This window comes from Amblyomma mixtum, chromosome 6 (assembly GCF_055824585.1).
Source record: "Amblyomma mixtum isolate Tamu chromosome 6, ASM5582458v1, whole genome shotgun sequence".
In the NCBI taxonomy this organism is placed as follows: domain Eukaryota; kingdom Metazoa; phylum Arthropoda; class Arachnida; order Ixodida; family Ixodidae; genus Amblyomma; species Amblyomma mixtum.
Genome location: NC_143017.1, coordinates 126,305,746 through 126,591,647, shown reverse-complemented (window position 1 = coordinate 126,591,647; position 285,902 = coordinate 126,305,746). Strand labels below are relative to the sequence as shown.

The 285,902-nt window shown below is 48.5% G+C and overlaps 6 protein-coding genes and 1 long non-coding RNA gene across 28 annotated transcripts in view; 5 read left to right on the top strand and 2 right to left on the bottom strand.

Annotated features, from left to right (window-relative positions):
• Window positions 1–84,541, top strand: part of LOC149340314 (uncharacterized) — a 628,908-nt gene extending 544,367 nt beyond the window's left edge. For 8 of the 12 annotated variants that reach the window (XM_089549073.1, XM_089549065.1, XM_089549064.1 and 5 more), the window contains 7 exons: window positions 64,123–64,238; window positions 73,756–74,007; window positions 74,305–74,388; window positions 74,517–74,693; window positions 75,098–75,370; window positions 75,867–75,990; window positions 76,192–84,541. In XM_089549073.1, coding sequence (XP_089405199.1) covers window positions 64,131–64,238; window positions 73,756–74,007; window positions 74,305–74,388; window positions 74,517–74,693; window positions 75,098–75,370; window positions 75,867–75,990; window positions 76,192–76,826 — 1,653 coding nt within the window. In that variant the 5' untranslated portion in view covers window positions 64,123–64,130 and the 3' untranslated portion in view covers window positions 76,827–84,541. Of the gene's footprint in view, window positions 1–26,432; window positions 27,740–37,461; window positions 38,514–63,345; window positions 63,613–64,122; window positions 64,239–73,755; window positions 74,008–74,304; window positions 74,389–74,516; window positions 74,694–75,097; window positions 75,371–75,866; window positions 75,991–76,191 lie in introns of those variants that run through there. The other 4 variants (XM_089549071.1, XM_089549072.1, XM_089549074.1 and 1 more) reach the window with 4 other exon arrangements.
• A 23,198-nt stretch (window positions 84,542–107,739) lies between these two features.
• Window positions 107,740–215,022, top strand: LOC149340313 (rho guanine nucleotide exchange factor 11-like). Of its 8 annotated transcripts, none has more exons than XM_089549054.1 (35): window positions 107,755–107,898; window positions 114,330–114,430; window positions 120,329–120,427; window positions 124,454–124,533; window positions 127,005–127,109; window positions 128,031–128,317; window positions 131,139–131,219; window positions 132,973–133,305; window positions 134,846–135,010; window positions 135,405–135,476; window positions 137,877–137,936; window positions 140,949–141,053; window positions 143,441–143,557; window positions 150,618–150,716; window positions 152,863–152,908; window positions 153,342–153,476; window positions 154,981–155,095; window positions 158,181–158,355; window positions 158,774–158,900; window positions 165,334–165,549; window positions 168,117–168,192; window positions 171,823–171,880; window positions 194,163–194,221; window positions 195,243–195,317; window positions 196,536–196,950; window positions 198,179–198,304; window positions 199,609–199,875; window positions 201,304–201,782; window positions 203,038–203,333; window positions 203,928–204,037; window positions 205,438–205,501; window positions 208,737–208,817; window positions 210,272–210,354; window positions 213,027–213,132; window positions 214,685–215,022. In XM_089549054.1, exons 2-35 carry the CDS (start codon window positions 114,393–114,395, stop codon window positions 214,843–214,845), a joined length of 4,911 nt encoding a protein of 1,636 aa, XP_089405180.1. In that variant the 5' UTR covers window positions 107,755–107,898; window positions 114,330–114,392; the 3' UTR covers window positions 214,846–215,022. The 8 variants fall into 8 exon arrangements, with proteins under 8 accessions (XP_089405184.1, XP_089405182.1, XP_089405180.1 ...); XM_089549055.1 differs by having other exon boundaries at window positions 196,533–196,950; window positions 203,041–203,333; XM_089549052.1 differs by having other exon boundaries at window positions 196,533–196,950.
• A 4,869-nt stretch (window positions 215,023–219,891) lies between these two features.
• Window positions 219,892–231,004, bottom strand: LOC149340312 (uncharacterized). Of its 2 annotated transcripts, none has more exons than XM_089549062.1 (4): window positions 230,472–231,004; window positions 226,660–226,838; window positions 223,471–223,542; window positions 219,892–220,390 (listed from the first exon to the last, which is right to left on the bottom strand). In XM_089549062.1, the coding sequence occupies exons 2-4, from the start codon at window positions 226,818–226,820 to the stop codon at window positions 220,165–220,167; spliced, it is 459 nt and encodes a 152-aa protein (XP_089405188.1). In that variant the 5' UTR covers window positions 226,821–226,838; window positions 230,472–231,004; the 3' UTR covers window positions 219,892–220,164. The 2 variants fall into 2 exon arrangements, with proteins under 2 accessions (XP_089405188.1, XP_089405187.1); XM_089549061.1 differs by having other exon boundaries at window positions 230,483–231,004.
• A 309-nt stretch (window positions 231,005–231,313) lies between these two features.
• Window positions 231,314–232,585, top strand: Rad9 (cell cycle checkpoint control protein Rad9). Its single transcript, XM_089550807.1, has one exon. The coding sequence runs from the start codon at window positions 231,476–231,478 to the stop codon at window positions 232,457–232,459; it is 984 nt and encodes a 327-aa protein (XP_089406933.1). The 5' UTR covers window positions 231,314–231,475; the 3' UTR covers window positions 232,460–232,585.
• Window positions 232,586–236,764: 4,179 nt separating this feature from the next.
• On the bottom strand, window positions 236,765–240,358 carry LOC149340310 (uncharacterized). Its single transcript, XM_089549050.1, has 3 exons — window positions 239,582–240,358; window positions 238,672–239,221; window positions 236,765–237,101 (listed from the first exon to the last, which is right to left on the bottom strand). The coding sequence occupies exons 1-3, from the start codon at window positions 239,828–239,830 to the stop codon at window positions 236,986–236,988; spliced, it is 915 nt and encodes a 304-aa protein (XP_089405176.1). The 5' UTR covers window positions 239,831–240,358; the 3' UTR covers window positions 236,765–236,985.
• An 18,666-nt stretch (window positions 240,359–259,024) lies between these two features.
• On the top strand, window positions 259,025–266,831 carry LOC149340309 (uncharacterized). Of its 3 annotated transcripts, none has more exons than XM_089550801.1 (4): window positions 259,025–259,229; window positions 261,680–261,799; window positions 264,441–264,549; window positions 266,064–266,831. In XM_089550801.1, the coding sequence occupies exons 2-4, from the start codon at window positions 261,694–261,696 to the stop codon at window positions 266,167–266,169; spliced, it is 321 nt and encodes a 106-aa protein (XP_089406927.1). In that variant the 5' UTR covers window positions 259,025–259,229; window positions 261,680–261,693; the 3' UTR covers window positions 266,170–266,831. The 3 variants fall into 3 exon arrangements, with proteins under 3 accessions (XP_089406927.1, XP_089406926.1, XP_089406925.1); XM_089550800.1 differs by having other exon boundaries at window positions 261,655–261,799; XM_089550799.1 differs by having other exon boundaries at window positions 261,605–261,799.
• A 1,429-nt stretch (window positions 266,832–268,260) lies between these two features.
• On the top strand, window positions 268,261–276,844 carry LOC149340308 (uncharacterized). The gene is made up of 3 exons (XR_016283854.1): window positions 268,261–268,649; window positions 272,453–272,553; window positions 276,406–276,844. It is a non-coding gene; the product is annotated as an uncharacterized LOC149340308 (long non-coding RNA).
• The last annotated feature ends 9,058 nt before the right edge of the window (window positions 276,845–285,902 follow it).

The window sequence follows — 285,902 nt, the reverse complement described above, 5'->3', positions numbered from 1 at the left end:
GTCGAAGGCTTTCTTAATGTCCAGAAAGATAATTGCTGCGAGTCTGTTATTGTGTAAAGCATCATTAATTGCCTGGGTAAGAGTGATGACTGCTGAGCTGGTGGAGTACTGTGGGCGAAATCCGTGCTGCACTGGGCATATAATGTTATATTTCTCAAGAAACTGATGAATACGTTTGTAAAGAATTTTTTCGAATATGGTATTAATAACACTAAGTACAGAGATAGGTCTGTAACTAGAAGGGTCAGAGGAGTCGCCGTCCTTGAATACAGGAGTAACACGTGCTATCTTTAGGGATGATGGGTATGTGCTGTTGAGTATTGAATGGTTGAATAAATGGCATAATATGGGTCCTAGAACATCAATATTTTCTTTAATTAGCTTCACAGGAATGCCATCGTAGCCTGCCGCCTTGTTTGTTGCTAAATCCATAACGACACACATCACTTCATTTAATTCAACTTCGTGCAGAACGAAAGAATTTAAAACTGGCCGCGGAAGATCACTGCTAGTACTTATATCAGGAAGTTTCGATGCTAGATCAGGGCCAACCTTGGTGAAAAATGTATTAAATTCTTCAACTGTCTGCTCAGTCACATTGGAGGGAAGTATGGAACGTTTTTTAAAGTTATGTGTCACCTCATTTACAATTTGCCACATTTCCTTTGAATTCCCAGTGGCGGCTTTAATTCGGCGTGCAAAATATTCCTTTTTGCGGGCTCTCATTAACGACACTGATTTATTACGTTCGCATTTGAACTGGTACAAGTAATACTGGTTAGTTCTATGATGTAGCCATTTGTGATACCAATAGTCCTTCTTCTTTAACACGTTCAAAATTTCTTCTGTCATCCACGGACAAATTGGCTTGTAACGCCTCGTGGCTGTTGTACTTCGGCTACTGTTTTTTATTAGATCCACAAGGGTGGTAATCAGGTTAGAGAACTCTATATTAACATCTTCATGATAGATTAGGTCAGTATTGAGGAATAACAACTTTTTGCGGAATGATTCATAATCTAGCTTTGCGTCAGTTCGCGATTTATTCTCTTTTATTGCAGGAGGTGTGTCTACGTTAACGAAAATCGGCAAGTGATCCGAAATTGGGGTTTGATATACGCCTGCTTGTGCGCCTGTGTCAATATTTGTCAGTGCATGATCGATAGATGTTGCCGAAAAAGTGGTTATGCGCGTCGGAGAATTAATCAAATTGCGAAAGTTGTATGACTGAAGTAGATATGTATAATCCATGGTGTTCGTAGAAAGTGTGTCAATATTAACATCTCCAACGATTATAACTTCATTTTTGTAGTTCTTGGCTAAAGATGACAAGATAATTTCCAATTTGTCAAAAAACATGGAAAGACTTGAGCTCGGGGGTCGGTAAACTACGCCCACTACTAGTCCCCATTCAAGTTTCAGAAATAGTGCTTCAAGTTCAGGCGAACAAGATGAAAGTGATGATAAGATAGTGTAATGCAGGCTATCAGCAACAAACATCGCCACACCGCCACCACGAAACTGCGAGTTCCGTGGCTGTGATAATGTCGTGTAACCAGGAATTGTTATGTTTTCGTTCTTTTTCAGCCACGTTTCCGTGGTCGCTATGATTTCAAAAGACTCCCCCTGTTCAACGATAAACGAAAGTAGGGGGCTCAGGTTTTTGTTGAGACTGCGAACATTACTATGAAGTATAGATATGTTTGTTCTGGAAGCCATTATGAGCTCAAGTCAGCTGGGGTATGGTGTCCACAGCTGGCGAAGGACAGGGTTAATTGGAGAGATATGGGTGAGGCCTTTGTCCTGCAGTGGGCGTAGTCATGATGATGATGATGACTCGCTTCTTTTGTGTCGTCTGCCGTCTCGCTTACTGTCTGCCTCGTCGAATCTAGTGATCCTAAAACGCATAGACGAGTGCTTTTTGTTAAGGCTGCCACAGCCGCACGCTGATTCGGTTAAAGCGCAAGAACGCTGACTGCCTTCAAGCACGTGTGCCAGAAAGCCTATCACGCAAAGTGTGTCATGTATTCAAGCCGAGCGGTCGCGTGATCAAGGCGGACCGGCTCCTCTAGCATCAGAAGCCCAGAAGCCGCAGTACGCCTATTCTAATATTGTTGCTCTCAGTAGGCTAGCCAGTGGCTCCATCATTCGGCAAAAACGGGTAAAGGAGGGTAGAAGAGAAAGGGATACCGCACGGACTCGCTAAGAGAGCGGCGGCACTCGAGCGGCTATTTTCGAAGAGGTCACTGAGGCCAGCACCTCTCCCGTCTAGGTCGAAAATGGAGCGCCTCGCAGAAGAACCCGGGGTTTCCCCCCCAGCGCGGTTCTCTGGGGGGCGGCGGCCTTGCCTGAGCCAATCGGGTCGGCAGGTTATGGCCAGTGTCAAGATCGCCGGCGGCGCTGACGGCCCAAAATGAAGTGATGGATGGCACCCAGCGTTGCGCGGACCTCCGATGCGAAGAGGAAAACGGAGTAGAAGGGGGGGGGGGGGGGGGGGGGGGGGGAGAGAGAGGCCCATCACGCAGTGGCTTCCCCGCACCGCCGGGAGTCAATGCAACAGCAGCAGCAGACAGGAGGACGGGGGAGAGGGTGCGCATGCGGTTTTTCTGCTCCTCGCGTGGAATTCCCAGGGCGGCGGCTGACCGCGAGCAGCGGTTCTTCTGTTTGTCGTCTCGGAATGCGTTGATCCATCATGCGATCAGCGCGCGGCCGCGTATTGCCGCGATCAGTGCATGGCAGATTACGAGATGGATCTCTCTTCTCCCCGCCGTCTTCTCGGTTGCGCTGCTGCTGGCGTACTTGGAACTTCCAGCGACGTTTTCTTTTTGTTTACTTGTTCCTAGAGCCCTCACGTGCGGAAAACGACGAGATGCAGTATATGCCGTGCCATTCCCGCGTACAGAATCTCTGTGTGTTAGGTCTGCAAAGAATACCCTGGCGGCCATCTTTGTGCTTGGGCGGCAGTCAGTTGAACGGGGTAGTAGTGTGATGGCGAGATCACGAAGTCTCCATGCAGATACTTGATTTGTTTTCTACCACCTTCATATTTCCAGATTTAATAATTTCATGTCAGGCAGTATTTGGAAACATGTAAACTTGTCGTTATTATTCGGGCACTGCCTTAAGCATAGCGTCGAGTGTTGGTATTCAGTGTTTTTAGCAACGTCTACTTTATTTTTCTTTTTATCCACCTGCCTGCTCGCCGCTCTGTTCGACTGGGCGCTGGTTTTCACAGCGTGCAGCTTTACCGACAAGCGTGAGGTCGTGACGCCAGCAAGGAATTGTGCCGTGCTGTGGCTAAGGGTTACACCCCGAGGAGAATTCTATATACCTGCTTGCCGGCTTGTATAGACCGCTGTCGTCAAGCTGTATCTGTGGACTGTATTCCACTCGTCGCATATGTCGACACCGTGGCCTCGTGCATCTCGCTTTTGCAGTGTCCACCTTCGCTTCCGCTGAGGTGAAAGCGGATTAAGGCCGCGAATAGAGAGAGAGAAAGAGAGAGAGAGAGAAAGAACCAGCACGGGAAGAAAAAAATAATGGAAGAAAAACTGTTGACTGAAAAATTGGTCCGAAGGGTGCGCTCCGCGGAAACGCGACTCCTGGGCGGCAACGGCGGCAGCAGCAGCAGCAGCCACGTAGTATATCCTTCCCTGGCGTCCGTTGTTGCCCTTCCGTGCGCGGGGTTGTTTGGAGCGCGCGCGTGAAAGGGATTTTGAATACGGGTTCTTCGGTGGCGCGGTGCGAGGATTCCCCCCGTTGGCGATGCGGTGCGGGTTGCGTTCGTAATCATATATCTGGATCTGGATCCGGTTTCAATGTGCCGACGCATCAGCACCCTCCCGCCGATCGCCGGAATAATAAGCGAATGAAAGGGGGCCCCGCCGCGCTTTTTCTTGCGCATGCGACTCGCCGCCTCTCGCGCCCTGGCTGGCGCTCACGCGTGCGATACACCCCGCGTGAACGATGCACGCGCGACCTCTATTCTCAGCGTTCGTTCTTCCTATCTCTCCGGCCGAAGCCGGCAATTTTCTTTTCCGCGCCATGTTGGCTTTCCACCGGGCCGCGGCGTGGTCGCCGTCAGGAATGACTGAAGCGGGGATTAGATGGCGTCGCAGATACCGCCCGGGCGCTCCTCGATGGGCTCGAGGACGCTATACGAGCTTGGCTTGCCCACGCGCACACCGAAGCTCGGGCGCTCATATTTTCCGTTCACGTGCACTGCGTGTCGGTTCTCGAAGAAGCCTCTCGAGGAATGAGCAGTGCTCGAGGTGTTGGGAGTAATTGGGGCAGCAGTTGTATCCTGGAAATAGCTTACTTACTGTACGGAGAAATACAATGCACTAAAGATATTAGTGGCTCACATGGATGGCGGGCTGGCGCAAATCAGGAGAAGATATTAGAGGTCGTCTGGAGAGGCGTTTGTCCTGCTGTGGATGATAACGATTAAGAGAGCTGCTACCTACAGGGCGCCTTCTTTATCTACTCAGCTTGCCTGGAGTTCTATGTCTTGTTGCCAGGGGCTATGGGATCATTGCTTGCCTTTTTTTTTACTTCCCTGTTTTCCCTTCAATTTATTTTTATTTTGAGCTTTTGGCTCGTTTACATTTATTGAATTCACTTTGAGCCCGGCAAAGCGTTGCAGGTCCCGGCTTCCTCTCTCTTTCTTTTGTGTGTGTTTTTTTGATCTCTTTCTTAGACAACAAATAAAAGGCGAAAGAGGGGGTGGAGGCGAGAAGGTTAACCAGGTGAAGTTACCAGTCTGCTATACTCTGAACTTTGGGTAAATGAAGAGCAGCGTGAAGTTGAAAGGAAGATAATATCGGGTTCAGATGATAATGTCGAACTATACCTTCGCATCCCAAGTGGCGAGTTTTCACCCTGTGGTATGGACTTTCCTCTTCCCTTTGTGATCGTCGTCGATGGGGGCGACGGCATCCGTATTTCAAGAGAGAAATAACCGCTCTTCACTGTTGTCCGGCGACGTCTGTGAATCGCGCGAGACATCGCGCAGCAGCGCTTCCAGCATTTGCATATCTGAGCATGTTCTTTGCTGCGAGGTTTTTCGCTTTAAGAAAAAAAAAACGATAATAACTGCGCCATAGCAAAGGAACAACGTAGTAAACGCACATCAGGGTGCTATACTAGCATTTCACCAGCTTTTTCTTTCCTTTTTAACATTTCTTTACTTTAGTTTTCACGGAACGAAGTACATGCCCGATGGCGGCATGAATGACCGAGCCGACAAGGGTCTCATGTGGCCGCCTGAGCTTTTTTCCCGCCTCGAGTTGACATGTGCTTGTATGTTGTTCTGACGCGTTTTGCGTTACGTTGTTATTGAGTTTCAGTTCTTCGCTTGAATACTCTTCCTGGACGCTGTGCGCGTTACCAGCACTCGGGCAGCAAACAGGCGTTTCGTGTTCCGCTATATCGGGCAGCTTAGCATTCCTCAAGCTGCGCGATGTCGAACTCGCAAAGCGTCAGAATGAAAGAAATGGTTCCAGCCAACGGCGTTAACAAAATCCAGGTCAGGATCGGCGCTCGAACTGAAAAGCGCCGCTTTCTTTTTTCTTTTCTTTTTTTTTTTGCTTGCCTGTTATTTTTGCCAATCGCGCATTCAAGAGAACGAGAAATGGAAAGAGGGAGGGTCGAGTTCTGGGTGCGCGCCCTGCAGCGCAGACGCCCGTCCTTTTTAAGTAACCCGCTCAACTTCGACATGCCAGAGGGAGCGACAGGGGTAGGGGGTGTACGTTCATACATACGCACTCAGACGTGCTCGCTCACGCAAGCGATACAGTATCGGGTGCGCTGTATACAGTGCATTGAATTTGTCTCAGCGCAGGGCCTTGCTTTTCCTGCCCCTCCCCCCTCCCCCCCCCCCTCCTCCTCCTCCGCGCAGGCTGCAGCCCCTTGGCCACTACCGCCTCAGCGGGAGAGGTGGCGACGGGGACCGCATGATTTATCGCGCTTCATCATTTCGCCCGAAAATGCGCGTAAAAATGCCGGTCGGCTTCGTTTTGAATCGCGTTCTTTGCCCTTTCGTTCATTTTTGCGCGACTCTCTCTCTCCACTCTTTCTCAGCCTCGCGCTTTATTTCACCCCGCGCCTTGTTTTCTTTTAGTTTTTTTTTTTTTAAGCATTACTATTTTGTTCCCATGGACTTGTATGTCGTCGAGCGTTGTAGGGTTGTCGCCCCCCCCCCCCCCCCCTTTTCCCCCTTTTCCCCCTTAGCCCCGTGCTCGCATTCTGGGTCGCCCGCGTATTTCTGGCGCCGGGCTTTTTTTTTTCTTTTTTTTATCCTTTGAAGTGGTGCTCGTGTGTAAAAGAGAGCTCCGGAGAGTTGACTCGCGCGCGAGGTGGGGGCGGCTGAGGCGAGTGTTTTTCAGGCTTACACGCGCGCACGCTAACGCACGCACATGTATACACACCCCGTTCGTCGCTGGGAAAAAAGAAAAGCGCAGATGAAGACAACAAAGCGGCTGGCTAGAGCAAACGTTCTTTTTCCGTTCCCCGCACCCCAAGACAGGCAGTCAATAGTGTGTATTTGAACGGGGTGTACCCGAGCGAGAGTACGGCACTCGCTTTGCTCCCCTTTTTTTTTATTTATTCATTCTTGGCGGTTCTTTCTGCAAGCGCTGCTGCGTCGGCTGGCAGGAACGGACCGGACTCGGGAGTGATGGAGCTCTTTTTGGCGCATGTAATCTTTATGGATGCCGGTATCCCGTTGCTGACAATGCTACGCCGGCGACCCTTTTTCTGCCTCCCTCAAGTGGATCGGGTTGAGTGGGTTGCGGAAGCGGGGACGCAAGGGGAAGCCGCACCGCGCGAGGAGCCCTCGGCGGACCGCACGCGGAACTCGGAGGAGCCCGCCGCGTGCACTTCTACGATCGGAATGCATGTGTGCGCGGAAGCATGCAGTATGCTGCACTCGCGTTTATACAGATGTTCTCTGCCCTGCTCAGTGTCGTTTGTAGTTTGTGGCGCGCGGTGGCGGCGGCGGTTGCCGCGGGGCCCGCAGGAACTCTTTTTCGCTTTTTTTTCTTCAGGATGGGTCCATGTTTCTCGATCTTTCGCCGCCCGCTCTCTCTCTCTGGACGTCGTTCGGTATGCGGCCCCGCGTGTCAAGCATTGACAAATGCGTCGTAATTGTGACGTATCGTTTCGTTCCCCGGGGCAGGATTTGCGGCCTTTCGAAGAATTCGTATTCCGCTGCCCCCCCCCCCCCCCCCCTCTTCCCCTTGTACTTTTTCATGTCAGGAGCACTTGCCTCGCTGGAAATCAGCTGCTTTTCCGTCCCCCCCCCCCCCCCCCCTCTCCTCCCTTAGCCTTCTTCTTAACGACAGAGGCTTTATTTCCTTACGCCCGCGTGCTTGATGCTTGACTGATTTGATCGAACCGCTTCACACTGTTCCGGCGTTTGGAAGCGAAGGTCTTTGTAGACTGCGTAATACACTACGGCCTTTTCTCAGCATGCTCTGGTCTCTCGTAGCTCGTCGCGTTTCGGGCGCTGCTGGCGACGTGCTCACGTTCATGGGCGTCCGGACGGGGGGGCAAGGGGGGGCGGCTGCACCCCCCTGGAAAATCACTCACTCGAACCGTGAGTGATGGCCGCACGTCAGGGGCGGCGGTGCGCTCAGCCAAAAGAGTAAAAAGCGGCCCTGCTTCCACGCTTTGGGTCACATCTGCAAAGTGCCGCGTCCGGGGACGCGTCGTTGCAGACATACAGCGGCACCGGCGAGCATGTGTTTCGAGCCGTCTTGAGATGTGTGCCTGTTTCTTTGATCTCTAGAGAGATAGCGACACGGAGGCAGACAGTGCACACCCCGGCCACCGATGAATTCTTCAGGAGGGAGGGACAAATCAGCCGTGTCCATCCCCGCTTTGTCGGACTGCTCAGGGGCAAGCGGGCGATGAGTTGGCGCCGCCGCCGCTCGCTGTCTCCTCCGATCCACGGGAGAGCGCAGTTCGGTACAAGCGCCGCTTTCAGAATTTTCGGCAAAGGGGATTAGCTGCTTTTGTTCACGGCGACGCAGTCTCCAGAGGCGCCCCCACACCAGCGTTCCTTGCGTCTTCTCCGGAAACCAGCGCCTTTGGTCAAGGCAGCCCGATGGCGCCTGCCTGGCTCGCCTGTCACCTCTGGCTGGGCCTCAAATCCCAACAGCGCCCATGTACTGTGCGATGTCAGTGCATGGTAAAGAGACCGTCCGTCCCTCATAGCCTGAGTCGTTTTGGGGCTCTGAACCTCATAAAAACACACAAAACAAATTTTCCGACCGGAGTGGCGAGTGTCCCTTCCCCTCGGAAGTCGCGCGGCGTTCCTTGCGTGTGCGCGCCTCTTTGTTTGTGCTTCGGTGTTTTTAGTGGCCGGTTGTCAACGAAGCTGAGAACAACCAAGACAGCGGACGAGAAAACGACGAGCGGCGAGTAGTGTGTGTGCAAATACTCGACTGTGCGGTTGCGCGAGCAAGATGGAGCGAGGTGTATGAAGCTGCGAGCGTGCATTTATCTTGTAAATAAGTTTTCGCTGCATACATAGTCATTTTTTGTTTTCAACGTACGCATTCAACCGTTTTTCCAATCAATGTGTATATATTTTTAACACTACCAACCCCGAGGAACTCCATAGCCAGCTTTGTCTCGCGCGGTCCCGAATGATGGATATTCGACGCTTCTTCAAGCGTCAGCGGTTGTCTGACGAAGCATTATCCAAATGCGCCCCTGCAGATTCTGGTGTGACATGTGACAACGGTGTAGCATTTGAACAGAGTGATGCAAGCTTTTATCACCGGACAGTAGCTGATGTCGTCGACTCCATGGAAGGGACTCTGTCAACAGTGAGTTCAGGTGATGCAGCAGGCCGAGATGATTCCATTTCTCCTTTCTTGGGATTCAAGTCCGGATTTGACCAGAGCGATGCTACCTTTCATCACCGGACAGTAGCCGGCGTCGTCGTCTCCATGGAAGGAACTCCACCAGCGAGCTCCGGTCACGCAGTAAGCCGAAACGATTCCCTTTCTCCTTGCTTGGGATCGAAGTCCGGAGACAACATCAAGAAAACAAATAACTTGCCTCAAGAATATGACTTAGGAGAGTTTCTAGGCAAAGCTAAACTCACTGGCATACCGGACTTTTTGAAGTTACGTCTTCTTACTAAGCCATGGTCGCCAAATGTCACATATGATTTTAAGAAGGATGTAACACCTGGAAAGAGGCCTTTTCGACATCAGTGGCTGGGAGATTACGCCCCCTGGCTTGCGTACTCAGCGACAGCGAAAGGCGCCTTTTGTCGTTTTTGCGTCATTTTTCCTCCGCGTGTTCACCGGGGTACTCAAGGTAGTTTTATCGTGCGCGCTTTCAGTAACTACAGAAAAATGCACGAGGCGTGCAGGGATCACGTAAAATCCCAATGGCACCAGGAGGCAATGACGGCCTCACAGAACTTTATGGATGTGATGAAAGGCAAGCAGCTACCCGTTGTACAGCAGCTGAACAGAGCACTGCACGCGCAAGTTGAAAGGAACCGTGAGAAACTATTTCCAATAGTTTCCACCATTGTCTTTTGCGCGACGCATGACTTGCCGATTCGCGGCAAGCAGTCCGATAGTGGAGTCTTCAATGATCTGCTTGACTTTCGTGTAGAAGCTGGAGATACTCTACTTCAGGAGCACTTCGCTTCTTCTGCTGGCAATGCCAAGTACACTTCTGTCCGCGTCCAGAACGAGATCATCACAATCTGTGGCGACATCCTGAGAGAGCAGATAGTTACCGAAACTAACAAAGCGTTTGCTTTTTCCGTTCTTGCTGACGAAACTGCAGATATTTCAGGAAAAGAGCAGATGTCTATAGGCGTTCGCTTTATTGACAAGGCGGAAGTCGAAGTGTGCGTTCGAGAGCAGTTTTTGGGATTTGTAGAGCTGGAGCAATTAAACTCCGCTTGCATCGCCGCGGCAATCTTGAAGCTTTTGACGAATGTCGGACTGATTCTTTCGAACCTCGTTGGACAGGGGTACGATGGATGCTCTACAATGGCTGGAAAAGAAGCTGGAGTGAACAAAATTATACAAAAACAGTTCCCGAAGGCACTATTTTTCCACTGTGCAAGTCACAAACTAAATCTCGTCATCAACGATTTGAACGACGTCTCTGAAATTCGAAACACAATTGGGATAATCAAACAAACCATAAACTTCTTCCGCGAGAGCGTGCTCCGGAGAAAATTGGTGCCCAACATTCCGATGCTGTGTGAGACAAGATGGTCTGCAAAGTACAAGTCTATTAGGATCTTCTCTCAGCATTACGTGGCCATAGTCGAAGCACTCGAGCAGCTCGCGTCCACGGAATCATGCTCGAACGCTGCAACTAGACAACGAGCTCACATCCTCTACTGCGCAACAACAAGCTCATCTTTCATCGTCTGCTTGCATATTGTAGCGAAGTACAGCGCTCGGCTCGAACCAGCTACGAACATTCTGCAAGGTGTATCCATGGACTTCCATTCTGTGCATGGCCACATCACTGAGCTACAACGTATTTTTCGCGGCCACCGGACAAACGCTGTAGAGGAGTTCTCTAACATCATGAATGCAGCAAGGGAGGCAGCCAATCACTTAAATGTGGTGATATCTGTACCAAGACAAGTCTCTCGTCAGGCCCACCGAGACAACTACGGGATTCAGTCGCCAGAGGAATACTACCGTGTGGCAATATATGTGCCGTACTTGGACTCCCTCACTGCTTCTTTAGCTCGGCGCTTTTCTGAAAGCAATGAGAGGAGCTTCAAACTTCTCCAGCTGCATCCATCAAAAATGAAGCACTTGAGCCGTGTTGAGTTCGCTGTTCTCGCCGAAGAACTCCAGTGCTTTTACGGCATCGACAACTTCAAGGAAGAGGCCATCTCTTGGTACGAGATGTGGTGCAACAAAACTGGGGACCCATCAGAAATAACTTACTGCGAGCTTCTACATCAGGCCAAGACATTCTTCCCTGGTGTTGCAAAAGCCATTGAGGTGGCTCTGGCTTTGCCAGTTACTACCTGTACGGTCGAACGCTCCTTCAGTACAATGAGGAGAGTGAAAACGTGGCTACGCTCAACGATGACAAACGACAGACTGGACGGCCTTTGTATGATGAGTGTGCACCGAGAGCGTGTAATGAAGCACAGAAATGAATTTATCACCAGTGTCATCACGCAATTCGCCCAGAAAAATCCGAGGCGTCTACAGTTTCTGTTCAAGGAAGACTGACTGAGTGACTGTCGTTGCGTGTTTGTGAACATATTGTGCTGTGTGCTGGTCATCAATCCGGGTGTGTCGAGAACCCGTATGCAGCAAGACTGAGCACTCTTCTCCACGAAGTGATAGTATCTTTTTGCATTTTTATTAATTTTAATTGTTTCTTCGTTGATAAACTCCAATGTATCTCTCCTAGCCTCGCTTTAATTTGCTGTTTGTAATTTTTCTTTCATGTGTGTATTTTACTTATTTATTTTATTTGTATATAAATAAATAAATTTACTCCGCAAATAGTGCCTTTTTGCTACGAACATACCCCCCCCCCCCCTCCGGCGCCAACAACCAATGGGGCCCCCCCCTGCAAAAAATTCTGCGGACGCCCTTGCTCACGTTGGCTGCCCGTTCGCTTCTGTGCTTGTTGGGGTGATGACATGCGGGGGATTCTTCTCCTCACGTTCTGCGCCCCTGTAAGCACGAAAACTTAGTTGCCGTTATGTGCGGCCAGTGCACACTTTTTCGTGGTCGGTCTACTCTATCTTCATCGCTGAGCGAACGGACGCACAAACACACGCCCGCACTCACATTTGCGAAAGCAGTCTCCCGCCGTGAGATGGCGGTATTCCTCGATATCCAGTGCTTGTTACTTCGCATCCCGCGGCCGAACTTTTGTTCGTGTCGAGTCGCCCCTTATACTCCGGCGAGGCTGCAGCGGCGAAAGCAGCATGCGCTTCTCCCTTCGTTCCCTGCTCCCTTTACTTTCCTGTAAGCCCCTCCGGGAGATCTCTGAGGACCTTGTCCCCGGCGCTTCCATTATGACGAGGCCGCTTCGTCGATGGCGGCGTAAGCACCGGTGGCTATGCTAGCCGCCCTATAGCCGGGCGCGACGCTCCGCGAATGTCACATAACGCGCCCGGCTCTCCCGAGCTTAGGCCGGGCGCGTATCTCGGGTTCTTCGCGGCGTCGCTGAAAGGATAGTTTCTGTGATTAACCTGAAAAGACCCTCCCGCGAGCGGCCCCTCACCCCCTTCACGCGCTCTAATCTCTGTCGATGAGGTGCGTTGCTCTCCGAGTTGCCTCCGTGAGCTTCCACGCTGTGTGTGCACTGCACAGTGGGAGCCAGAGTGACGCCGTTCTTTTTTCTTTGTGGGGCGGACGCTGCAGCGAATCGCTTTCTCCTTTCCCGTGCGTATTTCGGCGCCGAGGCTGAGACTCGCGCAGGTTTCGCACGTAGGTGGCGTTATCTTCGGCGAGCGCGCTGCCCGAACTTTCTGTCCCTCCGTCCTATGCCTCGGAGAAGGCTTTTCGCCGGCGGTGCTAGCTGCTTGGTCACCCGTCTCTTCTTCTTTCCTGCTTTTCCCTCTACTGTCTTTCTATTCTTTCTTTTTCGCCGTTTGCGACGATCGGACCCTCGGAGGCTTAATAGGAGCGTGGCTTTGCTGCTGCGTCCGTTGGTTTTATCCGATGCCGCCCGTGTCGTGCTCGTCCAAAGAAATGATCTCTCTCTTCTTTCGCAGGGCGCGTGGGGTTATCAAGCTAACGGGATGCGTTAGTTCCGTTCGTTCGCTTTCGGTGTCGACTTTTCGCCGCTGGCTATGTGCGTGTTGCTCGTATAACCCGTTATGGGCTGGTTATGCTGCGTCCAATTTCCAGTGGTCGCTGGCTTCTGGAGACGTTTGTCGGTAACGCGTTGGGAGGGGGTTTTGTTGTGCCTACCGAGAGTGTTGTGACCTCCGCTGGGAGCGGGGAGGATGGGACCTTATCCATATTCTTTGTGTAATATTTGGTATAGTTTGTTCATGACCCGCAGTCGTGTGCAGCCCATTCTGTTTTCTTCTTTCTTTCTTTTTTTTCTTTTTTTACTACTAGTGCATGAGTTCCAGATGCGACACGACAGAGCTCGCTCGCCGCGAGTACAGTGCAGATGCAGACACTTTTATGCAGTCATCATTTGGTGACCGATTCGCGTAGTATCTGTTTGCCAAGGTTTTTAGTGCAACTTGTCCCGGCTTTCATGTAATCGCTTAGCTCCATTTGAATACCAGCTTTCATTTTCTGCGTTGCTTTCTTGTGTGTAGGGCCGAATGTTGGGTCATACCTGTTCCTTTTTTGAGTTCGTCCATCATATTTCCATCCTTTGCGCTTGCAGGAAGATGTCGTGTACATTTTTTTTTTTTTTTAGTGAGCAGTAGGATGCGCATTTAAAAAAAGATTTCAGTAGTGGCAGAGCAGTGATATCATCGCCACCATCATAAGACTGCAAGGTACAGGTGCCTCTCCCATACCTCTCCAATTAACCCGGTCCTGTGCCAGCTGCAGCCGCCTTATCCCGCAGTCGTCCTGCTCTCATCCGCCTACCTCTCTGCCGCCCCCTGCTACGCTTGTCTTCACTTGGAATCCGTTCCGTTACCTTACGAAACCATCGGTTACTCTCCTTTCTCATTGCAAGCCCTGTCCATGCGCATTTCTTGATTTCAGCTTCGTTAACTCGCGTTTGTTCCCTCACCCGCTTTGTTCTCTTCCTCTCTCTGAACGTCACGCTAATCATTTTCCTTTCCGTAGCTCGCTGCGCTGTGCTCGATTTATTTTCAAGCCTTCTTATTAGCCGCGTGCCTATTTAGATACATCTTAGCCGATTCTGCAGTGGCATGTCGGAACTCACCATTGAGTGACCGGATGGCGCATTCCAACAGCAGTTTTCCCATTTCTTCTTTTTTTTTTCTCCAACACACAAACTCTCTTTGTGCGTGCTGAACGAGCGGCACGCGGCCAGCGGGATCTTTAAACTGGCGGCGCCATGCTCGCAGTAGCCACCACCGTTTGATGCCGAGGAAGACAGCAGCCTTCTGGATTCCATCGGGGCGCCTTCGAGGCAGCAGTTGGTCCGCTCTTGTGCGTGTGAGGTCGAGACCAGCTGGCCAGCTGCATAGCGGAGAGGCGGCATGCTGTGGTCTGCGGCCGCGAATGCTTCGTCGTCTTCCATCATGGGCGCAGATTGAGACGGATCACCCGCCACCCGGGCCATGGGTGCACGGGCTAGATCGCGCGGTGGGAAGGGCCATGCTACGGCGATCTCCCCTTCGCGTCGCCCCTCCCCTCTCCTTGTCCCGTACTTCGGTTCTCTTCTCTCTCTTTTTTTGTTTGCTTCGTTGTTATACATCTAAAATCAGCACAGGATCGGAGGTTAAGATATGTAGAGGCCCTTTTACTGTTATCAGAGTATTGGTGGCAACGAGAGAGAAGAAAGAGAAAGCGTCCTTTATTACGCGAGCTTCTTTTCCAAGATAGCGTGTTTGAGATTGGTTCAAATTGATTCAGATATCCTTCGCACTTCAGAGATATACTTATCTGGAGTTCACTGTCTGGAAGTTTGGGGTCACTCCCAGTTCTGCTTTCGTTCTGAGCGAGCGTCAACGGATTCGTGTTAAGTACAGGGTTTGTGGATACTTTCACGACTACTACATTATTGCATCTGGAGGGCTCCCCTGTTTAGTATATTCAAAATTATTTCACATGTCTAAAAAATTAATTTTTTCCTCGTTACTCAAAATTGTCTTCATTTCCTTTTTATTTAATTATTTTGTCTATAATTTTACTACTTTACATTTACGCTTCATACCTCTCTTTTACTTGCAATCGCCTATATGATTTTCCTTGGCATTTACCACTGTACCCTGGCTAGTCCCCCCGAGTGGGTTTGTGTGAGGGTCCTTCACCAACAATACGCCAACCGTAAGGACCACTGTGGGTTTCGCGACACTCTCCGTTCTGTGGACATTGTAGCTAGGAGTCAGAGGGGGGGGGGGGAGGGGGGGCAGCGGTTTCAGTAGTAATAACTTTTGTTGTCATAACGACGCAGCATAAATAGGTACAAAACTTTTGTAATGACCATCGCTTGAGTGTAGAGTGAAAAGCGCGCGCGTTTTAAGTTCACATGTATCCTCCTGCAGCCGTTTTGCTATTACTTCGTTAATGTCTGACCAGCGACTCTCGACGTAAAACTTGCATTGAAAATCGCGAAGTCCTTCTAACTAGTGTACTTCCATTGTGTACTCTGTTTAATACAAGGCCTTACTTGCGTATGCGTTTTCTAAACGAAGTCGACTATCGAGGTTGTCGCTTCCTTGCTGGGCCCTCCCTGACGCGTCGCGATAGCCGGTGGCCGCAGGCGGTCCTTGTTCGCAGGCTGAATACAACTCCTCCGTCCCAACGGCGTAGCTGTTTTGTAACGAGTTATTTCCGAATTTGAAGAGAAGCCATTAGGCGAGATATGAAAGGGCCCTTTCCACGGCGGCGCACGGTAAGTCGGGGTCTGAATAAACGATCTTCGAGTCGACCGCGCGTGGCAGCCGACCCGTACGCGCCTGGCTTCACGCTCTCCCCTCGGCGCGCCGTGCTCCATTTCCAATTTTTGCCGGCGCGATCTTCTTTCCGCCGCTAATGACAGAGGAGCACGAATGTTGGTCCTCCGCGCTGTTGTGTCTTCCGGGGCATTTACAAGTTTAATTGCGAGCACCCCGCTTTTTTTTTTCTCCATTACCTGTTTTGAATCCCCAGCGACTGTATTCTATTCGCGTGCGTGCGGAGGACGCGGCCTTGTAGATGGAGGTTGCGACTGTGCAACCGCTGCTGCGCTGGGGGCGGCTCCCGCATTTTATCGGACGTAGCCGGGACCTCTTTAGTCGACGCAGTCGAGCTCGTAGAGGGTGACCGAGAATCTGGAGAGTGCAAAGAGCACGCCTTCCTCGATAAATTTTGGGCGGCCTAGGAATGGCGCTGTACTTGTTTCGACTTGTTACAGCAAGGTTGAGTACCTTCGTGCATGCTTACAGGAAGGTTTGCGGAGACCATTTTTCAGATGGATGGAACGGACGTACTGCAAATTCTTCCATCGGATATATCATGTGCCTTATGCCTTGGAGGCTTGGTGTTGTTCCCATAGCCTTAATCCGTAATTCCTTCCATAATTCATTCCGATCTGCCGCCCTTGCCGTCCAGTGGAAGTATCTCCATGTGTAACTGCGAAACTATAGGTCCTATGAGGCGCTTGCAAATCATATGACTTATATGGCCAAAGCCGCATGACATAAGGGGACGAGTAGTCTGATTACTAGTCACGCAGAATTGCTTTTCCTTCTCGCCTCCCCTCCCTCCCCCTTTCTGTCTCTCGCTCTCTCTATTTCTCTTTCTCTCTCACACACACAATTTTATTGTCGAAAGATACCGCTTGTTTGCGGAGAACTCCAGTCGCCCACTCAGCCAGGTGCCCCGCGAACGCACAGCTGCGGCTTACAGCTCGGCAAAAACGGTGCCGCCTCGGCGTTTACTTAATATTCGGTCCGTAATGACTGGCGCGCTCGCAACCCGGGGTAGCTTTGTAGGCTGCACACAGCGATGCGCATCAAAAGGAGTCAGCTATGAATTCCTCATCTCATGATGCAACTGGATACGCCGCCGCGGCGCCCGTTCTGGCTGATTTTGATTAGGCAGATTAGAAGCGGGTCGTTTTCCCGGCGAATGGCTTTATGCTTATTCCCAGCAGTTGGCTTTAATGCCTCACTGCGTTGTTTTCCATCTCATCGCGGCGGTGCCCGCTAGCGCGAGCCGTGGGAACGTGCCCAGGCGTGTGCGACGTCCCTCTCTCTTTCGACGCTGCCTTCCGTCTACGCCAAGCGGCTGCCATTACGAGACTCCGTGGTGCTCGCTTTTATGCTCCGGGCTGTGCATTGTTACTGGTTTGGAGATTAGTTTGGAAAGACATAGCTAGATGTCCCATTTCCCTGTGCCGTTTAACCGATGGTGTTGTTCGGTTACGGCTCCTGGCTGGGAAGATAGATTCTATTGTCCGTTAATATGGCTGATGATGTTTTTTTTAAGGCATCGATCGCCCGCACGTGCATGTTTTCATTTTTTTTTTCATCTACACGGCTTGCATATGCCCTCATAAAGTCGGGCGGCATTGTTCGGCCTGCTGCTGTGAATTTTAACGTTATACTCTTCCTTCCTCCACCTTGTCCCTCTTGTTATCGGTTTCTGCATTCATCTTGCTTTTCGTTTCTTTGTGTGTGTGTGTGTGTGTGTGTGTGTGTGTGTGTGTGTGTGTGTGTGTGTGTGTGTGTGTGTGTGTGTGTGTGTGTGTGTGTGTGTGTGTGTGTGTGTGTGTGTGTGTGTGTGTGTGTGTGTGTGTGTGTGTGTGTGTGTGTGTGTGTGTGTGTGTGTGTGTGTGTGTGTGTGTGTGTGTGTGTGTGTGTGTGTGTGTGTGTGTGTGTGTGTGTGTGTGTGTGTGTGTGTGTGTGTGTGTGTGTGTGTGTGTGTGTGTGTGTGTGTGTGTGTGTGTGTGTGTGTGTGTGTGTGTGTGTGTGTGTGTGTGTGTGTGTGTGTGTGTGTGTGTGTGTGTGTGTGTGTGTGTGTGTGTGTGTGTGTGTGTGTGTGTGTGTGTGTGTGTGTGTGTGTGTGTGTGTGTGTGTGTGTGTGTGTGTGTGTGTGTGTGTGTCCGCAGGGCTAAAAAATTGTCTATGTGCGTGCTGTTCGATACAGGATAGACGAAGTTGGGCACTTGGGCATGCACACTGCCCAAGTGCTATGCGATGCATCCTTTCTTTTGTGGCTTCTGTAAAAAAAAAACCTGTCATGTATCTGGCTATGATGAGTTGAAGTGAAGTTTGTTACTGCGATTAAGATCTTGAAATTTTGTTCGTTGAAGCAGCTTTCCATAAACATTAGTGGAATTCTGCATTTAAACTGGGAAATATACTGCCATGATGGAGGTTAGGAAACGCATTCGTTACATTACTCCTCCTCCAGCCACAAAGTACGGTGCGGCCAGCCGTTGTGCTTATGTTCCGGATATTTTTCACAAACAGGGCTGCCGCGGTGGCTCAGGGGTTATAGTGCTTGGCTGCTGACCCGAAAGACGCAGGTTCGATCCCGGGTGCGGCGGTCACATTTCGATGGAGAGGAAATGTTAAAGGCCCGCGTACTCTGCGATGTTAGTGCGCGTTGAAGAACCCTATGTGGTCGAAACTCTCCGGCGCATATCACGTATTATTATACGGCGTCTATCATAGCCTGAGTGACTTCGGGACGTTAAGCCCCATAAACCACCACTATTTTTAACAAATTGCTGGTTGAGATCTTTTTTGTAACTTCTAAAAGGCATTCGGTATAAATTATTGAAGAATGAGTGACAGGCGAGTAATGACTTGTTCATAAGCTCATGGATGGCTATGTATGTCAATCACCATGTATATCATTAGGCATGATCATTCAAAGCATTTAAACGTTTATATTGGCCTGTTTCTCTTGTATTGCACTTCACGGCTACAGTTAAATACGATTGTTATTAACATATTATTATTGTAGTGGCACTAGTAGTAGTAGCAGCAGCAGCAGCGGTAGTGGTAGTAGTATATGCATTAGTAGTAGTAGCAGCAGTTGTGGCAGTAGTAGTAGAAGTAGTAGTAGTAGTAGTAGTAGTAGCAGTAGTAGTAGTAGTGGCAGTAGTAGTAGTAGTAGTAGTAGTAGTAGTAGTAGTAGTAGTAGTAGTAGTAGTAGTAGCAGCAGCAGCAGCAGCAGCAACAACAACAACAACAACAACAACAGCAAACGTTTATTGCTACCAATAATGCGATGTGATCTTCGTCACTTCGTACCTCTAGCGCAACGGTTGAGGAAGCATTCATGCCCAGTTTGGACACACTGTAGTCTTACATACAGTGCGGTAGCTGCCTTCGTATCCATTGTGGGTGAGCTCAAGATGAAACAAAACAAAAATGCTTTGTTTGCACGAGGAGCGCAGCTCCATAGAAGTTCGTTGGAACGGTGACCATTCTCTTGCCTAACCTCTGGCGCCTGCTTGCAGTAACTGGCCGCTAGCCATTTTGCAGGCATCGTTCATGGATTCCAAGTTGAGCATCGTGCTGCAATATATGCACGTGGTAGATGTGGTGAGCGTTCCTTAGGGGCATAGATATGAGCTTGCGGATTTCCGGAGGGGCGTTTTTGGGTTGCTGTTTGCTTTTTTTGTTGTTTCGCTTTGTTCTTCGGCGTTGATAAGCAAACTCACTGTGACTTCGCTGTCGTGTGTTCTGCGCCTTCTGCGACCGATGACGAAACACGTTCGTATTCGCGAGCTGCATGGGTGGAGTCTTTCGGTCCGCTCAAGCGTATGTATCAGGGGCTTTCCGTTGTAGAATAGATAAGTCTCGCAGTTTCCACATCGAGTCACGTGGACGTAGGCTGCACGAGTGAGCCTGCTATCGCGCAACCAAAAACTTGGGGCGCTCTTGCATCTGGGAGACTGATACAGTTGGGAGGAAAGGCGTGGAGAATTTTTTTTTTTCCCTTGTGTTCTAACAGAGGATTCGCGCTCAGTTAGCGAATAGATGCGCTCGGGCCGTATTGCAATGGCTGATCACGCTCCTTCTCTCAAAGGCAAGTAACTCTCTCAGATCGTTCGAGTTCTGATCATATCGTTAGTCCTCCCAGAACGCCTACTGTTAGTATAGTGAGCGACGGGCAGGTTCTAGCGAAATATTTTTTTTTCTTTAGGGAGGTCGTAAGCAGCTGCATCATTGCCTTGCGTCAGCCTAAATGGCTAAAACAGTTTTTCCCTTTTTCGCCTTAATTTGATACCGGAATCAAGCGCTTTGACGCTGTGCTTTTATCCCGTACATGCACGTGCGGGTTAGTGAGCTTAAAGCTGTGCACCAAAGATCAATCCGTGACATTCGTACGCATCATCTGCTCCATCAAAAGAGAGCACGTTACTTCGCCGCTGTCGCACAAGAAGCCACATGGCATTTTTATGTATGTTAATAGTTCATGCGCCGGATACATCTTGATAGGAAACAGCAAGGCGTTACGCCAAGAAATTGCACTGCTGTTTTAATCGTGCCTCACAAGTGCAAACGTGTTCTAGTCCGGTCACGACGGCTGATCATAATTCGCCACCATCAAAAAATGCGCGAGTCCTCAGTTTATGCCGACATGCCGGTACGGTAATGCTGAGAGGTCGTGGAAATGCCCATCCTTTCTCTATTTCTTTATTTTTTTTTTTGTTTCGTGTTCAGTGGGTCGGTGCTGAAAGTGTTTGAGTGTGTACGCAGCAGGCGCAGCATTTCGAAAAAAAAAAAACGTTGGATAGTGCTCAGAGAGAAAAAAGAGAAAGTATCGTAATTGATGTGCCGCTTAGGTCGTGGATGTGGCTGGACTGGCCGTTGCAAGGTGAACTTGCGCGAGAATCAGAGCGGGAAAGAGCATGACCCAGGGCGGAAATAACTCGGAAGATGTTCACCTGCAGACTTTGGCATGCACGATTCAGGTCGACATTATGCAAGCGCGACAGAGCAGGGCATCAAGCGGGCATTAGCGAAAGACTCGGATGCGGACCTTGGGCAAGCGGCGAAGGAAGAGTGAGTAAACCGGATGCTGTTTCCTTTGGCGATGCGTTATCAAGACTGCATGAATAAGAAAGAAAGAGAGAGAGTAGAAAAACGTCGAAAGGATTGCGATTATGCGTGCATTAAGTGCTGCACTTCATGCACGTTTACCACATTTGAGTAAAATCGCGCCACCGTGTAATCTTCCACGTGAGTCTTAGGAAGCCGGAATCGGAATCTAATGTCGAGAGATGTCAAGCAGATGAGGTCTATAAAGGGTCTTTATTCGAGCCCGTTTCCCACATTTCACTGCAGTGATTACATCGGCATATGTTCAGGAGCCACGCGGTGTTTCGTCGAAGTTCAGCCCGTTATCGAGGGCTTGCTGCTCTTACGCGATGATAACTGTCTGCTAAGAAGCAAACAGCGATAGCGAAACCTGTACGATATTGCGCATGCAGCGGTTAACCGGTAGCATTTTATTAGGCAGAAAGCGGACAAGGGGCGAAACCGTAAACGACTCCATTACATGTGAGGAGGTGGGGGGACTTATTCATGCCGTGGGGGAGGAACTCTTCGCCACTGTACTATGTTACGGGTCGTGCTATTCGACTCGTTACGCTTAACATACCGCCTCTTAGGCATTTTATCCAACGCTATTTCACAGTTCGATGTAGTAATTGCATCATTCTTCGTCGGCTCATTACCAGTAAATTCTTAACCAGGTCGTAACAAACTCTACGGGTTAAGCTTGGCTGGAGAACGAAGTTCCTAAAGGGCGCTGATGAAAACTCTGTCCAATTATTATTTCAGTAAAAATCAATTATCTCGCTCTTTCTGGTTATGCTGGTGTTTTTCCGGTAAATAAATACGCATTTATCTCCGTAAAATGTGGATTTAAAAAAAAAAATCTTCCCCTCAGCCGATTCAAACTAGCGACGTCGTTACCGAAAAGGGCCTCCGTTTTGAACTGAATGGCGGTGTCGTGTCGCCGCTGGGATCCGAGTCATAAATCGGTGTCGTCGCTCTCCTTTTACTTGCGAAATCGGCCGGTGGTAGTCACGACACCTGTATTTTGTGTGTTTCGTCTTATAACCGCTTCGTTATTGGTGAGAACGGTCTCATTGGGCTTCGAACGCGGTACCATATTGATACAGGCAAACTTGCATTTGTACGGCAACTTGCATAGAAATGGTGTAGCAAAAGGGAGGCAGTTTGTGCGTAGGGATTCGCAGACTCAAAGCTGTGGCACGAGAGGCGCCTTGTAGCGGTGAGTTGCGTCACTTCGAGGCTGGATGGCGCCACCTGTTCTTCGCTCGCCGCGTTCTTCGTATCATTTTTATGAATCATCGTGGAGCTGCGTGCCAGCTTCCCGGCGTACTCGGGGAATGCCGTTGTGACTTCTGCTGCGCGCCAACCTCGCCGCCTGGTCGGCGCGCCGTGTGCGTGGTTCAGCCGTAAATGCGCCATTCATTTTACGTGCGCGACTGTTCTCGTGAGCGTCCTTCTACTTTTTTTAGTTCACCCCCCCGTGTCCTCCGTGACAAATCGCCCACCAATTCGTTCGAGCAGTCTCGATGTCCCGTTCACCGAGATATTCTTTGCTCGTGAGGAGGCCTGTAAGCTGTAACTAACCTCCGACACTACTTACTTATTAAGCTTACTAATTCACGCACTGTTGACGTGACCGAAGCATCAGTTCGAATAAGCCGGTTGTTCGAATTAAGCGGGTTCGAATTGGCCAGGCTCCGCTCGTTTCATTCCCAGGCTAAGCTGGCGAGCACTGAATGCACTTGTCGCTTTTACTATGCGGGTGTCTTCACGACAGGAAATATTATCCACTGAAGCGATACCAAAATAATTTCTTTTTCCCCAGAAATTCCAAGATCTCGGTTGTGGTCTTTCAATTTCAAGCTGATTACACTGAATCAATGGTTTCTTCCTCTAAGTGCTCTCCGAGAGAAGTTTGCGGGACTTGTTTTTCTGCGTCTGCCCCCGCCCGAGCTGAAGAATAAAAACTCTGGTCGGAAAAAAAGATGCGCCGCTTTTTGCACGTATAACATAGGCTGTTGTTCGCAGCGTGCAGCAGTTTTTTCTTCATAAAAGTGCTCCCGGGCTGGACTGTGCTGTACAAGCCCCGCCTTCTCCAATTCATCGATGTCCAGCTTCGCACCTTTTAGAAGACTACAATACGGTGTTAACTGCGGCCGAACTCGTAGTTAAGTGCTTTTTTTTTTTTTTTTTGCGAGCGCAACCCTTCGACATGAAGGTCGTTGGAAGGCTTCGCTGCAGCCCACACATGCGGCATTAGTTTAAGGCCTTGGAACGGTTTTCTGAGTAAACGCTCTTTTTGTAAAGGTCACGTGTATAACTTCATCGCCAAGCTCCTGCTCAGCAATAGCCAGAAATTCTTGCTTCTTTCAGGACACCGGACTATAATAGTTACTTTGAATTCTATCCTTACCCGCGTCTCGGCGACTGATCAGGCAAAACAACTTTACTTCTGTGATGAATATTAGGCTCACTTCCTTCCTTTCTTTTTTTTTTTTTTTGCTTCTACATGCAAAGCAGCAGCTTGCTTCGTTTCGTAGAATGGTCCAAGCTTGTGTTTCAGAGCCCGGCTGCGTTGCGCTGTACGCAGTTTCGATGGCGGCCTTAGTACGTGCGTCTCATGGATGCAGGTGCTGCGTGGACCCGTTCTGCGAAGCGAATCTCCCTCCAGTTAATCACCCTGCCCTGTATTCTGTTTTATGTTCTTCTCTCCACTTCTCTTCGCTCATTACGTTCCCACGACGCATCGGGCCGACGGTGAGCACTGGCGGAGCTGGCAAGTCTCTCTTTTCGGCATGAAATTGCAAAATAGAACATCTGCGCTCCCCCCACTGCTTCTCGCGGCGCGCACAGCTGTGCGCTCTGTGGTTGCTATCCGCGGGGCGCATATATGCATGGCTGTGTGGCGAAGGCGAGCATGCATATGCGCTCTGCGGTACGCAACACGGTCGTCGTGTATGTTTCGTAGAATTGAATCGTAATCTCTCGCGGCCACCCGTTTTGTTGGCGGCGTATACTATCCCGGTCGTGTACAGGCGGTCAGAAACGACGGGGCTCTAATGGAAGCTGCGAGAAGGGCGAATAGGTATTTTGGTCTTTTGATGCAGAGAAACGCATTTTTGAATAAAGAGCGCTTACATCGTTATAGCTGATTGTAGGGTTAATTGGAGAGACATGGGAGAGGATTTTGACATGCAGGGGGCGTAGCCAGGCTGCTGCTGCTGATGATGATGACGTCATTATTAGCTCTTGCGGCATGCATGGTTGCCTATGTTGGAAGATAGTTGCTCTGAAGTAATGCAGACAGTTGAGCTAACTAGTTGGTACTGCATCTTAGGAAAAAGGACTGAACGTGTACATTTCTGCGTTTTGTGATTCAGCGCTGTCAGCGCTTTTACTGTCTCTTATTTCTTCGTCCTTCGTCTCTTTGCGCTGCTTATTTTTTCTTTTTTACGATAGTTACCCTCGTGGAGCTTGGAAGGTGAAGTGGTAGACAAAGAAGACGGCCTTGATTGAATACGTGGGTTTCTATGGTAGCTCCCATAAGCAGATGATGGGCGGAGTAAAGGCGCGGTATAATCCGTCACGTTGGGGGTTTTCGGGCACAACGGACGGAGCTAGAATGCAACTTTATCCAGGTTCTGACTTAAATGACGGCAAAGGTGAAGTATCAGTCGCTAGCGATCGTGCGGCATTCCTAATCGGTGAGAACGGACTTCTGCAGGACTTGCATCCTGCGTTTCGGGGGCGTATCTGCAAATTTATAATTATTTTTTGTCTTTTTTCTTTTTTTTTCTTAGATCAGTACTATCGGTTCCGCGCGAAATGGCGTCACCGATGTCTCTGGCGTACCTTTGTGCTTTTTTTTGCGCCTTGGCCGTTTTAGAGGTCTGCAGACTCCGCGAGAGAGAGAGAGCGCCGGCACACCCGCCCCCCGCTTTTATTTCTTTTATCTCACCCTAGGAAAAGGCAGTATAATCGCGCAAGGTTTGTGACACCGCGTTCGCGAGGGACGAGGATGTGGCCCCGTTTTATCTTTTGAACAATGCACGGCGGTCGCAGTCACGACCGCTGTCAACAGACCCACCCCCGACGGCCTTGCGACCTTAACGCATGTCCAAAACGGCCGAATTGCGTGTTCTGCAGCTCCCAAAGCCGCTGCTACCAGGGACGCAGAAAATGACGATGAAATCGTATGTGTAACTGCACACGCTTACATCCAGACCATTTTAACCAAATGTTATCGCTGGATATCGCGTGTTCAGCCCGAAACACGCCCGGAAAGTGTTCTAGACAAGCGTTTCGCCCTCTACACTACTTACTTGCGGCTGCTATCTTTGGTGCCCAGCATGTGGAGTATCGTAGCGACTGTTATTCACTCTTCCGGCATACCCCTTCGAATGTTTACTCTCAGCCATTCGGCGAACTCGTCAAAAATTCTCTTTGAGGAAGCTTGGCGTAAGCGCGTCGAAATCAGCTTTCCAGTTCCGAAGCAATGCCCCACCTCGGCGATCGCCTGCCCTCGCTCATATTTGCGAGCGCCATCCCTGGAAAGACGCGCGCTTTCTCGCCTCTTTTGGAGCGGGTGGCGAAGCTCCCACTTTGCATGTAACACTTGATCCGTGCCCCGCAATAGCGGACTAATGGTGGTGTCGATACAACGAGGCGTTTTTTTTTGGCCGGCTACATGTCGGGAGGAGATACGCTCCGGGCGTGCTGAAAGGCACGGCCAGCGAATTACGGCGCCCTTACGCGCTATAACGCGCTACAGCGCGCACATTCATCACGGGGCAGGAAAAAATAACAGCGATGCGAACGCATCTTGCGCGCGAGACGGGCGGGCGCTCTTGACTCTTGCACTTCGGGGCGCGTGAGACCCTTTCAGGCATGCGCTCCCGGTCGCTTCCCTTTCGAGCAGCCAGAGAACGAGGAAGCGAAAAAGAGAAAAGGAAAGAAGAGCAGGAGAGAAAGAAAGAAGTGGCGGCAAGGCGGGGCGGCGCCTGTCGCCGGCCTGTATGCGGTAATAAAGGAAGCGGCGGATGCGCATTGACGCCGCTGTCAGCGCCGCGTCTATTTGTTTACGTCGTGCCGTATTCACGTCCACGCCGGCACAAGCACTTGTTCCCTTTTTTTCTGTTTTTCTTTCGGGGATGCTTTCGAGGGCGAGCGGAGGGGCAGTGGAAGAGCTTTGGCGAGCGTAGGCGCGATCGCTACCCGCACTTCCCCTTGGGGAAGGGTGAGAGAGGAGCTCTGTGCGCGGTACATGCAAGGTGACCGATGAAAAATGATGGCTCGCGCGTGCATCGTTGTCGGGCCGAGCGGACACTCGCGCTCCTCGGCAGCGACGTCGGGGCTCGATCGGGACGTCCGCGCGCCTCGCGCCCGCCTCCCCCTTTCCCATACCCCGGCGCGTCCCGTGGGTCCTTAATTCTTTCCCGGTTCCGACACGTGCGGAACTGCGTGACTACGATCGCCTCCGCTGCACGGTCCGCATCATCTCCGAGAGGTGGGACCCTGTACTGGATGCGCAGGCGGTTTGGGAAAACGAGGAGCTCGTTTATGTAACGAGGGTATTCTTGCGTGTGTGTGTGTGGTGTTTGTGTGCATGTGTGTGTGTGTGTGTGGTGTTTGTTTGTGTGTGTGTGTGCGTGCGTGCGTGCGTGTGTGTGTGTGTGTGTGTGTGTGTGTGTGTGTGTGTGTGTGTGTGTGTGTGTGTGTGTGTGTGTGTGTGTGTGTGTGTGTGTGTGTGTGTGTGTGTGTGTGTGTGTGTGTGATTAGGAAATTTTAAAAAAGTCAGTTTATGTGGATAGAACATCGTATTCACGCATGAACGCCTTACGACGACGGGGCTGCCTATGCGGGCATTCGCAGTTGGGTTCAAATAGCGACTCCCCCCCCTAGGTTCTCTCATGAGTTGGCATCCGGCGGCGATAGTAAAGAATGTGAAAACAGCACGCGAATGTGGAACAGCTGCGCAGATGAATTATTTTTTCATTGGGGACGCACGCTTCTCAGCCTTACAGCCGCACACTCGAACTATATGGTATGTGCGTCGTTGACTGAGCATCAGCAGGATCACAGTTAAACGTTCACTACATCTGGCTGGCGCCGTAATACGTCTCCGCTTTATGATCTGCAGAGTTTACACAAATTTTTCGACGCGTAAAGAGCGAGTGTATCCACGTTTACGTGATCTATTACTAAACTCGTTTATTCAAGTAAAGTTTACGAATAAGCTCGTATTTATTTCAGTAAACTCGGCTTATTATATAGAATATACTCGCAAATGACATCAAAATGCGGATCGCGGGCGAGAATTCCCTGTCGGTAGTGCGGTTTCTTGCCGTGCGGTTTAATTAGGCGCCGGAGTACTTCTCGACGATGCTTTAGGTTACAAGTTCGCTCTCAACGGCGGGGAAACGGATACGCTAAGGTTCGGTGACCGCAGAAATGAAGCGCTCGCTCCCTGTTCCAAATTTGCGCTCGACTGACGGCCTGCAATGTTCAAAACAGGATGGATGCACACGCGGCGCATCAAGTTAGACATCGCATTCACGTCCCCGCTGCAGTTGTTTCTCCTCTCCACTTATTCATATCCCCGTTTTCATTTCGCGCGAAGCGTTGCTTAATAATTTTTTTCCATCCGAGCGCTGTTTTTTTTTTTTTACTGCGTTGATTTTATTTTTCTTTCTTCCGTAATAATGAGAGCCGGGATTTACGAGCGACTCGCACAACGAGTCTCAACCAGGCGCGATACGCCGAGCGCACCTGCATCCTCCGGTGGAACAGAACGGCAACGCGCGCAGCGCGAGAGAACACACTGGCTCTCTCCGGTTTCTGTGTCCCCTGCATCGTTGTGTCGAACCGACGCAACGTTTAGGGTGAGCCTGGTCGCCTCGCAGTGGGGAAACAGTTGCCGTGTGGTTTACTGCCCGACTCTTTCCTTTTGCACTGACTCTTCCGCCACTCGTCGCGCTACGTTGTGATCGCAATCCCACGTGTCGGCGGCGTCGGACCCGTGGTGAGCGCGGGCGACGGAAACTTGCGAGACCGATGACATGCACCGCAAGGCGGAAGGAGGTAAGCCTGCGGAGGCGCTCTCGCCTTCCTTCTCATCGAAACACGTTTTTTTCTTCTCTTCTTGCTTGCTTCCGTTCGACAGCATCACTGCTATCACCGTGTCACATCGCGTCACCGGTCATAAATCTCTCCGAGCTAATGCTGCCCCGCTTTGTCGGGTCTCGGCGGTAGGTGATGAGAGGGGGAAGGTGGTCCCGCTGATACGCCCGCGTCGGCAACGACAGCACCGCGCCTCGGCGGCGGGTCTCTGCGGCTCAAAAACCCCGAAGAGTGCGCGGTACTGTTGTGGCTGATCAGCGCGCGTTTTCGGAACTCTGCGGCACCGACAGTCCGAATCGTTACCCCTCACCTCGCCTCGCCTCCTCATTTTCACTCGGCTCCCGGGTTCACCCCGAACACTGTAGTCGCAACGCTGGCAACGGCCGCACGGAAGCTTATAAACGCTTTGCACGGCGGCAAAGCGTGCAGCGCAGAATGCACGGCGCGCTGGAGTGGGTGATAAGGGCGAGGCAGTGCGCGCGGAAAGGGTGCTGCGGGTGTGAGGAGCGCGTCCACTCTTGGCGATAAGGCCGACACTCTACTGGGACGGAAGGACGGCCACTTTTTCCGAGTATCCATGTGAGGACGGGCTGTTACCACGTCATTAAGCTCGCCCGATTTTGTCGCCACTGTCACAACGTGCTCCCGGCCCCTGGCATTGGCTGCATTTCCCTCTTTTAATGCCGGCTGTCTAAGCCTGTTGCGGAGTTGGTCGACGTTAAGATTTCTGTGGGCTTGCTTGCAGTCGAGCGTTGCTGCTTACCTGGGCTGCTCATCGTAGTTTTATCTGTGAGACTTGTGGGATGCCAACTACATGAAGCGCGTAAAGATAGTTGTTCGGGCTCTTCTCGACCATGACCGCGAAATATTCTTTGTTACTATAGGAGCGTCACTTAAGAAACCAACTACTGGTTCTTCGTATTTGGCCCCAAACCTAACTGACCATAAAACTGAGTCCATAAGCAGCTAATCTAAGTGGGACTTGATTGCATTCCACTCGCCGTGGAGGTCGCAGGATCGAATCCTGGTCGTACCGTCCGTATTTCACTGGAGGCAAAGCGCAAACACGCCCGCTTGCTGTGCGATATCAGTACACGTTAAATTACCGCAGTTGATCGAAATTGATTCCGAGCCCTCCAGTGCGACGTCTCTCGTAGCCCACTTGAGTGACTATACCCACATGCAGCTCGGGACGTCAAATGTTTCGTGCCATTAATTGCTTTCCCGCGAACTCCAGCCGTATGTCTGCCGGCGTCAAGTGTGCGCCGGGTCGCGTCGCTAGCGACAGTGAACAACGTTAGGGGCAGAAGCGCCAAAGCGCACGTTACAGAGACACGTCGTGATCGACTCGATTGGCACGCTCGCACCGGGGCGCGCGCGCACACACACACAACCACCCGCGGCAGCTGCGTCGGCGTGTAGCTGGAGAGCGCGGAATGGATGGGCCGTGACCCTGAATGCCTCGCTGTGGGGTGCGTTGCTGGCCCTGCGCCTACGTCACCTATACCTGCTTGGAGGACAGAATCGGTTATTACCTCCGCTAATGGCCAATGAGCTGGGTTAATGGCTGGGGTACTAGTTTGGGGTTATTAGCGACACGCAAATGCGAGGCGGAGCGTCGCCTCGACGATAATGGCATTCGCTTACGCGAACGTCGCTCTGAGCTGATTTACCCTCGCTACCTGCGCTAGCAGCGGAGCGTCAAATTGGGGGCGTGTGCGTTAGCGGTTTTCTCACCTGACGTGCTTTTCGGTCTCGCCTTCTTTGACATTCACGCGTGCAATGTGCGCTAGGACAATGCGGCCAGAGACGCGCCAGTCCTGATTTCTCTCTAATCTGCTGGAAGTTTAGCTGTATCGGAGCAAGGGAAACGGGAGATTTGTCACACACGGCCTGCACCCGAACCCCTGACCGGCGTGTTTCTCCTTTACTGTGTAGACTTGAGCACGCTGCTTTGCCTTCTTCCGTAGCTGTGTGACCGTGCTATGGTGACTGTTAAAGGGATACTGAGGCAGTTTTCGAATCAGCTAATTTTTTAGGGTTTTGAAGTAGTGTCATTGCTGATCACGTCTGTGAAATTATTTTTTCGATTTTGGCTAAAACAGTGGCGCAATCACCAATTAAAAACGCGATGTTCAAATCTCCCGCGCCCCGCGCGAGCGTAGGAGAGGAGAACAGCGGAGAGGGAAACCTCGTCCATGTCGGCCAACGTGACGTCACGTTGAGGAGCCGCGGATACTTCGGCGCACCCGAGCGAGCTTTCAGCGCGCGTTGTTTCTCGTGCTGCGTGCGTTGTGACGTACAAAGCGCGTCAGCCGACCTTGAGAATCAGATTCAACACGAGGTACTGCTCTGCGTTCGTGTCCATGAACAAATACGGGCGAGACTGTGTCGTCTTCCACTGTTTTTAGCAAGATCAAAAGCTCGCAGAGCAAGCGCTTGCTGCTGTGACGAAGAATTCAAGCTGACCAAAGCAAGCCTACTCTGCTCGAAGCACTTTCGTAAGAGCGGCTACATGCAGAGCTTGTCCCTAATGTGAGCTCTGGAGATTTCTGTCGAAAAGGCGCGGCTGAACCATGACACAGTTTCTGCGATTTTCTCGCGCATGAGAGGCGTGAAACATGCTCACTTAGCCCCTGCAAAAACCTTATAGAGGCTCAAGCATGTGTCGCTCTTCTCAGCTTAGGTGCGGCCAGACCACCTGAGACGTGCTCAGCAAGGCTCGGTTAGTGATTTTATACTCGGTTTGATGTGTCCAAGCAAGCAAGCAAGCAAGCAAGCAAGCAAGCAAGCAAGCAAGCAGAGCAAAGCACAATAAAGCAAAGCAAGCAAGCATCGAAGCTCTTCATATGCGGCATCTCGTTTAATCGTAGCTAAGCAATTAAAATGAAAGCGTTCGACGTTGATTTCGGATGCAAATTTATGAGAGAAATGAATCCCAACCGAGTTTTTGCAAAAAAACACCGCAACCTTACTCGGTTTCTTCATCAAGCGGTTATGGTGCTCGGCTGCTGACCCGAAAGACGCGGGTTCGATTCCGGCCACGGCGGCTGGAATTTCTTTGGAGGAGAAATTCTAGAGGCCCGTGTACTGTGCGATGTCAGTGCACGTTAAAGAACCCCAGGTGGTCGAAATTTCCGGAGCCCTTCACTACGGCGTCTCTCATAGCCTCAGTCGCTTTGGGACGTTAAACCCCATAAACCAAACCAAACCATCAAGTTGTGGCAGCGGGCGAGTTGCAGCTAGCTTGGCTTTTAAACACACATATAGTTGGCAACTACTTCACTGAACCTAAACTGCAAATCTAGGAAGGGCGAACGTTTCCGAGACAGCGATTAATATTTTCTGGCTTCTGCTGAACGCGCCACGAGTGAAGCAGCAGCCTTGTGCGCGTATTTGGCTTGGTTTCCAGTGCACAATGATTGCGTCACTATCTTGTGGTCACATGCCATGCAGTGCTTGGCCACTGCGCTTCGCTAATTTTGACACCAACTTTGTGCTCCTTCATGGTTTCCTTGAAATACTTTCTTGCCCCAACCTGCAACGCCGTGTACTGCGAACAGGATTTTTTGTACACAGTGCTTTGGGCCTTTTCTTTAGGATGACGCTCTTCCGGGCGAGCCAGGAGGCGTCCGGTGGTGGTAATTGACTTGATTATTGTTCGCACCCCTTCCTTTCCGAGAATACGAGCCGATCGGTTGTGCTGGCACCTTTTACGCATGGTCTGCATCGCGTCTTTGACGCGGGCGTATGCTTGTGCTAGGCGTAGAATTTTTTGCTTGTGTCTTTTTTGGTTTCAGGCGATATGTGGAATGAGCAAACTGTAGTATCCTTTTCTTCGGAGGTCAGTAAAAAAAAAATAGTCGCCGTATTCGCTTTTACAACGACACGGAATCTGCACTCAACGCAGCGCCGGATCCGCATCGGCAGCTTCTCCAGTCCTCAAAGTGACGTCACGACCTCTCTTGACCAATCACGGGCGGCGGCGCGCCGCGCGGCGTGCCCCGCGGCACAGGCCGCATATTTCGGCTAAAAAAGGCAATTCGCGCTTGTTTTTGCCTTATTTGGATGCGATATTCCAGTATACAGAATGAAAAACTATAGGATGCCGCTGCCAGCCCGATTTTCAGAAAAAGTGCTTCAGTCTCCCTTTAATGGTTTTTACGGCCTTGTCTGGAGTCTGCTTCATCCTTCAGGAATCCTGTGAACCCATTGCAGCGGGCAGTCGCGACAGTCGACAGGTGGCGTGAGCTGCCAGCTGTAGGACAAATTCATTGGGAAGGCAACGAGGCGGGGATAAAAGCAAATTACGCGGAAGCCGCTGAATCGCGCTGAGGACGCACTCCTCCTCCCTGAGCCGAGTTTCTGGCTTTTTCGTTAGCCGCGCACAGGCGACTGTCGTCCGAGACGCGCGTTAAATCACTTTAGCTCTTTCCGAGAAATCGGGTTCACCGTCACGTGTAGCGCGCGAACGATGCTCGCGAGGAGACCCTCCACGCGGCTGCCGTACCCGTTCTTTTGTTTCCCGGGTCGCAATTGGCTCTCGCGGCACTCGCGCTCATAGCGCGCGGCGACTGCCGTAATAAGGGATGCCAGGAGCTCGCGGCGAAGTTTGCGTGTCTCATGTGATATCAGTTCCTGCGCCTGCGCGCAGTCTCTGGAACTGCTCTCTGGCACACATGGCGACGCATGCATTCATGAGAGCAGGCGCTCGCTGTGTCTGCGTGCGCTGCGCCGGATTGCGGAGCATACCTGGCTCCTCGCACATTTATAATTTAATTTCAGCCGCCGGCGAGTATAAATCTCCATGTTGGATTAATATCTCCGGCGAAAAACTCTGGCCGCTTTACCTTCGCCGCTCTCGGGTTCGTATAAATTGCGGCCATATTTCTTCCGTCAAAAAGCGTACGCAGTATGACGTATGTTTTGCGTCGGGTAGGGATAAAATATTTGCCGAAATGTACCAACGCTCGGGGCAGATGCGGGAAGGACGAGGGGGAGAGAGTGAGGCGGAAGAGGAGGAGGAGGAGAAACCGGCGTCGAAGAAGCAGGCGAGTATGCTCGCGGGGCGAACTTCTGTCACCCTGAGCGATTGCATCCGCGGAGACGGGGCGGTATATTCGAATTGCGGGCGTCGTCGCCGGAGCCGCTTTTTCTCAGGGGTCGGAGATAACGACAGATATGTATGTGTGCATACGGTACGCGCTGTGTGTATATGCGCGCCTCTGCCTGCACTCATCTGAATGGTGCCCGCGGCGGCTTTCTTTTCCTGCTTCCTCATTTTTTTTTATTTTTCTTCCTAGAAGATATCACGGATCACGATAGGCGGGATCACGTCTCTCTGACGTCGGCTCTGTTCGATTAGTCCTTTGGCTGATGTAAACGGCCGCTTATCTGCGCAAGTCGGGTGCAAGAGCAATCGCATACTGTATGAGAGCAGTCAGCTTCGCATGTATAAAGGTGTATGACCTGCTTATCCTATGGGTGGCATGTAAAAGAAAGAAAAAAACGGAACAAGTGAAGACGCTGCTGCTACTACATTCGTATCGCCCTCTTTCTCCCTGCCATGGACGAGCATTTTACTAATGCGAAAGCAATACATTGTTCATCGGCAACGAAACCTGGCTGCAGTGGTTAACCATCAGCAGTGGTCCGAAAACCCGCCCTTTGAGTTCACCATGGTCTCGCATGACGTCAGCCGTAGACCGTAATTCAGTGACGTCTACAGCAAGGAAATAAACTTTCTGCCCAGGCTGCGAGGAATTTAACCAAGGACTTCAGGTTGCGACGCGAGCACGCTGTCCACTGGCCATAAAACCACGTTACTTGGCGAATGAAGTGGAACCTAGTGTACGCGCTTCCTTTCTTCTAATGAGTAGGGGTGTCATTAGAACGGAAGGACTCGTTTATGAACCCCGTAATAGAGTTCACAATGACACAGCGCTTTCTCATTCAGTGCGCATAAGTAGCCGTAAGTGCCCTCCGTTATTTTCCTTCGACAAGCGCTCCGCTGCAGTGAACAGGGCAGGGGCTCGACTCATTTCGTGCTGTTTATGCAGTAATTAACATTGTACCAACAGTAACCAACCTGCCCAAATTTCAGTGTTCGGCCATTTCTGCGAAATTTGTTTGTTTGTTTGTTTGTTTGTTTGTTTGTTTGTTTGTTTGTTTGTTTGTTTGTAATAGGAGTGATTTGGTGACCCTGACAAGGGGAGCGTCGCAGTACAGGGTCACGTTCGGCTAAACTGTGTACCGAAGGGACAGGAGAATAAAATATACAGAAGCAGTGAGAAGGGGTACAAAGCAAGACGCTGGATGAAAATACAGGATGGGACCTTTCATTTAAATCATCAGTTTTTCGAAAGTGCTCAGTGATGAAGAATAGCAATTGGCGTCAAGTGTATGGGTGGTAGGGGGAGCGCTTGCCCATCTTGGGGTAAAAAATAAAAGAAAGAAATGTAGTACCACGTTGTTCCCGGGCATTGAGTCTCGCAGAAATGCACGTCGAAACGGCTGTGGCACACGTATAAATGGCCCTGGTTCGCTAATTAATGAAATGATTATCATTCGAATTCGCTTTATTCAAGAATTTGTGAGTGGCGTTGTGATCCACCTCGTCGAGTGTATTAAACCGTTCGCGACGCGGAGAACTTCGAGGTCGTCGAGTTTATATGATCGGACGCGCGGCACACGGAGAGCTCGGCAGGGACGTTGAGAAACACGGCGCATTATTAAAAGCGCGCGCGACGCCTCCAATTTCCTTCCCGCAGCGCGCCGTGACGAAAGCGAGCAAATTTGACCGACCAACCGCTCCGCTCTCCTTTTTCTTTCCTCGGCGTGTCATCGAGCAGGAGTCCCGTCCATTGCATGGCGATACGGCCGTTCCGGCGGCCGACGGCGCCCGGCCATTTCATATGGACGTTCCCGCGCCCCGACAGTGCGATGCGAGTCTCTCGTGCGCCCCGTTTTTATTCCCGCGTCATTCGTACGAAGGGGGCGAGGAGGGGGGAGCGCCTTCTCTGCTTTTCCTCGGGGCTGTTTTTCTGCTCATAGGAAAACCGGAGGGATTGGAGGAAGGGCGTTGGGATTTTGAGGCAGGCAGGCGAAGCGGAGACTGAGGAGGGAGCTTGAGGAAAAATAAGAGGCTCGCAAAGGTTGCGGTCCGTACGAATGCAGCGACGAGTGGAAGGAAGCGAAGCTTGAGAGGGAAGGGAGAGGGGGGGACAAGTTTTGACGGCCGGACATTCCGGACGGTTGGACCCATCTCAGTCTGCTGCGGCCTTATATGCAGAGGCCGCAGTCTCTTCTTCCCTGGACGGACGAGGCCTGCATCGCGGAGGAGCGCGGCCCGTTATACAGCTGCATTGGCATCCCTCCATGCATGTCTGCCGGGCGATTCGCGCTTAGAGGAGGAGGGAGAGCGCGGGCGATGCCTCGCACGCGGTCGCTTCGTCGTCGTCCGCCTCTCGCCTCACCCGCGCCGTTTTCGAGTCTGGCGCGACTTTATTGAAGTTTGCTGCGTTTTGTTCCGCGCTGCTTATATTCCGCTCCCGAACACCCTCCTCCGCATGCATCCCCATTCCCCCCCCTTTTTTTTTTCATTCCTTATGCGTGTTATGCTTGCATTTTCTCCCCCTCCCTATACCCGACTTCTTTTCGGTCGTGTCCAACGGGCCGTTTTTCCTGAGGCCTCCTCTCCTGGCGTCCACTTGACGATTTTCTTCATGCGGCGGCTGCGATGATCGAGCCAGAAAAGCGTCTCTTTTTCTTCCCGCGCGACGTCCGGCCCGCGCTCCTTGCGGACTTCCCGACGGTTTCCGCCTAAGCCTCCGTTCAACCCCCCCCCCCTCCTGTCCGTGCTCCATTTCGTATTCCTTTGCTTTTTTGCATCTCTCGCTTATTACGGTCTCTTCTTATTGCTCTTTCAAACGGCGCACAGGCGCCGTGCTGTGGTTTTATGATGGAGCGTGGCCGGTGGCGATCTCGAAAAGGGCACGCTGCTGCCGTAGGAGGGGGGCTTTGAGGAAAGTTGCGCGACCGCTCGCGCCCACACATGTTTGGTCATCGTGTGTCTTTCCTTTCTTCGCATTTCCCTTTTTTATCCTTCCTTTTTTCACCTCCAGTATTCTCCCGTGGACGCTCCTCCGTCTACCTCCTCAGGATTTTTTTTTTTTTTGCCCCAACGCTGCCCATCTCAGAATGTCGTCCGGCGTGGCCATCAAAGCGCGCATTCTATATACCTCCGCGAAGCGAGTGCGGTACACGAAAGCACCGTGACAGGCGCTGAAAAAAAGAAAAAAGAGGAACGGAACGAAACGGAACGAAACGCGAGCAAAATAAGGGCGCGAAGCACGCGTATAAACACCCGCGGCCGCGTTTCAGGGTAGCTGGTATGAGCGAGTCAATGGCGGCGGCGTCGTGCGGGGAAAAGAGCGTCGGCGGCCTTTGCTTGTCCGGCCCGATTTCTGGCTGCAAGGTGCGGGAAATAAGGCAGCAGCGCCTTTCTTCCCGCCCGGCCCGCGTGCGGGTCTGGATCGCCGCGCGCCGTCGTTCGCCTCGTATATTGGGTGGAGCGCGCGTTCGGCGATGCCAGATTTGCTCTGCCGCTTTTCACTGGTGGTCCCGTCGTTCGGCGCCGTGTTCAGCATCTCGTTTTCTCGGTTGGAAAAAAACAAAAAAGAAAGGAAGAGAAAGACGAAGCGAGTCTGCTGAAGGGACGGCGAAAACGTAGAGAGAGAAATCTCCGTCACACTTCGCCAGATTCCGCAAGTCGGTTGTGGTATATGTACGATAGATATGTCTGGTGCCGCCAGTGCACATATACGGGCCCGTACAGCAGAACCGAACGCGCGCGATGTGTGCGTGTATTCGCTTATTACCTGTCGAGGCCCGCTAGGTGTAGAATTCGGACTCCGGTGTATACGTATACCCTCTACTAGGCGTGCGCTAGTGGCTCTGGGAAATCGCCCCCCGCATGATCGCGGCCGCCGTCTACTTACGTGCGTGTGTGTGTAGAAGAGGCCCGTTTGTAATTCCGGTGCGTCGAACTTCGCCGCTGCTCAATTGGATCTGTCACGTGTGCGCACACCCGCGCGCGCTTCGGACTCCTTCTGGGTTTCCTCTCCGCTGCCCGCGCGAATTTCGGAATGGGCGTCGAGCGCGTATCTTCGACGTTTCGCTCTCTCTCTCTCTTTCTCGCTTCGCCCCGGAGCGAACTGCTCGTGACTCTCCCCCTCTTTCTTTTCTTTTTTACGTTTCCCGGAACATGTCGCAACCGCGCGCCCCACTTATATGCCTATTGCGATAAGCCTACAGCGCCGTCTCCTCGCTGCGAGGTTCGTCTCGGAACAGATGCGAACTACTACGCCGCGTCTCTCGTTCACAGTGGGGGGCCGCGTTCCTTCGTCGTTGCGGTTGTGCAGTGACTGCTGCGATTCTTATCGACTAACGAGCGGCCTCACGCCTTTTCTCTAGCTGTCTCCGTTAAAAGCGAAGCCGGCTGCATTCATGTAAGTTCGTGTGCGATTCACGCGTGCCCATTTAATATTTATGGGTTTGATATCGCACTGCGTGTATTAATTGAGCGGTGTCGATGCGCAGAGGAAATCACGCGATCCAATCCAGGAACCGTTAACTCGGTGGGCTGTTATCTCTGGAACGCAGATACGGATGCCCCGGATGCCGATTTGAAACGCAAAGAACAAAGAGCGCCGCTCTCGTCATACACCGTACTGACGTGAGCGAGCTCCAGACTGGGCTTATCGGGAGAAAGTAAAGAAACTCCTTTGCTTGGAAACCATTAGGCTCGTCTCGGCTGCTGAAAGACTGGGGGAGCGGCCGCGTGTGCACACATCACCTTTTCAGTTAGTCTAAGGTTCTCCGGCTACTTGGTCACGTGTGTCGTGATTAAAATTGGACATCGGAGAGCCGTATTATTTCCTTTCGTGAGTCACCCTTGTAGGCGACAATTATTCGCCCCCTCCTAAGCCGCTCCCTGCCCGTGCGCATTCCGTATTGCCTACGCTTTAAGACGCTAGGAGAGAAAAAAATGGCTGTCAGTTTTGTTGTTCCCTTGCCAATCCGCATGGTCCCGCTAGGCCCTGCCTGCCGGCTGCCTTATCAAGCAAATCGAGCCCGCGCAGCGCTTATCTCGCCGGGCTGCTCGCGTGATAGTTTTTTTCCTATAGCCGTCCTTCCTTCGCCGCTGCTCGCCGGCTCTCTTCGCGCGGGAATACATTAGCCTGCGCGAGCTCGTTCTTCGCGCCAGCCACTCACGTCTCTCGTGGTCGCCCTCGGCGCGCTCATTTGCGTGCCGCTTTGCATATCAGCGCGTTCGGATAAGCCTTCCGGGCCGCCACTGGTTGACGCTAACCACACCGAGTCGGCGCGCGCACAACAACCGTGCCTGGTATCGCGTGCGCCGCGTATCGCCTGTTGTCCCTTTGGCATATATTTGCCTTATGCAAGACGAGAGGGGAGGGCTTATCTCCTCCGGGCTGGAATTGCCGTCGCCGCCGCTCCTCTGCGCGCGTCGTGTTTCATTGCCCTATCGGGAGCAGCCGCCGGCCGCCGTCGGCGCTCTGATAGGGAAATACAAATACAAAGTTGCGCACCCTCGGGGCAGAGTGGCGATAAGGCGGAAAACTCGCCCGCGGCGGCGGCGGCAGCAGCAGCAGCACGCGTCGCCGACGACATGCACGCGCCTCCCGGAGTACCATGTGCCGGCGCAGCAACGGTACGTACTACGGACCGACGGCCGCTTTTCTCGGCGCTTCCAGTCTCCGGCATGCGTGACACCGCGGCGCCGACATGGCTGCCGCGTTGGCCTTCCGACGGAAGGAGGGACGGCGGGGAGGCGGACGCGACGTCGCGACCGGCTCCGAGCTGCGTATACTAACGCGCACACCCGGTACGCGGCGAGCCGAGATAACTGTTGCACGTTCGCCGCTCGTACGATGGCGTGGCGGCAGCTTTTGGGAGGCTCTGGTCTGGTTCGGGTCTGCATGCGCACGTCTTTCTTGCAAACGCTGGCGGTTTGGGCGCCACGTGGGAAAAGCGTAAGCTCGAGTTGAGTCCGCCGACTCTGCTTCGTTCACTGCTTCGCTGTACGAGCAACCGCAGACTGAACCGGTGCCCTTCCTGTCGCGCGCATGCGCAAACAGGGCTCACTCGTGGCGCGTCCTTGTCAGGGGCCTATTCGCGTGGACTTTTCCCATAACCCCTGTATATCAACCGAAGTGCGCCTTCGCTTAACCGAACGTGTGAGTTCAGTTTGTGAAGTTTTGCGTGCCCAGAATTTCCTGAGACTGCTGGTGAGGGACCTGACTAGTCCGCCACTTCGTTAAAATGAATTCATCACTGAAGCATTCACTGCTGCATTTATTTCGGCAGGTGTTAGGGATGGCTGTTGTGAACCGCCTAACCTGTAGATCTAAACTAGTTCTCAGTCTTTGAGGTATGCTCCTTTGAAATTTTGTAAGCGGTGCTTTTATTTAGTTATACTTGCGGAAAAGAAACTCTTTTGATCTGACCGAATATCGGCAATTGCGTGGGTACATGTTCTTTCAACAATAGCGTTCTTTTTTTTTTTTTGTTCTCTGAATCGCATTCGAAGTGAAGTTCTGCAGCATGCTCCGCGGCGGTCGCATGTAAAGCAATCAGTAATTATAACTTCGCTATCGCCGTTGACGTAAACCTAACCCGTGCAATCGAATATCAACCTGCCTTCCACTTGTGCGGGTGTTGAACTTGCAGATCTTGAATGGCCACCGACTCCTCGTTGTCACTTTGCGAGTGACCGCATCGAAATTATTTTTTTATGCACGTATATAGCATTAATATGGCCCAACATGAGACCTTGTTGTAATGCTTGAGCAGAGTCAGGCATAGCTGCGATAGCGATGCTCATATTAGCCACGGGACATGTTTCGTACATGCCTTTCGCATCAAAAGCCCTATTCATTTTGCTCAACGCATGATGATTGCGTTTTCTGACGTGTGTCATACACAGAATATGATAGACTGCCTCTGCGTCTACAGTTTCATGCATTCACGGCAATGGCGTACAATTGTGGCAAGACCGACTTGTGGCACTGTGTTGGGTTGGCGCGGCGCCACCGGAGCAACGAATGGTGGTACCAGGGTGTGCTTACAACGCGGACTGTGCATTGGCTATTTATTGCGCCCCCCTATCTTAACGGAACACAAGGCTTTCCGCGCCCGCTGCATACCTGCGGCGCACATTCGGCGCGCAGATATGTAAAGCAGCTAAAAAACACTTTTGTGTCTTTTGCCTGCCTGCCACAGTGTTTTCCTTATTAGCGGACTGGCCTCGGCCGAATTCCGATAAGGGAAACACTTGAAGACACCTTTGTGAGAAAGCAGAGGCAGTCAGTTTCATTTTGTTTTTCGCATTTCGCAAACCCAGTGCTGGTTGCTGTAGTTTAGTGTGTAGATAAATTATGATTCAACGGCGATTATATAGCGTTTGGTTGGCCTTGTGTTCATCTCCAGTGCGCCGTCGCCCGCTGGATTATTGGTATTAGAATTACTTGTCATCATGCACCTCATAATTATGCTTCATCATTCGTATCTTTGAATGGATTAGATTAACGCTCCTGCGAATACAGTTGTAGCGGTCGAATAGAGGGCTGGCGTCGTCTAGATTAACCACCTGTGGCACTGCCCTTGTAATTGTGAAGTCCTCAGTTATGCCACCCCGCCTTCTCTTTGGTTATGCATGCCCGCATGCTCTTTGGTTGGTGTTCCGCTTCTCACTCGTTCGTGGGCTTTCATTCGACCTCCGTCGTGGGCTCGTGGTCAGGCGCGCAGAACACAACGTCAACTGTAGCAGAGCTAAGCGAAGAGCAATGAGGCCACAGGGTTTCTTTCTTGTTTTTTGCTTTTCTCTCGGCTGTGCCTCCCTCACGTCACGCAGATCTCTCGTTGTTGTGAAGCATCTCCTCGCTCAGTACTGGCAGCTGTCTGTTGATGTATCTCGTTTAACGGGAACAAAACTTGCATGCCATTCGAGAATTCGGTTTGTGTTTAGCGTTGGGCGCACATTTTTTTGATCGTGCGGGTCTGTCAGTCAAGCACGTTCATCGTTGATTGCATCAAGGGTAACATTTTGCGACGTTTGCGTGCATTTTTGCTGTCGGGGCCGGCGAATCGCGCGCCCCTTATCTTTTCGGGCGTGCAAGCCGCGGCTTAGAAACAGCGTGCGCGTGACCCCGGCACGGCGATTTCGCCTGCTACAACTCGCTCGCTCGGCAGTCAGTATCAAGTTTGCGCGCTCGAAAAAGAAGAAACAAAGAGGGAATAAGTTGCCGAGTGCTTGCGTGCGCTGTACTCTTGGGCGCCCGCGAAATCAACGCCTGTGTATCGCTCGCGCGCGAAACGAGGACCTGCTGCTGCGCTGACGTTGCCGCTATTTTTCCTTTCCCGCTTATCGTGAAGGCCCCCCCCCCCCCCCCCCCCCTTGCGTACGCGGGGAGGAACGAGTCTTCGCGAGTATGTGAATGAAGAAAAATAAATGGGGAGAGTCGACGACACGAGAAGCAGCCGTTCGCGGATGTCTGGCAGAGTAGGTGTGCACGATAACAACGCAAAAACCACCGCCGCGCGACTGATCTCGATGAGGAGAGCGACCGGCAAACCCCGCTGAAGTGACAGCTGTCCGTGAACTTCGGGGGTCAGTCCTGCGCGTTGCATATCTGGTCTTGGTTATAGTGCGACGTGCTAGTGCGCGTTGTGCGAGCCTTGGTAACACCTTTAAAAGGACATTCCGGTCTAATCCTAGTTGGCCTGTCTGGTAGATATGGATTTTGGGTGGAACAGCACAGCCAGATGGACAGACGGAAGAAGGAAACAGCACAGCCGAGCGCTGACTCGCAACTAATGTTTTTCTTTTTTCAGCAAACAGCGTATTTGTAGAACAATCAGCAAGGCCCAGCAACTCTCGCGCACACGCTCAGAGTACGTTCTAAACAACCGCATCATCAGTCCATGGCACAGCGTTAACGACAAAAACAAAAAAAAAAAACAGCACGTCATGTATGATCACGGAAAACAACTTCTTTACTTACTAACAGCAAGCGTGGCCGACTAACGCACTCTTATTTTTCGAATAAAATAGGTCTCCATTGACTGTTAGCAAGTAAAGAGGTTGATTTCTTTAACCACACATGATGTGTTCTTGTTTTTTCGCCGTTTCCTGGGTTTTCTTTGTTATAAGGGTTGTGCCATGGATTGATGTGGTTGTTTATACTGTACTGTGAGCACGTGCGCGAGAGTTGTTGGCTGTTTTTTATTGTTGCTTTAGATATGTGGTTTTCTGGGCAAGAAATGCAGCTGGCAGTCAGCGCTCGCCTGTGTTGTTTTCTTCGTCTGTTTTTCGTCTGACTGCGCTGTTCTGCCCAATATGCATCTCATCTCGCCCAAATTTTCATCCTACTACAGTGTATGTATGTAAAAATCACTGCATTCTAACGGCAAACACTCTACTTTCTCAAATACAGATCTTTTATATGCCAGGAAAAGGCAAAAAGTAAATGCAGGTTGTACCCATCACCGTCCGATTTCGCGAATAAATTGTGATACGTCGGCCCACAATCTTTACGGGCGTAGATTCCTGAGGCTGTATAGCTACACCGCCATGCACTTCTGACGGTGATCACGGAGTCCGTTTCGGTGTTGGCGTCACATGTTTGTATGAAGTGGCGGGAAAATTTTTGAATACAAATTTCGCTGCAATAAATTAGTCTTTTACTGCCGGACAAATATCAGCATACTCAGAAATAACCACGGAATCTATTTTAGCTAAGAACACAAATTGGATGGCGTTCTCTGTGTGCCATAGATGCCTATAATATAGTCATGCATAAGAGATAGCACATGCATTAAACGAAGGTATTCGCGTATGACCGCAAAATAATTTATAAATTATTTTTTTTCTCTCATGCTGTTTCGGTTTCATCAACCGAACGTTGCCTGTGGCGTCTAGGTCATGTGAGGCATGCCTCACGTGACACAAGTGCGATAGCTGTGCACGTTAAAGAACCCCAGGTGGTCGAAATTTCCGTAGCCCTTCACTACGGCGTCCCTCATAGCCTGCGTCGCTTTGTGTCGTTAAACCTCCATAAACCAATAAACCAATGACGTGACACAAACACTTCCACGTCGCAGCCAGCGTTCGGTTGTTAAAACCGAAACAGCGTCAAGAAGAAATTTAATTATAGATTATTTAGTGGTTGTAGAGGAATACCACGGGCTATTCGTGTATTCTAGGGTGGTATTCTGCCGGTGTCGCCTTTTGCGACATGTCGCATATGGGCGGGGCCTAAAAAAGTGCTTACAGATGCTCGAAGAAACGGAAAAAGCCGCCGGCACTTTCGTCTGCGGAGCATTCATTCACTCCGAGAAGCGACAATTTACCACTGCTGATCCACTAGCAGCAGTAGTTTCGTATCTTTTATAGCAAGAATATTTGCCATCACATGACGTCTAATGTTCAAAAAAACATTTGCAAATTCAATATAAACTCGCTTTACTTCATTTAAGTCTATAAAACACCGCGAAAAAGCACCAAATCTATTTTTCTTTCGTTCCGGACGGTTGTGCTAGGCTTCGGCTGCGTTTCGGGCAGTTGCAGACGGTAGCAGTGTAGCTGGAGGTCCCATTAGGCTTGCGCGCTCCAGAATCGAGAACGTATCTAAAAAGCTAGGCTGAATTGCAGCTTAAACTTTATCGTCGAAGCAAGGTAAGTCATAGCGAAAAGTAACAACACCAGTAGTTGCCGGTAAACATGCCGACCGGAATCGCAAGGACTGCTGAATTGGCTGAAGCGGGCGGCTGTCGCTTGAAAGGACGTCGCCATGTTTTCACGCCAAGGACGCAAAAGCCGCAACTGCCGATTGCGTTCGTACGCTAACGGTAGCCCGTCGCCCGTGCGAATCGCTTCAGCGCATTCCGTTGTTCGACTAAGCGTAGTAAATTGGGGCGACGTCACGATGACGTAGCAGGAAGGCGGGTCCGTGTCGTCACGCCGCCGTCACCGCGGCTCGAGCCAATCAGCGAAGAGCGAATGCGACATGTCGCAAAACGCGACACCGGGAGAATACCGCCCCTAGTGTATAGCGCATAATTTCAAAGAATAAGACAAGCAAGCAAAAATTTGGTGTATATGCTCCTTTAAGGGGACAGGGTAAGCCCCATCTTTCCCATGTATTTTGGGGCATATTGTGGTACACTTTCCTCAGCAACTAATAAAGATAGCAGCAAGATATTTATGTCATTTTGTTCAGAATTTCATCTTCTAACCACTGTACCAAAATTATTTTAGTATACGAGAAATTAAATTATTGGTGATTTTTTTACTTTCTACATCCTAATTTTGACCAAATTTTGTATATATTTTTATTTTAAAACAAACAATATTATTTGCACGCTGATAATTTTGGTACAGTAAATTGCCACATATATGTATTGTATACACAGAAAAAATCAGCTTGATATCTATTGTCATTTAGAAAATAATGGTGCCGACGTAACAAAAAATCTTGTTTTGAGAAAACTGAGTTTAAAGTAAACAAAACCTTCAATCCTAAGATTTCGACTTAGCCAACTCATTTTGACCAATTTATTCATTAGGCACCAGCTGCATAGTTATCATCTAGGTCAGCTTGGTGCTTCTTTTCCTGCCGTTTAGCTTCTCGTGCCTGTTTTGTCACTTGCTGCGTAGCTCGAACAGCAAAGTAAACTCGACGCCGATCGACTTGCTTCAGCCAGCGGACAGTGTTGCTGCCCGGACTTAGTCCACATGCCTCAAGAACTTTAGTTCTTGCGATGGCGCCATCATTGAAGGTCAGAACAGCATCTAATGTAGCAATCTTCATTGTCTGTAGGCCCGCAAAGACATTTTTTTGAGCACACTCCCATACGACGTTGTTGAAGGACTCGTTTGGGTTCTGGATGGTTGCCAGAGAGCTTGAATGGTAGCCAGAGAGATTGGATGGTTGCCAGAGAGCTTTGTCTTGCAGCTAAATTCCGTAACATTTCGAGTTATTTTAGTTTTTAGTAAAAACGGAAAAAAACGCATCGCTGGTAAAGGGGTGTGTCGCTGACCGCTTTGCTTTCAGATAGCTTTTTCAGGTTGATATAAATTGCCCAGAATGAAGTGTAATACATCAAACGATGCAGAAAAGAATGTAATTTCATATTTAGCAAAAAACTAAAAATTGATATTTTTCAGATTTTTTGCTTACCCTGTCTCCTTAAATGATCGAAGGGGTCCTGGCGTTGATACAAGGCTGAAGCAATCTCCAGCTGCGCACGGCAGCCGAACACGGACAAGCAGTCGTGTCAGGCATTCGCTCATACGTCTGTCGGTTCGGTTTCCTCGTCTCCAGGAGTACAGAGGCCTGCTTTGATTTGCTAGCCCTCTTCGGCCCGCTCCATGACTCAGAGTTGAACCTCCGGGTCCGAGCTGGGCAGCGCGGCCTCCCACTGCGTTTGGGTAAAGCGCTGCAGACTCTCCGATGGCTTGTCTTGATTGTATGAGTATAGGATGTGCGATGTGTCTGCCTTTTGGTGCCCGCAGAGAGAAACAGACAGGGCTGAACTGCTCTGGAAGCCATTTGGAGTACATGTAAGGATTAAAGAGTAGTCACAAAACTCGAACAAAAAGTGGAAGAGCACAGCCAGAAGCTCGACAACCTAACAAACAGCTGACATTTCACACAGAATCGAACAACACATACAGGGTGCAAATCAGAAGTTCGGAGTAATCGGCACCATTTTACGGGAAATTTTAGGCCGGCTTCCCCCGTCAGCGGATGTGAAGATAGGCTGCGCCGCCATTCACTTTGGAACTGTGATCACGAAATCCTTTGAGTTTGAATCGATTGGAGGGAAAAGAAATATTCCATTTCTGAACACAATTTGTCAGCAATAAACTCGTCTTTTGCGGCCGGACCGACATGATCATAGCGACAAAGAGCCGTATAATCGGTTTTTACTAAGAAAGAACATTGGATGGCCCCCTCACTGTTCACGTAATTCTCCTCGAGCCCGTTCCCTATAGGCACCGCTGCGCCTCTCACCTTCTTACCAGCAACTTCTACCCCCTCCCATCCATTCCTTATAATGTTACGTGCCTTGCCCATAGCTTTAGGGAAACGTCTTTTAAGTCCCCTGCCGACGATGCGTCCCGCCAAGAGTCCCTCGTCCGCCAGCTATTCCTCAACGAGAGCTCGTTGAGCGCGTGATATGCGTACGCGCACGAACCGCAAGCAGATTGCGGTCCTTTCTACGGCTGGCCCTGAGTTACGCCCCGATAAGCGTGGCGTGCTTGCGCGACGCTGTTTTTCCCGACGGCGACGTGATATGCTTATGTAGGGAAAAGGAGCTCGCGCTTTCTCTGGGTCTCTGGGCAGCCTTGAGCGCGATAACAGGGCCTCGCTCGCGCTACGGCCCTGTTTTGCCTCCTTATCGGCTCACTTGCATCACTCGAGAGGTGCGACGGGCGTGCATGCTGCCCACGAGCCCGTCGCACGGCGCCACGGCGGACACGTGCTCGCGATACGCACAGCGCGCGGGAGGAGCCACGTCCTGTTAGGCCTAGGTCTTCGCGAATCCCTGCTGGTGAACGGAGGCGACTTGAGCAAGCCCACGTGCTATGCCGGAAGAGGCAGGCCAGCCCGCGACCCTCTGCCATGCTATGGGCGAGCAGCAAGCCGTGCGACTCGGCGGTGAGCCCCGGAGCCCGAGGTTCGAAACTGGCGCATCAGGTCCACTGCGTAGCACTCCTGTGTTCCTTGCGACAAGTAGGGCGTATCTCATTGTCTCGATATTTCCCGTTAACGCACCTGCTACCTCCCACGATGGTCGCTAGAGTCGTGGTACCTCCGTGTGTGTAATAATTGGCTGGTGCTTTAAAGCGGGGACGAAAAACGACGAAACATTGACCTGTTTGTAAATGTGTTTGGTTTCTCCGAACGTGCACTTTCGGCGTGATAGTGGTGAATTGATTTCTCTTTATTTTCGCGGATGTGACAGCGGAAGTTTTGCTTCGTACGTGACGTATGTGCTCTGCTGTCGTTGCTCTGAACCACTGCTCCCTTTCACGATGACTCAGCAGCAGCAGTAGCGCGCTGCCGTGGAAGCCCCCAAATTGGCACCTTTGGCGTCGGCTGGGCGCTTGCGCATCCTCCCGGCTCTGTGTCTATGCGGCGAACCTCCGGCGCTGCCGTGCGACGCCAACTGGCGAGCAGACGCGTGGATGCATCTCGGTGCTCCCCGCTCGCCCGATCCTTGCATCCTCCCGCGGCGCTTTTCATCAGTTTGGGCTTGTTGACTCATCTCCCGCGGCCCCGCTTCTGGGCGGACCGCGCGGGGGTGCGCATTCGCGCCCGGCGTGCACTTATTCTGCTCCGCTATGCATTGTTTTCGCAAACGTGTCCTTTCCTCGCGGAAAACAAAAACACTTTGTCTCCCCGGCTCGCCGGCAGCCAGAAAGTGCGCACGCCGACGTTCTCCGAAAACGTTTCGGTCTCCGCTCTGCTCAGCGCTTGTGTTCGCGGAACCTGGCGGGAAGGGGAAGTGAAAGAATGATAAACGTAGGGCACGGATAGGCAAAACACATTCATGGACGGACCTGGGCTGGGGGTGGATGCGGAGGGGAAGATGGGGGGGCGCAGGGCGAGCTGAAGGGAAAACAAACGAGCAAGCAAGCAGAGAAACGCCATGAAAAGGTGGCGCTGTCACAAAGCGACCCTTTCGCCTCACTTTGCCGAACATTTGTTGTGCGTCTGGCTGACCCATCTCGTCGTAGCGTTGGCAGCAGAGTCGAGAGGTTGGGGGTTACTTCTTGCGTGCCGCTTTTTGTTTCCGGGACTCGGAGGGGGGCGCACCACCACCGTGCTCGTCCTCTGTTTCTCAAATTCGCGCTGCGCTTTACCAGCGAGACTGATGGCCCCGGCACCGCGAGGAGCGAGAGGAACCGGACAGAACGCCGGCGCGAGCTGCTGCTGCTGCTCCGCTCGGCGACGGCGCCGCCGAAGGCGCACTCGTAAAAAAACAATTTCTGTCGACGCGTTGGCACTTTCGTTCGATTGATCTGCCATTGACACGGCGGCGCCCCCCTCTCCCCGCGTGGCGTCTTCTTTTCTTCCCAAGCTCTTCCTCCCGGCTGCGTGCGTGAGGCGGCCGCTCCTGGCTGGCCGGGGCGCGAGCGGGGACAGCGGCGCCTTCGCTATGCATGCATCCCCATATATATACGGGCGGAATTTTGAGGAGGGTCGTAAGTCTTGTGGACGTAACAGAATTCAATTTCCAACGCGCCTCTGCCGACGATCGAGCTTTGTTCTTTTGTCGCGCTGCCTGCTGCCTTTGCCCGCTTTTTGTTGTTGTCCGCACTTTGGCTCGGACGCCGGCGACACCGAGTCGCCCGCTCCTTACACCCCCCCTCTCTGCTGCCGGCTATTTTCTGTCTTTTTTTTTTCTTTCCTCTAAAGCTAGCTGGCCTTCCGCTTTCGTTTTTGTCCTCCGTGTTTGCGATCCATCCTCCTCCTGCTTTCTTTTCTTTTGCTTAAAGCGGGCATTTTTTTGACGCCTCCTCTTCTCTTTGGCTGGGGTCGTGGTTTTTTCTCGCTGTTTGTGTCCACGCGTCGTTCGCGATCGCCTCCCCCTCCCCGACGTTTCGCTGCGGGCAGGAACGTTGATCTCCCGGTCGTTGGTGCCGGTCGGCGGAGGAGAGGAAAACGGCCCCCCTTTCTCCGCGCGACAAGCGCGGTGAGCGAGCAGCCAAGTGCCTCGCTCTGCCTGTTCACGGTGAATGCATTCATTCGCACGTTGTCAGCTTGTTTCGCCTGTCCTCTTTGTCTCGGTAATGTCTTTCTCTGCTACCTCCCCCTTCCTTCTCACTACACCTTGCTTTCTGTTCAATCGTGATTCAACGCTCGTGTGTGGGCGTCTTCCTGGCTGCAGCGCGTTCTTTTTTTTTTTCTTCTCTGCTGCGTTTTCGCTTTGCGACATTCTAGATAAGGGCAAAGGTCAGGTTCCTCGTGTTTGTCCGTCACAAATCTTCAGCGCCCAATAAGACATCGAAGAGCTGTGCCTTTTGTCTTTCCGTTGTAAGAGCGTTTAGAATAGGGAGTAGGCTTATGCGAGGTCAAGGTCAGAAGAGAAAACCGGGTGCAGATGCGGTTTGGGTTTTGCTTTTCAGCTGTACTCGCGGTCAACTTTACTGTGGCACTGCAGTAGAGCCCAGACAGGAAAGAGAAGGAGACGGGCCTTTGTCCCTGTGCCGTGGGAAGTGGGTTGTTAATTGATCGGAATAGGAGTGCGGTGGGCGGGGGAGAGAGAGAGAGAACGGAAGAATTGCGGGTTCGCTTGGGCTGAGGTGGTCGCGTATACAGGAACAACATTCTAAGGTAGCCCATTCCCATGGCACAGGGACAAGGCCAGTAGTCATCTCTTTCCTGCCTAGCCTCAGCCGCAGTGCCACAGAAAGTTGACCGTGACAGAGTGACGCCACGATCGATGTCTTTTCTTCGCACGTTGCTCGCCGTTGAGACAACGCCAGGAGTAGGAAATTTCTATATACGTCATTGCCCAGCAAATGCAGAGGCCAGCGCCAATTCCTCCCATAGCGGCCGCAGGGAAGCTAACTAGAGCGTCGTATCGTTGTCATGGCAATAGTATCCAGCGAAAAAAAAAAAAAAACTTCTTTCCCGGTCAGGATTCGAACCACCGCCGTCGAAAAAAAGGGCAGCCTCGTGTCCCGGTCGCTCTAACAAAGCGGTCACGGACACAGCCTTATCGCGCTATGTGCGTGGGCAGGAACCATTCAATTTTAAGTATCAGTTCACCATCGCCAAGTGCTGTGAAGTAGTTGAAACAGAAACTTATCGGAGTTTCCTACCCCTGACAACGCTGTGCTGAACGCATCGCCAAGTGCTTGGAGTCGGTAGGCGGCTCTTCACTGCGCGTTGAAAATCGGCCGCGCATTGGTTTGCAGGGAGTCAGGCAATGTGTACTCATCCTGCTCTTTCACAACCGATAGCAGTTTCCGAGAAAACACTCGTGCATAAGCCAGGCCAGTTATTCCTTGTCAACTTACGGTGCTGTTGTCAACATAACTTCCTCTTTCTGCGAGCGATTGTCTTTGTGCGTCGAAGGCGCCCTATCCCCAACGGGCAGCGCTACGCTAGCGTCTTAGCACTGCGTCGTGATCCCCCGTGCCTGCTAGGCCAATTCATTCTACAAGCGGGCTTGACGGCTCCGGTGCACGCGAGCTATTTTCGTGCCGGGTCGCGGCGAAGCGATTACTCGGAAGGCGTTCCTTACGTGGCGCTCCGCAGTAACTCGGTCTTGAAATAGAAAATTATGGAAGCTCATAGGCGAATGCCGTTAACGATCACATTCGGTGCGGCCCCTCAGCACTCTCCCTCCTCTAATGGGGTGCGCGTTTGGCCCTCATTAGCCATGAAATATTGTCGAGCGTACTTTATTATCCAGCTCCCTGCAGACAGCGCAATCCATTGGCGATCGCCTGGAGGCTATACCCTGCATCTGCAGAGCCTGCCTGAAGCTGCGAAACTGTACCTCTGGAAGCGTACGCGATGCTTGTCGATTACTGAAATACTATCAGGACTGTCGTTCGCTGTACACAGGGCCTTGTGTGTTCTGTGGAGAAGATAACGGCTTCGTGCATGCTACTGGACTCATCATCTGTAGGAGAACCGGACAACCGCAGCTATTACTACTTATATTAGCTTGGAAGGAGTGACGTACTGTCTGATGAGTACTCCGACAACGATTCAGGGGGCGTGCCTCGTACTTAATGACGCGAGACTTTCCGCTGATGTTCTACGCAGTGGTACCTGTCGCGTTTGCGTTTTCAAGGGTCCGCTTTCCCGATATTTTTTTGAGCCCGTATAAACCGAGCTGGAATTTTGATTCTTCGTTGTCCGCGTTAACGCTAGAATCGGTTTCTCTGATTTACTCACGTCATTATTAGTTACTCTAGCTCCGACGTGCTGCAGTACTCTTCATGCCTGCAACCGTGTTCATGAAGGCTATGGGTTTCTAAGTGGACACAGGCCACCACCCACCGCGGGTTCGAGCTTCGCGCGAGCCAAGGGCCCCGATCAGCCGTCACCACACACACACTGGGACACCGATGCGGTGCACTCAACCTCCGCTGGGAGGAGAGCGATTCGCCGCAAAGAAATAGGCCTCCAAGTTCACAAAGGAGACGTTTATTCACGTCGTCCTTCAGCAGTACACACACACTCAATCGTCACCCCGTCCCGGGGGCGCGCGAGGAGCAAGGCTCCGCTGCGCGCACGAAGCGACTCGAGCGATGCGCGCCGCTAGCACGCCGCTGCAGGAGAATGTCCCCGCGGCAGTGCTGTGATCTCTCTCTCGTGTCGGCCGTTGGGCCGGTTGCGAGAGAGAGTGGGCAAACAACGCAATGTACTCCTGTCGGAGGTCGCTGGACCCCGCTGGACAGGCTCGAGCCGCTGCAGGTCAGAGGACACGTGCGGGCGAGCTCGAGTATGCACTGGTCCGAACGGCAAAGGCCGGCACGGACAAAACAGTTGCGTACGCACCTTACGCTGTCTCGGAGGGATCTCTCTCTGGGCCCCGCTCGGACGGTCGCGCGGTGCGCGGCCGCCCCAAAGCGGGTCCCGTATTCCCGCCAAAAGGCGCCAATGGTAAAGGCCCTTGGGGAGCCGGGGCGGAGCTGTGGCTAAATGACAGTGATTAGTCACCCAGCCGCCTCTCCACCGCCTGAGGCGGGAGCAAGGGAAAGAGCAGAAACAACGCGGGAGGCCGGCAGAGCCGCGCAAAGGCGACGGCGGAAAGCCAGGATTCCTACAAGGCAATGCAGGCAGCGTACACCGACGTCCGTGCTTTACATCAGAGCAGGTGATCTATATCCAGGGGGTCGTTTTCTGCTGTTGCCATTTTCTTTTTCCGCGCGTAAAATCCCGTTTCTCTTTCGTTATGGATAAGCGAGTAAATGTAGCGGAAAAGAGCTCTCGTAATGGCTCCCCCGCAATCTGTAAACAAATGACTTGCTTATCTGTGGGGAAGACTGCGTCGGCTCTACGTCCCGCAGTAAAGGAATACAAGAAAGGAAAGGAAGCGTAATGCGGCAAGCCGAGCGCGTGCGCGATCGTTGCCGGATTCCGGAATGCAGCGGCAGAACGGGTTCAGCGGTCGGCCAGTCGTGGCTAAATTGGTTAGGGAGCGTGCTTTCCTCGAACGAAACGGGTTGGCCCCACATGGGATCGGATGGATGATGCGGAGGAGGAGGAAGTTAGGAAGAATGGAAAGGCAGGCTCCTCGGATTTCCGCCGCTTCCTTTGCGAACCGCGCATGAAACTGGTGTGCTGTGTATGCTTTATGAGCCTACTTGGTGCTCGTGTGTCGTGTTTTGTCCGAACTTTATTCCCCAGCCAGGGATCTGGGGAATACGAAGCGTATTTGCAAGGGTGGAAGAGCGGGCTAGTCGGTAGTTCATCTTGGGGAAAGCGCAGCACACTCCTAAGACGAGGACGAAGAAAGACAAGACGATACTGCGCTGTATCGTCTTGTCTTTCTTCGTCCTTGTCTTAGGAGTGCGCTGTGTTTTCCCCAAGACAAAGCGTATTTAACGGGATGTTGTTTTGTGGCCTTGACACTCCTATCTCGGCTCTAAATATGTGCAAATAAACCTGGTGTACAGTTTCCCCCGTAACGGAGTTCGACACCGCCCTTCGCAGCCGGGGCCTGCGGGGCTGAACGGTCAGTCAACTCAAGGGCCCCGCCGTCTCCAACAGCGGCCACGGGTTCTCTGCTCGTGTCTGAGCGCTGCCGCCGCCGTCCACAGCGACGTGTGCCGGATAGGAAAGTTGCAGGTTTCACCAGCGCTTTGGCGCCTCCGTCGTTCTCCAGTGATCTCGCTGCATGGCTGTCGCTGCAGTGCCACAAAGGCGCTGGCCAGTGGCGTTGACCCATGTTTCTTCTTTTCCTTCGGCCGCCAGCGCGCCGCTTTGCGCCACATAGAACACTGAAGGGAATTACTCTGGCTCGCCTTTTGCGTACTGACGCTTAGGCACTTAGTAGATGACGGTTGGGGCACTTGGCCTGGCTTGGTCTCGGCGTTTGCGTTGACAGTTCTTCCTTGGTGGGGCTTTTCACCCACTTCCGCTTGGCTTCTTTCAGTCTGTCGGGCGGACAACACTCGCGCCTGTTAGCGTTGGCACGCGCGTGCCCATTTATCGTTTTTTTTTTTTTTCAACCCGCTCGAGTCTAAGAAATCAAATTTCCCGCTGCTCCCCTTCCGGGTCGTATATCGGACCGCAGAAAAGTAAAAATAAAGGTCACCCGCGCGAAAGAGAAGCCTGCATTTGCCTGTATTAAGTACCGCATTCGGGACCCTTCGAGCACGTGGAGGGCTACGACAAAAAAAAAAAGAATAAATGAAAGCTGAGGCGCTGTAGGGCGCGGGTGAGTTACTCTGCGGGAGAAAAAGAGCGATCAGACGAGAGCTCTTGGCGCAACCGCAGCAGCCGAGCCCGTTAAACGCAGCAAAGCCTCCGTATTCACGCCTGCATCTGGAGCATGAACGGTGCGCGCTTCAAAAGGGCCCGATCCGGGTGCCCAGCCTCGTTGTGGCTGCTGTGTGATGCGTCGGCATGCAGCGCCGTTGGCGGCCCGCGGTACTACGTAGTATGCGCGCCGGCGTCGTCGGAAGCCCTTCTGCCGCCGCTCTTGTGTGCGTCGTAATCGGATTACGGCCCGCGACGTCTGGTCGTCGCATAATGGCCGCGAGTCGCGGCGCGTGGGGTGACGCGTATAAAAGCGCCGTCGCGGACCGCTGCCGAGGCGGCGGTCGCAAACTGATGGCGGTGCTCCGCTGTTCGCTGTGGCTCTGCCGCCGTGTCAGTAATCGCGGGTCCTTTGCGTGCATACTCCCGTCGTCCTACCTAACGGACTCTCCGCCTCTTGCATCCGGGCCATGGGCGGCGATTAAGCGTTGTCGGCGTTAACGGATGGAGGGCGGCGTTTAGTGTCGCTGCCTGGCTCGTTATCGTATACCGCGCGTCGTCTTGCGTGCGCGAGTGGAGTGGAAGTTACTGGCGCGCGTGAGAATAGCGCTTCTGGATGCCTCCTCCTCGCGCTCATAGCTGCGCCACTCCGCTGAAGGAAATTGTGGACTTAGTACAGGTCTGTCCGTCCGCCTACAGATATATTCAATGTGTTCCTGGTCGGTATTGTTGTGTGAGGTCTTCCCATATTCGTCATGTACCTATGACCTAGAAATTTGTATTTTGCTGTTTTTCAGAAATCTAACGGTCGATGCATTTTAATGCCGTACTATTAGGAGGGTCATGATGGCGAAAACTGTCCGTCGGAGTCTGTGTGAAGCCTCCAGCTGCCTACTATGGCAGGCGTTGTTTAGGGGAATTTCCCTCTTACCACTTACCACCTTCCAACCGCTCTTCTTTTCTCTGTCCATCTCTACCCCATATCCCCCTCTCCACTAACAGGCGAGAGCAGGTAAACGCCGAATGAAAAGTGACAATGAAGGAAGTAACTGCAGGCCTATACGTGCAGAATGGCAGCCGTCCAGCGAGCTATCTATGCAAAAATGAGGCTTGTTGGTGGTATCCCTTCTGGCATTGCTCGGGAAGGGCAGCCTGGGCCATACGAGCCCCGTCGGTGACCACCTGCCGGTGCAGTGGCGCATCACTTAACCGCTGCGTCGGTAGTGGTATGACGACTCGTCGTTATCTGTCAGTGTGACACATTTCGAACATTTCGAATCGAATCAGAATTGGAATGGATTGGCGTGCGAAAGAATACTGCCGCATTTCCTCTGCATCAAGTCAGATGATCGCCCCTGTTTTGTTTTTTGTTTTTTTGCTGCAGTGTGCGGCCTACGAGCTGCGCCGTAAGGGAAAGCCTTCGGATTCATATCAGCCACCACAGGTTCTCTAACGCGCTCCGCAGTGTAAACGTGCGGGTGTTTTTGAATTTCACCGCCATCAAAATGAGTCCGCGACGTTACGTCGTTGCCAGAGAATCCTTAGTCGCATGTAATGTCCACGAGCGTACAAACCAAGGCAACGAACCAAAGTTGCACAGTGACGAGAGCACGACAGCAGCCTCGCTCCGACGTAGCCAACGTAGTACGTGACAACGACGGACGGACATCCGTTCCCAGCAATGGTTGAGCAAACGCGTTTTCCGCGCTGTTTTTTTTTTTTTTTTGGTGTCGGTTAGTCATCAGAAACTTCTGCACACCGACTGTGGCCCCAATATGTTCTGATAATGTTAGCTTATAAATACAGTGTGTCTGGTATGTATTTCCTGAATAACGTCGCTTGCTTGCCTGCGCTCGAGGGTGAGGTCTTCACAAATACTGCCTAGTTCCCTCGCAAGCCTGTTCAGCCTCTCTAAGCTTCTCCTGCGATGGGTAGAGGCTTGTGCGAAAAGGCGCCACGGTTCAGGCAAACGAGCGCGCGAGAAATTTTCGAGCCAGCTTTAGGGGGGCATTTAAAACGCATCGCGGCCATCCTATGCTACACGTTCTTGGCGGACGTGAAGACTGCAAGAGCGGGAATGGGGAGAGGGGGAGGGGGGGAGCGCCTTACGTCATGCTGCGCGCACTTCGCTGCCGTATTTATGGCCGCGCGGTGCGGTTTAGCAAGCGTTTCGTTGGAGCGCGTCCGCACAGACGCACACACGCACTGACGCGAGCGCATGTATAGGCGCGAATCGGCCGTCTGAACGAGCGCCGGTGGCTGGCTCGAATCTCGCGCCGTGCATCCGGTCCGGCTCTTCTCACTCTCTTTTTCTCTTTCGCCCATTCACTGCTCCTCTCTTGAGGGGCGCACGCTGGAGGTGATTGGAAAGCCCGGCTTCCCTGAGGTTTACCTGCCTATTCCCGATCTTTCGATAGTTTCCGTTCGTCCGCCCTTTCTATGCTTTCTTTATTATTATTTTTTATGTGTGTGTGTGAGAATGGCGACGCAGGCCCCCGCCTGCAGGTATATCTGCGCTTGCTGCGCCGTAACGCTGCATATACGCGACGCATATCTATATCGTAGAGCTCGCGGAGGCAGCGGTGTGAAGGGGGGAGGGGTTACGAGAGCGAATGAGGTGCAGGGAGGGGGAGGGTGTCCGCCGAAGCGAGATATCGGCCTTTAAAAATTCATCCCGGCACTCCTGAGGGGCGGACGCCGTCTCACGAGCGAAGCGCGTAATAGCGCCGTAAAGGACGCAGCAACATGCCATAAAGCTGCCTCCGCAGCTGTATAACGGAGCGCGCGTCTATAGATTCTGCGCGCGCCGGCGCTGCGCCAATCCGCGTATACGTATACACGAGGTTGGCTGAGGAGGGGGGCTTGAGGAAACAATTTGCGTTCGGCCGGCGTGTGCCGTGGGCAGCGTGTGTGTAACACCCGCGCGCGTATCGGCACCGATCCTGGAGAATGCGGTAAGAAATGAAGGATAAAAAAAAAAGGAGGACCGCTTCTTTTGCGGCAAGAAAATGTTCGCAGGAGAAAGTGAACCCAAGCAGCTCCACTTCCGCCGTACGTCCTTATTCTTTCGGCGCGGGGTAAAGCTGAAAGGAAATGGGCAGAAAGGAAGGAGCGAGCTAAAAGTGAAACAGGCATTGAGGGAAGGTATGTAAGGGGGGAGTGAAGGAAAGGGGAGTGCGGCGATGGTGAATGGAAAGTGGAAAGGGGGGAGCGAAAGAAAGGCCTTCCCGACGTTCATTGCGTCATTTACTTGTGAGCGCACGCAGTGTGCCCTGCGTCTCCGGGCGGCCGTTTTCGGGGCGCTCTGTTGCCAACCAGAATAGAGCGAGCGTCAGCCGCGTGCTCCTTTGCGTGGCCCGCTCAGCTGGAGCCTTCAGAACGCGCCATATTGCGCGAGAGTGCGGAGGAGAGACTGCGTGAGAGCGTGTAGGGGTACACGAGCTGTAGCTTTATAGTAGTAGTCACCGCTGCCACTCTCGCCATATCATGGGGCACTTTCTTTCTTGTGTTTTTCACATTTTTTTGTGCCGTTGTAGTCGCTCTCTCCTCAGCTGCCGCCGACTTCTTAATCGTGAGGTGTGTGTGTGTGTGTGGGGGGGGTTGCACCGTGGACTCTGATTCCGGTGCTTGAGGCTTGAATTCGCAGCAAACACTTTCGAATGGATGAAGATACAGGAGACGGGTGGTGAAAAAAACAAAAAAAAACTTGCAAGACGGTAACCACCTTGTGTAACGCGAATTTCGGCGACAGCAGACTGAACAACTATGCCCAAGTGGGTTCTGCCTGAATTTTCTTGTGAAGTCTTTCGTTGCCCCTTTGGCATTTACTTACCTCTGACGCCTGCTTAGCTTCACTTCGGCGGCACGCACTGCTGGCTATTTGCGCCTAATGGCGTGTTCCAATCGGCGATCCGGAGCAAGTTTTCTTGCCCCGCGAAACCGAAGAGCGTGTCTCAAAGGGCGATTTGGATTTAGACCCGGAGTTTTGATTGGACCACGACGGTATGACCCCCAGACCCCCTTGCTCCTCCGGGAATTTTGAGAGCTGCTCCTTTTCGCCAATTGGAATACGGCTTAAGTCGTTGCGTCACGGTTGCCGCGGCACGCACTGCTGGCTATTCGCGTCTATGCCGTTATGCCTTCATGTCTCGGCACGTACAGGCGCGGACAAAAGTAAACGGAGCACGCAACTGTCTCTCGAGAATATTTTTCACGCGTCACCTAATTGAAATTTCCAGCAGTGGTGCGCGCATGCTGGTAGCGGAGGTTGGTGGGCTTTCTTGTAGACAAACAGCGATTCTTCATTACCAATGAAGAAAGCGCGTGACTGCACTTCGAACGCAATAGCGTGCTTCGTTTACTTATGGCCGCGCCTGCGCGTTTAGTTCTTGTCTTCGCACTCTCTCCCGGCCTCTGCTTCAGGACGAGCTGGGTCTTCGCGGGCTCTTCGCTTCCGTTCGCGATCTCGTATTCGCCGCAAAGCTTGTGCGTGCACAGGGCCCGCTATCTCGATGGCGTCTAAGTCGTCAGCCAACCGGTTCATGAGTCAAGCGCTTTATCTTTGCCTTGTAACGTTATCACATTTAAAGGCACGCTTGCCAGTAGCAAAATGAAATACGAACGGGGTCACACTCGCATGCAACTTGCCTTCTCAGCATGCGCGCTTCTCTGCGGACGCACAGCGGACGCAGTGATTTCAGGAAAAGGGGCAATTAACAGCTGTGGCTGCAAAAGACGCGAGGATAGCTTGAGCGGTGATTAAGCGACAGAAGGAACCGAAAGTGAAGCGGATGTTTGCGCGAAAGGAACAGGGCCACGTCCGCTCACTGGTCCCTGCCATGACGAATTCTTGCTGGGCGAGAAGGGAGAGCGCCCCTCTCCGTCTATATTGTATTTTTTTTCCTCTCTTGCCCGTTCTTTATGGTTGCCAAATTGCATTGTCGAGTTGTTTTCGTTGTTCATTAGGTGTACTATGTATGTACTTCGGTGTGAGAAAAAAAAAATGTTCCAGACTTCAACGATAGCTGTAGTCTATTCTCTTTTCGCGAGCGTCGTAATTTTTGTCTTCTTTTTTTTTTTTTGGCGGCAGCTGTTCTCAAGCTTGTCTTTTCACTTATAACACACCGATCCACCCCCCTCAAAGCAGTCTTATTCTCTCTGGTGGTATTACCGAATTGAAGGACACCACTGAGATAATTTTTTAACAGTCGGGATCCCGGATGGTTTGCGGAAAAGGTACCGCTAGCTTCCTGGAAACGGCTGTATTGTGTGTTTGATCTGACGCTTTGCGACTTTCAAATTCCAGATTATAAAAATGCGCTGATTCTACTCAAGTTTCTAGTTATTTTCAGCTTATTTCGTCAAAAAAAAAAAGCGACTGTCAGCAACGCCTTGTTTCGTCATCGCGGAACCTGTTAGTCATTTGAAGAGCCCACCCCTGCTGGAGTTGCATATCACGTACGAGGGCGAGTTCGTCGATCGTACGTGTTGAGTTCTGGGCCCATCGTTTTCGGGGTTTATTTTCTCCCAGGAATAGGCGAGGGGGGGGGGGGGGGGGGGGGTAAAAATCTGGTGATTTTATAAAGTTGAAATTCGGGTAAAAATTGAGTTATTTAGCAAGAAGCTCCTTATTTCGGTCTGTTCGGGTAGTGCTACTTTTGCAGCAAAATTGCGGCAAATCTGTTCGGGGTGCCAGAATCGAGCAAAATCGAGTTTTACCCCAAAACGAAGGGCACTATGCATATATAATCACTGAAGAGAACTACAAAAACGTAAGATAAAAAAAAATAGCCGCCGCGGTGGCTCAGCGGTTATGGTGCTCGGCTGTTGACCCGAAAGTCGCGGGTTCGATCCCGGCCGCGGCAGCTAGAATTTTTTTGGAGGAGAAATTCTAGAGGCCCGTGTACTGTGCGATGTCAGTGCACGTTAAAGAACCCCAGGTGGTCGAAATTTCCGGAGCCCTCCACTACGGCGTCTCTCATAGCCTTAGTCGCTTTGGGACGTTAAACCCCATAAACCAAACCGTAAGGTAAAATAATCACATAAGGCTCAGTTGGGTTTAAGGAGGAATAAGTACGCACTCAATAATATCCAGACAAGGGCCCCAAATTCAGAAGAACATCACTCCCGGTAGATTAATTACTAACTTGCCGCAAAGTAGCTACAGAATGGAAATATGGGAAGTCTTAACAGTGCAAGAAAACTGGATCAGTATAATGTGATGCCTCTAAGTTCTGCTGACTCGGTACATTACCATGGCGAAAAATAAGCATGCCTATGATAATAGAGAAATCGTTGCTTTTGCCATTGAAAAGCAGTTGTTGGAGATTTCGCTAATAGGGAGAAGACATGTATACAAACGCATGACAAGACTACGGTGAATACTGTGAACTAATTCTATACTGCTTCTACTCGGAATAATTCTATTTCGCCCTGCCGTTTCCAGAAAGGCTCCCTGGTCGCTTTTATTGTATCGAGCAGTGAGCGCGTATGCCCGTAAACTATCGTCTTCCGCTCATTCAGTATTTTTATAACCGCCCCAGGGTCAACACGGGCATATTTTTGTCCCGGACGACTCTACACGGCCCTGACCGCGAGCGCTTCCGTTGTGCCTATTTTGTGCATTTTACCGCCGCGATGGTACAGAGTAAAGGGGCGTTTGTTTCGTTGTCAAATGCTTGACGGTGCGTGTGGTACGAAATATATATGGTAAAAAGTTGACGCAGCTGTCCTTTACCTGGCGGTTTTTTTTTCGGTTTTAGCAGTCAACCGGGGTTGCCATAGCCGAACCCGAGTGCATTCATTCCGCTCATGTAGCTAATATCGTCGCCATAAACTTTACATCGGGACGTTGTGTTTTCCTTTACGGTTTCCGTCAGAGCGGAAACTGTCCGATTAATTTGTTTTTTTTTTTTTTTTCATTTCGGTGCGGATTATTACCCGGCCGCGTTGGCAGCGCAGTCAAATAGCGCATACATAGGGATAGGCTTTAGCGTTCGTCGAACCTCTGTGCATCCTGTTTTTCGGCGAATATTCATGTACATGAATGGCAAAGAGGGAGAGAGAAAGAAATAAAATGAGATATGACTGTGTCATTTCGCGTTCTCCAGTGTAGCTGCGCTGGGAGCCCTGTAGAGTGGCAGTGGTTGCCGTTTCCTGCCCGCCAGTTCCAGATGCGTTGATGAGCCAGTGGGCATGTTAAAGCGCTCTCTGTGTTTGTTACGTCGTATAAATGTTGGGTCGCTGGCCCACCGTGCCGCTCTGGTCGGAAACAATGAAAGCCGTTCAATTGCCCTCCTCGGCGTGGCATTTATTTGCGGCTGAATCTGCTATGCCGTAGTTTAATGGCTCTTTCGGTGGATAAAGTAAACAAGTCGATGACTACGAAAGGAAACGGTGTGTTCAAGCTCACAAAAAAATATCGCTTTGTCCCTGTCCCTCTGCGTCGATCACCTCCAAGGCGGTGTTGACGCAGCTATAGTTGTACGTCATTTGCTTATGTCTGAAGCCTCATTGTTCAGAATTGGGAAGATGTCTATCCTATTCTGACCGCGGGATAATTGGGTCGCCAAACTCGGGGCTGGTCTGTAAATTTTCGACGTGCCTTGCTTTAGCCACTCCTGCGAGCACATTCGGCCATGATTTTATGATGTGGAACGGGGGATATTCAAAATTCCGCAATGTGTCCTTTCCCGCGTAACAATGTTGCCCAAGACAAGACGGCTGACCATGCATTTCTAGCTGAAACAAAGCAAGAAGGACTAGTTTTTTTGCTTGATTCTTCCAAACTACGTTCCTTAAATTATATCCACACCCTTAGAGCCTGTCCTGTTCCCCTCGCAGTTGTTTTTGTTTTGTTTTTTTAATAGAGAAGTCGGCTATCTTGTCTTTGGCAGCGTAGTTGGGTGGGAAAGCGCACTTTAGGAATTTTGAATATCCCCAACTGAATATATTAAGGAGCGTCCTCCTGTGTGCTTGAGGTGCTCCGGCAAAAGTCCTATTGGCAAGAAAGCACGGCAGGTGATGACGTCGCGGAGGGGGAGCGGCGTTATGAAAATCAGCCTGCGGACAGATGAGTCATTAGAGAGTTTAGCATTGGGGAGAAGTATACTCGAGAACAGGGCGCCTGCTGCGCATAGCGACACGTTAGCTGTAAATGCGCGAAGTTAACCGCTATGCTTCAGCTTGCCTCGTATTGAACGTGAGGGACTTTCAAGCAACATGCGCCAGCTTCCTGGAGGATGTCAGCGTATATGCAGTGGAAACTAGGCACAATAGTGAGCAATCATTTTTTTGCAAAAGTTGCATCACATATTACTGCGCGCTGTGTTTTCAGTGCAGAGAGCTGGCCGGTAAAATAGCTGGGTCAGAACGTTCTGGCGAAGAGGACACCACAGTGTGTGTGATGCCCTCCTCGTGAGCGCTGCTACATTTGTCGCCGCGATTGGTCCTTTTTGCGGTCTTTGACATTGCCAAATTTCATGCTCTGATCGACGTCTCGAAGCACTCATTAGTAGGCCATGCACCTATCCTGCTCGAGTATGAATGTGCTGGGCCATTGGCCGACGCGCGAGCCTTGGCCCGTTGTGATAGCCGACAGGGCAGCTGCAGCTTGCTAACCGCGAAGCGCGTAAGGGGAGTTTTCTGACTCAGGGGCGAGACTTTCCAAGCTGCCGTCTTGTGTATGTGGATATCACGACTGGTTGGCCCGTTTTGCGTCGGCTGTCGTGGGTGCGCTGTCGTGTCGCCGGTTATCGCGGCTGGCCGGAGCAGAGCTCGAACCCGCGAGCCAATCGCACTCCGTCCGTACGCAAGAGGAAGTTTTTCAATCACGGCCGGGGTGACATAACGGTTGTGTGTCAATCGTATTCCAATTTTATCGCTTTCGCCCCTCACCGCAGGCTTAAGCGGTGCTACACCCGCGCAGTGACCGCGATCTGTCAGTCGGCACGACGGGCGATAAGAAATTAGAAGATGCGAACGGAGAATGATTGTTATCTAATAGCGGCTTTGCTTCCCCTTCACTTCTGTACTCACGGCAAGCCGTGTTTCTTTGCTTCTAAGGACCTCTGTATCCTCTCTTTCTTATTATCTCTCTCTCACACACACATACACGCGCGCGCGCGCACGCACGCACGCCTGCACGCACTCACTCACAGGCATGCATACTCAAGGTTAGCTTTTTCCCAGCGGAATTGTGAAGGAGGCGCCGGTTAATGAAGCAAAGTTAATTGTATTTACACCTTCGCAGCGGTCGCGAGCGTCTCTCGAGACGCTTCTCACTTGCAGGCTCTCTGTGGCGCCTGCCGCAGCATCGAATCGTCCCGCTTGCCGCTGATCATGCGCCCGACGGCTGTTCGCGGAACGGCGCGCATGAGTTGGTGCCGCGCACATGTGCAGGGCGCGCACCCGGTGTCCCCCGTGTTGCGAATGCGAGCGCAGCAGTACGCGTTCCTCAGCGCCGGGCCAGCCCGGGCGTGCGCATTGCGCGGTCGGCGTGCGGGGCGCGCCACTTGCGTGCCGAAAGAGAAGGAACGAAAGATGCAAAACCAAAGCGCTGAATATGTAAAAGCGAAAAAGCCTCGCATGCGTCGGGTGAAGTTGGCACGAGCTCTAATTTTAATGAGGATCTCCCCGAACGCCCTCCTCCTCTCCCGTGACGCTCATCTTCCGGGTCTGCCCGCAGTCCGCTGCGCTCTTCCCTCGCCCTCTCCCGTTCTTTTACGCATGTGCGGCTCGGTATGTAGATGCGTCGCGTGGGACCCCCCCCCCCCCCCCCCCCCTCTCTCTCTCTCCTCCCTTGCCTCTGTAGTCCCCTTTCTCGTTTTCTTTGTGTTTGGTTTTCTCTCGCGGGCGTTATTTTTGTTTGCGGAGTTCTCTGCGTGTTTCTGTTGCCTCATAGTTCTTATCGCAGCCGCCACGGGGCTTGAACGCTGCGGCAGCTGCATCAGCACGCGGCGTTTTTCCAGAGCCACTCCCCGTCAAAGTGCCGCAAGCGTGCGCGAGTCTTGCGCGCCGCGCGGATCTGTGGAACCGCCGGAACGCTGCTCCGGGCTCATTGTGGCTGCCGACTGACTCGCTTTTGCTCCTATACTTTTGCCCTCTCGCTCGTATTTTCCCCCCTCTTTTTTTTCTTGGAGGGACGTGTGGAAGGAAATCACGTAAGCCCGCCGCTTCCTTGTGGCCGTCGTCTCGTGGGCCCCCCTTGCCAGTGGGTGCGCATGCGTTTGCCAACATCGTCAACAGCATAAACACTGCTGCCGATGATGACGCAGTTAACGCTACATACCTCAGGTGAAGTGTGGATTTCTGCCTTGTAGTGAAGCACGCTTGCAGCATGGGGCCACGATTTCTCAGCGATTTCTCAGCTTTAGTAGCGCTTGTCCTTGTCTTCCTTCTCTGTTCTCGTTCCTAGTCGCAGCGCTGGTGAAATTTTAAAGATGTACCAACTAGCTCAAACCACCATTTTGCTCCAGTTGATTTCTCAGCGGGTACCGTGTCGACCCGTATACAAGATACCGAAACACTCGCGTGGCACATTGTTGTGGGATGCGTTACGTGGTGCGAAAGTTGGCCCGTGAACTTGGCGTAGGCTCGTTCAAACGCACTGCCTGTTCCCAGATATTGTCGCGTGCTTCTTCCGTCGCAGGTGTGCACATACCACTAATAAAGGAAATCAAACAAATTTCTGGTGCTCGTTCGTGCTCTTGTCGAAGGGCTGAGTTTTGTGTCTGTCGTTCGCACTTCTGCAGAGGTTGACTTTGCCTAATGTCTCGCCCTCGTTCTGTTCCTGTCTTTTTCCAGATCCAGGGATGAACGGTGACCTCTCGAACGACACACAAGACAGTGCAACTAGTCAAGACACGGGCGACCTGGGTCAGGATGAAGACAGTATGGACTCCGAGAAAGCCCTCAATCTCGTGAGTGGTCTTTTTTTTTTTTTTTGCAACTCTTTATATCGATAGAGGCCGAACTCGGTGAGAAATACTACGTTCTGGTAAAAGAAAATTTCCTGGCTGTGAAACCGATCCATGACCAAGCTTTTCTGTGTCAGATCTGAGAAAAATATGTATTGCTGTGCTGTAATCTTGATATTAATGTACCATACCTTGATTTCTTTTTCCTTCCGATTTCCTAGCTATGCAGTCAGCGGCAGTTGAAGTTTAGCGCATAGTTCCTGTGGTACAAGGCTAAACAGAACACTGTGTAGCTTATTTAGGTGTCTGTTGCCGCTTCCTCGGTCGTGCTGCTCGGCGCAGCATTATTCTCGAGCCGATCAAAATAAAGTGTATTTTTAGGAAGAATTAGTAGTCTGCCGGGAGGATGCTCAACATATAGCGCCTCTTCAACGTCGTTATAAGGGAGTTGAAGGGGCCCCGCTATTACTTCGTTATAGCCGTACCTTCGCTATAACCCGCTTCGTTATAACGAGATTCATGCTGTACGTCATCGTGCGAGGTTAACTTTCTCCGAAAACAATGGTGAACCGCTCGATATGATGCCACCGTGACGGACGAAAACGACAAAAAAAAAAAAAGAAACCCAGGCACTAAAATCTTGGCACGGTTGCGCAAGGAAACCGTCTGGGACAAAGGACTTATCGAGCCCGTTGCGTGGCGATGTATTATAATCTGCGAGAGTACCGTAACCGCATTCAGGGACCCTACGTTACTTCCGTGCTTATCGTCTGACCCCTCCCGCTGAAAGCGATAAAGAGGCCACAATGGCTGCAGGGAGAATGTGCCTCCTCGCGGTGTACCTGCACGTACGGGGGACCCTGGCGTCGAAATGTGGCCCGATAAGGGAAGGCCGAGCCAGAAAACACGTCCAAGGATGAGCGAGTCGAGCTGACCGTGAGGAGACGGCGTGAAGGAATATCGTTTCCGCTGTATACGGCTGCGCGCAGTGCAGTGCTGAGCATTCTCTTATTGCCGAACACAGTTTGTTGCTGGGAATGTGAAAGCATCACTGCACCTGGATACATTGATACCCACCCACGCACACCATCCGGTTGCATCACAATTTTGATACGAAAATTGGTTTTTGAGGACAGGAAAGGGCGCAGTAAGCTGTCTCACATCTCGGTGGACACTTCAACCGCGCCTTAAAGGAAAAGGTCGACTCTGAGAAGACACACAATTGAAGCTGCATATGTCGTCGGTTCGAATCCCTGTCGCAAGCTAGCCTCCGACTGGACTAGCGCATGTAAACTATATGCAACGCGAAATCGTATGACACCACCCCGAACGCTGTACGGCAAACTGTGGCGCCACATTGAAGTTTGCCAGCGGGGAATAGGTTAATAGACGAACGACATATATACGATTGTCTAAAATGGCACTGCTCGGCTTGCTGTGTGACTCATACGGCCGCTTGATGACGTCAGCCTATTTTTCTTGCTAAAACAAGTGAGCATACCGCACAGGGATTGCTTAAAGTTTATCAACAGTAAACTCAGAAATAAGTGGCAGGCCGCATGGCAAGATCACGTAAACAACAAATTAAATTCTGTGAAACCAATTTTAGGGGAATGGCAATCATGTAGGCATCAAGAACGTTTTACCGAAGTTATTTTATGTCGGCTCCGCATTGGACACACCCACCTCACGCACAACTTTCTGCTAGCCAAACAAAACAAACCTCTCTGTGAAATGTGTGGTGCTGAACTCACAGTGAACCACATTTTAATTTCATGCATAAAAATAGAAGAACTAAGAAAGAAATATTTCACAACATTTTACAGGGAAAGCATCCCATTACACCCCATGCTACTCTTAGGTGATCGAGCACTGGTTGACATTTCATGTATTTTTAGGTTTCTCAAGGAAGCCAACGTTTTAAACAAACTCTAAGTATTTTTAGAAAGCTTCACCATTAGCAAAAACTCTAACCTTGTGTTTGGCGCAGCATAGCCTCAGTTGCTTTTGCGCCATAAAAATCAATATAACTAACTAACTAACTAACTAACTAACTAACTAACTAACTAACTAACTAACTATTTTTCTTGCAACCACTGGGATTTTCTGTTCCATCTGCGAGTACACACACTAAACACGCCGCCGGCTTTTCTCGTAATGAGTCTAGTAGTGCTTTCGCATTAAGGCAGAGGCTTGTCGGCCTGCAGGTGCGGGACTCTTGGCGCTTCGGATGTCCGTGCAGGGCATTGAACTGCACCCGATATTTCTCCGTTTCGTGTCGATTTGGAGAAATGTGGAGAAGCTAATTATTCAGCAGAAAAAAGTCATATATAATAGGCGTCGGCAGGCGATCGTGCTAAGTGGTTCTTGGAGGGTAATGCGTGGTTGATTCTGCATTGAATCACACGTTAGTCTATAAGCAAAACAAGGGCCTCGAAAGAATGGAAAAAGCTACTGACAAAGGCGAGCGATATGATCGTCTTTGGGAGACTTGCGCACGGCAAAATCTCCTTGTCTCTTGCTCGTCATCGTTTGTTCCACCTTGTGGAGTACTTTCATGCCTTCTGAGCTGCTGTCTCGGATCTCGGCTTGGTTTCTTTTTTTTTTTTTAATGGGAGTCGTGGGGTCTGGTTTAGAGGTTAGTAATAACAGCAGCCGTATAGTGCTGATGATTCTTGAGGGTGGTAATCTCAGTGCCGAAGCACCTTTTGCATCTGGACGCGATCAATAATGTGTCGCCTGGGCGGCCGCGACTGTAGCAATATAGCACGCGGTCGCACGTTTGCTTGTCAGAGGAGCTCCCTTGAATATCTCTGTGTGTCTTATTTAAAGAAACGTAGACGTGAAGTTTTTGCTCGCCATTGCTCTTTCCTTGGTGTGTCCCTACGGGCGCAGTAATTATGAAAATCGACCCAGTAATCTTGAGCGTCGAGTAACTAGTAGCAGATGGTACAGAAAATCCCAGCCGCCGCGGTGGCTCAGTGGTTATGGTGCTCGGCTGCTGACCCAAAAGACGCGGGTTCGATCCCGGCCGCGGCGGCTAGAATTTCTTTGGAGGAGAAATTCTAGAGGCCTGTGTACTGTGCGATGTCAGTGCACGTTAAAGAACCCCAGGTGGTCGAAATTTCCGGAGCCCTCCACTACGGCGTCTCTCATAGCCTGAGTCGCTTTGGGACGTTAAACCCCATAAACCAAACCAAACAGAAAATCCCAGCGATGACAAGAGAAACAGGGTGACGTCATCAAGCGACCGTGTGACGTCACAGCAAGCCGCGAACCGCCACTTCTGAAAATCGTTTAAATGTCGTTCGTCTATACATATACTCGCCACTGGCCGACCTCCATGTGGCTCAACTCATGTGTTGACATTTGTACCAAAATCGTGACGTAGCCGTTCGTCGTACAGCGTTCCGTGCGGTGTCATACGATTTGTCGCTGCATCTAGCTTACATGTGCTAGTCAAGCTGGAGTCTAGCTTGCGTTAGGGCTTCGAACCGACGACATATGCATGCACCTTCATTTGTATGCCTTCCCAGATGTTCGTATCAAAATTGTGATGAAACCGTTCGTTGTACATCGTTCCGGGTGGTGTCATACACACAAACTCGCAGAAAACAGCTTCAATGCATGTACAAACATTACGCGTAAACAATGCTCACAGGTACAGTAATGATTTCGCATTCCCACAGGTCAGCAGTCTTTCGTATCACTTCCATTCTTTTTTTTATTATTATTAAGGCGGAAGCCTTTAATGCCTCATCGTTGTAAGCAGCAGTTGTCGACAGAAATGTCACGCTTTTCAATTGGTCGAAACGGTCGTGACGTCGCAGTGCGCGAATTTCAAACGGGTCCAATTGTACTTTGTCTAGTAACCATGCAACCAATAAAAGGGAATATACAGTGATGCTCCAAGTGAGTGGAAATGAGTTTAGTTAATTGCTTAATCACCTAATTATCCTAATTAACCTTTCTAATCAGGCCAGGTAAATAAAACCGAATAGGAAATTGGTCGAGTTCAGGAATCGAACCCCGGTCTCCGGAGTGCGAGACGAGCATGCTAACCACTCCGCCATGCCAGCTCAACGGTTTGGAATGAACAAAGGTGCGTCTAGTGAATACGGTGTCTTCATTCACTCCCATCTTCCTCCCTTCCCGTTACGGCGAGGTTCAGGTGTCTACTGAGGAATACGAGACAGATACATTTCCTTTCCTCAAAAACCAATTTACCGACGAGCAAGGCGCAGAACCGAACGGGCGATGGCGTTCTGCGGACTCCCTGGCAGCGTTGCAAGACGCTGTCGCGTTTCACTCTTAGAGGCGAAGCTTAACATCTTATCCACACATCAGCAACACAAGCAGCAACACCGCGCTTATGGCTTTCGCCTCACCGCACTTTAGGTCAACAAAGTGCCCCCGTTAATTTTTATTCTGCTCTGACAATATGCGTCACTTTTTTTAGTTCCGTGTGGATGGAAATTTCGCAGCCGCTCGCCGGCCACTATTTAAAGATCGTATTACGTTCCGCTCAATGCGTGCGGTTTGAAACCCTATCCAGAGTCATCCTTATGGGTTGAGGAAACAAATCATATCCATTGTTAAAAATTTTTGTGCCTGTGCCCCAAAAATGCACTGCTTGCTTTCTTTGCGCCTTGTTAATAGTAAATCGTCGGTGCCCTCATATGACAGGCTAGGAATAGAGAAAACAACTTGGAATAATGATACCTGCGTATATGAATTCATATCTGAGCGACTTGTAGCTAAGGGTAGCGGGATTTTCCATTCCGCTTCTTGTCACAATTGTCGCTGGCCGGATTCAAACTCATTAGCCGCTCTTGTTGAGGGTTGCTTGCGTTCCCTTCTATGATGCATCTGTGCATTTGTTTTTGGCACGAACGGTCAAACAATGTGGGCCTGTTTTCCTCTGACTCGCCCCGCGCTATAGCCTCGCAATATATATATATATATATATATATATCATCTGACCGCATAAGGCTGTACTTTCACCTGTTTTCGACGTATTATTTTCTTTCTCTCTCACTTTTAATGCCGGGCCGCTCATGAGGAACGCGCTGCCTTTTGCAGCGTTTTGAAATACCGCCCCCCCCCCCCCCCCCCCCCTTACTTTCTCGTCCGTAAACATTCCGCGCGATAATTGCATGTCAGGGCAGTCGAGATTGAAATGTTTGAATCCAGGCCACATCATCGTCCCCCCCGAAATGAACTCGGAGCGACGGGACGCGAACTCAATTTCGAATGCGTCCTGCCACGCAAATCCAGCGTCGCCGCTCTGGCCGGCCGCGGGGGAAAGCAATTACCGCGGCTCATCACTCGCATGTGGCATCTGCTTTGGCATTTGCGCCGCGCACGCCGCGGCCGGCGCCGATATCCGCCGGTGCGCCTTTATGCGCCTCTCGGAGGGGGTCCGTCCGTGCGCCGCCCGCTGTAGCTCTTTAGCGCTTGCGGCCACTGTAGCAGTCGGCCCTGTTTTGAGGGGAAACGGTTGTTAACCCGTACGCACGCTCGCTCTCTCTCTCTCGGCAACGGCGGCGAGATTTGTCGCGCGCGCGACTAGCGCGCCCCCTTTTCGAGCGCCGCCATGCTGCAGCGAAAGGTAACCTGTCGTTTCACTTTCCCGATTTATGTTGAGTGTCCTGCGCGGGGTTTCGTGTTTCGGTGAATAAGGTTGTTTGCGCATGAGCACACGCGCACACACACACACACGCATATTGGCACGCACACACACGCGCGCGCACGCGTTAAGTAAACTGATCACGCAATGGATGAAGTGGTATAAAGTATTGATAACGATGGTAACTAGCACAGCGAGTACGCTTCAGCCCTTGACTGACTGCCCTGAAGAAGGGAGCTGTATTTGATAGTATGGACGTTAAGGGAGACACTGTATCAAATTCTTTGTGACGTAGCTCTCATACTTGACACAGTGGCAGTGCTTTTTTGGTCTTTAACTAAAGTTATCTGGTCCTCAGAAGTTGTGGCTAGAGGAGGAGGAGGAGCAGGAAGGAGAAACAAACTTTTATGTGCCATAAGACAAAGAGGGCAGGGCTAGAGTCAGCCACAACTCGGAAAACGGCGGCAGATATATATATAGGAGCTTGCTCATTTTGCGACGCCTATAGGATTTGGTTTGGTTTGGTTTATTGGGGTTTAACGTGCCAAAGCAACTCAGGCTATGAGGGACGCTGTAGTGAAGGTCTCCGGAAATTTCGACCACCTGGGGTTCTTTAGCGTGCACTGACATCACACAGTACACGGGTCTCTAGAATTTCACCTCCATCGAAATTCCCGCGTCTTTTGGGTCAGCAGCCGAGCGCCATAACCACTGAGCCACCATAGGATTTGCTTGGGATATACAGCTTACAACTTTTAGTTCGGGTTGACTCCATCGCACGGTGTGTTCAGTTTTGCTGCGTTCTTTCACGAGTCGAAGCGAGCTAGGTTATCCCGACCTTTTCAATCTCCCCGGCCTACTTTTTTATTATTTTTACGTCGTATCCATTCGCGACATGCGCGGCTTTGGAGTGCCTGTAGGGAAAAGCGTATATGTATACCGCTCGGCTCGAAGGACGAATTTATGGCGTCCATAGCTTATCCGCGTCTGTTTGTGAGCGGGCGGGAAATAATACGAGTCGATTAGATTGCGCCCTTCGCGGTGTGTCTGCTGAGACCCGATTGTCGAGGGTGAGTGACGAGCGTTGGTTGCTTGCTGCACGCCTCCACGCCGTCGGCCCTTCTGCCCCCGCCGATGGACTTGATGTCGATTGCGGGGTGCTGGAAACCTGAAGAAAGTGCTCTTGTACAGGGCGTGTCACACAAAGTGAACCGCACTTCTGAAGAGCATTGGGGTGATTTGAAATAACCTGACTGGAGCTGTAGTGGCTGGCGGTCGCCTAGGACACGTGCGAGTATTTCTATTATCCGTGTGTGTAATCACAAAGTGAACGAGGGAGGCTTTCCTCCCTTGTTCACTTGGTGATTATCAGGAGCCATCTGCCCAACCTCTCTCTACCACGTGATCCTTGTGTATAGCTTTAGGTTGGTTTATGGGTGTTTAACGTCCCAAAGAAGCTCAGGCTGTGAGGGACGCCGTAGTGAAGGGCTCCGGAAATTTCGACCACCTGGGGTTCTTTAACGTGCGCTGACATCGCACAGCACATGGGCCTCTAGAATTGTTACTTTGCCTGAAATTAGCCGATTAACTTATTTTAGCCGGTGCAGACGATGGAGGAACCGCCGCCTTTTGCACGAAAGCCATGCTGCACATTAAGAATAGAATTTACTTTAACTGACGCAAAGTATAGAGGTTTTGTCGCATATTCTACTGCTTGGCTAAACGCCGCAAATATTTGCATTCGGAGATTACGAATTCACTCGCGAAAGGTACTTTCGTAAATATCCGATAACGAAATCAAATACTATTCGTTTATTACCTTCTAAGTCCACGCCGCGGTGGTTCAGTGGTTATTGCGCTCGGCTGCTGACCCGAAAGACGCGGGTTCGATCCCGGCCGCGGCGGTCGAATTTCGATGGAGGCGAAATTCTAGAGTCCTGTGTACTGTGCGATGTCAGTGCACGTTAAAGAACCCCAGGTGGTCGAAATTTCCGGAGCCCTTCACTACGTCGTCCCTCATAGCCTGAGTTGCTTTGGGACGTTAAACCCCCATAAACCATAAGCTTATTTTAGCCGGTGTAAATAGGTGAAACATTCCAATTACGGAATTGTACAGAGTCACTATAGGTGCCCTTACAGATATGAAGCCCTACCCGCCGCAGTAGCAGCGAGGTTCGGCTGCTGTGCCCAAGCTCGCGGGTTCGATTCCGGTTCCTGCGGCCGCATTCGGAAAAAAACAGAAAAATGCCTAGTATTGAGATTTCAGTGCACGCCAAACAACTCCACGTGACCGAAATCATTCTATAGCTGTTCACGTATGTGCTTTGCCGAGTACGCAGTGCTGCTCTGGAGCGTGCAAATCTCACGTTAGGTTAGGGTCACATATTCTTCTTACGGCGCCACTTCGGGGAGGTTTTTAGGGCGTGGAATGAGAAAATAAACGTTCAAAACAGTTCGCGCGTGAAAACGCGTAAGGCCAGAATGCCAACTCTGAACGCTCCGCGTCTAACTGCTCGTCTTAACTGGCCGCTACTGGCGCGCGAAAGACGCATGCCAGTGTGACGTTTGCTGTAACAAAAAAAAAATAGCGCGAATTATTATAGTTTGCACCTCGTTACTATACACATGTGGAAGAATAAGTCAGTTAATGTACGATGCATCCGTGAACATTCATACGGTGCAGCGATAGCCGTGTTCACAAATCTCTAAATTGAGCCCGGTAAATTAAAAGTAAACAAAAAAATACACGTACGAGTGAAATTGTGTCACTCTGAAGCACTTCTAACGTGAACTTCTCACTGTAGAAGGGGCTTTTCTTTGTTGTCATCGCCGTTTATTCAGACACGAATGTAGTAATCCCCCTCCTTAACCAACTTATTGGCAGGAAGGCAAGAAGACTTCTTTAGAAGCGCTATTGGTACAAAAGCGGAAGCGCTAAATTTGCTGCAAGTACGCACAGTATATAAGGAGGAGGAGATATGAACTGAACATTGAAGCGCGCGGACATTCTTTTACGGTTAGCGTGACATAGTCTTTATTGTGTTTGCAGAGGAAATACATAGCTTGTGCCTCGTGAACTGTTCTTACGTGTTACAGTGCGGTGTCTCTTGCAGTGCCTTGATGCTCCTCATAAAGTTGTATCCACCGTCAGTCTTCTAGTTTAGGCTACGGATGTGGGGCAGTGGGTGTAGGGATGAAGATGACTGTAGCAGCGGTCGAATCAAGACCCTAGTACGTGCAATAGAGCAGGCAGGTGCGTGAAAAATGAGCCTTCCCTCACTCTCTCCATTCCTGATGCTTTCATTTCCCTCTTTGCCATGGGCGTCCGGAAGGGGGGGCAAGGGGGGGCGGTTGCCCCCCCTTGGAATTACGGATATTATTTATGCCCTACCAGAAAACAACTACAAACCTACCGCCTCCCTCATCCCTAGACATCGGGTGCACCCCCCTGGAAAAAGTTCTGCGGACGCCCTTGCTCTTTGCTATTCCCTACCGCGTCTTTATCCCCCCCCCCCCCTTCCCGCTTTTGGACACATGTCTCCTGGTCAGGCACGACCATAGTAACATATGCATGCCAGAGCATGCATGGGTCTCTTGGTTATCGTCTCCCGTGGCCCCTTTTACCACGATGGGATTAAGCAAAATGGCCTCAATAGCTGACGTCGCGTAACGGTTAGAGTGCAAAAGACGGGAAGCGAAGGGTCAGATTTTTCGCTTCTGTGCACAAGCCTCAGCTTTTTCTATGGTTGGTATTTCGCGCTAAGGGAGGTGCGCTGTAGCCGTGCTTTGAATAACGCCGTCTAAAGTGCGTTGAATTGGGCAGTATTGAAAGAAACGTCGTATAAAGCGACAGTTCGAGCAAAGCGGTTTCGTTACTGTCACAACTTGCAGATCAAGAAGTCAGCGCGGTCGGGCCTCTTCCACGAGATGGACGACGAGCAGCTGGAAGCGAAGATGGCGCCGGGCAGCGGCAAGGCGTCGGCGTCGGCGGCGGCCAACGGCCAGGCGGGGATGGGGCCCGTCGCCGGAATGCTGGCGGCCTCGACTCCGGCGTCTTCGGTGCCCCCGTCCGCGCTGGTGACCACCACGGCGGCCGCGGCACTGGCCGCGGCGGCCGCCGCCGGACAGCTCTCGCTCAACCAGGTGCGTCTGCTCTTCTGGAGACCGTCCCGTGCAGGAACTATGCGTGCATACTTAACGTCGCGGCTCGATGCGCCTTCACTGTCTCTTCCTGAACTGTAGCCTTATTCGTTTCTATCGGGTGATATTCGGATCAGCCGCGAATGAATTGCTATTTAATTCCATGCTATATAGTTTCAAATGGGTCCTCGTGTCGACTATGTAACTGTTTGATACAAATGAATATTTATTACGCCTTGCAAATATCCCGTGATCACCTTCGTCAGGCTCACGGGACTCCAAATGTGTGTATCTCTGCAGCTGATGGTGGCTGGAGCTCAGGGCCAGCAGCCAAGCCTTCTTATGCAGGCTGGATTGGCTCAGCAGTTGCAGCACGTAGGCAAGGTAAGGACATGCGCCAGTCTTGTCATATCAAGCGTGAAAGTGGGCAGCATTGCTGCCCTTGTATCCTCTTCTCACACAATAGCGACTTCATCGATGTGCTCCTCCACCTTCTGCCACCCCTATTGCAGTTGCCAACGGCTTCGGGTCTTCCTGGGCTTCCTGTCAGTAGCCAGGAGCTCCAGCAGCTACAACAGCAACTCCAGCAGCACCAGCAAAACCTTCAAAATCAAATGGGCCAGTTTGTGTTTTTGCAGCCGGGACAGCTGCCAGCGAATGTACAAGCGCAACTCTTTCTGCAGAACCAGGTACGTTCCTTGCACCTGTGTCCTCTGCCCATGTGCTTGTTGCGCGACTCTCAAGTCATGCCATGCTCTTTGACCAGCAGTGCACTGTGTCGACGGCGTCTTTTTTTAGATGAGATGCACGGCTAAAGTTGGCCGCGTGTTCAGCGTATTACATAAGTTAAGTTATTGGGAAGAATGTCTTAGTGCTTTGGCTCATATACCGTCTCCAGCGCTATGTGTGGCCTAGAGCTGATGCACTGTTAATGAGTGGCCAGGACCATGCCCTTCCGGGTCATCATTATCGCCCTGTGCCCTCTTGCTGTGTGGCAACCGGCCTCAAAAAATAATTCCTTCTTTGCCTTTTAATGACCATCTCCTCGTTCAAACCTGGACACTGATCGCAGTTGCGTTGGGGCTTCACACAGGGTCTCCTCCAGCAGGGCCTGATGCAGCAGAGCCTGCAGAACCTGCAGCTGCAGGCCAGCCAGGCGCTGCCCCCTGGGGTGCTCTCGTCGCAAGCGGCAGCCACCGTGGCGGCTGCCGCTGCCGCTGCCGCTCAGCAGCAGCTGCACCAGCTTCAGCAGCAACATCACCAACAGCAACAGCAGCGGCAGCAGCAGCAACAGCAACAGGAGCACCAGGGGCACAACCGGGCAATGCACCAGTCGCCACACAACATGGCTCACATTCAGCACAAGGTTGGCTCCCAGTGGCACCAATGACTGCTGTTCAAGCCGTGTTCTTTTTGTGGTGGATGCAGATGCAGACATAGTGCTTTTAGAAGGTCAAGAGAAGACTGCTTTTATGGCTTGGCAGTTTCGTGTGCCAAAGCTCTTTCAACGATTTCTGTATGGTCAAAAAGCATAGAAAAGGAGATACTATGCTAAACTTGCACATGTCGTACTCGGCACATTCGACTTGGTACTGGGCATTTTCATGCATCACACGGTGGTAGTCGAATCGTTACTTATACTGTCTCCTGGCCAGAGATGCAATCAGGCTTCATTACAGTATAAACGGTGCAATCTCATTAACGTGACAGGCGTTGCTTCCTTCAGAGCAGCTTTGTTTATTCCTTGAGTCTGTTCCATCTTCTTTTTTTTCTCTCCCTATTGCACCTGCACATAGTAGAATCGTTGCCAATGTTTTGGACCCTTTATTGACTGTGCGCGCATTTCTCTTCTCACTTTGCAGCAAGCGCCGACAGGTCCTCACCAAGTCAAATCGAGACCAGCGGAGCCAAGTCCAGAGGAAATGACGGACTTGGAAGAGCTCGAGCAGTTTGCCAAAACGTTCAAGCAAAGGCGGATCAAGCTCGGTATGTTCGAACTATTACTGTGGATTACAGTAAACTTTATTCGTATCTTGAATGATCCGGCTTACCTTTATTTGGGAATCGTCAGCGCTAATGCGGCTGAAGCTGCCCATTAATCGGTGCATGCCCTAGAGGCAGGGAAGAGCTTTCGTTCTGTGTGCACGCGCCGTAATTTTGAGCCGTTGCGTTTCTCGGCCCGCGCAGGTTTCACACAGGGAGATGTGGGCCTGGCTATGGGAAAGCTGTACGGCAATGACTTCAGCCAGACCACCATCTCCCGGTTCGAGGCGCTCAACCTGAGCTTCAAGAACATGTGCAAGCTGAAGCCGCTGCTGCAGCGATGGCTTGAGGACGCGGACGCCTCGCTCAACAACCCGGCTGCCCTCGCCAACGCCCACACCACGCCGGAGTCGATCGGCCGGCGCCGCAAGAAGCGCACCAGCATCGAGACGAGCGTGCGTGTGGCGCTCGAGAAGGCATTCGTGCAGAACCCCAAGCCCACGTCGGAGGAGATCGCCGTGCTGGCCGAGGGCCTCTCCATGGAGAAGGAGGTGGTCCGCGTCTGGTTCTGCAACCGGCGCCAGAAGGAGAAGCGCATCAACCCGCCCCCGGGGGGCGCCGCGGCGGGGGCCTCGCCGCCACCGCCGGGACTGCACCTGAGCAGCCCGCCGCCGCCACTGCCGCCGCTGGGCGCCCTCCACTCGCCGGCGTCGCTCGCGAGCAACGCGTCCACGCCGTCGCCCCCCCACGCGCCCACCCCGACCGCCGCCCATCCCCCGCGGCCGCTGCCGCCGCCTCCACACGCCCACTCTCCGCCGGCCCTCATCAAGACGGAGTGAAAAGAGGGCACCTTCGTCCCCCCCTGGCATCTTCTCTACCCCCCTCCCTCCCTCCCCCACGCCACCCTTCACCACCACCAGTTCCTACCATATCAGAAGGCCACGCGCGTGTGGACGCGCGACCAGCCTCGCTTCCCCTCCCCTTTCCCACGACCTCCTCCCAGTGTCCCGACGACGCGTAATTTGTCTTCTAGTTCTGTTGGCGCGAAAGCGTGCTCGCGTTGCGACCACAACTGTTGAAGCTATGGACGCTGTTTGGAATAGCACTGTTGTCCACTGGCTACACCCATCGTGGACCCAGTTGCCGGCCCCCCCTGCCTACCTCAAGAAACACTGCATTCAGGGGCGCGGGTCCGGTGCAGTCCTGACACCTTTTTTTTTTTGTCTTTTCACTCGCGAAGAGACCCACTCAAGTGATGAGCCCCGTGCAGCTTGCGTTCCTGCAGGCAAGGGCTGAATGGACGCTGTGTACGATGCTGTAAATGCAGTAAGCAACTCAGGGAATATTGCAAAAGCAGAAGAGTTCATGAAGTGTCTGTAAAATAGTGTAAACTGTGCTCAGGCTGTGGAATCCAACGAGATATCCATGTGTTCTACCTGTCTATGGCCTGTTGTACGTGCATCCTATCATTGTCCTTTTTACATAGTGGTGACTTTTTTTCTTTAGATTTGCTTTTTGATGTTTGAGCAGCACTGCCGATTTGGAAGGCATGATTATGCTACCTCAGATAAGGCTGGTAATTCCTGTTTTTTACCGCTCTACCTCAAAATTGCATTTTTGCCTAGTGCAAATATTCGGACCAAAAATCTCACGATTTACTCTTTCACTCACACTCTCCAGGAATTCATACCATCTGACCGCTACTCTGTGAGCACTGAAGGCAGGCAGACGTGAATTCAATTTGAGAAACATATATGTTTAGAAAGGGAAAAAAAAGATAATAGAGACGAGATAGCTGCCAGTGCCATTATACATAAAAAGTGTTTTATCCTATTGACATATTATGTATACAGTGTACATTTTTTTATACCAGTGTCTCATCACTGAAGCTGATGTTAGTTTCAAATATAGTTGTGTTGACCTTGGATAGAGATTTATCTGGTTTTTACGTGTATTTTGCACCCTGTCAACTTCATTTCTCTCATGGTTTGCAACGCTTCTTTTCTTTGTGAAGGAAAACAAGAAAGCATCAAAGGAAGGATGTGTCCAATTTTTGTATTGCATTGTTGGCTTATATTTAGGAGAGTTTTCCCACCTGTGCATTGTTGATTGTGTCCTGTACATAGGTCTCAGTGGGATGGCTGTCGAGACAAACCCTTCTCCTTCCCCCTTTAATGGAGGCTGTGGTACACTTTCGGGCTTAACTGCATTTCTCGCGATGTGTCCTTTCTTGTGCTAGCAGTGTTCAAAGCAAGTGGGCATAGCATGCTCTGATAGTGATGTTGATGTGGATTTTCACTGCTCATTGGAATTAAATTATCAGACATCCTAGTTTTGCTCAAAAGTGAGCTTTTTCTTGTTGTCAAACTGCTGTATTGACGTCATGCCTTAACGAATGTTTGGTATAGAGCAACATAACCTCTCTGCTAGCATTCTTTTGTTCCATGGTCAAAACGGGCAGCGAATAAATTGTGGTTGTCAAAAGCACAAAGTATACATTGGGTCCCTGTGTAGTTCGGGGCCAGACATGGAAGTAAAATAACTTTTTTTCAGTGCACTGCAACCTAGGTGGATTGCTTCATTTAACAGATTTGAACTTGTACATGTGTTCTTCCGGTATGTCAAGAATGATAATATTTCCTGACAATCGAAACAACTTTCCTTAGCAAGGCTGCACTTTTTTTGACACTGCAAGCACAAGAAAATGAAAAGTAAAACAGGACAGAGTTTCAGTCATCCTGTTTTGCCCCCCTCCCTCTCAAAATCAAACACTTGAAAGCAGCAAACTCAAAAAATGTTAACGTAATTTAAATATATATATATATATAATTATACACAATGTGTGTGCAACTTTAGAAATGACGTCCGTTTGTCAGAGTAACAGCTGCTAGTATTATATTTACGAGTGAATGCATGGAGAGTGGTGAAAATTGTTTGGAAGGATTTATGTAATGAGTTCTTCTATACATATTGGCCCAAGAATGCTCCACTAATTGGTGTGTTAAGTGACACTCGTTTACTGTGGTGTTCTATTACCAACCTGAAAACCATGTTCATTCACACTATTTTGTGTGTGTTGTGAGTACTTTATACTTCACTGAATTTAACTACTAGTCTGCTCATTGAGAAAAGACAAACTTCAGTTACTGCAATCTGCCATATGGATGGGTGTTGGTCTCTTAGGTCCCCCAGCACACTGTGTAATTGCAATCCGGTTTCCTGAACTAATTCCTCACAAGGTGTATAGCAAAATGCATATTCCCTAAATTTGTACTTGTGTCTAGTGCAGGAATGGTTTTTGTTGTTGCTACTGGCCATGGATTTTGAAAGCGACCAATTGTTTTTTGTTACACAGTGGTGAATAAGCTCACTTTACTAATGCCTATTTGTTGGCACACCAAAGCTGAATACCACACATTTCATTGCAGGAAATTAACATTAGTGCCCAGCAACTGGGAAATCAAACCCAAATTAGTGTTATCCTGTCGCTTCTTTAAGCTCTCTCGCCGTTTGATCTGGCAGGGCTTTGGAAGCTCAATCCCCGTGACTTATGCACCCTGCTACAGAGATGTCAGTGTCTCTTCCTGGCGGCTACGTGTAATTGGCTCTTAATCAGTCACTATCTCAGTTTTGCATTGTAATGCATCGTTAGCTGTGCATTGGCAGTCATCTGTCAGCTGGTATCTGGTTCTCTTTTTGTTTTGTTTTTTTCTATTCAGGTTAAATGGTATAAAGAACAGGCAGAATGAAAATGGTTGATCAGTTTGAACAGTTTATCCTGTGTTTTGACATTATTACATCGCCTGTGGTTAAATACAGAGTAGGGTCTCACTGTCAGCCATGCTCCCCTTTGCCAATGAAAACGGCAGAATTCTTAATTTCTGCCTCTCTAAGCTTGCTGAGTTGATCTCCTTTTCCTTTTTTGTTTTATCACTGCACATCGTTCAGTTTAGCTCGTTGCCACAAAATTACCATGAGGGCCTTGGAAAGTCCTGGTTAGGGGCAGTCCATCCCTTTTTTTTTTTTTCGTGTTCAGAAACATTGATATCATGCCAATGTACGTTGGCAGCAGCCATCACAAAACGTTTGGCGTAGCATAATGTCAGCTTGCTGGGCTTGAGACTGTGTTGCCATTGGCTTGGTTGGTGACGTCACTGTGTCACCAGTTATCTCATATCTTCCTTTCTTTTCTTTCATTTTCATTCTCATTTGTTGCTCGACCGGTGTAGTTGCTTCCATGTTTAACCCTTCTTCATAGGAATGTGTGTTGGTATACTTGCCCGTTAATGGAGTTCTTTCGGAAGTGGTTCTTATATGCCGCCTTGCAAGAGCACACTGCTTCTTCAGTGCCAATCGAGCCATTTACGCCGCATCAGTCATTTTCAGCAGTCCACGCGCACACACCGGGCACTCACAACTTGGGCATGCACCACACTCTCTAACACACCACACTCACAATCATGCTCACACGACACAAACACAACAAGCAGCATTTCGCAATAGGATCGACATTGTTGAAAAGCGGGTATTTTTCTGTTGTCTTAACCGAAAGATTGAAATGCAGGGAAGTGTGCAACAGTAACTTATGTTGTGTAATATTGCCCGAGAGAAGATTGCGAAGCAGAGTCTTTCTCTCGCTTTCTTTATTTCTCGTCTTTTATTTTTCTTTTTTAAAAAGAGTATCTTATAATTTTTGACATCTATATAGTCTTAATTTTTCTTGCTTTTACTTTTTGTCTCCCCTTTTCTCCTTCTTGTGTGCAGTCTGTGGTGAAGTCTCCCATCATTTGTGGGCCTTGTTTTCTCTTCAAGAATGAGCGTGCGTATGCATGTGTGTGCGACATTGTTTCTTTGAGTCCAAATATATACATATATATATATACACGCATTCTGCAGTGCTGCGTGTCGCCGTTTCGCCTCGTTCTCCTGTCAACATTCAGGGATTTCTACACATGCTGATGCATATTATACAATTATAGGGGGAACGTGGCGAAGCTTCGGGCACGCTGTTTCTCCTGTGTGCTTATTTTTTTTTTTCCTCCTTTGTACTTTTCAATGATGCCTTGTTGCATTTTGCGTTTCGTGCTTTTCCTTTCTGCCTCATCTTCCCTTCTTCAAGTTTTCAAATTTTTTTTTGTGGTTGTTATTCTGTTTGATCGTGAGTGAGTGTAAGACTGTGAGTAAAGCTATACGCAAGAAAAAGTGAGGGCACTTCGTGATCCTGTGGTCGCACTCTGCAAGGAACCTTTCATGTATACCTACCATTCAGACGACACTTGTTTTCGTCTTGCAATCTTGACCTCAAATCCTGACCTCAATTTGGGCTTTAGCTATGTGAAAGAAAATATTTTCTTTGAAGATATCTATTAAATCTTATGTGGCAAGCTATCATCCAGTTAGGGCGATGAAAACTTTAGAATATGACTTCTTTATCAGCAGAAACGTTTCTCATTTGAAGCTGGGCACTTCATGACTAGAAAGTTGAGATGCCTTTGCTTGTGAATCAGTGGCTTTCTGCATGCCCCATAATACTGGCATGGAGATGACATGCGCCGGATTTTATTATGAGTTGAAAAATATTGGCACCTTTGCACGGGTACCAGTGACTGGCACAGTCCGGTAAAATTCCTTGGTTTCCACCTTGACTGGATAATGGAGGCAATTATTCTTGCAGAGCGTGACCTTTGTGCTCTTTTGTCCTGGGTAATAAAAACAAGGCAGTACTTACGTGCTGGATGTGTGCATATTGCACTAAGACCTCAAGGGCGCAGCAGAAGCTCAGACACCTACCACAGGATCGTCATAAAATTGCGCCTCAGTAGGGCAGTTCACAGCCCTTATTGCACTTAACATGTAATGAGTGTTGCTCTTGGTCAGGTTTCGTCAGGATCCACTTTACTTTGCCTGATCATAATCTGTCCATTGCGTTCAAAATTCCCACCTTGAGGATAGGTAACCGGACCGCGGCACCGTGTCATGGCCAATGATCATACTGATAGAAACTTAGAGCAACGCGGCTGTGAACCGAGCATAAAAGAACATAGTCACTGCATTTTAACCAAAACAGCAGCGTCGTCTGCAGTAACAAATCAATGCACATTTCAGCTGCCTTCTGTTTATTACCTCGGTGGAAGTGTACCAGGTCATTATAGTAATCGTCTGAGGAAAGCAAAAAAAAAAAAAGAAATGGGAATGACGCGAGAAAGGGAAAGAGAAATGAAAGTATAAAAAAAAAAGGAACGAATAGGTGTGCGCAACTTTTTTGCCGTGGTGCTGTGACTAGAGTTCCTCTTAGACTTTTAGCAGGACGGTCGTCGGGGGCTGGAGGTCTATTGCGGGTATTTCAAAATCATATTTTGGATTGAAGTGTATTGAACTCTTTCCAGCCCCCGGCGCACTTTCCCCCTAAAAGAGATTTAAAAAGCAAGACAGAAGCAAAGCGATACTTAGAACGGGTCGAGAGAAAGAAAGTTTGGAATGCTCTGTGTTTGTATACGGAAGTATGCCTCGCACACACGTACACCCCCTCCTTTGTCGCGGACGCGAACCTTACTTACATGGATGGAGATATCTGCCTGCATCGTATACATTTTTTTTTTTACCTCGAACTCCCACTACCCATTTTCCTGCATCTCTCTTGCAGGGACTGCACTGACTGAGAACCTGAAACCTGTGCTCAACATAGGGTGCACAATTAATTTTTTCTTTTGCTTGTTCTTACTTTTTTGAAACCGTACTAGACAGTCACCTCGTTGCCGGCCTATACGTCTACTTGTCAGAGCTTGAAGTTCCTCTTTGATGGAGGAGCATGCGCATGTCATCAGGAAACGATACGTCCATGTGCTTAATACGTACGTCTGCCCCGCACGCGTACTTCCAGTTTTGTGCATCCGGTGTGAGATTCCCGCTGCATTCTAAGCGCGACGTTTGCTTGCTAGCTAGCCACGTGCGTAGTGCAGGCGCCGCGCTTCTGATTTCGTTGGCATTCATTACGTATACTTATTTTGATTTCCAAATCCGCTAACTAAATCGCATGGGGAAATTGCTGAGGCCAACCGCAGCATGTTATTTGCCTCTGTTGCATACTTTATGCCATGAAATTGTGTTACGTTAAAAGGGGTATCTTGCAGTTTAGGAAAGCTGGAGTAATTTGTATAAGTTTCGAACTACTTACTCTTTTCATTGTCAGTGTAAACAGGCAAGACCTAAGCCGCTGCATCTCCTTCAGGCATGGCTGGCTTGTTTGCTGAGCAAAACAGCGATGCGATTTTGAGCATGAAGGATTCATATCACTCAAGTTTCACGCATTCGCCAACTCGGACGTACCAGCTATGTTAACGGGTCACTGTTGTAAATGTTCGCATCGTATGGTCCCTCGCCTTTTGATGACTTACAGCAGCTTCCGCCTTGAGCACATTCAGCGAGTGACTTACTCAGCTATTTTTTTAGAGCTCCGTTATCCCCATTTAAGAGCATGGAATGGTAAATGATGCACATGAACAGCGAGCGTCATGCCGACCATAGCAACGATGTAGCAGGTTCGCATCTCATCGCATTTCGTTGCTCTGAGATGAGCGAGCGGGAGTGTTCTGTCTTGTTGGCATATTTCCCCAGCTAGTCAATGTTTTGCGTGTGCATGCATCCGGTATACATCTTTACATGCCATCTGTTTATTTCATTTTTTTTTCTTCTCGCTCGCTTTTGTAGAAGGCGAACGAGAAAGTGAAGATGGCTGCAATCGCTTGTCGAGCGTTTACGAAGAAAGCATTTCCTATTGCTTTTGTTTTTTCTCGTGTTGTTTTATTCAGTGGTGCTATACAGTATGATGTGAAGACCGAGCTTTCTGGGTTTTCCTTAATTTTATTATTTGCCCTTATAGCGTCTTAATGTTTGTTCTGTTCACGCGTGTTAGGTATGTGTAACCATGACAGCGCCTTCTTCGAATTTTTGGGATGTCTCTAAAAGAAGATCGTGAACCTGCTTTTCCTCTGCTGCTGCTGTTGTGTGTCCTCCGCCCTCTTCTTTTTTATGATTATTTTTTCGACCCTGTGACCTGCGCAACCTTTTGCCTGCTTGCTACGCGGCTGAGAGTAGCCGCCGGGGCGCTCGCAAGTCGTGGCAACGCCGCCTGCTTAACCTGCGCTGGGCATTGGAGCCAGCCGCCGCAGCCTCAGTGTGTCTCGCGCGGCAGTGGGGCTTCCCTGAGCGCATCGCCGTGCTTGAACCGCAGCTTCCCCTGCTTGCGCCAGTGCTCCGGACAGTTCTGCTTTCTTCTAGGGATAATAGCTGCAATTTTGTTTTTTGCCTTTACCCCGTACAAGGTCATCAGCGAGAGTGATGTTGTCCTGAGAGATGAGAGTTCTTGTGTAATGAATGCTGTTGAGTTTATTAATTTTTTTTTCTTTTGTCGCCTGTGTGTGAAGAAAAAAAATGTTTTAAGATTGTTCGCGGTCTTGGTTCTCTTTCTTTTTTTCTGTTATACGAAGGGAGACAGTCATCAAGTGCGCAATAAAATAAGGCAGATTCCCAAATAAAATGAACGCAGCCCTTGTCATTATTTGTCCCGTGCGCCCTGCCCTCTTGCATGTGCATGTGCGTGCGTACGGGCTCTGCAAGGCATGTTTCCAAGCTGGAAACGCTGTGGCACTAGGAAGCAACCGTTCGACGGAGTGGAGGCAAAGCCCCATGAGCATGTCGGCATTACAGCGTCCTACAGCGGCACTTTCTGGCCATAATCCGCCGCGATGGCTCAGTGGTTACGGCGTTCGACTGCTAACCCTAAATACGCACTCTTCCCGGAGCCCTCCACTACGACTGATAGCCGTAGTCGCTTTTGGACGTTAAACCCCTACAAAACCAAAAACTTTCTGGCTAACGTATATATTTGAAAATGCGTTGACCGTGAATGTAGCTCGACCTCATAGTCTGCATGAGCGTTAAAATAATTATTTGACTATGTCTACCCCTAATTTCATGAGGTCAGACAAAAATTTTAACCCAACAAAATTATGGTGGCAATTTGCAGGGGCCCGCTCTCTCCGAATCTTGCACATCAACAGGCCATGCGTTCATTCGGCGAAATATCGGACCTGAAAAGCGCTGGTAGCCCCTTTATGGGACTTTAATTTATCATAGTCTGATTTTTCGCAGGTATTTTCGTATGCTCAAATGGCGCTTTGTGTATATGCACGCCTCTCGCTTCAAGCCTTTGGCGGAGAGAGGGAGTTTGCGGGATCCCGACTGACCGATGAAAGATTCTGATCGCTGAGCGGTTTTCCTATAGGTCGCTGTGACCGGCGGATTTATTCTTTGATTGCGATTGTATAGGTCGATTCGTGCCCTTGCTTTGGGCAATATTTGTAAAAAGAAGAATGTCGACTTCTACTCGTAATACATACGCCGTGTGTTAGTCTCGCGCATCACCACATCAAAACGAGACCTCGGGCCTTGGCCAGGACTGAGCATAAAACATTGCTTGCCATTTGACAGCTGAAACGAAACTATACTCTGCCTTGTCTCCTCTGGGTTTTAAGGGCGCAGCGCCCGTTCTTGGGTTAAGCCACATCACCGTCGTCGGTGTAACTGAGCCTAGCCATAAATAAATAAAAAATGCACATTGCCGCGACTGGGATTCGAATCTGCGGCGCTGCGAACAGATCAGCTTCGCCGGCCACTGCACGAGAGCACTGGGCCATCGCCGCTTTTTTTTTTTCAACATGGTATTTATTACAATGATACGATGGTTTATGTAGATGAGCTATGTACAAACATTAAGAAAACAGTGGCACATAAGCAGCGAAGCGCGAGAAAAGAGTCCATTCCGAACACATAGCTAATACATCATAACGCGACACATCTAAGCAACAAAGAACTAGAAAAAGGCAATGAACAACACAGCACTAAGAGTGAGTGCCGCTAGACTAGGCTAGGCTATCGCCGCAGCGGATCACACCTGGTGTTAATGTTGCTGTTGTTGTTAGCCTTAGAAAAGACGGCACATACCCACACTGGGGGATCGGCCAAGAATCGGGAGGCAAAGGTTGCTATTCACCTGTACATACTAAAGGCAAAAGAAAAGCACACGGGAGAGCAACACCGGGGGAGTCTACCACAAGGAGGGCAGGGAGTGAAAAAAGGTAGGAGTTTGGGTTGAAGAGAGAGAGAAACAGAAAAAAAAACTCAAGAAGTGATTAATTCAAAATATAATAAAGCATAAAAAAGAAAATACTGCAAGCTTTAGCAAGACACTCGATGAGATTCCAGGAAGAAATTTTGAACAGCGTCACAAACAGACCTCTGGCTGAACCCAAGCGTGGTGGAGCGAAATGATAGCCAGAGTGGGCTGCTCAAACTGAGGTCCAGATGCTGTAAGGGCAACTCCAGCAGTCTTCTTCTCAAAGAGGTGAAACGACGACAATGGAACCAAAAATGATCGATAGATTCAGGCTCACGGCAAAATGCACAGAGGGGAGATAACGCCAAACCAGATCTGTGCAGACAGAAATTTAGAGGGGGGCAGCGCAACCTCGTCAGAGATACTTCTAGCTACCGAGATCGACATATTTTCCTGCTCCAGGAATATCGCAGATGCTGATATTCCGTCGATGTTAAAAGTGCTGTGTCTTGCGCGCTTAATAACGCTCGTTGCCGTAACCTAAATGCTGTGATATACGCTGTAGCCGGGATGATGGGCAACACGGGGCCGCCTAGGGAAGCCTTTGCGAGGTTATCCGCGATCTCATTTACTGTCACGCTCCTGTGACCGGGTACCCATATCAAATGAACAAGGCTCAAATGCGAAGGAAGGAGCGATAAAGTGCTTAAAGTGGGACAGTCAACATGCGATGCGAGGGACGAACACAAAGATAAAGAATCGGTAATGACTGCCACTGCAGAAATAGAAGGACCTAGCTTGCGCAGAGCAAGTACTACTGCCAGAAACTCTGCTTGATAAATAGGGGAGAAATCCGGTAGGTGCAGCGAAAAGGACCAGTCTAAACTCGGACAGAAAATTCCCACACCTGCCTTTTCGTTGCATTGAGAGGCGTCGGTTGCTAATGCAATTTTTGTAGGTAGGGGCCTTAAATGATCTTCTAATAGTTCATTTAGAATACGAGGTGGTAAATGTTTCGCGTTTTGAGGGAAAATGTTGTCGAAAACAATGTGGACAGAGGACCCACTGCTTGGTACGTGCTGGAACGATGTTGTAAATTTGCACGTTTAAAGGCTCAAGTAGTCTTTGCACGAACACAACCTGTGGGGTATTAAAACGAGGCCAGTGGACACCAAAAAATGAGGTCGGCTGACAACAGAAATTCTTTGCGAACGGTGAAAATGGGATTCATAGATTTTGAGGTAAGTCTGCACAGTTAGAAAGTGAAAACTGCGGGATAAGAGGGGGGTAGTGCGGCTTCAAGGTACAGCACATTGATAGCCACAAATTTGAGGACGCCAAGGCATATCCGAAGCACCTCCCTCTCCAAAAGGATGAGGGGACGAAGTTTGTATGTAGCCGAGCCTGAAAACAACACAGAGCCAAATTCTAAAATTGGCCTGACATACATTATGTAAATCATTAATAGCGTGTCCCTGCGCATACCGTACCTGTGACTGCAGAACCTGAGTAGCATGACTGCGGGACAAACCCCTTTCACAGCAACATGGTCAATGTAAGGCCGCCAGGTGAGTTTGTCGTCATAAATGACGCCTAGGTATTTTAGGGATTGAACGTGAGGTATTGGTTGAAATTTACATGTAAGAGAGACCACAACAGGATCCTGTATGGGAAAAACAAGGACAGCACACTTGTTAACATTTAACGTCAGGTGTAAACTGCCCAACCAGTGCTCAGGAGAACTTAAATATGATTGCAATTGATCATAGAGTGAATGTATATATCAGGCGCAGCCGCAAAAAAATGCAATGTCGTCCGCATAGACGTAAGAGGGAACATGTTGAAGTAGAGGAATGGAGCTCAGCAGAACATTAAACATCACAGGCGAAAGGACAGCTCCTTGCGGAACACCTCTCTTCTGTTTGTACCTCTCGGAATGTACACCATGCTGTACGCGGAAGAATTCCCTGTTATAGAGAAACGCAGGTATCCAAGCAACTAAATATTCTGGAAACTGGAGGGACTGTAATCTACGTATTAGGATGGAATGCTCTACACTGTCGTAAGCTTTAGAGACGTCGAGCGTAACCAAAACAGCGTACAGGCGTTGACGACGAGCAAGGAGAATACGACTCTCAACATCTACATGTGCATTCCATATCGAACATCGTGGCCGAGTTGACACGGGCTGAGAATAGTTCTGCGGTCCACGAAGGCAGAAACCCGAATTAGTAACACCCTTTCTATTAATTTTACCACGTTGATGCTAAAGAAATAGGCCTAATATTTTCCATTTCATAGCCACCACCCTGGTTTTTAAGTAAAGGGATTATCTTGGCCAGCTTCCTCTCAGAAGGGATCCAAGCGTGTTTGATACAATAGTTGACGAGGTGTAACAAGGAGTCGACTCCTCAAATAGAATCGTGAGCATCTTTGAAGTGACACCCTCAGGGCCGGGAGCAGAAGCTGGTAATCTCTGAACAACTTGAGAAAGCTTCGATAGATTAACTTTAGCGAAATAATTATTTGGCGTCACTGGCGCAAACAACATGGGACGTAAAAGTAAGAGAGACGAGAACCGCTTATGCAGGTCCGCGGCAATTGATTCAACCGCCTCGATGGCTTCCTTAGGTGACATAACTAATGATTGTAAATTACGAGAGGGCAGGACCTGTTTTCTAGACCGTAAAAAACCAAATAGTGCACGTCGGTTGCCCGACTTTGAAAGGTAATCGAAATGTTCTGAGTCATATTTCTCTTTCGAGTGTTAAACTGCAACACTCGCTGTGCATTGCACATCGTCGTCGTCATCATCATCATCAGCCTGACGACACCCACTGCAGGGCAAAGGCCTCTCCCATGTCGCGCCAATTAACTCTGTCCTTTGTCAGTTGCCGCCACTGTATCCCCGCAAACTTCTGAATCTCATCCGCCCACCTAACTTTCTACCGTCCCCTGCTACGTTTGCTTTCTCTTGGAATCCACTCCGTTTTAAGGACCAGCGGCTATCTTTCCTTCGCATTACATGCCCTGCCCAAGCCCATTTCTTCCTGTTGATTTCAACTAAGATGTCATTAACCCGCGTTTGTTCCCTCACCCACTCCGCCCTCTACCGATCTCTTAACGTTACACCTATCATTTTCCTTTCCATAGCTCGCTGCGTTGTTCTTAACTTAAGCTGAACCCTCTTTGTTAGCCTCCACCACCATCATCATCATCATCATCAGCCTGACTACACCCACTGCAAATACTGCTACCGACCTAATCATTCTCGCGCGCTGTGCATTGCACATCGTCGTCTTCATCTACTCATACTAATATCGTAGCGAGACGTGCCGACGACCCAGCAAAGCAAACAATGAGCCTACAGAGCCTGAGACACCTATACATATAGCTGCGCTCAAATTTCGCATTAGGGAGTATCGTAATCGTTCTTAGAATCCTTTTTTTATGTTTCAGGAGCTTGGCTGGGGCCTAAATATTGAAGATGGTCCTCTGGCTCGCCAGTGGGGAAAGAAATGCTAATCGGTCTGCCGCGAGAGGTTCATGGCCGCAGTGCCGATATAGCGATACGAAGACGAGTACTTGGAGTAGGATATGTAAGGCAAGAATTAACAGACAGTGCTCCATCAAGCCGACGGAGTGGATACCAAGACATGGGAAGACCAGGCGGTCACCTTCGAGCTGCGAGCTCACACCGTCGAACATTGATGCAACTAACAAAGTACCTTTCTCCTAATTATTTTATTGTTTTGCAAGAATGATTTATTTTTTTTCTTTGAGAAGCAGGACTTGCATTTGACTCGTTTGTTCTATCAACGATAAAAGTTTCCATGGCGCACGGAAGGCGACCTAGGAGCGTAGGTGCCGCGTCTCTCAATGATCGCTTATTTAACTGCGAAAGATTAGAGCTCTTCAGTCCAAGTTTGATCTCGGGGCACCGCCAAATAACGAAGTATGGGCGTCGACTGCCGCTCACGCTACCTGGAGATTTAGTCCCCGATACTGCCAGCCACTCTGCAGGGGACTGGCTCATGGTCCTTTGACTTTACTTTGAACTGTAAAATGACTTAAAAGCTTTCCTTTGGTTGAACAGCGCCGTCTTGCGTAGTAAAGTTTAACATATGCGGCAGCGTCATTAGCGCCGCACACTACAACATTCGGAGAGCGAGCGCTCGCTCGCGGGCCGGTTGCCCGTACGGACCTGTGCAGATTTTAACGCGACAGAGTTAAGGGCTCCGTGTCGCAGAGAAGCCGGTGTCGTCGTCGGCGGCGTGCGGTCGTGAGCGAAAATTCCCAGAAGCATTACTAAATAAAACGGAGTAGGAAATTGTTCGAGCCAGTGCCTCCGGAGTGCGAGAGGAGTACGCTAACCACTCCGCCACGCCAGCTCGATGGTTTGGAATGAACAAAGGCGCTTTAAGTGAATACGGTGTTGTCTTAGAAGAGTGTTTTATAGACATGTACTGTGGTGTATATATTAGTAATTATGAGTATGGAAATTACCGAAACCGCAGTTAAGCGAGTAGCAAAGTGCGTTTCCGCTACATTTCCTCTTCGCTTGGCGCGCACGTAGCGCCATCAGGCGGCACCCACTAAAACCACTCTCCTCCTCCTCCTCGCAATGTACGCCACGTCCGCGGCCACGTCTCAACAGATAGTTCCTCCCGCTTGTCTCGTTCGGGCGCAGTGAGGCCGTGCGGGGACGTAGGAATCACGCGATGAGCCGCGAACAACGCAGCAAACATCCAATGCGCGTTCACCACGAAGCTTGCGGCTTGCTGCCCGTTCGTTCGGCGCGGAAGCTAGGCTGGCGTTCATGGCATCGGGTTTGTCGAGAACGATGTGCCGACGAACTACAACTGCAACTTGAGTCCCGCGCGTTTCCCATTTCGCTATCGCGTCATACCTTCAAGGCGGAGCTTGTATGTCCCCTCCAATTTTTGTTTCTTTTTGTGGGTGTGTGCGTGTGTGTGCAATTACAGCCCACGCGTGTATAGTTACATTCCACTGTGCCTGCCTTGTCTCATCATGCCGAAGGAGTTCCGTACGGCGGAAGTCTCCCGCCCTTTCCACATTTTTTTGTTGGTGTTGTTGCCTCAAAAACGATGGTAATTCTGCGCCTCTCTGCTACGACCTGCAGACGATTCAGAGGAAATACCTTAAAACAGCACTAGACCTACTTTTTTTTATCATTGTTACGAAAGCAACACTACTCGAGTCGCCGAGCCATTTCGCGGAGCTGACGAAACGCCATACTGCGCATGCACCAGGAGCAATGACGTCACACGGCGCACAGCTGGCCCGCCGTCGCCGTCGCTTTGCGGGTGACTCAGAGGTGCGGCCGCCTCTCCCGCCAGTTGCGCATGCGCAGTAGCGTCGCATAGCTAGCGTGCCGGGGCCGCCGCCGCTGCCGCGCGCTCTCCATCGCCTTCCTCTCTGTCATCGTTGCTTTCGCAATCCTCCAGGTTTAACCAGAGTTAAGCCACTACCAATTTTTCGGATCTTTATTCCTTTCTCTTCCACACCGCCTCTCCCATAAAGTCCTATCTGGTGATGCAAAACTATCAGAAAATTGACTATCGATAGTATCGATAGTTTTTTTGAAGCTATCGATAGTGTAAAAAAAAATTATCGATAGTGCTACTATCGATAGTCTACTATCGATAGTAATACTATCGATTCTACTATCGATAGTAGAATCGATAGTATTACTGTCGATAATGTTGCTATCGATAGTACTACTGGCGATAGTACCGCTGTCGATAGTCTTGCTATTTATAGCGGTACTATCGCTAGTAACACTATCGATAGTAACAATACTGATATTATGCATTTGTTGGCCAGCGATATAACCAAAACATTTGCGATACCTGATTGGTTTCACGGTCTCATGAGAATTAACGTTCCTAAGAGACTCAAGCTATGAGGGACGCCGTAGTGGAGGTCTTCGGGTAAATTTCGACCAGCTGTAGTTTTTTAACGTGCACTGGGACAGTTGGGAAAAATGCCTGGAACTGCATCCGATGAAAGAACAAACAGCACAAGTTGTACTGGCTTACTCGATTACCAGCGCGCACAGCAGACGTCGTCTTGCTGAGGTAACCCCTGCAGAAATGCTTTTCGCACATATGCTTCGCAACTAGGACATTCGCACGCTAACATTTTATCCAGCAACTTAGTGAACGTATGCAGAGCTCGTTGACGCGTAGGCCGCGAAAATCGGCGAGTCCTGTCAGATACTCACACCATCATCTCCATACTATACACACTGAGGAAACCAAGTTTAGGATGCAGTGGGTACGCGTGGTTGATTTTATAGAATCGATAGAACTATATATAACAAGTAGTATCGATACGGCCATCGATTGTACTATCAATAGAACTACCGAAAGTACTATCGATAGTACTATCGATACTACTATCGAAAGTACTTACTATCGAGTCTTTTTTACCATCGATAGCTTGATAGTGAATCAACTATTGATAGTATCGATAGTACTGTCGATAGTGTTGCATCACTACTATAGACCCATCCTTTCCTTAATTACAATTTGCACACTCGTTCTTGAAAGGTACCTTGTAGTTGCTTCTGGTAGTCAATACAAGCAGCTACACCTCGGTCAAGCGTCTCGAGGATGTTCGAAAACACGCTCGTAGACGTGCGAAAAACAAGTGTTCGTTCTTCAATCGGAGGGCGACTTAGTTCCACCTTAAGGGTATGACACGATGTAATTAGTGGGTTAATGACCATATATGCAGAATTGGCCATTCTCTACTTGACATTCATAGGCGGCGGTGAGTCCTTTTACCATTTCCAGCGCAGTGGCGCAGCGGTTAAGCGATGCGCAACTGATCTGGGAGGTGGCTGTTTCTATCACTGCCACCGCTAAGAATTGTGCGACCCATGTCGCTCTTCCCGACCAACCTCTCGCGCAGCTGGCGTGACGGTCCTCCGAACTGACCCGAGTAGCTTGGGTAGTGACTTGGGTTGCTAGGCAACGGCGCACGACGTACGTAAAAATTCTTGGTCGGTGCTGGTGACCGTACAAGTACTAGCGCACTATAACAGCCAGAAGACTCACGTCGGGGATGAGTCGCTATAGATAGACATCCCATGGATGATGATGATGATGCCGGAGCCGAAGTTCAGAAAAGACCTGCAGGGACGTGTACTAAGTATGTGGTATGAAATGGCGCATATTTATTTATTTATTCATTCATTTATTTATTTATTCATTCATTTATTTAAAAATACTGCAGGCCAATATATTGGCCTATGCAGGAGGGGCTATACAAGGCATTTAAAATAATAAAAGCCAAATGAAATACATGGGGGTTATAATCAATGAGCAAAACAACGAAATACAACGCTCATTCACTCAAGAAAATGCTTCTCGAGAGCTTTACTGAAATTGGAGGACTGAAAAATGGCCTCGGGAAGCGAGTTCCAGTCGGAAACAGTCCGCGGAAAAAATCTGTGCTTGAAAGAATCAGTCCTTGCAAAAATGGGTTCGAGCAAATGGATACGTGAATGGTGTGTTCGGCGCCATAATTGTTTGAGAATTGGGGGGCGGGGCATGGTTAATTTATGGGTTAAAAGGTTATGCATTAACAACAGACGGGAAATTTTTCTGCGTACTTCAAGTAGATGAATATGGTTGGCTTTCATTAGTGTTTTAGGTGAGTCTAGCCTCCTATATTTGTTATAAATAAACCTAACCGCTTTCCTTTGCACCATCTCTGTCTGGATCCCATAAAACCGAAGCAAACTCTAATTTGGACCTCGACGGAGACGAGGAGCAAATGTCTGCAATGTGGGAAGACCAGCTTAAGTCGTGTTAACGTTACCCCTAAAAATTTATCATGTGTAACCTCGTGGATTAAATGGTTTAGCAGGCTGTAAGAGAAAGGACTAAAATGTTTTAGTGCATATGTGTTTAAATGTTTTAGCATATGTGCGTAAAATGTTTTAGTGCATATGTGCTGCCTCTCTCGTACACATGGGAACCACCTGCCACAGAGGTAACAATTCTGTCAAAAGCATGTTTCGAGCGCTAAAACAAGCCAATGAACGTGCGCATACAGAGAACAGCATGGCGAAAAGTTGCCCAAGCGGTTTAGCTGCTGATCGCCTTTCTGCGGAAATGTTAGCTATCATCGATGTTACCCCTCCCCTTAGCTACCGCTGTTATCCGCACAGACAGCCAGGCTGTTTGTCTCACTTTCGTTAGAAAATGCAGGCCGATTTACGACCTGTTTCAGCAATTTTCCACCATTACGGACAGGATGTCCCAGATCGAATGGTTACTGTCTCATTAATATCGCAGCGAATGAGCTGGCTCAAGCTAGCTCCCGTGCTGCTCTCCCGGGCCCTGTTTTTCAGTGGACGGAACCGTGTTTACCCGTCGATAAGCTTCGCGACGCGCGCCATGATTTATCTGTATTGCTCGCGGCCGCGGTCGCTTTCTAGGCGAGTGGTAGGTGCCTGCATCCGTCGCACCGCAATCCGAAACTGCAGGACTGCTTGCAGTACGATTTGCCACTTACCAGACTAGACAGCCGATTGTTGATGCTGAATCAGACAGCTTTGACATTGACAAATTTTTACGGAGGACAAATAATACGAAACGGGACGACCAGGGATCCCGACTTTAGCATCTGTCCTCCGTCGAAATTTGCAAAAATTCAGAGCTGTCTGATTCAACATACAGTGGCAGGCAAGCCATTTGGCACGCGACAGTCGCAAATTAGGGCCATGTAGCGCTATAACGAAGCAGCGGCTATAAAGAAGAATTCGCGGGGCCTCTTCGACTTCGTTATAACGAGGTTCAGCAGTATTGCCTTACATTTTCAATGCTTCGACGCCTATCGTAAGCTGTTAATACTGTTGTACATTACCTTAGTTATCTCCATATTAATTTTAGATCAACCGTTCTACTTTCCCGGTTTAGGCTTCGTATCACGACGAGGCAGCTAGATGTTAGAAAACAAGATATAAATAACAAAATGCATACACTGAAATAAATACTTCGAAGCATTGTTTCCGTCTGTCGTCGCAGTGCTAAAAGCACAGAAGGAGTTCATCACTGGGAAACGCCCAAATCACTTACCTCGTACACCGCAATCTTTACTCACGAATTCTGTTCAAGCAATGTGCGGCACCTTACCACAACGGTAGCCACCACTTCTCTGGCCTCGCCGAAGAAGCACTTGGTCACAGATTTCATGGCCGAGAGCTAGGTTCGCACCACCAGCGACCCTCCACCTTCCACCGTGCTCAACCATGTTGTAAGGACCGACGACAGACACCGGCCAACAACATAGCCAGTAGCTATAGCTAAGTCGCAACACTCTGGGAGGACAAGTGCCACGGACAGACAGCAGCTACCGAGACAGCCAACTGCTGGAACGTCGGTGAAACCAACTGAAAATCACTTTGCAGACCCAGAGAAACATAAACGCAAGCATGGATACTGCCTCCTGCGCCATCTCAGCATCTGTTATAATGCCACACTAGCAACGTCTTGGCTAAAGGCGGATGTGGTATGTGCGCTCCGGATTAATTACCACCTCCTGCGGTTCTTTAACTGACATTGACTGCGCGCTGCACACATTCAGCTTTGCATTCCTCCCCCATCGAAATGCGACCGCCGCGGCCAGGATTCGGTCCCTCCACCTTGTGCCCTAAAGCCGAACTCCTTAGCCACTGAAGCACCGTGGTGGGTGGTCACTGCGGTGCCTATGCGGAAGGCTTTCAAGCGGCTCCCACGACCAAACACATATTGGCCGATCGCTGTCCTCAGAACCATGTAAGGTGATAGAGGCCATTGCACTCAGATGAGGGTTTCGACCTCACTGCTGCACCGTTCACTCAACCTCTGCATTCGTCGCCACGTTACAGAAGGCCAAGCTGTACGGGAACGTGTCCATGCTGCTCCTCACCGACGTCAAAAGCGTTTTTTTCAACCTTCCATACCATGGAGGAAGTTCCATACGCTGTCATCGAGGAAGCCGTTCAACTTGTGGCCGTTTTTGGACACTTTGTTTCCCTCATGGTGGGTCGCACAGTGACAGAGCGCAGTGTGGACGGCAACCACCTGCCCACCTACATTTTGAAGGTGCACAACTGCCATATTACACCGATAACGTTTTTGTATATAAGTTTGTTTATAGCTGTGCTCCCCTTATGTAATACCCTCGAATTGATAGTCTCTAAGGCAATAAAGTGAAGTGAATAGAGTGCGGGTCGCAGGTGCCTTAGCTACCCCTCGAGCCATCACCATCGGAATGCAGCCTCAGTGCCCAGAACCCTGCTCTTCAATGTAGCCTTCGCGCGGCTTCCTACCAGTATTACCTTCCCGGTCCACTGCTGCCTCTGTGCCGGCGACGTGGTCCTCTGCATACATGGTTCCGTCATACTCATCTGGAGGTAAAGAAATCACTTGTCCTGGACATCGTCATTGCTTTTCCAGCCTCAGTCCAACTGTCTCCAGCAACAAAACACTTCCCTAGCGCACCACTACTCTAATTCGCCTCAGACTTTGTCCCTTGGACCTGGAAGATATGAACATTTCGTGGCAGCAACAAATCATATATCTGCGCTTGGTTGTTGACGTTCACATGGCCTGGATTCCTGCACTGAAGACCCCTACCTGCGACGTACAAAGGAAGGTTGCCCAACGGCAAAGGACAGGTATGTAGCACCGTATGGGCCATCCGATTATTCAAAGCTTCGTTTCTACGCCCTCCCTCTGGTCGCTCATCCTCCATTACACTGACGGCGACGCCAGTGAGGCTTGCCGAGGTCCCAGTGGACGAGTGGCCTTCTTGCTGCTCTGTCTGCAGAATGATGCCTACTGCTGGAGACGGAGGGGCCCTTGAGTTGTCTGACTCGTTCAGCTCCGCAGGTCCCGGCTCCGAAGGACGGTGTCGAACTCCGTTATGGAGGACACTGCACAGTAGGTTTATATGTGCATATTCACAGTTGAGATGGGAGCGTCTCGGTCACAAAACAACATCTCGTTAAATACCCTTCCTATTCTCCAGATCCCTGACAGAGGGATAAAGTTCGGAGAACGATATCCAATCAGGTGGGCAGTTGTAGACACTGGTGGTACCACCTAGGGCAGGGGGCGTCACTGATGCTCTCTGGAAAGAGGAAAATACAGTTGTCGAACACTGTCGTGTCAATTTCACCACTGCGGCAAGTTCGGTGCCTGCGTGGGAAAGGAATTGCTCGTCGTTTCCCAGCAGGTGAATGAACTGCCTTGTACTCCTCCGCCTGATGTCCGAAACGCGCGACCACTGTCGTGGTCGCAGTCGTGTTTCAATTAACAGCAACAGCTTGGCCTTTCGCAGCATCACTTCGTCCGGTGACCCGAGGACAGGTTCGGCCACTTGACGCCGCCGCCGTCGCCGCCGTCGCCGCTGCTGCTGCCGCTATCACCAGTCCTCGCTCATGCCTGCTAGGAATTCCTCCCAGGTCCGTGTTCGCCGATCTTACCGCTACATCACACCGGTTGGCTCCACCACACTCCTGATAACGCCTCAGTCTCAACATGCTTCAGCAGTTCACTCTCATCTCGAGTTGGTTAGGTCTGCAGATGTCACAAAACTCGGCGCATTTTTGAAAAAAAAAAAAGAAAACAGAACACATTTCTGAAAAAAAAAAAAAAAACAGCGCCGCGCGGAAGCGATCTCGCCAGCGCGCACCGTTAAAACAGAGAAGGAAACCCCGAAGAGCGACTAGCCCTGTGTGTGTTGCTCGCTCTCCACCATCGCTCGCCGGCGCGGCGCCAAGGAATATCGTCAGCCCATGCCGTCGAACCTTCGAGAATATCGGAGTGATTTCTACTCGATGCTGAGCCCCGCCGCGGTGGCTCAGGGGTTACGGCGCTCGGCTGCTGACCCGAAAGACGCGGGTTCGATCCCGGCCGCGGCGGCTGAATTTCGATGAAGGCGAAATTCTAGAGGCCCGTGTGCTGTGCGATGTCAGTGCACGTTAAAGAACCTCATGTGGTCGAAATTTCCGGAGCCCTTCACTACGGCGTCCCCATAGCCTGCGTTGCTTTGGGACGTTAAACCCCAATAAACCAACTAATAAACCAATCACTTGCCAGCAGAATCACTTGCCCGGCCACGGTCCAACGAGGCAGCGCGCGTCAGGCTGCGGGACGGCACCGTAGCGAACCTCTCGTCATCGGACTGTCGCAGTGCCCGGTGAACAAATTGTGTTTTGTTTGTTTGCCTCTCTTGTGTTAGTGCACTTTAGGAGCAATATTTATTTTGTATTGTAATCTCTCTCGAGTGCAACTTTGTACGAGCTGCATTGTCTTAATCACTTTGCATGTGCTCGTACGAGTGACTGTGAAATCCTCTCTATCGACTCTGCTGTATAAAGTTTGTTTTGTTTGTGAACCTTTGGCTCCGACCCATTCTCTGGCGTGCGACCGGCGAAAGCTGGGCACCAAACGACCGAAGCCCTCGTCACTTTGTAGCTGGTCTCTGGCTGAGCTTGCCACGCTAAGTAGAGGGCATCTATTTTGTGACCCAGACCGCTACCCCCACACCCTCTAAAGGTGTCAGGGAACGCACGCGTAAGTGCGCGAAGTGGTTCCAGTGGATCAAGTCGGAACATCTTGCACGCATCAAATGTTGTGTTTAAAATTTCATATTGGCGCCACACAGAAAAAAAAAACGCAAGAAAGAACGGACCACGAAAGTTGATCACAAAACCTCACGCTTAATTTTTTTTCTCCCAGATCCGGTTTGAACTCGTTGGAACCGGTACCGAAACTGAATGTTACTTCGGAGCCAAACCCGTAACTGAACCCGAAAGGCATGAAGCGTGAACATGAATTCGAACCGAACTCGAAAAAATTGGCAGTGGTTTAGTTCTGGTTAAACCTGGAGGATTGCGAAAGCAACGAGGAGAGAGAGACGATGGAGAGCGCGCGGCAGCGGCGGCGGCCCCGGGACACTAGCTATGCGCCGCTACTGCGCATGCGCAACTGGCAAGAGCGGCGGCGGCACCTCTGAGTCACCTGCGCAGCGGCGGCAGCGGCGCGCCATCTGTGCGCCGTGTGACGTCACTGCTCCTCGCGCATGCGCAGTATGGCCTTGCTTAAGCTCCGCGAAATGGCTCGGCGACTCGCGTAGTGTTGCTTTCGCAACAAAAATTCCGGTTCGACACCCTCACGCCGCCGGGCGATACTGCTTGAGAGCGATAAGGAGATAGAATCGCTGTGAAGCAGTGTGCACGCTCCCGCCAGCAACTAGATATGTGTTGTGATAGCATGCAGATCATGATGATGCAGATACTTCGTAGGGACGCGCGGTGCGCAGATTCGATTAGCGCTCGCCAATCTGTGTTTGCTATCCGGGCGCAAAGTTTCGGCTTCATTTTCGTTTCGGCGTCACGTTCTGCGTCCGCTTCAGCATCGTGTCCTGCCTCCAGTTCGACATCGTGCTTGTCCTCCAGACCGCCGCGGTTCCTGCAGAAGGTCGCCCTAGTTTGCCGAGAACGGTAGGTAACAGCAATGCATGCGTAAACTCCTAACATATCTTCGCAGTTGACGATAGAGGCACAGAGGGATCATTGACCTCGGAGAAATGAGCTTCGGTGCTGCGCATCACAGCTCTGGCATGGAAGCACCGCTTAACTGCTTCGTTCTTATTAGTGGACAGGAACTCACCGTGCTTTTAACAGCTGTGAGGAGCTGAAATTTCGGAACGCAAAATTCATTACTTCAAACCACGGTGGAAGAATACTATAGGTGTCGGAACGGCGGCGTTGGAGCGGAGCGGCCGTGTCCCACCTCGCGTGCATGCTTTGATAGATGGCGTGGCGATGCAGGGGGGCCTTGGTTAGTGCTGCAGCGCCGGTCACAGCACGTGTGGGCGCGTATATAGCTTTCTTCAGTTTTAAGGCGAAAGCCTTTAATGGCTCATATTCGCCTTGTCCGTCCGTGCGCTGGAATCGTGCCAACTGTGGCCTCTCCTCTGAGCAGCGGCGCAACCTCCTCCCCTCCTTAGCAACCGGCGCGCCGGTGGGGGGCGTAGCTGTGCATAGCAGCCGTGACGTCACACAGTAGCTGTAGAACGAGCGCGCGCGCGTCGGCGGTGGCAGCTGCACCGCCGCTCCTTCTCCAGACGTCTCGTTGCAGTCGAGTGAGTGAGACGCATGGCTCCGAAGCGGCCCAGAGAGTCCGACGTTTACTACAAGCACCTTTGCGTAATTCAAAGGGATATCGGCGAACACTGTGGTCATTCCACTGGGGCGCCATGTACAACGTGGTATATGCAGTGGTTTGACCACAAAGGCTCTCGCCAAGCACGCTTTAGGATTTCTAAAGTGTCTTCGATAATTTTTTGTGCACGTTGCTTTCTCGACAAGCACGCAATTGTAAGCACAATGGGCAAGAAGTGTTCCTATCAGGTACCTGTCAAGGTACCTGTTGAATGAGTGCGGTTTCAAATACGTCTTAACCGGAAAATTTAACCAAGACGTGCTCGAACGCTTCTTCAGTGTTATCCGGCAAGCTGGAGGTCAAATCGACCATTCGTCTATGGCCGCATTTCTGCCACTATACAATATGCTATCAGTCTATAGTATGATTAAGCCTTCAAAATTCGGGAATTGTCAAGTTGACAATGTGGAATCTGAGCAAGGTGTACCTAAGTTAACGTTGAATGACTTGAAACTTGCTTTTGATGACAATGCCAAGTTCAGCTGCTCAAAAGGAAGCTCGATGGCCTGCATGGTTGCTGTTGAGGCTCAGGTTGACCATGTGTTCGACAAAGTTGCATGAAGTAGTAGCAGCTGTCGACTGTATAACTTACTATTTAGTTCGCTTTATATGCCGCGAGTACTTGAAGAGTACAACGTGTACGAATTGCCGCGAAGGATTACTGGAAGAACTCCTTCATCAACAGCCGGGAAGTAGCCTTGTTCTGTGTAAAACTAGAGGAGGCATCATGCACCCAAAGCGAAGTCTGTTTCACTTGCACTATGACACTGAGATGGAATTTCAGAAGAATACGGCTCTGAGAAATGCCTATGAATTGACGCTGGACAACATGCTTAACACCGACAAGTTTCAGTTCTCCTGTTCCGACCATAAAGAGGAAGTTATGGTAGCCGTGCTACACAATTATGTAGCCATGAGAATGAGGCAATTCTGCGAACGCCAGAAAGCTGATGCGAAAAATGACACAGGAGCTGCGTAAGCTGTCCAAGTTTCAGTAGGTGAGAATTTGGCTCCTCTTTTGCTGTTTAAATGGCGGGTGTCATGAATACCTGGGTGTGCGTGAAATGTGCGCTGGTGTCCCTTTTTGTTTATGCATCAAAAATTTTTCTTCCAAAATTTGTATTGACCGCCTGTTCTGTGTACATATTAAATAAATGGCAAGCTGCACAGCACCTTCGTGGTTTTACTGCTCATGTTTTTTTAGGTTGCCTCAATTTATGTGGTTAAATGCGTGGCATTTTAAAAACCAGGCAAAGGAAATTGTTTTCCACCGCTTTATCGCGTGCCTGCCAGCCTCTGCAATTTACCTGTAGACGCAATGCTTGTTCTTGCGTTGAGCACGGTTTTGCCTTCCCGTCTGGCTAAGGCAGGTGCGCTGTACTACCCGGTCCAGCGTTATTTAACTCATATTGCTGCGACGGTATAGGCTGCGGTAAATAATGTAAAGACTAGATAATGTAAATATTGGCGCTCGACTCGTGTCGTATGCTCCTATCGTCAGCGAGGAGCGCGAACGCTGCAAGGTGCAGGGCATGCCGAAATTCGCGGAGCATAAGCATTATTCGTTGCAAACAATTTTCAGCCTCAGCCTTACCCAACATTCATACCTATTGCAAACTGGGTAAAGAATACGCGCGTTACTATCAATTTTTTTCGCATCCGTATCTGCTTTCATTCAGCATCAACGTTTGAAAACTGAGTCCCCTTTGCGTGTAGCGCCACCTGTCGAGGACAGTGCGATGTATGCACAACTTTTTGCTGCCTGCGCAGCCTTTGTCCGACCAACTAGCTTGTCCATCGTGCTTCAAACCACGTTCTCAACATGCCACGCCTCCCGCAAATACCGTGCCCGTCTCTTTTTTCCTTCCTCCATGGTGCCCGTAAAAGTACGCCGATAAGCAAGGACAGCTGCGTGGACATGTGTTGCCGGCTGTCGGGAAGGAATGAAACCTTAAAACAGTAGAGCCTGGCCACCCGCCAGATGACGACACTTGTCCGCGCAGGAGTTTGACGTGGCTTGAAGGAATGCCACAGGCGACTGCACGATATCGTTAATGATATTTTCTGTTGTTGCATGCAAGATGGGATATCGCGGAGCATATTTGAGGCCCTGCAGCCTACATTATACTACGCAGCTGCGTAGGTCAGGCATGTTTTCCAGGGGCAAAGATTGTTATGTAGAGGAATTGTTTACTAGGCGTTCTCTGGACCTTGGATTTAACTGGCGAGAAGGAAACATATGGGGCAACAACAACTCACCTGCCGCCAACCCGATAAAAAAGGGGATGCCTCAATTCATCAATCGTTCATCATTAATCCAGCCGTCCAAGCTGGCGTGCTTGAAGAACAGTCTTGAAGAACACGAAGTTTCTTTCGTACCGGTTTATCGCGCCTAACAACGGGTCTTTTTCGTTCCTTACTGACCTTCGGCAGGGGTGCAGTGCAGTCGGGAAACCTTGCTGGCACCGCATCTTTCGCAAGATATGGTCGCTGCGATGTATACGTTCGAGTACGTGACCCTTTTACACTGTCAACAAAAATAAACCCAAAAGGGAGTATAAATGGTGGCGGCCACCCTTTTTACTCTATTTGTGAAAACATTTACTCCGTGAGTGTGGAGTAAAAAGGTGGACTTTCCTCCATTTTACTCCCATGAGGGAATAATGGAGTAAAATGAGGATTGAGCTGCATTTACTCCAGTCTAGAAAGGGAATTAATTGTGCCAGATACTCCACCAGTGCCGAAATGGAGTAAAAAACATTATTTTGCGCAATCCACTCAGCCACCTAGCGTGTCGTCTGATAATGGCGGTGAGTAAAGACCACTTGGTTACTATCGTCCCTGGCTCTCTGCTCACTTCTGCTCCTTCACGGGCGCCTGCCGCGGTACAAGATAATAGACACCTTTAGCATACCGTGTACCGTGTTACCGTTACCGTTACCGGAGTACCGGGTGCCCGCCCACCACCGCTGAGCCCGCGCTGATTGGTCCCGATGCTATACGCGCGCGCGCAGCTGCCGGGTACTTGGCGCCATCTGGCGCCGACAAGGCGATCTGCGCATGCGCATTGGCTGCGCGCGCCAATGCGCATGCAGACAGACAGACAGACAGACAGGCACGCACGCACGCAGGGCAGGAAGAGCAAGGCAGGCAAGGCAGGCAAGGCAGGCAAGGCAGGCAAGGCAGGCAAGGCAGGCAAGGCAGGCAAGGCAGGCAAAGCAGGCAAGGCAGGCAAGGCAGGCAAGGCAGGCAAGGCAAGGCAGGGCAGGGCAGGCAGGGCGGAATAGAGCAGAAGGCCCAACAATATATCTTGGTAAGTAAGCTAAAATATTCCATAATTTCCACGATGAGACCACAATGGTTGTTAAATTAATTCACAGAGGCTACCTTTAAAACCTCGCTGTGGACATGAAAAGCATTCAGCACCCCGTACCAATTCCTGGAAGGAACTAATATATATTCCCATTCCGGAGAAAACCTTACGGGCAGGCATAAATTGTTTACTCCGTTTTGACGGAGTAAAGTCATTTCCCACCAAGAAGTGCGCAAGAAGACAGGCGATTTTATTTCCATGTGCATGGGTATCTTTTCGGCAGGTTCCTGTTTGATGTGTTGCAACATTATCCGGAATTCGGTACAGCGCCCAGCCAGTGCCACTGTCCCGTTCTCTTGTCTTGTGTGTGTGTGTGTGGTTTTTGGCGTCTTTACTTTTACAGTGCCACTAAGCCCAGCGCCTAACACGCTCGGATTCGAACACGGGAACTCCGGCTCAGTAGCCAAGAGAATCGGTTCTGAGGAACTGTCTCACTTCTCGGTATCTCGGCGGTCACCTCAACATGAGACCCGCCGCGGTGGCCCTGTGGTCAGGGCGCTCGGCTACTGAGCCGGAGTTGCCGGGTTCGATTCAACCACGGCGGACCGCGTAAAGGAACCCATGTGCTGTGCGACCGCAGTGCACGTTAAAGAACCTCAGATGGTCGAAATTATTCCGGAGCCCTCCACTCATCATCATCAGCCTTATAACGCCTACTGCAGAGCAAATTAAGGCCTCTCTCATGTGTCTCCAATTAATCCTGTCAGCTGCGGCCACCGTATCCCCGAATCTCATCGGCCCACCTTTCTGCAGCCCCCTGCTACGCTTGCCTTCTCTTGGAATCTACTCCGTAACCCTTAAGGGCCAGCGATTATCTTGCCTTCGCATTGCATACCCTGTCCAAGTCCATTTCTTCATTTTGATTTCGACTAGGATGTCATTGACCCGCTCTTGTTCCCTCACCCACCCCGCCCGCTTCCGACCTCTCAACGTTACACCTATCATTTTTCTTTCCATAGCTCACTGCGTTGTCCTTAACTTGAGCTGAACCCTCTTCTTAGCTTCCACGTTTCTGCCCCATAGCTGAGTACCGGTGAGATACAGCTGTTGTATACTTTCCTCTTGAGGGATATTGGTAAACTGCCATTCATGATCTGAGAGAACCTGCCAAATGCGCTCCAGCCCATTATTATTTTTCTAGTTATTTCCCTCTCATGATCCGGATCAGCGGTCATTACTTGCCCTAAGTAGACATTCTCTTACTACTTCCAGCACCTCGCTACCAATTGCGAACTGCTGTTCCCTTGCTAGACTGTTGAACATTACTTTGGTTTTCTGTATGTTAATTTTTAGCCCCACCGTTCTGCTCTGCCTGTCTAACTCATTGATCATGCTTTGCAGTTCATGTCCTGAGTGACTTAGCAAGGCGCAATGCCATCAGCGAATCACAGATTACTTAGGTATTCTCCATTAACTCCTATCCCCAACTGTCCCCATAACAGGCCCCGTAATACCTCCGGTATATAGGTTGGTTGGTTGCGACTGAGAGAAGGATGAAAAGGAAAGTGCACGGGCCTGCCGACTGGCTCAAGCCGAGCCACCACCGCTGCCACGTGCAGATAGAAGAGAGTTGAAAGAGGGAAGAAAAAAAAAAAGAGAAAAGACGCGCGTCGCCACAACCATCTAGTAACGTTGGCCACAACCGCGTCCGCCGAAGCGGACGCTGGCTGAAAAAACAGATATGCGGCCGTAGCCCAACTTCAGGCCACTCTAAACAGGCGGTGAATAGCATTGGCGAGCACTGGCCCTCCACTACGACACCTCTTTCTCTCTTCATTCTTTCAATCCATCTGCCTCCTTTCTCTTACTGAATGGTTCGGATGTCCACCAAGACGAGACAATTACTGCGCCATTTTCCTTTCCTACAACCAATTTTCATTTTTTTTTTCTCGCTGAGCAACGCGGCTTAGCGGAGCAAGCCCTATTTTCCACTGGGCCTTAGTATTGGCCTGAAGTAATTTTTCCTTCTCCTTCTCCACGTCTAAACCACGCATTTTCTAAAATCCTACTTACTTCCCGCGGCACTTGCGACTTCTCAAACGCCGCGCCCTTAGTGCTGTAAAAATCTTCGCCATGTTCAGCCACAGAGTTATTCAGCACTGCTGTCTTCAAATATATACTTATTGTTTTCCACTCGTCTGATGGAACCAAACGGCCCACGAATCTTGCTTTACGCTGTTACTTTCGTACTGCGTTTCAGATACCGAACCATGGAACAGGCAAAAAATACTGGACCTACGGGGCTGGTTTCAGTTTCGAGTTGCAGGCAGCCGATGTTTCGTCTCATAGATCGTGGGTGATGTTTATCGCTTTAAGACGTCTAGCTGTTACCTACAGAAGTGCTTTTAACCTAACTCCTTAGTACAGCCACGCTTGTACAGCTACATCTACAAGAAGCACCTAAAACAATTTTCGGGCTAGTCGTTGGCATATATATTTAAAGATGCACAGCGCGATAGCGACTGACGAGAAAGACGAATGCTGCAGCGCGTGCCTTTGTCGATGTGCACAGCGTGAGGGTAATTGTGGATGAGAAAGGCGAACGTATGGCAAGCGCTATTAGAAGTCAACTTCACCAAGCATCACGAATAAAAGCCCATTCAGACATAATTTGGTACAATACGAGACAGTACTTGATACACTCCGTTGAAAATGCAGTACCCTACCTTTTTGGAAGCGCTGATGTGAGCCAGAACACCGCCGGCGCCTCACCAGATAGCCACCTCTCCTTTCTTAAATTTACCCCCCATTGGTGGTATAACTTGTGCTTAGAGCGCAAAGCGCAGCGTTGGCGACACTAGCACGCTAGCGCAACGGGACGACATAGAGCTGAGCAGACGAGGCTCCGTACTACGTACTACGTGTTGCGTGTAGCGACGTCCTGTCGTCTGCTAGTATCATTTTCTCTTTGAAATGAAAACCGAAACTGAAACTGGTGGGTCACGGGCGCCCGATGCGCCATCCAGACCCCTTGTGGAGATCGGTGACTAGAACCTAGAACCATAGAGTTAATATAACCAGCCTAGAACCATGTTAGACCCTCTATAACTACAGTGACCCTAGCTCAGTCGCTCGGTGTAGCGGGTGTAGCGGGCGGCACCGACATACCAAAGCATGAGGCCACGAGACTCGTAACTCCATCAGTAATGGCGCTATATCACAGCGCCGCTTTTTCCGCTTCTTCGTTTTTCATAAATATTCGTTTCGGACGAATATTCGGGTGAATTGGCTATGATGTTAAATGCCACAGCTGTCTGCAGAAAGTTCGAGAATCAGAGCAGTGTGGCAGTCTCAAGTGTAAAAAAAACTAAAGCAAAAATTCGGTTTCGGTTTCGGTGTGACATTTTTGCTAGATGCAATATTGAATCAGGAGAAGTAATCTTACTAACCCAATCAAGGATATTTGGTTAAACTTAAAGCATGTGCTTAAATATGCAAACATTATACCGCTGTTTCAGCTTTAGTTAACCTTGTCGAGAGGTGAAAATCCGAAATGAGCGAACACACCGTTGCATGCCTGCGCAAATGCCATTTTATAAAAATTAAATTCAGCTCATAAGTACTTCTTGAACATAGAACGCTGAGCTTCTGCACATTTATCTCATATGATCTGATTTAATTATTTAATCAGCGTGCAGGTCGGTGCTCACTAAAAAATACTCACTGCCGAGAGAGGTGGCCGTAAGAACACAACTGTTAATGAACGATTTGTTTGTTTTTGCGGCAGTGGAAGAAAGTGATTCCTTTTAAATCGAGACAAACATTATTCTGGACCAGTGTTCTGGACCAATGGCGCTCATTTTGTTCATTGGCTGACATGATCACCGTGCCTCCATTAATTAGTCTTGAACTGAAACTAGAAAGGTTGAAATTCAATTTCTGTAATCAGAACAAAATTTATAATAGAAATGTGCGTAATCTTGCCCCGAGCAGTGCCAGTGCGATCCATTGCGCAAGTAGGCTCTCACGTACAGAACTGACAGCATCTGTCTAGTGACGACAATTTCCCAGAGTGCATTCCGTGCATCGCTCGTCAGCCATATTAGTCTTGATGGCTTGTGCATTGGTTGTTTATAGAAAGTTTGTTTTTATGTACGACATGAGTGCAATGGAATTATGTGACTACCTTTGATACTTGAAATAATGGATATATCTCCCGGCCTACACGACAGGTAAGCTGCTGCCCTGCCTGCCTCAGTGTCCCGGTGCTGGCACACAAAAACGCTGGTGTGTTGCTTTGCCCTCGGATCCGATCGCTGGGGTCGACGGAGATGCCCGCGATACCGAGCGATGACAGCTGTCGCGAATCGCAAAATTGCATCGTGCAATACGTGTACTTGAGCCACCTGCCCGAGTCCTCTACCCGCATTGCAGCCAAGGGCCACCGGAATCAGTCCGGAGGTGGCGATCGTCCGGATACGTACGGACGGGCTTTAGGGTGTGTCTATCCGCGTTCTTTCCTCACCACAAACCGCATTCTGCGTGGCGCTGTGGGGAGTGGAAGCAATCGTACGACCTGAGAACGAGTTGGCATATGCTAAGCATCGCACCGGGGCCATCTGATCGAGCCCCGGAGACTCTCTTCGTGAGCGTGTTAGGCCTAACCGCCGAGGTCCGCTTTCGAGTCGCTCAGCGTCGACGGCGAGCGGCGGCAGCCTCTCGAAGTGGGGCCGTCGACAGGCAGCAGTGCAAAGCCCAAGGCTTCTCTCGGATGCCCCCACACACGACCCTGGGGCCTTTAGAAGGCACTCCGACCGTAACCCGCGAAGGGGCCGCCCCAAGGCCCTGCCGCGTCGCCCGAGGGGCCAGAGGTGGGCGCTGTTGCGACCCTTGTCATGCCAGCTTTGAATGGAGCCCCCAGCGAGAACGGCTGCGCCGGCTGCTAACGCGGAATTCATCCCACGCAAGGGGCTCCGGGCGCGAAGTGAACGGAAGCACTGCGCCCCGATTCCTGTCGCGAGCTTTCCGCGCTCCGTTCACGCTCAGGGGCGTGTCTACGGGCTGGGTAATGTGTCCTTGTCGAGCGGGCAGTGTGTCGTTGCTGGGTCAACCGTGCAGCGAAACGGTACAAGCGGAAAGCAGCGCGTGTGATGCTTCTCCGCGAATGTCTCGCGGCAGTTCGTGCGGTGTTCCTCCTGTCTGACCGCATACCGTCTGCGGCAGAGCCTGGTCCGTGTGTGTGGCCCATCTCGGCGGGATCGGCCTCCTGATGCGCTGCTGCAAACGCTTGACTTAAAAATCGCCGTTAACCGATGAGTTAATAGCGTAGGGCAGGATTACAGTATTCCAAAGAATGAGAGTTGAATTGGCAACCAAAACTGCGCACAGCAGTGCTACAGCGATGTGCATTTATTGGGCGCCTGCGTATGCACTCGGTAGTTGGGTGCTTCAGTGGGTCGCGAACAAGCGGTGCTGGAGCGACATGTCACGTAGCCACTCTTATTACTTGCTGAAAGCAACACTTCTTAGTAAGCTTTTTTTTTTTTTCGCCATTTAAAGCCTGAATACTTCGCCTTAGCGTATCAGTGCTCTAGGATTTGAACAGCAGTAACGAGTTATGGCACAGTGCTACTCCAAAAATGTAAGACTATCCTTGTTGACTTCGGAGGAAGTGTTCGTTCTACAGCCTCTTGCTGCGATTATTGGAAATGGCTGCGCTAATCTGCCAAACACTGCGTGGCGTGATCCTCATAGGGTGAAGCCTTATTTTTGTGCAAGAAGAGATAATTGTCAAGGATATCAACAGCCTGAAAGGAATACGAAAAAAAAAAAGGTTTGCTTTTTGATAAGCAATAAGAGCGTTTCTACCTGGTCAGTGCTTTAAGTGCCCCTCAGCGACTGCTGGCCTATTTGCCCCCACTGCAATCTGGTGCAGTCACTTAAGAGTCTGGGGCAAGTGAGAAGCTATCGAAGCCAGTATGTAAAGCGGTGGATGCCTTTTTGTTTAATAAAAGCACATGATTTTATGGAATAGTAATATTCGTAGATGTTACATTAAAGTAGGCCACTTCAACCCCAACAGTAATTTATAAATGGTCCAGAGATTTTTGGCTGAACATGTTAGATTTACTGGTGCCTTTATGAAGCACAGAAGTACACCATAAAGAATTCACTGTATGGTCATTACATACAAGATGTTCTTTTTTGCTTGGCTCCCTTCATTGACCTATATCAGTGATCCTTTGCATTTTCAGCTAAAAAATATAAAGCTTGACAAAGAGATGAAAAAATAACATTATATTTCATGGGAGAGAGCGAAAGGAATTTTAATGAGCGGAAAAGGTGGAGAGGTCGGCCGGTGGTAATATGGATCTGTCCTACTCCACGTATTTCATGGGGGTATTTTAGTAAATATATGTGTGGTAAGAAGAAAGCCTGTTTAGCTGTTGTGGCAATACAGGGGTTGCTCAATTAAATAAATTTTGATTGTTTACATGGCTGAAATTCTAAAACACTCATTTAAATGCGCATGAGCTGCAGTTGCTGTGCATGGGATTGTTATCTCATAGACATGACTTGATGTATGCTCTGCGCTAGGCTTTTGTGCTGTGTGAAAGCTCTCGCCTTGTATTTACAAACATTTTATTTATGTTGCACTTTTCAGAGTTAGGCAGCTTTGCAGAATCCATTTGACTGCTCATTTGCAGTAAACTTGAGCATGCACCATTAACTTAACTCTTACCTGGCCCACCTAAACAGCGCGCTCGCATCTATCGATAACAGCACTGCCGTGGTCATGCCATGAAACTATGATTATCGCCTTGTCATTAGCAATGTCAAATCCTACCTGAAATTCTCTTTAACTATTAAGTGAAATCTTGCGGTTCCATACATTCATTTTCTCGTAAACTTAGTTTTCCTTCCGCATTGGTCACTTTGACTTCCTGCCATCTGTACACATATAGCACTTTCAATTCTATGAGCATTCATCTTCTTCATGGAGTGACTAGCGTATTCAGTAATTGATTTCTTCCTCTTGCCATATGATAGTGAAACAGTCTACCAGAAGTAATTGTCCGTGTACTGACTGCTGAAGTAGTAATTTTGAGGTTCCTGTTGGTCTACTTTTCCATTTTACATGTTTCATTTTGATGTGTACCATAATGTATGCCTTATATGATGGATTACTTGTATTATTTTTATTGCTTGACTACATTTTCTGTATTACATCACTGATCACTTCTTATTCCTTCTGTTGCTTCTTGTGTTATGTCCTTGTTGTGGTGCTGAAGGGTGAAATAAGGGGCAATGATGAATATAATTACCATGAATGTCTGGGATGACTCGTTCTCCTGCATGCCTCAAATGAAGGTTGTATATCATGATTTACTTTTTTTCTGCTGTGCTTCATTGGCTGTACATACTTGGCTCGAATTTACCGAGAAAATAATGTAAAAATTTGTAGTAGATTGGTGGGGGCTAAAGTGTAAAGTGTTTTTGAACATGAGTAAGCGCTTTTTCATGTCTCACTACTACCAATATTCCATTATCGTTTCTTCCAGACAAACTTCTTATACACAGAACGGACTGTGATATGTCATCTGAGATTTGAATGCAAACAAGCAACCACTATAATGAGAGCTTTTTCCTCACCTTGGTTACAGAATGATTAAATGGTGCTTATATTATCTTGTGCTGACCAATGTGCTCATGGCTTCAGGCATGCATATTTGTGCATGGCTGTGCTTTCCAGAAATGTATGTTAATCAGCATTTGCATGACATTCAATAATAAAGCTAATAAAGCTGGTGGCCTCGACCACCACCTTTTCTCCAGTTAAAAGAAACCTGACTGGTGGCATTGGGGCTCTCAGTGGGCCATTATCTTCTGCTCTGGACCGCTCCCTGATTCAGGACCTTGCCCGTCTGTGGCCTCTTTGTGCTGTCCATAATCACTTCACTCCTCTGTCAGATGAATGTAATCTGTATTCTTTGCACGTTGTCAAATTGCTTAAAAGCTGAGTGGAACCAGTAGCCTAAATGTTGGACAAAGTTATGCATATGTATTGGATATTTTTTATACCTTCGCTGACCAGAGCCCTAGCTCTTGAAAAGTGCTCAAGATTTGCAGCATTTCCATGTTTTTTTTTTTTTTGCGGGTCATTAGGTAAAAAGGTTTAAAGGGACACTGAGGAGAAATTGAAGTTGGCTTGTATCGACAGAATACCAGCTCCTGATTACAAAAATGCCTCTCATACTAACAACAAAGCTCTTGTAACGTAGAAAAGAGCAACAACCAAAATACAGGTATCGCCGCCACAGGCCAAACCCGCAAGTACAAGTGTGATGAGGTCATAGGACAAAACAGTGTTGCTAGAACCATTGGCAGCCATGAATCACTGAGGCGCAGCCAATGCTTGCGCAAATCTCCTTGACGTCGCCAGATGGCGTCACAACCCAGCAGCTACGTGCGCGCTTGCAGCATCGGGACCAATCAGCGTCTGCTCACCGGCAGTAGGCGGGCTCCCGGTATTCCGCTAACGGTAACAAGGTACAAGGGATGCTAAAGGTGTCTATTTGCGAGAACTTCGTTGACGACTTCGAGAACGGGATCCATCGTAACGCTGGGAAAACGCCGGTGAAAACGTAAACGAAGTGACGGTAGCGACGGCCGCAATAGCCAATAGATGCCTCCAACGTGCGGCCGGCGGTAGCTTTCTTTTCGGCTGCTGCTAGGCCGCACTGCTGGCAGCCAGAAATCACGGAGTCTGCGTTACATCATGTGCACGTCATGTTTCACGTCACTTCGTTCTGTGTCGTCGTAAGAGAATCCCAAGTTTGAATCAGAGTGGCGGGAAAAACTTTTCCAACTTCGAATCCAAATTTGTTAGAAATAAATGCATCTTTCGCTGCCGGCCAAGTGGCAACAAAGCCATGAAATGCCGAACCATCGGATTTTGCTTTAAAAAAAATATTAATAGAGCTCTCCTCACTGTCCCTTTAATCTAAGACCTATTGTTAACTTGCTTGCGATAACTATCTTTGGTGCTGCTCAGAGTAAAAGCAGCACTGTTCAGGAAATGAGTCTATGTGCTTCCAAAAATGCCCTATCTTGTATATATTCTCAGAATGTTCTTTGTCTAAAGGCTGCTTTGTGTACAAAAAGAGTTCCAGTAGTGATGCAGTGCTGGAAGTATTGATGATGATCTAGTGCTTTAAGTCTGGTTTGGACTAGTACTGTGCACGTATGGTCACCTGGTGAATAGTAAAGGAAGAGGCATGTCATGCGCTAAGGCAGTGCTGGGACAGTGAACCTATCAATGGGGTGGGCTTCTTCCTGTGCCGTGATTTAAATGCAGCACTATGCAGCACTATGGAAACTAACGGCCTCAGCCAATCAGGAGAGTGCATTAAACATGTTCCTCTGCACCCTGTTGCCTGCTGGTGATCTGCTTGCTCGCGGCATGTGTTGGTTTTTTTAGAGAAGAGCATAAATAGGCACTCTTTACGTACTAAACACTGAAGGATGATTAAGCAGTTTTAGAAAAACATATCTGCACTTATGTACGCTAAACACAAACATTTTGTGAGATGCTACGCTCTTTGTCATACACGCAAATGGAAGCGCCACGCTAACTTCAGCCTAGTGGCGGTATCTGGTTTTTAGAATGAAATTAATTTTTTTTTCAACAAATTAACATTCTTCTTTAGGCTTTGGAGTAGCATAGTCTGCTCTCAGAATAAAAAGTAGAGCAGTCTTATCACTCGTGTATTTTGCTGTAAGTGAGATGCGACAAAACGAAAGCCCGATGCCCCATTTATGATCAGTGAATGTACTGAAAAACTGATCAACGAAGACGAATTCACTCCAGAGTGAGCGGCCCTGCTTCGAAGTACGCTGCCATATTAGAAAAGTTATTTTAGCATACGCAAGAGTTACGCATGTTAAACTTGAGAAACAGTGGAAGTAACGAGAGTATACATTAAGGCATGATTTGAAATAGCATTGGGTGCATGTGCACTTTAAAGCATGTGATTTCGTATGACCATTTTATAGTGGCACTACATTCTGCACTGTCAGAATGCTGCCTTTGCACTCATCGCAGCTTTGGTAAGGCTGCAACGAACTACTCCGATGGAGTACATAGATCTAAAGGATAGTTATCATAATAGGTTGGACCAGCCAAATGTACAGTCTATGTGAACATGCAGGGAAATTTTTGTTTTTCCTTAATGGTCCCAAGTTCTCTTTGACATGCATGATTACAGCAGAAAATTTAATTGGCTTGGACATATGGGGTGTTGTGTGTGGGGTGCAAGTATTTGTAAATTGCTTATGTAGATTTAAAAAAGTGATTTACTAAACAGCAGTAGTTTTGCTACTGTGCTTAGCACTGGTTCATTCAACCACTTGCTATTCTGAACTCCTTAGGTCCCTTCGTGTTTACGTTTGTACTCTACGTGGGAGCTTTATTCCAAATGTGAGCGCACTGAAAAGGAAAAAATTGCGACCTTCGATTTCGTTTATGCTCAACAGTTGCATGCTGCTGCTGAATTCAAATTTGACTCCACTGAGTTCTTTTTTCATTGTTTGATGCAACATTGATTGTTGGGGGCATAATTTCATTCAATGACTTGGCTTTTAATGATTAGTCATCCCACAGGTGTGCTGCAGATGAGCAAAGTGATCGGGCATGAGTCCTTGAAGTTTTCTCGGGTCAGTTGACATGAGACCAATGGCGCCAGTAACTATGGACAGGCTCAGGTAAACACTGTAGGCTGTACTTGTTTGTGGTCCTTGGCCAGGATGGGCTTGGTTAAGTTTTCATTGAACTGGGGTTCACGAGAGTACTGACACGTTCAGCTGGAAAAAGTGCGCTGCTTGTAACAGCTAATTTTTCTTGTGTGTGTGAAGATGGTAGCCTCAGGCCGATGGCTTGTTACAAGAGGGGCACGATTGCCAATGCCAAAAGCATGGTTACATATGTGTGTATAGTTTTGTCTGAAAGCCTTCAGGCCACAGGACCTGCTTAGTAGTTGTAAAGGGGAGGGGGGAACTTACAGCACCCGTGAAGCTAACAAGGTGCTGTGAGGATGAGTGTCCTCATTGCCCTGTAGTGATTTTGAGCTGTAAGGGTGCAGTAAGGGCCCCGTCTACAAATCTCACAAGCATACCGCATGGCCTAAAGAATTTAGACACAGGAAATGGGTAGAGGCTGGCTTAAAGGGACACTGAGGAGAAATTGAAGTTGGCTTGTATCGACAGAATACCAGCTCCTGATTACAAAAACGCCACTCATACTGACAACAAAGCTCTTGTAACGTAGAAAAGAGCAAGAACCAAAATACAGGTATCGCTGCCACAGGCCAAACTCGCAAGTACAAGCGTGATGAGATCATAGAACAAAACAGTGTTGCTAGAACGAATGGTTCTAGCAACACCAGGAACCGAGAAACCATGCATCACTGAGGCGCAGCCAATGCATGCGCAAATCTCCTTGACGTCGCCAGATGACGCCACGTGCCCGGCTGCTACGCGCGCTCCTGAAGCATCGGGACAAATCAGCGCCTGTTTTCCGGCGGTAGGCGGGCTCCCGGTATTCCGCTAGCGGTAACAAGGTACACGGTATGCTAAAGGTGTCTATCTGCGAGAACTTTGTTGACGACTTCGAGAACGAGATCCATCGTAACGCTGGCAAAACGCCAGTGCAAACGTAATCGAAGCGACTGTAGCGACGGCCGCAATAGCCGATAGATGCCTTCAACGTGCGGCCGGCGGTAGCTTTCTTTTCGGCTGCTGCTAGGCCGCACTGCTGGCCGCCAGAAATCGCGGAGTCTGCGTTACGTCATGTGCACGTCATGTTTCACGTCTCTTAGTCCTCTGTCGTCATAGACGAATCCCAAGTTTGAATCACAGCGGCGGGAAAAACTTTTTCAACTTCGAATCCAAATTTCTTAGAAATAAATGCATCTTTCGCTGCCGGCCAAGTGGCAACAAAGCCATGGCATGCCGAACTATCGGATTTTACTATAAAAAAAATATTAATAGTGCTCTCCTCAGTGTCCCTTTAAATGGTAGGGCTTCATGCAAGATGCAAGGCTGCACATTAAGTTGGATACATTGTTTGCATAGTTTGGCACTTTCTAGAAAATTCTGGTTTGAATACTTTGTCTATGAGAAGAGACCTGCGGTTGTTTTGGTGTTCATGTTGAAAATTTGATATTTTGGCCTTTGACGCCCTAGAAAGGATCAAATTAAATGTAGATTGGCTGACTGGGGCCGCAGATTTCACTCTTGTCTGGTCTTGTAGCTGCATTGTTGGGCAACGTGTTAGAATGTTGTGAATGTTGGTGGGAGTTTTGCACAAAATAAACATGAGAGTACATGCTACATAATGCAGCTCCTTGTAGTGCCTAGCGTTGTGCCCTCTGCTTGTAAGAAATCAAAATTTAGTTAACAAAGCCTTAGTTGCAATGTAATTGCAGTAAAAAGGTTTGCATAAGAATTCAAAAACAGGTTTAGTGTACTGCTGCATCTCCTTCTAACGTCATATTCTTTTACGAAGCAATTTTTCTTGAGCTGCTGTATTAGTCATTTCAGGCATATGAATTACTCTTACAGAAGGGTTTTATGGCTATGAGGGATGCTACAAAGTTTTGTTTGTTAAATGGGAAAGATACCGACGAAGCAGTTTTCCAAGTTGTTTTATTAACCCGAACACACTTAATGTGTTATTAAAGGACTATTTTTGCTTGCATGTTTTCTTCTTTCAGATGATGCGCTAGACAAGAGAATACACAGATCACCGCTTGATATTCCTCTACGACCTCTAAATAATTTAAAAGTGAATGTCTTCTCATTATTTCGGTTCTATCAACAGAACGATGGCTGTGACGTGTAGTTGGTGTTCAGGCCACATGCGGCACAAAAAGACGGCAATATAACTTTTGTTACATCATTTGTTGTCGTTCCACTTCTTGAAGTAGGCAGTTTTAAGTGTTGTAATGAATTAAAACTACGTATCAGCTTTTATACTGCAGTTTTTTTTCGTGCCTCACATGACCTAAAGGCCAACTGCACGCCACAGCCAGCGTTGTGCTGATGAAACTGAAACCTAAACAACATGAGAGAAGGAAATGAATTTTAATTTATTTGCTGGCCGTAGGTGAATACGATACACTGATCCATGTATTCTAGTGTCTAACTCATCATTTGAAAGAATAAAATATGCACCTAAATTTAGCTGTCTAAAGTCCTTTAAAAAGGCTGCCGCGGTGGCCCAGTAGTTCTCGGTTGCTGACCCGAAATATGCGGGTTCGATCTTGGCCACTGTGGTCGAATTTCGATGAAGGTGAAATTCTGCAGGCCCGTGTACTGTGCGATGTCAGTGCACGTTAAGAACCCCAGGTGGTCGAATTTCCGGAGCCCTTTACTACGGCATCCCTCATAGCCCGAGTCGCTTTGGGATGTTAAAACCCCCATAAACCATAAACTTAACTATAGTCCTTTAAAACACGAGTACTCACTTTGTAATTTGTCTTGTTGCTGGGAGTGTGAGCACAATTGCTGCACTCTGCGAAGAACACATCAGGAGACTTTTTGTCAATTCGTAGGGAGAGCTTAAGTTGCTTACTATAAAGGTTTTTTTTTATTTACACATTGGGAAAGTAATGTTAGACTGTGATGGTGGTCTTTCACAACCCACCATTGTTTTTGATTAGAGTAAAGAATAGGTTGTGCAATTTTTTAGTTTCTTCTGGTTGGCTTAAGTGCAAATTCTCAAATAGTTGTGGCAGCAAAGGCCGCACATATTTTAATGATTTGATTGAGGGCAGTGCATTTGCCCGTCACCTTGCAAGTGCATAAACATGAGCAAGCAGCTACAGCCTTCAGACAAGAAGAGGGGATTTACTATTGGTCAAGAAAGTTTATGGGATGCGGATGTACGGGAGAAAATTTATTTTTAGATTGTCATGCAAGCCAACCGCCTGAAATGTCTGTAGGTGTGTGGGAACAAGCATGCTCCATCAGCTGGTAACATTAACAAGTGGCAGGGTTGTGAGGCAGAGCAGCAATATATGTATATTTTTTTTTCGAGAGCACATGTTCCTTAAAGGGTAACTTTGAATGTGAAAAGCTTTTGCCGATTACTGTCCTTGTCATCTTTAAGATAAATAAAGAAAAAAAAGAAAGTAAGTGTTAGATGCATAGCATAGACTGGCTGTAAAGAATGTTATAAAAAGGAAAGAAAGGCAGTGGTAATGCATTTCTTTGTTTACATAAACAGTTTGCATGGTCAAAGCACACATCTCTTTATCATATGATTGCTGCGCAGCCATTGTGATAAGGCACTGAACAGATACCTCACTGCAATGTCTGTCACTCATTGGGAGACATGGCAACATGGAGTACCTTCAGACCAGGTTCCTGGAGCTGGGGATGTTTCCATGTGGTTTAGTGTTTTAAGGGCACAACTCTATGGCCTAAGGCAATAAACAATGTTATATAAAAAAAAAACTTTGCAGGGATAGGTTATGCAGGGATAGGTTGGGGCACACAAATCGGTGAGGAAAATAAGGTTGACTGATGATTGCTTTGGTTCGAAATGTTAAGCTTGTGTTGCCTGCCACACAAGCTGCATCAGCTTAGAGACCGCATTGTCTGAAAAAAAAAAAAAAAAGCTTTTGACAGCTTGCATCGCTTTCTTCATATGTTGCCTGTAGCCATGAGTTATAACAAAGGTACAGGGGAAAGTAGTTTTCATTTTTGCCAATTGGACTTGTTATATTCTTGATTATGAAGGCAATTTGATTCTTGTAGAATGTATATTCCACAAAAACTTTGTGGTCTTTCTTCCTTCATATGTGTCAGTGGTATATATAGGGCTGCTTCTGCTAGAAATAGAAGCTGCAAAATAACCATTACAACTGATGTTGAGGGGCTGCTGTCATGAACATCTGAATAATAATAATAATAATAATAATAATAATAATAATAATAATAATAATAATAATAATAATAATAATAATAATAACAATAATAATAATAATAATAATAATAATAATAATAATAATAATAATGTGTATTTGCTTTGCATTTGAGCATCCACTGGTAGATAAGCTTATTTACGCACTTATTTCCATGTTGTGTTTTGCTGTGTAAACATTTGGCAGGCATTCATCTGAGCAGAGATCACTGAATAGAGCTTTGGCAATTGCTGTTGATTTTGTTTGGAAGACCTCTTTTGTGCATATAGCTTTCTTGACCGGCTGCTTCAGATCTTTCGAATCCACTTGAGCTGTTCGACCTAAGTGGCACAGGCTGTGCCCGGATGCTCGTGTGTAGAGCATCGGTGACCCAAATGATTGAGCTTGAAAATGTGACTCTAGACATTGCACTAGCAATAATGAGGCAAACTCGGTGAAGGTCATGTCTATCTGTCAGATTCAACATGCACAAAATGCAAAAGAAAAAGCTCCCAGAAGATTGGCAAGGGTGCACTGTGGAAACTACAATTGGCCTTAAAAGCTGAACTAAATTTCACACGCCTCCAGCTTACAACCAGCATGAGACTGTACTGAGCACATCTATACATTTGCTGTATTTTCGGAAGTTTGATGTCATATTTGGATGGTTTTTTAACCTGATTAGCACATAAATTATTCATCGAAAAGCTGAGCATAGTTTAGAGTGCATTTGTCTTAAACTGCTATTTGATGCGGACCCTCCTCAGTTAAAGCTGATTTCTTGAAAGTCACTGTGGGACACTGTGACACCACACTGTGTAACCTTCCACTGTGTAACAGTGGAAGGTTTGCCGGTGTTTTCACTGTTAACAGTAGGCACCAAGCTTGAACCACAGCCTCATTTTAATTTTTTTGCTAGTAGTATTTTAGCATACTGCAACTATAGTTACAAGTATTGTGCCGACCTTGCAGGCTGTGGGTTGATGGAGATAGCAGTCTCACCTGTGGGTATTGGTAGATGTGTGGAGGTGTGTGGATGTTCTTTTGAGCAAATGTATGGTTGCACAGTGGCACTACACCGGAATGGGTACGTGTTGCTTGAAATGTTGTCTAGGTATAAAAATATGTGTGCATATTACCTAGTTGCCAAATGTAGTTATCAGTGAGGAACTAGTAGGAGCTTTTTGTTTAGTTTCAGCAGAATAAAAACTAATATCTCATTTTGTGGCCTCTGCTTTTTTTACAATGCATTACATGGGCTGGGAAGAATAATGGCCTGCAACTAGTGTTGCTTCAGCAAGCATGGAATATTTTGAATATGCGTCAGCATAGGATTTGCTGTTTGTGTTGTTCTGCTTTAATGCTCATATTGTTTGGTGCTTAATTTTGTGCTAAGCTTTGGTTTTGTATTACCAGAGAAGAAGAAAGGACTTTATTCATATTCAGCCGGCAACATCCCCACAAGAGGCCCTGTTTGAGCATATTTTAAGGTTGCCTTTGATGTGGAGCTTTGGTGTTTAAAAGTGGTCCATTCTGTGTGGCTGTTTTTTGTCGGTGTGGCACATGCACACTCTTTCTCGTCCTGAGCATGTTGTCCTGCATGACAGCTGGACTTGGCTGGACTTGAGAATGTGACAATGAACGCAGCCATCGGAAGTTTTACTCATGTGACAGCCAGCGCTTGTGTTTCGTCTAGGTGCCACACCAGGTCCACTCACAGGCACACCTCAGGCACTCGCACACGTACGAAAAACAAAACAATAGGTGGACGCTCCGTGCGCACAGATGCCGTGCGGTAAGCACCGTGGCCCCCCTCTTTTTGTGCGTGTGTGCTGGCACGGGAAAAAGAAAATGAAGGTTGCTGGAGCACTGACACATTTGCCTGCATGCATTGCTTCTCACATGTGACATTGCAAATGCATGGATGTTGTTGCATAGTGGTCGCTCACTGCTGAGCGGGACTTTCGTTTTGTGTGATTGAAGCTTTGGTGGGCACCTGCACAGTCACTAACACGTCTGGCCATTGTGCTGCTTGCTAACCTGCCTCTCTGGCATACTCCTTATGTTGAGTGATGTGTAGCTGTTGCATAGTTGTGATCACTCATGACATATATCACTGCTGAAGTGTAAACGAAGTAAAGCTATTTTTTTTTTGTTGCTCCCATGGATTTGTTACTGCTGTGAAGCAGTGCGTAACCTTCTGCCGTCATTTTCTTGCATTGAGCAGAGTTGTTTGGTGGAATTCAAAGCATTAATGTAATTTCTTTGTTGCTAAGTGGTGTTTTGTTAACAGGACATGGTGCACACATAGCTTGGGCGACACTGTTTAGCACTGTTGAGGAACTACCTTTAATTGCTATTAATAAGGCAGAGTCATGCATATATGTGAACTTGAGCTTCCAAATTAAATAAACTGAGAAGAGACAGAAATTTCTTAAGTTGTATTGATAGATCAGTGTGCATGACATGCACTTGCCTACCGTTCGTTCCGTCCTCACTACCAGCATGCTGTCATGTTTGGCATTGCTGTTTTTTATGTTCCCTAGTCCCAATAGCTGCTTTACATGTGCTGAGAGAGTAACATCTTGCATGTCTACTTTGTGATCGATTTCTCTGTGTATGGTACTTCCCAGCCCCCTCAATTTCTTTTGAGCTAATCACTAATTTTAGCATGTGGCATGTGTGTAAGGTGCACACGTCTGCTTAGGCAGTAAATAGGTCCGGTTAGCGTCATCATTATGTAGAACTTATCGCTATTTCATACCCTCTTTAAATCACAGTTGTTCAGATTTGCAGGAAATGAAACCCAAATCATTCCAATTTCAAAGAGTTTTTTTAAAGCCTTGTAGGAAGCCAGACTTGAATTGTCTCATCGCTGCTGCAAATTGTTTTTTGGACGCATACAGAACTGAGAAGCCTGGCTCCGTATTGTTGCAGGAGGTCAACTGTGAAATAGGAGGCAGCTATCCTTTCTGTTGTGCCTGAACATGTTCTGTACCTTCATGTGATATTATCTTTAATGGAATTTCAGACTTGTTACTAGTGGAGTACATTCGTTAAATTTTGAGATTTGGTAGTTACCAGACTAACCAAATGCATGCCAAGTGTGTGGAGCTTTTTTTTTTTATATATATACCTTAGTCGCCAACCGGTTTTTTTGGACCCGGCGAGACCCGGAAATTGGTCTGTATAATTGGCACAGTCGAAAAAATTCGTGCATTTCAAAAAAAAAAAATATATATATATATACTTCATTGCGATGAAATCTGCTTGAAAAAAAAAATATTTTTACCCTCTGCCATATTCCGCCCAAAAGCGACATTAGCTTGTATCTGAGCCGGAGTCTTGCTTGCATCATGTCTGGACCGCAGGGGTCCGCGGCACTGCATACACGCCGATACGATTTTTGCGTCCTGGAGGTCATGCCGCGAACGGTTTCATAAACGGAGCAGTAGTTTTGTGCAACCTTGCCGCAATGCACACCTCTTGCCGCCGGTCTGCATATACGTTCTCCGTTCGAGATATCGGCACACTCACGCCGCGCGAGTCAAGGACAGAGCCCTTATCCTGGGCAGCGATGCCCTGCCATGCCCGGTGTACCGAGAGAAGGAACATGCGGGAAGCGGACGGCTACGACGACTTCCCCCCTCCCCCTCACTTCTCCGCTCCCCCCCCCGTTCACTGATTGCGACGGTGTCTGGTCAGGAACGTTCCTGCTGTCGCGTTATTGGTGTGATCTGCGCTTTATCTCCGTAGGCTGTAGCTTGCGCTGCCGTCGCTACACGGAACTTCAGAAAGATTGGTGTGCGCGGTTGCCTCCTCGAGTGGCAACAATATAGTGCGATCCGCCTCCGAGGGGTTATGGAGCATGGAGGAAAAAACTTTTTTTCCTCCATGTTATGGAGGCCCCTTTGCGCGTGCGCGGAACGCCACGGGGCCGCCAGATGGCGCCACGTACCGGTCAGCTGCGGGTGCGCCTGCCGCGTCGTAACCAATCAGCGCGTGGGCAGTGCTGCCCCGCGGAAGCGGCTCACGGGAGCGGATCGCGGATCACGCTCTGTTATAACTCTCTGATGAGACATAGAAACTGCCATGCCTACCCAAGCCAATCCATCGGCACATACAGTCCAGAATGGTGCATTCCACGGTGGTGAAAAGTCGTAACAAAGTGGAGCTTAGGGCTAATTGGTATTGCACTTTACAAAGAGACTTTGTGCAGAAACACAGGACAAAGAAAGACTTTCATTTTGTGGCAGCAGTGCCCGCTCACAACATAATGAGTCCAAAAAATCTAAATTCCGGGCTTAGCAAGGTCCGAAATATTGGTCGTGAATATGTACACATTCCAGTGAATTATGTGGTGGTTCCACAGCCAGCCCGATATATCGCACAGGTCCGAATTATCGGAGTCCGAAAAATCGGTCAGCTACTGTATATACATTGCTACGTCCTTTCGTTAACTTGGCTTCCTCCCAAAAGATTGTAATGTGTGCAGGGTTCACAACTAGTTTTTGTAAGCAAAAGATTACAATCTATGCAGGGTTCACAACTAGTTTGTGTAAGCAATCCTTTCTGAATCGAGAATTGACAAGAGCTTGCAAAAGCAACTTTTCTTTTTCCTTGAGCCTTTTTAGTGTTGGAAGGCTGTAGATTGCATATGCAAACACATTACTTCCTAGTGCAGTTTCTGAGGAAAGGGCAAACTAATTCATTTGTTGACTCAGGTGAATAGTGTGTATAATAGTTAGCACTTGTCCTGAAGACTTGGGGAACAGCAAAAGACCTGACAGAAGTGCTTGAAGAAACCTTATCCACAGAAAGCCACCTCTGATGACAAAAGCTGCACCATTTGTTCGTTTGAAATGAAAAGTGCGTTTGGAATGTCGGTTTTGAAAGCAGTCATAAACGGTGTGTGGTATGTATGTGTGTGTGTGTGTGTGAGAGGAAAGATGGTGTGTGGCTTTTCATTGGAGCTGGGGTGGATGGTGTCAATGCTGCATTGAAGGGCTGGTTCTTAGTCCGCATGGCCATGTGTGGTTTTGGAGCACGGCGTGCACATTGTTTGCTTTTGCTTCTTTTTGCGCTTTTTCTGTTGTGCACAGTGTGAGAGTGTCAGATGTGACCAAGAAATGCCTTCTGTATGGAAGTGTTTGAACTTTATTTGCAAGAAATGAAATGTGGTTGTCTGCTGATGCATTTTCGTTTGTCATTATTGTCAGAAGCATGGTATCTAGCTTTTTTGTATAAGAAATGTCTTCAGCGGGGTTTATTGGAGTCTGAGGCTGCTCTGTCAAGGCTGGCTGCCATGCCAGACTCATGTTTTCATTGGGAGGGTTTGTAGACCCTTAGAACAGTGTATTGTGCTGCTGGGCATGGCCATTCACAAAGGGAAAATTCCAACGAAAGTCTGCATTATTGTTAAAATTTGGATGAGCTGGAGAAACAGATCTTGAACTTGTCGCAAAGAGTAAACAGTGGCCTATGCGAGAGGTTAGGGAAGCTGGAATAGTAATGAAATAGCAGAAGACTTTCTAATGTATTCCTTTTACATTGCTATTGTACTTGGAAGTTGGGGCTTTTGTATATGTAGCATTATCGCTGTTTCTTTTTTTCCTTTTTACTTTTCTCAGTGTGCTTATTACATGTACTGGGATTTACATCCCTCAACAAAAACATTTTGGTGCAGCATTCATGACTTTTGTGTTAGGGTTAACACATGCAGTAGTTTTTGTTGCTGATGTAATATTTCTGGCAACTGTGTGTCCATCATGTGCACTGTGGCGGGAGGTGCCTTTAAATTTGCACACTTTTGCACGCGCAGGCTGGGCAGCTTTAGCAAGGGTGATGCACTGCCGAAACGGGAGGAGCTACCCCACACGGCTGATGGGTATGACACTCAGGGTGAGTTGCATGTGTCTCTGTCCGATGCAGATCTGGGCACCCGTCACCTTTCACAAGTTACTTGTAAGAGTCTTGGTCAGAGATCGGTGAAGATTAGCATTAGGTCTGGATACTAATCAACTTTTTTATTTTTTAATGTCCGTCCATTGGTGCCACTTCTTATGATGCGTCATTCATTGCAGGTTATGTTCAGTTACACCTAGTATGACTTGCAACATGTGGGATGTCGTCGCAGCTTCTTTTGTGGAGCAGTGGGAACCCGATGAGGGTAAAACTAATGCATGTAGCTGCCTGTCAAAAGGGTAGGGATTTCTGTAATGTGCGTTATGCAGTAAATTGCTGCAAATCGCGAACCAAACTACTTTTGACTCTAGTGTGTTGCAAGTCATCCTGAGTGTGATGGTACATAACTTGGTAATGCTTCAAGATTGATATTATGATTGTTCATAGATTTTAATGCACAGTTATTAGGCACCCGTTTCTGGGTTGCTTGTTGTCATTGTTGTTGGTGTAACTGGCAGTTTTGTAGCAAAGCGAAGAGTACGGTAAAGGATGAAAGTAGGACAATAACAAAGGGAGGACGAGACTGAAAAGTTGGAGGAGGGAGTAACGATGAAAGACAAAGGTGACAGTGTAGGGTGGAAAGTAGAGAAGGAGGGTGCTGTGGGAGTGGGTGAGAGAGGTTGCACTCAGTTTGCACAGGCTTTTGCGCAATGACTTCATAAACACATTTACAAAACATGCTTAGAATGCGCACCGCCACTACCAGCGCATTAGTGACTGCAGTGGATGCGGTAGCAGGCAGATATTCCTATAATCCCTCCGTTTCAGATGATGTACATTGGAGGGTTTGGTCAGATGTTTAGGGGAAACCCCTAAGGTGGAGTAGATTTGTAATAAGGGAGTAATTACTAATTGACCTCCACCCAAGCGCAGCCATATGGCAAATGTATGGAAAATATGTGTCCATCATGTGCACTGTGGCGTAGCCATATGGCTGCACTTGGGTGAATGTCAATTAGTAATTACTCCCTTATTGGAGGGTTTATGCAAAATGACACACTGCCTTGTCCATGTGATGTGACTCCTTGTGCTAAATTGTAGTCCCCGTATTAGTCACATAGGTGTGTGGCTGATTATGTTTGAATCAGCGTAAGATCTACCCCAAAACTGCTAGTCACAACTTGAGACAGTAGCCGAACCGTCAACCAGCATATACATAGAGTCCATGCCGTTTACCATGGGAATGGGCACACGCTACTCTGAAACTCTGAATATGCGAACCACACTCCTCGTGGCCCGCTTCAAATCAAGACGCGTCCTTTGTGGCTTCAGCGTTACTCCTTGAAGCAATGAGATAAGCATGTTGCAATGCGTTCTCGCACAGAGCAGCAAATGCGGGAGAAGACGCTACAACTTGGCAAGGATTGCTTGCACTGCACTGCTCTACACTACGGAGGAGTGTTCGTTCAGTGTGATAGTTTAGAGGCCTTGTGTGACGAAGTGGCAATGTGAAATTGTACTCTTAAGGGTTTAAGCTTAAGCATGGTCCAAGTTTTCCGCTTTGGTATACCGCAGCTTCAAGCAGCGCTCAAATTTCGCATTAGGGAGTATCATAAGTGTTGGTCAATTTTTTTTTTCAGTTGATTGTTCATCCATTGTGTTTCAAAGTACAAGAGCGTGCGGTGTATTTCTGAAATTTTTGCAAAAGTTATTGTGATATGAAGAATACATGCTACACCAGTCATCTCAAATGTTTATCAATGGTGCATTGTAGATAACCTTATGAGTAAGTGAGGTTTGAGGAAGCCAGGAGCTGGGTCAGTGATGTTGCCTAGGCTTCCAGCTGGCACGCCTTGGAGCTATCCATGCAGAGAGTACCAGACAGTAAGCTAACATGTAAAGAACTTGTCATTGCTTGATCAGGACCCTGTTGCTGTTTGCTTTCCACAAAAGAAATAAAGTGCCCTTTCAGCAGAAGCGGCTTAGGGTATGCTGGCTTTCCACCTTTTTTGGCTTATTTTATTAGCGTTGTCTGTAATACAAAGGTGCTGTAGTGCTTGTTTCTCGGATGAGTTACTTGTTTCACAAAAAAGTGTAGTAATTTACTCTAACCCTTTGTTGTTATTGGCTTTCCTGAAGAATTAGCTTTTTTATCGGTTTGTGGCTTCGACCTCCCAAGCCTTATTTGTCTGTTATTGTAGAGGTGGCAGTGAACATAAGTGAACATAAACTTGTAACTACTTGCTTAACTTTCAGCTAATTGAAAACCACACGTGAGCACTAACCATCTGCAAGTTAATGATCACTGTACGCCTAGTCTCTGTCTGTTCCATCCGTGTTGTGCTGACAAAATCTTCATCATGCAGTTCGCCTGTTTCCTGCATGCAGATTTATTGCATGGGTTGCCAGTGATGTCAGATTGGCCGGCATTCAGTGGGCTGTATCTGGGTCTGTGTGCATTGGTGCAGGTGTCTTACTGGTCCAGAGGTGCCTGATTGTGCGGCGGGACGAGAAGGGCTACGGCCTGACTGTTTCGGGTGACAACCCCGTCTTTGTGCAGTCTGTCAAGCCAGGTATGCTTTTCCTCAATTCTGTGAAGTTCAGGGCGTAGCAAGTCACACGAAGTGTATCATGTCATTTGCCTCAGCTGCCTGTCAAGTGGCGGGATGGCAAACACATACTTGCTGCATCTAAACCTAGGGCATTGGCTTAGGTCCCGGAGGGGACATGGTGGTTTGTAACACGGCTTCTTGTTGGCATTGTTTCCCAAATTAGTATTTGAGGTCAAATGGCAAACTTGAGAGTGCTTATTATTTGTGTGCTGGCAAGTGTTGTTTATTGATCAGCACTTGGGTTTTCATGGTGTGATGTGCATTACTGCTGCAAGCATACACTTGACGGACTAATCAAACTTTGTAAACCCACAGGCCTTTGCTTAAATTATTTGAGGGTCGAGTCACCTGAAATTTTTTTTTTAGGTCCGGAGGAATGAGAAACTATGAGCAAAATAAACATATCGTGAGAATTAAATGGATTTGAAATTAATTCAAAAGATTGTGTGTGAACCGAACTTTTGAAATTTGAATCAACTGAAAGTAGTAATTGCGGGTGGTTGTCGTATCTTTAAAACTCATGGCCTTGCCTGAGTACCAGGGTGGGTTCTTGTGAAGTCGTGTTAAATGTTGCATGTTTGAGAGCGATCATGGCTGATATGCTAGTGGTTATATATCCGTGGATTTTTTGTTTTTGTTCCTAATTTTCTCGTATCCTTGTTGTTCGGCGCGCTTGCTTTGTTTGCTTTTGGCTGTCCACAGTATAATCACTACTAGGTGGTTCACATCTTGGACTCTTCTGTATGGACAGCTATTTCAGTGGGAGTGTTGTTTTCTTGTTTACTTTTTTTAAGCATGTCAGTGCTTAAAAAACTGGGGACACTTGTTTCCTGCATTTTGAATACTTCCAAATCAATTTGTTTTGTTAACTGATTCATGCAGGGGGAGCAGCAGCACGGGCGGGCGTACACCAGGGGGACCGCATCATCAAAGTCAATGGCACACTGGTGACGCAGTCCAACCACCAGGATGTGGTGCATCTCATCAAGTCAGGCGCCCATGTGGCCCTCACCCTGCTGGGACCGCCACCTTCTGGTGCCGGCGAGCGTCCCAATGGCGGCAGTGGAAGCGGTGGTGCTAGCACAGTGCCTGCAGCATCCCCTCCCGGCCACCAGCCGTTGGTTTCGAAACAGTCCTCAGAACGTATCACGGGACCCCAGCCAGTTGACGTGAGTCCAATTTACTGATTGCACGTTCTAGTTGCGGCATACTATCGTTGCGTGCATGCTATGAAATGAACGCAAGAAAATAATAAGCATTTTGTGAGTGAACTTGCTGGTCTGAAGACATGAAGTTATCTGTATGACATGTTCAGTGAATTTTCTAGGAAAATCATTCAGTTATACAAAAATGCTCGCAGATTGTTGAGGAATAATTTTCAGCGTATTTGGGATTCAACTGAGGTGGTGATAAAGTGCAGTAATCCTGAAATGGTTGTTGATTCCGTAGCATTAATGACAGTTTGATGCATCATCCAGTCACTTCCAAAAGCTGGAGTATAGCTAAACCTTGTTGCGAGTAAAATTTTCAGCAAAAAGATGTTTGTTAAAAGTAGGCACCAAAGTTTTCATAAACAAAACTAATGGATGCTTAAACACGGAGAACATGAAGTTACAAAAAAGCACAATTTTTGAATTTGTTCACTTGCTATAAGTGATCTGTGATCTGTGGCGGCAAATGAAAAATTCTCTCATCTTGTAACCTGAAGAAAAACTGTGGGCAAGTGGGCAGTTCATTTTTTTTTTTTAAAGTGACATCTTTGTTTGTTAGCACTATGTTTGTTAGCACTAGCAGTGCAACATGGCTGCTGCTTGTGGTGCAGATACTCTTGATGCAAAGGCTGGTAATGGTGTGTTCACAAGCTGAATGTGGTATCAGACTGTGAGATTACTTAGTCAGGGTGCGGACTCCCAAGGCATTGAATGAATCGGCGTAGCCGCAAACCACATGTTGGGGCGTCCGCTGTGATCGCTTGAGGGGGGCCTCCAAAGTTAGTAACGGACATGAGTAAGAGTAGTTCTTGTCTAGTCACATTGTCGTGCTGCTCAGCGTTACGAGAACTGCCATCGCTAACCAAAGTTCCAGCTGGGAGGTTGCAGGGAGATGCTCTTTAGTGCGGCATAGTGAGAAAGCGATGGAGTGATGGCCAATGGTTTGATCATGTGCTTGTTTGTCTGGTGGTGCTTTTTTTTGTTTTTCTTGCGGTGTGTAGCTGGCACCAGTGTGCAGCAGATGCAGACGATTTAACAATTTTTTGGAGTGGGCGATGGAAATAATAGGAAGTTGTGTTCTTTTTTTTTTTTTTTCGAGATTTTCTCTGCTCATTCACCTCTTTTGGACCGTGCAAATTCAAAGAACTGCTTTGTAATAAGCCAGTACCACGTCAAATCTTGAATTTTTTGCTTCATTATACAAATTGAACTCCCATTGAAATATAACACGTGGACCAACCAAACCTTGCTTTTACTTTGTTTTATTTTAAAATTTCCTGTATCAATCAATGTGTGTTATAATAAGGTTTGACTGTACAGTATCTGCAACATGCTTGCTTCTTTTCATGCATGTGAAGATCCGTATTTTTTTTTGTGTGAGAACTGTACCTTGTGAAGCTGTTTGTAAGTCCATCTGACACCACCCATGATGTCATAACAAGAGTGTTGGGTCCTAGGAAAGGTGTGTGCTTGGCAGTGTTTGGTCAAGACGCCTAGTTAGCAGCGTCAGTGGCTAGCTAAGCCAACACGACCAGCCAAATGGGACTGAAATAATATAGCCATTCTTCTCGGGCATAGCTCATGCAGTATGTGATAAAGTTGCCTGATGATCCCCCTTTCTCTGCGTTTTGCATGCTAAACAAAATGTTTAAATCACCATAAAAATTCTGGATTGCAAAGCTGAGTCTGTTGTAGGCTGCTGGGTTAAAAATTTGCATTAGTGCCCCTTTTGCAGTACATGAGGTCCAGATCACTGGCCTCTATTAAAGGGACACTGAGGAGAAATTAAAGTTGACTTGCATCGACAGAATACCAGCTCCTGATTACAAAAACGCCATTCATACTGACAACAAAGCTCTTGTAACATAGAAAAGAGCAAGAACCAAAATACAGGTATCGCCGCCACAGGCCAAACTCGCAAGTACAAGCTTCATGACGTCATAGGATAAAACAGTGTTGCTAGAACCAATAGTTCTAGCAACACTAGGACACGAGAAGCTGCGAATCACTGAGGCGCAGCAAATGCATGCGCAAATCTTCTTGACGTCGCCAGATGGCGCCACGTACCTGACAGCTACGCGCGCTCCTGCAGCGCCGGGACCAATCAGCGCCTGCATGCTCACGGCGGTATGCGGGCTCCCGGTATTCCGCTAACGGTAACAAGGTACACGGTATGCTAAAGGTGTCTATTTGCGAGAACTTCGTTGACGACTTCGAGAACGGGATCCATTGTAACGCTGGCAAAACGCTAGTGCAAACGTAAACGAAGCGATGGCCGCAATATCCGATAGATGCCTTCAACGTGCGGCCGGCGGTAGCTTTCTTTTTGGCTGCTGCTGGGCTGCACTGCTGGCCGCCAGAAATCACGGAGTCTGCGTTACGTCGTGTTTCACGTCACTTAGTCCTGTGTCGTCATAGGAGAATCCCAAGTTTGAATCAGAGCGGCGGGAAAAACTTTTTCAACTTCGAATCCAAATTTCTTAGAAATAAATGCAACTTTCGCTGCCGGCCAAGTGGCAACAAAGCCATGAAATGCCGAACTATCGGATTTTGCTATAAAAAAAATATTAATAGAGCTCTCCTCAGTGTCCCTTTAAGATTTTGCTGGTTTTAAACCAACTGGACTGACTGCTTGCGAGCCAGTCTGCATTGTTTGTTGGTAAAGGAGGCCCTTGATGAGGAAGGAGGAAAGGAATCCCAATGGTTGTTGCTTTATGGGCAGTATTGCCCACTGTGGTGACAGTGTGCAACAAACAGCTCATTCTGCTTTTCCTTGCAGCTGGAGAAACAGCAGCAGTGTACAAACATCTCGTACCTGACTATCAAGAAGATGCTGGAGAAGGAACAGGCCTATTTGATGGTGAGTAGGTGGTAACCCAGCACCACGTCATGCGGGCTTTTCCTCCAAAATGTCTGTAAAACGACTTCTAGGGCATCAGATGTAGTGACTTTTTGCGAGGAGCAAATGCTGCCCGGTGAATATATTCGGGGTGCGTAGAGAGCTTTCATCTAGTGCTGCAAGCTGAATATTTTTTTTATTCCTCTCGTTTCTGTAAAGATAAGAATAGTGGTAAAAGAAATCAGTGAGGATGACAGTTGTGCCACTATATATAGTGAAACAATAAAAATGTTTAAGGGACACTGAGGAGAAATTGAAGTTGGCTTGTATCGATAAATTACCCGCTCCTGATTACAAAAACACCACTCATACTGGCAACAAAGCTCTTGTAAAGTAGAAAAGAGCAAGAACCAAAATACAGGTATTGCCGCCACAGGCCAAACTCGCAAGTACAAGCGTGATGACGTCATAGGACAAGAGCTTTGACACGAGAAGCCACAAATCACTGAGGCTGACAAACGAAGGTTACGCGGTTGAATACTGAAGTAAGTTTTGTTTTGAAACCAATAGTGCGCTTTTATCACACAAGGAAGACCGACAAAAGACAAACTGAATGTTTTAAGCAAAGAAAATCAATACTTAGCGGTGCCACAGGCGGCCAGAGGAGTTTCGGTATATCATGGCGCTTCGCGTCTATGCGCTGTGCTTGCCCGCGTGGTTTTGACGCACCTCGATTTACAAGCGCGGAACAACAGAGGAATTCCAAGTGCCACTCCAAATGCTAGTTAACTTTTGAAGGAGCTGTTAAGGTTGGTCAGATGATCGCCACGGTCGATGAAAAACTATGATGGCATGATTTTCGGTGATCGTACAAGGCAGTTTGCAATGTAAAAAGCACCTTGAGTCTTCGTATGCTCGCCCGGCGAAAGTTCCGGTTATGCCAGTCAACTTCCAACTACTTGACGTCTGTGGGGCTGAGGTCGCTGAAGTGCAGGCTGAAGTTATTAGACACTTTTAGCATACCGTGTACCGTGTTTCCGTTACCGGTACCGGTACCTGAGTTCCGGGAGCCCACGCGCAGCCAATGCATGCACAAATCTCCTTGACGTCGCCAGATAGCGCCACGTACCCGGCAGCTACGTGCGTGCCTGCAGCATCGGGACCAATCAGCGCCTGCGGTAGGCGGACTCCATTTTTCGGATCAGATATGAACCGAATAACAAACACATTTGATATGTATTAGGAATTTATAATATTCGCGCACCCCTAATTTTTTACTTTTGATCCCGTTGCTATAAAATAGCATTGTGCATTTGGCGTGTACGTTGACATTGGTGATGAGTAACTACCCAACACTCTGAAAGGGTGCTCTTTGGAGTTTTTCAGGGTTCACAGGTTTAGACTTTGATAGAGATTTACTGTAGGCTTCGTTGTTCATCCTGGTTTCTGCCAAGTTGGACAGTTTTGTGTTGTTGTCTGCTCTGGTCAATTTTGAAGTAGGTTGTTTTCGTGACTTCACTTCAGGTGATTTCACTGGGCCTGTAGACAAGTTGAGGTCAAGTGGCCGCATGATTTATCAAGCTCTTCTCTCCATGTGTTGCCTCCTTTGTCATCTTTCCTTATCTGTAAGGGCAGTGAATGCTTTGGCATTTTCGTTTCCTTCTTCTCCCTCACTGTATTGAGGAGGAACTGGTTTGGTGAAGGACAGTTGTACGATTGTGGGGGGCTGTTTACTTGAGCCCGGTGTATGCCCTTCTTCTGTCCCACCCACCAGCAACTGCTGCAGGAGTATGGCAAGACGTCCTCCGAGAAATGCCAGGCAGAGATGCAGAGCGCGCGTAAGCGCATCACCCACTTGGAGAGCCAGCTGCTGGCCCTGAGGGGGTCGAACCCTGGATCGGAGGCAGCTGCTGTTGTGGGCGGTGCGCCGCGGTCGAGGGGCAGCATAGAAGCTCGCCGCAGTACGGAGGGCCCCGAAGGACTCCGCTCGAGCTCCTTCCACGTGGCGCCCCACTCCTCTGGCAGTGGGGGGCGACCTCGTTCTGGACCCCTTGCGAGCTCGGCCTCTCTCGAGAACCTATCGCATGCACTAGGTCCCAGCCCCTGGGTAAGTGTGGTGCATTACAGCTGTCTCATCTTTGTGCTGTTATTGAAATGGGTGCAGGCTCAAAATCACGGTGATGTCTGTACGATGGACTTAAAATAGACAGTCTTGCTGTCAGCTTCATATTGCCACGTATCATTGTAGTGTTTGTTCGTTCACTCTCAAGGCTGCAGAAAAGGGGTGTTATCATTTTTGTTCGTGACGCGAGAAGCGACCGGTCTAATCTCGATTGTTCACAGCCATGAACAGCTGCATCTACGTGTTTCCAGATTACTCTAGATGATCTTGACCTGTTATCTCGAAGTTTCCTTGCCGGCTTTAAATTGAACGATGCCGCTAGCAGCGGGTATTCTTAGTTCGACGATTGACGAGCACGTTTGTTGCTTACGCCGCCGCCGAGTGATTCAGTTCTTTTGCGGGCGCAAGTCAGCCCAAATAAAGAGCTTCGTTTCCAAGTCTTGTTGTTAAATTCCTGACCGCTGGACTGCCGTCACTACAACGTGACAATATTATGTTGGCACCATTTTTTACCGGCTGCCCACAAACAATGTTGACCAGGCGGACCGAAGCCTTAAGAGCCATTTGGGCTGGGGATTGGCCACTATCAAAATGTGTCACCTGTGGTTATGCTAAGTCTGTTGTGCGGAAGCTGTGCAGGCAGAGCCTATTATTTTTCATTCTTTTTGCTTGGCCAGGCCTACCGAATGTGGTTATGCTGTTCGAGTAGATCCACATGTTTATGCATTAGAGGGCGATGGACGGGACAGGGTGCAGCTTTCACGTCATTGGGAATGACTGCGTGCTTAGAATCTGCCATTGTCCTGGAACTCATTTGCTATGAGGTTTTTTTGCAGTGGCACTCTAGTTTACGAAGCTTTAAAACCAAATGTGATTGATGGCTTTTCGTTATCGCAAGACAGGTGCAGAAATATAGTGAGATGCACTGGGTATCTAAATTAGTTTTTTTGATGACCAATCATGGTGAAAAGTGTTAGAATACTATTAACTCTTTCCACTCGCACAACTCTCCTCTTATTGCATTTACTTACCAAGAACAGTGTTTGTAATTCATACTCTGTCACTAGGGGCGGACCAAGGTGCTATCTGTTGCGACAGTTTCTAGAATGCGATGTCAGGTGATGCTAGTTAACATGCCAAAGCATACCAAACCATGCAAAACCAGTGGCAAATCCAAAGTGGTGGTTTTCATATCATGGCATTGATACCTAACAGCAGCATTTAAAATGAATTTGAACTTTGTCCACAAACTTTATCGTCGACATACATTAGTTCTGCACAAAAGTTTGAAAGTAACTCATAACTGTCTAATTTTAAACAGATCGTCGAAATTTTCAGTTTGTAAAGCCCGTTGCAAGCTGTAAATGTGAATTCTTTGCTGTTATTATTTGACAATGGGAATTGCTGAGTGCTGTGGCAATGTGAGCTCTGTGGAACCCTGGTTGCGTCAGCCAATTGTGTCGGATAAGTACTCAGCCTATTGTATCAGATAAGTGCTCATGGAGGCCTTGTGCACATCTTTCAGAGTGTGCCGACACATCTGCGGCAGCGGTCGAGCCCTGAAACTTTGCTGTGCACACTTGAGGGCACCCTAGGTCCGGTCGAGGAGCCCCCCATGGGTCCCAGCCTCGACTTGGGTCTCGTGCCTTCCTCCTCATGCACGGATGATCCCCCAGTGACCCCTGTTCGAGTAAGCGGCCGTCTTCCACTCCTCTCTCCGCTTCTCTTTATTGCTTTCTTCTGTTGTTGGACTCTATCCAGGTACACTACGGACAAGTGTTCTCCACCTATGAGAAGTTGTGTTTCAACATTGCTGGACAGCATAAGAAAAGCCCTATTTATATGAATGTTCGTCTTGATTTGCATTGTGCGCCACTGTCAGCCTCTGTAGTGCTGCACACTTGTGTCATGCCTGTCCCATCCGAACATGCGGCACTGCATGAGTGGCGGCCAGCCGAGTGTGTGGCACTGCACGAGTGCACAGAAAAGTCCTCTAATGCCAACAGCCGAAGACACGATGAGTTTATGAACACTGCTACATGTGGGTGATTTCGGCTAAATGCAGCCTCCTGCTTTGTTTTCAGGACCCGAGTGAGATTTTGGAGGGATGGCGAGGCGACGACATGACTGAGGATGCTGACAACACATCGGAAGAGGCAAGCATTTGCCTTTGTGACACTCCGTGTGTTAGTGTGTGGCAGCTGTATGTGGAAGAAGTTCCCAGCTGAGAAAGCTGCAGATGAGCAGTTTGGGCTTTGTGCTAGTTGGGTGCAGTGTATCAAAAATGCATCCATGTTCATTCCTTTTTTGGGAGAGAAAGGGTGCACCCAGTTTACTGCATAGCGCTTCCACCTTTTTCTGGCGATAATTTTCAACTAGCAATAGCTTTCCAAGAGCAAGGAATATCTTTGAATGAGCAGTTCTCAATGTTTTGTTTACTTACAAGCGTACATGTCGGGTTGACGGTTGCTATCGTGACATTGCCCAGCTTCAGTATAATTCTGCTGCATGTGCTGTACTGAAAAGTACAGTTTGTATTAGGAGTGGTGCATATTTAGGTGACATTGAGGTGGCATTTGTGAAAAAGTTTTAATTTGCCGGTTGTAGTAGCAACTGTACAACACCTTCAAAGGTTGTAGACCATCAAGCGAGTAACACTAGCAAGCCTGTATTTGGCTTCCTTGGGGTCCCCTGGTATATCCAGTCAAGGAACAAGACTGACAAAATCACATTTACTCACACGCTTTGCACAGACATCAACGTGGCACCCATGCCCTCGGCAATGCTTATTGCTGTGCAGTTGTTCTGTTTTGGTGGTAGTCATGGTGGTGGCATGATGGGTGAGGGAGAATATACATCTGCACATGCAAAGCAGTCACTTATGTTAGTGGCATGTCTCATTCATAGCACGGAAAAAAGAAAGAGTGATATTAAGCAGTAGTAGCGATTGGTATGAAATGACATCACTAGGGGGTGAAATGGTGGAAGGTGGATGGCAAGAATAGGATCATGGGTGTGCACTTGTTTGTGGACCAAGCAAAAAAACTGGCATTGCCTTAAAGCAGTTTGGGTCACCTGTTTCGAAAATTGATCATGGTTGTCAAATGATGCCTAACTAGTGTGCAAAATCACTGAGCTGCCGTTGTGAATGTGAATGCAGTTTTTAGACACATTTAACGGGGCCAAGTACTGAATTTTAAGCACCAAATTTTTTATGGCGCTATCGAAAACTTACTGTCTAAAATGCTCGATTCCATGGTAGTTTTGTTAGAAACACTGTAGAAGATCTTTACTTGAAATTTTTCTGTCGATGGATGCACCCATTTTATGTATCCCGATGCTGCAAAACCATGGTCAGCAAGTACGATGGTGATTGCCCACCGGCAACTGTGATGCACCGAGTCCTAATATAAATCTCATCCACCAGACAGTAATTGGACAGTCTTAGTGTAGAGTAGCATTCTTTTGAGTTTCCATACCCAAAGCTGTTACGGCTAAGTGACATACGCCCTGCCAGCATAAGTTTTAGTGGACTGAGTTTACTGCTTCACCCAAGAAATGCAAAATACCGGTGCCACCTAGTGACAGATGCTAAAAGCACTTCATCGGCGATGCGTACGGGGTGTTCCTTTTCGTTGAAGGGGTAACTCTGGTGAGAACATAAACTGTAATTAAAGATGAACACTTTTGAGAGGAAACAGAAAAAAAACTGTGCACGTAACAACAAATTGGTAAACTTTTACTGAGATGTGGACATGTGGTGGGATACACGAATAATGCTAGGTTTCGCCACAACATGGCTCTTTAGTTTGTTATATTTAAATGCTAGATTAAAATTATGAATCCTCATTTCTTTGATAATGCAGTGTTCAATTATAACAATACGAGGCAGCATCTTTTTATTTCCCTCCAGTCTCCTGACAGGTTTAAGTTTTTTGTCGGTCCCTTAAACATTGAGCGGCAGCTTGTGTCATACTGGTGATGTCGTGACAGCTTCGGCCTTAACACGCGTATTTAACAGTGTAACTGCATTCTGCTGCAGCTAACTGATTACCCAACTAATACTGTTCTCCTTTCCAGTGTTGTTGATTCAGCATTAGCTTTTCTTGAAATATTGGTTGCGCAGAGTTTATATCAGCTGCTGACATCGAGAAATTCTGCACAGTCTTGGTACTGATCCTGGATGTTTAACTTGCTCACTTTGATATACGCTGCTCTTCTCGGTTGCAGGCTCTATGCCTAGGTTTTGAAGAAGTAAACTTTTTGTAGATCACACGTCCTGAAATCTTTTGGCACTGACAGTATCCAGGTGCAGAACAGTATAATAATTTGTAAATGATAAGTTGTTAAGCTGTCTAGCATAGCGAGCATAAATATGCAGTGAGGATGCAGACTTGTGTACCTCTGCATAGTCCACATGAATGCAGCTTGATTTCATGCCTGAGGGTGGGACAGGGTTGCATGGCTTGTCCTAGGCTCTAACAGTAGTGCCCACCCACCCTGCCTGCCCCTGCCCATCCTCACATTGCTGCTGCTAACCCCCCCCGTGATGGCAGGGGTTCCTGGAAGGGGAGCTTCCCGGATTGGACGACAGCCTCGAAGTGCGACCACTGCAGGTAACCCCCTCCTCTCCCATCCCATCCCAGAATGCAGTGTAATGTGCAGACCAGGGACACTTGTTGTCTGCCTGCCAGTGTCCAGCCACAGGGAGCCATCGTGTCTCGGTCAAATGTGCAGTCAGTGCTAGCTTTCTTTTCAGCTGTGTACGCCTGGCCAGTAACTTCAGGGCATTTGGGCAGTGACCATCCTTGCCTTGCTGCAGTGAAAGCTGTTTTCTGGTGGTAATGAGGTTCCTCCAGTCGAGAGATACGAGGCCCATGCACTGTGCGATGTCAGTGCTGCACGTTAAAAGAACCCCAGGTGGTCGAAATTGTCCGGGGCCCTCCACTACATCAGTCACTTTGGGATGTTAACCCCATAAATAGGGCCCTTTGTTTTTGGGTTTTATTTCTTCTGAAATTCGGGGGGGGGGGGGGGGGGGGGGGGGGTAAAAATCGGGCGATATTTTTTTTAGCTGAAATTTGGACAAAAATTGGGTTATTCAGCAAAAGGTTTCATAATTCGGGTTTTATCGGGCCGTAGTTTGTAGCAGAAGACAATTCAACATATGCGCTCATTTTCATGCGGTAGATAAAACTCTTCATTTTTTGCACAATGCTTTGTAAACATATAGAAATAGGTTGCACTGAAAATGTTCCATGAAATCTAATATTTCTTTCTTTCTCATTTATTACAATTATTTCCCTGCGCACATTCTCATCTACTGTGGAGCACTTCTGCATCTGTTAAACACCAGTCTGCCTTTGTTCAGTGCCCAGTATTCATTCATCGTCCATGCAATCATTTTAAACACAGAATAGCCTTCTAGCAGGATGCCGTTAGTGTGGGCAGCATTTGATACAGTGATGCCAATGAGATGTCTGATCAGTACTTACGCATTTGCTTTTCCCTTCTGAGATGTACTGTTTGCAGTTGGCCTCAAATTAAGCGCTATCATAAGTACAAAGCCTTAAAGGGAGTGTAAAATGATCACTTGATTGAAAAAAGCCCCTCTGGATTTAGGTAGAAGATGTCCGCTAATTTTCTTGCACTGTCTTGAGCTTTGTCCACATGGAAACTAAGTTTCTTAGAAGGCCTCTTTTTGGGTAGAAATTGGGTTTAACCAAATTTTCAAGAAATTTGCTCAGGGTGCAAATATGGGGTAAAGTCGAGTTTTACCTGAAAACAAACGGCCCTACCCATATACTAATAACCGACCACCAACCAGTAGTGAGATACGATTTAATCTTTTAATGGGTTACTTTCTGTACACTGCGTTTGAATGTTAAAATGGTTCAGACAAAGAAATGGGGCTTGACAAAGCTCAGAGGTGACAATGGCATAGGATGACTGCTGTAACTGTGCCCCAGGCCAAAGTTAACGTAGGTACGCTTGGTTATTGGAGACTCCATACATGCTGATAGCAGCTGCATATGATGCATTGTTTATAGACAATTAAAATAGAACAGACATTCGTTTTGTGCCTGATTAAGTCCTTTTGTTTGTTTGTACCATTTTTAACATTTTTCAGTGATATAATAGCTTTGTGTGCAACTAATCGTCACCAACTGTGATCGTAACGATGGAGAGGAAGAGTGAGAGGACCATTAACGTTGCACCAAGTCCTGATGGAGTAGCAGGAAGCAGGTTAAAGGTGCGAAAGGCTGATCTAAGCTATGGCCAGGTCCCAGGAAACCGACAGTTTGGCTGTGTCAGCATAGTGAGCTGTACTTGTAGCTACTCCCCTCCCAGCTCGTGACAGTTGTTACTGCTCTTGCTGCCGCCGCACTGACTGCACCACAGCTGCTTCGTGAAACTGCCGTAGCTTTGCTGTAGTTTGGTTTGCACTGCCAAAGCTATGCCACATTGCACCAGGGCTGTGCCAGCACTGCACCCTTTGTACTGCTGTTCTTTTTTTAATGCTGCGAGGTGCATCCTGGCATCACGTAGCTCCTGAAGAAGCAAACATACAGAGATGAGGGACATGGCATCATGTTGCCATGCCATGGAGGTTTGCTCACAGTTACTGCAACTGCCTATTGGTTCCATTGTGAGCACAGTGCCAAGCTTTTTGAGGAAACAGGTCGCCAGCAAGTGTTGTCTTTTAAGCATGGAAGATTTGTTCAGTCTTCTTACAAGTGCCATCTCTCCTACGATGATTCAGATTGATAATGAACGACTTGGAGGTTCTTGTACTGGGACAAGCATACTGAATCAATTGGAAACGTTATTGTTATAATATTTAAACTTTATAATTGGCTGTAGGCACTGAAGTATGTCCAGCAATAAGTAGTTTGTCATGAATTCATCTGCGGGCGTTAAAGTTGAGCTTTAAGTTAGCTTGCGCATGGTGCTGTCTAGAATGTTTTAAATCTTTAAGTGGATTGCGTTGTAACAGTTGCTCCTTCTTTTTGCCTTCATGCCTAAGTGCCTCAGAGGACCATTTCTTGGCCATGGTAATGTGGACAAAAAGTAAAAAGCATATGCAGCCTTGTTGAACCTTCTGTGGAACGGGAACAGGCAGTTACTGATTAGGTTAATTTATTTTGTCCATTCGGGGAAGAGTTGTGAACAACAGAAAAAGTTCAGCAGCTGAGGAAGTCAAGGCAGCAAAAAAGCATAGCAGTTTCATGCCAAGATACAGGTTTGCAAATTGTGTGGAGAATTTTAATGCCACAGAGAGTTACACCATCCCTACAGCAAGGCATTAACTTGCTCTTAGGGGTCATAATAAAGAATATTTCGAAAATAGGAATTGTGGCTGTTTTCAGTGTGTTGCAGCTTTTGTTGTTAGTAGTTAGTCAGGTGCAAGTTACACAAGTGCTATTTGTACTTTTTCTTTTCATGTGTACATCGAAGACAATTAGAGGTAATGAACCGATCTTAAAGTGTCTTTTGTTTCCGTTTCATCTCACTTTGTTGAAGTCACTTTGCAGAGGAGGAAGAGACACTTATCAGTGTCCCCTTGCACGTGCTTCAAAGCCCCCGCTGTGAGCCCAATGGTTGTATGTGTGTGTGTGTGTGTGCAGTACGGGACTCCACCAGAAGTGCCGCCCAGTGGTGGCAGGGTACCGCTGCAGCAGAGCAGCATTCTCTCCATGGACGACGAGGAACGCTCCTCGGATACGGAGCTGGTTAGTCTGTTTCTTTTTTTTTTCCTTAACAGTGTCTCTTTCTGTAGTTGCAAGAATGGCTGACCATCCATTAACTGTGTCAGTCGGTTCTCTTTCCGATTGCTGTAGGATGGTGCTTGAACCAAGATGATTCTATTGGATGCACCGATTAAGCATTGCTGCCAGCATAAATCTTTCACTGGCCTACTTCACTTAAGCCTTGCTGACATGCATTATTACACCATGGATCTGGAACACTCCAATTCTTCCTGGACATTTGAACGTCTGGGTTGTGCACCTGTGATGCCTCATTTCATGGAGAGCACAGCATGGCAAACGCTTGTAGGGTCATTTTCCTTTCAGTGACAAAGAGAACTTGGTACAGATTATAAAAACAGACATGAGTTCATTGTGTTGCACCAAAAATAAAAGGCAGTTATTGAATCGGGAGAGAATGTTGCACAGAACAGTTGCGGGGGGCTGTGGCTTTCAGAAAAAAAAATTGCATCTTAATGGATTTACAAGAAATATTTTGCATGTTGGAAATAATTTTTTGACTACTTAATCTCAAGAGCATTGTTGTCTGCTGCTTATTTTTTTTCTGAATTTTGTGACAAGCCTGCATAAGTAAGACACTCCAGCAGAAGGCTGGTTCAGTATTCAGTGCGTTTCTGTAAGTATGCTACCGGTCAAGACATGCTTATAATTTTTTTTGTTTTGCAAAAAAACAAATTTTCAGTTTTGAATTTTTGTGATGCAGGATCTGCAGAAATGCCTAGACTAATAAAATTTCATACAGGAAATCGCAAAATTAAACAACAAAGAATCTCTTCACCTGCAGTATGGCCCTAGGAGTGCAACAAAACAAACGCACTGCAAGTGTGAACCAAACTGTTGCAAAGACGTCTGTTACGCAAAATTAGCTACAAGTGAAAAAAGCAACGTTGAGAAAGAAGCATTCAAAATTGTCCACCACATTTACTTCTCCTCGGGACATCGCAGTTGTGATCCATGGCATCCTTTTGAATGCATTGTTTCTTGGCTGCCTCTTTCTAGGCATGGCGTACTTTTTAAAAAGTTGGTTGTAATTGCTCTTGCATGCAAGCAGCCGTGCACAAAGAACTGAGCTGCATATCCACAGCGTCCACCGATAAAGCCCTCTTTTGTGCACTTGCTGCCAGCGAAGCCTGAAGAGCTTGGATGCGCGTCCATCACGCCTTCTCCACGATAAATTCACCCGCAAAAGCCCACAGAGAACTCTTCTTGCCATTCTTGGCTGCTCCTGACTTTCGCTTCCGACTGTTGTAGCAACGTCCCATTTTGTCCTCTCTTTAAAAGGAGCGTCAGTCTATGATCACAGGATTTCAAACCCAAAACCAGCACCTCCTGTATTTTATGGTGCTGCTAAAACAGTATAGCTCGAGAGGATCAGTCAAGCGCATTTAACTTGTGATTGTCATCTCTGAATGGAACTTATTACCTGAACAGGTTTTCACATGTGAAAACTTTAAAAACGCGATTAACAATATTTTTTAACCACTGACAGTGACTTCTTGCCGCTTGGATTTGTGATCATTTTAGAGGTGACGAAGATATATTCAAAGTGTTTTATATCTACATGCGTGAATTTTAAAACATATATGTATTTGTGTAAACTGCTGTTCATACAATGTAATGTAAACATTCCATCTCTGTTCTTTTGCCCTTCCTGCTTGGACCAAAAAGGTCTGCAGTGTCATGGAAATAAAAAAAAAAAGGCATCGCAAGAGCAGACATCTCTTCGTAGGCTTCCTCGTAGAAACCGCTAATTGCTAGGGTCAACCATGGAGGAGATTAATGTTGACACAGGGCAGTCACTTGGTGGGACCTTTGGAACATTTGGTTTTTGTATCATTGCTTCTGGATGGGAAGTTGAGCTCAGATGCCAGATTTGAAGGCGAGAAAACAAGCGTTTTGCCAAGTCCAACACAGCGCTGATTGGTGCAGTGCCACAAAGACACCAAGGTTAAAAAAAGCACCGGTTTGTCTATCCTTTCAAATAAACAACATGCACCACTGCTTTGGTACTTCCTGTTAGGTGTCCACAAAGAAACTTCGTGACAACATAGAAAACAAGTCATACGAATAGGTGGTACGACTTTTAAAGAAACAAATTTTTAGTTAATTTTCATAGTTTGGAGGCCGTGTCCCTCCTTAACTGATGGTTTCTTAAAGTGACTGAGTCGATGTCTTGAGATGGGAGGTGTAATTTATAGGCGGGATGGAGGAATGATACAAGGTCGACAAGTTTATGGGTGGTCTCAGCTGATGCTGGATCTTGCCGATTGGATACCACTAGGAGGGATCTTCGTCTTGCATTGTACTTAACTTGGCCGATAGTAGTAATGACAGCTTTCATGCTCTCGCAGACTCAGCTCGGGGACAACGGGCCTTTCAACAACATCTGGAAGCTCCTGCGGCACCCTGCGCACCTGGCCGTGTTCCTGCACTACCTGCTGTCCAACCAGAGTGACCCCTCCAGCCTGGTGAGTGTGCGAGGAGGCGTTCAGGCACTGAAAGTTGGCTCTTTGCCTGGGCACCGCGATTCCCGATTACATTTGCCTGCCCCCCTACTTGCTCATTTGTCTAGTGCGGGATCCTGGACGAAAACTCTCACAGAAGGATTAGAGTGAAAGCATAGTAACCTAGCTCTGTAAATGAAATAATCTTGGTGTTTCAGTGCCTGACGCACCACGGTAGTGCTTCTCGAAGAGTGTACACCATAAATTTTGGAAAGTGCAAAGGCTAAAGCATTTTTAATGCCAAATTTTTATTCTAAAACTGGTTTAAATTGGGCGTCATGCATACACGTGCTCCTTAACATACTTAGTGTGCAGCGCTGCTACAGCTCACATGCCTTTTTGCTCTGGCTCTCTCCGCACCTGAAAAGTAGTTTGCTATACATCCAAAGTAGCTTAGCACGTTCTGCTGGATGGGCTGGTTTGACAAAGTAGAGACAAGCATCTTTTGTTGTGGCAGAGCTCAGGTACCGTGTCTGGCAGTGACCTGCAGTTTGTTTTGCCCCTTTTTCATCCTGCCCCCCACTGAGACCTCAAGAAGTAAGAGTATTGTTACGTGGCCCGAAGTCTATGTCGGCACAAGGACGACCGGAGCACAGGGTCCAGATCACAGCTAGCCCCGAGCGGCAAGCGCGCACACACCGGGCACTTCCTCTGCGTCGTCTTCACGGAGATTATCCGTTGCATGGCCCCCCGGTCGGAAAGGCACCGTCTCGGTGCTCATCAGGGCAGTGAGGGGGACTGCAAGACGTAGGGCTTGAGGCGAGAGACGTGCACAACATCGGTCTGATGCTGAGAGGACGTGGCACCGGGGAAGGCCGGAGCGATCTCGTAGGTGACTGCGGTGACTTGGCGCAGGACACGGTACGGGCCGATGTAGCGGGACAGAAGTTTTTCAGAGAGCCCCACGCGGCGAGATGGCGACCAAAGCAAGACGAGGGAGCCAGGGGTGAAGGAGACCACACGGTGACGGCGGTTGTAGAATTCCTGCTGAGAGGTCTGGGAAGCGAGGAGCCGGGAGCGTGCGAGTTGGCGAGCGTGGTCAGCGCGGGTAATGGCGTCGTGGGCGTATGCAGACGGCGGAGCAGTAGAAGTGGGAAGCAGCGTGTCCAGAGGCAGCAGGGGCTCGCGGCCATACAAAAGATAAAAAGGGGAGTAACCGGCAGTGTCATGGCGGGAGGAGTTGTAGGCAAAGGTCACATAGGGCAGAGCGGTATCCCAGTCGCGATGGTCCGGAGAAACGTACATAGCCAGCATATCGGTGAGAGTGCGATTGAAGCGTTCTGTGAGGCCGTTCGTCTGCGGGTGGTAGGCGGTGGTGAGCTTATGTTTCGTAGAGCACGATCGAAGAATGTCAGCGACAACTCTGGACAGAAAGCATCGGCCTCGGTCGGTCAGAAGTTGACGGGGAGCTCCATGATGTAGGATAAGGTCGGTCAAAAGAAAGTCGGCAACATCAGTAGCCGTACTGGTGGGCAGTGCACGTGTGATCGCGTAACGGGTAGCGTAGTCTGTGGCAACAGCTATCCATTTGTTGCCCGAGGTGGATTCCGGAAATGGTCCCAAAAGGTCTAAGCCGACGCGATGGAAAGGTTCGGGTGGGACGTCAATGGGCTGAAGCAGACCGGCTGACAGAGTGGTGGGGCGTTTTCGGCGCTGGCACTCATCGCAGGCAGCAACATAGCGGCGTACACAGCGGTAGAGGCGCGGCCAAAAGAATCGACGACGCACGCGGTCGTAAGTACGGGAGACACCCAAGTGACCAGCAGTGGGAAGATCATGCAGCTCTTGGAGGACAGCAGTGCGAAGGTGCTCGGGGACAACGAGAAGGAGGTCTGGGCCATCCTGGCTAAGGCTCCTGCGGTATAAAACTCCATCACGGAGCACAAAGCGGCGCATCGGAGGGTCGAATGGGGCGGTGTTGAGGCGGTCGATAATGGAGCGCAGCTCGGCATCGCGGCGCTGTTCTTCGGCCATGTTAGCGAGGACAGAGAGGGAGCACAGAGCATCCACGCTGTCAGTGCCAAGATTGTCACACGGGCCAACGGGGTAACGGGAAAGGCAGTCGGCATCGACGTGCAAGCGGCCAGACTTGTAGAGTACAGAGTAATGGTACTGCTGCAGGCTCAGTGCCCAACGACCAAGCCGTCCTGTAGGGTCTTTCAAGGAAGAGAGCCAGCACAACGCATGGTGGTCAGTGACAACTGTAAAGGGGCGGCCGTATAAATATGGGCGAAATTTCCCAACAGCCCAGACAAGAGCTAAGCACTCGCGTTCGGTAATTGAGTAATTCCGCTCCGGGGCAGAGAGGAGACGGCTGGCGTACGCGATCACACGGTGCTCTCCGGATTGTCTCTGTGAGAGAATAGCGCCGATGCCGTAGCCACTGGCGTCGGTGCGAACTTCAGTGGGAGCGGTCACATCGAAGTGGGCGAGAACTGGCGCGGTAGTAAGCTTCGATATCAGGTTGGAAAACGCTTGTGCCTGGTCGGGTCCCCAGATGAAGGTGGTGTCTTTCTTCAGAAGGTTAGTTAGGGGGCGGGCGATGTCGGCGAAGCCTTGAACGAATCGACGAAAGTAGGAGCAGAGCCCCAAGAAGCTTCGGACGTCGTTAAAAGAACGTGGCTGGGGAAAGTCTTTGACGGCTCGGATCTTCTCAGGGTCAGGGTGAACCCCCGTATTGTCGACGACATGACCCAAGATGGTGAGCTGGCGGCGCGCGAAACGGCACTTAGACGAGTTGAGCTGCAGGCCGGCATGACGAAAGAGGGAAAGGATCTGGGAAAGGTCAGTGATATGAGTGGAAAACGTGGGCGAAAAGACAATGACGTCATCGAGGTAGCACAGGCAGGTGGACCACTTAAAGCCGTGCAAAAGGGCATCCATCATGCGCTCGAATGTGGCTGGCGCGTTGCATAATCCGAAAGGCATAACTTTGAATTGGTAAAGCCCATCAGGTGTCACAAAGGCGGTCTTTTCACGGTCCTGGTCGTCTACAGCAATTTGCCAGTAGCCGGAGCGAAGATCTATGGATGAGAAAAATTTGGCACCATGAAGGCAGTCAAGGGCGTCATCGATACGCGGCAAGGGGTACACGTCCTTTTTGGTGATCTTATTCAAGTGCCGATAATCAATGCAAAAACGCCAGGAGCCATCCTTTTTCTTCACAAGTACGACGGGTGAGGCCCAGGGACTGTGCGAGGGTTCGATAATGTTTTTCGCGAGCATTTTAGTAACTTCCGCATTGATAACTTGACGCTCGGCGTGAGAGACTCGATAGGGGCGGCGGCGGATGGGAGGGGCATCGCCGGTTTCAATGCGGTGCCTGACGGCGAGAGTTTGGCCCAGCGTCGTGTTGTTGACATCAAAAATATCCGAAAAAGATTCGAGAAGGGCACGAAGCTGGGCAGTTTGGTCGGGACTGAGGTCGGTGGCCATCATGGTCGTGAAGGCGTCGGGCGACTGAGGAGACTGCCGGCGCGGGGTGGCAGTGTCGTGAACAGGGGTGTTGGCCAACTGAGCGACGTGGCAAGGAGCGAGAGGAGATAGAGTAGCCACGCAGATGCCGGACGGGAGCACTTGAGAAGAGACGCCGAAGTTGAGGAAAGGCAGAGAAAGGGCGTTAGCTTGGATGGTGGCGATGGTATGAGGTAGGGCAACGTTACGGGTCAGCAGGAGGTCAAGGTTGGGCGTAACCAGATAGTCGCCATCAGGAACTGGGCGAGATGGGGTCAGTGGAACGAAAGAGGCGGTTCGGGATGACAGGCGAGCATAATCGGTACTGTACAGTCGCAGAGATATATCGACGGGTTCTGAATCCAGCAGTGGAAGTTCGAGGTGCAGGACGCCATCTGAGCAGTCAATGAGGGCGGAATGGTCAGTCAGAAAATCCAAGCCAAGAATGAGGTCATGGGCACAGGTGGTCAGCACGGTGAATTGAACCGGTATACTGTGGCCGCCAATGGTAACGCGCGCGGTACACGTACCGTCGACAGCAGGCGTGCCACCATCCGCGACACGCACACGGGACATTGCAGGCGTGAGGACTTTGCGTAGGCGACGGCGGAGGGCAGCACTCATCACTGATATTTGAGCACCGGTGTCAATCAGGGCGCGCACAGGAACACGGTCGATAAAGACGTCCAGGAGATTTGGTCGAGAGGTCGAGAGAGGATTTGTGGTCCGGGTCGTTGATGCAGCGTCACCTCCGGGAGCTGCATCATTTAGTTTTCCAAATGGGAGCGGCTGGTTGAAGGCGACTGTGGGGAGCGAGAGCGGCGGCCCTGCGGCGACGGAGAGCGGGAGAATCGGCGTGGAGGGGGAACGGCTGCTTCAGATGGTTCGGACGGGGTTCGGGGCGAGAAGGTGCGGGTCGAGGTAGAACTGTAGGAGGGGCAGACGTTGCGGGCTGGTGAAGACCATGGACTGCGGCAATGTCGGGCGATGTGGCCAATGCGAGAACACCGGAAGCAGATGGGGCGGTCGTCTGCCGTACGCCACTCATTTGGATTGCGATAACGCTGCGGAGAATAGGTGCGACGATAAACAGAGAGAGGTGGCTGGTGGGTGTCCGGGCTTCTGATGGTGCACACAGCCGGAGGAAGGTTCAGGTTAGCGAGTTCCTGACGCACGACGGCCTGAATCAGCGACACGGTGGGCAGAGAGTTATCAGGTGCGGTCGGACGGGGCAGAACAGGCGCAAGGGCTTCCAGTTCGCGGCGAACGATGCGGGTCACAGTGCCGGTAACGGGGTCATCATCGGAAGAGGCGCGGGACGGTAATCGGTGTTCCTCACAGGAAGAAGTAGCGGCAGTATTAGGGAGCCGAGAGAACTGCTGTGGAATTCGGCGGCTTTTAACCTGTTCGAAATGACGGCATTCTTTTATGATTGCGTCCACGGTGGTGCAGTCTTTGCAAACCAGTAAGTTAAAAGCATCATCCGCAATCCCTTTCAGAATATGGCTCACTTTGTCGGACTCGGTCATGGCGGCGTCGACCTTGTGGCAAAGCGCCAAGACATCTTGGATATATGCCACATAGCTTTCGGTTGACGACTGGGCGCGCGACGCGAGCTGCTTCTTCGCGGAGAGCTTCCGGTCATCGGGTCTGTCAAACAAAGTACGGAGCTTTTCTTTAAAAGTGTCCCAGCTCGTCAGTTCTTCTTCGTGGGTTTCATACCAGACCCGGGCCGTGCCACTAAGATAGAAGATCGCATTTGCTAGCATCACGGTGGGATCCCACCGGTTATAGGTGCTCACTCGCTCATATAGGCTGAGCCAGTCGTCGACATCGGTGCCGTCGTTCCCAGAAAAGGTACCAGGGTCACGGGGAGGAGCCATGACCACGAAGGGAGCAGAGGGAGCAGAGGGAGCGGTTCGTGACTCGCCGGGTGGAGCCATGATGGTAGTAGCCCCGGCCTGACGACCGCTTCGGAGCTGCGTGGCGTGGAGATCGTTTACCCGGCACGTCCACCAAAGATGTTACGTGGCCCGAAGTCTATGTCGGCACAAGGACGACCGGAGCACAGGGTCCAGATCACAGCTAGCCCCGAGCGGCAAGCGCGCACACACCGGGCACTTCCTCTGCGTCGTCTTCACGGAGATTATCCGTTGCAGTATCATGTGGCAGACCTTGCGACTGCCTTGACGATGATTTGCAGTGCCTAGATGTTTTTGTCCTAATTCTCACCGGGGTTTCAAGAAATGAGTGATGTGCGACAGTGCAACATGCTCTTGCAGGCAGGCTAGTTGTGCAGATTCCACAACGTTGCATGCTATGCGTGGAAAGAAGTACAGGCCTGACTGTGTTCTCTGTATTCATCGTGTGTGTGAAGTAAAAGAAGGCAGTCAGAAGCAAAAGATGTCTTTTATTACCTAATGCCATCTGACAATGGGCTGACTTTAAAGGTGCACTGAAGAGGATTCTGAACATGTCTTTTTGCCGCGGGAACTTGATCCACACGTTCCTAGCATTCTTAGAGACAGTGACTTATTGCCCTGTGTGGCCGATTTCCCCAATTAAAACGAATTAACGTCCGGCTCCCGCCTTTTTTTTTTTAATTCTGCCTCGTACGGTGGGCGGAGTCGACCAACGCGTGGAGCGCCTTTCACCCAGTCCCGTGGAGGCTTTGCTTTCGCTTTATTTTGTTTTTTAGGCTTCCATGAATAAATAGTTTCATTCGCAGATAATATAGCCGCAAAATAAGCCCGAAGAAATAAATACACGCGGACTATTTACTACTACGTACGGACTACTACGTATTACTCCGCCGATGGCAGAGCGGCAAGCCGCCATGGGACTGGGTGAAAGGCGCTCCACGCGTTGGTCGACTCCGCCCACCGTATGAGGCAGAATTAAATAAAAAAGGCGGGAGCCGGACGTTAATTCGATTTAATTGGGGAAATCGGCCACACAGGGCAATAAGTCACTGTCTCTAAGAATGCTAGGAACGTGTGGATCAAGTTCCCGCGGCAAAAAGACAAGTTCAGATTCCTCTTCAGTGCACCTTTAAGCACGATGCCATGAATAGCAGCGGCGGATTTATGGGTGTGTTTTGGAGGAAGCGATTGGGGTGCAATCCTGTTTGTGCAATGCATTTGTGGGCCTCCTAAGCGCTGAAAAGGTGCGGTTTCTGATGGTTTTCTCATAGAAAATTTCTCGTTTAGAAGCTACCACCACTACCTCCACCACTATCACGTTGTCACACCCCTCACAAGCGGCACTGTCGCATGTGTGGACGCCTCACTGCATGAACAGCAAACGGCATGTGACAAGCATGCAGGTGACATGGGCTTATGATATGAAGGCTTGTGCACGTTCACATGCTCAGCCACATACACAAACAACTTCCAAACCATACCTGCCACCCTGTGCACAGGCTGTTGCTATGCCTTTTCTGTGGCTTGTCTGTGACAGGCTGTAGCGTATGTGAAGAAAATAAGTGGACCTCACAGCTTCTGGTGTGGTCCTGCTTGTTACATGATTGTTGTTCAGCTTCTAAAGTATGTGCATGTGTGTTTGTGTGCAGCTCTTCCTGATAATCACCAACCTGTACAAGCTTGGCACTGGCAAGGAGATGAAGAAGTGGGCGTACGAGATCACCTCCACTTTCCTCGTACAGAGCGCGGTAAGGCAATTCTGCTGCCCGTTGCATTTATTAAGGGGGACATGGGTCTTGGAGCACTTTTTTTATTTACTGACCAAATGCAATGAAACTGCACAGACTTATTCAGTTTTTTCTGCTGATTTCAAATATGCAATTTGTTTATTTCTAGGCCAATTAGTTACTGAGATATTAATATATCTCATGCCATTGTCTGCTGAAACAATATAAAAAAAATGGGCCACCAGAAATTTAATTTTAATATGTAGGTAGATACTACAATGTGTGAGGAATTCAACGATGGAAGCAGTTTTCAGTTTTTTGTCCGTGTGGACAAATGGGCTTATAGTTAGTTTCATGTGTGTCATGTGTTTTCTGGCACTGTATGTCTGGTTAACTCACTTGAAAACTAACTATTAAGCCCATTTGTCCACACGGACAAAAAGCTGAAAACTGCTTCCAGCGTTGCATTCCTCACACATTGTAGTATCTACCCACGTATTAAAATTAAATTTCTGGTGGCCTATTTTCTTTATCTTGTTTGAGCAGACAATGACATGATATATATTAATATCTCAGGAACTGATTGGCCTGGAACTAAACAAATTGCATATTTGAAATCAGCAGAAAAAACGGAATAAGTCTGTGCAGTTTCATTGCATTTGGTCTGTAAATAAAAAAAATGCTCTAAGACCCATGTCCCCCCTTTTAAGCTCCCCTGGGGGGCCCCTTGACAGTTTGGTTGAACAAGTCCATGGCTAGACTATCCTTTTTATGTGCTATCGCCATAAATTAAAGTTTTGATTGAAGGAACTACTGATGACGCCTCTTATATTAAGTCTGGGATGTGACATTAATCGGTTTCATGCTTATGCAAGCGTGGCACTTTATGGTCAAACAGGTCATGTCAGTTTCCCGTGTGGATGAGTGCAGAATGATGAATGGTTTTTGGTTTGTACAAATTAGTTACATTTCAGTTTATGCTGGCCCCACATCTGTTTTTGCTTGCCGTGTTGTTCAGGACGCGGTGAGACAGTGCATGAGCCATTGCACGAGACAGTGCACGAGTCAGTACACCTGTTGGGAGAATGGTATGCTTTATGAAACTTAGGAGATGTGTGGTTGAGTAAAAGGATCTTGCATTCCAGCTGACTGAAGTGTTTGGAGGGTTGTAAGGCTGGGTGCACTAGGAACAAGTCAGCAAAGTTGGTGGTGGTGCCTTAACCTTTTGGTTGCATTCTCCCTGGTTTCTTGCCTGTCGCAGCAAAGTGTTACAGCTTACCACGTTTTTACTGCAAGGCAAGCACTCCAGCTTTTGGAGTGTTAATGTGTGCACCTTGTGGCATAATTGTCCCTGTGTGTGAGCAGAGTCACTTGACGCTTGCTGGCTGCGTCTAAGATAGAAGTTATGGCACGTATGCAATGAGCATGACAGGAACCTATCAGAAGTCTGTGTATATGCTCAGTATAGTATGTCACATAGACCATTGGCTAAAAAGGGGCTGCATTTTGTTCCATCCTCTTTGCAGTTTAATCGTAGTTATTATTGTGTGTAATTAAACTGACACTTGGATATTTTGTTCTCTTGGTGGCAAGAAAAAGAAAGAGAGCAGAGAGGGGGATGAATAAGGGGTGTCATAGGAATAGGGCAAATAACATACTGTCGAATCTCGGTGATACAGTGACGGCTGATGTGAATTTCAGGATGATACGAGTTTGTTAAATTCCATGACCAGAGTGCGTTGTGTACAGTGGGAAGAAATTGGGATGTTCCGAACACTTTCCCGTGCCACTATGGATGATATGAACACATCTCCAGCCGCCAGTTGCATGGCAGGCACTACGAGCAGTAAGCAGTGATGCGCTGCAGTAAATGAACCCAATCAGCCGAAAACATATTTGCACGAATGCATATCCCGTGGTTCTGCAAACCAGTGTTCCTTTTTTTTTTTTTTGGATGATATGAATTTCGGGTGATACTACGAACATTTTTCGCTGCCCCGTGAGATTCTATCATCGAGATTCTACTATACATACATGATAGGAAGAGCAGCTGAATGACCACTTGGTTGGTTTGCTGAAAACGACTCAGTGGGAAAAACAAGCATGAATTTCAGGTGGGTCAAGAAAGAAGTTCACTCTGACGTTTTATCTTCTTCTTCCTTTGCAGCCCCTGAGCATCGAGAACATTGATGAGACCATCCTGAAAGAGATTGGTACGTTGGGCTGCCTGGGGCTGCGAGGGGAGACACGCCAAAGCCGCCTTCACGCTCACGCTGAAAAGCTGGCAAGCAGCAGCACACCTGCTTCTCTGTAGTTGCACGCTGTGTCGTTTTTTTGTGTCGTCCACGACATAAATGGCTAGCTGTTGCCCTGCAAAACCCTGTTTCCCTGTGCACATTTGTCGTATCTGTATTTTACTTCCACGTGTAGAAGATCTTAACGTATGCATGAACTCCTGAGCCTTGTGTTTGCAGTTCTGGTAGCGACAGTAGTTGTGAAGAAAGCAAGAGATGCCAGTTAGGTTAATTAATGATCTAAGATGTGCTGAACAGCTTCACAGTTGCTTGCGTTGGCTACTAATGCTTGAGCATCAGAACTGGACTGAACTGAACTGGAACTGAAACTGTGGCGTGGCTCCCCTTGCAGACAAGGTACTGCAGAGCAGTCAGGAGCAGGGCCAGGAGGAGGAGGAGCTGAAAGACGTCTTCCTGAAAGCGCGGGAGAAGGCCATGGAGCAGCTGAAGCGCCTGCTCGTTGACTTCCGCAACACCCGCACCATTGGTTAGTCGGGCATGCTGCTGCAAATTTTTAATTGATACCATGCCTCAACCAAAAACGTCGTGCATTTTAAAAATATGTGGTGTCCTTTTACATTTGGGATGAACGGGATGAACGGGCCCCCAAAGCGCAGCTCAGGTGCTTTTCTGTGTTTCTTGCTAGACGCTAACCTTCATCCCAAGAATCATTGAAGTGAAAACGCAGTAGAATCTTGATAATACATGGTTGATACGAATTTCGGAATGCTATACATTTGTAAAATTCCGTGGCCGTATTGCATTGCGTACAATGTGAAGGATTTCGGATCTTCCGAACACAGCCCTGCACTGCCACTATGGATGATACAAACGAACGAGTCGTGATCGCACCCCTGAGCACCAAGTGCTGCCCGCACATCGCCAATGCATGATCATCAGTCTTGCAGTACGCACCACAAGTAGTGGGCTGTGGTGCACTGCCCGTACATTGCTGATGTTGGTACTGCCAGTTTCACGATACGCATCGCAGGTAGTGAGCTGTGGCGCGTGACCCACACGTTGCCAGTGTCACGATTGCCAGTCACGTGGTATGCATCACAAGCAGTGAGTGGCACATCGCCAACATCACAGTCGAGAGTTCTGCAGTGCACACTGTGAATGGTGGCTGCACGTTAGTAAATAAATCCTGTCAGCTGTACACAGGTTTCCGTGAATGCGTTTCCTATGCTTCTGCATGTGGATTTTGTGCATTTAGGATGACATGAATTTCGGATGCCATGAACATCTTTCGCGACCCCATGCGACGCAATTCATTGAGATTCTACTGTAAAATCGTGGAGAAACCTGGAGTGGGCACTAGCGTGGCAGTGACTACCGCGGTGCTGTTTACGTGTTAGATATCACAGGCCATTTCCTGCGTGAGCTCTTCAAGAAGCATAGGACAGTTGCATGAATTCCACGTCAAATAACGCTGCTTATGTGTAGTTTCTGTTATCATTTTAGGTAGGTTGAAACCTGCATGTTTCATGAGGCGGTCTTATTCCTCAGAGGAACTGCTTTTAAATATCTTCATTTTACTTGAGGATAGTTTTTGCACAGAGACTATGTTGTCACATTAGGGAAACTTTTTTTTTTTTTTTTTATAAAAGAGTCTTGGCTGTTAAACAGTCTTTGTAATGGCTATTGAAATAGACAAGCATTGTTTGTGTACGTGCATTAGCAGAGTTCAATGTAGCTGACAGTCAGTGGCCATTTATACATCAGATTGTTCCTTCCAGGTTGTCTGATGGCCTTTCACTTGATAGTTATTGGTGCGGTTTGAGAAAATGCTGCCAGCATTGCACTGCTAACGTGACCTGACATGAGCTTATCTTGCAGCAAAACGGTGATGCAGTAAAGCAGCAGGGCTGTATAAAAAAAAATCCAACTAGGTAACATACTAACCTGTGGCGCGGCAGCGCTCCTGCTTCCTTGTGCAAAGCGAGGTAGCAGGTAAACTAAAGCTGTATGCCCTTACCTTTGTGTTGCAGGGCTGTCTGGGCTGTACATGCCAAACGATGTGGCACTAAACGACTCCCTGCACGACAAGAACGCGGAGCTGCGCATCGTTGAATCCTTGCTGCTCACCGAACTGGAGACGCTGGCGTAAGGCTTCCTCTCTCACTGGCCCCACTCTTTACCTGTAGGGTTACAGTTCTTCCACGATTTGAGTTTCTTTCAGTCAGAAATACGGGGATGAGAGGAGGTACAACTACAACTTTCCTGAGAAAGCAACCTTCTGTGGGCTCATGCTACACTATTGACTGGTACCATGTGCCACTGATCAACCTTTTTAGTAGTGATTTTTATTTAGTTACTTTCAAATGAAGTGGTGTTTCATAGAATGGGGAGGACATTTACTTCGCTCAAAACTACACGTGAGAACTGCCTGAAGAGTTTGACGTATGTGTAGCTGTGTGAGCCAGATTTGTATGTTGTCGGGTTTTTGTCGTTGTGATCTAGTTTTTCTTGACGTGTTTGGAAAACGCCTGTGGCTGTATTGGAGATGCGAATCCCTAATGAGGAATACCAAAGGAGGCAAAGTGTGAAAAGGGCTTGTGCACTCAGATATTACCGCCTGTTGAAGAACCATATGTGATTGAAATTTATCCACAGCTGTCCACTGCAGTGCGCCTCAGAGCCCATTTGGGACTTTTGTCCGTCGAAAACCTTTGAATAAATTATCAGGGATGTGTAATCAATTAAAATTTAAGAAAAGAAAAACAATATATGTCCAGGTAAACGTTTGAAGTTGGTTTATGTTTGACGCTGCCCTTTTGTTTGTCAACTCCCTTGTTTGGTTTGGTCTTGAACATTTGCATGAAACCATATGCCAGAAATATAAAAAGAAAATAATAAAAAATAAATAAATACAAAAATGGTTCATAACATTCGAGATGCTTGCTCCCTGAGCACAAGCAGTTTGAAACTCGAAAAAGGATCACCTCATCACAAGTGTGTGGGCATATGAGGCATGCGATGAAGTAAAAGTAGGTCTGTCTGAGAGAATGGGCATAATAGCAAATGGTGTATTAGGCAATGATGCTAATACGGAGAATTGGTCTGGTCGACAGTAACATTGGTGCTGTTGTCGTTCAGTGCTTTGCAATCTCTGCTGAAGTGTCTCTAGCATGTGATGCACAGAAAGCAAGACAAATTTTATCGGGACCCCCCATGCCCTTTGACTTTTTCAGTGTGCTCAGCATTTAATATAATACACAGTTAAACCTGGATATACTGTAAAATCTTGTTTACTTGACCCTTGTCAATTCAGAAAAATAGATAATTCAAACACTCTGTGTCCAGTCCTACCAAATGTATGTAGTAAAACTATGTTAATTCAGATTTCTTTGGACGGAGAAAATGTTATAACCAATTGTCAAATTATCTGGGAGACTGAAAAAAAAAAGGGTAATACAGTAGCCGAGCGATTTTTTGGACTCAAATAATGTGGACTTGTGCGATATTTTGGGCTTCGCTGAAGAACCGTCGCGCACCTCATAGGAATGTGTACATTTTCACGATCGATATTTCGGACTTTGTGGAGTATAAAAGTTTGAATTTTCAGACTAAAACAGACGGCAACAATACTTTGGAGATCGTTTTTCAACCAAAAGTTCATTATTTCTGTCTAATATAGACGCAAGCGGGCATCGCTGTTGCAACCAACCCGTTCCCTGCCACCGTGGAAGGCGCCATCTTGGATTTAAACGGAATTGGCGGGCGCAATCGGACTGGCTTGGATAGGCTTGGCTATTTATTCTCTGTCGTTGCCATTCGAGGTAATGGGATGCTCTCCGGTGCCATTGAGATATTTTTGAGATAGGCAACAAAGAGCGCACGACCGCAGTGAAAACGGGACAGTGGAACAGCTGCAGCGTCTGCCGCGGGCTGCGGCTTGGACGACGCTGTGGTGCGGGCAGCAACGCGGTAGAGGTGGGGAGGGGGGGAGGGGACTGCATTCAGAGGCGCTCACTTCTGCTCGCGTCTTCCCGTGGGTTACCCATGAGTTACCTCTCGGTCTTTGCAAGCGTCATTGCCCCATGCAAACTGACCGTTCTTGCTTTGTGTGGCGAGTGCATTCATTCGCGGCATGACCGCGGCCGCATCGCACCGTCTGGTATCATGATGTGATAGGGTGCAGACATGACAAAAGCATGGCTATGACTCGGATAGAGGCTAATTATCGCTTGTGGGTGGAACATAAGGAGCCGCGACTTTTGCGATTTTAAGGCCGGTTTTTCGCAGGAAACCTTTTTTTTTTAAGTTCACGGATTTTTCAGACTGTTCGATTATTCGGACCATTTTTTGAGTCCCGCCGAATCCAAAAAATCAGTCTGCAACTGTAATGTGTTTAGTGTCCCACATCTATGTACCTTTTTCTTGAAAATGTCTGTAATCGTTGATATCTTCGTGTGGTAAATTTGCTTGGCAGTTACTGTTTTTCGCAGTTCCATCAAATACTGTCAAATAAACTAGTACATAGGTACTAGGTCACTCAGAGCATCAACAGCACCTCCTCCCTCCCATTCCCGTACGTACACACTATAAAAAGACTTTTTTTTTTTATGGCAGAATAAACGCTAGATAGATAGCTTCCTTTTCAAAAACGGTTTATTTATCACTGAACAAAAACCAACCCACTAAGTTGCTTAGGTTAGTTTTAGCATACTGCATGCAGCGCGATCGTTTGAGAGTGTGATAGAAGTGATTTCATCGCGGAGTGGAATGAGGAATAGATGGATATGTGATGCCGACAGTGTGATGACTGCTCTTTCTTCAAGAAGTGGCAGCCTAATCAGTTGGGTGATTACAGAAGACAGCGTGCTTAAAGTAGTGCCTTCGACTGGTGAAAGCAGTCTGTATGTGAATTGCAAAGCGAAATCGAAAACTATTTGTGCTCTTGCATTTCCGTCTTATCGATCTTCGATTGCTGCATAATTTTTTGTTTGTTTGTTTCGCGGAGTAAGTGGCGGCGCACCTCAAAAGCCGCCAATGCCACACAGGCAAGCGCACCTGCTGTTCCGCTCAGTCACCAAGCAGATTTCAAGACCCCATATAGCTGTATGAGAGGCTGACCGGTTGCCGGCAAGAACCGTATTATATCTGGCCTCGCACTATAAGCGGCTTTGTTATAAGCGGCCTCTACTTTATCGCACCTGCTGCTAGGAGTGTTGGTTTTCTGGTGCAGGAAGGAGGACCCGGAGAATTTGACGGACTACAAGTCGGCACTGGCGTCTGCACTGGCCACGGTGCTGAAGAGCTTTGGTGTCAAGACACCCAATGCTGTGGCACTTATGGAACGCTTCCCCACATTCGTGGCACGGGAGAAGTCTCGCCTCAAGTTTTTTCCTCGCAACAAGAAGGTAGGGTCACTGGCTACATTGGCACGTTAGCTTGGCTGGAAGGGTTCGCTTGCTACAGACAGATAACATCACTGTTCCCTTAAGTGCCAGTAGTTATATTTCATTGAGCCTGACATTCATAAGGGAGGGTATATTTCTCTTGTTCAAGTGAACCTGCCAAAACTAAGGCCTCTTCCTAGCTGTGCTTTTCAAAAGCTTCTTTCTCGGGAATATAACTGCTTTCATGCATGTTTAGCCTTGGACATGAACTGTGGAGTGAACGACAGCTAGAATTCAAGTGTGTGCTCCCTGCGAGTTTTTCTCTTTCTCGTCTGGTTTCAATGTGAACTGCTCATGGTGCCTGGTGGTGACACCATGCGGTCATGCGGTTGATGTTATGGCCAGAGATGGCTGACACACGTCTCTGGTGTTGTTGCAGTTCGCGTACCAGACCATCCACACCCGGGGCCACCACTTCCAGTCTCAGCAGTACCATTGCGTCACCTACTGCAACCACTGCCAGCACATCATCTGGGGTGTTGGTGACCAGGGCTACCAGTGCTCCAGTGAGGGCTGCTCCTCTTCCCCCCCCCCCCCCCCCCCATTAGTGCTTCCTTGAAACGGCGTGTTGTGATTGGTTAATCTATCGCTGCATACCCTAGCAGGCATAGAGGGCTAGTTTATGCTTGCGTGCTCTTTCTGTTTTTATTGTCTTGCACTATAGCCTAGAAGAGGACTGTGCTGACTGGCACATGTTGACGGAAAAGATGTAACAGCGCAGTCTCGGCACTGTTACATCCTTTCCGTCTTCCATAGTTACGGCGCGAAAGACACGACAAGAGAGGATGACAGAACACTGCGCTTTGTTCTGTCATCCTCTCTTGTCCTGTCTTTCGCGCTGTAACTATTGAAGATTGTCATCAACTTGCCCAACAGCTTGCTTTATCCTTTCTGTCACTATAGCCTGCCTGTCAGCTTTTGTAACAGTGGTTTAGTTCAATTAAAACAAGCTTTAGTTTAAGACAAGTCAGTATTTTCTGCCATGTTATGTTCAGTGAGCTGTGTGGAAGAATCCAGCCTTAAGTAGTTTTGTAATCTGCCAGAAGATGTGTTCTAGCCATGGCTGGTCATTTCAGAAGGTTCATTTTTGACAAAACCTCATTTCCTCTTGCGATGTGATAACTGGGCTTTTGGTACAGTTTATGACTGTTGTAGGAATTAGCTGCATGTTGAGATTTCGCATGGAGCAATCTTACTTCCTGATTGTGCTTAAATTTGTCGAGTCATCGGTTGTGTCCAGTACAGTCAAACCCGGATATATCGAACTCGTAAAAAAACGGGAATCAGTTCGATATATCGTGTAATTCGAAATACAGCTTTTAACAAATTTGACAATGTACAAACCGCACCTCAGTAAAAAGCATTCTTTATTTGATAAAAACATGTACGGTGGGACTATTAATGCGAGAAATAGTCGTTGATCTTCTTCTGCTTTTTGATTTTTAAAGCATTATTCAGCATGCACTTCTCAACGTTATCGAGCGACTGAGAACAGCTGAGCCCACAGCCTTCTATTGACTCACAGTGACGGCGAACAACGCTCAGCGCGTTAAGTGCGTCGGAACACGATGGCGGGTCCGAACTCGTCGTAGCCTCACAGTTACTGTCGCCGGCGGCATCCCTAGTGAGGTCGGCAATGATGTCTTCGTCAGTGAGCTCTCCGGTTGTCGGAACATCGTCGTCGACGGAGACGAAGTCTGTTGCTGCAGTCCCATCACAAACAGCACCCGGGAACTCGGCAAGCTGGCTAAACAATTCATCAAGTTCCTCCAGCGGTTCACCGCTATCCAGGGGTTCATGGTGATTGCTTGATGAGCTCATGCCAGCCTCGCCGGAAGCAGAGAGTCCACAATGACGGAAGCAGTTTTGAATTGTTTCTTGTTTGACGTCGTTCCATGACGCATTCAGCATGGTTATTGCTCCCAGGAGGTCAATTTTCAGCTCCCGGCCAGTGCGGAGGTTTAGCAAAAGCCTCTGCACAAGTCGCTTTCTGTAGCCTGCCTTCAGTGCACGAATGACACCTTGGTCTAAAGGCTGCAGCACCGACGTTGTGTTGGGCGGAAGAAAACGAAGCTCGATGTTGCTGACGCTGACGTTGCAATGGTGGGCAGAGCAGTTATCAACCAGTAAGCAGACCTTTCTGCCTTGGCTTACCAGGTCATCGTCCCAGGACTTGAGCCACTTGCCAAAAAGTTCGCTTGTCATCCAAGCTTTCCCATTCGATCTGTAAGACACCGGAACAGAAAGTGCGTTCTTTAGGCACCGCGGCGATTTGCTCTTTCCTATTACGAGCGGTCGAAGCTTGGTTGACCCGTCGACGTTGGTGGCGAGCAACACGGATATTCTGGCTTTATTGACCTTCCCGCCGTGGGACTTGTCATCACGACAGGCCAGCGTTCTGTTCGGAAGCATTTGCCAGAACAAAGCAGTCTCATCGGCGTTAAATATATCACGGGGATGGTACCTCGTTGTAATGTCGTTCCAATTTTCATCAATCCACTTTTGCACGCTGCCGAGATCTACAGCGCGGCTTTCACCGGTGACAGCATGGCCGACAATGCCGTGACGCTCTTTAAACCGCTGTAGCCAGCCTGAGCCGCCTCTGAAGTCGGGTCTGTCCAGCAAGAAAGCGAAATCCTTTGCTTTCTGTTCGATCATTGGGCCAGAAACGGGGATGTTTTGCGACCTAACGTCAACAAACCACTTATACACTGCTGCCTCTACGTCTTCAAATGCAGCCGTTCGTACTCGTCGAGCGCTGGTGGTAGCAGCAGGCCTCTTGTCCGCCTTAGCCCTAATGTCGGCCTTATTTTTCAAAATCGTACTCAGCGTGCTTCTGGGGATGCTGTACGCTGCGGCGACATCCGACTTCTTTTCTCCGCGCTCAACTCTTCTGATGATCTCCAGCTTTGAAGATATGGTTAGGTTCTGTCGCTTCACAGCAGCCATCTTTCACGAAGCGGACGAGCTCACCGCTCCCACAAAGCAACGAAGCACACGGAACAACGCAGTCGCAATGGCAGTCGCGCGAGTCGCACACCAGAATGCAGGCGCACGTGGCTGCGAGTAAACTGAGCGCGTGGTCGAACCACTTCTGCTAGGGGTGGCCGGGTGGCTGTCAGAAAGGGAGCGAGAGCAGCGCTGGGACCCTATTTATAGCAGCGCCGTGCGAGCGCTGTTGGGCTAAACCACTTTGGCCAAGGGGGGGGTGGGGGGATGGATGTTGGCGCAGCTCGCCCGGCCGCCACGCGGGAAAGCCAACTTCTGGAGCAGTTTTGCGCGGCTTGAAGTTCGATATATCAAGCGCGGCTGCTATTTTTGTTCGATATATTAGTATTTTTTGCTATATATTCTCATTTTAGCAATACAATGTTCATAAATTGTTCGATATACGGGGTAATTCGATGTAAACGGGTTCGATATAGTCGGGTTTGACTGTATTTAATGCATTGTGCCTGAGAACTGTGGGCTGTATGTATTAATAAGTGAGGGCACTAAGTAAGGTGAGTGGGATTTTTATGTGTTACAGTGTAACAGTATGCTTACTAACAGTCACTCTAACGGAGAAAGTCTCTGTACTTGCCAGACATGTTGACTTGTGAAAGTAAGGGATTACCGTATTTACCCAATTCCAACGCGCCCCCGATTCCAACGCGCACCTAACTTACGGCACAAAAAAAAAAATTTTTCAAGCCCCGATTCTAACGCGCGCCCGATATAGGTAATGAAAAAAAAAACTACAAGCCCCGCTTCTAACGTGCATGTGACTTCCAGGAATGAAAATAATTTGCAACCGTTTTTATATTTTAAGGAGAGATGCGGGTGAAAAACCGAGATTTTTTTCGATAAAGTCGATTTTGTATTTTCTTGCGTTTTGTATTCCCCCAAGCCTTTTCTCTTATGTATATAAAAAAAAAAATAAAAGCCGATAATCAATGGGAAATTAGTAAAAAAATGCAATTAAAGCATCGCGGTGTCTCGCGAAAGTGCGAATTTGACCAAATTTCGGGAACGCGGCATATAGCTCCACGGAGTCGCCCGCTCTTGAATTTTCGCGGGGAAGTAGGCCTCCCCCTCTTCTACCAGAAGCCGCTTCGGCAGCGGCGCATTCTTGATAAAAATACGAAAAAGATCGTTTCCCGCCCGAGTCGAGAGTCGCGACTGGCCCTTCAAATCACGTGGTACGATCGGAGCCCTTCCATTGGCTACGAGCATTCCACCGCACGGTCGGACGCAGACGCTCTTCCTTCGTTCTGCCGCCACCGAGACGTGAACCAACGCTTCTGCCCGGGTTTTTCTCCTTTCTCTGTTGTGGATGTGACTGAGAAACGAGATTTTCGTTCACGCAAGTTCCTGACAAAGCATCAGTATAAAGGAAGACGCCCCAAGCGCAAGCGGAGAGCTCCGGTGACGGGAGGTTCGTCTGCTGCTAGGTGTAACTGCGGCAACGGCGATGCACCATTTGGATCCTTCAAGCTTCTTGCGGAGCATCCATGACTTCGTCAGTGCATCTGAGCGAAAGATAAAGATGTTCGACGGCCAAAACAAGCGTAAAAACGAGCGCGGAAGCGCTGTTATCTGTGAGATCGGCATGATGCACGACCTCGTCAGCGGCGCGGCGTGCCCCGCCTGCAGACGATGTTATCTCTCTGTCAGAGAATCGGCCGCAAAACAGAAAGGACTCTAATCTTTTTTGGAACTTTACCGCCGAAATGACGCGTTTCCGACAACCGTTGTTTCATCATCATATTCTTCGAGCCGCGTATCTCGATCGTGCAAAGGCAGTGATGAGGCGTCCGCCCGAGGCAGTGCACGGGATACCGTCGCCGTGAACGTGGTCCGTAGTCACTGAGCACGCGACCTTTGACAAGCGCCACACCGGTTGAAAACGGCTTTTGCGACGCAGAAAACGACGAGCAAACGTGCTCCCATGTTTGCCAGCAGTTAGTGAGCTCCCACATCTAATAATAGCGATGACGATGGGCAGCTATGGGGCAGTTTCGGTTTGCACTCGAATCCAACGCGCATGCGATTTTGTGACGTGTTTTCCCCGAAAAAAGGTGCGCGTTGGAATTGGGTAAATACGGTAGTGCTCGAGTCCGTGGAGAGCTGTTGAAGTGTCAGCATTCCAGGTGTCCCTGAGCTCCTGTGATTAAAATATATGCCATCACTTGTTAGGCTGAGATGACAGTTTCAGCTCATGCTACAACAGCTTGCTGACAGTGAGCACGCGCTAGGCCACAAGCAAAGCAAGTTACAAAAGGCTGCTAGGCCAGTTCTTCATATGCCAACGTTGACATTAGGCATGTGACATACCCACCCACTGCTGGTTTACATGAGGCTACTGCAGCCGCATTATTTGCATTTTAAAAAAATGCAGTTATCGAAAACAGAAAATAAAATGCCTGTGAGAAATAAAATACCTATGACAACTGTACTATGCTGTGTGAGTGGAGGTGAGATCCTGTCGATGGAAGAAGGACTGCTATAATACTGATATTGAAGGCATAGTGAACAAGTTTTAGGCAGAATCACCATATTTACTTGCATAACTTTAAGTTTGTGTTGTTGTTTTTTTGCCCATAATTAAAGCTTCAATAAAAGGGGATGTGCAAATTACGTGGAAATTTTGTGAGCACGTCCTAAAAAAGTCTACAGAGGTCATACCACTTCATGTATACAGCACATTGCCACATATAAGTCGACCCCGCACTCTCGCCCTTTGCTGGCAAAAAAAAAGAAAAAAGTGACTCCAAACATAAATCAGTGGATCCCGCCCCACCCCGCCCGAGCCCGCCCCCGCTCAAGACACGTGTTATGTAGTTCCCTACATGATGGCACGACGGCGCATGCGTAGCTCAAAGCAATAAATATGGAACATTACAATCGCAAACCCAGCAGTGAGAGGCAAATAGCGAAGATACAAGGTGATAAAACAACGCCCTCGCACGCCGCCCAGGTAAGTAGCGGCAAACAGAATAGCCAACGGTTCGGTAGTTTTGGATTCTGGCGTGACACGTGCTCCAGAGGTTACTGGAAGTTGGATCTCACGGCCGTTCATACGGAGAAGCATCCCAGTGAGCCAAGTAAACAGCGCATAATTGGCTTTTTCTTACTGGAAGCACTTCGCAAATGAATCACTTGACATTTTTTACACCACTTATTAACCTTTCGCCGCCGCATGCGGTGATGCGGCCACGTCAGTCTTCCCAAGTCTGCCCTACGTGCGCTCGCGTGCTTTGTGTGCTTGTGTGCGCAAATTATGCAGAGGTGCAACTTACACAAGTAAATGCAAGACTTGCTTAATGAGTGCCTTGCGAATTGGCAGAGGGCATGCAAAGTTTTGGCTGGAAGTTGCTCTGACTGAAGCATGTTGAAATCATTGCAGAGATAAATGTGGTGATGGCATTTGGCCTGCCAAAACATTTAGTACATTCTGTTCATGGCTTCTTTCATCATTCATTGCCGCAGAGTGCGAATGCCTCGTGTATACTTGTGTAGGTGGGTAATTGCCACAGAATCAAAATTGGTCGTGGCAGAGTAGACAACAGTGCATGAATTTTTTTTTCATACTTAAATTTTGAATTTTTTTACTTCAATAATTCAATTTTTCATACTAAGCAGATATTTGATTCGATATCTGAAGGCCTTTTTTCTTCATATTCATGTGTAATTCTTATTCAAAAATTTCGGTATTCGCACACCTTAATTACCGTATAACCTCATGTAAGGGCCGCACCCTTGTATGGCCCTCACTTTCTGTTGTGGACCTGATAATTGAGAAAAAAATACGGTTCTAAATTTTCTTTTAATTTGCATAAGGGCCACGCCTTCAAAATTCAAACCCAAATTTAAAATAAAAAAGTGTGGGTCTTATACAGGTTTATATGGTAAAATCAATGCATGTGCTGACTCCCAGCTCACAATGCTTGTATGCAGACTGTGAGATGAACATCCACAAGACCTGCGTGCGAGTGGTGGAGGAGCAGTGCATAGGGCGGCACAAAAAGGAAAAGGGCAAGAAGAACCACCGCATGTCTGGCGTGGGCCTTATTGAGGGCATCAAGACCAAGGCCCGCACCCGCCGGGGCACCCAGCACTCGGTGGAAGACTGGAGCAGCTCCCTTGACCATGCCCTGCCCCTGGACTCTTCTGGTAAGCATATCCTTCGCAGTCATCACTAAAAACCCCCAATAACTCCTTTCCTGTGTCAACTGTGGCCGTCCTATGCGTCCCTCATTGAAATCTTTCCCCAACCTATGACTGCTGTTTGTATTCCCCATGGTAACCACTCACTCTGTGTTATAATCTGTTGATTGTCTTATGCAAGGCACGTTCTGCCCCAAATTCGCTTCTTGTCGCAGTCAATATCTGCTGCCATTTTTTATCCATTGAAATATTGATATTTTGAACTATTCGCGACTAGTTTAGCTCTGATATGTCATACGGTGTACCAGTTTCCTTAATTGCCAATTGCTTCCTTTGCTCATTAGGCAAAACTTCCGCATGTCATCCAACATCAGGATCGACTGTATCCAAATATAATTGATGGCCAATTTTTCGGGCTCTCTAGAGGCCGCAACAACTTTAACTTATTGCTTATAATCCCGGAGGAAGGGGTCAGTTGTTTTATGCACATTCTGAAACTCCTCATGACTAAATCTCACTGCACAAAATGTACCCAGATGACTGGCTGTGATCGTTGTCACGTGCTTGACATGTGATGTCTGTACTGCTGTTGGCATATCGCCGACAAACGCACGGGTTGGGACAAAGTCTAGTTGCAAAAGCAAGCCTGCCGTGCGAGAACTAACCGCAGTCCACCCGCAGCATGAGGGGCCCAGAACGAGAACACAAAGCTGATGAAACGATAAGAACTGATAGACGGCCGGAACAAGTGGTCTGTCGTGTTGGCCTTCGTAATTAGGCCCAACGAATAGGGCCAACATCGGCATTGTAACCGGTGGTATGCACTCTTCGGTGGCTTGCGTATAATGAGAGGCATCTTGCCTGTCATCAAACATCAATCGGCAGTTTTTATGATAGAAAAGTCAGAGTTGTGGTGCGTTTTGCCGCTGGTATGGTCACCTCACCTTGATATGCACCACCATTTTCTTGCTTGCTGTCTCTGTGAAGCTGTGTGCCTCCCATGCACTTCACTGCTACCCCTTACCATATGCGACAGAAGACTTGGCATAGATGAGTTCCACGAACTGTGATTACTCTTCAACTTCATGCGGCAGGCGACATCCATGAATGGTACGAATTCAAAACCACGCAGGCACAGTGTGCCTACTCGTTTAGAATATCAGCCCCGCCATTTAAGAGGCTCCCTTTTAGGTTGAATTTCGTTTTGTTTTATCAAGTTTTCGATCTCCCTTGCAGTTTGAATTAACGAGGTTCTGCTGTACACATTATATGGCAGCTTGGGTACTGGCGCCGAGTGTGAACAGGGTCCATAAAATTGAGTAATCAGTTGCAGTGTGTCCAAAATTTCCGGCGCTCTTACACATTGAATCTATGAGCTATGTCACGGTGCTGTGAAAAAGTCCAAATAATCGAGAATGACAGAGAAACCGGGTTGGAATTTTCTGTCGGCGACTGTATTCAGAGTTTTAGTAGATACCGTATAAACGCCTGTAAGGGCCGCACCCGTGTATGGGCCGCACCCCGCTTTCCCGAAGGAAATATTAAAAAAAAAATAAATCCATGTAAGGGCCGCACCCGAACTTTCCATGACTCAGGTGGGAATAGCCTTATAAATGCACACGCCGTGGCCTCCGCGATCGGCTACGGCTGCGAACAGCGGAGCGCTCGATCGCGGAGGGCTTGATCGCGGAGGCCAAGCACGCTCACAAGAGCTTACAAAAACCGTCCATGGATGGCGCCCGAGGCCGCAGTCATCATCATCGTCATTTTTTTTTCCGCCGCGACATTCATGCGCCGCTACTTTTCGCTATCTACATCGGCATCAGTATCGCCAGCTCCAGCCTTTTGTGGCGTGTTTGCGCGTTTATCGCAGTTGTGGTGGTTGTGGCTTTCGTGTGCTGCCGCCGAGTAACTTAGATTTAACACGATGGGCAAGCACCTTATCAGCTACAAGGCTGGGAGTTAGCTCTTGAACACGGCAAGCGTGCGGCTGACAGGGAATTCGACGTGGCCGAGAAGCGCGTCCGATGATCATGCAACCAAAAAGATGCATTGAGAAACGTAAGCTGCAAAAGCGCGCTTTTCGAGGCAAGCCGTGCGAGTTTCCCGAACTGGAAGAAGAGCTGCTCTGCTATGTGATGGAAGTGCGGAACGACGGCTGCGCGTTGACAGTGGACATGCTGCGCGGCTTCTTTTAGATGAGCATGCACCGGAGCTCAGCACCAGCTCAGAGTCGAAATACTCCGCGAGTGACGATTGAACGTATAATAAATGCCGCTCGTTCCCTGATTGGTGTTTTTACTTAAAAAAAAAAAAATTCGTACATCGTGTGTATGGGCCGCACCCCGAAAATTGGCCCCCGAATCTGGAAAAAAAAGTGCGGCCCTTACACGCGTTTATACGGTATGTAGAAGCAACATGTATTCTCGATGCGTGTTGTCCACACTTATGTACTTGTGCCAAGGAGAACAGTCATGATCCTACACCTTAGACGTTAAAAGTGGCGTTCACCAGTGCTTCTCTGTGGCACCGACTGATGCAAGGTGGTTCAATTGGTGACCCCTGTAATGCAGAGCGTGGCCGTCCAGATACCGGTGATGAGTGTGAGACGTCCACGTTGGGTGGTGCTGCAGAGTTGCTGGACAGAGGGTGAGTTGCTGCCTCACTAAAGCTCACCTATTTTGCTTGTTTGCCTCAGTTTGATTGATTTCAGCTTTATGGTTTGATTGATCCAGTATTTGGTTGGTGGTGGTAAACTTTCGTTGCACTATGTACAGAGAGGGTTTTGGGTCATGTGCATTGGCTTTCTCAACTTGCGCGTATAGAATTTTGTGTAGTGTAAGTGCATAATAAATCAATGACTAAATTGACTGCACATATGTTTTAGGGTAGCAAAAACATGCTGCACCTGAGGTTTTGATGTTTATTTGCAAAGTACTATCACATTTCTAGCCCCGCCCCCCCTTCCACCTAATGTAAGAACCCATGTATACACACCGTCATGTATTCTAGCTTTGTCAATGGTTACGTGACATGTTCAGTGATGTGATTGCTGCACCAACTGTGCCAAACTGCGAGAGGGGGCAGAGCCTGCTACATACTGCTATATTACAACAAATTATGAGTAATCTGCGCCAAGCCTAAGGCAAAACTTTGTATTTCCTTACGAACAAAATTCTGGGGTGCCGCGTGTTATCATACCTCTGCGTTAGGCAGCCTTAGCGGAAAATGAATTTTTTCCGAGAATCCTTCTATCAGTCCTTAGTATATTGTCACGTAGTGGTGACTGCAGTCCGCCGAACAGGAACACAGTGAGAATGTCTTCGAAACGAAACTCTTTATTCGTTCAGCGGACTGCAGTCACCACTACGTGACAATATATATGTGGCTGGGCGTCACGCTGGCCGGGCGCGTTGTCATTCTGTGTAATGAAAGCAGATATGTAATAGGCCTGTGGCACGGAGGGATTTACTCTGGTCATCCCATGGAATGGAGGGCTCACCAGAAGTGCACATAGCACCAACATTTACAAACAGGGCCGGTGTTGACTTCCACATCCTTGCTCAGCCGAAGTAGAGAAACAGCATGCTACCGCGAAGTTCTCAGTAAGCATCTACTTTGGGGTTTGTTTCGTTGCCCTATCAAAAAGGAGCTTATAGTCCCAGCTAATTTTTTTTTCGCTCTTGTAAACTCTCTCCGCTCCGCGGTTCACGTTATTCAGTGCATATTCAAAGGCACTTTACTTCAATTTTGCATCCTAGCTTCTTTGCCTCGCAGGCGGCGTCATTTTGAGTAAGAAGAACGCACGGCATGCGCAAATCCGTACAGATGCGATGCTGAAACTGAAACTTTCGAGAATATGACTTGACTGGATGCGGCACACTTTGTGCGCCACCACATTCAGTCTGGTTGTTGTGAGATTATGGGATTCCAGCTGTGGGATAGCACTTTAAAAATACATACGAGGTCTGTTAGAAGAGTATCCGACCTTTGGCCGTTGAAAAAAAATTTGCATAACTGGAGCGTTGCAAACCTAGTCATCTTTAAAGTAGTCTACTTGGGACTCCACACACTTCTCCCAGCGGTGCTGCCATTGTGGGAAGTATTCCGAAAAGGCCCTTTTCGGAATGGAGTTTAGCTCAGCTGTCGTTGCAGCCATAATGTTCTTCCTTGTCTGAAATCGCGCTCCTTTCAATGGCCTTTTGATTTTGGGAACCAGCCAGAAATCGCAGCGGCCATATCAGGACAGTAAGGAGTCTGTTGAACTACAGGAGTCTGGTTTTTCACCAAAAAATCTGATTCGAGTGCGAGGAATGTGCAGGAGCATTGGCGCGATGGGTGCGCCAATTTCCTGTTGACCTCAGCTCCGGGTTCTTGCGCCGCACAGCATCACGTAGGCAACGGAGGACATCCCTGTAGTACTCTTTGGTCATTGTTTGACCCTGTAGAGTGCGTACTCGTGGTCTGCCACACAGAGGGTGTCAAAGAAAGCAGTCAGCATCACTTTCACATTGCTGCGCAATTGGCGGGCCTTCTTAAGTCTTGGTGACGTGGAATGCTTCCACTCTGACGACTGGGATCTGGTTTCCGGGTCGTACCTGTACACCCAAGACTGGTCACTAGTGATTATGATGTTGATGAAGTCGGGGTCACTGTTTGCGGAATCCAGCATGTCCTGTGAGACTTCAACACGAAGCTGCTTTTGCTCCACCGTGAGCAGCTTCGGCACGAATTTCGCCGCAACTCTCTCCATGGCCAAATCTTCGGTGATAATGGAATGTGCGGAGAAATTGCTCATGTCCACCTCTTCCTCAATTTCTCGGATAGTCACGCGACAGTCTCGCATCACCATAGCGTTCAGTTCGGCAATGACCAGGGCCGGCTTGCACAAAACAAATAAGTCCAGCTTATTTCCAGTCTAATCTTATTCGCGGTCTAAAAGCTCTCTCGATTTTGAGAAAAGAAAATGCGCATTGATGGTTCACTTTGTTGGTGAGTGCCTCAAGTGCGCACGACGCCGACTAAAACATTGAGTTACCGAACTTTCAGTCGGAGTTCGTGGTGCATTTGAGGTGTCCACTGACAAAATGAACCAGCTATGCGCCTTTCCTTTCTTCAAAACCGAGAGAGCTTTTAGACCGCGAATAAGATTAGACTGGAAATAAGCCGGTCTTATTTATTTCGTGCAAGCCGGCCCTGGTCATTTTGGCATGTTGATGACCGATTGGAGCGTGGCTCGTTCTTCACCGATGTGCAGCCATCTTTAAAACAATTGTAACACTGCTTAAACTGTGTGCTGCTCGTAGCATCTTCACCGAAAGCCGTCTGAATATTTCGAATGGTTTCCACTCGGCTGTCGCCAAGTTTACGGCAAAATTTGTTGCAGTAGTGCTGCTCCTTTCACTCCGCCATTTTCCTTGCAATAAAAAACCGACGAGAGCACTGCACACTGCCTCACTCAAACGCTGCTTCCCAGCGACTGACGCTATCGGCAGGCGGGAAAAAATTCATGCATGCGCATGAAGGTTCAAGGTCGCCTGATGCAAGCGCGCTTGTCTCATATCCATCAGGTGTTCGCAAAAAAAAATAAAGTCAGATACTTTTCTAACAGACCTCGTATGATCCACATTTTACTACCGTGAACCGCACCCGCGGTGAGCTATCTGCACCTTGCGCAGATGTCCCTAGGAGTGCACACCTGCCACGGTGCAGGCGTAGTTGGGTGCCTACGGAAGTGGATCTTGGTAGCGGATTGCGCTGCGCTAAAACTATAATAACTGCATTCTTTTTTTTTTTACTCATCAATTTTGTTTTCAAACATAATTACTGGGAACGGCAAAAGATGGCGGGGTCTCGTCAAATAAAAAAAAAGAAAGAAAACACGACTTGTACACTGGAAAACACGGTATATACCTATGCTAAAAGGCACTTTCTTTTGCTTCAAAGTGACTTCAGTCATTCACATCGCTGTAATTTAAGATGAATAAATGTTGACTGCGCAATGTTTCAGGCCTGTTTAAATACACTGCACCTCAGAATTTTGTTCTTATTCGCAGAATAGTACTGGCAAATTTCTAAACCCCCCCCCCCCCCCACATGTATGCACATCATCATGTATTCTAGCTTGGTCAGTGGTTACCTTGACAATTTTCGGTCAGATTGCAAGCATCTGCACTGCATCAAAACACAGTAGAGGAGCATTCATGTGCAGAGGGTGGAGGGCAGGGTGACTGAACGAGCATAATATGCACATCAATAGGAACTGGTTCCACTCCGCAGGGCCACCCGCAAGAGCTCCGCTACGGCTGTGGGACGCTCAGAAAGCTTTCGGCAAAGGGTGAGTAGTGGGGTTCGTTTTGGGGGGTTGAAAGGCTCTCCCAAGGTATATTCCCTGCAAATAAAGTGGGTGGTGATATCTGTCCTGTCTCCTATTCTTCTTAGAAGATACCATAGAATGTGGTGTACCTTCAGATTGCGGAGGCAGCTTTGCTTGGTGGTTTCAAGTTTAGGGCATGGTAACATTCCTCTCAACTTGACATAGTGCTGCTGCTGTGTCACGAGCGTGAAAAAGTTGGCACTCCTTCGAGATTATTAAGTGAGCAAGCGGAGCCTGCACTGTGTACACATAACAGTGTTCTTGTGAGGACAATTGAACATGCCAAACCAGCTCCACCTTGTTCAGGGTTGTACACTCTCGCACTACTCCTTGTGCTCATAGCGTTGTGCAGCTAAGGAGAGTTTCTTGAGTTTCCCTCTCCTCAAATCGCGCAGAAATTGTTTTACATTAGCGGTTGATATTAACAGCAGCTTACGTCTATCAGAAAACCATTCTCTTGCTAAATTCGAGAACGTATACCTGGCACAATGCTTCTCGTAACTGCATGGGGCTGGCTTTTCCTGTCCCTAGTTGCGTGGAGAACTAAAGATGTGGTGAGCGATCTTGGTTGCACTCCATGCAAACTCTGTCATTGAAACTCCGATGAAACAAGTACTTTGCAGAGCGACCACTGTAAAACCTGTCATGCGATAGAAATAGCCGTATCGTGGAGGCATATGTCACTGAGAATGCCAGCGAGCGTATCGTCATGTGGTGGTGATGACAGGCAGTCAGGAAGACAGCAAAAGGCTTCCAAAAGAAACTCTTCATTCAAGTAGATGGTAACTTAGTGAACTTTTAGTGAATGGTACTTAGTGAACTTAGTAAGTGGTAGTGAGCTGAACTTAGTGAACAGTAGCTTAGGTCTCAAACACTGACAAAAGTCTCACTGACACAACAGTCTCAAACATCATAGAAGATGCTGCACATCCCCATGACAAAGCCAGAGCAGTGCAGTTTTATCCCGCATACATGGGCGTCCGGAGGGGGGGGCAAGGGGGGCGGCTGCACCCCCCTGGAAAATCCCTCACTCGAGCTGGGAGTGATGGCCGCACGCCAGGGGCGGTGGTGCGCTCAGCCAAAAGGGTAAAAGCAGCCCCGCTTCCACGCTTTGGGTCACATCTGCGAAATGCCGCGTCCGGGCGCGCGTCGTTCCGCCGTTTTTAAACCACGCCACCGTCAGCTCTGCTGAAGGGCGACCTGTTGCAGACATACAGCGGCACCGGCGAGCATGTGTTTCGAGCCGTCTTGAGATGGGTGTCTGTTTCTTTGATCTCTAGAGAGATAGCGAGACGGAGGCAGACAGTGCACAGGGCACCTTGTTTTGGCCTTCGTCGCTCGCTATAATCAGGATACGTTCGTACGCCGGCCACCGATGAATTCTTCAGGAGGGAAGGACAAATCAGCCGTGTCCACCCCCGCTTTGTCGGGCTGCTCAGGGTCAAGCGGGCGATGAGTTGGCGCCGCCGCCGCCGCTCGCTGTCTCCTCCGATCCACGGGAGAGCGCAGTTCGGTAGAAGCACCGCTTTCAGAATCTTCGGCAAAGGGGATTAGCTGCTTTTGTTCACGGCGACGCAGTCTCCAGAGGCGCCCCCACACCAGCGTTCCTTGCGTCTTCTCCGAAAACCAGCGCCTTTGGCCAACGCAGCCCGATGGCGCCTGCCTGGCTCGCCTGTCACCTCTGGCTGGGCCTCAAATCACAACAGCGCCCATGTACTGTGCGATGTCAGTGCATGGTAAAGAGACCCAGGTGGTCGACATCATCCGGAACTCTGTACTACTCCGTCCCTCATAGCCCGAGTCGTTTTGGGGCTCTGAACCCCATAAAAACACAAGAACAAATTTTCCGACCGGAGTGGCGAGTGTCCCTTCCCCTCGGAAGTCGCGCGGCGTTCCTTTCACCCCCAAAGTGCGCATTCGGGGATATTGCAGCAAGTAAGCCCTTGCACGTGTGCGCGCGCCTCTGTGTTTGTGCTTCGGTGTTTTTAGTGGCCAGTTGTCAACGAAGGTGAGAACAACCAAGACAGTGGACGAGAAAACGACGTGCGGCGAGCAGTGTGTGTGCGGTTGCTCGACTGTGCGGATGCGCGAGCAAGATGGAGCGAGGTGTATGAAGCTGCGAGCGTGCATTTATCTTGTAAAGAAGTTTTTGTTGTATATATAGTCATCTTTTGTTTTCAAAGTACGCGTTAAACCGTTTTTCCAATCAATGTGTACGATGAGTGTGCACCGAGAGCGTGTAATGAAGCACAGAAATGAATTATCACCCGTGTAATTGCGCAATTCGCCCAGAAAAATCCGAGGCGCCTACAGTTGCTGTTCAAGGAAGACTGACTAAGTGACTGTAGTTGCGTGTTTGTGAACATATTGTGCTGTGTGCTGGTCATCAATCCGGGTGAGTCGAGAACTCGTATGCAGCAAGACTGAGCACTCTTCTCCACGAAGTGATAGTATCTTTTTGCACTTTTTATTAATTGTAATTGCTTCTTCGTCGATAAACTCCAATGCATCTCTCCTAGCCACGCTTTAATTTGCTGTTTGTAATTTTTCTTTCATGTCTGTATTTTACTTATTTATTTTTATTTATATATAAATAAATAAATTTACTCCGCAAATAGGGCCTTTTTGCAACGAACATAGCCCCCCCCCCCCCTCCGGCCCCAACAACCAATGGGGCCCCCCCCTGCAAAAAATTCTGCGGACGCCCTTGCCCGCATAGCAAGCACTAAGTGATAAGGCCATGTTCTGCAAGTGGTAACCAAAGAACATGGAAAAGCAGACAAAACGCTTTGTGGCAGTATGAAAGAGTGCTCACGTAGTAGCATGGCAGCATTAGTTTTAGTAAAGCATGTGCAAGGAGACTGTGGGTGCAGTGTGAATGTGCAGTGCACAACAGGGGTGCCTTACAGCTAGCAAACAGCTGCCAATTTTTGGAGTTCGTGTTGTGGCATTTACGGTGCGTGTGGGAATATTGTCAGCAACATGGTGGCACCCTGCTTGCCTACCTTGGACCACTTACAGTGCCACGGCTGTGTTCTTCAATGCAAGAACTCAATCAAATTGGTGCCATTCACTTTAAATTCGCACATTTTCACGAGCATGTAAGAAATAAGTGAGAACTGTAGTCTCTGACCAATTTTTCAGACCATAAAGGGACCGCAAAAGTGCCTTAAAATTTGCACAGTTCATAAAAATCAAATTTGATCAAAAGAAAAAAATCACTTTACTCTAGCCTCTAATAGCCATTAGTGTGGGAGAAGGGTTCAGTAATTGTGTGCACATTCTCAAGCTTTGCGGCTCAGAATGTCGCTGCGTTGTGTGCGGAGGCGACAGTCATGAGCAGACATGGGCACCCTCATGAGGGCGCCCTCACCTTCACCTCATGAGGGCTACACTCGGCGAGGTTGAGGGAGGATTGGCACAGATGAATATGTGAGGGCTAGGGTGAGGGAGGGCAGAGGTGGTGAGGAGAGGGTGAGGGAGAAAAAGAGGCTGAGTTGAGGGTGAGGGTGTGTCTCAAAGTTAATGCCTGAACTGGTTTTTAAGTTTCCCGTCCTGGGCGCTGCCTATTCCAGAACACGTGTGCGTGACGAACAAAGAAAACAACTAAACAGGAACTAAACACTTAAGGCGGGCTGCACTATTTGTGTGGCCCATTCACTACGAGCTGCTTACCAACCAAACACGAAATGGGACAAGGCGATTGAAAACAAAGTGGGACTAAGAGATGCATAAAAATGCTTCAACAAGCGACAAAGGAAAGGGCCTAGTTACCAAGCAAAGCAGGCAACCTGTTGTACTACTGTAGATGAAGCCAGGTGCAATAGAAAAGCTATGCAAGTTGCTCTGAATTTACTGATGTCGATACAGTAGCCGACCGATATTTCGGACTTTGTGGAGTCTAAAAGTTTGAATTTTCGGACTAAAATAGGCGCCAACAGTATTGTGGTGATCATTTTTCAACCGAAAGTTTATTTCGGCCTAACAATGATGCGAGCGGGCATCGCTGTCACTACCAATCCGTTTGCCGCCACCGTGAAACGTGCCATCTTGGATTTAAACAGAATCAGCTCGGCGGGCGTAATCTGACTGGATTGGATAGGCTTGGCTATTTGTTCTCCATTGTTGCCATTCGAGATAATGAGATGCTTTCCATTGCCATCGAGATGGCCTACAAAGGGCGCGCGATCGCATTGAAAAAGGTACAGCGGGACAGCTGCAGCATCCGCTGTGGCTTGGACAACGCACCCCGCGGTGCGGGGCAGCAAACGTGGTAGACGCGGGGGGGGGGGGGGGGGGGAGAGAGAGAGAGAGAGAGAGAGAGAGAGAGAGAGAGGGGGGGGACTGCATTCGGAGTCACTTGCTTCCACTCGCGTCTTCCCGTGGGTTACCTCTCAGTCTTTGCGAACATCATTGCCCCATGCAAACTGACTGTTCTTGCTCGAGTGCATTCATTCGCGGCATAACCGCGGCCGCGTCGCACTATCTGGTATCATGATGTGATAGGGTGCGGGCATGAGGAAAGCATGGCTACGACTCAGATAGAGTCTAATATTATCACTTGCAGGTGGAACATGGGGAGCGGTGATTTTCGTGATTTTGAAAGCTGGTTTTTCACGGAAAAGTTTATTTTTTTTAAGTTCACGGATTTTTCAGACAGTTCGATTATTCGGACCATTTTTCAGGTCCTGCCAAGTCTGAAAAATTGGTCGGCGACTGTATATTACTGGGAAAACCTCCCAAACACTCAAAATGCGAGACTTTCCGGGGCTCTAACAAACACAATGTTTCTATGAAGGAATGGTCATTGCGGACAGATTGAGAGCATTTGATGGTACAAACTACGGCCAGTGAGGACCCATCATTTAACACCAAAAGCGGCGAGTATGAGGCAACCATTTTGTAAGAAAAAAAAAAAGACGAAGGGATACGCATTTCAACCGAGGGCAGCTGGGAAAAAAAAGATGGCCGAAATTTGTCGACGGGAGTGGTCCGCAACCTTCGAGCACATGCACAATCTGCACTGACCCTCCGAGTCCTGTGGCACCATACTCGGTGTGCCTACCAGCCTATCACTCTCCTCCTTCAATGAGCAGTACTAGGTTCGTGAACCATACATGGCAAAATTATTTTTGAAAAGTAATTAAATTACATTCCTGATTGCTTTCCTAGAAATTTGCAAAAGTAATTTAATTACTACCACGTCTGCCGCGAACCGACCACAGGGCCACTCCTGGATGCTATACTGCGGGAGGGCTGGTCTTTAAATGTGAGGTTGAGGGAGGAAAAGCAAATATGAGGGCATTTGCCCAGCTCTGGTCATGAGTTTGGCATTCCGTGGCTGTGCTGTCATTGGCATGTCATAGACGAACACACAGGTAGGGACAAGGTTTATAGACATGACAGCGAACCCGCTGCTGCACGAATTGTGCTGCGGCCTCCATATGGAGGTCCTTAAACAAGAAGGCAGAAAAGGCAATAGAGATCAGAAAGAACTGAGAAATGGCCGGAGCAACTCTCTGGTCACCATTGGCCTCACAATTAATACTAGCGAGTAGAGCTGGAAACCAACCTCTGAACCTGCCTGTCGTCAATTTTGGCAGTCTGTGATAAGTCAGGGGCTGTGGTGTGTTTTTGTGGTGAGTACGCACCCCTTGCTTTGAAGAGCATCGCCATTTTCTTCCACACGCCATCTCCGTGAAGTCTCCCATGTGCTTTGCTGCTGCCTCTTCCTGTATTTGGGATGAAACAACTCATCAAAGACTGAACTTCATGACCTGTGACTAAGTGGTTGACTTCCTTGAATCGTTTGAGCTTGCAACAATGCATATGTTAAGTGCCAACCCGCAGACAATATCTGTCCCATCATTTAAAAGGTTCTCTTTTAGCTTGAATTCTTCTGCATTTGATCAAGTTTTCTACCCCCCCCCCCCTCAAGTTTGAATTAACAAGGTTCCATTGTAAACATTATATATGATGGGCAGGGTATCAGCGGCAGTGCTGTAGCGAATGAAAATTAGGACCGAAAAATTTAACAGTTGGTCACAGTGGGTCTGAAATTTCAGTGGCTTCTGTATATTGGCTGTATCGGGCATGTCATGGTGCTGCGAAAAAGTCCGAACAATCAAGCATGTCTGAAAAATTGGGGTCTGAATTTTAAGTGGCTGTAGTCGTCGTTTTTCTAATTATATGCAGTGTGCATTGTTGTCACAGCAAAGATGCGAGGCGAGGCAGTTCTCCAGCTACGTGTCTGCTTGTACAGTTTTGTCTATTTTAATTGCTGTGCTCTTTGAAAAACGAAAGCTGTTAATGCTTCACCACTGTTGTTGTAAAGAAGTTTCTTTGGCCTTGCACTGAAGGGCTGTGGCTCATTGTTGTTGGATGGCGCCACAGTGTACGATGCTTCTTGGGCACTGGCCGCTCCCAGCTAAAATTCTCTCTGATGGGACTGGCCGCTCCCAACTAAAATTCTCTTTGACGAGGTGTATGATAACGCCCTGTAACACATCTACTGTTATGTATGCTATACTAAAACTACCTGTTAGCTGTTGCCATTTCCGCGCCCATTTCCTGATGGGCTCCTGAAAATGTATTTGTTAAGACTATGCAGGATGATTTTGGTTTATGGGGTTTTAACGTCCCAAAGCGACTCAGGCTATGAGAGATGCCGTAGTGAAGGACTTCGGAAATTTCGACCATCTGGGGTTCTTTAACGTGCACTAACATCGCACAGTACAGGGACCCCTAGAATTTCGCCTTCATCGAAATTCGGCCGCCGTGGCCGGGATTGAACCTGCATCTTTTAGGTCAGCAGCCGAGTGCCGTAACCACTGAGCCACTGCGGCTCAGTAATGATTAGGCATAGAGGCCACTACCCAGATATTTTCTCTCCAGAATGTTTGCTGTATGCATTCTATCAGAGAAGCTACCTGCAGTTAATAGTTGCCCTCCTCTCATGCCGTGGCTTTCGTCCTCAACTCATACACTCTGGTGGCTGACTAAATTCCGCCTAAGAACCCTGTGCCGTTTTAGTGGTGGGACCATTGTGAACTTCTGGCTAAAGGAGTACGAGTGCTGAAGCACTTGATCTGTGAACTGGCTCCTGATGACCGTTTCTGCGCTCAGGCTTCCCTGGCAAAAAGCTGGGTGATTCTGACAGGACTGCTCTTCACATCTCACAATGTGCCCCAGGCATGAAGTGTGGCTGCACCACACTAGTTCCTAAATAGGCCTTCATCTGTGCAGTTATAAATTCCTGGTATCATAGCCAGCTACTTCATAGTGAAACCCCGATTATGTGTCCCCCGTTCATGCGACGACCCGTATTTTATGACGAATCGGTGCGGGCCCGGTGCATCTCCCATAGGGATAATGCATTAAAAGCCTCGATTATACGGTGGAAAAATATGCATGCCCCGCTTTGTACGACGCCCGGCGGAACCATCTAGAATGAGACATGTTGGCAGAGCACTTTATTGGAAGATGTGGCGTTAACTGGTTCCAGATCGGAATCAAGACAGAGACGTGTGCGCAACGATGCGGTCGAGGGCACGACTGCTCGAACTTTGGCTCCGCGCGTACATGAGCAAGAGGGGGCATTTTACAGCTGAGAGAGAGAATCAGCCTAGCGGTGAAGGTGCATTCAAGTGAAGCAGCTTGGACTGCATAAGACCACGCACAACTAGACAGAGCAAAAATTGCATGCCAGGCTGGTCCCAGTCTATAATTTTGTGTTTTTAATAGTATAGGTTTCTGTGCATTAGTGGCCTCCATGTGGTCTACCACTGTTAGTGGCGCCCGGCCACGGTGGCTCAGTGCATGGTTGAGGCGCTCGGCTACCGAGCCGGAGTATCCGGGGTCGAACCCGACTGCGGCGGCCGCCGCGAAACGCAAAAGATGCCCGTGTGCTGTGCGATGTCAGTGCACGTTAAAGATCCCGTTGAAGCATACAACAATAGGTCGCCACCCATCTGTACTCCTCCCCACCCTTATTCGGCGTACGTGCCCGGCTTGGCTTTAGGGAATGTCTCTTCAGCGCTGCGCTCGCATTGTGTCAGGGGCGAAAGAACTGCGCAGAAACCCTTGCGGCACGCACGGCCAGCCCAGCCTTCGTGGGAGGAAGCCCCCGCATGTACGCCACATTCACGCGCATATAACCCTTGGCTTTTTTTTTGTCTTCCAAGACGCGAACCCTTCTCGAGGGGGCTTGGGCGTAAGCGCGCTCGGATCGAGCACCTCACGTTCTTTTCCTGCTAATTTCCGGCGGTCGTCGCCGTCAGACAAAGCGGCGCCGCGAATCGAACAACGGGGGAGCGTAAGTTGGCGCTAATGCGGTAAGCGGGATTCCGGGGCGGAGGGAAGCGGAGGAGGCACGCATACGTATGCGGGGTTGCGCAAGCGCCGGCGGTAGGCGCAACGGCTGCTGCTGCTGCTGCTGCTGCCCGTGACGCGAGCACCATTGATCGGGCCGCACGTCGATGGGGGACGACACGCTCGGTGGGCGGCTGAAAGAAAGATAAAGACAAGAGGTGTTGTTCTTCCCCGCCTATTTCTGAGGCAGCGTTTTATTTATTTTTCTTTCCTTTTGCGGAGCAAGACTAGTGGCTCCCCTCTCCGTCGCTGCCACCGCTACGCCGGTGTAATTTACATTCTTCTGCGATGAAAGAAGTGCAGGTGGCCACTTGCCGCGGGCAGCGTTTGTAAATCGGAGGAAGGACCGCGCATGAGTGCGCGACATTTTTTTGCTTCCTGCGTGGTTTACGGTTTCGAACCACGGCCCCTTCGGCTGCTTTTCAATGAAGAAGCGCAATGCGAGGTGGGGAAGGGGGGGGGGGGGGGGGGAGGGAGGGACGCCCGTTTACAGTACGGAGATTTCGGCTGACGTTAAGCTAATGTGAGAGGTCGAAACTGTCCTCTGCCGCAGCCTTCTTGTGCCGCTTGCGTCCTTGGGAAAGGAATATAATATAGAAGATAGAAGAAAAAAATCACTCAGGTGGTGGTAAAAACGCGCCGCACCGGAAGTCGACGCGTATGCCCAGGGGTTTCAAACCTCTCTAGTAGGCGGAACCCACGGCTCGTTGATGGCTTCCGCCGTGGAAGGACGCAGAAGATAGGCTTTCCAGCCGACGTCCGCCCGGACGTCGCCTATACCGGCCTGTGCATTTCGGTCAAGTTAAGGTCGACGCGAACACCCGGCGCCGACTCCGTCTCGTCCAAAATCGTTTACGTACCGCTGTGGTATCGCTGCGGCGGTCTTCACCTATCGGTGGTATAGCGGCATTCGTGCGAAAGGAAGAAGGATGTCGGGGAAAAAATATGACGGCCACCCAAGTGCAGCCATACGGCTACAAAGGAAAGCTATACAGCTTTCTCAGAAACTTCGCAGTTAAGGAAAAATTTGTCCTGGTCCGAACCCAGGACCACCGCTTCACCGGAGCAATCGCTCTACCAATTGAGCTAACCGGGACGGCAAGCTTATGGTATGGCGAGAGCGAATTGATCAATAACTCGAAGTATATTACAATGAATAATTACTCCCTTATTACAAATCTACTCCATCTTCGATTCCACTAAACATTTGGTTAAAGGTAAAATTAGTGGAAACAAGGAGGTGAAAACTGACATAATACCTTTCGCGAACGGTGCCAGCGGTTAATTTCTTTCTCTTTTTTCTTCTGTACGAAAAAGAGACTGCGTTGTTGACAAAATTGAGATTGAAGTCTCCGATTCCTCCCCCATTTACACCCCCCCCCCCCCCCCCCCTCAAATGTAAGCGCCTATGGTGTGTCGCCATTTTCGTGACGTCATGACGATTCGGGCAAAATGGCGAATCTCGGCCAATCGGAGCTAGGAAACGAGAGAAAACGGAAAGCTACTTTTCTTTACTCCCATATCAGTGGACTCCTGTTTAGAGTGTGACTCCGCACAACGGCGCCACGAAGGCGTCACGTAGGCCGACATGCGAAGGGAGCGTTGCTTCATATCCTCGCATCTCAGCAGAACCGTCGCGCTGCTTTCCTGTTTCGGCAGTACTTCCCGTGAATGCGTTGAGGCAGTCATGGCCAGCGGACAATTCACTTGGCCAGGCGTAGTTTTCGGAATTCCCGAGGCGCGCCGCTAGTATCTAGTTTTCTGGTTTGGTTTATTGGGGTTTAACGTCCCAAAGCGACTCAGGCTATGAGAGACGCCGTAGTGAAGGGGTCCGGAAATTTCGACCACCTGGGGTTCTTTAACATGTACTGACATCGCACAGTACACGGGCCTCAAGAATTTCGCCTCCATCGAAATTTGGCCACCGCGGCTGGGATCGAACCCGCGTCTTTCGGGTCAGTAGCCGAGCGCCGTAACCACTGAGCCACCGCGGCGGGGGGATATCTGCTTCGCAATTTAGTGGCACTATCCGCGCTCTGTTCTCGGTAAAAATTGCATGTTTGCAATTTGGGACACCACGTTCTCAATTTTGCTGGGCATGACATGCCTAAACGAGGCAGCGTATCATTATATTTCAAGACAGAAAGCCGATTCCTTGCGCATGCCGTTTTAATAAAACAGACGCTCGTTTGACACTAAAAGATGATTTTAGGGCGCATGCATGTCCATGTCCGGTGGCGTTTAGCCGCTGAGTATGGAGGTTGCATTTTAGTGCGGGCGAAATGCAAAACCACCTTTGTACTGAGATTTCGTTGGACGTTGACGAACCCCGATTCATTGCCTGCCGATTTTATTCGGCGCTTAAAAGTCTGTAGAGCAATAAAAAAAATCATATTAAAGCCATGCATATATGGCAGGTGTCAACTGACTTCCCGGTGGGAGTACAAAAGAAAGACACACCAGGTTGTGCGCGCTTCCGTGCGCAGTGGCACGGCGCTGTGGTGTTTCGAGGACTGCTGTCTCAAAACGTTCGCTATAGCGGAATCGCGTTATGAGGAGTCATTTGCGGATTTGACCACTGTGCCCGTAGCTGCCCCGCTTTTACGAAAATCCTCGTATATCGAAATTTTACGACCGTTCTGCTTGCTCGCGCTTGCAGTGATTGAGCACCGGCCAGGACGCGTGCCGTCGTCTAGCTGTTTGGTGCAGTTTTTGCTTTTCGTGTGCGACGAGCCATAATGTCTGTTCTGGCGATATGCTAGCGTTGAAGTCTCGCCCCACCGCACTCGTTAAGTAGATTATTAGAATTCCTCGCGGGATGAGACATGCGGCCCCAAAGACCACAGCGGTACTTGTGCCGACGGCTGGGCTGCTCATGACAGAGCTAGTTCTTTTTGTATGATCCGCGTCGTAGCGTAGAATTCGTTTTAACAACACATATTCCCCTCGTCCACTGGCGGTTCCACTGCAAAATTAGAACTTTTGTCGTTGTGAAGGTGGAACGTTGCGACGTGGCAGCGCACCGGGTCTGTGGTGCCGTCAGCCGTGACGGTATTAGTCTTTCGCCGGACTTCCTGACGTCACCATTCTTGGCCCGAGTTCTTACGGAGAATGTTTTCGGGTGCGCCGGGGCGTTTTGAATGTCAGGTGGCCCGGCTCAAGAGTGTGCCTTACGTAACGTCACGTGATACGGGTGGGTGTCACGTTACTCAGGAGGGGGCGGGGCGCATACAGCGGTCTCTTCTCCGTCCCCGAGGGTTGGCTAAACGTCTGTGGAGTTTTTTTTTTTTTCTTCTTCGCGATTGACTTCCAAATTAGTCGTGGGCTGCGCGGGAAGTGCTCCCCTTGATCGGCGAAGCAACTGGGGACGGCGGGAGGTCTGATCCCTTCCTTCCCGCCAGCGGCGCGCCGGGCGGTCGGCGCTATAGATCGCGCGAGCGCCACGGTCTCCCCGGGCGACGACGCCCCGGCCGGGATAGCGGGAGCCGGACTCCTCAGTGTGCGTGCGCGCGTGGCACCGCTGCCGGGCAGGTTGTTGGGTCGCCGTCGCGATGCCGGTCGGGGAGTCGGAGACGCTGCGCCGGGTCGCCATGCGCCGCACCGTGAGCCTGGTGAGAGCGTTGCAGCAGCACCGCAGCATGCGTGGGTGGTGTTGCTTGCAGTGGCACGCTGGAGAGTGTTGCATGCTATTTACCAACTCGACGCGCTGTGGCGTCTTTTGTTGTGCGCCGCATATCGTGGTGTGCCTGCGCTTGTCAGTCGTACTGGGGGAACGGGGCCTTGCACGTGCTCGCCAGCGGCTTCCTCGGTCCCTGCTGGCGCGCCTTGTGCGACCGTTAACGGGGGGGGGGGGGGGGGGGGGGGGGGGGGCTCTGTGGATATCGCGCGCAGAGACCGAAGTACGGATTAGTTCTGAACTGAGCATGACTTCCCGCCGCTGCTGGCCTGTCTTCGCTTTGAAGGCGCCGCCGTTGGAAGCTTGAATTTTTATTCCGTTTTCCTGCTTGGCCCCGATGGAGGAGCATCAGTGGCTGCAAGGGGTGCTACCAGCGAAAAAAAATTCTTCAGAGGTGTCGGTGCACAAACGACTGAAGGAACGGTTTTCGGGTCGAGGATGGCGTCGTAACCGCGACGTCAAGAGGAAGAGAGAAGGAAATGGTTAAACCGGTTGGAGAGGACGCGGAAACGACGTTTCGGCACTCTGAAGGCATGCATCTGCACCTACTAGTAGCTCAGTTCTCGCATGCGTGCCTGCGGGAATGGGATCGTGTTGTTAGTTGAATGAGACTAGATACAGAGTGGTATGTTTTAGGGGGTGCAGGGTGAGGGTGCTGCATTTTTTATCGACAGTTTTTGCGGATTCTCAGTGCAGACACAGCGCACCATAATGTCATTCTCGGCTCTTCACTGTGCCTCCCGTGGACCCTTCCATGGCTTGTCCGGCTCTGCTGTATGCCCATTTAGGAATTCGTGCCGGGTGTGGCACAGTACGGTAAACTGCACCGAGCGATGCTCTCACTCACTCGGTTGTTTCAGTCAGCTGGGAAACCTTGGCATGGCGACGAAAAGAGGAAGTTGGACATGTTCGCCTGCGGTGAGCAGGGTGCGCACTGTCACGAGCCTGAGGGTGGCTCTGCAGAGGGGACGGGGCTATTGCCTTCACCACTCCGCGGTTATTCGCCGGCACACGAACTTCATAGGCGGCTCTCACTAAAGTCCCTTGATATCTGTCACCGGATGCAGCTCGCCGGAGAAGGGTCGGTTACGCCGCCTTTGCATGCCCACTTATCGCGAGACGCCCTTTTCCGCAGGAAGGCTTTGAAACAAGACGCACTTTGCGTCTGCCGACGGTTGTGCCTTTTATCCGTTAAATTATTAGCCAGCCGTACTTGAGCAGCGATGACAGATGGTGTTTACGAAGAGGAAACGAAGCGCAGATACTTTGTAGCGGTTCCGAAGTAAGGAAAATAAACGCTTTGGGCTTGAGGCGAATGTGGACGTGAGGCGGACGGGAGCGTCAGTGGCATAATCGGAAACTTTTCTCGAAAGGGGACAGGGTGGCGAAAAAAAATGGCTGTGGCTTAGCTTGGTTAAGCCCGGTAATTGCGAAAGCAATATCCGTAGCTACGACATGGTTCAGCTGGTAGTGTAGCTGGTGGTGGTGCTTGTGGTTAGACTTGTGTTGATGCATCGGTTATACAATCCAATCCATTTCAATCCAATCCAATCCAATATGCTAATATGGTAGCTACCGGCCTCTCTACGCGACGGGCTGAAAGTGCAACTAGTATTACTTTCGCAGTAAAATGTGTTCGCACTGTGAGGGAGGCTGTGAAGGAGAGAAAAGTTTGTACTTGTCGATTGCGGCCTTTGACTTCAGTTCGTATAAGGGGTCACGTGAGGGGGGAGGTTTCAAACCCAGTTCTCCCTATCTTCCCTCCCCTACATGGTCCCGTAGAGCACACCGCACGTTTTCATTTTCTCGCCTTTTTGGTTTTTTTTTTGCTGCTCCCAGCTCCAGCAGGTTAAATAAGTGAAAGCTGTTGGTTTCCGGAGTGAAGAGTAATAATTATTAGCGTTAATTTGGAGCGGCAAAAAGCGCCGACTAACTAGCACGTTTCGTCCGTTTCTTTTTCTCGTCTAACGCGCTGCTGGGAATTCCTCTACGTTCCACTTAGTCGCTTATTCCATCGAGACCCAAGTGGTGCAGACTCCACTCCTTTGCTGTTTCACCGACGGGCATCTTCTGTGACGTCAGGTCGCCATTTCAGCGGTCGGATGCGCTTGCCCCATTTAGTCGGCGTAGAGGCAGCTGCAGTCAGTGCGCGCACTGAAGCGGAGAGCCTGGCTACCCGGCCTCCTTCCCTATCGAGTCGCCGCTACCAGCAGCACCGATCGATGTCCCCCCACCCCGATGCTGTCAGTATAGGACAAAGAGAAAGAACACCTCATCTCGCCTTCCTGCCTCCTTTATTTATTGCCTTCAATTACGCCGTGTCGTGAGCATTTAATCTGACTTTTTGCTGGTTCCCTGTGTGTGCGGACGGGATTACGACCCGCGTTCGATTTATTTGGAACGGCTCTCAGCCGTGATGAACTTTTTTTTAGCCCAGCTGTAAAGCGCCCGTTCCCTGGCTTTAGCGTCGTTGACGTCTATTGTAAGAGTACGAGGGGGAAAGGTCAGAGGAAGACGACGTAGAGAGAGTGGAAGAGCTTCGAAGGAGGAGGAGGCAGTGAGAACAGGCCAAAAGAGGTACGCGGAGATTTTTAATTTTTTAATTGGTTTTTGACAAAAGGAAATGGCGCAGTATCTGTCTCACATATCTCGGTGGACACCTGAACCGCGCCGTAAGGGAAGGAAGGTGGGATTGAAAGAAGAAAGAGGAAGAGAGGTGCCGTAGTGGAGGTCTCCGGAATATTTTCGACCACCTGGGGATCTTTAACGTGCACTGCCATAGCACAGCTCACGGGAGCCTTTTGCGTTTCGCCTCCATCGAAACGCGGCCGCCGCAGTCGGGTTTGAACCCTCGTCCTCGGGATAAGCAGTCCAGCGCCCAAACTTCTGGGCCATTTGTCGTTTTAGTGGTTTTTGAGGAATGGGAATGGCAGCGTAGGGCGCAGGGGGCGTGTACTCTTAGAGGATGAGGAGGAAAGAGTAAGAATTAGGAGGAGGGAGGTCAGAATAGGCGGAAAGAGGTTGTGCACTCCCGGCTAGCAGATCCCTTGACTAGACGCATCCGATTGGTTGAACTATATGCGCCCAAGTTGGCCAGAGTTAATAACGAGGAGGTCAGAATATGTGTAGAGTGGTTCGTGGGGTGCAACGCACGCCAGGATGACGCAACACTCGCAGCAACTTTGCTGGTCAAAAGCAGTACTGAGAAGGGATAATCGTAGAGGCATTTTTTTTTTTGTTTGGCGGCGCAAAGAGGTGGGCGCGAAAAAAAGGTAACCCTTGTGTAGGTCTGCAGTGGCGGAGAACAGCTAATGGAAGGGAACTACGGTTGCATAACTAGTTACCGAGATAACGGAAGAGCATAGAGCTCTGTGGTCGCGAATGGTTGCCCCTTTTTTCGGGTGCGAGTTCTTCACGAGACGAAGCACCGTTTCCCGATACTTTTTTGGGTCGTGAGGAAGCTGCCGGTGTGGCAGCATGTTTAGGTTCCCCGTGCCCTCTTCGGCAGGGACACCCGAAAGACGCGGGTTCGATTCCGGCCGCAGCAGTCGAATTTCGATGTAGGCGAAATGCTAGAGGCCCGTGTACTGTGCGATGTCAGTGCACGTTAAAGAACACCAGGTGGTCGAAATTTCCGGAGCCCTTCACTACGGCGTCCCTCATAGCCTGAGTCGCTTTGGGACGTTGAACCCCCATAAACCAATTTTCGGCAGTGACGTTTACAGCGTTAGCTTTCAGTGGTACTTCCTGTATATATTGAAATGAGCTTTTTGGTTTTTTATGTGGGTGTGAATTTGCGGTCGCCTCTCCCCCGAGAGCAGAAGACATCAAAGAGGGTACGTTAATTGAGGCCCATGAGCGCATCCCGTGTCTTTCGGAGATAATAGTATTCTCCTTCCAAATTGGGTTTTGCGGCTGCCTAGTCAATGCTTTGTGGCCGTATTCTGTGCTCTGTGTTGCCAAATGCAAGTGGCGGTGGACGCTCGTTTATTTAGACAGGAAGGAAAAAGAGAAGCCTTGTGGCGCGGGGTCTTAGTGAACAGAATGAGGAGGATGCAGGCTCGGATCCTGAATTTCGTTTGCGAAACTGCGTCGATGTAGTCCAGTGCTCTTAGTCGTTGGGATTCGTGAGGTTGACATTGGACTGTGCGCTGTACCGAATATGGATGGGCAGACGTTCTGCAGGCGGCATATGTGGGCTGGTGTTCTCGCCGCGGTGTAGATTCATCTGGGTGTGTGCGCGGGAAGCGCTGCCGTTTGGCATAGCAGGTTTGGTGGGATGGCAGTCGCTCGGTTCTACCTCTTCTGGTCGCGTCAACCCAAAAGGGATGGCAATGGATCTCGGGGAAATGAGGTCGTATATGCATGGAGGTGGTGGTGTAGACGACGGCCTGCGAGGCGTATCTGGAGGGACCTACCTACATATTTTCGGTGGATATGACTGCGGTCCCGTGGAAGGCTCATGAAACTATACCAGCTAATGCACATAGATGATCAAGTCCCTTGACGGGCCGCCGTTCGACTACTGCGGCACCTCAGAGTGGTGGCGTGGAGGACGTGTAACCTTGCTGAGCTTTCGAAGTGCTTCTGTGCAATCCATTATGACATTCCTAGCTGCCGTGTGGGTGTCTCGAATGACAAGGAGATCCGGTAAGCGGTGATTTCTGATGGTGATGTCTGATACGTTTGTGCACCTTGATAAGGGTTGTCACCAGTCGAGATGTGTTGAAGATGCAGATAGTGCGTCATAATCGGCGCGCAGCTCAGCGCGTCCTTCGCTTTCTCATTCTGCCAAGGCCGTGCTCTCCAGGGCTTTTCACGGACACTTTTTTTTCCCCGTCTAATCTCGTTGTCGATGGCCACGACGTGGTCGTGTAGCGCGTGCGGGTCTTCGCCTTGGCGGCGAGCCAGCGCGCCCGCGGCGGTTCCCGCAACGCCGCCTTCAAATCCCGTTATGGCATCAGTGTGCACTGGCCATTTGGGGCGACGTGCGCAGGAACACAACGACGTTGTCCTTTCGTTCTAGCCACGCACGAGCGCTGGAGCTTTTTTGCTCATTTTGAGACCAAGCTTTAGTCGGATTTCCACTAGTTTAGGTCTCTGCATGTGTAGTTCGTACGCAAGTGTTAACCTTTTCGATTTGCGACATCTGACCAACTTGATCTGTTCTTACACAGATTCCTTTACGTAACCGCTCTGCATGATTGGCTGGCCTCATAGACGTTGTGCAACAAAGGTAACCCGGTCGTGGCAGCTAACGATCGGCAGAAGTGGCGATGCGGGCTATGGTCACTTGCCAGGAGCAGCCATAAGTGACGTCGAACGGAGGCTCCGGCCACAACAGCGGGAAAGTTCCCGCTAAGGAGAATATGTATTAGAGAAATGGCAGCATCAGTCTGCACGCCTACTTCCTGTTCTCTTTTGGCGTAACTTATCTTTTTCCGCTGCCGCGTCCTTTGTCGCACAAAATTCTGTGCAGTCTATGTGCAAACAAACGTGACTACATTTTGGTGGTAGCTACTCCTTAGGTGTAGTTACCTTCTAACGATGGAATATTTGCATGTAAGAAAACACGCCGAGAGAGGAAAGCTATAGAGCGTGCTATTTTTTTCTTTGGAGGAAAAAAAAATGGCATGATAGCAGTGCCGAACTGACACCATTGTAATGTTTTGCTAACCGATGTAAGCTTGTTCCGACTCCTCAGGTATTCTGAACTTGAGTGCAACTAAATATTTATACACACACACATGGAGCATTTCCTCTTGTATAACCAGAGCCAGTCGTAGATAGACGCAGCGAGGCCCCGTGTCGAGCGCTCGCTGACCCCTTCGTTTATTCAGAGCGTCCCTCGTGCGCTGTGGCCGAGAGTTGGCCCGTCGCTATCCTTTATTCAGGTACCGGAGAGGGCGGGCTTTCCAATCCGTCTGCCGCTGTTGGCGCGGTGTTCAGAATTAATCTGACCCGCTCATCCCCATCGGCCGGCAGCGATCTGGTAGCCGGCAGTGACGTGTTTACGTGACTTCTCGGGTGAACGTCGTTGTCGCGGCGATGTGCCATCCGCCGAGGGCGTGTCCCCGCCGACGGCCAGCACGCCATCGGTCATTAGGGGCGGAACCCTCCTCCCACGGGCTCGTGAATAAACCGCGTCGACCGCCGAGCTTTTTTTTCCCCTTTTCCTTCTTGTCGTTAGCTTCAGGTGTGTGCGTTTGGAATCTCCGCGTCCGCGGAGCGCTCATTTCCGTACCGGTGGGGGTTTCACACACTGGCTCCCCCCTCCCCATCCCGTCGCCGTGGTTGTAACTGCGCCTGTTTGACGACTGACGTCATGTAGCGGCGCGGGCGAAACGGCAGGCCCCGGCCGTATATGCCGCGGTTGCATCTGCTTACGATGCGTCTCCTGTACGGCCGGCTGTTTCTGTAAACACTGCATCGCTCGTTTCGGTCGCTGGCCGTTTCTTCCGCGTGCGGAGGCGGAGCGCTTACCCCGTGGCATAGGCTCTCTGTTTGCTCACTGCTTTCGTTTTGCTTTTGTTTCACTATCAGCCGGAACGTAAACGTGTATGTCCTTGGGCTTCCTTGTCGGGGCAGCCGCATTTCGCTAGAGCCGTGGTGTGCAAGAAACGCCGGCGTGCGGAGACTGCGGTGCCCTTTAATTAACACCACGAGGTCGAAATTGATCCACAGCCCTCCACTACGGCGTGCTTTCATAGCCCGGCAGTTAGTTAAAAATACCTTTTTCGTAATACGTTGTTAGTTTCTCATCGTGCTCCCGGAATCGCTGTTGCCCGGGTTGCTCGCCGTCCGAGTGTTAGTTGGGCTCACGGCCCCTTGTTGTAGTTCTGTCTCGCAAAATATATAGCTTCCAAGGCAGGTTGTATCCTTTGTGGCCAGGTAAAACCTTCGCACGGCACTTGTAAACATGCACGTGTAGTCATTGTGTTTCTCTGAAAAAAAAAAAAAATGGAGCGCGCTGGAGGCTTCGAGGAGCAGTTCAGTTATGTAGCTTTCTGTGGTGGAAAACGTTGACAAGCCGACATCTTGTACCGCGGGAGGCGCCCATGAAGCAGCAGTAGCGAGCAGCTATCCAGCGGCGATGGTATCCAAGGGGACGTCATTCACCGCCATTATCACACAATTCACCATAAGCAGACGAGACGCTAGGTGGCGGTGTGGACAGCGCAAAATGGTGTTTTCTTTACTCCATTGGGTTCTTGGGGTGCATTGAGACCAAGAAACTTCATTTCAGAATGGGAGTTAAAAAGAGAAGAATCCTCTTTTATGCCCCATTATTCAGAGCAGGGAGTATAATAGGTCATTTAACTCAATTTTACTCCATATTATTGGAGTAAATGTTTCCACATATGGAGTTTAAAGGACGCCAACCGTTTAAATTCCCAATTCGGTTGATTCTTGTTTACAGTGTGCGTATCTACTCTCTCTTGGCTTGATCTTCTGACTTTCTCGCTTCCTTTTTCTTCTCTTTTCCTCGGCTTGCCTTGCGGGTTTCTACGACCGCTACAGGGGGCTTCGCTTACAAGTCCATTTAGGGTGGGGTCCCTGTAACCGTTGTCGCCGTGAAAGGAAGCGACGTTGCTCAGTCGGAAGGCATTCTTCAGCCACCATGCGTGCGACTGCCAGTCAAATGTGCCTTTGAAATCACTGAAGGAAATGTACACAACAGATATGCTCGGGTTGCTCAGCCTGCTATCCTTTGCGGAGTGCAATTCTCGCCGGGGGGTACGTGGGCCACGTTCGATATCCCGGCGTGGAAAAATTTTGGATTGCTCGCGCGAGAACGCTAATATCGAAGAGTACAAGAAAGAAGGCGCCGGGAATACATAAATCCTTCAGTTGTTCTAGACCTTTCACGATGCGTCCGCTTTATGTCAACATGTCTGCTTGTTGTCGGATCCACTGGACGGTCCAGGAATAACGGTCGCAGTAGGTCCAAGATCGTTGGCATGATTTTGCTCTGGCACAGAGCCCGAGATAGCTGGAGGGAAACCTCAATTCCCACCATGCAGAAGTCGTCGGTATAGCTAGCTCAACTTTACGCATTACTGCTGTCAGTATGACAGTTCAGCCACTATGGGGATAATGCGCAGTGTTTTGCACTGAGAAACACTGAGGTATCGTGCACACTGCGTGAGTGAGAAGACATCTGCAGCGCTAGATTCTCCTCTGGTATTAATTATCGGTATTACAATTTGCTGAGTTCGAATCTCCGTAGCCGGTGACGGGTGCCTGGGCTCCGCTCGCAGGCAGACGCGCAGGTGACATCTTTATTTAGGCACCTGGCATTTTGGCTTATGACGTCGTCAGCGTCCCCTCATGTTTTCACCGGGGAGGTTTAATTAAGCCCGTGGAACCCCATTCGGTGTGACTTTGGCTCCGACCTGAGCGGCACCGATAGCGGCGCGGCGGTGCGTCACCACGCTTGCCGGAGGGGAGTCCGCGCGACCTCATCACCGGCGCCTTTTTTCTTATTTATGCGTGTTGGGTTGCCTAGTCTACTCTAACACACCCACACGCTGTCTCCCAAACGCCTCGGCGGCTGTGTAGTGGTGACCGCCGATCTTCGAGCGGACAGGATACGTGGACTCCCACATGCACGCTCTGGCGTTCCCCGAAGCGCCGCCGCACCGCGCGCGCCCGACGACATACCTAGGCGGACCAGGGCGAGCATTCGGCGGCAAAGGAAGCTGCTGCGACCGAACTGGATCAGTGGCGCGCTGCGCGTTTAGTCGCTGTCCCGCGCCAGGGCGGCAGCACTGTGGCCTCCTTTTCTTGCACTGGTGCGGCGGCCGCAGCGTAGCGCCGGTGTGTGTTGTGGGCTGCGCACCCGAACCTGGCGAAAGGGGGCCGGCTGGCGGCCGTCCAGGGTGCGCGCGCGTAAGCGGAGGGGGTGGGGAGGCGCTATTTGGGGCGCGACCTTGGGCTCGCATGGCGGGCCCGCTGCGGCCGCAGTCCCGATGCCGTCGCGACGCGCCGACCGGCCGCCCGCGGGCCGACGCGTCCTCTCGGACACCCGTTACAACAAGGTAAACCCCATTGCTGCGACCGCCACCCGTGCTGTGCCACCCGTTATCATAGATGCGGACTCGCGAGGGGCCGCGGACACTGCGCGCTTCGCCACCCGCGCGCGCCCACTGACTCTGCAGCTTGTCCATCACCCGCGGAGAATGCGCCGGAATAATACCGTCGTCACGTGGCACGATCAAAGGAGCGCTTGCTGCAGTGCTAAAACGGGAATGGCCTATACAGGACACTGCCTTGATATCATTCTTCATTGGTCCGCTCTGCCATTTGCTTTGCTTTGTAACTCATGAGTGGGAACTTTGCAGTAATTAACAAAACTGTAGTGCACCACATAGCAACAGGCAGGTTCGAATTCATCAGCTTCATATTCTGTTCATGCGCTGGCCTGACTTTGTGTGTAAGCTTGGAACATTACCATGTGAGGGACAAGGACGAAATGCTTCCAGAACATGGTGTTTCTCATGTGGGGTGCTGCCTTTTGTCCGCAAATAAACTCGCATAGCTTATTCATAGGTTTTGATCAATAAGTTTTTAACCCGATCAGGGCACATTACCAGAGTTATTTTAGAACTGAGCATGAAAATTATTGCTCCTGTTATCATGTTCAAATACACAAGACTAGCACCATGTGCCACTTGTGCCTGGTCATTGATCAGTTTTGTGCTAGGAAAAATTTTGTACATTTTAATGACGAGACTTTGTTTTCACCTTTAAATTTTTTCTTTCCTTGACCATGCCAGAAAGAATGAGCAAAGGAAATTCTTCAGAAGGGTATATGCTGGGGCTTGTTGGAAATTCTTGTATGCAGGTATTGTGAATACCAGGTCGGGGCAGATTGATTGATGTGTTGAGAGAGCAGTTCAACCAGAATAACTTTCATTTTGGTAGTTATGGCTTATCTTACTGAAGACTGCAGTCCCTCTTGGCTGTTTGCAGTGCGGTTCCTCTCTTGGCACACTCCCGTCAGATATGCCTTGGTCCAGGTCGCATAGTAACTTGGCAGTACGCGGGCAAGTGCCTTTATTGCGTTTGCCGTGCAGTGCTGCTATATCGACATGAGTAGCAGTGTATTCTGGAGCCTTATAAAAGCTCTGAAATAAGTTCGTCCTTTGGGCATCCCCTTTCTCAAGCTGAAGGTGGCTGGCATTATTTGTGCAGAGGGAGACACGACCATCGTATCGCAAGCGCAGTGACCCCAACATCCCAAGGTCCAAGAGGTAGGTGCACCCTCAGCGTTTGGGACGTGTTTTTCGTCGTGTTGGAATACAACTGACTGCCTGTGTAGAATTTAATCAAACCACTTATGCCACAGAAACAGTTTTAGTTTAGCAAACCGTTTTTTTTTTCTTTCTTGTTGAGCTGTGGGGCAGTATGTTTGTGGCAGTGCAAATTTCTCTAACCCCCAAGTTTTGCATTGTATTTATAGTGGGGAACATTCCCTAAGAATACAAAGTCATTGTATGAACAGATTGGCATTCATTTTTTTCTGTGCCTCCACATGTAATAATCCACTTCCTCTTGCTTCCACTGTGTTGGTTGGTTGGTTTATGGGGTTTAACGTCCCAAAGCAACTAAGGCTATGAGAGACGCCGTAGTGGAGGGCTCCGGAAATTTCGACCACCTGGGGTTCTTTAACGTGCACTGACATCGCACAGTACACGGGCCTCGAATTTCTCCTCCAAAGAAATTCAGCCGCCGCGGCCGGGATCGAACCCGCGTCTCTCGGCTGCTGACCCGAAAGACGCGGATTCGATCCCGGCCGCGGCTGTTGAATTTCTTTGGAGGAGAAATTCTAGAGGCCCGTGTACTGTGCGATGTCAGTGCACGTTAAAGAACCCCAGGTGGTCGAAATTTCCGGAGCCCTCCACTACGGCGTCTCTCATAGCCTTAGTCGCTTTGGGACGTTAAACCCCATAAACCAACCAACCAACACAGTGGAAGCAAGAGGAAGTGGATTATTACATGTGGAGGCACAGAAAAAAATGAATGCCAGTCTGTTCATACAATGACTTTGCGTGTACAGACTCCACTGAAAGAGTTATCTAACAGAGTGGTCATATTTATATTATCATTTCTATGATATTGTATGGAAAGGTGTGTATGAAGTTCAAATTGCTCGAATGTTCAAATGAAGTGAGCTCGATGTGCTTAGAAGAGGTTCAAGTGATGGAATCACAGTTAAGCCTGCTGGGAGCCTGTGGGGAGCCTGGATGCCAGGCTGATTGTGGGTGTTTGCAGCGATGTGGATGTCGACGACAAGCCAACCAACCTCAACAACTCGGGCAGCTCCTCCAACTCCAGCCTGTCCACCAGGTGAGCCTGTTACTCCATCCTTGTTGACTGATAGTAATGTGTTCAGCATTACAGTGGTGCCGGTATTTCAAACAAGGCTGCATGATTTGTGACTTTCAGCAGTTATTATCATTGGAAGACAGGCTGATAATCGCAAAAGTTTCGCCTGGCCCCTCGCTTTTATGTTTTAGCTGTGTGCATGTTTTCTTTGCGTGTTATTGGGGATCACACGCCACAGTTGGCTATAAGTGGTTAATCATTAATAATGCCTGTATTAGCCAGTATTTTCAGAGGGAAGGAAAAATTTCTTTTCTGATATGTTTTAGGTGGTAAATTAACACATTCCTTAAGTACATAGCTATGGAGCAGTTTAAAGGGCTGCTGGACTGAAGGGGAATACTAAGTCAGGCTAGGCTGATAAGGTAGGCTTATCTGATAGCAAATATGTCATTTTTACCAAAAACAATGCTTTTAAAAGCCAGAAAATTGTGTAAAAGAAGGTACACGTGGCGCCGCTACTGGAGGATTCTTGCAACTCTTTTGCTCAAATTGCAGTTATGTACAGGGTCGTCCAAAAGTTCCCAGGCCACAGGGTCTGCTTTAGAGCGCTATAGTTGGGCAGCTACGACACCCCTGGAGCCAAAAATCTCTGTAGAGGATAGTAGAAGTACTATTCTCACCTCTGAGAACCTTTATGTCTTTGATGCTATCGTAAGTGGCAGTATACGCCGCTTGAAAGCAGACCCTGTGGCCTGGGAACTTTTGACGGACCCTGTACCTTTCTATGTGGAAGTGCTTTGGAGAATGACTTGCAGGCGGTGCGATTTAGTCCAGACTTGGATGTCAGCAGTTGTGTCGAAACAAAATAAGGACCTGTGTCTAAGGCCCGATTGTGCTAAGCAACAGCTAACTACAAAAATTGAGTCAGTATTGCTGTTTCTGTGCTGATCACCTTGACGGTGCGGCAGTGCATCACAGAATTTCAGTTGAGTTCCATCATTCATCATTCTAAGTACTTGAATTGCACAGAAACACTTTTCAAAGTGAACCACTAGATCTCCTGTCATAATGTGATTATGAATGGGTTACACAACCAGCTATGGAAGCTGTTGATTGCAGACAGCAGACAAAAAAGCTGCAGACTCCGTTGAGTTAAATTGTACATGGGAGCATTTTGATAAAAATGTGCCAGTGTGCATGAACGGAGGGTGACCTATGAGTTGTGCGACCTGCCAGCAGGAGCCTGGAGAGCCCGAGCCAGTCATGGGAAGCCGTGCATCGAAGTGGTGAGGCACCGGCGTTGGGTCCGCTGGATGACTCCGACCTGGAGTGGGACCTGGAGCCGCCGGACTGGCAGGCTGCCTTGGGCCGCGAGACCCTGCGACAGCTCAAGCCCAAGGAGAAGAAGCGGCAGGATGTGCTCAACGAGCTCTTCTACACGGAGCGGTCGCACGTGCGCACACTCAAGGTGCTTGAGCGCATCTTCCGGCGGCCCCTGCAGCAGCAGGAGCTGCTGGCCCCGGAGCTGCTGCAGCGCCTCTTCCCCAACCTGGACGAGCTGCTGCGCATCCACCAGGGCTTCAGCAACCTCATGAAGCGGCGACGCGCCCAGGAGCCCCTCATCGGGGACATCGGGCCCATGATGCTCACCATGGTGAGCTAAGCTGCAGACCTGTTGCGGCGATATTTTCGTATCTGGTCGTGAAAAGTTAGCATTTTCTCTCCTTTAGCCCCTTAATGCAAGTCCGAGCATGAGTGAAGAAGCGGTTGGTTGTTTACATTGCTAGCTGTAAATGCGAAAGCTCCCAGGCAAAGCTTGTTTGCTGTTGCATTGTCGTCATCAAAAAGTGTCTGTGCAGCCAAGTGTGACCGGTAGGGGAGGGGTGGGAGCATGTGAGGAACAGAACGGGGCATGTGAGGAGCAAAGATTCCCACGTGGTCGAAATTATTTAATACTGATCATTACTGTGTCATGGGTATAACAAGCTGTAGTAGAGAGCTTATGACACACACACTTAGCAGCAACTGCCAGTGTTGCACTTCTGTTGGTGTGTTCATCATTATCAATGCGCCATGGAAGAGACTACAGTAATTTACCCTGCCTTGTCGCAATTTTGAAGAATTCCAAAACAGATATTCCTTGCCACATTCCAGCTACAGCTGATGTAGGCACTGGTGTTTTTTTGCATAGTTGCTGGCATCTGCATCAGCGGTTTGTTCTTTTTGAAGGAATGAATTTTTTATCAAAGGTGTTTAGTAAACTAGCAAGCAGCAAGCAAGCAGTTCTCTCGGGATATCCTCAGGACACAATTTTTCTTTTCCAATGTGATGCAGAAAGCCCTTTTTAAGTAGGAAACCACTCAAGATTCCACATCTTCGATTTTCTGCCTCAGACATGCTGGGAGGTGCACATTCTTGCAACAGGGTGATTTAAATTGTGGAATTAAAGCAGAATGCTTACAGCTTAAGCCTTTGACGCATTTTGGTATTGAAATTCATGCAGTTAATATCCACCTCAGCTCAACGTCTTGTCTGTGAGGAAAAGCTAAACTGCAGTCTGAAATTTTTTTTCTCATGGTGAATGTTTTTTTCTTGTCTGATGATTGAATATTGCCCCAGATTGGAGGAATATTGCCCCAGACTAGGCAACTTTTGTACTAGCTTAGCTAATTGGGATGTTTAGCAGATTATTTGGCAAGGGCAGACCAACTGAAAATTTAGAGTGGGTGCACAGTTTCTTACACCCAAAGAGATTTCCTCAATATGGAGCAGTTTCTGACAGGGGCAAGGTATTATAGAGCCACAATACTCGAAATACACAGGAGGAACAAGGCTTGCATCGTACAGGCTGGTGATGCAATCATTTATGTTGCTTTCCGCAGTTGGACGGTGAGTCCGGTGAGCGGCTGCAGCAGGCGGTGGCCACCTTCTGCCAGCACCAGTCGTTGGCCCTGGAAGCTCTGAAAGCCAGGCAGAAGAAGGACCAGAAGCTGGCACAGTTTCTGGCTGTGAGTGTTGTTTCACCTCCATTTGCTGCTCGTGGGGCCTTCCTCTTCCTGTGATAAATGAATGCATGTGGTGTGATGAGCTGCAGCCAGTGTAAAAAGTGAGCCAGGGTGCCACAATTACTGCAGCCCAAGGTGCGCTCTGGTGGTAAGTGAACAGTCGTGTTGTCCACACTGTGCCCTGTCCCGTATTTTTTGCACTGTATTAATGATGGCTTGAAACCTACTAGCTTAAGCTCTGTTCTTATGTACTGAAGTGAGACTTCACATTGGCACAAACATGAGCAGACAATGATAATGCCCCTTATCAAAGGGGTGAAGGTGAAGTCACCTATGAAGAGAATGCCTGGTGGTACAGATTTCAGTGAATAGCAACGAAGGTTTACCCACTTCATGGTTGTGGGGTCAGGAACAGTGCAGCCAGTTTCTGACTTTGCAAAGAAGTCTGGTGCGGGGTAAAAGCTCTTAGTGACAGATTTACTTCTGCCATGCACCGTCGTCTGGTGGGCTTTCAACAATGATCTCTTAAACAATTTCTTGAGGGGAGGCTGGACTGTTTGCTCACTGCGTTGCTTCAAGATAGTCTCTCTTTCCCACCACTTTCAGTTTCACTGGAGTCATCAGATGATCCTCCTGCATTTTCCAATAGAGGAACATAAGAGTGCTGCTCACCAAAATTGACCTTTTTGACACTGAACTTGCTTGGGTTGATGCCATAAAATAAGAATGTGTCAAACATTGCCATGCATGGCCACACCACTGAAGTTCAGTGGCTGAACTTGGACCTGTGTCTGGGCTTATTAAGGAAGGGAAAAAGAAAATCTACATTTTGGAGAAACCTTTAAAGCGTAGTGCCCATTTCCAGCGGGATAAACAGGGAGGAGGAGTTTGTAGATTTGAGCGGGTGCTAAAGAACAATGTAGGGGCTTCCTAGGCATATGAGGGATCGGTTCTTCTCTGGTGTTCGATGAGGCCCAACTTACGGTACACCATCTCAAGGTGAACAGCAGTGCAAAGATTACAAAACAGACGCAGGCAAGATTACAGACGGGAGACTGGTGCCCCCGAGCACCCATTTTCAGGTACTCTTTGGTTCATTTCGAGACCTTACATTATAGTTTTGATTGAGGACTGCAAGTAAAATGTCATGGCTTTAGTTTTATCACTGCGAGGCTGACTTATTAATGTCTAGTCTCTGATGCTTATGTACAGCTGACACCAGAAGTGTGAGATGGATCCTTTAACTTGAAATTTCTGAGCACAGAAGGTGTGCAAATCAGTTTCATATTGATCTTCTTGGTGCACAGGATGCAGAGCTGCACCCGCTGTGCCGACGGCTGCAGCTGAAGGACTTGGTGGCCGCAGGCTTCCAGCGGCTCACCAAGTACCCGCTGCTCATTGAGAACGTGGCCAAGCACAGTGCCCTGGGCTCGGCCGAGCATGCCCAGCTGCAGCGTGCCCTGCAATGCTCCAAGCGCATCCTGGCGCACGTCAACCAGGCAGTGCGTGAGGCTGAGAATGCCCACCGCCTGGGCGAGCTGCAGCGACGCCTCGACAAGAGCTCCCTCGACAAGGTCCGGTCTCTCTTGGCACTTGTACGCGCTGTTAACGGTGCACCTTGTGTGGAAACGCCCCCATGCATCTGTGCAGCTGAGCTCACTTTTTTTTTTTCTCGATTTTCTTTAACAGAACCGATTTCTTTCTTTTTTTCTAAACAAGTGGAGCCTCATGCATCCTGCCAGGAACAGTTGCTGGCATGGGGCGCATACTATCTGCCGCTTGTCCAGAACTGCTCTAGGCCCCCGCATTCATTTTCTCTGCATATAGGTTTGCCCCCTTAGACGTTTTTCTGAAGAAAGGATGACTAATACGCAACGATGTTTGAGGTGCTGGTAACCTAACCCTCTAACCACAACACACTACTGAAAGAAATAGCACAGGCTGACATTGCGTGCAGTCAACCCATTGAAGGACATGCGCAGGAGCGCGGTTGTGCTGCGAGTACTGGAGCTGGGGTGCTTTGCATGTCAGGCATCGGCATTTAATCAGCATTGCTCTGCAGCATCGCCTCGCGGCTCCGAGGGGCCGTCGCTTTACTTGTTAGCAGCAAAATCGGGATCTGGCATTCCCGCATAGCACCCGAGAACTTTGAATTAATTAGGCTGGTGCTGGTGCAGGCCACTGCTTTGAATTAGCTGGTCAGATTTTGCATTAGAAATTAGGGGACTGCAGAAAATCTTTGAATTGTCTGGGATTTCGAATTATCCGAGTTCAAATTACTGTATGTTCCGCCAGTGTTAACGAGCTGAGCTTGTCTGTCAGATTGCGATGAGTCCGGTGGACAGAATGCATAGTAACGGTTTATTCAGATTTTAAAGCACTGGGAGTGACAAAATGGCACATGTAGTAAAGTGTTGGCTAGAAAAAAAAGCAAGAAGTTTTGAACTTTGTTTCATGATTAAATTCTCTACAAAGAAAACAAATAAACCGAAACAAACCCCAGAAAGGATGATTGTTGTTAATGGTCATAATACACCTTCCTACCACCAAGTAAAGTTTTTGGTCAAGAAGCTTAAAAGCAGTACGGAATCAGGTTAAGATGGTCACCGTAGTGTGGAGTGACGCAGCAGGGCCTGCGACAGTGCTGAACAATCCACTCCCGTCAGCGCTTTTGTCAAGGGCCCACAACAGCTTGGCGCTCTGCCAAGTTCGCTGGATGCACCACCCTCCCTTCCTCAAAAGATAAAAGACACCAAGATGTCATCAGTGCATTGCCCAGCATTTTGGCATGCCGCCAAGGTCTGTGGACCCGCTCAAAAACTGAGGAACGCTCAGGTAAACAGTGCCCTAGGTTAGCTTCCCTAGGTAAAGCTAACGGTAGGAAAAAAAAAAAAAGTAAATTCTCATTGACAAAAGTGGGGGGTGGGTTCATTACGCGAGTATATACGGTAATGGGCCGCCGAGCTGTCCGCTCTTACCAGTAGTGTGGTGGTGTGCTGCAGGTGGAGAACCACCCGCTGAGCCCGGTGTACCGGCAGCTGGACCTGAGGCGGCACCGGCTGGTGCACGAGGGCCCCCTGACCATGCGGCTGCCCCGCCAGAAGCCCCTGGACGTGCAGCTGGTGCTGCTGGAGGACCTGCTGCTGGTGCTGCAGCGCCAGGACGAGCGCCTGGCCCTGCGCTTCCACTCGGTCAGCCTGCCCACGGCCACGGCCGAGGACCGCATGCTGCAGTGCCCCGTCATGCGGCTGCGGCACCTGCACGCACGGGACGTGGCCACCGACCCCCGCGCTTTCTTCCTGCTGGACACCATGCCCGAGCAGCGGGCCATGTGGGAGTTCGCCGCTGCCTCGGCCTCTGAGAAGCGCAGCTGGCTGGAGCACATTGGGGCCGCCACCCGCGCACACGCACCACCTGACGACGAGGGCAAGCACGTGCCTGACACGCCGCCCGTAGATGAGGCGCCTGCAACTACAATCGAGTGAGCCTTCTTTTCTTTTTTTTCGCAGTGGATGCTGTTGAATCGGAATCTTCTAGAGTCTGTTGGCAAATGTTTGAAGACTCCTAAAACTCTTTAGTGGTGTCCTCTTAGAAACAAGCTTAGGCACGGGTGGCTGGTGTTATTTCCATTGAGGTGGCCCTCAGTTTTCAACACAAGACAGGTATTAATGGATGTTAGTTTAGTAGATTTTGGACAGTTTTGGTGAGCTACTGGCACGAATTGATCGTTTCGAAAGTGGCAGTTTTCGTGTTGCCCTTTGTCAAGAGCACGAAGTTGCAGGCTTGCGACTTTCGAGTCACACAGTCCAATGTGGTTTGCAATGCTGGTAGCATGGCGAGCTAAACATTGTTTTTGAAGCCAGTACTGCCACAAACCACTCAAGAATTGAGCGTGCAGAAGCTGGAGATGAGTAGCAGGGGATCATGCAATTCCTACTTAAGAGAAGTCACATGTAAGTTAATACATCACTTGAACCCCCCAAAATGTGCTATGGCATGCTCTCTTACACGCATAAAAAACTGCCCTGTTACTTGAAGCAAAACGTTAAGTTGTTGGCTGTGTCACTACTGCTGTTTTTTCTTTTCATTTGTTTTTTTTAATGCCAACCAAAACCTGTACCTTTATACATGTGTTCTGATTTTGTCATGATGGTTGTGATGGCTGTCATGAAGGCTGGCTATGGCTGTTAGCACATTGGTGGCTGTTAGCACATTGGTAGCTTTTGTAAGCATCCATTGTTGCTGTGTGGTGATTCAGATATTTTGCTTTAGTTTCATGGCATTTTATGTGCAGCAGTTAGCTGCAACAGCTGTGCTTTAAGTGATTCTAGCCGTAGACGTTAATTCTGCACTGTGCTATTCAAGGCTGGCTGTCTTGCATTCTCTGCGATATGCACTTGACGGCTGTAGCACTGCCGCATTAGAAACTATCTGTGTAGTACGGTTTTTTGGGAGTGGACAGAGAAACACGGGGCCCGCTTTCCTTCTCATTTTTTGCACAGTCCGTCAAGAATAAAGCACAACTTGCAACTGCTATACCAGCATGGCAGGGCTTTTAGTAACACTGTCATACCAACACTGCCCACTCTGTGTTGCTTGTTCTCTCGTCCGTGTTTGTTGCGTGTTTTGTGCTCATGCATCACATGCAAAGTCAAGCTATGCATAGTTTGCACCATCCTGCCCTTGGATCTGTGTCACGTTCACGTTGAGAATGGCATGCGCTTGACTGTTTGCAGCAGTGGTGCGGCAGACCATGAGGACGAAGAAGAGGAAGTGCCCACTGACAAGGAGGAAGGGGGGGGCAGCAGCAGAGAGGAGGAGACGCCCCCCGCCTCAGCTGCAGCTGCGCAGCCAGACAAGGAGGAGACCTCCGAGAAGGAGGAGGCTGACAAGGAGGAGGGGGTGCTAGCAGGTGCCCCAGTGGCGACCCCGTCGGTGGCTCAGGGGGGCCTGTCCCTCGTCGACTTCCAGGAGGTGGTGGTGGTGCCCAGCGCCCCCTGCGAGACAGCCACCCCTGTGCTCACTCCCATCGGTGGGTCCCTGTTTTTCAGTGTGGGTTGCCATTTTGTGGTTGGTGTTGGAACAGGGGTTCAAAAACTGGGTTTTACGGAGTGTTTTCTGGGTTCCCTTAGCACCTAAACCCATGCATGCATTAATCCCATGTCTTCTTCACTTACTTTGTGCTACTAATCATGTAATTTTTTTCCAGAAATCTGTTTCACTATGCAGCCAGTTATTACTAATTGGAATTGGGCATTTTTTGAGGTGCTGTGTGCCTACTTTTCTGCATGCATGTCAGGCAGGAAGGGATGAAAACTGAGGCATTGCGGGTTTCGAATCAGCACCTTCTGTAGCTGAGCTAGTCGGTGAATAACTGATATCAGCTGAACACGTGTTCAGGCTCACAGAAACACAGTGGCACAACGCAGTGCTGAACTGGCATGACTGCTTTGCATTGTGCAGTTCTGTTTCTGTGTGTACATCCATTTGTTCAGCTGATCCCACTACTAAAGCATCATGGTCAGGGGGTAGTTGTGACTATTCTTTTGTCACTGCTGCTGATTGGCCGTGCTATCTGCTTGTGTTGTGTGTGGCTCACAGTGGTCACTTTTGCAACTGGTTTCAGAGCGGCTTCGTCGTCAAGATCAGCAGGTGCTGTCGGCACTGGCTGAGAAGCAGTCATTGCTTGCCGAGATTCTGCGCATTCCCAGTGAAGATTATGCCCACCTGGCCGAGGCAAGTTGCCTAGTTTGTTTGTTCTTGTTTGATTGCTTGTTGTTAGGACTTCACAGGGACACATTGAATAGGGACTGAGTGATGATATTCCTTGATTGGTTCAGGTTGGCCATGATAGGAATGCTTCCCTTACTGGTAAACCTGTGCAGGGAAGCCTTATTTATGTGGGCACGGGAGCGGAACAAAGCAAAGAGTGTGACCTTGTTCAAGTAGGTCATGGCAGAACAATTCTGTGTCCTTCAGAACGCAGTCTAGAGGTTGCTTTTTTGTGCAGTTGTGAGATTGCAGTTGTGTGATGAGATGATTGTCTAGTTATCTTGAATATTGTTGGGTTATTTGAGGTTTTCTTTACAGAGAATTCTAGAGCGCATCCCTGTTGATTTTGAAAAGGATTTTCAGCCTCTGCTGTCTGCATTAACTTTCTATAGTGTTTTCCTCATTCTGTTCTCTAATACAGCTGTCGTGCAAGCACTTTCAAGCCGATGAGGATCTAACTCAATGCAGATCTGGCATTTTGATGCAGCCAGTCACGATTGAGTCTGATTGTGCTGAACCCTAAGCCAGTTCCTAAAGAGCGACTGAGCATTTCGATCCCAGTCAAGCGTTGCTACCCTCATGCTCACAAAACGTTCAAAAGCAGACTGAAAATGAACATTTCTGAAGGACACTTTATAAACATGACAAAAGTTTAAAATAGCATTTTATTTTATCAACGAGGCTTGATTTCTAAAACCCCCTTTTTGAAGCCTTGGTTGAAAAAAAAAAAAAAGTGCTCATATTACGCTAGTAAATACAGTAGTATATTGTGCATTGCGACCTTTGCCGAGTTTTGTTTTTAGGACATGTTTGTGAAAACTCCACGTAATATGCACACCCTCTTTTAGAAGCCTTAATTTAAAGAAAAAAGTGCTCACATTACGCAAGTAAATATAGTATTTCATTTCTCTTCTCTTGTAGTGCGTTAAGGAAAAATCCTTTCAGGACGTAAGCATTTTTACAACACTCTACTGCTTAGCTGAAAGGTGCTTCAAAACTTACAGAAATGGAACAAGGTCACCAATTCACAATAAGAAAAAAAGATAGCTAACTTTGCAGCTCTGGCTGCATTTTAGACTTGATAAATTCTCTTCAAATCGAAGCATGGTTAGCCATTATTAGATGACAGTAAGAAATCTTAAAAGGACAGAGTTTTGATGTGGAACTGCTGCTAATTGTCCACCGTTAGCTGTTGTTATATACAAGCATGTGTGAGCTGTTGTTGGATACTCATCTTCAGTGTGCATTGAGATAGGGGCTGTGTGATGGACGAGTATCGATGTATTTCGTGCTGCAAGGGTGTGGCTGTCAGATTGTGCCGTACGCTGAGCTGGACTGAGGTGCACCTGTATCTTGTCCCGCAGATATCAGAGGAGATGAATTCCGAGAAGGGCCTGATGGAGCTTCTGCTACAGGTCACTTACCATGGTAAGAGAGCCCTTACAGTGTCTCTTCTGTTTGTCACTTTGGCTAGGTCACGTAAGAGAGGTTTTACAGCCTGAGTTACAAATCTTGAAGTCTAATGGCCCACGCTTTTGTAAAGTATGTGAGATAGGCGCCTCCAAGAGCTGGTCACATGTGGCATTTACATCTGAGGCCCGCTTTATTTAATGTTGCCGATTATTAACTACAGCTGATTTTATGTTCGTGCTTTGCTGCGGTTTACTTCCTGCTGGAAAAAATTGAAGTAAACAAAGGACATTTTTGTTCATCTTTCCTGCACTGTTTTGCATTGGGGTGTAGTGGATCGTGAGGGTAGATCAGTACTTTAAAGAAAAAGCGTTAGGGTTTTAACGTAGTTAAACCGGGTAGACATGCGAAAGCATGTGTTTAGCTTGATTGGCTCATGGTTTTGCTTTGCTGGGTCGTCGGGACGTCTGGCGATGGTATTAGTTTGATAGTAGTATTAGCTGATGAAGACGGCGATGTGCAGTGCACAGCACAAGAGTGAGTTGCAGTTCAACACAGGGCATGATCGGCTGCGGCAATGGCATAGTGCTCTCCTGCTGTGGCCTTCTGTTCTGCACCACCTTCTGTTCTAAAGCCCGAACTTATAGGAAGGAAAGATGCGCAGCAAGCTCGAGCAAAAGTTCTAATTCGTTCGTTTGTGCACATTGCAGTTTCGTACATGACCACATGGTTTTTTATTCGGAATGTCTGATTCGCTGTAGCTCACCGTTGGTCGCGTCATTCATTGCTCAACAACAAAAGCTAACATAGCAAGCTACTACCGTTTAAACGCGTGTAAGGGCCGCACTTTTTTTTCCAGATTCGGGAGCCAATTTTCGGGGTGCGGCCCATAGACGCGATTTAGAAAAAAAAAATTTTTTTTTTAAGCAAAAACACAGCAATCAGGGAATGAACGGCATTTATTCTACGTTCAGTCGACACTCGCGGAGTATTTCGACTCTGAGCTGGCGTTGTGCTCTGGTGCACGCTCATCCCAAAGAAGCCGCGCAGCATGTCCGCTGTCAACGCATAGCCGTTGTTCCGCATTTCCATCACTAGCAGAGCAGTTCGGGAAACTCACACGGCTCGCCTCGGAAAGCGCGTTTTTTGCAGCTTGTGTTTCTCAATGCACCCTTTCGATTGCACGGTCATCGGACGCACTTCTCGGCCACGTCTAGTTCCCTGTCCGCCGCACGCTTGCCGCGTTCGAGAGCTAACTCCCAGCCGTGTAGCTGATAAGGTGCTTGCCCATCGTGCTAAAACTGCATTACTCGGCGGCAGCACGTGAAAGCCACAACTACAGCAAACGCGCTAATCCGCCATAAAAGGCTGGAGCTGGCGATACTGATGCCGATTATATAGCGGGAAGTCGTGGGGGAGAAAAAAATTGACGATGATGATGATGGCTGCGGCCTCGGGCGCCGTCCATGGACGGTTTTTGGAAGCTCTTGTGCGCGTGCTTGGCCTCCGTGATCGAGCGCACCGTTGTTCGCAGTCGGAGCCTATCGTGGAGGCCACGGCGCGTGCATTTAGAAGGCTATTCCCGCCTGGGTCATGGAAAGTTCGGGTGCGGCCCTTACACAGATTTATTTTTTTTTAAACATTTCCTACGGGAAAACGGGGTGCGGCCCAAACACGGGTGCGGCCCTTACACGCGTTTATACGGTAAAGCCTTCAAGACCAGTAGATGCAAGCAACAGCCAGGTGCTTCTCCTGAGTTCATGCAGCTGGTTGCCACCACTAGCACAGCATGAGGTCCCCTTCCTTCTCTCAGCCCCTTCTGTTCTCTCCCCCGTTACCGGCCTTGCATCACACACCAATTTTACCTTCTTCACATCTCCTCCAAAGAGACAGTGCAGCCTCGTGGGAGTGTTGCTTGGTTTATCGTGTGCCCAGGCCACTTAGGCGGGGCGGCACGTTGTTTTAATTATCGTTAGTGCTACCTGTTTGCATCCAAATTTAAAGGGACACTGAGGAGAAATTGAAGTTGGCTTGTATCGACAGAATACCAGCTCCTGATTACAAAAACGCTACTCATACTGACAACAAAGCTGTTGTAGCGTAGAAAAGAGCAAGAACCAAAATACAGGTATCGCCGCCACAGGCCAAACTCACAAGTACAAGCTTTATGACGTCATAGGACAAAACAGTGTTGCTAGAACCAATGGTTCTAGACACACTAGGACACGAGAAGCCACGAATCACTGAGGCGCAGCCAATGCATGTGTAAATCTCCTTGACGTCGCCAGATGACGCCACGTACCTGGCAGCTACGCGCGCGCCTGCAGCATCGGGACCAATCAGCGCCTGCTCACCGGCGGTAGGCGGGCTCCCGGTATTCCGCTAACGGTAACAAGGTACACGGTATGCTAAAGGTGTCTATTTGCGAGAACTTTGTTGACGACTTCGAGAACAGGATCTATCGTAACGCTGGCAAAACGCCGGTGCAAACAAACGAAGCGACGGTAGCGACGGCCGCAATAGCCGATAGATGCCTTCAACGTGCGGCCGGCGGTAGCTTTCTTTTCGGCTGCTGCTAGGCCGCACTGCTGGCCTCCAGAAATCACGGAGACTGTGTTACGTCATGTGCACGTCATGTTTCACATCACTTAGTCCTGTGTCGTCATAAGAGAATCCAAAGTTTGAATCAGAACGGCGGGAAAAACTTTTCAACTTCGAATCCAAATTTCTTAGAAATAAATGCATCTTTCACTGCCGGCCAAGTGGATGAACCAAGGCGTACAGCCGAAATATCCAGAAAATACGAATTAACGAAGTTTGAATATATTAGCTTTCTGCCTCAACGTATGTTTTGTACTGTCACCAACAGTTATACATTTTCTATTGAAGAATGTACTTGTTTTGTTATGCATTGCCTTGTATATTGTGTTCATTGCTCTGCCTTGTCTGCCAAGATTAGCACTGGATGTATCAATTTATTTTATTTTATTTATTTATAAATACTGTGGTCTTGAACAACAAGACCATCGCAGGTGGGTACATAATTTGTGTGACACCAAAGGACAAAAAAAAAAAAGAAAATACAGCAGACAAGGCTGTCCCTTGCTGTTCACAGTAGACCTGCGAAGTAAATCGTAACAAAGCACTTGGCTGTTTGTAACATCCATTAAGCATTAGAGACAGCCAAATTTTCTCTTCAGTGGTGTGTGTGTGTGTGCAGTGGTGATCTCAGTGACACATTTCTGTGGTGCAGCCAACCAGTTGCCGGTGCTGATTAATGAGGCGCTTAACGTGACGGAGGAAGATGCTGTGGCTGCCGCCTCAAGCCCTGAAGGTGCGTTCTGCGGCAGACGAGCACACCTTCCAGCCTTAGGACACACTGTTATGGCAAAGTGTGTGATTAGCTGATCATATGCCAGCTGGGAGTGATGAATATAGAAGCAGTTCGAATGCATTCGTCTGGTGTTGTTTAAAATATTCACACTTCTTTTTTTATACGAATTCAAGGGCCTAGAGGCAATTCTAGGGTGTGGACAGGAAAATGAAATGGAGAAACATTGACACTTGAAGAAAAATAAATGCTTAATGTGTCGGAGGAACAAGGCTCCCCATGTGTGAGCCGAAACGTCAAGCATTTATTTTTCTTCAGTGTTTGGTCTTTCTCGTTTTCATCCTCATTTGTATGTGCCTAAGCACAGGTGGGCTATGACCAGCCGGACATATTAAAAGGCATTGGACTTGATTAAACCACTTTGAGTCCTTCAGTGTGATATGAAAACTTGGTATTTCGGCATTTTTGCACATTATGGCATTTAAGCCGTCGTCTCGCAGAAAATTTCCGGCTTCCTGAACGAAATTCTCCGATTGGTTAATTCCCCTATGGCGTCATCAGGGTCAAGTGACCTCAGTTGACCAATCAGCACTGCAAAATTTTAAATTCCCCTCGAAATTCCCTGATTGGTTGAGAGAGGTCAAGTGACCCTGTGATGTCATCGCAATCCTGCCCACTCTGCCAGTGCAGTGGCACAACCGTTGCACCACTGTGCCAGTAGGGGTACGAGGACTCTCCGCAGTCTATGAATGCAATCGAGAGGATTGTGGTGTAATCAAAACTGCGTGACCACCAGTGGACAAATCGCAGGGCAATGGCAAAGTTGATAATGTGTGGACCCCCAAAATTCTTGAGGACCCTCAAAATTCTGGAAGTAGGGTCACCCCCCATAAAATGGATTAAGGTGGATTAGTAGGTGGGGTTAGTGTAATCTCGTGTGATAAACCAATGGAAGCTATTGGAACATTCTAGAAGGCGATGGCTCATGCATGCCATGTAAGGGCAATGGAAGTTCTGGCGGGAAAATCGCAAGAACAACATTAGACACACATTGTAGAGTCCACAGCTGGCAACATAAATGCTGTCACATATTCTTTGTGGTTAAGAAGGTCCCCAAGTTTTTTGTCTTTATTGTTTGAATTTCTCGGTGCTGACCCGTGTCACATAGTCCTGTGCAATTCTATAGACCTCAAAGGTCACTAGTGATGTAGACGTTTTCACTCTTAATCTTACTGGCTCAAGCACCATTATTTATCAGCCCATTGTTGATTTTGGAAATTTCTGTCTCAATTTCCTGATTTCTTTCGTGTGTTCAGCATTGTCGCATCCTACTGTGCTGTTGTGCATTGCATCTTCCCTTTGCCCTTAGTCCTGTTGTCGCTCATGCTTCATACCATAAGGTGTGCTAATACTCTATGAAGAAGTGTATTGAAGTACGTCTTTGTGCGCATTTGCAGGGGGTGCCCGCCGCCCAGGAGTGTGTCCTCAACGTCTACTGTCATCCGTACAGCCGCTGCTGCGTTACCTCAGCCTACTCGCCGTGAGTACTTGTCTTAGCCGAGCTACTCAATCAGAAGGGAGTCTGGGGTGCATTTGAAGCAGATTAAAATCTTATCAGTGTTCGAGCTTTGAATTTGGAGTCTTATAATAGCCAGTTGTGTAACTCCATTTGAGTTTAGCACCTCTAGCATTTTAATTTCTGAATAACTCACACTTTGAGTAGTTGAACATGTCAGCATGGCATCTGAGGGTCATACTGTCCGGAATACAAGTATGGGAGCTTGAAGTATGCACTGCCCTGTTAATAATGTATATAGTTATAGCCTCGATGGTACAAACTGCAGTGTGCAACAAAATCCTCTATCTAACAAAATATTGTAATTTTATTACTCTTTGTCCATATAATGTTATAGCGAAGCTTGAATGTTACTGCAGATTTTAGCAACTTCATTGTATCAAGGTTTAAAGGGACACTGAGGAGAAATTGAAGTTGGCTTGTATCGACAGAATACCAGCTCCTGATTACAAAAACGCCACTCATACTGACAACAAAGCTCTTGTAACGTAGGAAAGAGCAAGAACCAAAATACAGGTATCGCCGCCACAGGCCAAACTCGCAAGTACAAGCGTGATGACGTCATAGGACAAAACAGTGTTGCTAGAACCAATGGTTCTATTAACACTGGGACACGAGAAGCCACGAATCACTGAGGCGCAGCCAATGCATGCGCAAATCTCCTTGACGTCGCCAGATGGCACCAGGTACCCGGCAGCTACGCGCGCGCTTGCAGCATCGGGATCAATCAGCGCCTGGTCACCGGTGTTAGGCGGGCTCCCGGTATTCCGCTAATGGTAACGAGGTACACGGTATGCTAACGGTGTCTATTTGCGAGAACTTCGTTGACGACTTCAAGAACGGGATCCATCGTAACGCTGGCAAAACGCCGGCACAAACGTAAACGAAGCGACGGTAGCGACGGCCGCAATAGATGATAGATGCTTTCACCGTGCGGCCGGCGGTAGCTTTCTTTCCGGCTGCTGCTGGGCTGTACTGCTGGTCGCCAGAAATCACGGAGTCTGCGTTACGTCATGTTTCACGTCACTTAGTCCTGTGTCGTCATAGGAGAATCCCAAGTTTGAATCAGAGCGGTGGGAAAAACTTTTTCAACTTCGAATCCAAATTTCTTAAAAATAAATGCATCTTTCGCTGCCGGCCAAGTGGCAAAAAAGCCATGAAATGCCGAGCTATCAGATTTTGCTATAAATAAAAACATTAATAGAGCTCTCCTCAGTGTCCCTTTAACTGTTGTGCCTGCCTGAGAAAACTGTCCGTACAGCCTGCCAGGTGTATTGTGACGCATATCTAAAGCAGCAAAAGTTTGCATGCTTCTGTGGCTACTATAGGCCAATATAAGGCAATCCCTCACCTCAAGAGTTAAAAAAAATTTGCTAATACACGCATGAAGCACTGTGTTGACCTGCTGTAAAGAAATGCATTAAGCCATTTTCTTTTCCTCCTGCTGCCACAGAATTTTGTTCCTGTAGTGTATGTTGAGGTTGTCTTCCTCTTCTTCATTTACTGCTTCTTCCAAGCTCACCTACATGGATACCCTATCCTCCTATCCATGCTGCCATGCATACGGTGTACACTGCATGCATTTTTGTGCAGTCCACTCTTAGGATATGCGTGGCCCTTTTTTTGATGGAGGTGAGCTTGGATTGTTGTTCATTCATTCATTTATTGTACCCTTAAAGGCCCTTTTCGGGCATTACATAAGAGGGGGGGGGGAACAGTTGAAATACAAAGTAAAGAGAATAACAATGTTAATACAGTAAAATATAACACAATGCAATGCAAGAATAAAAAAGAATAAAAAAGAAAAAAAAAACAAAAACACAAAGAACTGGAGTACACTAGGAAATGTTAAGATGCAGTTCTAATCAATACATGGTGGCGGATAGGCTAAAGGAAGGAATAGTAACAAGAAAAGTAAATGGTGAAATCAAAGCATGCGGTTGTTTTTTCATTTGCTGTAATGTTCGATTAGTGCGTCTCTAAATTTACTAGCGCCACGCTTGTTTACAATGTGGTCTGGTAACTGGTTCCAATTTTCTATTGCTGTAGGTAGAAATGATTTATTGAAGGCGATTGTAGAACCATGTAAACGCTGAACACTCAGGGAACATTCAGGTTTGGGTTTAATGTCCCAAAGCAACTCTGGCTATGAGGGGCACCGTAACATTCAGGTTTGGGTTTAATGTCCCAAAGCAACTCTGGCTATGAGGGGCACCGTAGTTAAGGTCTCTGGATATTTCTACCACCTGGGGATCTTTAACATGCACTGACACCGTACAGTACGCGGGCCTTTAGAATATCGCCTCCATCGAAATTCGACTGCCGCGGCTGGGATCGAACCCGTGTCTTTTGGGTCAGCAGCCAAGCGCCATAACCACTGAGCCACTGCGGCGACTGTGTTGTTCAGGATTGCTGTGCGTCGAGCACACATAAGTGTTGGCACAGAAATCTGGTGGGCTAGCTACAGAAAGCCTTTCTGCATTAAAAAAATCTTGTTAACCAGTAGTGGAAAATTCGACCAGACTTGGTCTTGGAGAGGTGTGCACTGGAGTGGTGAAAATTTGCGAGGTGTAATTTTGAGCCAGCTGTTCCTGCATATGGTTGTCGTAATGGTGTGTTTGTTGGACTCTCTGCAGCCGAGCCTCGCTGAGCTGGAGCAGGAGAGACAGCGGTTGCGTCAGGAGCTGTCGCGCTTGCAGGATGCCAGACAGCTGCCGCCCTGCTCAGAGGAGGAAGATGGAGGTGCGTGTTGCCTTGCCCGGCGGCTGCGTAGAGGGGAAGATTGGCCCTTGTTGAGACTTTCTTGCTCCCTCTGTATTGGGAGGACATTTATTGAAGAGCGCTATGGCATTGTGGCAAATCAGTCAGCATGACCCACCTGATTGGGGAAATGTGGAAGAAAGCCCATGCGGCCTGCTTGGTTCCTGCAAGCTAGGGCTTGAGAGATGCATCATGAAAAGGTCGAGGCTGGTGGAAAGAAAAAAGAAAAACTGAATTCCAGAAAGCTAGCAGACCAAATCGGGTGCGCAAGGTCTACCAAGTGTGCTTGCCTTTTAAACCCGGTTTCTTTTTTTTTTTTTTACGATGACGGACCATTTCTCTTGTTTACCCATTCTGCCAGGTGAAGGAACTGTGATAGGAAACTACTAAAGAATAGGCGAGGGTTGCATTCCTGCATGGGATTCCTAGTGTCAGCCCTCTCCTCCTCTGGCTCCACTTCTTCCCTATGAGAATGCACCAGTTTTTTAGTCATTGACTTGTAAACGTGACAGATGTAAGCATAGAAGAAAAAAATTTTATGGCACATGGGTGGTGTGAAAACATAAGATACAAAAACCGTGTAAAGTCCCTCAGTGGGTCAGTTTTTATTTTCCAGGAAATAACTTTCTGCTGGTGGCAGAGATAAAAGGTGTGTTTGCCTGATGAGGTCTCTGCCCCTGTGAGTCTGTCAAAAGTGTGCAGTCTTTTGTGTGCTGCATTGAAGCAGACATCAGGCAGAGCTGCTATGGCATCCCCAGTGTTCTGGAAGCTCTGCGCTGAATAGAAGACCCCCCCCCATTACAGCCTGCAAGCGCGAGGAGTGCTACTGGAGCTGTGCAGCATGCCCAGGCAACTGCTGTGGTCATAATTGATGTTTGTGAAAGCTCTTGTCATGAATTGTAGGGATTTTGACGTAAAACTTTTCAGAAATGGTAATTACTCATTAGCATCCACTTGAGTGCAGCTGTACGGCTGCAAAGGTAACTTACAAAGCTGTTTATCTGATTGGCCTTGCCCTACGTGCTGCCATTTGTACTGGTTATCTTACTGGGTAGAGCCACTGCCCCAGGCAGGTGGTGATCCCGGGTTTAGTACCTTGACCAGGACAAGTTTTTCTGTTGTGTTTCCGAGAAAGCTGTCAAGCTTTCCTTTGGAGCTGTGTGGCTGCACTTAGGTGAACTCTGATTAGTACTTGCTCCCTAATTGCAATCTGCTCCACCTCGGGGGTTTTCCCAACAGACTGGATTAAAATCTTTACATATCCACATGTGCAGCGCCATCCTTTCTGCTGCATATGCATAGCTGCCAGTTTTTCCGAATTGCCTGGTAGACTCCCAAAGTTCAACTGATCCTCCCGACGTTCGGAATCACTATTTGGTTGGTTGGAGTGGGTTGGCAGGTGTGCATATAGCACGTGCCAGAAGTTTCTGGTCTGAGCTAGGCAATAGACATTCACTTTTCTGCATCGTGGAAGCCAGAAAGCGTGTGTAAGGTCCCAAACCGTGCATCCCAGCAAGCCGTGCGTGCCACGCAGGTGTGCTTGCGGTAGCGGCGGACGATGAGCTGACGCCCAGCGAGATTTGCCGTGAGGCTGCAGTGCAGACGCTGGAAGAGGCCGTCTGTCACTGCCCGACTACAGACCTGGACGCCGAGGAGGAGCTGCCACAACCCCCACAGGCGCCCGTCTACTTCTGAGCACAAGTGCCTGCTGCAGCATGCCCTTCCCCTCGCCAGTTGTAGATACCTTGCCCAGAGGAGGGGAAGGAGGACGCTGCCACACCCTGCTGTACATAGTTTTTCTATGTGTCCGCTATCTCTCTCTCTCTCTTTAATTTAATGACAGCAAATAAACCAGTTGGCCGTGCATCTGCACTTCGGTCTCGTGTCAGTGAACAGCTCACAGCCTTTGCCCTCTGACCAGTGTGAAGGTTGGCACAAGCTCACACTTGCACTGGGTATGGAAACTAAAATCCTATCACATTTAACAACAGAGGTGTACTCTCTGGTGTACAGAGGGGTAAATAACTCTTGCTCTGTTTCTAGTGCATGTGTGGCCAATCCATGCATAATTTGTACCAAGCCAGACTTATACCCCTGTCACACGGGCGTTTCGAAGGCCCTCGAACGGATAGTCTATCGACTCAAAGGCGATCGAGCGCTGCTACACGGGCAATTTGAATGGCCATCGAGTCAATAGTCTATTGAGTCAACGGAGCAACGCGGAACTCTATCGAGATTTGGAGGGCCTTCGAGCGTTGCTCAATGTTGTTAGCATTTTCAAAGCTGGACCCCTCGTTTCAGACTGAATTATTGTTTTTGCTGCCTTTTTCAGTCCATTCACTGGTCTTGAATGGGGCATTGGTCTTTCACTTCGTCTCATCTTGCCTATAAGAAAACGTATAAGGGATAAATTTGCTTTATTTTTTATTTAGAGTGACAATTCTGCTGCTGCTAGGCCTAAGAGGGGAGAGGGTTTGTTGACAGTAATGGTTCCCGTCTTGACAACCAGATGGCGCCACTGTAGGCTGAGTTTATTTTTGCGTCTCTGCTAGCATACGCTGAACTAAATGTGGGAATGCGCCTGCGTTTAGCATACGTAAGCGTGCATACGCTCGTGGTACGTAGACAGCGTAAATTTATGCTCTTTTCTCACTGTATCTGTGTACGCCGTGAGCGGCAATGTGGTGTGCAAAAGCGAGAAACAGCAGCAGCGCGTCAGTTTCACCTCGCCCGGGCGTCAACAGATGAAAACAGGTCCTAGTTTTTGCGGCGAGCGAATCTGCTTCACTTGCCGGATTTTTGGACAAGTGAGAACGTAGCGACTGCGGCGCCACACGGCTTGGTGTAAGACGCAAGAACCATTTCAATGGCCATTAAGATTTGCCGTGTAGCAGGACCACAACTCCCTCGAGTTCGATGGCGATCGAAAATCTCGAAGGCCCTCAACTCGATGGCCATTGAAACTGGCCGTGTGACAGGGGTATTACAAAAGTGTGCTTGATTGCATTGCGTCAACAGCACGTTTTACGGAGCTAAACTATATGACCAACTCTCTCTCCCTCTCATACACTCACACACACCGCGTGCTCTACTCCAAGAGAGGACTATACTGCTAATGCAGTAAAAGGAGAAAATTGCATGACTGATATAGAGAGAAACGAGGGATGGGTGGCATCATGTTAGCTGCTGGTACAGTTTCATTACTGATGCGTCCATGTTCATCCCACTTGTCGGTTCCTGCGGGATTTTTTGCTGCACATGCCATATGCGTCTCCGAAAGTTGTGCAAAGAGCTGGACCTGAGTGAAGCGCTATTTTTCAATATATTTTCAGTATATTTTCAATATACATACCTATTGAAAAGAAGTTGTTTATAGTCAGTCACCCGTTTAGCCAGTCAATGTGCACACCAGATGTTTGGTAACACTATAGGTGGCATCATACATTGCTGGAAGTCCAGTATCGGTTTCAGTTCCCTGGTTTTGTCTGTTTTATTTGATTATTTTCTTCATCATTTGAACTAATCATAGGAACAATAAGACAGAGAGGTCCAAGGAATATATCGTTATAGCTCAGAATGTTCGAAAACCCTGTGTAGTTGCCCTTTAAGGACTGTGGTGTAGTTTTGTGACATGTAAATGAAGCGATTTAAACAGTGCAATGACATTGGAAAAGGAATATAACTTGCCCTCTTTACTTCCACTCCCATTCGAAGCTGTTATGCATGTCCAAAATTTGCAAGCCCAAAATATGCCAGATACATGCACCAAGAATAGATAAGTAACAGCACAGCCTCTGTGCTGATGTAGGTTTTAGCTCACGGAAATGCATGAAAAATGGGATGGGGGGTATCTTCTTTTGTTACATTATTGGGTGCATTTTTGGGTACGGATGAAAGCTTTCAAAAGTGACTGGCAGGTGTCACCAGAGCACATTTGCTTGTTGGTGAAGCTAAGCCACATCCAGCCTCTGCTTGCAAAAAAATGGCCAAGGCAGTCGATATACAGTTTGTTTAGTGCTCAGAACCAGTGACTAATGATATTGATATTGCATGTTGCAGTGATAAAATTGGCTGCTAGAGGCGGCTGCTAAACTTTGTTATTCACTCTTGTTATACTACTACTGCTAAATCGATATGAACTGCAAATGCTGCAAACAGCACATTTGTTGGCGGTTTGCGCCCATTTGATTCCTTTGCATGAAACTTTCTTGATAGCAACAACACATCCCGCAAAGACTGTAAGCGAAATATAGTCATAAATTTAGCAGCTGATGAATGCTACTTGTTGCCTTTAACTCTGGATGTTGTATCACAAATAGTACCAGCTTCCTTTCAGCATTTCTCACGTTTGTAAGGTGTAAAAAGGTGCTTTCCATGCCTAGCAACTGGCTACTAAAATTTGGTATTGGTAACTTTCTAGCCTGAACTGGTTGCATCTGCTGTGATAATACATTTTTAGCAAGTCGCAGATGGTAAGCCTTTGAGCAGTGCTGTTCAACAACTGGCTACTCGACTGGTACTCTAGACTGTGCACCTCATTTCATTCCCTGGAACAGGCACTGTTGCAGTCGGATGGATGTTACAAGTCATATGTGGCATCACGGTGGTGGTAGGAGTGCAGGAAATTTGTGACCATGTAGAGTACTATTTTATGCTGCTCGTAAGTGAAAGAATCACAGTGAGCTGACGACACAAGGTGCAACCTACTGCACAGTTTGTGCCCTGGCCATGTTATAGTGTTGCGAGGCACATCTATTGTGGCTGCATATTTCATGTAATTAAACAGCTTCTGGTCTTCACATCTATGGTATGGGACCCACCATACCATAGCTTCAGATCTATGGGACCCACATGCAAAAAAAGACATAAGAGAATTAGAAAAAATACAGAGGCGCGCAGTACGTTTTATATTTAATAAGTACAACAGAACTGATTCCCCATCCTCGTTAATGGCAGCAAATAATATTAAACCTCTTCACGTCGGACGCAAGATAGCCCGTCTATCTTTCCTTCGCCAACTAATCCACGGAAAACTAGGCATCTCTCCAGCCCCCTATGTGCAGTTTTCTGAAACACGTAGAACTCGACGTCATCATAATCACACTTTAGCACCATACTTCGCGCATACTAACGCTTTTAAATTTTCTTTTTTCCCGAAAACTATTGACGAATGGAACGCCCTGCCTCTACAAGCGATATCGGCTGTTGATTTTGACAACGCACTTTGTGAGCTATTTTAGATTGTATATGCGCTACACTGTTGTGTGAATGTGTTTTTCTGCCCTCCCTGCCTAGACCCAAATGAGGGTCTGCAGTGAAAAATAAATAACTTGCAGCCATGGTGCCAACTGCACCAGTAGGGCACTCGAGAACTGAAAAATCGCTGTTGTCTCCTATCTGGATGCAGAACCAGGCATGGCACACTAGAAGTTGCATCAGGGATCTATATATTCATCGCATGTTAATTGCAGCGATCACCTTTTTCACTGCAAAGTCACAGTGCTTCACTAGGCTTTGAATTTAAAAATACTACAGTATAACCTCAGTGACATGAACACGGTTGATATGAATTTGTAAGATTTCCTGGCTGGAGTGCATCGTGTTATGAAGTGAAAAATTTCCGCTCCACTGCACATAATACAAACGTGCAAGCCTTGACCACACCTTCAAGCACTAAACGCTACCTGCACAACACCAAGGTCGTGATTGCCAGTCATGCGGTACGCACCGCAGGCAGTGAGCTGTGGCAACCGGCCGTACATAAATCCACTCAGCTCTAAACAGATCTGTGCGGATACATTTCCAGTGGTTCTGAATGCAAGTTTTGTTTCAGATGACACGAATATTTTCTGTGGCCTTGTGAGATTCGTGTCATCAAGATTCTACTTTAGTTTGGTTTCTGCCTCTACCATTGGTGATGAGGCTTTTTTTGCTTTATTACAATTTTATGACTGGAGGCTAACTTTTCATGCTAGTCCTTGAGAGAATGCAAGAGCCTGGCTTGTTATTGCACACCTTCAATGTTCTCTGGCGCCAAGTCCTGCACGAGATCCAAATAGTGTTCATGGAAATGAGGCAGCACTTCATGCAAATCAGGGCATGACAATCAAAGGGGGCAGTTGCTTGCAAGAGTAATTTAGAAGATGAAGCTGACAGTTAATCACATTATCTCCTAGTCAGACAAAGAAGCTCCATCATATCCACCCGAGGCCACACACTGTCAAAACCACTTCACTACCTTCCGGAAAAAATTGTGCATTGCGTCTTGGACAATTTGTTCACTGCAAACGCCCTTTGCTCCAGAGTTTTTGATATTTTCGTGCGCTTCAAATAAAGATGTAGTAAAAGGTTTTCCTAGCAAAAAAACACTATCCTTGCGCTTTGAAATAGAAGCCCACTAGTATTCTATTCATATGCAGTATAGTTTCCTTTTTCTCACTCCAGCAATGTGCCAACATTATTTTTCTACTACAGTAATAGCCTGGCCATTTGTTATTTTGCACTCTTATTCTTTAAAAACTAACTGATTTTCCGCTGGTGCCCTGCAATTAGTAATAACCATAAAAGGAAAGTGGAAAATTCAAGCTGCAATTTCTCAACTTACATAGAGACAAGGCGACGTTGCTAGTAGAGTTCACAGAAGCCAGCTCTTGTGAAATTCAGATGGTACCTATAAACATGCCATTAACAGAGCATGGCAACACAGCCCTGCTACATACACAATGCGCAGTGCAAAGTGTATGCCATGACATCAACCCTCTCCAGGTGTTGTTTATTGCAGTTATTATCGGTCTTTCAGACAGCAACCCAAACTGTTCATTCAAGGAGTTTTCAAAACACTTCTTCACAATGCATAAAGACTGAGGCAAGGCCCCACACTCGACCACACACGTCACTTCCCTCAGCTTGAGCTGAAAGAGAGTTGTGCCCACCACACCCAGCGCTGGCACCATTTTGCAAGCCAGTTATGGGAATGAATGTGGCTCTGCTTTTCTGCCACACCAATGCTTTCCTTCAAGTCTTTCGCTCTTCCCAGACCAGTTCACTGTCACTACTGCTTGAGCTGTCCGAGGAATCCGTGTTCCTGCTGCTGTCACTGCTGCTGCTGCTGGTTGTAGAATCTCGACGTTGATGACGATTGCGGGAGCGGCTGCGACGGCCCTCTTGGCTGGACGGTTTCTTGCGGTGTGATTTCCGGCGATGTGACTTTCTCTTGTGGCGGTGGCTGCTGCTGGAAGACCTGCACATCAAAAGAACACTACACTGTTTCAACTTCCAGTAGGTTAATAGCTTTCATTCTTGTGGCCAGTGGTTCACTCGCAAAGGCCAGTAGATTGCCGTAAGAAAACATTCGGCACCAGCATCCAAATGTACGATGGTGCCAAACCATTTCGCGACGGGCTACATACAACTTGGGCGATGTCTTCGAGTGGTAGTACGAAGGGTGTTAAGTACTATGTTTTGTCTCCTGCGCTGTGACTTTTTAATTAGATGCTGCAATTAAATGATGTTAGCATTAAAATGGTTGGTTGGTTTATGGGGTTTAACGTCCCAAAGCGACTAAGGCTATGAGAGACGCCGTAGTGGAGGGCTCCGGAAATTTCGACCACCTGGGGTTCTTTTACGTGCACTGACATCGCACAGTACACGGGCCTCTAGAATTTCTCCTCCAAAAAAATTCAACTGCCGCGGCTGGGATCGAACCCGCGTCTTTTGGGTCAGCAGCCGAGCACCATAACCACTGAGCCACCGCGGCGGCAGCATTAAAATGGAAACCTGGAATGTTTTCTTTTTCAGAAACACGTCACTTTCAATACTGCACCAGTGCCATTGCACTTCAGTCACTAGTGCGCTGGTCTCTGCATGCCAACACAGAAGAATGATGTTGGCTGTCGATGACACTAATGCCACACTGCACCTTACAGCCTGGACCTCACACACTCAGACTTCGGGCGGTTTTCCAAGACAAAGAAATATCTATACGATACATGCTTTGCATCAGGCCAAGAGGTTACCAATGCAGCACACCACTGCTGGTGACGTCAACAGGTGTCCTCATTCTTCTATGGTGGCATGCAACACCCCAGAAGTGCATCATCGCTGAGGGGGCTACATAAAGTGATGTGCCCAGAAAGCAGGCCATTCCGAACTTTCATTTGAATCTAACACTTTTCAATTTTATCACTGTTACATTTGTTGCAGCCCAGGAGACAAAACCCATTGGGTGCCTCTCATATTTAATGATCACTGTAGTCAGTGCTGCTAAAATCCTGTACTCCTGTTAGCAATGGTTTTCAACTTTGTATAAGCATGCCGCAATGTAAAGCTTGCGCTGCTAAGTTTGTACAGTTGCACCAGAAAAAAAAAATTCTACTTTTGCAGTTTTCACCACCTTAGGCTTCTTGGCAATTCGTGCAAAACAACTGTCACACTAATAGTCAAAAACAATTGCAAAATATGTACGGTAAAACCTTGTATGGATATGTTTTTTTTTAAAGATGCAGGGGAAAAGGGAAAACATATGATCTAAACCTCCTAATTGTGAATGTTAACTGCTGAATGAGGTACACTTTTCAACCAACATTTTCACTTCATAAAACTGTCGATTGGCATTTTTTGGCACAAAGTCTGAGCAGCTCCTTTTCTAGCGCTTGGAGAATTCAGCCCATATTTGCATTGTCCTTAGCGCGAAAGTAACTTCATAACGGACACGGTCTGCCGATGACAATGACTAAAACAGCCGAAATCTCTTCCGCGTCGTTTCTTTTCTTTTTTTTTATCGGATGCTTCTCCTTGCACCATGCACTGCGGGAAAGCCATCGCGGCGGCTGACTATCGGAGCGTTCTTACTCTTCGGTCCCTAACCCTTAGGCACTGCGAAGAAGCCGCTGCGTTTCTTCTCTTCATGTCTCGTCCCTGCTGAAACAGCCCACTCGGACTTTAGGACAGTTTATTTTTAGATGCTTCTCTCCTTTGCACCACTGCACTTCAGAGAAACCACCATGACGGGAGACTATTGTCGCACTTCAGCTCCCCATGTTGCTTACATCCGGGTTTGGCCCACTCGTGCATTTGGTCGCTTAACGTATTATACTACCAGAATTTGTGCAAATTTTTAACGCAGTAGCCGTGAAATAGTGTCATCCGTAAACATAATAACTGGATGAAAAATTCAGGGGGGCACTTTGTTGACCCAAAGTGCGGTAAGGCGGAAGCCTTAAGCGCGGTGTTGCTGCTTGTGTCTTATGTGTGGTTAAGGTGTTAAGCTTGGCCTCTAAGAGTGGAACGCGACAGCGTCATGCAACGCTGCCAGGGAGTCCACAGAACACCATCGCCCGTTCGGCTGCTCGTCGCTAAATTGGTTTTTGAGGAAAGGAAACATACTGCCTCGCATGTCTCGATGGACACCTGAACCTCACCGTAAGGGAAGGGAGAAAGATGGGAGTGAACGAAGACATCGTATTCACTAGACGCGCCTTTGTTCGTTCCAAACTATTGAGCTGGCATGGCGGAGTGGTTGCGTGCTCGTCTTGCACTCTGGAGATCCTGGTTCGATTCCCCAACTCGACAGATTTACTTCTCGGTTTTATTTATTTACCTGGTCTGACTAGAAAGGTTAATTAGGCTAGTTGGTTAATTAACTAAACTCAGTCACACTTACCTGGAGCATCAGTATACCACCCCTTTAATTGGTTGCATGGTTACTAGCCAAAGTACAATTGGCCGCGTTTGAAATTCGCGCACTGTGACGTCACGACCATTTCGACCATTTCAAAAGCGTGACATTTCTGTCGACAATTCCTGCTTACAACGATGAGGCAATAAAGGCTTCCGCCTTAAAAATACTGTAACTCTATGGCACATATTTGTTGCCCACGATTTTAAGCTTATGAACCAGGTACGTATCAAGGTTTTACTGTATACAGACTTACGTTTCTGAAATTTCCTTTAAGTGAACAATTGCAGCTCTGGCTACAGCAGCAAGCCAACCGGTTAAAGGGCACAGTTTACAGCAAGAGTGTTGTGATTCTTCTCACACAACCATCCTCGGGAGTAAAAATGACACATTAAGGTGATTCTCATGTGCGAGAGGGCTCCATATACCACTTCCCCCGTTGTTTTTACCTTCTACAACCTTACAACTCCAACAGCTTCACGGTAACCTGAAAGAATTTTTCAGCTGAGCCGAAAAGTGAACTGTGTATTTCTAAGAGAAGGTGCACTCACACTAACAACTTAAAAGTTGTCTGCAGTGAGCTAGACCTCAGATGCAGCGCTCCAGCGATGAGAAAGAAGCCGAATGGCAAAACCAGAACTCACCGCCTACGCTTCTTGTGTTTGGGGGGATTGAACTCCTCAGGGTAGAGCTCCCGGTAGCCACTGTGGCCCCATCTGAACCACAGAAATGCAAACAAGTCTAAAGTTCCAAATCCTCTCTTCATTTGTGCCAATCAAAACACACTTCATGCTGTTGAAGAGCAGAGGTTTTGTGCACCTTCTTCATTTCCTTCTTTTTCATTTTTCTTTTTGGTTGGCATTTACTTTCATGCTGCATGGTATTTAATGTTCAAAGCTTGTGCTATCAGTAGCTTACATGATAAAACTTTTGCTCACACTGTTAAGCTACGCATGCATGCACAATCCTGTCAGTTTCATAGAAGAGGCAAGGTACTTCCCTTCAAGGTTTTTGGAAGCAGGTATGATGCCAATCACAACATGGCATCACAACACTAAATAAAGGCTTCAGATTTACCGTCATTTCATCCTGCCAACAAGTGAGTGAAAGTCAGGATTTTACTTTGACGTTCAAATGAACATGTCAGTGCCACCTCTCTTCATGATAATCAGCGCCTAAGTGCCCTTCCTCAAAGATATGCACATAGGTTATGAAAGCCCAGACAACTCTTTGCACAGAATAAAAATTTAAGTAGCATAAACTCCAAATGAAAATGAAAAGAAGGCCACTGTGATATGATTTTGGCTAAAAATGCTGCTCATTAACCATTTTTTTGTAATACAATTCTAATGCAATGGCACCTGAAAGAGTGCTAAGCAAGAAATCAACAGTTACATGGGGCATGCTCAATTCCTAATACAGAAATCGTCACGCCAAAAATCAATTTTTTTTTTATACTGGGGTTCACCACTCCAAAGCTGTACATACGCTTTGAAAGGCAGGCTCAAAAGGCACCGAGTGGAGGTCTCCAGATTAATTTTGACTACTGCAGCCATAAATTGACAATATATAGTGGCTAGCAACCTCGCAAAATGATTCCTCAAAGCAGATGCCACTCATGATACAGTTGGCACATGTGTAGTATGCCATGCTATGTCCCACTGTAACTTGGCAAGCTGCTTAAGCAGTCGGTGGAGTGAGGCAATAACATCTGTGTAGTCAGTCACGGGCATACTGTCATGCAGACCTTCTTCCCATCACACTGGAATGAAGTGGAAGACGCTCTCCATGCTCTGCAATGCACAGGTTTGGTATGAAGAACGCCTAGTCTCCACAACTTAGAGAACCATATTTCATGCAAGTCAGCTGCAGCTCCTAAAGATCGAAGTGCACACACTTGGTAATATAACACAGACATGCATCCATGTGTCCCGTAAGAATGCATAATTTTGGCAGATGTGCAAAGAGTACAATTTCGAAACTATGCAGCTTGTGAAACTTCGCAGAGCCAGACTTTCTCCCATGCAACTGCGGGAGGCCATTTCTGCTTGAAGTTGGTATGGCTATGCAGCTGGCTTGCAGCCTGAACAGTGGCAGCAGAAAAGGACACAAAGATTTAAGCATGACGGGTGCTAAATATGTCTTGACAAGTTGAAAGCACTCGCTGCTAGCAGGCACATGTGCCAGAAAAGGTGCATAAAAGCGCATACAAACTCACTTAGTTTACGACAGTTGCAATATTGGATGCTGAAGGTCAACATAAAGTTATTGTCAAAAGCGTTAAGTGCATGATATACGAGGTCTGTTAGAAAAGTATCCGACCTTTGGCCGAAGAAAAAAAACTGGCATAACTGGAGCGTTAGAAACCTAATCACCTTCAAAGTAGTCTCCTTGGGGCCCCATATACATCTCCCAGCGGTGCTGCCATTGTTGGAAGTATTCCGAAAAGGCCCTTTTCGGAATGGAATTTAGCTCTGCTGTCGTTGCAGCCATAATGTCCTTTCTTTTCTGAAATTGCGCTCCTTTCAATGACCTCTTGATTTTAGGAAACTGCCAGAAGTCGTAGGGGGACATATCAGGAGAGTAAGGAGCCTGTTGAACTACAGGAGTCTCGTTTTTCGCCAGAAAAGTCTGAATCAAATGCGAGGAATGTGCAGGAGCAATGCCGCGAGGGATGCGCCAATTTCTTGTTGACCTCAATTCCGGTCTCTTGCGCCGCACAGCACCACGTAGGCGATGGAGGACATCCCTGTAGTACTGTTTAGTCATTCTTTGACCCTGTGGGGTGTGTACTCGTGGTGTGCCACACAGAGGGAGTCAAAAAAGCAGTCAGCATCACCTTGACATTGTTGCGCACTTGGCAGGCCTTCTTTGGTCTTGGTGACGTGGAATGCGTCCTCTGTGACGACTGGGATTTGGTTTCCGGGTCGTACCCGTACACCCAAGACTCGTCACTAGTGATTACGGCGTCGGTGAAGTCAGGGTAACTGTTTGTGGAATCCAGCATCTCCTGTGAGACTTCAATACGAAGCTGCTTTTTCTCCACCGTCAGCAGCTTCGGCACATATTTCGCCGCAACTCTCTCCATGGCCAAATCTTCGGTGATAATGGAATGTGCAGAAAAATTGCTGATGTCCACCTCTTCCGCAATTTCTCGGATAGTCACATAACAGTCCCGCATCACCACAGCGTTCACTTCGGCAATTACCTGGTCATTTCGGCATGTTGATGGCCGACCGGAGCGTGGCTCTCTCTCCACGGATGTGCGGCCGTCTTAAAACCAGTTGCACCACTGCTTAATCTGTGTGCTGCTCATAGCATCATCACCGAAAGCCGTCTGAACATTTCGAATAATTTCCACTTGGCTATCGCCAAGTTTCTGGCAAAATTTGAGGTAGTAGCGCTGCTCCTCTCGCTCCGCCATTTTCCTTGCAACAAAAAACCGACGAGAGCACTGCGCACTCCCTCACCCAAACGCTGCTTCCCAGCGACTGACCCTATAGGCAGGCGGGAAAAAATTCGTGCATGCGCACGAGGGTTCAAGGTCGGCTGCTGTAAGCGCGCTTGTTTCATATCCATCAGGTGTTCGCAAAAAAAAAAATAAAGTCAGATACTTTTCTAACAGACCTCGTATATGTGGCTATTTCAGTACTGAGAAATAAATGCATTTAAGAACCACCTGCATGCTTGATTTTAATTTCGGTTCATCAAAATAAGCCACTGCTGACTCATTTCAGTTGAGGGAGCTTTCAACTGGAAAACATTTCTTCAAGGCAGGCCTCTGAAGTTCAATTCATTCAAGTGGTATTTTACTGTACGCCCATCACACTAACCTTTCCTGTGAGCTGCTCGCACCAGCTGGTGACGGCCGCTGGGAGGAGTGGCGCCGCTTGGCGGGACGCTCGGCGGGCCGTCTCTGGTGCTGCCGAGCACGCAGAGCTTCATCTGACACCATCATGGTGAGGCCCCGTTCCAACTCCCACTGACGCCACATCTCTTGCTCTTCGAGCACCTGCAGTAGAGAGTAGAGAGCACTGCTCAGCTAGCCTCATTAGCAAACAAACTATCGGGGCCAGAAGCGGTAGCTACTCAGGGACCCTTGTTCAGGGTAGTATACACAACTGAAAACACCCATGTTCACCCACAGGCCATTAACACCTTAAAGGTGCACTGAAGAGGAATCTGAACTCATCTTTTTGCCGCGGGAACTCAATCTACACGTTCCGAGCATTCTTAGAAACATCGATTTATTGCCCTGTGTGGCCGATTTCCCTAATTAAATCGAATTAACGTCCGGCTGCCGCCTTTCTTTTTTTTAATTCTCCTTCGTACGGTGGGCGGAGCCGACCAACGTGGGGAGTGCCTTTCACCCAGTCCCGTGGCGGCTTACCGCTCTGCCATCAGCGGAGTAATACGTAGTAGTCCGTAGAAGCAAATAGTCCGTGCGTATTTTTATTTCTGCGGGCTTTTTTTGTGGTTATATTATCCGGAAATGAAACTATTTATTCACGGAAACCTAAAAAACAAAATGAAGCGAAAGCAAAGCCTCCATGGAGCTGGCTGAAGGGCACTCCACGCGTTGGTCGACTCCGCCCACCGTACGAGGGAGAATTAAAAAAAAAAGGCAGGAGCCGGACGTTAATTCGATTTAATTAGGGAAGTCGGCCACACAGGGCAATAAGTCGCAGTTTCTAAGAATGCTAGGAACGTGTAGGTCGAGTTCCCGCGGCAAAAAGACGATTTCAGATTCCTCTTTAGTGCACCTTTAACAGGAAAGTTTTGTTTCAATCTCCAACCACACCCTGCAGAGTTTTCTGCCAAGAAAATGAACAAAACAGTTTACTACATAAGTCAATCTGGACCCACTTCTTATAAGTCAAAATACGTTTGTTGCCACATATTAAAGTCACATTCTGTAGATCCCCATACGTTTTTCTCAAAGTGTGGTAGGTCTTGACGCACGGAGTCTCACTGAACATGGGCTTATTTAACAATGCCACACGTTCATTGTCTTCGTCATCTGGAGAGGTCTCACTATCAAGCAGCCAATATGCGTCAGTACTGCAGTCATCATCACTTTGTTCGAGCAACACTTAATTTTCCATGTCTGTCAAAAACGTTCACTGCTTTTTGAGCACCCATGTTGCAACCTTTGCATTTCCCACCAGAATGAGCTACTTTTCTCGCCACATATTTCACATAATCAGAGACAGCCTTATTGAGACAGTTTATGTTAGTGTCGACAGGCAGCAGCAGTTAAAAATATTGATGCATCCTGCATGCCCGCTACAATCAAGTAGTGTCTTTGGATGTGCTCCCTGAAGGCGTAAATAGGGCAGTGCGTCTATAGAGCACTGGAGCCATCCGATGTGTAGGTGTAGAAAAAAACAAGTGGAGCATGCTGCAGTACTCTTACTCCAATCATTCCTTGTCCAGTGAAAAGCAAGAGGTAAAGCGCAAGCATGCTGAAACCATCGCACATGAACACATCACAACTCTAACTTGCAATAGGCTAGGCATGAATGCAGTTAAAACAGAGTCTAATCCATTGCTTTTGTCCTTGCCTGAGTACACATAACTTTGGTTTCTATGCTCACACGAAGGCAAGGAGTTCATCTTCTGGGTAAAAGATATTTTAGCAGATGGCTAGTACATCACACTAGGCAGGGTTTGGAACAAAGACTGGAAATGAGAGCTCTTGGTAGAGAACTATGAAAGAACCGTTTTAGTTAATAGGATGGCTATATTCTGCAGTGCACTATGATCCTCACATGCACCTGTGATCACAACAACACGCCTTATCATATCGAATGCGACCTTATGTTGTACATGGTGGCCCTTCGCAACCATGGGCCCCCGGACATCATGGCATTGCAAGGAACGAAAGGGCCCATGCTCTCACTCGAGAAGCTCAGACACTGGTCTACAATGAACACTGGTTTCGGGAGTAAAATTGCCCAGAAAAAATATGCCAGCCATTGAAAGCACTGCAGACAGCACCTCAAAAACCTTTGCCTGAAATGCCGCATCCTTCCACCCTTCAGTGCTGACTTCACATGCCAAGAAGGAACATACATTTTCCAAGCACAAACACTTTCACTCCCATGTTACCCAACAGCTCTCATAATTAATCAACCTGGAATTCCCCAATCTGTGGTGCTTATCCTGCCACAAAACATCTGTACTGGACTTTTGCTTGCGCCCAACAAGTACCAAACCATACTTCCATCCTCTACATGGGACAACTGCACCACTCGGTCAACAAACCTTTGCCTTGTTCTGTGGCCTTGCCTAGCACGACACACCGCCCAAGTGGTAGACCCTACATACCCTCTCCCTCATATGCCTGCAGGTCAACTATTCTTCGCAACTCAGGTTTGGGTTGTCATAAATAAAATGCTTCACACAATCATTCACTCCAATAACAGTTAAAGTAGAGATGTTTGTGCAAACATGGACATATCTCAGAAATCCAAAACCTTCTGCATAAGGTGCACCATGGCATCCTGCTTACAGCGATCAAATGTTGAGATACTACTCTACAATCTGTCAAGGTTTCTCTCAACTCTGTTTGCTTACTGCGATCAAATGTTGAGATACTACTCTACAATCTGTCAAGGTTTCTTTCAACTCTTTCTTTCAACAACTCTTTCAACTCAAAAATCGCATTTCAAAATTAAAAGAACGGTATCGGCGCCCTGATGTCTACTTCGTGTACTTCAGTAACGAATAAAAAACTGTACTCTACTTGAAAGTTTTGCCGCCGCGGTGGCTCAGTGGTTATGGCACTCGGCTGCTTACCCGAAAGACGCGGGTTCGATATCGGCCGCGGCGGTCGAATTTCTTTGGAGGCGAAATTATAGAGGCCCGTGTACAGTGCGATGTCAGTGCACTTTAAAGAACCCCAGGAGGTCGAAATTTCCGGAGCCCTTCACTACGGCGTCCCTCATAGCCTGAGTCGCTTTGGGACGTTAAACCCCAATAAACCACTCTTGAAAGTTTTGAACTTTACTGCAAGCATGTCATGAAAACTGGGTCAAGAGGCTTCTTCCGAACGGTGGGGCTAACATGAATGGCCGCGAGGTTAAGATTCAAGTAGCAAGAATTTGACATGCCTGGCGGCAACGGCTGCCTTCAAGGATAAGTAGCATGCCATTGGTAAAAAAATTATGAGATAGGAGGCTATAAATGGCACCACGAGACCACGAACCCCGGGCCTCAGCCACAGCTGATCAAATGCCACTCTCGGAAGTTCGATATATGGGGTTTCGGGTAACAGCTGTGTTATAGAATATAATGGTTATCTCCTGCTCAAGAGTGCTTGCTATGGTATGCCAGGCATGGGGTCCATGTGAAGGAAACAACGAAGCAAAGGAAGCGCGAGGTAATTTAAACCAGACTCGCGACCCCAAATCTGAGAAAAACAAGCAGCTCGGTCGTTCCCTTTTAGCACGAAAGCAGGCGGCCTGTGCACGGCGTTGCAGGAGCGGGAACGTGAGCTAGCTCAAGAACCAGGAACATGAGAACGCAGCCACGAAGACACACAAGACGGTCAAGCCTACGATCCTGGATTATGTGGCCGCCTGGCTAAACTCGCCCAGACCGTATAGTGCTCGGCTTTTGCAAAAGTTAAGGGAACACGCACCGCATGCTTACCCTGTTGTGATGGTCAACACTGCTGATAGTATTGCGCAAAAGGTCCTTCGCTGCGCGCGAGAACATCTTCGGCAGCGGTAAATAACCACCTGAACTCGCTACACTTTGTCCGGGGCACTAGACACGAAACGTCACTTTCTCGCGAGGAGAAGGGCCTTGCACAAAGGGCCGGAGCCCACAGCCGGTGCCTGTCGCCCGCTCGCTGCTGGCGCCTTCGTGTCAAGACATCAGATCCCTCTTATGGCGTTTGCTTTCACTGAAGCTGGGCACCCAGGAAAACATCTCTCCAAGTTGTAGTTGTTAAGCGCCACTGACGCTGCGTCCTCTCCGTGCAAACATACCCAGGTTTCTTAATAAGGCATCTACACCACTGTCTAAACATAACGCACTGCACCTACAACAGGGTGCAGCTAGAGTGTCCTACCCCAGCCGTGCAGCCCCAGCTGCACAGCAAAACAAAACCTGCAATTTTATAGTTCTGACGCACGCGTTTGTCGTAGATTGTCGCAGTTCGTGCTTCCGCTAACGTAGCAGCGGTAGTGTGGTAGGCGCGTAGGAGTTTCAGTTGTTTAAACGTTTCTGCAGTTATGCTTTAAAAAAAAAATCTCTAATTACATAGAATTTTCTCATTAAGGAAACGGGGGAGTTTGTATTCGGAGAATTTTATTTCTTATCGCCTTTCGTCACATTTGTTCCTTCACCTACCTTTTTTTTCTTGTCATTGAGCTTTCTTTAACCTACATTTTTCTTTCTTGAGCTGAAAATTTTAGAATAAAGAATTTGAATGGCCGCTTTGTTCATGGATCCAGTCACCCCAAATCATGCCAAATCTTCGTCCAAGCCAATAATGGCGCGGGAACTCGAAACCGCATGTCCGTCCTTCAGTCCATAAATTTTTGTGAGCTGCGAGAAGTTATGACAAACGATAAAAACTTTTACTTCGTTGAAAACCAGCAGCAGCGAGACTGTATACTGCCGTGAAGCGCGTGCGCCATGAAGTATACAATTCCGGGACCAAACGTGAAGCTGTTCGGTCGCGCCGTGCAGACGTTGACCAAGATCGGCGACGAAGTGTATGTGATCGCTGACGACCGGACGCTGTCGTTAAAAGCATTTAGCGCCTCGCGAAGCTCGTACATGTGCTTCAGCTTCGAGCGAAGCTTCTTCAGCGCCAGTGAAGTGTCGAACGAAGGCTACCGGGGCAAGCTGAGCGCGCGCTCGAGCCTGCTGGCCTTCCGGTCCGTTCAGACGCTCGACCGGACAGTCGAGGAGTGTGTGGTTGAGCTGACCGGTGACCAGGCGTTGGTGGCACTACGCTATCGGCGTGGCCTGACCAAACGCTTCTGGCTTCCACTAATCGAGTACGAGGAACTGCAGTTCTCGTTCCGAGCGGACTCGTACGTGAGAAGTGTGTGCGGGCAAGCCAAGCTGCTGTCTGATGTGCTCGGAAACTTTCCCATCAACGTTCCCGAGGTGACACTGCGGCTCTCCCCTGCGCGGCTCGACGTTTGCACGCACCTGGAGGGCGCCGATACGCAACGCGCGGTTCGCACCAGCGTCACTGTGCAAGCCGCCGAACTCGACGACCTGCAGTGCGATGGCGACGACAGCATCGAACTGACGCTGTGCCTGCGTGGTCTACGTGCGGCACTGGGCTTCTGCGAAAGCTTGACGGTGCGCTTGCAGCTAGACGCGCCGGGCATGCCATTAGTGGGACAGTTGCACGGTGTTCCGGGACTCGCGGCAACTTACGTGGCCGCCACTCTGGCCGCCGGCGGCCGAGCCGGCCGAGCCCTGGCGAGCACTGCGGTGCCTCCTCCGTCGTTGCCCGAGCGCAGACCACGCGAGAATGCCGATGCCGGCAAGCGCCACCGGGCATTCTTGCTGGGTTTGTCGCGGCCGCCGCTGGATGGCTTCACTTCGCAGATGCCGCATGATGACCAGGTGCTCGCTGAGGCTAGTGACGAGGAAGGCTAACGCCGGTGGATGCAAATTAAGTGCCGACATCGCAGAGCCAAAACTTGCAACAGCCTAGGTTCGGGTGCTTGCGCCCTTTCACCGGACTGAGCAGTCAGTGTGCAACAAAGGAATTTGCAGAGCAAAGCATGCAACTGCCTTTTGTTGCCTCTTGCACAGCTGATGGCTGTGCAAGAGGCATTTAACAAGATGGTAGGTTTTGCTTTACCAGAAGAACATGGTTATTTATTCCAGCGAAAGCTGAAATATTGATGCCAGGAGCGAAAAAGGACACATGACAAGCACAGACTTTTAATTAGTGGCACATGTGCATGGCTCTTTGCCACACTTGCTTGTACTGAGAAGTGGACACATTTCTTGCATTATGTGGCTTTACATGAGTATGTACAGCTCTGCCAAAAGCGGCCTGCCAATTTTTCCCTCTCCAGCCCCTTGCATTAATAGGAGTCAGGCTGATTTCTGTTCCTACTCAGTAAAATGAAACGGAAGGCACCAGCCTGGAAGTTTGGCTCCTTAATTGACAAATGTATGGTCATGTTTTGGGCATAAGATGGAACAGTAATATATATATATATGAGTCAGAATGAGAGAAAATGGAATACAGACTTGACCACTGGAATGACGCTGCATGTGCATGTCTTGTAAAAAAAAGTGCAGTAAAAATAAAATACATTAAAACTAAGGAAACAAAAGATTTTCAGAATGGAGCTGAGCAGAAAAAGAAAGATGTGGAAAAGTTACTTTTGTTTCCTTTCAGACAAAATTAGACATCAAACTGCTTATCCTTGTTTTTACTAAGAATGTGCTTACCCTTCGTAAATTTTTCTCTCCCTCAGGAAGTGTTTGGCTTCAGTGATTTCCAGTTCCTTGTCATATTATGTTTGCATCTGGTCCAGTTTTTTACGCTTTCCCTTTGTTTATGGGGGTTTAACACCCCAAAGCAACTCCAATTATGAGGGACGCCGTAGTGAAGGGCTCCGGAAATTTCAACCACCTGGGGTTCTTTAACGTGCACAAACATTGCACAGTACTCGGGCCACTAGAATTTTGCCTTCATCGAAATTCGACTGCCGGGGTCGGCATCGAACCCACGGCTGCTTTCCCTTTGCTTTCATCTAGCTGATTCAGCAGTGTATGTATGCATATCCAAAGATGATTGCAGTGATAGAAGCTATGGGGAGAGTTGTCACTAAAAACATAGTACTTGTCTTGTTCCTCTGTTTCCTGCCTGCACATTCACTGTGAAATAATATATCAGCAACTCAGCCTCAAGTCTTTGCTTCTGGAATGTTGAGGGCTTGCTTTCAGACTTTTAACGTGCTAGTAACAGACCGATTACTCGCCATCATCAGCACTGTACGACTTTTAATGCATGAATTCTAGAGGAGTTTAGCCAAGGATGCCATTACACTTTTCCCATAGGTGTCTAAACCTCTAAAGGCTGCCTGTTTGCTAAACACAGAAAGGTGCAGGAGCTGACTTAATTCCTGTATTATGTGACATCGCAACTCCACACGAGCAAAGCTAATCAGCAATCGTCGTGATGTGCAAAACAGCGTGCAATACTTTTGCTGAGGACTTTCACCTTTGCTGATCCTGGCCATGGTGGCTGCATCTCAATGCGGGCAAAATGCAAAGATGCTCGTGTGCTGAAACTTTGATGCATGTTAAAGAACCCCAGGCAGAGAAAATTAATTCAGAGCCCTCCACAGCTGTGGCGCATGAAAACTCATGACAAATTTTACAGAATGGAAAGTAGATTGAACCTTTGCTGACTCATCTTAAAGCAGCACGAAACACAGGACGTAGTGGAAGAAACAAGAGATGACACGAGCGCAGTCTAACAACTAAATTTTATTTCTAGTTAGTGGATGTTAGATTGCGCTCGTGTCGTCTCTTGTTTCTTCCACTACGTCGTGTGTTTCACGCTGCTTTAAGATGAATCCGTTCCAACTTGCCCAGTTTTCTGTTCTCATTAACCACTTTGCTGGCCCCTGCAGCAGAGATTCGATCCTGCGACCGGAGTCTTTCAATGCTGCTACTACCGTGGGCTAAGTGGACGAATGCCATGACCACTGGTTCACTGCAACGAGTAAAAAAATAAATTAATGTTTTTGCACTAATATCTGAAGCCACATATGTCTTGGGATTTGAACCAGTGAACGTTACGGCTGCAGCTGCGACGGTCGCATTTTGATGCAGGCAAATGCTAAAAGCCCGTGCACTATGCGATGTCAGTGCACTTTAAGAACCCCAGGTGGTCGAAATTATCCGGAGCTTTCCACTACGGTGTCCTTTATAGCCTGAGTTGCTTTGGGATGTTAAACCCCTCAAACCACAAGCCTTAAAGCTATAGGCAAGTGCTAGAGCACCATGAAACAAATTTTGCATTTTTATATCGTTAAGGATATTCCAGGATTTTGTTGGTTTAAAAATGATGGTCGATTTCTGTAGTTAGGCCATATGCGGACTAGGTGTGCCAACAGTTCGGTTTTCCCTTCGGTTCCAGTGTTCACGGACGGCAGTTGTTCAAATAGCAATACTGGGTTAATGCGGAATTGGCCATTCTTTCCATTCATAGATCCCTGGGAGCTTTCCTTTGTTTATTGTTTATTTGGTACCTGCATCGCCTTTCGGCATTACAGCAGGGGGGGGGCACTTTCACATTAAAAAAAACAAGAAATCATGCACTTAACGTGTGAAAAAAAAGGCTTCATTAGGTAGAACATTAACAATATGTGGCGGCAAAGCATTCCATTCGCGAACTGTTCGCAGAAAAAACGAGTAACGGAGTACGTCGCCTTTAAAGGGACAGTGAGGAGAGCACTATCAATATTTTTTTTATAGCAAAATCCGATAGTTCAGCATGTCATGGCTTTGTTGCCACTTGGCCGGCAGCGAAAGATGCATTTATTTCTAAGAAATTTGGATTTGAAGTTGAAAAAGTTTTTCCCGCCACTCTGATTCAAACTTGGGATTCTCCTATGACGACACAAGACTAAGTGACGTGAAACATGATGTGCAGATGACGTAACACAGACTCCGTGATTTCTGGTGTCCAGCGTCCAGCAGTACGGCCTAGCAGCAGCCGAAAAGAAAGCTACCGCCGGCCGCACGTTGAAGGCATCTATAGGCTATTGCGGCTGTCGCTACAGTCGCTTCGCTTTTGTTTGCACTGCCGTTTTGCCAGCGTTACGATGGATTTCATTCTCGAAGCTGTCAACGAAGTTCTCGCAAATAGACACCTTTAGCATACCGTGTACCTTGTTACCGCTAGCGGAACACCGGGAGCCCGCCTAACGCCGATGAGCAGGCGCCGATTGATCCCGATGCTTCAGGCGCGCGCGTAGCTGCCGGGCACGTGGCGCCATCTGGCGATGTCAAGGAGATTTGCGCATGCATTGGCTGCGCCTCAGTGATTTGTGGTTTCTCAGGTCCTAGAGTTGGTAGAACCATTGGTTCTAGCAACACTGCTTTGTCCTATGACGTCATAACGCTTGTACTTGCGAGTTTGGCCTGTGGCGGCGATACCTGTATTTTGGTTCTTGCTCTTTTCTACGTTACAAGAGCTTTGTTGTCAGTACGAGTGGCGTTTTTGTAATCAGGAGCTGGTATTCTATCGATACAAGCCAACTTCAATTTCTCCTCAGTGTCCCTTTAAAAGGAAGTTCATAAAGCTTTAAATTGTGGTCCCTTCGCTTCAAGACATAGAAAGGCGGCTTCAAATATTTTGTTCCGTCTATACCAGTCTTGGAATAGAAAATGTTATGTGAAAATTTTAATCTCAGATTTCTTCTTCGAGTTTTAAGTTCTAGCCACTGAAGATTCCTTTTTCTTTCTGAGATACTGAGTGTCCTGGAATAATTTCCAAGTACAAAGCGGACTGCCCTATTTTAAATTTTTTCCACGTTATCAATAAGTTCTTGGCGTATTGTTGCAGCGGTGATTCAATGTGCCACTGCCCTTCTATGGCAAGTGCTGCCGTCGGTGGGACTTTGGTTGCTTGGCAGGGATAAGACCTGGGTTGACCTTCCCAAGCAGCCTCTCACGATTAAATAAGCTATTGCCTAACATGGTGGGCAGGGTGCTAGGTATACATACCTGAGCAGGTGGGCAGCTTGCCTGCCACAATACCCTTCAGACAAACTGAAACACAGACAGACAAACACACAACAGCTAAATGCGGTGATCAGGCACCCTCAAGCTGCTTTTGCCTCATGACCCCGAACAAGTCATTGGAAATAAAGTTTTGAAGTTGAAGTTGAATAACCACTAAGTGCTAGTGCACTAAAGGAGAAACGTACATAAAGTAGGAACTGATCTTTATTCCTCTCCCGAGCGCCCACATACAGCACAGTGTGGAGGCGTTGACAGTCCTTCATGATTAGTCACACTGCCACTTCCTCAGATGTCCTCACTGCAAGCACCTAGCACAGGGCATTCTTGTAGTGGTAACCAGGTGTACTCTTTTCATAGCCAACTGCTGTAGGCACACCACAGCATCAAAGGCGTCTCTTACCCCAATCTCACTTTGAATCCCCGCAGTTGTTCACATACGTCACAAGGAAGTTCTTCCTGAGCAGGGCTGACTTCTTTGTTAGCACAGCTTTCCTGGCCTGCTTGCAAGGAGCACATGATGCACCTGCAAACAGCCAAGGCACAACATACTGTATGTACAACAGCAGAAGCAAAATGATCAACATCGACTTACCACAAGTAGGACAACAGATGCTGACACTGCACAAAAATAAAGTAAGAACTTTGTTCTTATGCATGAACCATCTCGAAGGATGCCCAACAAGGCTTTGAAAACTGAGGAACCATGAAGCACATAAACACTGATTCTAAGCATGCCTTGGTAAGACTTCTGGGTGGAACATTATGAATCAGACACACATATCTGGTGCTACAGAAAAAAAACTTGGCCAACACTTTCTGCGCTTGTGTTCTCTAACAACACATAGAACAAAAATTAATCTAGTACTCTAGTTACTACAAAGTATGCAAAGCCAGTAGGCATCAGCAGTGCTGAATGGCAGGCAGCAAGAATCGTTAAGGGCCGAGTAAAACTACTGATATCCAGTTTAACCTTGGAACTTGTCTATTCTGAAGTCGTGCATTCTGGAGGGAAAGCAACAGCTACACACACTAAGAAACTACTGCTGTAATCTCAAATGGGCGAAGGTCTAACTACTTTTATGGCACACATATTTAGTGTGTCCGGCCAGAAGTTATTCTTGCTCAGCGCTCCAATGATTCTAACTGTCTTTTTAGGAGCTAATTTGGATAGTGATTTTATTATCATTCCATGCACCAAGCTTTTGGTCCAGGGCAAACCTGCTTAAAACTTCTGTGGTCGTATTGCTGCATTGGCAATTGATGGACCAGTTTTGCATTTTGATATTCGTTTATTGATAGTATTAGTACGAAGTTTTGATTGCTCTGTCATTGCAGCAGTGGTCTAGTAGCACTTGACCTCGCCTTGTGTAGAGCAAAACACCTGTTGCCACTGCGCTTTTTGGCCAAGTTGTCCTTGTGCCATTAAAATTTGCCGATAGACATTCAGAAATTGTAATTATTTGCTAATTTCATTTATACAGTAATCATATTTTTCTTGATAAATATGCATTTTCTTTACATTTCTACATTGTGGGAGCCACTAGTGATGAAATACTAGTGATGAAACAAGAATCTCATAACTTTTATCCGACATTTTCAATGCTTGGGCTACACAGATAAAATTCTTGTCTGCAAGTGCGTCCACAAATGTGGGCGCTACTGAAATGTGCTGAAATCTAAGAAATCTTGCATGACTTTTCAATAATTCACTTCCATGGGGTGCTTCGGTTGTGTTTTATGCATTAACAAATTTTTCCTCTCAGCAGATATGTCTGACATCTTAAAGGGTTCCGCAGGGACGATGTCTGCAAATTTCACCTTCATTGTAATATTGCCCATCACCATACAAACTTGAATTGCAATATCTAATATTACTGACATTACCAGATTGATCTCTGCTACTTGCACTGATATTGCAATGCATGGTAACAGCAGGTTACCAAAAGGCACACCTTAACAGCTGCTAGCATGGTTAGCAAACATGTATTGAAGGCTTGCATGGGAGTGTGGCCACTGCTTTCAGTGGAGCCGATATATTAACTCTATAGGTTAAAGTGTGATGGAGTGCATCTAGATGGTTTTCTGGTACCAACCCGCAACTTCCACGGTAGCAGTACACGCCTGGCTGAAGTAGGTTTCACCATGCAGGACCAGGTTGCGCTCCAAGTGAGCTGTCAGTCGGCCACCCAACTGCTCAAGCACATAACCTACTCCGCCCACTCCAATGCACAGCTGCATGGCATCCACTGCACACAGTCTCTGGTGCAGTGAACCAAGATCGCCCACGACGGCATCACCAAGGCGACGGCCACGCAGTATTGTCTCGCAGATCACAGCCTCTTGCTTTTCACTGTCCGCCCACTGAACAACCACCATCTTCTCAGTGACCAGGTCAGCTGTGGCCGGACTGAACGTTGATGTGGCAAACACGGCACCTTCCAGGTTGGGACAGCGCACGCACGACCAGTACTTGGAGGGTAAGCGGAGGGCTGAAAGCCTGTCCACATTCTGATCTATGGGGATCAGGTCTTCTTCGCTGCGCAACCGCTTTAGGTTAGGGCCCTCATCATGCTGAGCCTGTTTTGGGGGTGCCAGCGGAAGCGTGTCTGGGAGGAGTGTTGCTCTGCCGCGCGGGATCCTCACCTGGGAAGCAAAACATATGCATTTGCGACTTACCAGTGAGACATTTCAATCACGCATCGTAATATGGTCTCGCTGTTTCCGATATCCACATTTCGCCATCAGCCCTGTCGCCAACTGCTGCATGCGCCCCTTGCGTTCGCTGTGTTGAGAAGGCCCCTATTGTAAATCGCGACACTTTCTTGCAATGTCTTGGACTGTACGGCGAAAGTGTAACTGCCGATATGGGCGGTGGTCCTAAAGGCGGAAGCTTCCTTTTCGACTCATTACAGAAACGAGTATACCCTGTTCTGCGTTTCACTGTTTTCTTTTCAACCCTCGGAAGACAGCCTTATTTTAAGCAGCGCGTTGCTGGGTTCTTACCTCTTTGCCGCCTATGAGGTGCACATAGTCGCGACAGATCTGGCCCGGGTCGAAGTGCAGCTCGCACAGCTGGCTGTCAGGGCGCAACGTACCGGGCGTCAGCTCGAGCCGTTGCTCCCACACTTCCCTGGCAGCAGCATCGCGAGGCACTCGAAACACGGACACTGGGCGGCCTTGTTCGCGCTGCAGCGCGGATTTGTTGCAGCCAGGCACACAGCAACGCACCCAGTACATCGGTCGCTTCGCCATCAGCACGAACCTCGATGAGACGCAACTGCGGTGAAGCCGAAGCTCCAGCTTTTACGTTGCCACACGGGCGATTATTTCCCCACGCGCAGCAGCTCGCTGTCTGTTCCAAACGTGCATGTTTCCAGGTGCGAAGTTCGATGATGATTATGACAGGGTACCTAGCCACCCTAGTATAACTTACGACGACGAGCAGTTAACGCTTAAAACACAGTAATGGTATGGTGTGTTCAGTCACGGAGCACACAGCTTTCTGTCACAAATTCGTGCCGAATAAAAGTAGTGTTTGTGATCAATGCCAGCGTTACTGTCGTGGACTGGCCGGGAGAGCAAGACGTGCCCGTGACGCCCGTAGCGAAACTTCCCGTACACGCCAATTTACATTACAGTTCTAAAGATTTTAGCGTCGAATGTGGCCACACAAACAAATCGTACACTATCAGCAACGTTCCTTGCAAAACCGAAACTGCCGAAACTTCAAACTCGGCTGTGGCTCCGGCTGGTATGAGGGTGGATGGATTTTACTGGATACAGTTTCTCTGTAGAGCATGGAATCGCCTAGCTTAGAAAGTTTTAAATGTCGTGTCAAGTTTTAAATGTCGTGTCCATGTGGTGCGAGGATGCAATCTATGAATGCATATCCTTGTGCGTACAATCACGATAAGGTACGAGCCTCCTTGGGTACGAGGGCAAACATGACCTCCGAGATGGTGTACCGCGTTCGCGCCACTACAATGCTGTTTACGAAACTTCACATCGAAATTTGGGAGCGGCCTGCTGTTGGGCCTGCGTTTATTTTGTAGTGGTCGCGAGGTTGGAAGTGGAAGCCTCAGTCGTCGCCTCTGAACTTTGAAACACGGGTGTGTGTGGAAGGAGAGGGATGGAGAAGCGTCCTCTTGAGGGCCGTTTCACATGCTGCGACTAGAACGAAAATAGTCGGCCTAGTCGGTGACGCCGCAGTGCGATTTTCGCACAGTGCTTTCACATGCAACGCGTACCCAGCGAATTCGGTCGGAGGGACACGCAAGGTTGCTCGATGTTCGCATAGGCAACCCACGATTAAACGCGGCAGAAACGCTGCATGGAATATGTTTATGATGTTATGACCAGCGTGTTTTTAGATGCAAGGCAATATTTCGCATGTTTTGATTAGAATAAACAGTTTTGCTTACGCCGCGGGAATAGCTCCCACGTGACCCCACGCCGAGACGGCGCGTGACGTCACGTCACGTGCGAGTTGTTGCCGCGGCGGGTCTCGAGCACCTGCGCTCTCGCTCGCGCGCCTGGAGACTGGTCGTGGCCGCGGCAGCTGCTCCCGCGTGACGTCACGTCACGTGCCGTCTCGGCGCTGCCCATTGGTCAGTCGCAGAGCGAACACACCGACGCTGCGACTGGATTCCAGCCGGATGGAACTTGGTCGCAGGCCGTCTGCGGCTAGACCGACGGCCCTCTCCAGTCGCAGACCGACAGAATTCGCAGCGTCGCAGGCGAGAATCGCATGCATGTGAAACGGCCCTGACACGTGATCTGGTAGCCGCGCGTGATTTGAATGCAGCGATGTTTCTGAAAAGAAAGCTTCGCGCAGTCATGTGCTACCAACGGTGACGCAACGTCTACGGCGTTCGCGGAGGAGCGGTAAAAACTTTTCTGCTTCTGCGCAGCTCTTGAGACATAACTGCGAACAAGAACGACATTCACATTAGGAAGACACTCGTACGAAGTGCGTGTGTTCGTGTGTGGGCCTTTCTAATGTGAATGTGGTTGTTGAGTTGCAGTTTTGTCTCACGCATGCAGCCAAATCGTCCAAAAGCTCATTTTACTGCGCAGCTCTTAGAAGCTTAGTTTATTTCGTTTTAGCAAGAGCTACTCCGAGCTCGGCAGTTTGCAAAGAACGGCCACTTTTGTACGGTTTTTACACCCTTCATCAGTGTGAAACAACTGCATTGGGTCGGGAAATCGACGATACAGCACCGAGAGGTAGGCATGAATCCATTAATTTTTCAACCCCAATTCCAAACATTATAATAGGCCCGTTAACGTGTGATCATCCCATTTTCTATTTTTCTCCCCTTCTTTGCCTCTTCAGGACCAAGATCGGGAGCTTCCATGTCGTGCTGTGCATTTGGATTGTTTTTAGAATGCATCGAGGGAAATGCGGTTACTGAAGATTAACAGCAGCCTTACTAGAGCCCACTGTATTGTGGGATTGGCTTTGGCTGATAGCTAGCTCGCTTTTGAATATTTTTTAAGGCACATTTCAGCTGCTGTTTTGTGCATTACGCAAAACAATGGCGCGTAGAATGACAGGATATTTTAGTAATTAATTTCAAGGCAAATCATCTCAAGCTCAAGTTTTAGCTGTTTTCCAGGTGCCGAGTCTTTATGTAGCCTTCCACCGCGTTAAAGAAACCCAGGTGGCAAATTCGTAATTGGCTTTTGAGGAAAGGAAATGGCGCAGTATCTGTCTGACATATATCGGCGGACACCTGAAACGCGCCATAAGGAGAGGGAAAAAGGTAGGAGTGAAAGAAGAGAGAAAGAGGTGCCGTAGTGGAGGTCTCCGGAATAATTTCGACCACCTGAGGATCTTTAACGTGCACTGACATCGCACAGCACACGGGCGCCTCTTGCGTTTGGCCTCCATCGAAACGCGGCCGCCGCGGTCGGGTTCGAACCCGGGTATTCCGTCTCGGTAGATGATAATTTTTAGATGAGCGTCTGATGATAATTAGATGATAATTTTTAGATGAGGTAGATGAGCGTCTTACCACTGAGCCACAGCGGCGGGTAGAAGCCCAGGTGGTCTGAGTCAATCCGGAGAACTCGACTACGGAGTCCCTCATAGCTTATTTGTCTCTAGCGCATGTGATGTTAGACCCCAAACTTAGCAATTTTTTTTCTTACTCCATAAATGTTCCCCAAAACAGTTCTGACGCCTTAGCTTAACCTGAACCGCAAAATAAAGGACCTGCAAAGCAAAGCTAGCAAGCTGAGCTGACGTTCTTTCTATCAATTAGGCCTGCCCTAAACAAAACAACGTTTATTTTATGCCTGTAATCACCTTCAGATTTGTTGTTTTTTTCTCTTGTTGAAAATGAGCGACCCAAACGTTAAAACCGGCGATAACTGGCGCGCGTTTTCGATTTCGAAGTGATTGATCATTGCGATAAATAGGGCTGTTTTGGTTGCACGTATATGCACCTTTCAAAAATTTCAATGAGTTAACATACGTTGTTGCTCCTCTTTTCGTGGTTTTTATCATACAAGTTGTTCTCGTTGATTCCAACTCTTGGCTACTTTCTCTTGTACTTTAATTGCTCCGATATCGAAGTGCGTAAGTTTGCCGCAACCGCTAGTTGCTCTCGGCTATGTGGGCTACCTATGCTTAATGCATGAGCCCAATTAAACTAGCATATTGATTGCGGCCACTGTGAGGTTGCTACCCATTTTTTGCTTGTTTGTACATATGCTGCAAAAGAAAATGAGCGAAACAAAGAAGAGAAAACTGTCGACTACACCCGGCCCCCTCTTCGTGGGATCTCTTCGACGGCCATTGCTTAGGGTGTGTACAGACGAGCCCACATCCCACAAGCAAAGCATATGTTGACCGGCTCTTCGTTTCGAAAATTCGGGCCGCGACAACCTGAATAACGCCTCAGTGAATGAAAAAACGGATCCGAAACCGAATGGAAGAACGAGCAAGCGTCACTAATGCACCGTTTCTGCTTGGGTCGTTTCTCCACTGCGACGCGATTGGGTGAAAATTTGGAGAGAGTATACACAGCAGTATTCGATAGAAGTGGCCACTGTTTTAGTGAGGTCGAAGTGATAACTGCAGGTCGCATAAACTTTGCGCGTGCCAGGTTGCTGACCCTGTATTGAAGCAATATTCAAGAGTCGAGCTCGCTACAAACAACCTCCTTTTATGCACTGAGTTGCGGTAATCATATAGTGGTCTCAAGAAGCAATGCTGGTGTTTCTACTGAAGTAGCGTATACTTCAGTATACTTCACTAATTTCCCACCCCCATTTGCGGTGGTGAGATAATTATTCCGAGCAGTTACCAAAACACTGGTAGTCCTAGATCGAAGCGCTAAAAAAAAAAAAAAGGCACCCCGTCCGTTATATATTTGCCTACACGCGCCTTCCGGACCTGCCAGCGAAATTCACATCCAGCGCGCCGTTTTCCTGGTCACGTGTCAGCAGGAAGCTCTGCCCCTTGTGGAATTTCTGCGTGAAGCCAAAGCCATCGTTCGAAATGCTCCGAATGCGCTCCTGGAATCCGAATCGACAGCCGCGTTGGCTCAGTGGTTACGGCGCTCGGCTACTGACCCGAAATACGCGGGATCGACCCCGGCCGCGGCTGCTGAATTTCGATGAAGGCGAAATTCTAGAGGCCCGTGTGCTGTGCGATGTCAGTGCACGTTAAAGAACTCCAGGTGGTCGAAATTTCTGGAGCCCTTCACTACGGCGTCCCTCATTGCCTGAGTTGCTTTGGGGCGTTAAATCCCAATAAACCAAAAACCCCAATAAACCAAACCAAGCAACCATTTTATCGAACTTAGTCGCATGGCTTAGTCGCATGGATGCAATGGGTGCTAGGGGTGCACTGGGCACAACCATAACTGGTATGGCCAAAGATCTGTGAGGGTGTTTCACCTGCGGGCTTAAGAGTACGTTTTTGGAACGACGGACTGTCACCACTCCCACCTCACGAGGACGCCCGCATAGCAGAGGATGAGGAAACTGGGCTCATTAGGATATGCACAGGAAATAAGCTAACATACGTGGTCCTGAACTGCGTATATGAGGGGCGTACTTGTGAGGGCGCGGTCACTACCCCCCCTCAGGCGAGAGAAATTTTACTCTGGGAAACTGTGCTGACGCCCATTTCTTTTCGATGAAAAAAGGTTCATCGGAAAAAAAAAATGAGGGTTACATGGTCCAAAAAGGGGCCGATGAGAGGTATAGTCTTGGCAGTCGAGACTTTTCTCTCGTCATCGATGTCCACATTAACGATCTACAAAAATTCATGGGCTCCAGAGACCTCTATTTCTGCCCTGCCCAATGTCCGGACAGCGAGTTTTCATATTAACGAGGCGTAGATATATTAAAAAAGCTTTGCGCCTCCAAAAAAGTGTCGATAGTTCTTGTCGTCCATATTAACTATGGTCTTAGTAACGTGCACGACTGTATACCTTCTCTTCAGCGAAAATTCGCCAGCGTATCAACAACAAATTTCAGTATCACGCATAAGTGTCCATAATAAGGGAGTAATTACTCATTGACGTCCACCCGAGCGCAGCCATACGGCCACAAAGGAAAGCTATACAGCTTTCACAGAAACTTCGTAGTTAAAGAAAAATTCGTCCTGGTCCGGGGTTCGATCCCGGGACCACCGCTACACCGGAGCAGTCGCTCTACCAATTGAGCTAACCGGGACGGCAAGCTTATGGTAGGGCGAGAGCGAATTGATCTATAACTCGAAGTGGGAACAGTGTTTGACCAAATATTTAGGGGAATCCCCCAAGGTGGAGTAGATTTGTAATAAGGGAGTAATTACTCATTGACGTCCACCCGAGCGCAGCCATACGGCCACAAAGGAAAGCTATACAGCTTTCACAGAAACTTCGTAGTTAAAGAAAAATTCGTCCTGGTCCGGGGTTCGATCCCGGGACCACCGCTACACCGGAGCAGTCGCTCTACCAATTGAGCTAACCGGGACGGCAAGCCTATGGTAGGGCGAGAGCGAATTGATCTATAACTCGAAGTGGGAACAGTGTTTGACCAAATATTTAGGGGAATCCCCCAAGGTGGAGTAGATTTGTAATAAGGGAGTAATTACTCATTGACGTCCACCCGAGCGCAGCCATACGGCCACAAAGGAAAGCTATACAGCTTTCACAGAAACTTCGTAGTTAAAGAAAAATTCGTCCTGGTCCGGGGTTCGATCCCGGGACCACCGCTACACCGGAGCAGTCGCTCTACCAATTGAGCTAACCGGGACGGCAAGCTTATGGTAGGGCGAGAGCGAATTGATCTATAACTCGAAGTGGGAACAGTGTTTGACCAAATATTTAGGGGAGTCCCCCAAGGTGGAGTAGATTTGTAATAAGGGAGTAATTACTCATTGACGTCCACCCGAGCGCAACCATACGGCCACAAAGGAAAGCTATACAGCTTTCACAGAAACTTCGTAGTTAAAGAAAAATTCGTCCTGGTCCGGGGTTCGATCCCGGGACCACCGCTACACCGGAGCAGTCGCTCTACCAATTGAGCTAACCGGGACGGCAAGCTTATGGTAGGGCGAGAGCGAATTGATCTATAACTCGAAGTGGGAACAGTGTTTGACCAAATATTTAGGGGAATCCCCCAAGGTGGAGTAGATTTGTAATAAGGGAGTAATTACTCATTGACGTCCACCCGAGCGCAGCCATACGGCCACAAAGGAAAGCTATACAGCTTTCACAGAAACTTCGTAGTTAAAGAAAAATTCGTCCTGGTCCGGGGTTCGATCCCGGGACCACCGCTACACCGGAGCAGTCGCTCTACCAATTGAGCTAACCGGGACGGCAAGCCTATGGTAGGGCGAGAGCGAATTGATCTATAACTCGAAGTGGGAACAGTGTTTGACCAAATATTTAGGGGAATCCCCCAAGGTGGAGTAGATTTGTAATAAGGGAGTAATTACTCATTGACGTCCACCCGAGCGCAGCCATACGGCCACAAAGGAAAGCTATACAGCTTTCACAGAAACTTCGTAGTTAAAGAAAAATTCGTCCTGGTCCGGGGTTCGATCCCGGGACCACCGCTACACCGGAGCAGTCGCTCTACCAATTGAGCTAACCGGGACGGCAAGCTTATGGTAGGGCGAGAGCGAATTGATCTATAACTCGAAGTGGGAACAGTGTTTGACCAAATATTTAGGGGAGTCCCCCAAGGTGGAGTAGATTTGTAATAAGGGAGTAATTACTCATTGACGTCCACCCGAGCGCAACCATACGGCCACAAAGGAAAGCTATACAGCTTTCACAGAAACTTCGTAGTTAAAGAAAAATTCGTCCTGGTCCGGGGTTCGATCCCGGGACCACCGCTACACCGGAGCAGTCGCTCTACCAATTGAGCTAACCGGGACGGCAAGCTTATGGTAGGGCGAGAGCGAATTGATCTATAACTCGAAGTGGGAACAGTGTTTGACCAAATATTTAGGGGAATCCCCCAAGGTGGAGTAGATTTGTAATAAGGGAGTAATTACTCATTGACGTCCACCCGAGCGCAGCCATACGGCCACAAAGGAAAGCTATACAGCTTTCACAGAAACTTCGTAGTTAAAGAAAAATTCGTCCTGGTCCGGGGTTCGATCCCGGGACCACCGCTACACCGGAGCAGTCGCTCTACCAATTGAGCTAACCGGGACGGCAAGCTTATGTGGTAGGGCGAGAGCGAATTGATCTATAACTCGAAGTGGGAACAGTGTTTGACCAAATATTTAGGGGAATCCCCCAAGGTGAAGTAGATTTGTAATAAAGGAGTAATTACTCATTGACGTCCACCCGAGCGCAGCCATACGGCCACAAAGGAAAGCTATACAGCTTTCACAGAAACTTCGTAGTTAAAGAAAAATTCGTCCTGGTCCGGGGTTCGATCCCGGGACCACCGCTGCACCGGAGCAGTCGCTCTACCAATTGAGCTAACCGGGACGGCAAGCTTATGGTAGGGCGAGAGCGAATTGATCTATAACTCGAAGTGGGAACAGTGTTTGACCAAATATTTAGGGGAATCCCCCAAGGTGGAGTAGATTTGTAATAAGGGAGTAATTACTCATTGACGTCCACCCGAGCGCAGCCATACGGCCACAAAGGAAAGCTATACAGCTTTCACAGAAACTTCGTAGTTAAAGAAAAATTCGTCCTGGTCCGGGGTTCGATCCCGGGACCACCGCTACACCGGAGCAGTCGCTCTACCAATTGAGCTAACCGGGACGGCAAGCTTATGGTAGGGCGAGAGCGAATTGATCTATAACTCGAAGTGGGAACAGTGTTTGACCAAATATTTAGGGGAATCCCCCAAGGTGGAGTAGATTTGTAATAAGGGAGTAATTACTCATTGACGTCCACCCGAGCGCAGCCATACGGCCACAAAGGAAAGCTATACAGCTTTCACAGAAACTTCGTAGTTAAAGAAAAATTCGTCCTGGTCCGGGGTTCGATCCCGGGACCACCGCTACACCGGAGCAGTCGCTCTACCAATTGAGCTAACCGGGACGGCAAGCTTATGGTAGGGCGAGAGCGAATTGATCTATAACTCGAAGTGGGAACAGTGTTTGACCAAATATTTAGGGGAATCCCCCAAGGTGGAGTAGATTTGTAATAAGGGAGTAATTACTCATTGACGTCCACCCGAGCGCAGCCATACGGCCACAAAGGAAAGCTATGCAGCTTTCACAGAAACTTCGTAGTTAAAGAAAAATTCGTCCTGGTCCGGGGTTCGATCCCGGGACCACCGCTACACCGGAGCAGTCGCTCTACCAATTGAGCTAACCGGGACGGCAAGCTTATGGTAGGGCGAGAGCGAATTGATGTATAACTCGAAGTGGGAACAGTGTTTGACCAAATATTTAGGGGAATCCCCCAAGGTGAAGTAGATTTGTAATAAGGGAGTAATTACTCATTGACGTCCACCCGAGCGCAGCCATACGGCCACAAAGGAAAGCTATACAGCTTTCACAGAAACTTCGTAGTTAAAGAAAAATTCGTCCTGGTCCGGGGTTCGATCCCGGGACCACCGCTACACCGGAGCAGTCGCTCTACCAATTGAGCTAACCGGGACGGCAAGCCTATGGTAGGGCGAGAGCGAATTGATCTATAACTCGAAGTGGGAACAGTGTTTGACCAAATATTTAGGGGAATCCCCCAAGGTGGAGTAGATTTGTAATAAGGGAGTAATTACTCATTGACGTCCACCCGAGCGCAGCCATACGGCCACAAAGGAAAGCTATACAGCTTTCACAGAAACTTCGTAGTTAAAGAAAAATTCGTCCTGGTCCGGGGTTCGATCCCGGGACCACCGCTACACCGGAGCAGTCGCTCTACCAATTGAGCTAACCGGGACGGCAAGCTTATGGTAGGGCGAGAGCGAATTGATCTATAACTCGAAGTGGGAACAGTGTTTGACCAAATATTTAGGGGAATCCCCCAAGGTGGAGTAGATTTGTAATAAGGGAGTAATTACTCATTGACGTCCACCCGAGCGCAACCATACGGCCACAAAGGAAAGCTATACAGCTTTCACAGAAACTTCGTAGTTAAAGAAAAATTCGTCCTGGTCCGGGGTTCGATCCCGGGACCACCGCTACACCGGAGCAGTCGCTCTACCAATTGAGCTAACCGGGACGGCAAGCTTATGGTAGGGCGAGAGCGAATTGATCTATAACTCGAAGTGGGAACAGTGTTTGACCAAATATTTAGGGGAATCCCCCAAGGTGGAGTAGATTTGTAATAAGGGAGTAATTACTCATTGACGTCCACCCGAGCGCAGCCATACGGCCACAAAGGAAAGCTATACAGCTTTCACAGAAACTTCGTAGTTAAAGAAAAATTCGTCCTGGTCCGGGGTTCGATCCCGGGACCACCGCTACACCGGAGCAGTCGCTCTACCAATTGAGCTAACCGGGACGGCAAGCTTATGGTAGGGCGAGAGCGAATTGATCTATAACTCGAAGTGGGAACAGTGTTTGACCAAATATTTAGGGGAATCCCCCAAGGTGAAGTAGATTTGTAATAAGGGAGTAATTACTCATTGACGTCCACCCGAGCGCAGCCATACGGCCACAAAGGAAAGCTATACAGCTTTCACAGAAACTTCGTAGTTAAAGAAAAATTCGTCCTGGTCCGGGGTTCGATCCCGGGACCACCGCTACACCGGAGCAGTCGCTCTACCAATTGAGCTAACCGGGACGGCAAGCTTATGGTAGGGCGAGAGCGAATTGATCTATAACTCGAAGTGGGAACAGTGTTTGACCAAATATTTAGGGGAATCCCCCAAGGTGGAGTAGATTTGTAATAAGGGAGTAATTACTCATTGACGTCCACCCGAGCGCAGCCATACGGCCACAAAGGAAAGCTATACAGCTTTCACAGAAACTTCGTAGTTAAAGAAAAATTCGTCCTGGTCCGGGGTTCGATCCCGGGACCACCGCTACACCGGAGCAGTCGCTCTACCAATTGAGCTAACCGGGACTTTTTTTTTTTTTTTTTTTTATTGCCAGGATTATAGTCAACATGAAAGGGTACAAGGCGTAAAACATATCAGCCACACTTGGGCTAACATGACACTAAAATTTTTTCAGAGACACCAATGCATCCAGACAAGCAATCCATTCTGGTGGATCAGGGAGCGCTCGATAAACTTCTCTGAGACATACGATACTTTCGATAAAGTGGTCTCTGACAGAACGCACGACAGGTTCGGCATGTTCAAACTGCATTCTCGTTTTCCACAGCGCGTGGAGGCCCAGGACCATGATAAGATCGTACGGTATATCGTCCGAAGCGTCTACCGGCAGGAATCGTATTCCATATGGGTCAAGAGGCAACTGTTTCTTTAATGTGCGCTGGAGAACGTCCCAATGGAAAATCGGGTCCCAGCAATCTAGGAATACGTGCTCTATGGTTTCAGGCTTTTTGCATAAAAAGCAGTTTGTTGACCACGGTATGAAGATGCCTTTTTCCTGAAGCCAGGTCTTAACTGGAAGTGTGTTGGTATGTAGCTTAAAGAAAAAGGATTTAACTGAAGGTAATATTGGCATTTTCTTTACTCTTTTGAGTACGTTTTGTCCAGGGCGTCCACGGTGTGGTAAACGGTATAACGGTACAGGTAGCATGGTGTGAACAAGGTCCTTATACAGTTTCTTCCTACTAACAGTGCACAAGTAGTCTTGTGAAAACCGCACGTTTAACAACCTGAACGCGAGCACTACTTCGCGCAGATAACCAGTCACAGCGCCACATGTGTTCTCACATGACGTCACAATGAATCCTGGCAGAAGTCTACGTAGCCTCACCTGCATCACGGTGCGGAGAAAGGGGTCATTTTGATCCCTTAAGAAAAGAAATCGTGACACGACTTGCCGCAAAAACAAGTGAACCAGACCTAGCCCACCGCACTTGACTGAGATAAACAAATTAGTTCGGCTAGATCTCTCCCAGGTCGAGGACCAAATGAAAATAGCGAGGACCCGATGGATTTTTTGTATGCTCGTTCGCGATGCACACAACACGTTCATCACATACCATATTTTTGAAATTAGGAAGACATTGGAGACAGTCGCACGGGAAAACATTGACAGCTGTCTTCCCTGCCATGCATCAGCCTTTTCTTTTGCCTTCGTTGTTTGATCGGTCCAGTATTGTTCAGGATCACGATAACACTCCAGGGGCGCACCGAGGTATGGTTTAGGAACTGTTGACCAATGAAGGCGACAAAATTGCTCCGGTGTGGCGTCCCAGTCTCCATGCCAAAATCCATAACTTTTGTCCCAATTTATCTGGGCTCCGGTGTATTCGCAAAATTGTTCAACAACAGCTGTGGCTTCTTTAATGCTTTCTTTGTTTGCGCATAATACGGCGATATCATCCGCGTAGGCCAAGATTTTTATTTCTGCCTCACGTACTCTATATCCTGTTATGCGTTCATTGTTTGCAATTGCCAAACATAGCGGCTCTAGGTAAGCCGCGAACAGCAAGGGCGAAAGAGGGCATCCCTGCCTCACCGACGAGCGAACGCTCAGGCTGTCTGTCAGTTCGCCGTTTACGATGATTCGCGTTGAGCAGTCAGTGTACGCCATTCTGACGCCTTCAGTGATAACGCAGCCTACGTTAGAATGCTCTAAAATGCAGAGCAGAGCCTCGTGCGAGACACGGTCGAAGGCTTTGGCCAGATCAAGCTGCATCATCGCAACGCGCTCGTCAAAGGCGTCACAACACTCGAGGACCGTTCGCGCGACATGCACGTTTGTTGCAATGCTTCGGCCTTTGATGCCGCAAGTCTGATGCGGCCCTACCAACTTTGTTATAACGCGTTGAAGTCGTGTCGCTAAAACCTTCATAAATATTTTGTAGTCCACATTGACAAGGGTTATCGGGCGATAAGACCCTGGCAAGAGACGTTTTGCTTCATCGTCAGTCTTTGGTATCAGCACGACGTGCGACGTTGTGAATGATAAAGGAACTCGCTTTTTGTCGTATGCCTCAGTGATGACATTGTGCAAAATCTGAGCAACCGAACAGTTGAAGGCTTTATAAAAGGCAGCTCCTAGGCCGTCAGGCCCGGGTGCTTTACCAAGGGACAGGTCATCTATTGCGCGTTCTATTTCACTGACGGTTATCGGTTCTTCCAGTTGCGTCTGTACTTCTTCGTCCAGCTGTGGCATAAAGGCAAGAAATTCTTTCTGGAAGCTGTCTTTCGTATCACGTGGGTGTCCTATCAAGTTCCGAAAATGCTCGGCCATCACTGTCTTGATAACCTTTTGGTCAGTCGTGATCTCGTTTCCGTTGGCAAGCTGCCGGATTTCTTTCCGACATGCGTATCTTTTTTCGTCGGATAGTGCGCGCTTTGTTGGCGTTTCTCCCGCCCACAGCTTCTCGGATCTTGCTCGTACAATTGCCGCTTTGTATCTTTCTGTGTCTATAGTTTCGAGCTGTGTTTTCACCCGCCTTATTTGTTCAGTACATTTACCGGGCTGAATGTTTTCCATGCTTATCAAGAATTCTAGTTCCTGGCGAAGTTTTGTTTCGTTTTGTTTCTGGTTGAACTTAATAATGCTGCTTCTTTCGATGGCTATTATTTTAACTCTCTGTTTAAACTCTTCCCATTCAACTCCGAACTGGTTTGGCTCCAGTGTGAGCAACTTCTCTAATTCTTCCGTTACTGCGCTAACAAATGCATCATCTTCCAAAAGCTTCACGTTAAACTTCCAGAGGTTCCAGTTGAAGCGACTTTTGTTTTGCCTTCTTCCAAACGTTGCAGTTACCAAGCAGTGGTCACTGAACTGGACTGGTTGCACTTCATATGCTGCACATGAAGAAACCAGTTCGGGTGATGCGTATAGTCTGTCTAATCTCGCGTGGCTGTCACGCTGAAAATGGGTATACTGAGGACGTGTACCATTCGTAAATACGCTACCAATGTCTTCTAAATCATAATCATGCACCAGGGCACTTAATACTTCTGCGCTCTTGTCCCGAACTCGTGTGCGTTTAGCGCGATCATCCATTGTACATACGCAATTAAAGTCGCCCAACAATATCAACACTTTGTGACAGTTAAGGTAGGCTTCAACACGTTCAAAGAAAGATCGACGCTCGGTCTCAACGTTGGGTGCATAGACACAAATGACACGGAAAGATAAATCATAAACAGCAAAATCAACAACTAAAAGGCGACCACTTTGGCATGACAACACTGACTGTACACAGATCCCCAAGTTATTACGGATGAAAAGGGCGCAACCACCTGATCCACCATTCGCATGACAAACGCATACATCGAAATGCGTACGGAAATTGGACACCATTCGGTCGGTCAGTTCTTGGCTTTCGATTTTCGTCTCCTGTACGGCAACTAAGTGTAATTCTTTATCAAGAAGAAGGCGGCTTAACTGACACTGTCGCCTTCTTGCACCTAGCCCCCGGACATTTAACGTTGCTACGCGTAGCATTTCCCCGAGATTAAGAGCCATGGTAACACAATGGAATGGTGCCCATCCCCGGAAAGAATTCTCGCTCTCCAGGTCTGTGTGCCCATATACACACCGCAAGTCTGCCAACAAAATATACACTGAGGCATGCAGGAAGAAGCTTGGTGCCAACAGCACCTTGCCTCGACCCGAAAAGAAAACGGCACATCGACACAGCCATAGAGCTTAGAAATCCCCCCGTTCCCATTATGACGAAGGCAACACAAAGCTACGGAGGCGGTTTACCCGCCTGCCGAGAGTCGACCGGAATGTTCGGTCGCGGCTTGAACGACGTCCGCCTACCTGGCGTTTTCTGCGGCGGCTCGTCCCCGCCGCTTTCGTCCCGCTGCTGCAGCATGCTGGTGGTGTCTTCATGCGTCCTCTTCCCGGCTGCGGGACTCGTTGATTCACGGGACGTGTCCATGTTCTCTGCCGCGGTGTGGTCGTCGCTCACGTGCGGTTCAGGCTGCTTTTTTTCCACGCCTTTCGGCGTAGCCACGACGTCCTGGGCAGGTGGTTGTTGCTGTTCCGCGGCGCTTGCCACAACGACAGGTTTCTGCGTAGTTTGCAGTTGAGCCTGAGTTGCCGTTGGCAAATGCGCTGCTTGTCTGCCTCCCGCCGACGATAACTCCTCGACGTCCGCTTCATCCATTAGCAAGTCGGACGTATCCTCTTTGCTCCCCAGTCCGGTGACGCTGGCATATGTCCGCTCGCACTGGCTGTCTTCGTGTCCGAAGCGCCGGCAGGCACCACACCGTGGGATGCGGCACTCGCGGCGAATATGACCCGTGCCGCGACAGCGAAGGCAGAGCGGAGCCCTGCCCGGCACAACCACGAGGGCCAGCTCACCTGCAACACTTAGCTGATGGGGCACATCGTCAATTTGCACTCCAGCATTCAGCTTCAGTGTCACGAGCCTGGTGGTAGAGCCCTTGTCGGTCACTCCTTGGACCCGCCAACGCTCGCGGGCAACTTCAGTGACTTTGCCGAACGGGGCGAAGGCGAGGCGTACGTCCTCATCCGGTACACTGTGGAGAAGCCAGTGCACCTTCATGCGGACGTCCCTGTTGGCCGGGTCGATGACGAGGCAGCGCTGCTTCTTCACTTGCAATTCACCAATGCTGGCTAGCTTCTTTGCCGTTTCAGCGTCCTTGAACGTGACAGCCCAAACATGGCTCATGCGGTACGCCCCCAAGGCGATAACCTCGGTGAGCACCGACTGTTGAGCGAGGGCGTCACGGAAATCTTCTACCCGGTACGGGCGAGCACTTACGTCCGCGTGCAAAAAAACTGTATTTACAACAAACGGACCTGTAGGCAAACTGGGCAGAACAACCTGGTACTCACTATCAGTTGACATAAACCTGTTTCCGCGGCCAGACATGGCCGCTGTAGCCGCTCCAACGGAGCCCGTCATCACACGTCCGTTCGCTTCGGCGCCCGGAAGTGGAATCCTCCTGAGCTAACCGGGACGGCAAGCTTATGGTAGGGCGAGAGCGAATTGATCTATAACTCGAAGTGGGAACAGTGTTTGACCAAATATTTAGGGGAATCCCCCAAGGTGGAGTAGATTTGTAATAAGGGAGTAATTACTCATTGACGTCCACCCGAGCGCAGCCATACGGCCACAAAGGAAAGCTATACAGCTTTCACAGAAACTTCGTAGTTAAAGAAAAATTCGTCCTGGTCCGGGGTTCGATCCCGGGACCACCGCTACACCGGAGCAGTCGCTCTACCAATTGAGCTAACCGGGACGGCAAGCTTATGGTAGGGCGAGAGCGAATTGATCTATAACTCGAAGTGGGAACAGTGTTTGACCAAATATTTAGGGGAATCCCCCAAGGTGAAGTAGATTTGTAATAAGGGAGTAATTACTCATTGACGTCCACCCGAGCGCAGCCATACGGCCACAAAGGAAAGCTATACAGCTTTCACAGAAACTTCGTAGTTAAAGAAAAATTCGTCCTGGTCCGGGGTTCGATCCCGGGACCACCGCTACACCGGAGCAGTCGCTCTACCAATTGAGCTAACCGGGACGGCAAGCCTATGGTAGGGCGAGAGCGAATTGATCTATAACTCGAAGTGGGAACAGTGTTTGACCAAATATTTAGGGGAATCCCCCAAGGTGGAGTAGATTTGTAATAAGGGAGTAATTACTCATTGACGTCCACCCGAGCGCAGCCATACGGCCACAAAGGAAAGCTATACAGCTTTCACAGAAACTTCGTAGTTAAAGAAAAATTCGTCCTGGTCCGGGGTTCGATCCCGGGACCACCGCTACACCGGAGCAGTCGCTCTACCAATTGAGCTAACCGGGACGGCAAGCTTATGGTAGGGCGAGAGCGAATTGATCTATAACTCGAAGTGGGAACAGTGTTTGACCAAATATTTAGGGGAATCCCCCAAGGTGGAGTAGATTTGTAATAAGGGAGTAATTACTCATTGACGTCCACCCGAGCGCAACCATACGGCCACAAAGGAAAGCTATACAGCTTTCACAGAAACTTCGTAGTTAAAGAAAAATTCGTCCTGGTCCGGGGTTCGATCCCGGGACCACCGCTACACCGGAGCAGTCGCTCTACCAATTGAGCTAACCGGGACGGCAAGCTTATGGTAGGGCGAGAGCGAATTGATCTATAACTCGAAGTGGGAACAGTGTTTGACCAAATATTTAGGGGAATCCCCCAAGGTGGAGTAGATTTGTAATAAGGGAGTAATTACTCATTGACGTCCACCCGAGCGCAGCCATACGGCCACAAAGGAAAGCTATACAGCTTTCACAGAAACTTCGTAGTTAAAGAAAAATTCGTCCTGGTCCGGGGTTCGATCCCGGGACCACCGCTACACCGGAGCAGTCGCTCTACCAATTGAGCTAACCGGGACGGCAAGCTTATGGTAGGGCGAGAGCGAATTGATCTATAACTCGAAGTGGGAACAGTGTTTGACCAAATATTTAGGGGAATCCCCCAAGGTGAAGTAGATTTGTAATAAGGGAGTAATTACTCATTGACGTCCACCCGAGCGCAGCCATACGGCCACAAAGGAAAGCTGTACAGCTTTCACAGAAACTTCGTAGTTAAAGAAAAATTCGTCCTGGTCCGGGGTTCGATCCCGGGACCACCGCTACACCGGAGCAGTCGCTCTACCAATTGAGCTAACCGGGACGGCAAGCTTATGGTAGGGCGAGAGCGAATTGATCTATAACTCGAAGTGGGAACAGTGTTTGACCAAATATTTAGGGGAATCCCCCAAGGTGGAGTAGATTTGTAATAAGGGAGTAATTACTCATTGACGTCCACCCGAGCGCAGCCATACGGCCACAAAGGAAAGCTATACAGCTTTCACAGAAACTTCGTAGTTAAAGAAAAATTCGTCCTGGTCCGGGGTTCGATCCCGGGACCACCGCTACACCGGAGCAGTCGCTCTACCAATTGAGCTAACCGGGACGGCAAGCTTATGGTAGGGCGAGAGCGAATTGATCTATAACTCGAAGTGGGAACAGTGTTTGACCAAATATTTAGGGGAATCCCCCAAGGTGGAGTAGATTTGTAATAAGGGAGTAATTACTCATTGACGTCCACCCGAGCGCAGCCATACGGCCACAAAGGAAAGCTATACAGCTATACAGGGTCTGTGCTGTGGTTTCGCGACTAGATAGGTATTCGTGGGGACGCTGCTATCCTAGCTCCGTAAATGTTGAAGGAGTGGTAGTAGTCGCAGGCAGCTGAGACACAGCGAGGAGCTTACGAAATTTCACGGTGTTGAGTGGGGCTGAGGCTGCAAAATCTGAATGTATATCGGGTTGGAAAACGTAACCTGGAATGACGGAGCGTTGACAAACTTAATGGCGCCAGCCACGCGCGAGAAAACGGAACAATTAACAATGAGACGAGGCGCTTCTGTGCTGTCCTGCCTGTGTATTTTTTTGATATTCGGTTATGTTCTAGTGGTGGTGGTGAAAAACATTTATAGTGCAATAAATATTTACAGAGAGGTGATTGGGGTAGGCCCTATTGGCCCTTTCCCCTAACAATACTAGGTGGAGCCCCTATTCCGGGGACCCATTGGCAAGCAACGCCGCCCGCGTCCGGTGAACCAAGGCCTTTTGGGTCTTTAGGTCCTGACAGCCGAGCAGGGCCGCCTCCCAGTCCTCTCTGGTGGGGTTGGGGTTGGGGGGGGATGGATGGGTTGGATTGACACGCCCAAACCATGTGGAAGGTGTCAGCCACCTCCCCACAGAACTGGCACGTGCCATCAAAGGATTCGTTGAAATGTTTAAGTACCGCCGGGCACAGTACAGTGTTAGTAAGAATTTTGATGAGGAGGCGCTCGTCAGCGCGATCCAGTCCCTTACAAGGGACCGGGTAGCGCCGGTGCTCCTCCTTGTAGTAATCGGTGATGTGTTTGAATGTAAGGGCCAGATTGTCTGATTGGGAGTAGGCTTCCAAGGACAGGGCATTATAGCGACATCCACCGTCTTTTCCCGGCCCCTGCAAAGGGGCTGAGTAAGACGGAGGAGCGAACTTTAAGGCGCCTGCAGACAGGTACTCTACTCTGTCCTGCAATCTTAAAGCATTACGATCCAAACACGAATGGGCGATGCCCGCTCTGTGGGGAGACCTGTGATATCTTCCACATGGTGTGGGCATGTACTCAAAATCCCCACCTCCCCCCTTCCCCTTACCCCTTCCAGAGAGGCATGGGAGACTGCCCTCCTCAACTGCTCCTCGCTTGAGTCCCAAAGGGCTCTGGTGAAACGGGCGAGAGACGGGGCATTGTCATGCGGTGTCCCGGACTAGGGACGCCGACCATGTAGCGGGGCCACTCTGTGGCTCCCAAACTCTATTTCAACAATTAAAAGTTTTCACCACCACCACCACCACTAGTCTATAGTTCTTGTCGTCCATAGTAACGTGCACGACTGTATACCTTCTTTTCAGCGGAAATTCTGGAGCGTATTAAGAACAAATTTCAGTATTACGCTTTCCGTTCGGATGGTTGGGCCGGCAGGAAAGTGTACTGAAGGAAATAAAAAAGAATAAATGGCTATAATTTATACGTTTCTTCGGTGAGCTCAATCCAATGTTTGTTTCTTATTTTTATCCAAATAAAAATGCAGGGAGCAGGGCAAAAATCTGCCCTGAGACAAAATTTACTGGGTCCCGACTGTGATGTTTCAGCCATTGCTTTGACCTGCTGTACCTAGGCAACTTCCTTGTGTAGATTTAATCGCAATCTTTGCCCTACCGTAATTTTGGAAAGGCGCATAACTGGCTCACTTTGTCGGTGGTCTCAACAGCGCCGAGAAAAAAAAAACAGCACGAACGCTGACTTCAGCAGCCAGCTAGCGTTCCTGCGCCGCAGCAACGCAGAAACGCGAACGAGTGAAAGGACACACACGAACGCTAGCTAGCAACTCGAGTCAGCGTTCATGTTTTTTTTTTTCTTTTTTTTCTCTCTCTCGCCGCGGTTGAGAACCCCATCGCGTGAGCCACTTACGAGCCGTTCCTTTCCTCAAAACCAGCAGTCGGTCGAGACTGCAAATGAATAGATTGGGAGCTTCTTTCCTTTCTCGGCAACTATTCACTAGTTGGCTTTTTGCACAGCAGAGCAGCCGTACGACTTATAGCAAGCGAAAAGGAAGAAGTTAAGCGTCTTCTGTCCCGAGTAAGTATAGGTTTCTCATATCTCTCTCTTCTGGACTCTATGCCAAGGCCGGACCATTGCAATGTTGCGGGTACGTCAAGCATGCATGGCAATGACAAAAATGGGCATCAGTATTTTCTGGTGTGGGCGCTGTGGCGGAATGATACCTTTACGCGACAGCTTATACAGCTCGTTCGGTGGAAAAGCCGTCGGTGGAGTAGTAGTAGTTGGCACCGCGTGTCGGAAATAATCGGGGGATGCCGATCGTTTGCCGCAAAATGTTCCGGATAGTGCCATACGATTCAGAGTTTCGTGCAGCATAAACTTGCTGTTTGAGTTATAGCCTAGCTCGTGGCAGGGATTCGAACCGGCAGCCTATAATAGGGGGAACCGGCGACCTGTAATCGGTGGCTGAGTAAAAAAAAAAAAAAAATTCAGGGGGCACTTTGGCTCTCTAAAGTGCTGCAAGGCAAAAAAGTTTCCTGGCGCACTGTTTGTTATTATTTACTTTTTATTTTTCATATTCTGTTCTTTTTTTAATTTTTGCTCCTTTTTATTGTTTTTTATTTTTGTTTTCATATCTTAATTTGGTTTTGTTTTTATTTTGTTTATTTTTCTTATTTTTATTGGTTATTCCTTTTCTTGACTTTATTCCTTTTATTTTATTTATGAAACCCATACATTCACTAGATGCGCCTTTATTCATGCTCGCACCTTGAGCCTTCCTGGCGGAGTGGTAGCGTCTCCGCTTCAAATGCCAAAGGCCCTGGTGCGATTTCTACCCTCGGCGCAGTTTCTTTCTAAGCAGTGACGCCGAAAGGCGGACAAATCAGCCGACACGGCTGCCGACGCGTCTGTCGACACGGCTCCCGACGCGTCTGCTAATGACAGTATGAGGCATTATAAAGGCTTTCGCCTTAAAAATCGTATCATGAGTGGTTCGGGTGCCCACTAAGATAAGTGAGACTGTGATGCGTCATTTCCTTTGCTTAAAAAAAAAAACAATTTTCGATTTGTCCAGTAGGCAGGGCGTCGAGCTCGTTTCCATAGACTAGCGCTTGCAACACGCTGTCGCGTTCTGCTCTTAAAGGAGCGTCCTCAAATTTTTTTGTGATCCGTCCTACTGTCTAATGCAGGATCTGCTACCGATATATTACCGAACAGGACGAAATTCGGCACATTGAGCGAATATGTGATGTCATTGCGCAGAAGAAATAAGGAAAATGGTCTCGCGACTTTTACGAGCTATAGGGGGCGCCACTGGAAATCCAGCTAGGTTGCCTGATGCCCGAAAGTTGATTCAGTGGAGTCAAAGAAGAAAGAGAGGAAGAGGTGCCGTAGTGGAGGTCTTCGAAATTATTTCATAGACCTCCAATACGGCACTTCTTTCTCTCTTCTTTCACTCCTACCTTCCTCCCTTCCCTTACGGCGCGGTTCAGGTGTCCGCCTAGATATGCGAGACAGATACTGCGCCATTTCCTTTCCTCAAAAACCAATTTATTTGCCGCGCTAACCCACTACGGCACCTCTTTCTTCCTTTCTTCTTTCAACCCCCCCCCCCCCCCCCCCTCCTTCCTTCCCTTACGGTGCGATTCGGGCGTCCACCGAGATATGTGAGACAGTTAGGGCGTCATCTCCTTTCCTCAAAAGCCAATTGTTTCAGATCACTGCGGCCCACTGATGCACTAGAAATCATTGGGGCAGAAATACACACTGCAAACGCTCAGTCTTGGCATGGCCGCTTGATGCAAAGCGCAAACCTCGCTTTGCGCCTTGCATCGAGCGGCCGTGATCTTGGTCATAGGTACTGCAAACTTTGATTGTGCTGTGAATTTAAAGCAGCGCGAAAAAAAAAAAATTCATAGGACGATGAGGAAACAGAATCGACAGGACAGCGCTAGTACTGTAATTTATTTTTCACTTCGCCGTCCCCGTTTTATTGCGCTGAATACTGCTAAAGACACTGAATGCAATTGCTTTTATGTTGTCTGCCCATATTCTGTGCTTTACACGCGCAAAACGGATACTCTATACACATCTTGCCATGACTACGCGCAAAACACACCCAAAAAGCAATATTACGCTAAAAGCTCTGCGCCACAGAACAGCTCAGAAATTGGGCGGGAGACGCCGAACCAAGCCGGGCGGCGTACGCCTGTATCATCTTTCGAGCAGTTCTGAAGGCTGCCGCTTGGCGGCGACACCTTTCGTGAAAATTGCGAAAACTTATAGACGCCTCATCTTATTAATGAACCAGTGTTCACAACAGTAGATTGGCAACTCAGACATTTAAATGCCGAGCACCTTTACGATTCGTCTGACCGCAGCACCTACTTTTTTTTTTTATCTTATTCTCGGAGTGTTCCATCTAACTGCTTTTAATTCTCTTTTGGCAGCCTCAGTTTTGTTCGTATAAATTCCCGCTTGGGTGGAATGGCGATCGCAGACCTTCCTCTTCGTCGACGGTGCAGAAATTCAGGCGGACATGCTGCGCTCAACGTTATTGTGCATGGCAGCTGTCTTCGCTGCTTGTGTCTTCGAAAGCAGCGAGGGCCGGTTTCTATCACCCCCGGACTACGAGGCAGCGGGCCGTGAGTTCCGTCTTGTCCTTCGTTTTTTTGGTGTATGTGCCTGTGCTGAAATTTTCTTCTTTGACAGCATTCGTGAAAAACGTCCGCGCATAAAGTATAACAACATGCGTGCACACAAGCACGCACGCACTGAGTGGGACGGCGGGGATGCATATTTGATAAATACGACGCCCAATCAACAATCTGGAGGAAAAAAATGGCTGAGGCTTAGCTAAGCTTAAGCCTAGTCAGATGCGAAGCATATTGATGGCTAGGCTTGGTAAAGTTCCTCGCTTTGTTCTTCAGTTGTTGTAGAACGTTGTCGCCGAGCCGCATATTGAGCACGCCGCTTAGCCAGACGTTCATCCCGCTCTTCATCGGTCTCTGTGGCACGCTGAAGCTTTCGCTTCTCGTTCAAATCAGCCCTGCTTCTAGGCGGCATCCCAACACCTGGCCGTCTCGTAAGTGCCCGGAGAGCGAGGCAAGCTCAGCTTTATACCGCTGCTGTAGCGTCACGTGGTCAGCTGCAGCGCCTCTGATGTGGAGCCTCCACCGCCGCGGCCGACCGCGCGAGCCGGCAGCCCATCTCTCCTCTGCTGTGACGTCATGTTGTCACGTGGTCAGCCGCCGCGCCTCTGATGTGGAGCCTCCATCGCCGCGGCCGACCGCGCGAGCCGGCAGCCCATCTCTCCTCTGCTGTGACGTCATGTTGTCACGTGGTCAGCCGCCGCGCCTCTGATGTGGAGCCTCCATCGCCGCGGCCGACCGCGCGAGCCGGCAGCCCATCTCTCCTCTGCTGTGACGTCATGTTGTCACGTGGTGTCACGCGGTCACGCTAAAGGTCAATGGTAGCTCCACCGCCGCGCTCGACAGACTGTAGTGTAGCTCTAGTAATATGCTTCGCATAAAAAAATTAGCTGTGTAATCCGCGCCACGCTTAGGTAACCCAACTGCGTGATGCATGCATGCTGTTCAACGTTTTGTCCCATCCATACATAAACAACAACACTGGGGCCAAGTGCACTGTCATCGGCACACCACGCACAGCACTGCGCATGACAGCACTACAAGAGCTGTGTAAATACTACGGCCCTCTGACGAAATCATTAAATCAGGAAGAAAACAAAACAGTGCACAAGAAGCTCAAACGAAGCGCAGAGCGCTGTGTCTGTGTGCTTGTAGTATACCTTCGTCTGCGCTTCTTGCGTTCCACTTTGTTCCACGAGCTGAGCGCGGAACGAATCGGGGTTTTGTGTGGGAGTTCTGCAACAGGAAGGATTGCTGAACTCGGTCCAAGACGCATGTGTTCGGTGTTGTACCCTGAAGTCACAACATGGTTACTGCGGCGGAAAAAAAGAGAAGCAAGCCTTTACACTGAGGGCCCTATTGCACAATCAGTGGTGCGATAGTATTGACAGAAGAACCGAAAACTGAGCGAGTTGGTGCATCATTGAAGAACTAAAAACAGCGCCGCGATGACGGACAAGAAAGAAGGAGGACAAGCGCTGACTAACAACTTTAGGTTTACTGAAAAAACACAGGTATTAATACACTCTCCAACATAACCAGGACGCATGCGCCTCCCGGCGCACTTCTAATCATGACAATCAAGATATCCATCCTCACAGTCATGAAGGAGCACTGAAGCTGTGCTTACGCACGCGCTACCATTCCCATGGATGTAGTAGGCCTCAAATATTTCTCTCGTTATTTTGTCCCTATGCCTGCAAATAACTTTGGTTTCTTTGAAAAGAGGTGTGAACAATTTCTTATCAAGAGGTGTGTACAATTTCTTATCGGGGGATTCAGGGATATTATTCAAGGGGAAATGTAGGGCAAGATAAGACGACGGGGAAGCTTTTAACGGCATTATATGCTGGCATAAACGAGTGTTTACATAGTTTTCGGTCTGCCCAATATATCTCTTATCGCAAGAAAATTCGACGTCATACACTACCCTTTCAGCACGTAGCACGAACTCGGTCTGCTGATTTATCTTGCAGGTTCTACTACCGGTTTGTTTTTGGTTTTTAGCCGTTGCTCTCCTATCGCCTATGGCACATATTTTTCCAAAATTTTTTTACGGGGCTGAGAACAACACTTGAATACCGTTGCTAAGCGTTCAGTCAGTCAGCGCTTGTCCTTCTTCTTTCTTATCCGTTGTCATGGCGCTCTTTTTAGTTATTTGATAGTATAGGCGGGGCGCAGTATGTTAGGCAGCGCCACCTACACTACTCTATACCGCACAGTACTTTCACCCTTTATCTTTCATGTCTGCTGGGCAAATATTGGTGGAGGGCAACACTGCGTCATCGCAGTGTTGCGCCATCGCAGTCACCGCAGTCTGCGTCATCGCATTGTTGCCATCCACCAATACAAGGGCTCGCCAACTTTCGCGCGTGATGGTGCGTTTTCTGCTGCATTCAAAGTCTATTATTTAGCTTAAGTGTTCCTAAAAACACAGCGCACTGATTGAGAGAGTTTATGTACTCTCCTAAGAATGTGTTTCAGGGCCCCTTGAACAAATTCTAAACAAAATAAAGCTACAATGTTTTTAGCAATGTGTTCAAAAACCTTCGTTGATCTGTGCTTGAAGGTGTTCTACCAGCAGGATCCTGCTACAACGTGTTTAATGTTCTGTCATACTTGTATTCGACGGCAGGTGATTGCGTGGGCGCCATCGGACCGCCTGCCAAGGAAGGATACAGCGTCTCAAAGAAGCATCCATGCCAGCTCGAGACGTGTCACAATGGAACGTGGAAGATAGACAGGTGAACCAGAGTATTAAGGTCTTTTGTTCATGTGTTCGTTCATTTTACGCAGGCAGGCTTGTTGCGCATAAACTAGATCGTCTGTATAGACTGTGTTACCTCAAGAGAGTGGAGTAGTTTTCCCGATCTTTGCATGTCTTAAAAGTGCCGCCAGGCTATGTGGAGGGTCGCTGCGCTGCCTAGTGACAACTGCGGTAACAGTATCGCAGATATGCCTTTGTATATATCACCATCATCATTATTAGCCAAGCATATACGTCCTCGGCCGGATAAATGCCACTCCCATTCTGTACCATTTAGACAGAGTGGCGGCCACCTTATCCCCGCACATTTTCCATTTTACCCGCACGTTGGCGGTGTAGAAATCGACTCACCGGGCGCCTGTAGACGTCCCTGCTGTCTCTGCCCACAGCCAGTCGACGCGTAATATCAGCAGACTTTGGGCCATAACTGCTCCAAAGCACTGTACACTCAGTAGGTTTTCATGAGTGATGCACAGAAGGAAACTACAAATTCCTCAGGATATGCATGCAGTTGAACAACCCTGGCTGTCACGAGGAGCCTAACAGCGGCAAAAACGACCACTTCTTTTCGTGCCAGGAAATGTAATATGCCTCTACGCTACGTAGAATTCCGTTGATCAAGCGCGAACATAAATAAGGAGACAATAAAACTTTTTGCTGGGCGAGTTGGTTCATTTTGCTTGAGGGGACGTTTGTTTTGTAGTTCATATGGTAGTTCACTGCAAATCATGCAAATGCTCACCAATTTTAAATAAGACAGAGGTCATTGGTCGAAGCAAAGATGCGCTAACGCGAGAACTGATAGAGGCGTTCCATATCAAAAAGAAAGGGCCGGAATGCGTCAGCAGCCCTTCGGTGAAGATGTACTCTAACGAGTATAACTTTTTAGATTGCCTGATCTGATGCAAGCGTGTGGATTTTTTGCTTGTCATTCGCACGAGTGTTCTCGTGATTAGGTTCTTGAAGGAGAAGGGAAATGTACAAATGTATGCGATCGAAACTTTAATAAACCAGTTGAGAGTAGCGCTTGTCCCGTTCGTCTTCTGTCCCTTGTCTGTTTTTTGTCGCGCTACAAACGTCCCCTCAAGCGAATAAAGAGACGGAGCGATACCTCATTGCTCCGGTTATCGTTTCAACTAGATGTCTTGACTTCGCCTGGGAAACTGATGTTATCATTCACTGGCCCCAAATTTCAGATATTTTTCTACGTGGTTTCATTTGGTGAAGCACACTCCATTTGTCTTCCGGTTTAACTTTGAGGTTATTGCTTAAAGTTGCGATTATAACTTCGCGCGGGGGATTGTTCCTTTGTAGCTGATGCCTCGCAGAAAGTTCGACGTCGCGTGTTCGCGCATGGCAGATAACTGCACAAATGGAGGATCTATGGCGCTTTTGAGGGAGCTCGGTGGCAAATTACGTACCTATACGTAAGCGGCGCTAAGCCAGTTCGCTGTTTTTCGCAATGTGCCCTTTATTTCCACCACCTTGCAGATGTCTCGAGGATGTGGACCCGAAGTGCCATGGCCAGCTGGGAACTCGTGGTCCGGGACCGTACCCGGACTGCTGTGCACTCGCCGTGTACTGTTCCGAGCACTAGGAAGACCGCTGAATGCGCACAACCCGCCCGTGATTCATTGCGCAAGACTTAAGTCCAGTGCTAGCAGTTTCGTTTTCACTATGAAGATACCCAGCGCTCGTGCGAGTGTTAGACAATTCGGTCGAATCAGTTGACGGTCATGGGGAATGCCTACAGTATATAAGGGGATAGTCGGTACCCCGTCGCAGTTTGTTTGGCCATTTGTAGTGCCGGTCTTTCTGCGCTTCAGCGACGCGCGTTAATAGATTGAAAAAGTTTAGTATGTTGTAGTCGTCGAGACGGCTCATTTTCTGAACGTTTTGTTACCTGTAGTTTCTTTTTTTCCTTTCCGCTTGCTTTTTTTTTCGCAAAGCTTCGTCAGTGTCGTTAGTTAAGCCTCCGGCTCTGGAGTACCTTTTTTAACAAATTTCTTAACTTTTTTTGTAAAAAAGGTAGGAGAATTCTCGACAATTCTTGCTAGCTTATAAATAGGCATCTCTGTATTTTATCTTTCTTTATTGAAACAAGGAAGAAACTCTGCAGGCATAACATATCGATATCTGCATAAAAATCTCACCAAGAAACGCTGAAAGCGATGCGCTTGGTAATTTTCCGACAAAATAAAGCATTTCTTCTCTACAGACGTGGTTTTCTTTACTTGAGATGCTTCCCCAAAAACTGTCGCTGTCATGTTGCTGCGAAAGGCTGTACGGTGTGTTGCGATCTTAAGCTGTGCCTTTTATTGTTTACATGCCACAGTGGGTAGCATATATATATATATATATATATAGGTTGCGAAAGCGTGAAGTACTAGACTGCTTATAAGAATATATAGCGAAGTATACGCTTCGTTAAAGGAAACATATTTATTCAACTCGACGTTTCGATCGGAAGACCGACCTTCTTCATCGTATATATATATATATATATATATATATATATATATATATATATATATATATATATATACGATGAAGAAGGTCGGTCTTCCGATCGAAACGTCGAGTTATATATATATATATATATATATATATATATATATATATATATATATATATATATATATATATATATATATATATATATATATATATATATATACGATGAAGAAGGTCGGTCTTCCGATCGAAACGTCGAGTTGAATAAATATGTTTCCTTTAACGAAGCGTATACTTCGCTATATATTCTTATAAGCAGTCTAGTACTTCACGCTTTCGCAACCTATATATATATATATATATATATATATATATATATATATATATATATATATATATATATATATATAATTTAAAAATTATATGGTTTGTGCACGTGGATTCTACAGCATGGCTGACAGTAGATATGTGATAAAGGTCAATAAATATACGATTAATTAACCAAACTTAACTGATCAACTTTTCAAACGAAATTGAAGGCTGTCAACATCGAAGGTGAGCCCCATTTTTAAATTTTCTTATTCGGCTATGTGGTTCGAAATCTCGACTGTCAAAAATATACATTTTAAATTTCGTTGAGTTGGCGTTAGCGCGCTGCACAATTATAAAATGGAGTTACTCGCATTTCTAATGTAGCAAATACGAACGCCGTGCCCGTATTTTATGAAGTAGAAGCATTTAACATGATTTCCGCGACGATATTACTCGCAACAATAATAATTCACAAATGCGCAATGTGGGAAAGCCATAACAACGAGCTTTCAGATGAGTATTTTTGGCATTCGATATCTCGAGGCACATTGCCGATTAATAAAGTAAAAAAAAACTGGGCTCACTTTTGATGTTGACGGCCGTAGATTTCGAAATATAATCTCGCCCTCTAAAATCAGCGGTAAAGGGTTGATTAATTTCACTTTAATTAATTAATCGTCTAATAATTGAGCTCGATCGCGTACATAACTTCGACCATATTGTGGAAACCCTCTGCACAAAACCAAACCAAAAGCAAACCGCTGCCACGTGCAGATAGAGGAGGGTGCGCATGCTCTGATACGAGCTGTACAAAAGCCTACGTGTGTGCTCAAGCGCAGTCGTTCTCAATTAAAATAAAAAGGAGCAGTCTTGCTATAGCGATTTATACTTAATGGTGCTTGAGTCGCAATGATGACATTTTGCGTCGAAGTTTGCTTATGCTTTGTGATTAACTTCCGTGAGACGACGTTTCCTAAGAAAGGTTGGCCTGCGATGGGACGTTGCAGACGACTATAGCAAGTGGACTCAAGATAATCGCTTTATCGCGAACTTTTGCCGCTTTTTAAGCGAGGCTTGTTTGCACTCCTTTTTATAACTTTCTTTCCTTTTTCATTATGCCTAATGGCAAACAGCTCGAATAAAAAAAAAAGCAGGTAATTTTTCTTTCTCCTCCTCTGCGCGCAGCAATCAACATAAGCAGTTCCTGCTCGTGGTTCTCGCGACAAGAAGAACGCAGCCACCCGAAAGGCAACAGCCCAAGGATACGACGGTTCCTCCGGAGTAGCAGATACTTCTACGCTCCAGCCACGAGTGAGTCTTCAAAAAAACATGCGCTTACCTGTTCGCTTTATTTATTTATTAATTGCTGTCAGTGATCGGAATTGATGACGTATTCGTTGAGTGACGCTGCAACTGGTTTGTTCGCCACGAATCGTATTGCGTGCAGTCAGAGCTCAGGAGAGTCAGAGCTCTGGAGAGTCAGAGCTCAGGAGAGTACAATGCGATTGAGCCATGCAGCCTATTTTTGTTGCCAGAACGATGCGTCTGCAGTTTGGTGCACAAATATTTGGTCAAACACAGAACACACACACGTGCGTCGGAGTAGCTCTATTTGAGTGCAGTGGAAACTAACTTGGGCGCTTATATTTTTCGTCGCACCGACCGCCCACAACCCATTGCAAAGGTTTCCAAACGTACCATGTTGCTCTCAACTATCACATGAGAGCAAAAAAATAACAATAAAACGAGGTAAAAGCGCCAGAAGTCAGTTATGTTACTGCTTATTTTTTCATAGATGAAAGCCAAAAAAAAGTGGATCGGCATTCTTCGATCTTAACTTTACTTACTTTCTGCTTTTCTGAGGCTGTTAAAAAAAATAAAATAATAAAAAAAAGAGGCAGAACAACATGTGATCGCGATGGAGGTGAGCGGTTCCTTCTTTACCTAAGGCTGTTCCCGAAATGGTTGCTCATCACGAAAGCTCAAAACACATACATTATCTTGGGTATGCGCTGTCTTCGTCCTTTTCCGATCTTAGTTCACTTCCGTAAAAAACGATTTTAATTCAGAATATTTTGGATTGGATTGCGAAACTTTTATTCTCAACAGAAAGGAAAGTTTTTTTAAGCTCCCCGCCTAGACGTCTGCCAAGAGCTCTTGACCCTTGTCGGCGGCTTCCAGTTGGATCTCTGAACTAGAGCTGAGTAGTAAAGCCTCCCATTGGTCGAGTGACTTTATTCTGCGACCCTCCGGAGGGGCAAGAAGGCATTGCCAAATGATATGATTCAGGTTAACTTTATTTTTACAGTGCTTAAAGAGATTTAAATATTGACAGGGTAATGAAGGGTGCACATCGCCGAGTTCGGAAGTGTATTCGTTTGCAGGCGACGCCAAATGATGGCCTGGCATAAAAAAAAAAATGCGGCACATAGGTTGCTACGTCCACGCAAGTATTAAAGCAACAATGACACACTTGTCACTGCGCAGCTGCAGCTAAAGCGACCTCGGTATATAGATTATAAGCGAACACGTCATTTCGCTTGCCGGGTGCCTAACCTGCATGGTTTACGTAGCCGTAGGCAACACCTGCCGATATGAGTGAATAATCGAACTGCAGACCTGGCAGCGGTTCTGTACAGAGTTCTCTAAATTGGATTTTGTGCTATTCTTTACCTTGTAGCCGAAGTTTTTTTGTGGTTTACGTTAAGATGAAAGCTTGAATTTCATGAGCTGTGTTCTATGTTGCCGTATTCTCGCTATACTATGGTCGTTTTCTTTTGCAGTGGGGTCGCGGTAAGTATGGCTGATAAGCGTGAACGAATTCCCTTTTATTACTTGGGATTAAACGTTGAAAGAATGAGCCATCTAGAGCCGGGAGCGGCGTCTCGGGACTAAAAACAAATAAGGCTGAATATAACGGTTGATTCCAAAGAATATATACGGGGTGTTTCGCGTAAGACATTGCACAATTTTTAAAAATAGGTTTCCTGAGTTTGAAGAGCGCTTTTTTCTGTATAATATTGGCAGCGGGGTAGTACAAAAGAATACAGCTAAAACGTGCTAACAAGCAGGCTGGTCAACTAATATTGAGTAGTGAACTTTTTAACCATTACTGTTAACGTCCTTAATTATTGAGATGCGTGTATCCCAATGTAAGTAATCTACATATCAGTTTTTAGAATTTAGAAAACGCGGTTGCCCTTGGCGCTGTGGCCAAGAAAATTTTGTCCATTTAGACGAGTTACTAGCACTGAAGAGGTTGCTTTGCCTGCAAAGTTCTCGAAAGCGCATGTATTTTGGCGCGATGTAGGCAGAGTGTTAGGACACAGCGCCGAAGGCAACTGCGTTTTCGATCAATTTTACACGCCTTTCAATAATTATGCAGCCTAACAGTATATAGTTAAAAAGTTGGCTAATCAGTATTGGTTAACCAGCCTGCTAGTTAGCCCGTCTAAGCTATGTTCTGATGTACTACACCGCTGACAATGCTATCCCGAAAAAAAAACCTCGTCTAATTCAAAAAACTTATCTTTAAAAATTGTCTAAAATCTTAGGTGAAACACCATATAGTTGTGGCGCTCGGCTGCTGACCCTAAAGACGCGGGTTCGATCCCGGCCGCGGCGGTCGAATTTCGATGAAGGCGAAATTCTAGAGCCTCGTGTACTGTGCGATGTCAGTGCACGTTAAAGAACCTCGGCTGGTCGAAATTTCTGGAGCCCTCTACTACGGCGTTCCTCATAGCCTGAGTCGCTTCGGGACGTTAGACCCCCATAAACCAAAACCTAAACCTATACCAAAGAAGTATGTAGCTCTAAGAAGGGTTCACTTAGTAAAACACGTTGCGGGGCTAGTTGGTTATGCATTTTCTTTCGTTCAAATTTAAGCAGCGCTAACTTTTAGGACGAATACACATGGGACATGACAGGACGGGCGCTGACTCCAACTATGTTTATTGAACACGTTTTACGTAGAACATATAAGAAAAGACGACCGTGAGCGCATGCGCATCTGCGACACTGTGCGATGGGCACTGTGCGATGTAAGTGCACGTTAAAGAACCCCAGGTGGTCGAAATTTCCGGAGCCCTCCACTACGGCGTCTCTCATAGCCTTAGTCGCTTTGGGACGTTAAACCCCATAAACTAAACTAAACTAAACTAACATTATGCAATAATTCTGGAAGAATAATTAATTCCTGCTCTTCTCGCTATGTTTATTAGGGATATATAGGTTCTGCAAAATTTTTATAACATGGGCAACTTTTTTTTCTTTTTCATGAAAGTACATCAAGCCCTGAGACGTATCCAAAAGTGAATGACAAATCATTCTCCATAAAAATCATTTTCGGAGCTTGCTGCAACAGTGCATGCTGCATAAACAATAACGGAAATTAATATGGCAAACAAAAGACGAAAATATATTGTTTATTTGTCCAGTTCTTCGTCGCAGACGGATTTCCGTAGGTGGCGTTTACTGGGAATCTACTTGTTCGGGTGCAGCTCGTCGTATCGGTCGTCGGGTTCATGTAAACGCTAGTTGGTCGGTCGAGTAGGCAAGCAAGCAGCCTGTCGCATCGAGTTAGCCCCCCCACAAGAGGCGTAGGTTTATTCTCTTGACCGCACGCAAAAATTTGTTTAATGCCAGTGACACTTGAGAGCTGGATGAGTGGCAGGTGAGAACACGAGATTCAGTACAGAGTCCAATGCAGTGGATATGCGTGAAAGTATATGCACCGTATAGAGGGCCTGTCCTCGAAGATTACTGAGAACAACCCTTAACGAGGACAAAATATTCTTAATACTTATGCGTAATTGACCTCCTTAATAGTAGTAACTATCCTTATCGATACATTCAGTAGGTTCGGGCTACCTAAAAGATCGAAAAATAATAACCCCTGCCTGTACCACGTACGTACAACAGTGAACATAATTCCCCGGACGTTGTGGCCACCTTCCCCTGCTTTTGAATAAATGCTTTCACTGAACTAAAAAAAAAAAGAAAACATGGCAAGCTACAGGACGCACTCCCGAAACGGCGCCGAGCTCTAAATCGCGCGGGATTCGTGCCGCGAAGTGGGCGCCATCCATCGTGTGGATTTTTTTTTTTCTTTGCAGGAATCACCACTGCGGCTGCTGCTGCGCGCTGATCGGCACCTTGGCCGTCGCTGCTGTGGTTGCCGTCGCCGTACTGATAGCCCTCGGAGTCGTGACCATCAGTGAGTGGGCGCCCCACGCGAGATGGCTCGGTTCGCGATCGCTCGAGCATACGGGCAGAACTAGCTCAAGGCAAAATCGTGCACAATGAACGCATCGCGCAGTCCCGTGCTTCTGTGCAAAGTGAAACCTGGGCTGAATTAAAGGCACAACGATGGAGGGTTGTCGCTAAAACGTGCAATATCCTAGTGGTTCGACAAGCTTAACTTTTCACAGAACGAGATGCAGACGCAGCAACACAGAGCGAGAACAAGACGTGAGCATCATCAGTGACACATAAAGAATAGAGAGAACATATTGATATTAGCAGTCGTACGCAAATCCATGTTGTCGTTGTGCGAGAAAGAAGCGGACCTGCTCAGGCTATTGCGATGAGTGTGTTTTGTAGTGTGCATCTGCTTACGATAGCTGATATCAATATGTTCCCTCGTTTCTTTATGCGCCACCTGTGACGCTCACGTCTCATGTATAAAAGAATACCCGTTTCCTCCACTAAAACTAGCTGCAAGTTCGCACTCTGCGTTGTGTCTGCATCTCGTTCTGTGAAAAGTTAAGCGCATTGAACCACCATGAACAACCTAGTAGGCGCAATTCTCACTATTTTGGGCATTATCGCGCCCTAAGATTCCGAACCACCGCTGATCACCGGTGCGGCTAAAGTATCCTGTGGATTCTGTCTTCAATTTTGGCTTTTCTAGTCATCATCATCATCAGCCTGACTACGTCCACTGCAGGGCAAAAGCCTTTCCCATGTCTCTCCAATTAACCCTGTCCTGCGCCAGCCGCGGCCACCATATTCCCGCAAACATCTTAATCTCATCCGCCCACCTAATTTTCTGCCGTCCCCTGCTACGCTTGCCTTATCTTGGAATCCACTCCGTTACCCAGCGGTTATCTTGCCTTCGCAAAAAAAAAACAAAAAAAAACGCCATCCGTGACAGCCTTGGAAGCACCGCAAGTAAACTAAAAGTGGCGAATTTCCTGCTGCTTCCCTTCCCTCTCCTAAACTCTTTGCGGTTTGCATTTTTTTTTTCACTTTTTCGTTTCATTCATTTCCTTCTCAGTTGATGGCACTGCTGTGCCTGTAGGGTTCCACGAATCACACATGGCGTGGTCCCTGTTAGCACGCTTCGTGCTTGCGTATTTTGTGGCGTTTTCTAAATTTATCGCATGAGTGGCTCCTGAGTCACTGTTTGAGAGTTATGGGCCACTAAGAAAAGTGATTTTGGCACGAGGTAAAGCGCGAACCGAATGGGATTCAGCAGCGTGGCCGTCGTTTCCAGCAGTAAAAATTACCCTGGTACAGCTTTTACTCGCTGCTGTCGTGAATCATAATGCCGCGAATCTTTGTAGTGTTCGTTTGTTCATGCTTCAAGGCTGCCAACACGCCGCTTTATCGCTTTGTTTGTGACGCAAGACGCGCCTAGATTTATCTCGATTGATGGCATCCAGGCGGAGCCGATTATACTTTGCATCAGAATGTTCTAGTAAGTTTCCAAGCTTTATCTTGAAAGTTCTCTATCAGCTATCAGCTTTCTCTATCAGCAATATATGAATGTTGTTTTGATTCCGTACAGAACGCCTCACGGGATCGGGTAAGGTAACCGTACGCTCGTCAAAACTTTGCATGAGGCTCTTGCTTGTATGCAGTGTGCGTACATGATGTCTCAAACACACGGCCCGGCGTTGAAGCCGACCAGAATTCCGCGCCTGGCGGCAGCGGGTCTTCCGCCCAACAATGGTGTTTCATGCACAGCTTGGACAAAGGGACCTCATCATCGTTCATTGCTCGATTTCATTACATCAGCGAACCTTTTCTCATTTATTTAGGCATCCTCATCTATCATTACATAACGTTTTATGCCCTGAGGCAATCAACATCGCATTAGAAAAAAAAAACGCACACGGCCGACTTCAGGGAATATAGTACGTGGCTTTTGCGGAGCGATATGTTGTGGCATCAGGCTCCTCGCTCATGTTGAGAGCAGCAACTTCTATTCTGGGTTATCTATGGGCACACCCCGGATTTGACTTTCGTGCCAAAACACGTTCGTATTGACACGGTACTACATGGGGCTTTGGCCGGTAAACGAAATCGCCAGATCAAGTTCGGCGCAGGGCATGACATGTTTCGCTTAGAGGCGGCTACATCATGCGCATATGTCATCGCGGGTGTTATCGCGTGAACGAAAAAAAAGCATACATTAACATCGCATGAGTACTGCTGCAGCGTACCGCTTGCGTGGTTCAATGGTCGCTAAGTGTACTCAAGAGCTACGTACCTGTCCATGTCGGAGCAGAATTGATGGATTGTGCGCACATAGTTTACTTAGTCGCCGTAGCCGGTTGAATGAAATTTTAAGCAGCACTCTCAATATGGAGGCAGAAAAGCAATCAGTGCACACTTTCCGTCGAGCAGTTAAACACACAAATTTGATGACTAACCTTTCAGAAATGCAAGATTAATTTCAAGTAAGCTGAAAGCAAAAAACTCAGAAATTAAAAGAATGCGGCTAAAACATGTGGAAGAACAACAAAAACTACATAGCTTAATTCACTACGCGACGAAATTATTCGAATGCAGCCGCAAGCGGAAATGCGTGTGTACGTACGTGGTCTTTTTTTAGCCGGAAATTGTGAACACAGTAGGATGAGTACAAACTATCGCCTCTCCCCACTGTCTCTGAGAGACCCAGGAGGGGAGGTAGCGAACAGCGTTGCCTTTAATTTGCATAGGCATGGCTTGTGGACAACAGCCGAATGCTGCTCTCTGTTAACGCTTAACGGAATTTGAACGACTTGTTGTCGCTGCGATTGACAGAGCGTGCTCCATATCTTATGGCGTCCATTGGTTCCAACAATCCCCGAAAGTGCTGTCACATAGCTGCCATGAGGTGAAACAGACTGAACTGAACGCCCAGTAAAAGGTAGGACTGCGCGAATAAGACAGGACAGGAGAGATAGGAACGAAAATGACACCACGGGCGCAATCTTCCAACTGTTTATTCACGAATCATGCCCAACAGTTCTGGACAATAGAATGTTTGAGCGGGAAAGAACTTATGAGCGCAATTTTTTCATGTATTATAAGAGTTCACTCTAAAAATCAATATATCCGCATATCTCCCATCGACAGGCTTGAATTTTTTTTTGCCATTAACCGCCAACGCGCAGTCCTTCCTTTCACTGAGATGAACCAACTAGCCCGCAAGAGCGTTCTACTGAATGCTGCAGTCGTCAGTTATAACTTTAGGGTTGCAGTTAGTAGTGCACAAAAGAACACGGTCAGCTTATATTTATAGCTAACGGATCCTCAAAGTGGTGTGACGTGTGGTGTGGCAAGCATGAACCAATTTGTACACTAATTTTACACGATTATTATTAAATGAATGACTGGGTGGGTGATGGTGATTTGATTTGATAGGCTCACAGGCAGCTTGGCCAAAGAGTACCATGGCTCGACATTATTAGTGAAATCAAAGCGTGCCGCATCATAGGGATTCCCACCGACAACCTTTGGTTTCCCAAACCATGACTTCTGTTACTTCAAACGTCCATTACGTCCAAACTAATTGCCGTAGGACATTCGAAGCAGTGTCAAACGATTTGTCTTCTTGCGCTGTATACGTTGGCGTCAAAAGAAGTAGATATCCGCGTATAACGAAAAATTTGTACCGGATATATAGAAGATGGTTGATGGTGCAATATTCGTTCGATATTGCAAACGCTCGATGCTCAAACGCTGCCTCAGCGTTTTGCTCATTTTTTGTCAACACGAGGTGGGGTCGAGGACCCACTGAATGAATGAATGAATCTTAATATGTGGCTGTTGTTTTGCGTTTGTCGCTTTACAGACGTGCGCTACACGAAAGGAGGTGAGGCCAGAAAGGTGGAAGCGAACGCCACAACGGTTCCAGCCAGCAATGCCGACAGCAAGCCGAGACCACCAGTGGCCACTGAGAGGCCACGCAACCCCGGAGACGAGCGCATCCCGGATCCCCGCCTGAACAACCGGGGACGCTGAGCAGCAAAATAGCGCAGCATGTCGCCCTTGGCGCGTGACCGCGTGGGAGGGGACTTGCTTGCAGCGAACATCCGGGGAACAAACACACCGCTTCTTCGCGCTTTGCTGTGTTCATAGCTATTTAGCCTGCCATTCTGTCCTCCTTTCTTACTCTTACCTTGAAATTATAGTGTGTGCCGCGTATAAAAATATTGTTCATTGTATGGATACAATAATGCAGCGTACACTTTTTACATCAATGTATTGAAGTCTTTTCAATGTATACTTAATGATCTGTTGTGCGTTGGAGTTAGGAGACATTACTATATTTGATACTAGGAACACATTCATGCGCTTGTGCTTTTTGTCGCTCGTTTCAGCTTGGTAAGCGCTTTGTTTCGTGCATTAAACTTGACCGCTTCATTGGTTTATTGACTGGCTGACTGATCAGGCGGTCTTGGCTGCGTAGGGGAAAGTCTCACGGCGTAGTTAAGGTTAGCATACTCTCCGCAGCTTTTGCATTCTGCAGAGTGTATATCTGGATGAATTTTGGCTAGTAATGCGGGGCATGGGAACGTGTGCGTTTGGAGCTGCCTGAGAGTGGTTGCTTGCTCTTGCGTGAGCGTGGGGTTGGGAGGGGGATATTCCAGTCTGCTTCTTTGATAGAAAGTCGTGATTTCCCTAAAAGTGAGTAGATGGTTCCTCGCTGAGTTGGCCCCGTGGTTTGGGAACGCGTCTGGTCCTGCCCGGATAGTTAGTTCTCGGGCTATGTTGTTGACCTTTTCGTTTCCTGGGAGGCCTGAATGTGCGGTGGTCCATATTATTTTGGCTCGAGTTTCTGGGCGGTATTTGCTAATTAGTTTTGCGGCCGGGGAATGTACTCTGCCTTTTATGAAGTTATTTATCGCAGTTTTGAGTCGCTTATTATGATCTTTTCCTGCGAGACTTTTACGCACATGGCGTACTACATCATGTGGGCCTGCAGTAAAAACCCTTTAAGCGGAATAACCACAGAGGAGCAATGGGAGACCGCGCTGCACAGCTCGGACCTGTGGCAGCAAAAGTTGCTCACAGAGAGCTGTCCAGGTCGCCGAGATCCAAGAGATCAAGGCCACCAAGCGACAGTAGCCCGCCTGCGCCAGAAGAGAGCCTTCCTCTTCAGACTACAATTAAAGTTTATTCTCTCTCTCTCTCTCTCTCTCACGGCGTAATTGTGCTATGGTGGCTTTTAAACTACATGACAGCAACACTAAGCAGCTGTAGGCTAAATCGGTTATTGTTTACGGTTACTACACTTTCCATTCTTTGGTTGGCGCACGCATGCACGATTCACACACTCGCTCACGATGTGTGTCCCGTCGGAGGGATGTAATATATGAGTAAGTGCAGGGCAAAAGGCTTGCGATAGAAATCTCTGGCACTGCACCTAACTTCTGCCCCTGGGATTTGCCGAGCAACCGTGCTAGAGGACCTTTTCTATGCTGGGAAGCTGACTTTCACAGTTTTGCAAAAATTATGTTCGCCAAAGGAGTACAATTTTCCGTAATTTGTTCAAAGAAATTGCATATAAACTGCGGAAAATAAATACAATACAAAAATTATTTTATCTGTTTCTGCCTAAAAATATCGTGGGCTCTATTCGAATACACACAGGTGCAGTGCAGCGCATAAACAGTTGTTGATATCAGCTCTGACACATGTCCAATCTCCAACCATAACTTGTTATTTGAAATCCAACGTTTCGAGGCCGGCTCGGCTCCTCCTTAAGGGGTGACTGGTGGCTGTGGCTAGCAGAGGCAATTCTATCGAAATGCTTATTTTTCAGTACAAACAATTATTTGCACAAACTATTAGGAACATTTGCAGAACTAAATCGCGGCGCATCGTTATAAAGGCCTAGATAAGGCAGAAAGATAGACCCAAGGAAATTAATCGAATAGGACGTGAAGACTATGGGACAGACTGAACAGCGCCCGTCCTGTCTGTCTCTTTGCCTTCGATTCTCGTTCGTTTCGATCCTTAGAAATAACGACGGGTACCTCGCAGACTTCCGTATATTTTTATTTTTTGATGGCTAAATTCAAAGTTCTGATAATGGAACGCTTGCTTACACATGTGGCTGGAAGCTGTCAGCGGGAGGCCATTGACAGTAAGTGTATCCTGCTATAGTAACTCTGGTTAACTCACTTTGAAATTCACTTCGGCGGTGTTTGCAATTTATTCTGCTTAACTCTGGTGATGCGCCGTATGAAATTTAAAAAAAAATGTAGAGGTAATTAATGCATTTGCATAGCCCATAGGTTTCGCAAAAGAAAGAAAATGAAATTAAGGAAATCAAGAAAGCGCTGGATATTAAAGTCGCCAGTCTTTTATTATTTAAGATGTGCAACTATCCCATAACATTTCGTTCCTTCAGGTCTATACAATCGGTCGCAAAAGCTCCCAGGCTAACATACTAGTGCCCGCAGCAGAGGCGCATGTGTGCATCCATTATCGGAATGACTGCGCTAACTTCTTGCGAGTTATAAGAGCTGCAGCGTGATTCTCCTTGACATCTTTGCTGCGACTGCTACATAATCCTATACGGACTAGCTCCCTCTGAAATCATGGCTTGATTGGTGTCAAAATGGATGGTAAGTGCATGACGCAAAGCACATATCGCCATGTCTGTGCATCATCGTCGTCATCATCATCATCATCTCAACTACGCCCGCTGCAGGACAAAGACCTCTCCCATGTCTCTACAACTAACCCTGTCCTGTGCCAGTTGCGGCGCCCCTACCGCCGCAAACTTCTTAATCTCATCCGTTCACCTAACTTTCTGCCGTCCCCTGCTACGCTTCCCTTCCCTCGAAATACAGTCTGTAACCCTTAAGGACTATCGGTTATCAGTGCCTTCGCATTGCATGCCCTGCCCACGCCCATTTCTTTCTCTTGATTTCGATTAGGATGTCATTAACCCGCTTTTGATCCCTTACCTGCTCTGCCCTCTTCCAGTCTTTTAACGTTGCACTCATCATTTTTCGTCCATAGCACACTGCGCTGTTCTTGTTGAGCCCTTTTAGTTAGCCTCCACGTTTCTGCTTCATACGTGCAACGCTACGGAATTTGTTCGAGAAGTAACAATGTTCAGTATGGTGATGGCAAACATTCATAAGCGTTTGCCTAATAAAAAAAAAAAAGAACGAGAACTTGAACACTGTTTCCACAGTGAACGCCACTCATCCGTTAGTGTGCGCCATCTTGAGTCTTTTAAGGCATCCGCAGACACGCCATCGTGTAGGGCATAACACAGAAACGTCGCGCGCGAATAATGTGATCGGAGAGCGCGAAGCTAGCCGCATCATTTACTTCAGCTTCCTTTTGCCCTGCCTCCTTAGCCGCATTTTCTCACTGCGAAGAAACTTTGTGTTCTGGCCCGATGGTGGGAACGGCATTCTTCGGCGTCCATTTACCTCCTTTCCCCCTTTCTCTCTCTCCTTTAAGGAGTCTCCGCAAGTGCCGCCAGCGAACTCCGTCGGTGCGACAGGGATGCCGGGCTGTTCGTTTTCCGCTACCGTTGGAGCTTCACTGCGTAGACCGTGGGCCGCATTAGCAGGCTCAACAATCGAGCATTGTTTGAGATAAGCATCTTGGGTCTCTGGCGTCTCACGTGGCCGTCTCAGAACGCCACAAAAGCGCGGAGCTGCGGCACCTTAAAGTCCACAGTCGTGGGTGGCCGCCCTCGAGAGCGGAGACTACTTTCTCACCTGCGTGTACGCAGGCCTTTCCAAATATCGTGTACACGCGGAAGTCAAAACACTTGTTCTTTGAACTGTGGCAAACAGGTGCCGAAAACTGGTGCAGCCACTTCATCCGTGCTTGCGACAGGTGCACACAACAGTCCAGAGGGACACATGGCGGCGCCCAGGGAACGCTTTTCGGAAAGGTCTGTGCGAGTTGTTGACTCGTTAGCTGGGTCCGGTTCCTAATGGAACGCAGTGCGTATTCGACGCAGGTTTGGCTTCCTAAACCGAAATTTTGACTCGGGTTCTGCCAGAGCGTGCTTGATTAAGCAAGCGGGATGTCCCGGACTTTATACCCCTTTTTGAAAAGAAGTAGTTACAGCGAACAACTATAGATGACACTACTGGTTCAGACTTACCTGGACAACATTATCTTTTCTCAGCAGGTGAACGCTGTACGTTTCGGTAATGACTTGCGACGCGTGCGCTGAAGCTGTTTACCTTAAAGAGAGCGCCCCCAATAGCATTGCTGTAAGAAATGTACCGCATCGCTTTGTGATGGCATCATCAAGTGTGAGTTTTTTTCTTTCCAGATTCCTCCCTTTTTTTTTTCTGTGGTTATGTGCTCCCGTACAAAATGGCCTTTTATAAGCGAAAAGCATCGAGAAGCATCGCTTTCCGTGCATACAATGCACACTTTCCCCAACAACTGGCAGCAGTTAGAGGCACTATTTCCTTGGCTCCAGCTCATAAGGGCTCATAAGGAACATCTTCCGAGCGCATAGCAGTGACGAAGTACATGGCGGAGAGTGTGTTAAGAAACTTAAACAATGCAGCACGTGCGGCATCAAACAATATCATTTGGTTGATGGAGTTTTAGGCGACGATGCTTAACACTGGGCTATGAGCCGCGCAGGAGTGAATACTTCGGTATAATTATACTGCTTGGTTTTTGTATCGATGCCCACTGGAATGTCAGCATACGAATGTTGCATCATTGCGCTTTAATTGAAATGCGCTCGCCGCGGATTGTTCGAGCCCTCGACCTCGAGCTCAGTGGCCGGAGCATTTAACCGCGGTTACACTAAGCTGTTTCTTATTTGGAGGAATCAAATATTCTATGAGCCTCAAAGCAAGCTGTGCTTTGTTTGCGCGAATTACATCGTATGTAACGATTGAGCAGTAATATGAAGCTGAAGGAAAAATCTAAGGAAATGTGCTTCACAGCAGCACAACCGCTTAAATGTGCGTCTGGAAAAAAACAAACTAGTGTTGTTTTACACTTTGAACACGCGCAGCTAGACGCCGAAACAACGAATTATCTTTAAATCGCTCTAAATTCAAGAACTTTTGAATGATTAAATGTTAAAGATGGTCATATTGAATGCAGGCGCCTAATGGCAACAACGCGCGGGTGGGGAAGATAGCTGCGAGGAGACACGGAATAAATGCAGTTATGGGCAGTTGGTCGGTCGGTCGTTCAAAACACATTTTCCCACAAGAATGCATACTTTGGAAAAGGGGCCGCAGAAAACGTTGCACATCCTAAACTAACTTTTCACATGAGGATCCATAGCGTACAAAATTGAAGGGACACAACACAAGCGCTAAACTTCCACCGAACGATCTTGATTTGGCGCGGACAACCTTATAAAGATCACGTAAGGTACAGGTATAGATTAGTAACAACGATTATCTTGTCAAGTTCATGATGTGTCAAGGAATGAGAAAAAATAAAACACTTACAGTTCAGAACCGGCAAACTAAGTGTCCGTGAGGTCACACTGATCTGGCTGGTAGCAGCACACGTAGTCGTGCAGCTTTCTGGCGACCCGTTCTGAACTTACCCTGTGCAGCGCTCTTTGTCATGGCGGGGTGGCATCATACAGTTCTACCCGATTTCATCTTTTCAGTGCACTTCCGCGCTTACCGGCAGGTAGGGCTTCATGCGTTACTGAAGGAAAATACTCCACGTGCATTGGTCGAAGGAAGAGGAGTAGTATTTCATGCAATATTCAGTCCAATGTGGTTCGCAAACGCGGCTAAGATTTCCTTGTGAAGGACGATAGAACATCGTCTGCGATGGATCATGCTCAGCGGTGATTACGGGTGCTCATCGTTCCCATATGTTGAGTAGCGGGTGTTATAGGACCCTCTGTTGTATGAAAGTTACGTATGCACTATTTTACGGTGATTTTGACAGTATCGACCGAATCCAGTGGGCGCAGTGCGGGTAAGACGAGGCTGCCGTCCTCGACGTAGCTGTCGCACGCATTTATTCCGGCACCTAGATCCGCTTCCATGCCTTCGAAGCGAACTCGCTGCACCGGATACCTGAGCGAGAGTGGAAAGAGATGCAGAGAACAGCAAGGGAAACAACAATTCAGGAGTTCGGTCACGTTAGTGAAGTGAACTGAACTCCTCGTTCATGATGATTTCTAAGTTTCGTAAGACCTCAGTGCTGATGAGCGACTGGCGAACTTCTTGTTGGAAGTTTTCCATCGAGTTCTCACTTACGCTTCGTTTGAGTAAATCACCGCTGTATCTACCGCGTCAAGGCTTATGTTGGTACGTCACAGTGACGTCGCCAGCCGCGCTCTCGTGTGATGGGGGTAGCACAATTCCCACCGAGTGGCTTCGCTGCGGCAGAATACTCCCATCGCGAGCTGGAGTGCAATATTTCTGCTAAATTACGAGCGCTTTGAAGTGGACGCCATAGTGCACATACGAAGCACCGAATTCATCAGAAATTTCGAGTTCAAGGGTTTCGCTTGAAACCAAAGTAACCTCCTCTTGTTATATCTGTGGAGGTGTTACATATTTTGGAGGGGCGTTGTACATAACCGCCGTACATGAAATTATGTACAGTTTCGAGTTGTCTCGCTTTTGTTCCTTGCATTACTAGTAAGCATATAGGCCCAAGTCTGACCAAGAATGCTAAGGACCCAGATGACTCGCATACATCTTTTCAGTGTTGGCGCGAAATAAGTCGTTCTGATTTGATTTTTGTTCCTTTCTTTCTGTGTTTTTGGATTAGAATAGTTAACACGATCCGCATGATTTCTTCGCAGCGTGGCTCTGTGAGCAACTGCCTGACAAGGCTACGCCATTATTACAGCAGAAACGTCGCGGCAATGACATCCAATAATGAACTGCAGCGCGCAGGTGCACCCGCTAAGTGGTTACGGCGCTCTGCTGCTGACCCGAAAGACGCGGGTTCGATCCCGGCTGCTGTGGTCACATTTCGATGGGGGCGAAATGATAGAGGCCCGTGTACTGTGCAGTGTCAGTGCACAGTTAAAGAACCCCAGGTGGTCGAAATTATCCGGAGCTCTCCACTATAGGCCATCCCTCATAGCCTGAGTCGCTTTGGGACGTTAAACCCCATAAAACCAACCAACACCCTAGCTCAAAAGGTTTCAGGTCTCATGGTTTGGCTTCTTCCGTGCAGTGGGATGCATATGGCATTCCTGAACCTCTGGATACATGCGTGGTGAAGGGAAACCCTGTGCTCACATTTCCAGACCTTTTGTTCTTTAGGGGTATACCGTAAGGGCTCCACTATTGGACTTGGAAGCAAACCACGTGTAGTCAAACCTTTTGACGAACGCCGTACATAACCCAGCAGGACGTTTTTTTGCCGCTTTCTTTTTTTTTTTTTTGCTGCTTTAGCAAAAGTACCGCTGCCGGCGAGCTTCACACGAATACCAGTGCGCCTGGCTTGGACTGAGGCCAGCGCCACGAAGGGTTGGTCGCAGGGTCCGAGAACATGCTGCTCTGTGTATTTGCGGAGGCTGATAGCGGGTGCGCCTTTCGACTTGACTGTTCTTTCTTCCGAACCACGATACAACAGTAGTGCAGGAGAGAGCCCTTCTCTATCTGGTCTAAATTTATCCTCTGCTCTTTCTTCTGTGGCCGATCGCCCCTGAAAGCGCGCTCGTGACGGGGCCACTTCATCCAATCATTCGGAATGCTGCTAAGGCATCACGCGTGCGGTTACGCGTTGCAGTTTTCTTATCGTGGCAGCCAGATATGGCGAAGGAAGCTTCTACAGCTCACAAGCCTTTCGGTTCCGGTTCTAATGCTATCACTTGAGCGAAATAAAGGCGAGTAGCGTGCTACGCTTGCAATCCTAACAGAGGTCAGGCATTGTTTCGCACTCAACAAAGCCAAGAAAAAAGAAATAGGAAAAGCAGAGGAACTGTTCGTTCGTTGTCCGCAAGGCTGGATAGCAAACATACTCGGTAAAATTATCAGTTTCTTGCTCATTTTATCATTCTCTCACGCACCGGCGTGTTTTCGCTTCTCGCTTTGTCCATGCTGCTCTAACCCGGATGTTATATACTCTGGAGTGGCGTGACAACAGTTGCACGTCTCCTGTGCAAGAAAAAGGGGCGGATGCGGCTATTCGGGATTCCAACTGACTGCGTGGTGTCCAGTTAATACCGAAAAAAAAAAAACGTTTTGTGGTGACTTACTGAAAAAAAAAAAATGAAGCCGCGGCCGCCCTGTACTTGCTGCTATTGCACTCTGGGAAATTGCGCAAGCCATACGGAATACGGCTGCGCGCTCTTTTCTAGGTACTCTTAGTTGGTTTATGGGGTTTAACGTCCCAAAGTGACTCAGGCTATGAGAGACGCTGTAGTGAAGGGCTCCGGGAATTTCGACCACCTGCGGTTCTTTAACGTACACTGACATCGCACAGCACACGGGCCTCGAATTCCTCCTCCAAAGAAATTCAGCCGCCGCGGCCGGGATCGAACCCGCGTCTTTCGGGCCAGCAGCCGAGCACCATAGCCACTGAGCCACCGCGGCGGCTAGATGCCGCATATGAAGAGCTTCGATGCTTGCTTGCTTTGCTTTATTGTGCTTTGCTTGCTTGCTTGCTTGGACACGTCGAACCGAGCATAAAATCTCGAACCGAGCCTTGTGAATAGCGGCGAGTGCGCGGAACCAGAACGGCTCGGACGGAGTGACGCGTAAGCTGGGGAAGAAGGTCGTTTGCTACGACAGAACCTAGAAGTTGAAGGCGGCAGTCCGAAACGACTCTGAATCAGCGAAGAGTCAGCAGCGAAAGCCGACGGTGAAGTTTATCGCAGAATAAACAAGGACTCCTTTGCAGGTTCGTGAGTCGTCGTCTGCGGCTGCAGGATTTCGGAGCATATCTTCCTGTCGATGGTACTTGGTGGTTAAAAGCCTCTAAAAAAAAAAGAACAATGGCATCAGGCCTTCTTCACAACCGGCGAAAGGAAGATGATTTTCCATGTTGAGAAGGAGCGTGAATGGACTCTGGTTTCGTGTGTCATCATCTTTCGCGGCGCATATGGCTGTAATACCAGTATTAACTACGAAAGATTTTCACAATCAACCCCTAGCCCTACACTGATGTTGGCTGTAGCCTTCATAGGACACCGTGTCGTTTATGTACACTCTAAACTAAAGGGAGTAAAAAGAGAGTACGCTGTCCTTTACCGTACTCTCTTTTATACAAGGGAGTGCAGCAGAGGAGAACTTACTCCATTTTCACTCCCATATAGGTGTCTATTCGTGTTTCGAGTGTAGGCCTGTAAGAATGAGAGGACTAAGAAGATAGAAAATAAAACAGAGAATGACTGGACATCTT

Excerpts from the sequence above, each read along its gene's own strand:
- LOC149340312 (XM_089549061.1), bottom strand. The coding sequence starts at position 230,548 with ATGTTCTCGCGCGCAGCGAAGGACCTTTTGCGCAATACTATCAGCAGT. Across the intron at positions 226,839-230,482 it reads GTGTTGACCATCACAACAGG|GTGCTCGAAGAGCAAGAGAT; the intron begins GTAAGCATGCGG and ends TCTCTACTGCAG. Across the intron at positions 223,543-226,659 it reads GCGAGCAGCTCACAGGAAAG|ATGGGGCCACAGTGGCTACC; the intron begins GTTAGTGTGATG and ends TCTGTGGTTCAG.
- LOC149340310 (XM_089549050.1), bottom strand. The coding sequence starts at position 239,830 with ATGGCGAAGCGACCGATGTACTGGGTGCGTTGCTGTGTGCCTGGCTGC. Across the intron at positions 239,222-239,581 it reads ACCTCATAGGCGGCAAAGAG|GTGAGGATCCCGCGCGGCAG; the intron begins GTAAGAACCCAG and ends TTTGCTTCCCAG. Across the intron at positions 237,102-238,671 it reads TGCTACCGTGGAAGTTGCGG|GTGCATCATGTGCTCCTTGC; the intron begins GTTGGTACCAGA and ends GGCTGTTTGCAG.
- Rad9 (XM_089550807.1), top strand. The coding sequence starts at position 231,476 with ATGAAGTATACAATTCCGGGACCAAACGTGAAGCTGTTCGGTCGCGCC.
- LOC149340313 (XM_089549052.1), top strand. The coding sequence starts at position 114,393 with ATGAGACCAATGGCGCCAGTAACTATGGACAGGCTCAG. Across the intron at positions 133,306-134,845 it reads CACTAGGTCCCAGCCCCTGG|AGTGTGCCGACACATCTGCG; the intron begins GTAAGTGTGGTG and ends CACATCTTTCAG. Across the intron at positions 165,550-168,116 it reads CCTGCCCCTGGACTCTTCTG|AGCGTGGCCGTCCAGATACC; the intron begins GTAAGCATATCC and ends CCTGTAATGCAG.
- LOC149340309 (XM_089550801.1), top strand. The coding sequence starts at position 261,694 with ATGCTGCGCTCAACGTTATTGTGCATGGCAGCTGTCTTCGCTGCTTGT. Across the intron at positions 261,800-264,440 it reads GGACTACGAGGCAGCGGGCC|GTGATTGCGTGGGCGCCATC; the intron begins GTGAGTTCCGTC and ends ATTCGACGGCAG. Across the intron at positions 264,550-266,063 it reads GGAACGTGGAAGATAGACAG|ATGTCTCGAGGATGTGGACC; the intron begins GTGAACCAGAGT and ends ACCACCTTGCAG.